Source organism: Lithobates pipiens, unplaced genomic scaffold, assembly GCF_037356315.1.
Source record: "Lithobates pipiens isolate NorthernLeopardFrog02 unplaced genomic scaffold, aLitPip1_a1.2 Scaffold_18, whole genome shotgun sequence".
Taxonomy (NCBI): Eukaryota; Metazoa; Chordata; class Amphibia; order Anura; family Ranidae; genus Lithobates; species Lithobates pipiens.
The window spans coordinates 351,909,474-352,159,408 of NW_027507758.1; the positions used below are offsets into that span (position 1 = coordinate 351,909,474).

General features: G+C 42.9%; 1 protein-coding gene across 1 annotated transcript; it reads left to right on the forward strand.

Moving 5' to 3' along the window:
- Window positions 1-70,292: 70,292 nt before the first annotated feature.
- Window positions 70,293-241,809, forward strand: LOC143988153 (putative cation-transporting ATPase 13A4). Its single transcript, XM_077487482.1, has 30 exons — window positions 70,293-70,509; window positions 77,475-77,648; window positions 87,910-88,053; window positions 103,944-104,014; window positions 106,295-106,375; window positions 112,094-112,163; window positions 113,018-113,152; window positions 116,432-116,504; window positions 130,813-130,944; window positions 142,926-143,096; window positions 143,242-143,399; window positions 145,189-145,377; window positions 159,934-159,995; window positions 161,519-161,669; window positions 172,858-172,941; window positions 175,716-175,872; window positions 178,093-178,210; window positions 180,443-180,567; window positions 189,602-189,762; window positions 190,523-190,645; window positions 194,468-194,547; window positions 195,954-195,996; window positions 197,363-197,472; window positions 209,865-209,961; window positions 211,741-211,813; window positions 217,671-217,845; window positions 226,585-226,772; window positions 228,001-228,089; window positions 234,044-234,124; window positions 240,939-241,809. The coding sequence occupies exons 1-30, from the start codon at window positions 70,447-70,449 to the stop codon at window positions 241,182-241,184; spliced, it is 3,624 nt and encodes a 1,207-aa protein (XP_077343608.1). The 5' UTR covers window positions 70,293-70,446; the 3' UTR covers window positions 241,185-241,809.
- The last annotated feature ends 8,126 nt before the right edge of the window (window positions 241,810-249,935 follow it).

The following is a 249,935-nucleotide window of genomic DNA, read 5'->3' on the forward strand; positions in this document are numbered from 1 at the left end:
ATCTGTCGGAAAAAATCCATGGATTTTGTTGTCGGAATATCTGATCAATATCCGATCGTGTGTACGGGGCATTAGTGTAAATGAGCCGTAAAAAAGAGAACTGTTCTTTTTACTTTAATCATATTTTAGACATAAACCCATGATACTGAGTGTTCCTAATTACAACTTTATTAAGAGGTGATGGGGTGGGTACTGGTGTCTGAAGAAACTGATGTAATCATTTTCTTACAGAAAATTCTCTGTAGGAGCCACTTTCAGTCTTAGCCAGGAAATGGGCATGTAATGGGGGGGGGGGGGGGTTATCCCCACCCTAATCCTCCCTCTCTCTCTATCCTCCCTCTCTCTGCTCTTTTATCAGCTACTTGTTACCTTTAGGGCTGATTTATTCTCATGCATTGTGGTAACAAATACTAAAATGTGCACAATAATTCTTGTTATCACAAAACAATGCAATGTTCATTCATTGTTAATAGCATCCCAATGCATTGTACAGTAGAGCAATATGTACCACAGTTCTCCACAATGCATATATTGTGCACTAGGTTGTGTGCTGTGTTTTGAAAAAAGAGGTCTTGAACATTTTTTTTTTATCCAGTGTGGTGCATTGGCAGCCCATTCAATTTGAATGTGCTGCCTTAGTGCAATGTCCACCACAACGCACATTAATGCTGGTGTGCATAATGCATAAAAGTATCCCCCACAGATACATTTTCTTCTAATTTCCTCCTTCCATCTCTCAGATACCCCTCCAGGGGAACCCCAGGTCCATGTTCCCCAGAAAAATAGTACTCACTCTTTGGTTGTGTTACAAGGCCTAGTCATTTCCCAGCTCTATGTAAAAGTTCTGCCTTCGCAGCTCACCTTCTTCACCTGTTAAAAGAGAAGCGTGGGGAGGGGGCGCGGCCTAGCGCGTGGAGAGACAGGACGTGTCTCCTCTGAGCTCCCGCTCCGGCTGCACTGAAACAAACTGACGGCACACTCGGCACCCATCTTGCCCCATGAGTAGCAGGGGCAGCAGCACAGCTCCCTGACCCGCCGGAGCACAAAGACCGGGCCACCCCAGCTTCCAAGATGGAGGCGACACATGCAGCCACAGCACAGGCTGCCTCTTAGGTACTTGGACTTGATCTAGTGTTGATTTAAATGATTGTCTCTATGTCTAATAAATTATCTTTTTATATCAGTATATCTATATGGTCGTGCCTAGCTCCTTCTTTCTGTATATATGTCTCTCAGGTATACCCCAGATAGACACTGCACTCCCCAGAGGGATCAGAGAATGGCTCCCACTGCTCTAATAGCCCATCGCCTACACTTCACAACTCCAGGGTTGGCTGGGACATGGAAGCATATATAAAAGCACTACTCACAAAAAACGACATACAATCTTACATCAGCAGACTGGAGAGATCATACAAACAGGAGCTGACTGACCTACGCATGGACATTAGTCACCGCAATGAGGACATTGAACACACAGTGGTTTGGTTTGGTTACAAAACACAAGGAGAATCTCCACGAACACATCATACAAATCCAACAACTGTTCTATGGCCTGGACGACCAAGAAAACAAAAGCAGATGCAATAATATAAGGATCCACCTTAGAACGGTAGAACCGAAGGACTTAGCAACTGCAGTCACAGCCATATTAAACCAAATTCTCGCCAAACCTAAGGAATCCCTGATCAAAACTGACCGAGTCCACAGTTCACTGGGGCCCCGCAATCCAAACTCAGCCTACCTGAGGGATTTATTTATTAAGTACAAAAATGAATGACATATGAGACATATAAATATACAAGAATCATCACAATCTGGTACATAAAAATGTGGCTCGAAAACATCCAACCCAATGATCGTTTCAGGCAACCAGCCCTTCTTCAGGGGATTTATAGACATATACAAGCTCACTAACAAAAATACAAATATCTTCAGTAAATTCATTCATTTGTATATACATTGTCCAAACATACCATAAAATAACAGATAGACCAAAAAACTTACATTGATACAGAAAATATAATAGCTGATGACTCAAAACAACGGCAACAACTCTCCCCAGGCCATAAAAATCACTGACACCCAACGAGGGTCACCCATGTGATCCACTCCAAAACAAACAAGCTGACAAATACTCTATAAAAAAGATTGTATATAAAAATCTAATAGAAAAAAAAAACCATCATACCTGTAAGTTTAGTATAAATAAATTCCAACTTGACCAATGTACGGACAGCCTTGTAGCAAAAAATTGCCTCCAGATTAGGAGCACAAGGGAAGAAAAAGTGTTTTCAATGTTCACAATTAAGTATCTAATTTAATCAAATAAAATATTATGATTATATAAGAATAGAAAAAAAAAAATTAAATATAAGCATATTATATAGAGTAAAAATACTTGCCCAAATGTCTATGGCCAACGAAAACAACAAAATAGGATCAGGTCATTCATAAACGAAAATGTCACAATTGTGCTGACTGGAAAGAGGGGCTGGGCGGCTGCGCTGACTACAAAGAAAGGGTATCTCATATTAGAATTGGTAATACCAATATATCCGCCCAAACAGGTGACTAAATCATAGGTGCCAAGGAAAACAATGTACCTGTAACATCTAGGCATACAACTCCACCATGCAACAAGCCAGAACGATAGCTCAGCTCAACCACCCAGCCCCTCTTTCCAGTCAGCAGAATTGTGACATTTTCGTTTATGAATGACCTGATCCTATTTTGTTGTTTTCGTTGGCCATAGACATTTGGGCAAGTATTTTTACTCTATATAATATGCTTATATTACATTTTTTTATTTACATTTTTTTCCATTCTTATATAATCATAGTATTTTATTTGATTAAATTAGATACTTGATTGCGAACATTGAAGACACTTTTTCTTCCCTTGTGCTCTTAATCTGGAGGCAATTTTTTGCTACAAGGCTGTCCGTACATTGGTCAAGTTGGAATTTATTTATACTAAACTTACAGGTATGATGTTTTTTTTTTTTCTATTATATTTTTATATACAATCTTTTTTATAGAGTATTTGCCAGCTTGTTTTGGAGTGGATCAGATTGGGTGTCAGTGATGCCTATAGCCTGGGGAGAGTTGTTGCAGTTGTTTTGAGTCATCCGTGGTTATGTGGGGCCTCAGACACAGCTATTATATTTTCTGTATCAATGTAAGTTTTTTGGTCTATCTGTTATTTTATGGTGTTTCCTTACTATCTAATATGCTGTCAATGTATGTTTGGACAATGTATATACCAATTAATGAATTTACTAATGATATATGTTTTTTTTATTAGTGAGTTTGTATATGTCTATAAATTCCCTGAAGAAGGGCTGGTTGCCTGAAACGATCGTTGGGTTGGATGTTTCGAACCACATTTTTATGTATCAGATTGTGATGATTCTTGTATATCTATATGTCTCATATGTAATTAATTTTTGTACTTAATAAATACATTTTTGTATCAAATTTCTGATATTTGGTGTTCTCAGTCACTTTAAAAGTCCCGTTCCCTAGGGGGGTTTGTCTATTCATACAACACATTTTTGGGATGTGGTGACTGACAACACTATTACTTTCCATGTGTATTGGGGTTTTTCTAATTTCTTCAATATTAGGGCTGATATCATGCAAGCTGCACACACACAGGACTCTATTCTCTTCAATGACACCTCAGTCATGCTGCTAACTGACCTGTCTAAGCAAACCCTGCTGATGAGGAAGGCCCTTAAACCCGTCACAGGCACACTGCAAACTAAAAAAATAAAGTATAGATGGGGATTTCCCTTCCAGCTCACGGCCTCCCACAATAGCAAGACAGCAACCTTCCGTACGATTGGGGACCTGGCTAACTTTTTGGGGACTTTTGGACTCCCTCAGATCTGCATTCATAATTGTTCCCTGCAAGCAGCGACCCCTGGCCTGCCTTTCTCCACTGGATGGGTAACCTTCACAAAGAAGAAACGTTCCCGCTCCACCGCATCAAATCTCCAGCAGGATGAACTTTCCCACTCTCCCACCGGTTGGTGGGACAGGCTCTCTTTCTCTTCTCCTGACCCCAGGAACCCTGCATATGATAAGCAACCCACTACTGGTTGCCTGACTCAAGTTAGACAGGGTCCCCCTGGGACATGCAGAGTGTGCTCCCGAGATAACCCTTAGCCCTTGTACACACGGTCGGACATTCTGCCAACCAAATCCGTCGGATTTTGTCAGACGGATTTTGTCCGACGGATTGTGTCCGAAACTGTTGAATACACACAGTCGGACCAAGTTGTCGGATTTTGCGGTTGCCAAGAACGCGGTGACGTAAGCCATGTACGGTGGGACTAGAAAAGGGAAGTTCAGCACCACGAGCTTACCGGAAGCTGTGTTCTCCGACACTCACCTGTTGTGGTGACAATTTGCCCAACCTCCACGATCTCTCCTTCCTCCTCCTTCTCCTGCTCCTCTGTTTGTGCTTTTTGAATTTGGCCTTCTTTGGGAGGGGTGTGGTCCCTGGTGTCCTCATACTTGCCGAGTCTTCTCTCCCCTATGAGAATGTAAACAAAGAATAATTAGCACACAGAGGGCAGAAATAGGAATCTGAAACATTGCTTGGAAGTGTTGTACAATTGTGTTTTTGGGCCGAGTTCCAAGGTGAGAACATTATTGGGGACACTTTGTTAAGCTGGAATACTTCCCTGCAGAACGATGTTTCTTACGAACGAATGAAACCATGAACTTGAAAGTGGCCGTTTTAAAATGCACAACATGAAATCAAAGCACATGGAGCAGTATGCAAGCAAGAATAATCATATGGACATACGACAACTACTTCATTTTTTTAAGAACACGCTTGATCCTTAGGTACTGCTCATGCTCCCTCAGTTTCAGGTCTGACCAGCGTTTTTTCAGTTGATCCTTGGATCTGCGTACCTCAAAATTCTTATGAAGACTCTTCACAACTTTAGACATGATCTTGGCCTTTCTGATATTTGGGTTTGGGTAAGGTCCATACTTCCCATCATAGTCGGTCCTTTTCAATATGTCGACCATCTCCAACATCTCTCCAAAAGACATATTTGAGGCCTTAAATTTTCTCTTCCTGGATCGGGACATTTCAGGCTCCGGGCTTTCCTCACCCTCCTCCTCGTTAGTGGAACTATTATTAGTGCGCACCTGCGTTCTCTCCGCCATGTGCTCTCCCCACTGCGCCGGAAGTGAAGGGGTGGGGAATAGTCTAGAAAGAACGTCAGGGGCGGGCGGAGTTTCACGCATGCGCACTGAATATAAAACGCAACACGCGTGTACCATCCGTATGATCTGGGAAGAGATTGAGGCACGGACGTGACGAACGTGCAAACGAACGTAAAATTGTTAACTTGGTGCTTCACTAGACTAGACTGCTTCTATCTAGGCCTATGTTGGGACAAGATTAGGAAGGTTTTTAATGGCATTATTAGTATTTGAGGGTTTGTCTTGTGTTGTGTCTTGCAGACAATATGGATCCATTCCAAAATCAAAATTTTATGGGGCTATTCCTAGAACTCTATAAGGAGATGCCCTGCCTGTGGCAGTTCCACAACGAGTTTTATGCCGACATAACAAAGAGGAACGCAGCGCTGGAGAAACTGCTTTCTTTGGTGTGGATCATGGTCCCCACGGCAGACATGGCCTATCTGAATAGGAAAATTGGGACCATGAGGATTACATATTTCAGGGAGAGAAAGAAGCACCTGGAGTCCTTGAGAGCAGGAGATACAGATGCCGTTTATTACCCCAGGATGGTTCACTTTGACAGGCTGCATTTTCTGGTAGACCAGGGGGTACCCAGGCCACCACTCAGGCCACCACTCTCCAGTCTTTCTTCAAGGTATCCTTCACCCCCAGCTGAGGCTTCCAACGTCCAACCTTGGCCTTCCAGGCAGCAACATGTGGTGGGGCCCAGCTTGAGACAGGTATTGCATTGTTGAACATATTTCTTGTGTTACATTTAATGATGTTAACTAGATGTTCTTATTGATCAGTAAGTTGTGATTTTCAAAGTGGTTTACATCTCAAGAGACAGTAGTGACCAAAAATGATTGGGACAGGAAAGAAAAATGCTGGGCTCAGAATGATAGTCTGTTCTATTTGGTAACATTCAATTAACAAAAGCCAGGAGCACAAAATGGTGTGATTGATGATCAAAAAAATAAATGTTCCTTTTTCATACACAGGAAGACCTCAGTTGGGGGGAGGCTGTGGCAAGTGGCAGCCAGGAGGTCGACCAACGCCCTCCTCCTCCTGCCCCAACTACAGGAGCCCAGCCACAGCCTGGAAGGATGCCTGGTGGGAAGTGCCCAAGGAAGACGAGACAGTGATGGCCTGGGTTCAGTCTGGTCTGCCAGAAGATGAAGCCTCTTGAAGATCCACATCCTGGGGACATAAATGGCATCTGAATTTCCTGTTCTCTAGGACTTCGGGACCAGACTTCTCTCCCTGAGATATGTACTCCTCAGGCCACCAATTTTTTATATTCTAATTTGTTTATGTCTGCCCTGGGGGCCAAAGGCTGCACCAAAGTAACACGTTTCTCCAGCGCTGCGTTCCTCTTTTTATTTTATTGCGACCAAAATAAAGGTTTTTTTGATTGATGAAATACTTGTGTGTGTGTTTTCCTTCCAAAAGGCCAGTTTATTTGTGAGCAGGCAGGTACATTTCCCAAAAAATAAGTGAAATGAATAACAAGGGGTACCAACACTAAACAACCTCCTGTAGATTAAAAAATAAAAAAAACACAAAACACCCCAAATAAAGGAGAAATTAGCAAACTGTCTTTAAAGGAGATTTTTAGGGAATCCTAAAAAAAATAGCATCCAAAAAAGAATAAACAAAATCTAAAATTGTGTAGATGTGACGCAAACTAAAATTGTATTGCTGAAATGGTTAAAAAAGAGTAATGAAATACGTTCGGGAGAAGTGTGTGTGACTGTGAGCATCAAAAGAAGTTCGTTCTTGAAGCATTGTAAAGAACAAGAGAATGCGCTTGATGAAAGAATTTTTAACATTGCACCGTGACGAATGTGCTATATCGCTTACGAGCAGTAGTTTTACCTGAACGAGCGCTTCCGTGTCAGAATTTGAATGTAAGCAGGCGTGGCACCTTGTCCGTCGGAGTAGGCTACACATGATCGGAGTATGTCCGATCGGACCAGTTTGTCGGAAAATATTTCCAGCAAGTTAAAAACTTGGTCCGATGGATATTCCGACGGAATTAATCCGATGCATACCACACACAGTCGGATTATCCGACAACACGGTCCGACCGTGTGTACAAGGGCTTACATCTTAATCAGCACTGTTCTTAGTTTAGTTCACAACTGTTCATATTTCAAAAATGTCTTATTTCACTTTGCTATCTGCCACGTTCTCCGAACTAGGATTCAGAGAGTCTTTACTGATTCTGTTTTCAATGTTTAATTTAGTTAATGCCTATTTATAGAGACCTATGTTATTTCCTCCCTATGGTCACTAGTGGGCACTGTTTCCACACGTTTCAGGGATGAGTCCCCAGATTCCCAACTCAGATACTTTCTCTGATTAGCCTGCTCTATTAGGACAGCAAACCTGTACGCAGGATACCTCATCACTGTTTTCTTTTTCACACTTTGTACCTCCCCCCATCCTTCACCCTCCCTTTCTGTCTTATACACGGTCCACAGCTCTCATGATATACAGTGGTCAACTCCCTCTCGCAGCCTGCTATTACAAACTCTCTACCCCATGGCATCCACCTTAGCTCTTCAGGATTCCTTGCTTAACTGCAGAGGCTTTAATACCCCAGAGAAACGCAGACAGCTACTATATCACTTTCACAGGGCCCATACTCAGATATTATTTCTCCAGGAAACTCACTTCAGGTCGGACTCTATACCCCCCCTACCAAATAAATATTTCACCACCTGGTATCATAGCATGAATCCCTCCGCTAAGTCGAAGGGAGACTCAATAACATTCCATAACTTCTTCACCCTGGAGGTCCTAGACTCATCTATCTATACATTAGGGCGCTACTGGCTAATGTTTATCTCTCTAACCAGGATCAACTTGCCTTTCTATCCTCCATGGCAGTGTGTCTGGAAGCATTTGGGACCCTTAATCTGATATTGGGGGGGGGGGGGGATGACCTGAAAGTCCCATTGGTAACGAAACTGGACTCCTCTACTGGTAAGTCCCACATATCACTATCCATATTAACCAAAATACGCTCCATTTCTAAAGGAAAAAAATAATTTAACACTGCTTGCGTCTGTAATGTATTGTCGGGCCCCAACAATATAGATGAAAATCATTGAGAAAAACGACATGCCCCCCCCCCCCCCAGCCCATTACCAGGCTCTTTGGATCTGGTATGGATATTAAGGGGAACCATGCACCCAAAAAATGGCGTCATGCATCATATACTCTGAACAGAAGTATATATACTATACGGCCTGCCCTATATACTCTGCAGAATATTGGGCCTTAGGTGTTGCTGGTGCCAAAACACTGTAAGTCCTCACAGTTACTCTTGGGGGGCGCAGGAACGGGCCCCGCTGTGAAATATTACATCAAGAATTGTAATTACATGTCCCTGTAAAACAGGGGCAGAAAAATTGGGCCTTTAGTGGTGGTGGTGGTGCCACAACACTGTAAGCCCTCACAGTCACCCTTGGTGAGCACAGGAAGGGCCCTGCTGTGAAATATTGGATCAAAAATTGTTAAACAGGGGCAGAAAAATTGGGCATTGGGTGGTGGTAGTGGTGCCACAACACTGTAACCCCTCACAGCTACTCTTGTTGGGTGCAGGAATGGGCCCTGCTGTGAAATATTAGATAAAAAATTCTAATTACATGCCCCTGTTAAACATCGGCAGAAAACAATGGGCCTTAGGCAGTGGGGTGGTGCCTTAAACCAAAAATATTGTTGGAAGCTAGCATCATCAAGATTGAGGAAGAATAGGATAGTCACTCAGCATAGGCAGTCTTCAAGGGATCCCACATCTATAGAAAAATCAATCAGTTACATCAGCATCAGTTGCTTGATAGTTGCTGATCCAAGACTAATTCATTTTTATGAATGTGAGCCTATCAACGGAGTCTGTAGACTCTATGATCCATTACAAACCCTCCAGCAGCACTCAAAGTGCATTCAGAAAGAACGCTGGATGCAGGACAGGCCAGTGGCTTAATTGCATATTGAGCAAGTTCTGGTCAGTGGTCCATCCTCAAGACCCAGTAACCCAGTGGATGGTCTGTTGGAAAGGTCTCCAAGTCTGCTGTTGCGCCTAGATATTGCTGCACCATGTAATGCAGATGCTGGTGATGGTTGCTTGAACCGATCAGACCTTGGTGCTGAGGACTGAAAAATTATCTAAAGGCATCAGTCATCCAGCCACCTTCTACACCGCTCTTCCTCTGACTGAACGAAGCCTTAGAAACACTTTGTCCAGCACCAGGAAATTGTAACCTCCCAGAGTATGCTCCTTCTGTGCAGGTAGGATGAGTTCTGCAACCTTACACTTGTAATGTGGATCAAGAAGGGTTGCCAGCCAGTAATGATCCCTCTCTTTGAGACCACGAATCCTAGGGTCCTTTCACAGCCTTTGCAGAATCAGGGAGGCCATGCAGCATAAGTTTGCAGAGACATTCGATTCTGAGTCCGCTGGGTCACTAAGAATTAGGGATGAGCCAAACAACGCCTGGTTCGGTTCGCACCAGAACTTTCGAACGAACCGAAAATTCGTGCAAACTTTAGAACCCCATTGAAGTCTATGGGACTCGAACGTTCAAAATAAAAAGTGCCTCTGACTGAACGAAGCCTTAGCGACACTTTATCCAGCACCAGGAAATTGTAACCTCCCAGAGTAAGCTCCTTCTGTGCAGGTAGGATGAGTTCTGCAACCTTACCCTTGTAATGTGGATCAAGAAGGGTTGCCAGCCAGTAAGGCCGCGTACACACGCGCGGACTGTTGGCCCAACTTTGTCCGTCCAACAGTTTGAGCGAACAGTCCGCTCAAACTTAGCATGGACGGACATGGCCACACACGACGGACGAACAGTTTGCTGAAACCGTGCGCGATGACGTGAACGGCACGTACGACGGGACGAAAAATACGACGTCCTATACACTGCAATGCAACCTTCCGACGTGGAAATCCTTTCTGAGCATGCGCGAGACTTAGTTGGCCGAACAAGCCTACACACGAGCGAACAGTCCGCTGAAACAAGGTTTCAGCGGACAGTTTTTCGGAATTTCCGTAAGACCTTGTTCGGCCAACTGTCCGCTGAAACTGTCCGCTGAAGCCCCACACACGAGCGGACTGTCCGCCCAAACACTGTTCAGCGGACAAGGTTGGGCGAACAGTCCGCGCGTGTGTACGCGGCCTAATGATCCCTCTCTTTGATACCACGAATCCTAGGGTCCTTTCACAGGCTTTGCAGAATCAGGGAGGCCATGTAGCATACGTTTGCAGAGGCATTCGATTCTGAGTCCCCTGGGTCACTAAGGATTAGGGATGAGCCGAACACCCCCCGGTTCCGTTTTGCACCAGAACTTTCGAATGAACCGAAAATTTGTGCGAACTTTAGAACACCATTGAAGTCTATGGGACTCAAACGTTCAAAATAAAAAGTGCTAATTTTAATGGCTAATATACAAGATATTGTCCTAAAAAGGGTTTGGGGACCTGGCTCCTGCCCCAGGGGACATGGGTTAATGCCCAAATTTTTTTTTAAAATGGCTGTTTTTTTCGGGAGCACTGATTTTAATGACAATTAAAGTGGAAAAAAGTGAAATATTCCTTTAAATATCATGCCTGGGGGGTGTCTATAGTATGCCTGTGAAGTGGCACATGTTTCCCGTGTTTAGAACAGTCCCAGCAAAAAATGACATTTAACGGAAAAAAAGTCATTTAAAACGGCTTGCGGTTTTAATGTAATATCTGGTTCTGGAAATATGGATGTAAATCATTGAGAAAAATGTCATGGGTAGCCCCCCTGCCCATTACCAGCCCCTTTGGGTCTTGCACAGATATTAAGGGGAACCCCGTACCCATATTAAAAAAAATGAAAGGCGCGGGCCCCCGGCCCTATATACTCAGAACAGCAGTATACAGGCGGTGCAAACAAGACAGGGACTGTGTAGGTTTTTTGCTTTAAGTAGAATCTGTTTGTAATTTTGAACTGGTACATTTTTAAAGTTTAGCTCCAGTCCAAAAATCTATTTTTAAGATTTTTGGAAAACATAAGGAAGGGTTATCACCCCTGTATAATTTTTTTTGCCATCCATCTTTTTTCATCTCACCTCCTGTTGTCTCCTTCCGTTTGCAAGTAGGAGACGTTTGTAAGTTGGATGTTTGAAAGTAGGGGCCTGCCCTATATGCTCTGCAGAAATGGGGGCCTACGGTGTTGGTGTTTCCACAACACTGTAAGCCCTCAAAGTGACTCTTGGTGGGCACAGGCGCACCCTGCTGTGAACAATTATATCAAGAAATGCAATTACATTCCATTGTTGAACAGTGGTAGAAAAATTGGGCCTTTGGTGGTTGTGGTGGTGGTGCTGGTGCCACAACACTATAAGTCCTCACAGTTACTGCACAGGAACAGGCCCTGCTGTGAAATATTATATCAAGAATTGTAATTAAATGCCCCTGTTAAACAGGGGCTGAAAAATTGAGCCTTAGGCACTGCTTGCTGGTGCCACAACACTGCAACCTCTCCCATATACTCTAGTTGGAGTGCAGGAGTGAGCCCTGCTGCAAAGCATTGCATCAAAAATTGTATTACATGCCCCTGTTGAACAGGGGCTGAAAAATTGGGCCTATACACTGAAACCTCTACCATATACTCTAGTTGTAGTGCAGGAATGAGCCCTGCTGCAAAGCATTGCATCAAAAATTGTATTACATGCCCCTGTTAAACAGGGGCTGAAAAATTGGGCCTATACACTGCAACCTCTACCATATACTCTAGTTGGAGTGCAGGAATGAGCCCTGCTGCAAAGCATTGCATCAAAAATTGTAATTACAGACCCCTGTTAAACAGGGGCTGAAAAATTGGGCCTTAGGCACTGGTGCTGGTGCCACGACACTGCAACCTCTCCCATATACTCTATTTGGAGTGCAGGAATGAGCCCTGCTGCAAAGTATTGCATTAAAAATTGTAATTACACGCCCCTGTTAAACAGGGGCTGAAAAAATGGGCTGGTGGCATCACCCAGAACCAAAAATGTTCTTCCAACATATCAGCGGGATCATTGAGGAGGAAGAGGATAGTCAGTCAACATAACATGATAGTCACTCAGCATCAGCATAGGCAGTCTTGAAGGGATGTGACATTTCCAAAAAATTATTCAGTTACATCAGCTTCAGGTGCTTGGTAGCTGGTGGTGATCCAAGACTGATTCATCTTTATGAAGGTCAGTCGATCAACCGAATCGGTGGACAGGCGCACCCTGTGATCGGTTACAAAGCCACCAGCAGCACTGAAGGTGCGTTGCGAAAGAATGCTGGATGCAGGACAGGCCAGTAGCTCAATTGCATACTGTGCAAGCTCTGGCCAGTGGAGAAAGGGGGGGTGGTGTTGCGCTCCTTATAATGTATTTTTCTTGTGATGTGTTACCACAATATTGTCAAAATATCAATTATATATCCGACTGTTCTTTATCACAATTATCGGTAAGTTGCATAAGTGCAAAATCAATAAATAATCTAAATTACTTGGTAAATATGTTAAAAAAGCATAGTAGTTTTTCACTTGTGCAAAAACAGCAAAAAACAAAATAAACAATATCTAAGTGATATAAATATTATCAACATAAAAAGTGTAGCTATAGGTGGTTATATCGCTGTGCAATATATATAGAACATAGGTGAATGGTTCATACAGTGACTGGTATGTCTTGCTTTATTCGTTTGTATACCAGTCACTGTATGAACCATTCACCTATGTTCTATATATATTGCACAGCGATATAACCCCCTATAGCTACACTTTTTATGTTGATAATATTTATATCACTTAGATATTGTTTATTTTGTTTTTTGCTGTTTTTGCACAAGTGAAAAACTACTATGCTTTTTTAACATATTTACCAAGTAATTTAGATTATTTATTGATTTTGCACTTATGCAACTTACCGATAATTGTGATAAAGAACAGTCGGATATATAATTGATATTTTGACAATATTGTGGTAACACATCACAAGAAAAATACATTATAAGGAGCGCAACACCACCCCCCTTTCTCCACAATTTACACAAATTTGGACACGAGTTTGGTCCATACGGTGGATGCAGCACCCACTATTTGAATATATCATAAATCCCTTTTAGCGCAGGAGTACCTACCTTACAAGCTCTGGCCAGTGATCCATCCTCAAGACCCAGTAAGCCAGAGGATTTTCGGTGGGAAAGGTGTCCAAGTCTAACCTTGCCCCTAGGTATTCCTGCACCATGTAAATCAGACGCTGGCGATGGTTGCTGGAACCGATCATACCTTGGGGCTGCGGACTAAAACATTTTCTGAACGCATCGGTCAGACAGCCACCTTCTCCACCGCTCCTTCTGTGACTGACCAAAGCCTCAGCAACACGTTGTCCAGGACCAGGAGTTTGGAACCTCCCAGTCTCTGGGAACGCATTGCACAGACCTTTCTACAAGGCCTCCCGGATATGTCTCATCCTCTGTTCCCTCTGCGACGGCAACATAAGGTCCGCAACCTTACCCTTGTACCGTGGATCAAGGAGAGTGGCCAGCCAGTAATGGTCCCTCTCCTTGATCCAAAGAATACAAGGATCCTTCCGCAGGCTTTGCAGGATCAGGGAGGCCATGCAGTGTAGGTTAGCTGAGGCATTCGGTCCAGAGTCCTCTGGGTCACTAATGACAACATGATCCGCAGCTACCTCCTCCCAGCCACGTAGAAGTCCACGGGTTTCTTGGGACTGTAAATCATCTGATGCTGAGTGCCAGGCTCAACCTCCATGCTGACACAATCCTCCTCCTCCTCATCCTCCTCCCCCTCATCCTCTTCCTGTGTGATGGGAGGGACAGCAGGAACACTGTCTGGATAAAGGGGCCTTGAGAGGCAAGGAAGTCCTCCTCTTCCTGCCACTGTTCTGCCTCAAGTGCCCTGTCCATTATTTCATGCAGCGTATGCTCCAACAGGTGAACAAGAGGTAAAGTATCACTGATACATGCACTGTCACTGCTCACCATCCTTGTGGCTTCCTCAAACGCTGACAGGACAGTGCATGCATCCCTGACTGGCGTGTTGAGAAAAAAATGAGCTCCCCTGACCCTGTCCTGGTGCCGTAGTCACACAGATACTCATTGATGGCCCTCTGCTGCATGTGCAGCCGCTGCAGCATAACCAACATTCCACTTGGTGGGCATGTCACATATAAGGCGGTTCTTGGGCAGGTTCAACTCCTTTTGGAGCTCAGCCAGCTGAGCACTGGCATTAAATGATCAGTGGAAATGCACACAGACTTTCCTGGCCTGCTTCAGGACATTCTGTAAGCCCGGGTACCTGCCCAAGAACTGCGGCACCACCAGGTTAAGGACGTGAGCCACACAGGGCACATGAGTCAGTTGTCCCTGTCAGAGGGCGGGGAGGAGGTTGGTGCCATTGTCGCAAACCACCATTCCTGGCTTAAGCTGGCGTGGCATCAACCACCTCTCGGCCTGCCCCTGCAGAGCTGACAAAATATCTTCCCCAGTGTGGCTCCTGTCCCCCAAACAAACCAGTGCAAGCACGGCATGGCATCTTTTTACCTGTGTACTTGTGTAGCCCCTTGAACACCTACGGAGCACCGCTGGTTCCGAGGATAGAGCACTGGAAGAGGCCATGGAGGAAGAAGAAGAGGAGGGGTGGAGGAGAGAGGTGTGTCACAACCAGTAGTTGCATTTTGGAGGTGTGGTGGTGGAACAACCTCCAACACTACTGTACCTTGTCCTGCATCCTTCCCAGCTGCCAGAAGAGTCACCCAATGGGCCGTGAAAGATAAGTAATGTCCTTGTCCATGCTTACTGGACCATGAGTCAGTGGTAATTTGCACCTTACCGCTGACCGCCCTGTCCAGCGAAGCAAGGACATGGCCTTCCAGATGCCGGTAGAGAGCCGGAATTGCATTCCGTGAGAAAAAGTGGCGTCTGGGGACCTGCCACTGAGGAACCACACATTGCACAAACTCACAAAAGGGGGCCGAGTCTACCAACTGAAAAGGCAGCAGTTGAAGTGCTAGCAATTTAGCCACGCTAGCATTTAACCGCTGGGCATGTGGATGGCTGGGAGTGAACTTCTTTTGACGGTCCAGCAGCTGGGGCAGGGGAATTTGCCTGCTACAATTGGACGTGGGTGTACTGCTAGCAGAGTGCCCGCAAGTACTTGGTTTCAGAGAGGACTGAAGGTCTAGAGGGTTGGACATCCCAGCTGATGAGGAGCAAGGAGACGTCCAGTTTGTTCTTTGGTGTGGGTCTTTAAGGTATGCTTGCCAATGAGCTGCATGGCAGGTCAACATATGTCTGGTCAAGCATGTGGTGCCCAAGCGGCTAATGTTTTGGCCATGCGAGATACGCTTGAGACATATGTTGCAAATAGCAGCGGTGCGATCTGATGCACTCATCTCAAAAAAGGTCCACACCAAAGAACTTTTGGAATAACATGCAGAGGCAGCGCCCTGAACAGGCGGAGCTCTGCGGTGTGATTCAGTCGGTGTGCTGCCCCTAAGCTGGCCCCCGGAGGGCATCCTGCCTCGTTGGAGATGTGCCTCCTCCTCCTGTCTCCTATCAGGCACCCACGTGGAGTCAGTGACCTCATCATACTCTCCCTCTTCATCACTGGAGCAAACCTGACAGTATGCTGCAGCTAGTGGAACATGACGGCCAGGTTGCTGTCCTTCTTGAGCATCCCCTCTCTCTGCGCTCATGCTACTGCCTTCCTCTAGCTGAGTATCATCATCAGAGATTTCAAAACACTGGGCATCCTCCTGGAGCATGTACCCAACACTGTGCTCAAACAGTTTGGGGGACTCCTCAGGAGGACATGGTGGGTCTAGGGAAGGCATGACTGATGATGACATTGAGATGAGGGAAGAGGATGCATTGGCAGCTGCTTTGCTAGTACCCTGAGTCTGGGTGAGAGAAGATGAGGAGGATGAAGAGGGCTTGGTCATCCACTCTACCAAGTCTTCGGCATGATGTGGCTCAACGCGTCCAGCTGCCAAAAATAGCACACAACACCCACTAACTCCTGCAGATGGCTGTACTAGAGAACACCAGCAATAAAGGATAGATACAGGTGTATATTGTGCTATGCTGGAGGCACACAACACTCTCTAACTCCTGCAGATGGCTGTATTAGAGAACACTAGCAATAAAGGGTAGATACAGGTTTATACTGCGCTGGAGGCACACAACACCCACTAACTCCTGCATATGCCTTTATTATAGAATGGCAGCAATAAAGGGAAGATACAGGTATATACTGTGCTGTGCTGGAGGCACACAACACCCACTAACTCCTGCAGAAGGCTTTATTAGCGAACACCAGCAATAAAGGATAGATACAGGTTTATATTGTGCTGTGCTGGAGGCACACAACACTCACTAACTCCTGCAGATGGCTGTATTAGAGAACAACAGCAATAAAGGGTAGATCCAGGTATATACTGCACTGGAGGCGCACAACACCCACTAACTCCTGCAGATGGCTGTATTAGAGAATACCAGTAATAAAGGGTAGTGTGAGGGGTTAGCTCGGCAGCGGGTGTGTGTGACCCCCTGGATGGGTTCACAACACAAAATCAGGCACAGCAGACAGCGTTGTAGGTGCAAACAAACAAAAGATGCGGTTTATTCATGCTACATGCAGTGAAACATATAACAGCCAAACAAAAATAAAACATGAAAATAAATCCTTGGTCAGCTTGACCTCTAATTACACACTTAGATTCCCTATCTAACAACTGAGTGCAGCCTTGTGCAGCACCAGTCCCTGTCTCTGTTGTAAAGGTTTGCCACACAGGCGTTAACTCACCGCACAGAACAAGTGTCACACTCCCCAGTCTATACAACACAAAACTGGTTCCAGGATGGAGCATCTCCCTAAGCATGCTGTTTTTTTTTGTAGAGGTCTTAATGAGCCCACTTACTTCAGCTGGGCTCATTAACACTTCCCCTCTAATTATACAAGTCTGCATAAAGCCTGAATCTAGGGCACACATATTTCCCATCCTGGATACAACCAGGTGACTTTACCTGCGTGCTGCCACATACCCCCCCCCCCCCTCTTGTTTCAACCTTGGGGTTGTAACACAAGCAGTCAGACATGCATGTATCCGAGACAAAGCATCCACATTCCCCATTTTAACACCAGGGCGATGCTTAACTGTAAAGTTAAATTCTTGTAGGGCCAGGAACCACCTATTTACCCTTCTTTTGGTCTCCTTGTTTTGAGCCATCCACTTTAAAGGAGCGTGATCAGTCACCAGGTCAAAGTGCCTACCTAGCAGATAGTACCGAAGGGAATCTAGAGCCCACTTCACTGCTAAACATTTCTTCTCAATCGTGGCGTAATTTACCTCATGGGACTTCAACTTCCTGCTGAGGTAAATGACTGGGTGCTCTTCCCCGTTCCAGACCTGGGATAACACTGCTCCTAACCCAACGTCTGATGCATCAGTTTGTAACACGAAGTCCTTAGAGTCTGGTGAGTACACCACTGGCTGGCTACATAAGGTTGTTTTTAAGGACTGAAATGCTTCTTCAGCCTCTGGGGACCATTTAACCATGACCGACTCTTTCCCTTTTGTCAGGTTGGTGAGGGGCACAGCCTGAGAAGCAAAATGGGGAATGAATCGTCGATAATAGCCAGCGATTCCCAGAAAGGCTCGTACCTGTTTCTTGCTGTTGGGACGTGGCCAACTCTGTATGGCCTCGACTTTATTGACTTGGGGTTTTATCACCCCCCTCCCAATAGTGTACCCAAGATATTTGGCCTCCTCCTGTCCAATGGTACACTTCTTTGGATTGTCCGTAAACCCAGCTTCCCGGATAGAGTCTAGGACTGCTTGTACTTTTGGCAAATGTGAGACCCAGTCTGTGCTATGGATAATCACATCATCCAGGTAAGCTGCAGCATATTTCTGATGGGGCCTCAGAATCTTATCCATTTTCCGCTGGAACGTTGCCGGTGCATTTTGTAACCCAAACGGCATTCTCTTATATTGGAATGCCCCATCTGGGGTTACAAACGCAGTTTTCTCCTTGGCCGACTCGGCCAGGGGAATTTGCCAATACCCTTTGGTGAGATCAAGAGTTGTCATATATCGGGCTGTTCCCAGCCGGTCAATCAACTCATCTATACGCGGCATGGGGTAGGTGTCAAATTTTGTAACTTTATTCAATTGTCGAAAATCGTTACAAAACCGCCAGCTCCCATCAGGTTTGGGCACTAGTACGATAGGACTGGACCAGTCACTCTGGGACTCCTCTATCACACCCAATTCCAGCATCCTTTGAACCTCCCCACGTATTGCCTCCCGTCGGGCCTCTGGTATTCAATAAGGTTTTAGTTTTACCCTTTCTCCTGGCGGGGTGATAATGTCATGCTCTACGCCAGATGTTTGTCCCGGCAGCTCAGAGAAAATCTCTTTGTTACGAAGTACAAACTCTTTAACCTCCTGTTGTTGGGCTTTCGATAAGGTGTCTGCTATTCCAACCTCAGGAACTAAGCAATCAGGCTGTGCTTGTGACAAAGTCTCTGCGACTGGGGATTCCCTATCCCTCCAGGCTTTCAGCAGATTGACGTGATATATCTGCTCCGGCTTTCGCCTTCCTGGCTGTCTAACCCTGTAGTTCACCTCACTAATTTTTTCAATTACTTCGTATGGACCTTGCCATTTGGCCAGAAATTTGCTTTCAACCGTAGGGACTAGCACCAAGACCCTATTCCCCGGGGAAAAAGTACGGGTCTTGGCCCCACGGTTGTACACTCTCTGCTGTGCTAACTGCGCTTGGGTCAAATGTTCCTTTACGATTGGCATTACCTGTGCAATTCTATCTTGCATCAGGGCGACATGCTCAATCACGCTCCTGTGAGGAGAACTCTCATTTTCCCAAGTTTCCTTGGCAATATCCAGCAGCCCTCTTGGGTGTCTCCCATAGAGCAACTCGAAGGGTGAGAAACCCGTAGAGGATTGGGGTACCTCCCTAATGGCAAACATCAGATAGGGTATTAGACAGTCCCAATTCTTTCCATCTCTATCCACCACCTTCTTTAACATTTGTTTTAGGGTTTTGTTGAATCTTTCAACCAACCCATCTGTTTGGGGGTGATACACAGATGTACGCAATTGTGTCACTTTGTACAACTTGCATAGTTCTTTCATAACCCTGGACATAAAGGGTGTACCTTGGTCCGTAAGCAGTTCCTTACAAATACCCACGCGGCAAAAAACAAGAGATAGCTCTTTGGCTATGGTTTTGGCCGAGGTATTTCGAAGAATTGCTTCCGGATAACGGGTAGCATAGTCCAATATCACCAAAATGTACTGATGCCCCCTAGCAGACTTCATTATCGGACCTACCAAATCCATTGCGATCCTCTCAAAGGGGACCTCAATGATAGGAAGAGGTACCAGCGGGTTACGGAAATGTGGCATAGGTGCCGACTTCTGACACACAGGGCAGGAGGAACAATAATTTTCTGTTTCCTTCATGACCCCAGGCCAATAGAATCTCTGCAGTACCCTCTCTCTGGTTTTTTTCGGTCCCCAGATGACCTCCCAGAATGTGCCCATGGGCCAATTCTAACACCAACTTCCTGTAAGGTTTGGGCACCACAAGTTGCTCAATGGTTTCTTCTGCCCTTTGAGCCACTCGATACAGCAGGTCCCTTTCCATAGTGAAGTACGGATAAGTGCAAGTCTTATCTGGGTTCACTAACTTCGCCATCTATTTTCACCACATTTTCCCGTGCCTTTATTAGGGTGGGATCTTTTAACTGTTCTGTGGCAAAATTTTCCCTGTGAACCTCAAGATCTGAAAATTCCACAGACGGCATGTTTTCATCTGAGGATGTTGGCTCCTCCCCAGTTTCTCGAGTTTCCCCCACCAATACCGACAAGGGAAATTCAGGAGAGTCCTCACCACTGCCAGAGGACTTCTGGTCATCTTCCTGGTCTATAGGGGCACCAGTGGGGGGCTCAGGACAATCCCAGAGTTCCCAGAATTTTGGAAAATCCCTTCCCACAATAGCATCATGTGGTAAGTGAGACACTAACCCCACCTGATGAGAGAGGTTACCTTTGGGGGTCTCAAAAAACACTGAAGTTACAGGATACTCTCGGGTGTCCCCATGCACACAAATAACAGCCACCTTGTTCTTCCCAGAGACCTCTGTAGTAACTAATTCAGCTTTTATCAATGTTACCAGGCTACCTGAATCCAGCAACACATCAACATTTCTACCATTAATACACATTTTACATAAATGTTTCTCAGGTCCCCGAATGGCAGTGCATGCAACTGTCGCAAACAGCGACTGACGTCTCTCCCTTATAAAGTCACATTGCATAGGCTCATCTACAACTGGGCAATTGGCTGCAATATGTCCCTCTTGCCGGCAACGGTAGCAAATAATCTTTTTCGCTGCCTCTTGCAGCCTGGGCTTCCCGGGCTGCTCCCGCCAGACCTTAGGTAGAACTCCCATCCTCTCACTCTCTCCACCCTCACCCCTTGGAGTCATCTTACCCGCCACTGGGGATGATCTGGTCTTAGGATGGAAAGTCCGTGAGTCCCTGGAAGAGGTGGTCAAGTTCTCTGTAGCCAAGTACCTCTCAACCAGATCCACAAGTTTATCTGCATTTTCTGGGTCTCCATGGCTTACCCATTTTTGGATGGCAGTAGGAAGAGCTCTCAGGAAACGATCCATAACCACACGTTCCACAATGTTTGGTGCGGTCAAAATCTCTGGCTGCAGCCACTTCCTGCTCAGGTGAATGAGATCATACATTTGAGATCTGGGGGGTTTTCCAACCTGAAAAGTCCAATTATGCACACGCTGAGCCCGGACGGCCAGGGTGACACCCAGCCGTGCCAATATTTCTGTTTTTAGTACCACATAGTCTTTTGCTTGGTCAGGCTCTAGGTCATAATAAGCTTTCTGCGATTCCCCAGTTAACAGAGGGGCCACCAGTCCAGCCCATTGCTCCTTAGGCCACTTTTCCCTTTCAGCAGTCCTTTCAAATGTGGTCAAAAACACCTCCGGATCATCCTCTCCAGTCATTTTTGTCAGTAAACGGCTCACACCAAAGGATGCGGTATTATTGTAACCACTTGCTTCATTGGTCTGCGGACGTTGCTGTATCAATGTCTTTATTTGCTGTTGAAAACTCTGCTCTTGCTTCTGCAACAGGTCTATGAAGCGGGCTTCAGATCGCTGCTGGGCTTGTTGCTGAGCTTCCAAACTCTGCAGGTGAGCTTTCTGCTGAGCTTCCAGACTCTGCTGCAAAGTTGCATTTGTCTGCTGCTGATTTGCATTTGTCTGCTGCTGGGCTTGTTGCTGAGCTTCCAAACTCTGCAGGTGAGCTTTCTGCTGAGCTTCCAGACTCTGCTGGTGAGCTGCAAGGCTCCTTTGTAAACCCACATTTGTTTGCTGCTGATTTGCATTTGCTAGAGCCAGCTGTCTCAGTATCTCCTCCATGCTGGCCTTAAAAAAATAAAATAAAAAAAAAACTGCCAAAATTCTCCACCAACTGTGAGGGGTTAGCTCGGTGTGTGTGACCCCCTGGATGGGTTCACAACACAAAATCAGGCACAGCAGATGCAAACAAACAAAAGATGCGGTTTATTCATGCTACATGCAGTGAAACATATCACAGCCAAACAAAAATAAAACATGAAAATAAATCCTTGGTCAGCTTGACCTCTAATTACACACTTAGATTCCCTATCTAACAACTGAGTGCAGCCTTGTGCAGCACCAGTCCCTGTCTCTGTTGTAGAGGTTTGCCACACAGGCGTTAACTCACCGCACAGAACAAGTGTCACACTCCCCAGTCTATACAACACAAAACTGGTTCCAGGATGGAGCATCTCCCTAAGCATGCTGGGGTTTTTTGTAGAGGTCTTAATGAGCCCACTTACTTCAGCTGGGCTCATTAACTCTTCCCCTCTAATTATACAAGTATGCATAAAGCCTGAATCTAGGGCACACATATTTCCCATCCTGGATACAACCAGGTGACTTTACCTGCGTGCTGCCACAGGTAGATACAGGTGTAGACTGCACTGGAGGCACACAACACCTACTAACTCCTGCAGATGCCTTTATTATAGAACACCAGCAGTAAAGGGTAGATACAGGTGAATACTGTGCTGTGCTGGAGGCACACAACACCCACTAACTACTACAGATGGCTGTATTAGAGAACAACAGCAATAAAGGGTAGATACAGGTGTATACTGCGCTGGAGGCACACAACACCCACTAACTCCTGGCGATGGCTGTATTAGAAAACAATAGCAATAAAAGGTAGATTCAGGTGTATATTGTGCTGTGCTGGAGGCACACAACACCCACTAACTCCAGTAGATGGCTGTATTACAGAACACCAGCAATAAAGGGTAGATACAGGTGCATATTGTGCTGTGCTGGAGGCACAAAACAACCACTAACTCCTGCAGATGGCTGTTTTAGAGAACACCAACAATAAAGGGTAGATTCAGGTGTATACTATGTTGCGCTGGATTCACACAACACCCACTAACTCCTGCAGATGCCTTTATTATAGAACACCAGCAATAAAGGGTAGATACAGGTGTATTCTGTGCTGGAGGCACACAACACCCACTAACGCCTGCAGATGGCTGTATTAGAGAACTACAGCAATAAAGGGTAGATACAGGTGTGTATTGTGCTGTGCTGGAGGCACACAACACTCACTAACTCCTGCAGATGCCTTTATTATAGAACACCAGCAGTAAAGGGTAGATACAGGTGAATACTGTGCTGTGCTGGAGGCACACAACACCCACTAACTACTACAGATGGCTGTATTAGAGAACAACAGCAATAAAGGGTAGATACAGGTGTATACTGCGCTGGAGGCACAGAACACCCACTAAATCGTGGCGATGGCTGTATTAGAAAACAATAGCAATAAAAGGTAGATTCAGGTGTATACTGCACTGGAGGCACACAACACCCACTAACTCCTGCAGATGGCTGTATTAGAGAACACCAGCAATAAAGGGTAGATACAGGTGTATACTGCGCTGGAGGCACACAGCACCCACTAACTCCTGCAGATGGCTGTAATAGAGAACACCAGCAATGAAGGGTAGATACAGGTATATATTGTGCTGTGCTGGAGGCATACAACACTCACTGACTCCTGCAGATAGCTGCATTAGAGAACAACAGTAATAAAGGGTAGATATAGGTGTAGACTGCGCTGGAGGCACACAACACCCATTAACTCCTGCAGATGCCTTTATTATAGAACAGCAGCAATAAGGGGTAGATACAGGTTATATTGTGCTGTGCTGGAGGCACAAAACACTCACTAACTCCTGCAGATGACTTTATTATAGAACACCAGCAATAAAGGGTAGATACAGGTGAATACTGTGCTGTGCTGGAGGCACACAACACCCACTAACTCCTGCAGATGGCTGTATTAGAGAACAACAGCAATAAAGGGTAGATACAGGTGTATACTGCGCTGGAGGCACACAACATCCACTAACTCCTGCAGATGCCTTTATTAGAGAACACCAGCAATAAAGGGTAGATACAGATTTATACTGCGCTGGAGGCACACAACACCTACTAACTCCTGGAGAGGGCTATTAAGAATGAGCCGAACACCCCCCTGTTCAGTTCGCACCAGAACCTGCGGACAGACCTAAACTTTGTGTGAATTTTAGAACTCTATTAAAGTCTATGGGACTCGAACGTTCACAATCTAAAGTGCTAATTTTAAAGGCTAATATGCAAGTTACTGTCCTAAAAAGTGTTTGGGGACCTGGGTCCTGCCCCAGGGGACATGGATCAATGCAAAAATTTTTTTTAAAAACTACCGTTTTTTCAGGAGCAGTGATTTTAATAATGATTAAAGTGAAACAATAAAAGTGTAATATTCCTTTAAATGTCGTACCTGGGGGTGTCTATAGTATGCCTGTGAAGGGGCGCATGTTTCCCGTGCTTAGAACTGTCCCTGCATTTGTGCAGGAAAAAAAGTCTTTTAAAATCACTTGCGGATATATTGTCGGCTCCCGTAATACAGAGAACACTCAATGAGTGTTCTCTGTATTAGCCGACAATTCATTCATTCATTGATTAAAAAAAAAAAAAAAGCGTGGGGGTTCCCCTAAATTCAATTACCAGGCCCTTCAGGTCTGGTATGGATATTAAGGGGAACTCCGCATCAAATTTTAAAAAAAATTGACGTGGGGTCCCCCTAAAAATCCATACCAGACCCTTTATCCGAGCACGCAACCTGGCAGGCCACAGGAAAAGAGGGGGGGGCGGGAGAGCCCCCCCCCCTCCTGAACCGTACCAGGCCACATGCCCTCAACATTGGGAGGATGCTTTGGGGGTCTGTGACCCCTCAAAGCACCTTGTCCCCATGTTGATGTGGAGAAGGTCCTCATCCCCACAACCCGGAGCGGTGGTTGTGGGGGTCTGTGGGCGGGGGGCTTATCAGAATCTGGAAGCCCCCTTTAACAAGGGGACCCCCAGATCCCGCCCCCCCCCCTGTTTGAAATGGTAAGGGGGTACAAAAGTACCCCTACCATTTCACAAAGAAAGTGTAAAAATGGTTAAATAAGACAAACACACTTTTGAAAAATTCCTTTATTAAAAATAAAAAAAATAAAAAAAAGATTCCAGCGGTGCTAATTCAATCTTGCTATCCAGCGATGGATGATCATATCCAGCGACGGGGGATCTCTCAGTCCAGGGCTGCCCATACATCCGTCTTCTGTCTCCAATGCGGAGACACTGTGGGCATCCCAGCACTGACGTTTCTTATATTTGGAGGGTGGGGCCATCCGTCACCTGACCCCGCCCCCTCTGACGCTGGTGAGGAAAGCTATGGGGTTCCCCAGTGACGTATGGATGACCCCGCCCCCCTCTGATGTAACGCAGGTTTCCGTTACATCAGAGGGGGCGGGTCACCCAAACGTCATTAGGGAATCCCTGGCTCCCCTCACCAGCATCAGAGGCGGGGTCAGGTGACGGGTGGCCCCGCCCTCCTAATATAGGAAACGTCAGCGCTGGGATCCCCGCAGTGTCTCCACAGAGGAGACAGAAGACGGATGTATGGACAGCGCTGGACTGAGATCCCCCATCGCTGGATATGATCATCCATCGCTGGACCCCGGAGATCCGTCGCTGGATAGCAAGAGTGGATTAGCACCGCTGGAATCCTTTTTTTATTTTTAATAAAGGAATTTTTCAAAAGTGTGTTTGTCTTATTTAACCATTTTTACACTTTCTTTGTGAAATGGTAAGCGTACTTTTGTACCCCCTTACCATTTCAAACAGGGGGGGGCTGGATCTGGGGGTCCCCTTGTTAAAGGGGGCTTCCAGATTCTGATAAGCCCCCCGCCCGCAGACCCTTCTCCACATCAACATGGGAACGAGGGGTCACAGACCCCCAAAGCATCCTCCCAATGTTGAGGGCATGTGGCCTGGTACGGTTCAGGAGGGGCGGCGCTCTCTTGTCCCCCCTCTTTTCCTGTGGCCTGTCAGGTTGCGTGCTCGGATAAAGGGTCTGGTTTGGATTTTAAGGGGGACCCCCACGTCAATTTTTTTTAATTTGATGTGGGGTTCCCCTTAATATCCATACCAGACCTGAAGGGTCTGGTATGGATATTTAGGGGGACCCCCACGTCAATTTCTTTTTTTTAATTTGACACAGGGTTCCCCTTAATATCCATACCAGACCTGAAGGGCCTGGTAATTGAATTTAGGGGAACCCCCACGCTTTTTTTTTTAAAATCAATGAATGAATGAAATGTCAGCAAATACAGAGAACACTCATTGAGTGTTCTCTGTATTACGGGAGCCAACAATATAGTGATTTTAAAATACTTTTTTCCTGCACAAATGACACTTTGTGTAGGGACAGTTCTAAGTACGGGAAACATGCGCCCCTTCACAGGCATACTATAGACACCACCAGGTACGACATTTAAAGGAATATTACACTTTTATTGTTTCACTTTAATCATTATTAAAATCACTGCTCCTGAAAAAATGGCCATTTTTTTAAAACTTTTTTTTGCATTGATCCATGTCCCCTGGGGCAGGACCCAGGTCCCGGAACACTTTTTAGGACAGTAACTTGCATATTAGCCTTTAAAATTAGCACTTTAAATTTCTCCCATAGACTTGTACAGGATGTTCCGGCTTTTCGAATTTGCCACAAACAGCCCAAATTGTTCACTGTTCAGCGAAACATGAGTTTGACTCGAACTCGAAGCTCATCCCTAATGGCTATATTAGAGAACACCAGCAATAAAGGGTAGATACAGGTGTATACTGTGCTGGAGGCACACAACACCCACTAACTCCTGCAGATGGCTGCATTAGAGAACAACAGCAATAAAGGGTAGATACAGGTACATACTGCGCTGGAGGCACACAACACCCACTAACTCCTGCAGATGGCCTTATTAGAGAATAACAGCAATAAAGGGTAGATACAGGTGTATACTGTGCTGGAGGCAAACAACACCCACTAACTCCTGCAGATGCCGGAAAACACACTACACAAGGCCGCCACGCTGGCTGCCTTATATAGTGTGGGGCATGTACTAAACCCCCTAAGCTATAATTGGCCCCAGGCATCCTGCCTGTGGCCAATTATGGCTCTCCTCACTGCCGGCGCTGTGATTGGCCAAGCATGTGGGGTCACAGTGCATGCTTGGACAATCATGAGCCAGCAATGCACTGCGATGGCGCAGTGTATTGTGGGCTGTGAGCGCCACACAAATTTGGCGCAAATGGCCCACAGAGTTCTGGCTTCTCTGAATGGGCTAACAGCCAGTGTTCAAGTCAAACATGCATTCGACTCGAATGCCAAGCTCATCCCTAGTTATCAATTTTGTCTTATGGCAAGGTGCTCGATCATGCTGGAAAAGGCATTGTTCCTCACCAAACTTTTCTCGGATGGTTGGGAGAAGTGGTTCTTCGGGGATTTTTGTACCATTCTTTATTCATGGCTCTCTTCTTAGGCAAAATTGTGAGTGAGCTCACTCCCTTTGCGGAGAAACAACCTCACACATGAATTGTCTCTGGATGCTTTACTGTTGACATGACACAGGACTAATGATAGCGCTCACCTTTTCTTCTCCAGACGTTTTTTTTCAGACACCCCAAACAATTGGAAAGGGGATTTACCCCAGTCCTCAGCAGTCCAATCCCTGTACCTTTTGCAGAATATCAGTCTGTCCCTGATGTTTTTTCAGTTTTTTCCTGCCCTTCTTAACACCGGGCCATCCTCCAAAAGACTTTTCCTCACTGTGCACACAGACACAAGCTCTGCATTGGTGGTGCCCTGATCCCGCAGCTGAATCAACTGTAGGAGACGGTTCTGGAGCTTGCTGGACTTTCTTGGGCACCCTGAGACCTTCTTCACAAATGCAGTGGAAATTTTTTTTACAGGATTAAGTTCATTTTCAAGGCAAAGAGAGACTTTGCAATTAATTGCAATTCATCTGATCATTCTTTATAACATTCTGGAGTATTTGCAAGTAGTGATGGCCGAACGGTTCGCCCGGCGGTCGTTTCGCGGCGAATTTCGGTCGTTCGCGGTCCGCTCGTTCGCCCGCCTATTGCCGTCGTTCGCCCCGGTGGACTTACGTGTTTAATTTGTAAAAGAACTTTGACCTATGATGACACATCCATCATGGGGTACAGGACAGCCAATTGAGACATGACAGCACATGGACACTTGGACATTCCCCCTAACCTATAAATACACCCGATCCGGTGGCCATTTTACATTCTTTATTCTGTCACTATAGGGAAAGGTTGCTGTGTGGAGTAGGGAGAGATAAATCGCTAGCTATTTGGTACACAAAAGTTCTTTTCAGGACTGGTATAGGTGTTAGGTGTATATAGGTTTGTGCTACTGATTCTTGCAGCAGCCTGAGTGTCTTTTGTCAGTTTAGAGAAAGGGACAGGACGGTGTGTGCTACAGGGAGAGTCAGATTAGTCATCATCATCATCATCATCATTAGCTGTTACTATCAGGTCCACAAAAGAGCTATTCCAGTAACCACTAATCGTTCCAGTCTCCTCTTTTTTGCCACTTTGTATAGGGACAGGAAGGAAGCAGTGTGTCAGGCAGTGAGGGTCAGTTTAAAGACTTGCTGTTACTATTAGTTCCACAAAGGTTCTTTTCAGGACTGGTATCAGTGGTATGGTAATAGGCTTGTACACGTATAATATTCTTTCTTCCAAATATAGAAAGAATATTATACTTGACTGCTGCCCTTCTGCTGCAGTCTGCTAATCATTCACAACTCACTTGTTCCACAAAGCTCTTTATCAGGACTGGTAACTTGGTCTGTGTAGGGTGCTACAGTACATAGGGTTGAGTGAGGTACAGTCTGCTGTTCTGTAAGGACCGCTATCGGTCCACAATAGATAGGGTTTAGGTGCACCACTGCTGACCGCTGCCCTATACTGCAGCAGTCCTTCATTGGTATAGGGACTGACGTACAGTCTGCTAATCACTAACACACAACCTGCTTGGTCCACAAAAGTTCTTATAAGGACTGGTAACTTGGTCTAGGGTGCTACAGTACATAGGGTTGAGTGCGGTACAGTCTGCTGTTCTGTAAGGACCGCTATCGGTCCACAATAGATAGGGTTGAGGTGCACCACTGCTGACCGCTGCCCTATACTGCAGCAGTCCTTCATTGGTATAGGGACTGATGTACAGTCTGCTAATCACTAACACACAACCTGCTTGGTCCACAAAAGTTCTTATAAGGACTGGTAACTTGGTCTAGGGTGCTACAGTACATAGGGTTGAGTGAGGTACAGTCTGCTATTCTATAAGGACTGTTATCGGTCCACAATACATAGGGTTGAGGTGCACCACTGCTGACTGCTGCCCTATACTGCAGCAGTCCTTCATTGGTATAGGGACTGAAGTACAGTCTGCTTAACACTAACACACAACCTGCTTGGTCCACAAAAGTTCCTATAAGGACTGGTAACTTGGTCTAGGGTGCTACAGTACATAGGGTTGAGTGCGGTACAGTCTGCTATTCTATAAGGACTGTTATCGGTCCACAATACATAGGGTTGAGGTGCACCACTGCTGACCGCTGCCCTATACTGCAGCAGTCCTTCAGCGGTATAGGGACTGACATACAGTCTGCTAATCAGTCACACACAACCTACTTGGTCCACAAAGGTCCTTATAAGGACTGGTAACTTGGTGAAGGGTGCTACAGTACATAGGGTTGAGTGAGGCACAGTCTGCTGTTCTGTAAGGACCGGTATCGGTCCACAATAGATAGGGTTGAGGTGCACCACTGCTGACCGCTGCCCTATACTGCAGCAGTCCTTCATCGGTATAGGGACTAAGAGTTTTGTCACAGGGTCATTTAAAAAATGACAGGCAGAGGAAGAGGCAGGCCCTTCCGCGGGGGTGGTAGGGGTGGGCAGGAGCAACAGCCTTGAGCCAAAGTGGGAAGTTGCAGAAGGTGCGTTCAATTACTTTAAAGGACGCACCAGACTTGGTTGAGTGGCTCACTCAGCCTTACTCTTCTGCACCCTCCTCATCCTCTCGATCTGCACCGTCTTCTTCACTCTCTGCTATGTGCACCCCCAAAGACACTACCACCAACAACACCACCACCACCACCACCACATACCTTCCGCTTGAGTCACAGTTATTATTTTCCAATCCATATCAAGAGGACATTTCTGATGCGCAGCCACTCTTGGTATTGGATCAGGAAGAGGAGGTAGCAACAACCGCTACTCAGCAGTCTGACGACAGTACCCAGATCAGCCCAAGGAGGAGGTTGGTCCCCGGTGTTGCTGCCTACTCCGAGATCTCTACTTATAGCGGTGGGGAAGGTGACGTTGATGATGACATGTCTAGTGATGTCACGTGGGTGCCCACAAGAGAGGAAGAGGAGGGCAGTTCAGAGGGAGATATGGACCAGCAGATAGGGAGGAGAAGCAGGACTAACTTACATTGCACAGGAGGGACAAAGCAGACTGCAAATGTATCAGGAGCGAGTCATCGACCATGTACGGTCACATCTGCCGCTCCCAGGACACCGGCACATGGCTCTGCAGTGTGGGCTTTTTTTAACGTGTCCGCTGCTGACAATAGCGTTGCCATCTGCAATCTTTGCAGTCAACGCATTAGTCGCGGTAAGCCCAACACTCACCTAGGGACGACCGCCTTAAGAAGGCACATGAGCAGCCATCACCGAGCCAAGTGGGAGCAACAGAACACACAAAGCCACACTGCAGGCTCTCACCGTCCAGCCTCGTCTTCTACTTCTCCTCTCTCCTCACAATTGTCCTCCACTCCACCTTCCATCACGTCAAGCTCACGTTTTTCTGCAAAAAGGCAGGCTTCCGTGGGCCTAATGTTCGAGCGTAAAAAAATGATGACGCCGGATAACCCTCTTGCCCAACGGTTGACGGCTGGCTTGTCAGAACTCATAGCCCGCCAACTACTGCCATATAAACTGGTGGACTCGGAGGCCTTTCGCAAATTCGTGGCCATTGGAACACCACAATGGAAGGTCCCAGGAAGGAAGTATTTCTCAGAGAAGGGCATCCCAGAGCTATATGGCCATGTTCAGCGGCAAGCGAATGTATCTCTGGCACACAGTATCGGTGCCAAGATACATCTGACCACAGACACGTGGTCTAGCAAACACGGGCAGGAAAGGTATATCACTTTTACTGCCCACTGGGTGAACCTTCTGACGGCCGTCAAGCATGTAACCCGTGGCACCTGTGTAGATTTGGTTTTACCGCCACGGATTGCATGCAGGCCTGACTCTTCTTCTCCTCCTCCTCCTACTCCATCCTCCTCCCTCTCCTCCTCAGCTGGCTCCTCCTTTTCCGCTGCTAGCGTCTCTTCCGCTGCACCGCCCAAGCTCCCCAGAACTGATTCCACATGCCAGGTGAGACGTTGCCATGCCGTGCTGCGTCTGTTGTGCCTGGAAGCCAAGAGCCACACTGGCCCGACACTCCTTTCAGCTTTGCGTTCACAGGCAGATCAGTGGCTAACACCGCTCAATTTGACAGTTGGTAAAGTGGTGTGTGACAACGGTGCCAATCTGCTTAGCGCATTGAAACAGGGCAAAATCACGCACGTGCCATGCATGGCACACGTCTTAAACTTGGTCGTGCAGCGATTCCTTGTCAAATACCCTGGGGTCCAGGACATCTTGCGGCAGGCAAGGAAAATCTCGGCCCATTTCAGAAGATCTTACACGGCCATGGCTCGCCTTGCTGACATTCAGCGGCGACACAATCTGCCGGTCAGACGTCTTATTTGCGATTGCCCGACGCAATGGAACTCAACCTTCTATATGCTTGATAGGCTGCTCCAGCAGAAACGTGCAGTTAACGTCTACCTGTATGAACTCTGCGAAAGAAACGGTTCTGGGGAGCTGGGTTTTTTTTCACCGCGCCAGTGGCTGCTCATGCGCGACGCATGCAGACTTCTGCGGCCATTTGAGGAGATCACCAAACTGGTCAGTCGCAGCCATGGCGCCATCAGTGACATGGTACCTTATGCCTTCTTTATGGAGCGTGCATTGCATTGTGTCATTGATCAGGCTGTGGAGGAGCAGGAGCAGGAAGATGAGGAAGTCGCAATGCTGGATGAATTCCCAGGGGGGGCTACTCTATCTGAGACAAGTCAACAACAGGAGTCTGAAGAGGAGTCAGAGGAGGATGGTGCCGGGGCGGATGAGGAGGAGCAAGAAGAGCGTGCTTTAAACCTTTCTGGGATCCCTGTTGTGCGTGGATGGGGAGAGGAGAATGAAGAGGACGGCATTATCCTGGATGATGAGCAGGAGCCAGGCCACCACACCGCTTCCACTTTAGTGCAAATGGGGGCCTTCATGCTCCAGTGTTTTAATAGGGACCCCCGTATAAAAAGCATAAGGGTCAAGGACCAGTACTGGGTGGCAACGTACTTAGACCCCCGGTACAAACACAAAATGGCGGAAATGTTACCGCCGTCGCAGAGGGCTGTCAGAATGCAGCACTTCCAGGCCTTGCTTCGAGAAATGCTGCATTCTGCTTTTGCGTGCGCTGGCAGAGGAGCAATTCCCACTCCCAGAGAAGGAGTTGCGGGTACCAATCCAACAGCGCCTGCAAGAAGAGGCCGGTTTGAAGATGTGTTGGTGACTTCGGATATGAGGTCATTCTATCAGCCGACCCATCGACAGGTGTCATCCGGATCCAGCATCAGGGAACGCCTAGACCGTCAGGTGTCCAACTACATTGGGTTAACGGCCGATGTGGAAGCTCTGAGGAGTGATGAACCCCTTGGCTACTGAGTGGGCAGGCTTGACCTCTGGCCAGAGCTTGCCCAATTTGCAATCGAACTGTTGGCTTGCCCCTCATCCAGTGTCCTGTCCGAAAGGACGTTCAGCGCAGCAGGGGGGATCGTGACCGATAAGCGTACTCGCCTAGCTCACGACAGTGTTAACTACCTCACATTTCTAAAAATGAATGAGGCATGGATCTCGGAGGAATTCAACACATGTGACCAGTAGACCATGTATATGTCTATAAACAATTTTTTTAATCAAGCACACAGACCTTCTTTCTTCATTTGGCTCACTTCCTTGTCCCAAAAAAGCACACCGTACTATATGCCCCTACCCTCCTCTTTGAAGAGGTTGAGCGGTGTCATATTTCTACTGGGGCTGCTTATGAGGGGATCACACCATCCCTGTGCTGTGCTGACTTCCTCCTGGGGGTTCTTATTATGAGGGGATCACACCATCCCTGTGCTGTGCTGATTTTCACCTGGGGGTTCTTATTATGAGGGGATCACACCATCCCTGTGCTGTGCTGACTTCCTCCTGGGGCTGCTTACGGTGCTGCTGTCAGTGCTGTATATCACGGTGCTGGTGTGAGTGCTTAATGTCACGCTTCTGATGTCAGTGCTGTATGTCACGGTGCTGCTGTCAGTGCTGTATATCACGGTGCTGATGTCAGTGCTGTATGTCACGCTTCTGATGTCAGTGCTCTGTATCACGGTGTTGCTGTCAATGCTGTATGTCACGGTGCTGGTGTTAATGCTTTATGTCACGCTGCTGATGTCAGTGCCCTCTATCACGGTGCTGTTGTCAGATGCCTCTATCACGGTGCATGTGTCATTGCTGTATGTCACGCTGCTGGTGATCATCTCCTGCACCCTCTTCTCTGCCTACCCTGGTCCCTGACCTTCCCTCTCCTCCATTGCCTTCATGCGCTCCACAGTCCTGAATTGTCAGAACAATTCTCCATATAAAAAAAGAATGCTTGTAGTTATCGATCCCAAATTCACCTCATACATGTGTTATGTCATTGGCCATGTGGTGGGACTACGTTTGCCCAGTTAATAATTATCCTGTGGCTGCAAATTCGACCTAAAGGTTTGAAACGTTCGCCTCCCATTGAAGTCAATGGGGCCCGCCGCGAACGTTCGGTTTCGCGAACGGTCGGCCCCGTTCGCGGTCCGCGTACGCGAAACGTCCCGTCGGAAGTTCGTCCATCACTATTTGCAAGTTGCCATCATAAAACATCAGACTTTGTAAAAATTTACATTTGTGTAACTATCAAAACTTTTGGCTGTACATTTCTATTGTCTCCCAAATAGTGTGGGAAAGTTGCAGCTCAACTGCCCACAGCAGAAAAGAAAGCAGTTTGTTCTGCTCGTGTATGGACAACTTCGGTTTATTCAAAAGGGAGCACATTTTTAGTCAATATTGAAATTATAGTTTTACAAGTGACAGTTTTATTTTTTTATTTTTTATTATGTATATTACTTTTAACATATGTTGTCTCAGGTCAAGCTTTTTATTGCAGGCGTTACTAAAAACCCAGCTCTGAAAGTGGGCAGAAAGAAGGGTGTAGCTTTGAGGATTAGATAGGCATGCATTCCAAATGTGCTTAAAAATGTTAGGCTGTTGAAATACAGTACACGTGACTTGAACAATCAAGTGTTTGTGCAGCTATTATTTTTGGCTTATGAAAATGAAACTGGTTTGGTAGGTGACTGTTCTTCTAAAGCGGTAGTAAACCCGCACCTTGTTTTAAAAAATAAAATAAAAAAAAAACCTGCAGGGCAAAAGCATAGTGAGCTAGTATGCAGTGCATACTAGCTCATTATGAAATACTCACCTTAGAACGATGCACCAGTATCTCACCTGATCCACGCTGAGGGAGCTGACATGTTGCAGTATTGCAGTATATGGAGTATCACGGCTCCAGTGCTGTGAGTGGCCGAAGCCGCGATACGTCACTCTCGCCCATGTGCGCAGGAGTCTTTTTCCCAGCAAGGTCTGGCAGTTCTGCTGGACCTTCTGGTGGGCCTTAACAGCGCATGCGCCGCATGATGTCAGCGGCTGCATTTAAAGCAAATATCTCCTAAACCGTACAGGGATTAGGTGATATTAATTTTTTTATTATAGGCTTACCTGTAGGTAAAATTTCAAAAAAACACTATACAACACTTTAAAATAATGGATCTTGTAAGGCTTAACTCTGAATGAATAAATATTAAAAGCTCAAGGCTGATACTTACCTGTGTCTATCAGAGCCCTCATTGAAAGCTGTTTATTTAAAGCTTGCTTACATAAAACTGATTATGAGACAATTCGTTTCCACTTTAGTCCTATAGAAGGCTGTGTGAAGTCACTATAACAGTATTTGTGTTAGCAATGGCCTTAGAAAAACACTTAGATTAGGGTTGCACCGATATCATTTTTTATTGGAAAGTATGGTCAAGCACTAGCCAATACCGAGTAATGATACTTTGTGGTGCAATTTGCGTCAACACAAAAAAAAATTGTCACAAATCGCATACAGTTTGAAAAGGAATGTGGTGCAATTCCTGTCCGAATCGCATGTGATTTCCTACACTGCTCCTGTGTGTGTATAGAAAGGGAAAAGCACCATCTAGTGGGCAGTTTAAAAAACTGAGAAGTTTTTCGAGACCCCGTGGGTCTAGGGCAGAAGTGATGTCAGCTTGTGGGTGGGCTGCCTCTACATCTTCTCTGCCCTGTAAGTAACTCCAGCGGTCATGATTTGCTATCATCGGGACACCTATGTAGATTATTTTTAATGTGGCCAGATATGTACTGTGAGATTTAACATTTTTTAAACTGCCCACTAGATGGTGCTTTAATGCCTTTCTCAGGACAGATCTTTGGGGGACCCCACTTACCATACCAGACCATTCTGAGTACTCACTATTTATCACCACCCTTTGGACATGCCCTTGTAACCAGTTTTTGAGCCAGGTACATACCCTATGACCCATGCCTACAGACCTCAGTTTGTAAAGTAAACATTTATGGTGAACTGTATTGAAAGCCTTTGCAAAATTCAGATATACCTCATCCACAGGCCTTCCTTTATCTAGATGGCAGCTTACTCCCTCATCGAATGTTAATAGATTTGTCTGGCAAGAATGATCCCTCATGAATCCATGTTGATTATTACTATGGATGAGCTGAACACCTCCTGTTTGGTTTTCGCACCAGAACATGTGAACAGGCAAAAAATTTGGATGAACACATGAAAACCATTAAATGGGACACGAACATGAAAAATTAAAAGTCTTATATGCAAGTTATTGTCATAAAAAGTGTTTGGGGACTTGGGTCCTGCCCCATCAATGCAAAAAAAAGTTTTAAAAAACTGACACTTTTCAGGAGCAGTGATTTTAATAATTCTAAGTGAAACAATAAAAATGAAATATTCCTTTAAATTTCACGCCTGGGGGGTGTATGCCTGTAAAAAATAAAAAAAAAATATGTCCCATGATGTAAATCCATCTCACGTCGCCCGATGAGCCGGAAAAATAAAAAATAAAAAGCCGAAACTTCTCCGCCTCCATTGGAGGTTCCCGTCGAGTGACGCTTCTCGGTGACAGCTGAGGGGAGCCACATAAGCGAGCACGCCTTCCTCCGACGTCACATGGCTTTTTACTAAAGGACTTGTCCCAAAGTGTCTCCTGTCTTTTTTACTATTTTTGACACGTTTTTTGTGAAATGGTAGGGGTAGAATGTACCTGTTACCAATTCACTTGGGGGAGGCCGAGATCTGGGGGTCCCCTTGTTAAAGGGGGCTTCCAGATTCTGATATGCCCCCTGCCTGGAACCCCCACAACCACCGGGCAAGGGTTGTGGGGATGAGGCCCTTGTCCCCATCAACATGGGGACAAGGTGCTTTGGGGGGCTACTCCAAAGCACCATCCCCATGTTGAGGGCAATGTGGCCTGGTACAGTTCAGGGGGGCGCTCTTTCTTCCCCCTTTTCCTGTGGCCTGCCAGGTTGCATGCTTGGATAAGGGTCTGGTATGGATTTTGGGGGGACCCCTACACCTTTTTTTAATTTGGCACAGGATTCCACTTAATATCCATACCAGACCTGAAGCTCCTGGTATGGATATTAGAGGGACCCCCACACAATTTGAAAAAAACATTTTGGTTCGAGGTTCCCCCTAATATTCATACCAGACCCAAAGGGCCTGGTAATGGACTGGGGGGGAACCCATGCTGTTTTTTTCAATGAGTTTTATATATATTGCCAAATTCATTACAGCTGAAATCAGTTTTGAAATCAGTTTTTTCATGGAAGGTTGGAAACCATAGTTCGCCATAAGCGGGGACAATCGGGAAGCATAATTCAAGGCACTATTGTGAGCAAACTCTGCCCATGGTAATAGGTCTGACCAGTTCTTATGATGGTCAAAAATATAGCAACGTAGGAATTGCTCCAAGGACCGATTGGCTCGTTCTGCGGCCCCATTAGACTGTGGGGAGAAAAGCAAGCTGAATTCCAAATTGTGCACAAAAAGGCTCGCCAGAACCAGGACACAAGCTGACTACCCCTGTCCGAGATAATCACCCATATAAGCGAAAGATCTCCCGAGCAAAAATGAAAGCCGATTCCTTCAAAGTGGGCAACTTCTTAAGTGGAATACAATGAGACATTGTTAAAAACCGGTCAACCACCATAAGGATAACTGTGTGGACCTGGGAGTTGGTTAACTCCACAATGAAATCCATAGACAGGTGGGTCTAGGACCTCTCTCCATTGGGTATCGGTTGTAGGAGTCCCACTCGAAGGTGTCGTGGAGTCTTACTCTGTGCACACACGGAACAGGCAGCTATGAAGACATCAGCATGTAGACTAGGCCACCAGAATTGTTGGGAAATAGCCCAAAAGAGTTGATTCTTCCCAGGGTGTCCAGCCGCCATGGGAGAATGGTAGGTCTGGAGCATGGCAGCATTGAGACTCTCTGGGACAAAGCAGCAGTCACAAGGTTTCTCAGGAGGAGCATGGACCTGAGCAGCAAATATTTTTTCATCCAAAGGAGAAGTGAGACTGGTGCGAATAGTAGCCAGAATACGATCAGGAGGAATCACAGGAACCGACTCCATCTTGGAAGTAGAGGAAAATTGTTGTGACAGAGCTTCAGCCTTTCCATTCTTAGTGCCGGGTAAGCATGAAACAAAGTAATTGATACTAGACAAGAAAAGAGCCCATCGTGCCCTTCTGGGAGAGAGGAGTTTAGCCTGAGACAAGAATGTGAGATTCTTATGGTCAGTAAGAATGAGAACCGGAACAGTGGTTCCTTCGAGGAGATGTCTACATTCTTTCATGGCTAAAATGATTGCTAGCAGCTTTCTCTCACCAGTCTCGTAATTGCACTCCACAGGTGACATTTTCTTGGAAAAGAAGCCACAAGGATGCATAGCACTCTCAGAGGTAGGACGTTGAGACAGAAGGACGCCAACACCAGTCTCAGAAGCATCAACTTCAAGGATAAAATGTAACATAGGATCAGGATGTGCCAACATAGGAACAGAAACAAAGGCAGCCTTAGCATTCTCATGAGGCCTTAACGGACTCCGGAGACCAACTCTGTGGGTTACCGTCCTTTCTGGTCATATCCATCAGGCTTGGGGGAAGGGTTTGAATAAACTTCAGATAATAGTTGGCAAAGCCCTGAAAACGATGTAGAGGAGGTAAACCCATGGGTCAGGGCCACTGTAGGACTGTGGAAAGTTTCTCTGGGTCCATCGAAAAACCAGCAGTGGAAATTACATAACCCAGGAATTTAACCTGTTCATGATGGAATTTGCACTCCTCCAATTTACAATAGAAATTGTTCTCTCTTCGTTTCTGAAGCACACGACAGACATCTGTGTGGTGTCTCTCCAGGGACTTGGAAAATTCCTGGAAAACTGCCGGGGCATTACAAAGGCCAAAAGGCATTTCGAGGTACTCATAATGGCCTGTTCTGGTATTTTTTTCAACTTGCACTAGTGATTTCTCACTCAGTTTAGGGGTAGCAGCTTAGTACTTCATTACATTAAATAGCTGGCGTGGGATTCACTGTCTTTTTCTGTTCTGGTATTAAATGCCCTCCTTAATCCTCACGAGATTGTATGCCCCTCTCAAATTAAGCTTTGTGAATACCTCCATAATCAACGGAATCAGATAGGCATTCTTAATCGTGAAATGATTGCGACCCCTATAATTAATACAAGGTCTTAGTTCACCACTCTTCTTCTTCACAAAAAAGAAATCAGCACCAGCAGGAGACGAGACTTTGCGGATGAAACCACGAGAAAGTGCATCTGAAACATACTCCTCCATGGTCTTATCCTCCAAGACTGACAAAGGGTAAACCCGGCCACGAGGGAGTAAGGCACCAGGTTGAAGGTCAATTGCACAATCATACGATCAGTGTGGAGGCAAACTACCAGCTTGTCCTTTGTCAAAGACATTGCAAAAGTCACGGTACTCCTCTGGCAGGGAGGAAAGTAAAGAGGTGCACAGGACCTTGGCTACCTTCTGGAAGCATGTCTTACTGCATTGTGGCAACCAGGAGAGGACCTCAGCACGTAGCCAATTAAAAGAGGGGTTGTGCCTCCGTAACCAAGGATAACCAATAGCCAGTGGAAACTTAGGTGAGGAAATAACTTGGAATTTGGATTTTCTCATGGTGAAGAGCCCCTATGGCCATGGAGAACAGAACAGTCTCATGAGTCACATGGGCAGGCTGTAGAGGTCTCCCATCAAGAGTAGGGATGAGCTTCGTGTTCGAGTCGAACATACGTTCGACTCGAACATCGGCTGTTCGCCCGTTATCGCAGTGCATTGCTGGCTCATGATTGGCCAAGCATGCACTGTGACCCCGCATGCTTGGCCAATCACAGTGCCAGCAGCGAGGAGAGCCACCATTGGCCACAGGCAGGATGCCTGTGGCCAATCATAGCTCAGGCTGTGTAGTACACGCCCCACACTATATAAGGCCGCCAGCGCGGCGGCCTTGTGTAGTGTGTTGGCGCCTGAAGCAGTTAGTGGGTGTTCTGTGTACCTTCAACACAGTACACACCGATCGTTATCGGCCAATTTTCGATCTTGCTCTTCTGTAGTGGTTGTTGTCTGCTTGCCCTGACCGCAGTATACACCGCTATATTCACCTCACCTATATAGCTAGTGATCTATCTTTTATAATAGAGCTTGCAGTCAGTAGTGTTAGGAGCTTGTGCGTGCTGTCTGCGTGCTCTGTACCCAGTACACACCGCTATATCCACCTACATAGCTCTTCTCTATTTGAGCCGACTTGCCATCTGCAGGAGTTATTGGAAGTTGTGTGTGCCTCCAGCACAGCACAGTATACATCTGTATATACCCCTTTATCTCTGGTGTTCTATAATAAAGGCATCTGCAGGAATTAGTGTTTTTTTTTGTGCCTCCAGCACAATATACACCTGTATCTACCGTTTATTGCTGTTCTGCAGGGCTTAGTGGGTGTTGTGTGACTCCATTACACTGCTGTTTTACCCAACTCCCTTCAGGCCATTGCCATGTCTGGAAGGCCAGCAAGGAGAGGCAGACAGGCGCGAGCCGATAAAAGAGGGCAAGCAGGCTCTGTGTCTAGAGACAACAGTGCTGGTCGTGGACGCGGTGCATTGTCATCAGCACGTGGCCATGGGACACGCTTGTCCTTCTTTTCGGCAGCTGGACATGTTGAACCGCAACATGCCAACGACTTGGTAGAGTGGATGACCAAGCCCTCTTCATCCTCCTCATCCTCTCTCACCCAGTCTAAGGGTACTAGCAAAGCAGCTGCCAATGCATCGTCTTCCCTCCTCTCAATGTCATCATCAGTGACTCCTTCCCTAGACCCACCACGTCCTCCTGAGGAGTCTCCTGAACTCTTTGAGCACAGTGTTGGGTACATGCTCCAGGAGGATGCCCAGTGTTTTGTAGGCTTTGATGATGACACTCAGCTAGAGGAAGGCAGTAGCGTGAGCGCAGAGAGAGGGGATGCCCAAGAAGGACAGCAATCTGGCAGTCATGTTCCACAAGCTGCAGCATACTGCCAGGTTTGCTACAGCGATGAAGAGGGAGGGGATGATGAGGGCACTGACTCCACGTGGGTGCCTGGAAGGAGAGAGGAGGAGGAGGAGGAGGAGGAGGCACATGTCCAATGAGGCAGGATGCCCTCCGGGGGCCAGCTTAGGGGCAGCACACCGACTGAATCACACCGCAGAGCTCCGCCTGTGCAGGGCGCTGCCTCTGCGCGTTATTCTAAAAGTTCTTTGGTGTGGGCCTTTTTTGAGACGAGTGCATCAGATCGCACCGCTGCTATTTGCAACATATGTCTCAAGCGTATCTCGCGTGGCCAAAACATCAGCCGCTTGGGCACCACATGCTTGACCAGACATATGTTGACCTGCCATGCAGCTCGTTGGCAAGCGTACCTCAAAGACCCACACCAAAGAACAAAGTGGACCTCTCCTTGCTCCTCATCAGCTGGCATCTCCAACCCCACTAGACCTTCAGTCCTCTCTGAAACCTGCTCTGAGAGGAATGAAGGTGTAGATTTAGGTGTGTCACAGCCAAGTGCTTCCGGGCACTCTGCTAGCTGTACACCCACATCCGATTATAGCAGGCAAATGTCCCTGCCCCAGCTGCTGGACCGGTGAAAGAAGTTCAATCCCAGCCATCCACATGCCCAGCGGTTGAATGTTAGCTTGGCTAAATTGCTAGCACTTCAACTGCTGCCTTTTCAGTTGGTAGACTCGGCCCCCTTCCATGAGTTTGTACAATGTGCGGTTCCTCAGTGGCAGGTTCCCAAACGCCACTTTTTCTCACGGAAGGCGATTCTGGCTCTCTACCGGCATGTGGAAGGCAATGTCCTTGCCTCGCTGGACAGGGTGGTCAGCGGTAAGGTGCATATTACCGCTAACTCATGGTCCAGCAGGCATGGACAGGGACGTTACCTGTCTTTCACGGCCTATTGGGTCACTGTTCTGGCAGCTGGGAAGGATGCAGGACAAGGTGCAGTAGTGTTGGAGGTTGTTCCGCCACCACGCCTCCAAAATGCTACTATTGGTTGTGACACACCTCTCTCCTCCACCCCCTCCTCTTCTTCTTCCTCCATGGCCTCTTCCAGTGCTCTGTCCTCAGAACCAGCGGTGCTCCGTAGGCGTTCCAGGGGCTACGCAAGTACGCAGGCAAAACGATGCCATGCCGTGCTTGCGCTGGTTTGTTTGGGGGATAGGAGCCACACTGGGGCGGATGTTTTGTCAGCTCTGCAGGGGCAGGCCGAGAGGTGGTTGACGCCACGCCAGCTTAAGCCAGGAATGGTGGTTTGTGACAATGGCACCAACCTCCTCTCCGCCCTCCGACAGGGACAACTGACCCATGTGCCCTTTGTAGCTCACGTCCTTAACCTGGTGGTGCAGCGGTTCTTGGGCAGGTACCCCGGCTTACAGGATGTCCTGAAGCAGGTCAGGAAAGTCTGTGTGCATTTCCGCCGATCATTTAATGCCTGTGCTCGGCTGGCTGAGCTCCAAAAGGAGTTGAACTTGCCCAAGAACCGCCTTAAATGTGACATGCCCACCAGGTGGAACTCAACGTTGGCCATGCTGCAGCTGCTGCACACGCAGCAGAGGGCCATTAATGAGTACCTGTGCGACTACGGCACCAGGACAGGGTCAGGGGAGCTCGGTCTTTTCTCATCATGCCAGTGGGGCATGATCAGGGATGCATGCACTGTCCTGTCACCGTTTGAGGAGGCCACAAGGATGGTGAGCAGTGACAGTGCATGCATCAGTGACACTGTACCTCTTGTCCACCTCTTGGAGCATACGCTGCGTGGAATAATGGACAGGGCACTTGAGGCAGAACAGAGGCAGGAAGAGGAGGACTTCCTTGCCTCTCAAGGCCCCCTTTATCCAGACAGTGTTCCTGCTGTGCCACCCATCACACAGGAAGAGGATGAGGAGGAGGAAGAGGAGGAGGATGATTGTGTCAGCATGGAGGTGGAGGCTGGCACTCAGCATCAGCAGCAGCAGTCTTGTAGGGATGATTTACAGTCCCAAGAAACACGTGGACTTGTACGTGGCTGGGAGGAGGTAGCTGCGGATCATGTTGCCCTTAGTGACCCAGAGGACTCCGGACCTAATGCCTCAGCTAACCTACGCTGCATGGCCTCCCTGATCCTGCAAAGCCTGCGGAAGGATCCTCGTATTCTTCGGATCAAGGAGAGGGACCATTACTGGCTGGCCACTCTCCTTGATCCACGGTACAAGGGTAAGGTTGCCGACCTTATCTTGCCATCGCAGAGGGAGCAGAGGATGAGACATCTCCGGGAGGCCTTGCAGAAAGGTCTGTGCAACACGTTCCCAGAGACTGGGAGGTTACAAACTCCTGGTCCTGGACAACGTGTTGCTGAGGCATCGGTCAGAAGGAGCGGTGGAGAAGGTGGCCGTCTGACTGATGCTTTCAGACAATTTTTTAGTCTGCAGCCCCAAGGTATGATCGGTTCCAGCAACCATCGCCAGTGTCTAATTTACATGGTGCAGGAATACCTAGGGGCAAGGTCAGACTTGGACACCTTTCCCACCGAAAATCCTCTGGCTTACTGGGTCTTGAGGATGGATCACTGGCCAGAGCTTGCACAGTATGCAGTTGAGCTACTGGCCTGTCCTGCATCCAGCGTTCTTTCGGAACGCACCTTCAGTGCTGCTGGTGGCTTTGTTTCCCGATCACAGGGTGCGCCTGTCCACCGAATCAGTTGATCGACTGACCTTCATCAAGATGAATCAGTCTTGGATCACCCACAGCTACCAAGCACCTGAAGCTGATGTAACCGAATAATTTTTTTTGAAATATCACATCCCTTCAAGACTGCCTATGCTGATGCTGAGTGACTGTCCTGTTATGTTGATTGTCTATCCTCTTCCTCCTCCGCTGATATGTTGGAAGAACATTTCTGGCTCTGGGTGATGCCATCAGCCCAATTTTTCTGCCCCTGTTTAACAGGGGCGTTTAATTACAATTTTTGATGCAATGCTTTGCAGCAGGGCTAATTCCTGCAATAAAACTAGAGTATATGGGAGAGGTTGCAGTGTGGTGGCACCAGCACCAGTGCCTAAGGCCCAATTTTTCTGCCCCTGTTTAACAGGGGCGTTTAAGTACAATTTTTGATGCAATGCTTTGCAGCAGGGCTAATTCCTGCAATAAAACTGGAGTATATGGGAGAGGTTGCAGTGTGGTGGCACCAGCACCAGTGCCTAAGGCCCAATTTTTCTGCCCCTGTTTAACAGGGGCGTTTAAGTACAATTTTTGATGCAATGCTTTGCAGCAGGGCTATTTCCTGCAATAAAACTACAGTATATGGGAGAGGTTGCAGTGTGGTGGCACCAGCACCAGTGCCTAAAGCCCAATTTTTCTGCCCCTGTTTAACAGGGGCGTTTAATTACAATTTTTGATGCAATGCTTTGCAGCAGGGCTAATTCCTGCAATAAAACTAGAGTATATGGGAGAGGTTGCAGTGTGGTGGCACCAGCACCAGTGCCTAAGGCCCAATTTTTCTGCCCCTGTTTAACAGGGGCGTTTAATTACAATTTTTGATGCAATGCTTTGCAGCAGGGCTAATTCCTGCAATAAAACTAGAGTATATGGGAAAGGTTGCAGTGTGGTGGCACCAGCACCAGTGCCTAAGGCCCAATTTTTCTGCCCCTGTTTAACAGGGACATGTAATTACAATTCTTTATATCATTTTCACAGGAGGGCCCGTTCCTGTGCCCACCCAGAGTAACTGAGGACTTATAGTGTTGTGGCACCAGCACCACAACCACCAAAGTTCAATTTTTCTACCACTGTTCAACAATGGCATGTAATTACAATTCTTGATATAATCGTTCACAGCAGGGCGCTCCAGCGCCCATCAAGAGTCACTTTGAGGGCTTACAATGTTGTGGCAAAACCAACACCTTGTTCCGCCATTTCTGCAGAGCATATAGGGCAGGCCCCTACTTTCAAACATCCAATTTACAAACATTTACTACTGGAGCTACACTTTAAAAATGTACCAGTTGAAAATTACAAACAGATTCAACTTAAGGCTCGGTTCACACAGGGGGCGACACGAGGCGACCTGCCGCGACCTCATCGGCGACTTGCAAATGACTTCTGTATAGAAGTCAATGCAGGTCACCCGAGGTCGCCCAAAAGTAGTACAGGAACCTTTTTTCTAAGTCGGAGCGACTCGAGTCGCTCCTCTTAGAACGGTTCCGTAGTACAGAACGGGGGCGACTTGTCAGATCGCGGCACGGCAAGTCGTGTCGCCTCGTGTCGCCCCCCTGTGTGAACCGAGCCTAACACAACAAACCTACACAGTCCCTGTCTTGTTTGCACCGCCTGTATACTGCTGTTTGGAGTATATAGGGCCTGGGGGCCACACGCATTTCCTTTTTTTAATATGGGTACGGGGTTCCCCTTAATATGCGTACCAGACCCAAAGGGGCTGGTAATGGGCAGGGAGGGCTACCCATGCCATTTTTCTCAATGATTTTCAACCATATAGCAGTTTTAAATGATGTTATTTCTGTTTAATGTCATTTTGTGCAGGGACTGTTCTAAACACAGGAAACACGTGGCACTTCACAGGCATACTACAGACACCCCCCAGGCACCATATTTAAAGGAATATTTCACTTTTTTTCACTTTAATCATCATTAAAATCAGTGCTCCCCCCAAAACGGCCAGGAGCCAGGTCCCCAAACCCTTTTTAGGACAGTATCTTGCATATTAGCCGTTAAAATTAGCACTTTTAATTTCGAACGTTCGAGTCCCATAGACTTCAATGGGGTTCTAACGTTCGTTCGAATTTGGGGTCCGTTCGAAAGTTCTGGTGCGAACCGAACCGGGGGGTGTTCGGCTCATCCCTAGTCAAGAGCCTCAATGGCATGCAGCAGAATCGAATGCTTCGATACAAAGGCAGCATCAATGAACAGGCCTGCAGCCCCAGAGTCAATTTGAGCCTATATCTCGATGGACGACTCAGCCCACGAAAGGGAGACCGACACCAGGGGCTTATCCTTCTGGATAACTGGGGACATAACAATGCCATCTAAGGTCTGTCCATGACAGGACCTGAAGATTCGGATGTTTCCTGGACGAGTAGGACAAGATTTCAAAAAGTGACCTGCCTAGCCACAATAAAGTCACAATCTCTCCCTCCTTTTAAAGTTTCTCTCATCCACAGAGAGACTCATGAAACCCAAATGCATAGGTTCACCTTCACTGACCGACTCGGTACCAGGAGGCATTGGAGGTGTGAGTGAGGCAATGGTGGGACTGCAAAGATCAGAGACATACGTACAGGAGGCTTTTGCAAGCACTGCTTAAAGAGAGTCTTTCTCTGAGTCTGGAATCAATGAAGATGGCAAACGTGATCAACGTCTCCAGCTCAGTGGGTATATCTCAGGCTACTATCTCATCCTTGACGGTATCCAAGAGACCATGAGAAAAAGCCACATTGTTAAAAGGCTTTGTGTACAGTGGATGGGAGAAACATAGGGTTGCCTTGGATTGGCAGGTGGCAATAAATACTGGAGGGTAGTCCCAGCAGTCTCCGTACCCCTCTCCAGGCTATAATTGTGTCCTTGATGAGTACACTTGACTTGAGGTATGTTGCTAGTTTGTTAGGATTTGAGTGGAGAATGCGTGATTTTTTGCGAGACCATAAAAAGGCGGACAATGCCCTGTGGATTTTTTTTACATCAGAGTGCTTTAATAGAAGAGGTATGATCTGCATAAGGTAGAGTAGGCATGCAAACTACACCATTTACATTTTTTTTGTGTATATAAAGAGGATGGTTCTCAGCCGATATGAATGCCCAGATATGTAATATGTTGCGTTGCTTTGGCAAAGGGGGACCGGTGTCACCATTTGGCAGACATCCTGGGATGGAGTGATAGATCTTCGCTTTTGTCGAAGTTAATTCAAAAGCCTGAGCACAGTTCAAAAGCCTGGAAGAATCTTCGGAGTCTATGAAAGTCTTTGGTGGAGAACAGCAATATGTTGTCCGCAAATAGGGCAGAACGGAGAGTTTGGTTACCTATTGTGATGCCACTGACCCCGTCAGGTGAGTTGAGTAGTCTGGATAAAGACTCCATAGCGACGTTGAAAAGTAGAGGGGTGAGAGGGCATCCCTGTCTAGTTCCCTTTGTCAGGCGGATTGTATCAGAGATAAAATCGGGGGTGACCAGACGCGCAGTTGGGGATTCGTACATTCGCTGTAAAAAATGCACGATTGGGCACAATCACTCTGAATAGCCAGGACAAACTGATATTGTCAAAAGCCTTTTCGGCATCAAGTGACATTGTGGCGACATCTTGTTCAGGGTTCTAGCATATTCTAACGCCATCAGAACTTTGTGTATGTTTAGGGTGGCCGAGCGTCCCTGGACAAATCCCGATTGAACCGGGTGTAATAAAGAGGGGATTAGGTGGGCCAAGCGCTACGCAATTTTTTTGGATAGGATTTTGACATCTATATTGATTAGAGAGATTGGGAGGTACGATCCTGAAAGTGAGGGGTCCTTACCTTTTTTAGCGATTAGTCAGAGTAGTGGAACAGCAAGCAGGATCTGGAGCCAGAAGGGATGTCAGCCAAGCAAGTCTTTAAACATTAATGCAGGAGTCTCTGTGATGTTGACCAAGGCGAAGTCAGAAATCCTCTGGGCTGGACGGCTTAAGTAGGTAGGTCTGACAAGCAGGATATCATCAACAGGTGAGTAGCTGTGGAGATATATTAGCTGGCAATTAGCTGACAGCTGAGTGGCCAGCTCAGAGAAGGAAGGGCTGAGCCCAACCCTGGCACGTTTTCAGTTTGCGATAAGCCATGTGGGGGACACAGCAAACATGCGGAAGAAGGTGCTCTGGTCAGATGAGACCAAAATTTTACTTGCTGGCCTAAAAGCAAAGTGCTATGTGTGGCAGAAAACTAACTCTGCACATCACCCTGAACACAACATCCCCACCATGAAACATGGTGGTGACAGCATCATGGTATGAGGATGCTTTTCTTCAGCAGGGACAGGAAAGCTGTTCAGAGTTGATGGGAAGAAGGATAGAGCCAAATGCAGGGCATTCTTACAAGAAAGCCTGTTAGAGTATGCAAAAGACTTGAGAATGGGGCATAGGTACACCTTCCAGAAAGACAATGACCCTAAACATACAGCCAGAGCTGCAATGGAATGGTTTAAATCAAAGCATATTCATGTTTAGAATGGACCAAAGTCCAGACCTAAATCCAATTGAGAATCCGTGGCAAGACTTAAAAATGACTGTTCACAGATGCTTTCCATCCAATATGACAGAGCTTGAGCTATTTTTCAAAGAAGAATGGGCAAAAATGTCACTCTCTAGATGTAAAAATCTGATAAAGACATACCCAAAAAGACTTGCAGCTTTAATTGCAGTGAAAGGTGGTTCTACAAAATGGTAAAAAACATTTATTATTTTCCTTCCACTTCACAATTATGTTCCACTTTGTGTTGGTCTATCACATAAAATCCCAATAAAAACATTTACGTTTTTGGTTTTAACATGACAAAATGTGGAAATATGGGGTATGAAATCTTTTTCAATGTACTGTAAGTAGAATAGTAAAGGAGTGCATGGTGGTGTTTGCTTATTTAATTTTGGTATTGTGAGTTGTCATTGTTAATGGCGATCACTTACTAGGTATTGTTCGTACTAGTATAATTGTAATTTATTGCAGACTGTTAGGAGTAACAGATGCAATTCAATTAGCATATGTAAGTGGGGTAAGCTATTGTGATAAATTGTGGTATTTAAGTGGATTAGTAACTAAAGTTTGATCATTGTGAGCGCATCAGAACAGAAGTACACACGTTGAACATCAATAGTTTGAAAACAGCACAGGTTGGAGAGAGAGCGGACTGTCCTTGGTAAGAATCTGTGTTTATATTTTAGTAAAAAGTTTGGACACTGTCTGGTTTAGTTCAGTGAAATACTTGTTTGACTTGGCAGTTGTTTTTCATGGTACTCTTTGGATGCTGAGTTGCTGTCCCGTCTGTATGCAGATTTCCAGGCTATGTGGCAATGTTACTTGTCTAGATTCCTTGGTTTGTGCCCTTTGGTCTATTATCAGGAATCTATCTAAGCCAAATTGTTCTGCTAAGCTACTGTAAAAAAGCCACATCTTCTTCAAAAGCTTTGCATGGGACAGGAAGTGTGGACAACTGTTGGGTCTGAAAGAGTGAGGACTGTAGACCATAAAAAGGGGTGATGCAAAAATTGCAAGCATAGCTAATTGTGAGAATTGTGATCCTTCAAGGCACAGAATGGAGATATCTGAGAAAAAAATTGCTTTGGGAAAAGTACATTTTGGATCAGATGTTACAAACTAAATAAGTGTTATGGATGAGCTTTTCTTTAAGGGAGAAGCCATTGTCTTGTTAACAATTCAAATGTAGAAGGTGTTTTGTTAGGAAATGGTGTGAACGTGTCAAAAGAAGTTGGGTTTTTACCTGGTGTTGCTGTCAGTAGAGATAAGATAAGAGGTGTCAAGAAAGTTAGTCAAGAGTGCAATGTCAATTTTGGTGTGCACCTTGGCATCAATGTCCCAGGATGGTGTAGGATTTTCAGAAGTCTTATCTGTCTATGATGTACAAAGAAGGGAATGTCTTTCAAATTGCAGTGTGCAGTTACTGTTATGCTAGGTGATAGCAGGTGGTCCGATATTGAGCTGTACAAAAAAACATGGTTTGTTCCCCTTACACAAGGGTATTGAACTACTTTGTATAAAATTTAGGAGTATTTTAGATATGCATTTAAAATTGAGAAATGGGTGTCAGAAATTGATTTGACAAGGAATGCAATTTCTTTTTACAGCAGGAAAAACAAATGCAATGGTTTGTGTTTCTACGGATCTGCCTGATGATGTAATGAATCCAGTTAAAGATTCTGGCAGACAGCAGTGTTTGTCACATAATGTGTTCTAATGATCGTAGTTTAGTTAACATGCTTTTTTAGGGATAACATGGACTTTGTTGTGATTAGAAACACAGGGTTCAGGGATTCAAATGACTGGGAAATAACTATATCAGTATACACACTACCATCCTGGAGGAATTTTTTTGTACAACTTTTCTTTAGATTTGCCAAAACCATATAACAGAAAGTCAAACCTAAACACTTTCAATTAGTATGCAATTAGGTAAGGCCCTTACACCATATAGTTGAAGGTAAATCTAAAGGAAGTTGAATACGAAAAATTTGTATAATGTATGGCCAGCTTTGAAGGAGAAAGAACAATATGGTTCACTACAGAGGTAAGTAGGATAGTGATAGAGAAGAAAATAAGCATATAGGAGATACCGGTACATGAAAACAGAAAGTGTATCTGATAGAGAAGTATATAAAACAGACAAAAGGTGGCCGAACATACTATTAGTGGTGCTAAAGCACAGAAAGAAGGGGAAATGGATAAATCTAATAAGAAAAGGGACAAAACCTTTTTTTTTGTTTCATAAATGTTTTATTGCAAAAGTATAAATATATAATATAATAAATATTAAAAGCTGATGCTTTATTGCACCCCCCCCTTTTCCCTTTTGCTGTGGATTACTTGATGTGATGTGACCTACCATTTTTCAATAAAATACAGGATTTCAAGTCTTTTTCCAGTGTGCGGCTATCCAGAGTTTTGTTCTGCCTACCTGCCTATTGTGTATGTATCAGCCAGCACCTGGGGCTCATTGATAGGAGGAAGAGCTTTTGCCCTGGGGGGCTATCTTGGAGCGGTGTTTTTTCTTTCTTTATAAACAAAAAAAGACCGACAATTTTGAAAAAAAAGCAATATTATTTACTTTTTGCTATAATAAATATCCCCCAAAAATATATAAAAAAAACGAATTTGTTCCTCAGTTTAGGCTAATATGTATTCTTCCACATATTTTTGGTAAAGAAAAATCGCAATAAGCGTATATTAATTGGTTTGCACCAAAGTTATCGTGTCTACAAAATAGGTGATAGATTTATGGCATTTTTATTATAATTTTTTTTTATTAGTAATGGTGGCGATCTGAGATTTTTATCATGACTGGGACATTGCAGCGGACAGATCGAACACTTTTGACTCTATTTGGGACCATTGACATTTATACAGTATTCGGTGCTATAAAAATGCACTGATTACTGTGTAAATGCCACTGCCAGGGAAGGGGTTAAACACTAGGGGGTGATCAAGGGGTTAAGTGTGTTCCCTCAGTGTGTTCTAACTGTAGGGGGGATGGGCTCACTAGAACATGACAGAGATCACTGCTCCTGATTACTGGGAGCAGTAGATCCCTGTCATGTTTCTAGGCAGAACAGGGAAATTCTTTGTTTACAATCTCCCCATTCTGCCTCTCCATGCCACGATAACCATAAAGGACATTACTTACGGTCAGTGCAATATGTCTCCTATCCTGTTGGCTGCAGAATTAGTTGAAATCTTCTGACCTCTGATCCCCCTACCCCCACCACTGTAATTTTCTAGTGTGGCAGAGAGTAATAGAGCTGAAGGACCTCTCATAAAATGATCTATGAATGGAGGAGGCATACATTTCATTCATCCTTCTGTCCTTCATCTGTCCTTCATCATAGAATTTTTAATTCATAAAAGCTATAGTACACCTTCTATGAACTGGGTAGGCAGGGGGGCAAATATGAGTACATATGACAGGTCCCTCTGCTCTGTTTACCCACATTCGAAGATCATCGCAGTGGGGATGAAGGGAAGAGAATCGGAGGATGGAAGATTTCAACTTATTCTGCAGCCATTAGTGCAAAAGACACATCACATTGATTGTAAGGACTTGTACTAATTTTTTAAAACCTTTTTTGACTAAACTTAGGCTTTAACCCTTGAGTAGCTCAGTGGATGTAAAGTTTCCTAAAGGATTGATACCAGATTGTGGTTGTAAATGGGGCTCATACAGAACAGAGGCCAGTCACTAGTAATGTACCACGCAGCTCTGTACTATTATATTTAATCTATTTTTGAGTGATATAACTGAAGACTTGTTGGACAAGGTTTGTCTTTTTGCTGATGACACAAAGGTATGCAATAGGGTTAATATTCCTGGAGGGTTTTTTAACATGGAACATGATTTGGCACGGCTGGAAAATTGCTCAAAGCAGTGGAAGCTGCAGTTCAACATTTCCAAATGCAAAATAATGCACTTAATTAAAAACAATGACATAATAGTATACACTACATGGACAGTGCTGGCCAGAACTACAGAGGTAAATGATTTGGTGGTACTTATTTCAGGATTATTGTATAATGAGCAAACAGTATAGCCTAGAGGTGGGCAAAATGAATAGAAGTCTGGGGTGCATCACTAGCGGAATCACCAGAAAGAAGGAGGTAGATAGATGTTCAGTTACGTTGACCATACATGGCATGAATGTTGGCTTATTTCTGTAGAATTGACTGAAATGTGAGCCCTCGGTGGCCGTGTTGGCACCAGCCAGCTCCAACAAAAGTTGATTTTAAAATCAAAGGAGCCAAATAGAAAAGTGTGGGCTGAACAGTGATTGCGCTCAATCAGATACAGTCAAAGTTCAAGGATCCAGGCAGCAGCAGGTTCTTTGACTGCTTGAATACAATAGAGAGCAGTGTAGATTCTTCCATCAATGCTGTTTAATGTGAATGAGGGACTCAACTGAGTCCCTCATCCACAGCTCAGGCTAAGAATTTATGGCTAGCCTTAGACTTCACAGTTCTGGAGAACTCACTTATAAAAAGATATTCATACAGTCAAATGAGTCCAGAGACAGCCAGGGTAAAATATAGTGGAACGTCTGAAGGATAAATTATTTCAGGAGAGACTGCAGGAACATAGGGGGTTTAATTGCAAAAGGCAAATCCACGTTGCACTACTAGTGCAAACTACAAGTGCAAAGTGGATTTGTCTTTAGTAAATAATCCCCATAGTATGTAAAGTTTAGAGGAAAGAAGGGTAAGGGGGACATGACTGAAACCTTTAAATACATTAGGGGTGTGAATAAAGTATGTTCATGTAGCACTCTGGGGTTTAGGCAGGGTTGCTCCTAAATTTACCTGCCAAGAGTAGCTATCTTGGCTAATTGTTAGGGATCATCTGATTTCTTCCTAAGTCTGGCACTGCTGTACAAATCGCTTCTGCCGCTAGGTAGCTAGGTACCTGGTGACATTAGCTAAAAGAAGGTCAGATTATGGATGTATGAGGTATCTCAGCCAATGGGCAGGGGTTTTCTTGTATCCATTGGCCTGCTGGGAGAGCCTATATATTTGGATAGAGTCAGGTGATTGGTGTTCTGTGCCACCTGGGCACGTGTTGTATTACCCGGGCTACTAGGCCGGAGATTGGGCCTATCCCGGGCACATATGGCTGCTAGGCTGTCTGATGGCCTATCTAGAAGCAAGAGAGCAGCACAGGGTTGGGATTGCGGCTTGAAGTACAACCAGAAGTGACTGTTCTGTGACGCTTGCAGAGCAGCCTTGTGTGTCAAGCCAGGGACCGAGCAGGCCAGTGTGGTGAAGCTTGAGAAGTATCTTGAGTGCCAATGCCAAGTAAGGGACCTAGCAGAGAAGTGTGGGTGGGGGTTTACGCTTGAGGAAGATACTACGGTGAAGATTGGTGGAGCTCAAAGGCAGAGAATGGGAGCTCAGTGAGCTGAAGAACTACAAGAAGTGATTGTAGTACAAGTGAAGGAACCATTACACTTTGTGCTATGAACCGTTAAAGACTGTTGCCAGATTCTACATGTGCAGATGTGGCATCTTGCTGGATGCTTTTCCCTGCATGGCTGTCCTCCTGTTGAAGGCTCAGAGTCTGCCAATTAACCTTGCAACTATCTAAGGGTGTCCTGGCCCTGACCCTCTCTCCCAAAGTTCTGTTAAGAGAAATAAAATCTCTTTTGCATTCAAAAAGTGTCTGGCGCCCAATTACTCTGGCTACTTTGCACCCACTATGCCTCACAACCCACCATATACAGAAGGATGTCAGCTATCTCTGGCTTCGGAGGTTCTCATTAGAACGAAGGAGGCATGGGGCCTTTCTACATTCAATATGAAGCTAAGAACAAAAACATGGGGACATGACCTCAAATTAGAAAAAGGGAAGTTCAAACCTAACCTTAGCAGAGGAGGGTAATATGGCGCTCACTGGGGATCCCAAAAATATTGTAGTATGATCACAGAATGTTAGTATAAAAAATTGATCGTATTTATATAGCCAAAGTATATCGATTTTTGTGTGGGTTTTGGGTATATCCACACACCAGTATCCACAATGAGAAGTTCAGGGTCTATGTAGATCGTCAAAGTGGTCCGTGAGGGGGATCAGCAGTACAGGCTGTACCCTAAAGGGCTGCCAGTCTTAAAGCAAGAAGTAGCTCTAGGAAACAATGGAATAGAGAAAGAGACGGCGCCCTCTAAGTGCAGCAGTGAAGTTACTCAAATTTATTAAAAATGGTTAAAAAACACTCACATTAAATTAGTGGTGTAAAGGCACATCAGAGATGTAATGTTTCATCCGTATGTCCATGGGGACGACTCGCAGGGCTGTAAGGCAGGCTGTAAAGCCTGATGAAGGAGCATGCATGCTCCGAAGCGCCGCTTTGTCCAGCCCGTCTCCTGAGGACACCGACTCCTTGAACATCGGACCAAGGGCACCACAGCTACCAGCACTACCCCGATTACTCTGACCATTCCAAGGAAATACATGGAATAGACCAAAACACCAACCATCGGTCAAAAAGTCAGATGCTGGAAACCCTGCCTTACAGCCCTGCGAGTTGTCCCCATGGACATACGGATGAAACATTACATCTCTGATGTGCCTTTACACCACTAATTTAATGTGAGTGTTTTTTAGCCATTTTTAATAAATTTGAGTAACTTCACTGCTGCACTTAGAGGGCGCCGTCTCTTTCTCTATTCCAAACCTAACCTTAGAAAGTGTTTTTACCAAAAGAGCAATTGATACTTAGAACATACAGAGGTAGTGAGTCTGTCAACAGTAAGTGAATTTAGCTTGCTTGGGACAAACACTGATAAATACACAGAAAGGTAATAAAAAAAAGAAAAATAAAAGTCATAAAAGGGGCAAACTTGATGGACCTACCAGTTCTTTTTCTATTTATCTAATCAGCTATCAGATCCTGAATTAGCGAACTGGAAAAAAGCTTAAACCTAGTATACACAATGAGAAAATTGGACAACTACAGGCATACCCCACTTTTAAGTACACAATGGGGTTTATTTACTAAAGCTGGAAAGTGCAAAATCAGGCTCACTTCTGCATAGAAACCAATGAGCTTCTAACCCCAGCTTGTTCAATTAAGCTTTGGTAATAAAACCTGGAACCTCATTAGTTTCTATGCAGAGCCTGATTTTGCACTTTCCAGCTTTAGTAAATAAACCCCATTGTGTACTTAAAAGTGGGGTATGCCTGTAATCATTTAATGTTTTTTTTTAACGCTACTCTCATATCTCATTTAAGAATGCTACCTTAAGCAGAGCTCCACCCAAAAGGGGAAGCTCTGCTTGTTCGCACCCTCCATTGCCGCATTTGGCACTTTTTTTTTGGGGGGGGGGGGGGGGGGCGGGTACCTTGTTTTGACAGGTACCCGCTCCTACTTCTGGATAAGATTGCTGCATGGTGATCTACAACATTTCTGGCCCTTCATCCTTCCCCCTGCTGTCTTCTGGGACACACAGAGGACTCAGAAGTCTGTGGGACCACTCAGAAAGCGCAGAGCAGCTCGAACATGCACAGTAGGAAACAGGCTGTGAAACTGCAAGGCTTCACTTTCCATTTCCCTTACTACAGATGCCGGCACCTGCACCCAAAGCCAATTGATGAATCAGCTAGGGGTTGGATCTTTGGACAGGTAAGTGTCCTTATATTAAAAGTCAGCAGCCACAGTATTTGTAACTGCTGACTTTTGCATATTTTTTTTTTTTACAGACTGAAATAAGAGGCAGACACATTTTCTCGTACAAGTTCCCTTGCGCATAGCTTTATTCTAGCATGCACGTGGAAGTGATGTCATGTGCGTGTGAACCATGGCTTTTGCCTATATCTATTCTGATTGTCCTGGTGTATTTGCGCATTGCTCTCCATATATTAATTCGTTATTCATGTATTCATGCTATTTTGCATTCCAAATGGTGTTCTGGACTGAAAAAAATGCAGAACCCAGCACTTCCAATTTCCGTCCTGGGAATATTGCCTTTTAACAATGTACTTAACAAGTAGAAGCCAAGAAGAAGGATGTGGTGCATGCAATAGCTTTGCAATTGTTAGAAGTACTCTCATGTGTCTCTTCTGACAGAGTTGCAAGAGAACAACCCAGACAATTTTAGGAATTAGCCTAGGTGTACAATGGAGCGGTGCACCCAGCAATGCAGTCCAAATTCAGTGGTGATTTGACAGACATCTGTGTGGGTTCCTGCACAAATGTCTATGCAATTTGCACCTCAAAGTCACCAAAAGTAGTGCAGGAACTCAGGGGTGGATTGACAACTCATGGGGCCCCCGGGAAATAGGAGATTATGGGGCCCCCGGGCAATAGAATATTATGGGGCCCCTGGGCAATAGAATATTATGGGGCCCCCGGGCAATAGGAGATTATGGGGCCCCCGGGCAATAGGAGATTATGGGGCCCCCAGGCAATAGATTATGGGGCCACACAGTATACACACACACACACATACACTATACACACAGACACACAATATACACACACAGCATACATATACACACACTGAAAAGGTACTGGAGAGGCGGGGCAGCTATAATCTTTTTAAAACACAGATTTTTAGATATTGTCCCTGGTTTTATTGAGGCTGGCAACCCTGATGGGGCCCCTTAGTGGCATGGGGCCCTCAGGCAGTGCCCAAATGGTTAGTCCGCCCCTGCAGGAACTACTTTTCGAAATCCAATTTGGGCAGTGCTATTGCAAGCATAAGCCAGTGATTTGGCATGCGATTTGACATGTCAAATCTCATGCCAAATTGCGTCAAAGTGAACCTAGGCTTACCTGCTGATGAACGATGAGTATTTTCATAATTAACTGCAGCTGTTACACCCTTAACCCAAAGAAATGGACACGCCAATTCAGGAACCCATTTGTCTTGAACAAAGGCTAATTGACACGCTACAATAAGTGGTGACAGGGAGAAACCTAAAAGACCTCGTATTCTCCACAAGTGATTAACCACAAGCTTCTTAAATATTTGCCTGCATTCACTTGGTTGTGTGTGTGTGTGTGTGTGTTTTTTTTTATAACTCATTCTATGCTAATAAAGAAGTGTTTACATTTTTGCAGCTGACTTTCTGTAACAAGCTCACAGAAATACCCTGAAAGTTTCTTCAGAAAGCTCAAATACATACTATTTCGATTAGGCCACTTTTACACCGAAGCATTTTACAGCCTTTTTTGCACTAAAAACGGTGCCTAAAAAGTGCCTGTAAACTACCTCTTTTGCAGCCCCAGTGGGAAAGCCCGATTGCTTTCACACTGGGGCGGTGCACTTGCAGGACAAGAAAAAAAAAGAACTGCAAGTAGCATCTTTGGAGCAGAGCGGGAGCAGTGTACACACCGCTTCTAAACCGCCCCTGCCATTGAAATCAATGGCCAGCGCTGCCGAAGTGCCTGCAAAGTGCTTTGGCGGTTTGCGGACAATTTTAACCCTTTTCAGCCGCTAACGGGGGTTAAAAGTTAGACTAGCAGCACTTTACCACCAACCCGGCCATCGCCTCAGTGTGAAAGTGGCCTAAAAATTATTATTCAGTTCTCTAGACAAACATTTAACTGGTGCCACTGGTCTTGCAAACTCCAACAGTGTTTTAAAAATGCAAATGAACACATACTTTCACGCTTGCATTATGTATTGCTGACTTTACTTTGTAGCACAAGTGCAAGGTGACGGTGATCTTTTTCCTGGAAAAACGTGTCAACACATTCTACAGGCATATGTAATTATGCTAATCATGACCAAGACAAATGCCAGCGTCCCTTGCATTTGGATAAAAACACACTTTCCCATTTAAAAAAAAAAACATTAAATAAACTTGGGTTTCCTTTCATGAATCAAATTTTATTTATTAGCATGCACACGGCTGTCAACAGCATGTAAAAAACATTATTATTAATTTGACAATGAGTGGTGGGTATATAGATGTGTATAACACACCAGTATATACTCCTGTGCTGATGGATAGGTGAAAAAAAAATATATATATATATATAAACAAATGTTTAAATTAAATTTCTTTCAATAAATGGGTTGCTGCTCTCAAAGGTGAATGTGCCTTTAAATGTGAAAATCAAGAGTGCTACCGGATGCTAAAGTGTTAACACATCATTACCATTGTGCAATAAATGAATAAAATGATGATAATAACAATAATCAATACATAACCATGATTAATTGGATGACGTTTCTAAAACCTTATATAGTTCATTGGTTTCACAATCCTCAAGTGCAGCTTCAAATTTTCATTGTGTAGTATAAAGTAGCAAGTGTTGAAAGAAACAAACGATCTGTGCAGTCCATGCTGCCCTCTGTGTGCCCTCTCACTCACCAGATATAATGGACTCCCATGACAACAATCTCGCTAGGTCTTATTTTTGGGAAAACCGGGTAGCAATAATAGCATCACCTCTTTCTATAGCCTACAAACATTTTTATACTCGTACTAGGAGCATCTTCATGGATTAAAAATATATTTTAATTTATCACCCTTTCTCCTGGGTTATTTTCATGTTTCAGATATTGCATGGTATTGGTCAATTCATTTTTGAAGGCTGAATCTTGTACTGATTAATCACTTCAGCCCCGAAAGGATTTACCCCCTTAATGACCAGGCCATTTTTTTCAATCCGTCACTGTGTCGTTTTAACTGACAATTGTACGGTTTTGCGATGCTGTACCCAAACAAAATTGACGCCCTTTTTTTCCCTACAAATAGAACTTTCTTCTGGTGGTATTTGATCAACTGTGTATTTTTTATTTTTAGCGCTATTAACAAAGAGCGACAATTTTGAAAAAAAATATATATATTTTTAACTTTTTGCTATAATACATATCCAAAAGAAAAAAAACACATTTATTCATCAATTTAGGCCGATATATATTTTTCTACATATTTTTGGTGAAAAAATCGCAATAGGTGTATATTGATTGGTTTGTGCAAATGTTATCGTGTCTACAAACTATGGGATAAGTTTAGGGACTTTTATTTATTTTTTTATTGTTTTTACTAGTAATGATAGCGATCTGCGATTTTTGGCAGGACTGCAACATTGCGGTGGACAAATCTGACCCCAAATGACAATTTTTGGGGACTGATGACATTATTACATTGATCAGTGCTATAAAAATTCACTGATCAATGTAAAAATGACACTGGCAGGGAAGGGGTTAACACTAGGGGGCGCTCAAAGGGTTAACTGCGTTCCCTGGGTGTGTTCTAACTGTGGGGGGCTGGGCTACCAGGGACATGACAGAGATCACTGTCCCTGATGACTGGGAACAGTAGATCTATGTCCATTGTGCTTTACCTTTGCAGGGAAATAAAGAGGAAGTAAAACCCACCAGGGTTTACTTCTTCTTTAAAGAGTATTGTATTTGTGCTGTACTGTACTGTACTTAAATTGTAAAGCGCTGCATAAACTGTTGGCGCTATATAAATCCTGTATAATAATAATAATTACATAAGTCATTATAGTCAAGAGTGGACATTTTTCATATACGTACCATGATGAAAAGGCAACTACAAAGTATAGCCGCGTACACACGTAGCGGTATGTCCGACGTACTTAGTCTGGCGGACTTCCCGCCAGACTGTACGTCGGACTTTCCGAACGGGCTACTTGCCCACACACACAGCACTTTTTCAGCGGACTAATACGGCGTACTAAGTCCGCCGTACTATCCGCCCTACTTTTGAAATGAACGGACTCGCCCACACACGCGGAGGAAAGTCCGCTCATTTCGAGCGCGTCTCCAGGTAGGCGGGGCCCGCGAAGGAGACGTCGCTGGCCCTGCCGCCTGGTATGGACTTAAAGGGGAACCCCAACGCCGAAAAAAATCGGCGTGGGGATCCCCCCAAGTCCACAACAGACCCTTGTCCGAGCACGCTACCCGGCCGGCCAGGAAAGGGGGGGCGAGCGAGCGCCCCCCCTCCTGAGCCGTTCCATGCCCTCAACATGGGAGGTGCCTTGGGGAAGGGGGGGCCGCGCGGCCCCCCCACCCCAAAGCACCTTGTCCCCATGTTGATGAGGACAAGGACCTCTTCCCGACAACCCTGGCCATTGGTTGTCGGGGTCTGCGGGCGGGGGGCTTATCGGAATCTGGGAATCCCCTTTAATAAGGGGGCCCCCGGATACCGGCCCCCCACCCTATGTGAATGAGTATGGGGTACAATGTACCCCTACCCATTCACCTGTAAAATAAAAGTACAAAAAAAACACAACACACGAGATAAAATACTTTATTGCACAGCTCCGGGGGTCTTCCGTCTTCGGGGGTCTTCTCGCCGGACTCCTCTGCTATCTTCTTGTAGCTCTTTTGCTAGCGGAGGAGTCCGGCTTTCTTCCTCGCCGCCAGCCTCTTCTTCCGACTTCGGGGGTCTTGTCCCCCTCTTCGGTTCTTCTGCCGGGCCACCGCGCCTTCTTCTAGCTCTTTTACAGGCGGTGGCCCGGTCTTCTGTCGCCGCCGCCTTCCGTTCTTCTTCTTCTTCTTTTTTTCGGCGTTGGAGTTCCCCTTTAAGTCCATACCAGGCGGCGGGGCCAGCGACGTCTCCTTCGCGGGCCCCGCCTACCTGGAGACCCGCTCGAAATGAGCGGACTTTTCTCCGGGCGGGAAAAGTCCGCTCATTTCAAAAGTACGGCGGACTGGCATACACGCGGCCGGATTGTCCGCCGAAATGCGAGTCCGGCGGGAAGATTGGTGTGCAACACGGCATTCTAAGTCTGCCGTACTTTCGGGTCAAAAAAGTATGCCGGTGGCTACACACGGGGGGATTGTTTGGCGGACTTGAGTTTGCCGGACTTTTCCACCGGATTGTTTGATCGTGTGTACGCGGCATATGAAGTATCCAAGACACCAAGAGATTGGAACGGAAAATGGAGGAGAGGGAGGGGGGTTAAATTAGTTTGCTTGACCGGCTCCAATGGAAAGTGAGGAAGGATATTATATATTATATTATATGTCTACACACCCCTGTTGAAATGTCAGGTTTCTGTCATATTAAAAAAATTTGACAAAGATAAAGCAGAACTTTTTCCACCTACTGGGATCGCAGTGGCATCCTTTAAAGTCCGTCTTCCATTTTCTCGACATAATTGGATGTGGTGCCACACATTGAGGTTCTTGTCTACATTTTCTTCACATTCAAGCACTAGGCAACATGTCCTGAAATACCTGAGGGGTCCTCTTAGGTGGACTGTAAAAGTGTTTAAGCCCTAAGAAACTCTGCAACCAAGACCCATGAAATATCAGGGCCTCCTAAGGACACTGGACATGAACTTCGTTCCCTCTGTTGTATTAAAGAGGAGCGCCACCTGCAAAAAAAATATTAAAAGTCAGCAGCTACAAATACTGCAGCTGCTGACTTTAAATATATGAACAGTTACCTGTTCCAGGGTCCAGCAATCGCTCATCTCTCGGCTGCCCCCCGTCGCCATCTTCTGTCAGGGAATCGGGAAGTGAAGTGATGCGGCTTCACTGCCCGGTTCCCTACTGCGCATGCACGAGTCACGCAGCGCAATGAGACTGGTCGCCGATGTGTCCTGGGAACTGTGTGGGGGGGGGGGCATCTGCGGCTAGCTGAGGCTAGCTATTCCTGGAAATGGGTGCAGATACCTGGATTATACAGGTATCTGCACCCCCCTCCCCCTGAAAGGTGCCAATTGTGGCACCAGAGAGGGGAGGGTTCCAATAAGCGGAAGTTCCACTTGAGGGTGGAACTTCACTTTAAATACCTGAACTCCTATGTTTTCTTCTGCTAAAATACATCTGCATCTATCAAGAGTTGTTCACAGTCCTAAAACCTACATGTCTGTCTGGAGTCAGTTACTCATCATATTACATTAGAAATAACCTCCCTACACAGCCTAATTACTTTAAACAATACCTGAATTTGTCCCTTGAAAATGTGGAACTATTTATGGGCACTCAAAGTAGGCTGAGGTGAAGTATGAGATCTCTCCTGCTGTAACAATTACCTGGTGCCAGCCTTGGTCCGCAACCAGAGCATAAATGAACAATCAAAATATTTTAGTATATTGGAAATCCTTCAAAAATGAGGACACATCTTGCACACTCATCTCTTGTGGCTTCATCAAACACATTTCACACACCTGTGCTTAGTCATTGCCGATTAGTCACAGGCTCCACTCTGGTTTAAATCTGTGAAATTTCAGTTGAGGAATAATCAAAATGATGACCCCCTCTGCAGTCCAACAGACAAACCAAAACACACATAGTATGCACTTGTAAAAACAAAAAAGTGACAAATTTCAATTATATAAAAGTTAACAACATAACTACGTGCGAGAAAAAAAGAGAGAAAAACACAAAAAAGGAACTTTCAAGAATGCAAAAAGAAAATAAAAATACAAAGGAAAAAGATATATATATATATATATATATATATATATATATACACAGTATGTACCGTATTTATCAGCGTATAACACGCACCCCAAGTTTAGGAGGGAATTTTAAGGTAAAAAACTTTTAGGAGGGAAGTTTAAGGGGAAAAAAAAACTTACATTTATATGCCCATCAGTGTCATCTGCAGCCTTGTCCACCATTGCAGCCTTGTCCACCATTGCAGCCTTGTCCACCATTGCAGTCTTATGCAGCCTTGTCCACCATTGCAGCCTATTGCAGCCTTATGCAGCCTTGTCCACCATTGCAGTCTTGTCCCCCATTGCAGCCTTATGCAGTCTTGTCCCCCATTGCAGCCTTATGCAGTCTTGTCCCCAATTGCAGCCGTGTCTATTTTATTTTTTAAAAATGCAGCCGCCGAGATACAGAGCCGGATGTGTATCTCGGCGGCGTGTGGTAGTTCTCGGCGGGCCTCCGCCCGCCTTCGGCTCTTCTTGCCAGCTTTCGGCTCTTCTCGCCAGCTTTCTCCCGCCTTCGGTGGGTGGCCGAAAGCTGCCGAGAACAGCCAAAGATGGCCGAAAGCTGCCGATAATGGCCGAAAGTCGCCTTGAAGAGCCGAAGGCGGCTGAAAGCCGCCCAGAGGCTCAGAATTTCGGGGGATCGGCGTATAACACGCACCCACGATTTGATACCACTGAATGGCCCCCATGCTCGCCTGACCTAAATACAATAGGACACCTCTGGGACATTATGTTTCGGTCCATTCGACGCCCCCAGGTTGCACCTCAGACTGTTCAGGAGCTCAGTGATGCTCTGGTCCAGATCTGGGAGAAAATACCCCAGGACACTATCCATTGTCTCATTAGGAGCATGCCCCAACTTTATTAGGCATGCATACAAGAATGTAGGGACCATACAAACTACTGAGTATCATTTTGAGTTACTGCAATGAAATTTCAGCCAAATGGACTAGCCTGCTGAATAATTTTTTCACTTAGATTTTTAGGGTGTTTTGGAATTCAGCCCTCTGTAGGTTGATCATTTTCAGTTCCATCAAAGATTTGGCATCCATTTGTTCCTAACACATTACCCAGTCCATATCAGTATATATATCCAGCATTATATTTTTACCCATTGAGATCTGATGTGTTTGCAAAGTGTTCCTTTCATATTTTTGAGCAGTGTATATTGGAAAACCTTGTCTGATTGCCTTTTTCCCTAATAAACCAGCACAGTTATTTGTCTTCATTCTACTACCTCCCCTGCTCCTCTTCACATGAGACAACTACCTTGTTTATATATCATTACCATAGTCTCAGGCAGCTTTGCACTATTGATTTCCTTACAGGGTGTCTTCCCTGGGGATGCAAAGACATTCATTGGGCCCACAGTGGTCTTTCACATCTGGACTTTCCTATTATGTATTCTACATTAAGAATAATCCATTAGGGAGCATGATGCTGTAATTTGACCTAGTAATGGCCAGTAGGGATGAGCCGAACACCCCCCAGTTCGGTTCGCACCAGAACTTTCGAACGGACCCCAAATTCGAACGAACTTTAGAACCCCATTGAAGTCTATGGGACTCGAACGTTCGAAATTAAAAGTGCTAATTTTAACGGCTAATATGCAAGATACTGTCCTAAAAAGGGTTTGGGGACCTGGCTCCTGCCCCAGGGGACATGGGTCAATGCATAAAATGTTTTTAAAAATGGCCGTTTTGGCGGGAGCACTGATTATAATGACGATTAAAGTGAAAAAAAAAGTGAAATATTCCTTTAAATATGGTGCCTGGGGGGTGTCTGTAGTATGCCTGTGAAGTGCCACGTGTTTCCCGTGTTTAGAACAGTCCCTGCACAAAATGACATTAAACGGAAATAACACCATTTAAAACTGCTTGCGGTTTTAATGTTATATCTGGTTCCTGCAATATGGTTGAAAATCATTGAGAAAAATGGCATGGGTAGCCCTCCCTGCCCATTACCAGCCTATTTGGGTCTTGTACGCATATTAAGGGGAACCCTGTACCCATATTAAAAAAAGGAAATGCGTGTGGCCCCCAGGCCCTATATACTCAGAACAGCAGTATACAGGTGGTGCAAACAAGACAGGGACTGTGTAGGTTTGTTGTGTTAAGTTGAATCTGTTTGTAATTTTCAACTGGTACATTTTTAAAGTGTAGCTCCAGTCAAAAAAACTATTTTTAAGCTTTTTGGAAAACATAGGGGAAGGGTTATCACCCCTGTATAATTTGTTTTGTCATCCATCTTTTTTCATCTCACTTGCTGTTGTCTCCTTCCGTTTGCAAGTAGGAGATGTTTGTAAATTGGATGTTTGAAAGTAGGGGCCTGCCCTATATGCTCTGCAGAAATGGCAGAACAAGGTGTTGGTTTTGCCACAACATTGTAAGCCCACAAAGTGACTCTTGGTGGGCGCTGGAGCGCCCTGCTGTGAACGATTATATCAAGAATTGTAATTACATGCCATTGTTGAACAGTGGTAGAAAAATTGACCTTTGGTGGTTGTGGTGCTGGTGCCACAACACTATAAGTCCTCACCGTTACTCTGGGTAGGCACAGGAAGGGGCCCTCCTGTGAAATATTATATCAAGAATTGTAATTACATGTCCCTGTTAAACAGGGGCAGAAAAATTTGGCCTTAGGCACTGCCGCTGGTGCCACCACACTGCAACCTCTCCCATATACTCTAGTTTTATTGCAGGAATTAGCCCTGCTGCAAAGCAGTGCATCAAAAATTGTACTTAAACGCCCCTGTTAAACAGGGGCAGAAAAATTGGGCCTTAGGCACTGGTGCTGGTGCCACCACACTGCAACCTCTTCCATATACTCTAGTTTTATTGCAGGAATTAGCCCTGCTGCAAAGCATTGCATCAAAAATTGTACTTAAACGCCCCTGTTAAACAGGGGCAGAAAAATTGGGCCTTAGGCACTGGTGCTGGTGCCACCACACTGCAACCTCTTCCATATACTCTAGTTTTATTGCAGAAATTAGCCCTGCTGCAAAGCATTGCATCAAAAATTGTAATTAAACGCCCCTGTTAAACAGGGGCAGAAAAATTGGGCCTTAGGCACTGGTGCTGGTGCCACCACACTGCAACCTCTGCCATATACTCTTGTTTGATTGCAGGAATTAGCCCTGCTGCAAAGCATTGCATCAAAAATTGTACTTAAACGCCCCTGTTAAACAGGGGCAAAAAAATTGGGCCTTAGGCATCACCCAGAACCAAAAATGTTCTTCCAACATATCAGCGGAGGAGGAAGAGGATAGACAATCAACATAACAGGACAGTCACTCAGCATCACCATAGGCAGTCTTGAAGGGATGTGATATTTCAAAAAAAATTATTCTGTTACATCAGCTTCAGGTGCTTGGTAGCTGTAGGTGATCCAAGACTGATTCATATTGATGAAGGTCAGTCGATCAACTGATTCGGTGGACAGGCGCACCCTGTGATCGGTAACAAAGCCACCAGCAGCACTGAAGGTGCGTTCCGAAAGAACGCTGGATGCAGGACAGGCCAGTAGCTCAACTGCATACTGTGCAAGCTCTGGCCAGTGATCCATCCTCAAGACCCAGTAAGCCAGAGGATTTTCGGTGGGAAAGGTGTCCAAGTCTGACCTTGCCCCTAGGTATTCCTGCACCATGTAAATCAGATGCTGGCGATGGGTGCTGGAACCGATCATACCTTGGGGCTGCGGACAAAAAATTGTCTGAAAGCATCAGTCAGACGGCCACCTTCTCCACCGCTCCTTCTGACCGATGCCTCAGCAACACGTTGTCCAGGACAAGGAGTTTGTAACCTCCTAGTCTCTGGGAACGCATTGCACAGACCTTTCTGCAAGGCCTCCCGGAGATGTCTCATCCTCTGCTCCCTCTGCGATGGCAAGATAAGGTCGGCAACCTTACCCTTGTACCGTGGATCAAGGAGAGTGGCCAGCCAGTAATGGTCCCTCTCCTTGATCCGAAGAATACGAGGATCCTTCCGCAGGCTTTACAGGATCAGGGAGGCCATGCAGCGTAGGTTAGCTGAGGCATTCGGTCCGGAGTCCTCTGGGTCACTAAGGGCAACATGATCCGCAGCTACCTCCTTCCAGCCACGTACAAGTCCACGTGTTTCTTGGGACTGTAAATCATCCCTACAAGACTGCTGCTGCTGCTGCTGATGCTGATGCTGAGTGCCAGCCTACACCTCCATGCTGACACAATCATCCTCCTCCTCCTCTTCCTCCTCCTCATCCTCTTCCTGTGTGATGGGTGGCACAGCAGGAACACTGTCTGGATAAAGGGGGCCTTGAGAGGCAAGGAAGTCCTCCTCTTCCTCCCTCTGTTCTGCCTCAAGTGCCCTGTCCATTATTCCACGCAGCGTATGCTCCAAGAGGTGGACAAGAGGTACAGTGTCACTGATGCATGCACTGTCACTGCTCACCATCCTTGTGGCCTCCTCAAACGGTGACAGGACAGTGCATGCATCCCTGATCATGCCCCACTGGCGTGGTGAGAAAAAACCGAGCTCCCCTGACCCTGTCCTGGTGCCGTAGTCGCACAGGTACTCATTGATGGCCCTCTGCTGCGTGTGCAGCCGCTGCAGCATGGCCAACGTTGAGTTCCACCTGGTGGGCATGTCACATATAAGGCGGTTCTTGGGCAGGTTAAACTCCTTTTGGAGCTCAGCCAGCCGAGCACAGGCATTAAATGATCGGTGGAAATGCACACAGACTTTCCTGGCCTGCTTCAGGACATCCTGTAAGCTGGGGTACCTGCCCAAGAACCGCTGCACCACCAGGTTAAGGACGTGAGCTACACAGGGCACATAGGTCAGTTGTCCCTGTCGGAGGGCGGAGAGGATGTTGGTGCCATTGTCACAAACCACCATTCCTGGCTTAAGCTGGCATGGCATCAACCACCTCTCGGCCTGCCCCTGCAGAGCTGATAAAACATCCCAGTGTGGCTCCTGTCCCCCAAAAAAACCAGCGCAAGCACAGCATGGCATCGTTTTGCCTGCGTACTTGCGTAGCCCCTGGAACGCCTACGAAGCACCGCTGGTTCTGAGGACAGAGCACTGGAAGAGGCCATGGAGGAAGAAGAAGAGGAGGGGGTGGAGGAGAGAGGTGTGTCACAACCAATAGTAGCATTTTGGAGGCGTAGTGGCGGAACAACCTCCAACACTACTGCACCTTGTCCTGCATCCTTCCCAGCTGCCAGAAGAGTGACCCAATGGGCCGTGAAAGACAGGTAACGTCCCTGTCCATGCCTGCTGGACCATGAGTCAGCGGTAATATGCACCTTACCGCTGACCGCCCTGTCCAGCGAGGCAAGGACATTGCCTTCCACATGCCGGTAGAGAGCCGGAATCGCCTTCCGTGAGAAAAAGTGGCGTTTGGGGACCTGCCACTGAGGAACCGCACATTGTACAAACTCACGGAAGGGGGCCGAGTCTACCAACTGAAAAGGCAGCAGTTGAAGTGCTAGCAATTTAGCCAAGCTAGCATTCAACCGCTGGGCATGTGGATGGCTGGGAGTGAACTTCTTTCGCCGGTCCAGCAGCTGGGGCAGGGACATTTGCCTGCTATAATCGGACGTGGGTGTACCGCTAGCAGAGTTCCGGGAAGCACTTGGCTGTGACACACCTAATTCTACACCTTCATTCCTCTCAGAGCAGGTTTCAGAGAGGACTGAAGGTCTAGTGGGGTTGGAGATGCCAGCTGATGAGGAGCAAGGAGAGGTCCGCTTTGTTCTTTGGTGTGGGTCTTTGAGGTACGCTTGCCAACGAGCTGCATGGCAGGTCAACATATGTCTGGTCAAGCATGTGGTGCCCAAGCGGCTGGTGTTTTGGCCACGCGAGATATGCTTGAGACATATGTTAAATAGCAGTGGTGCGATCTGATGCACTCGTCTCAAAAAAGGCCCACACCAAAGAACTTTTAGAATAACGCGCAGAGGCAGCGCCCTGCATAGGCGGAGCTCTGCGGTGTGATTCAGTCGGTGTGCTGCCCCTAAGCTGGCCCCCGGAGGGCATCCTGCCTCGTTGGGCATGTGCCTCCTCCTCCTCCTCCTTCTCCTCTCTCCTTCCAGGCACCCACGTGGAGTCAGTGCCCTCATCATCCCCTCCCTCTTCATCGCTGTAGCAAACCTGGCAGTATGCTGCAGCTTGTGGAACATGACTGCCAGATTGCTGTCCTTCTTGAGCATCCCCTCTCTCTGCGCTCACGCTACTGCCTTCCTCTAGCTGAGTGTCATCATCAGAGCCCACAAAACACTGGGCATCCTCCTGGAGCATGTACCCAACACTGTGCTCAAAGAGTTCAGGAGACTCCTCAGGAGGACGTGGTGGGTCTAGGGAAGGAGTCACTGATGATGACATTGAGAGGAGGGAAGAAGATGCGTTGGCAGCTGCTTTGCTAGTACCCTGGGTGAGAAAGGATGAGGAGGATGAAGAGGGCTTGGTCATCCACTCTACCAAGTCGTTGGCATGTTGCGGTTCAACATGTCCAGCTGCCGAAAAGAAGGACAAGCGTGTCCCATGGCCACGTGCTGATGACAATGCACCGCGTCCACGACCAGCACTGTTGTCTCTAGACACAGAGCCTGCTTGCCCTCTTTTATCGGCTCGCGTCTGTCTGCCTCTCCTTGCTGGCCTTCCAGACATGGTAATGGCCTGAAGGGAGTTGGGTAAAACAGCAGTGTAATGGAGTCACACAACACCCACAAAGCCCTGCAGATGGCTCTATTAGAGAACAGCAATAAACGGTAGATACAGGTGTATATTGTGCTGGAGTCACACAACACCCACTAACTCCTGCAGATGCCTTTATTATAGAACACCAGAGATAAAGGGGTATACTGTAATTGAGTCACACAACACCCACTAAGCCCTGCAGATGGCTCTATTAGAGAACAGCAATAAACGGTAGATACAGGTGTATATTGTGCTGGAGGCACAAAAAACCCACTAACTCCTGCAGATGCCTTTTTTATAGAACACCAGAGATAAAGGGGTATATACAGATGTATACTGTGCTGTGCTGGAGGCACACACAACTTCCAATAACTCCTGCAGATGGCAAGTGGGCTCAAATAGATGAGAGCTATGTAGGTGGATATAGCGGTGTGTACTGGGTACTGAGCACGCAGACAGCATGCACAAGCTCCTAACACTACTGACTGCAAGCTCTATTATAAAAGATAGATCACTAGCTATATAGGTGAGGGGCGGCCTTATATAGTGTGGGGCGTGTACTACACAGCCTGAGCTATGATTGGCCACAGGCATCCTGCCTGTGGCCAATCATGGCTCTCCTCGCTGCTGGCACTGTGATTGGCCAAGCATGCGGGGTCACAGTGCATGCTTGGCCAATCATGAGCCAGCAATGCACTGCGATGACGCAGTGCATTGTGGGCCGTGAGCGCCACACGAATTTGGCGCGAACGGCCCATAACGTTGGGAATTCGCCGAACGGGCGAACAGCCGATGATCGAGTCGAACGTATGTTCGACTCGAACACGAAAGCTCATCCCTAATGGCCAGTGGACCTAGGGTTTTGATTAAAAAACAAAGCAGCAGAGCTTATCATTGTATCTAGGTCAGTGCACCTATTGATCCCATAGGACCTTCCTATCAAAATGACAATGCCCTTTCCATCACCTTCATTTTAAACAAGCGTCCAGCTTAATAATTTCATTGAGAAGGGGCCTACTGCTCAATATGGAGTGGGTAGATGCGTAGGTGAGGTTATGAGGTTTGAAATTTAAGGTGCAGGTGGACATGTTAGTTACTGGGGGAGATATGAATTTTGTAGAGGCAGGTACAGGATTGAACATTAGGGTCCTTGGCAAGGCCACATTTTTTTAAGCTACCAATGTGTGATATCTGCAATACAATTTTTGATTAAATTGAGGTAAACAAAAAAAGAACCTAAAGATCCAAATATGTGCTGCAATGAAGCAGAAACTTTTAATCAGAGTAGCCATCTAAAGTATAGTGACTTTAAGAATTAGAAACTAGATTCTAGTGTAATGCTTATTAAAGAGGTGTGTGCACTATGCAGGGAGCAGAACAGCTTATTTCTCAGTACTGGATCTATTTCAAGATGTTGCACTGAACTATTTCTATGTCATCAGTCTAAGAACAAACATCCAAGACTCTCGGAAGACTCTTTGAAGATTCCTTGGAACATGAAGACCAAAGAAAGGAATGCCCACTGTGCAATAATCAATGAAGGGGAGGACAATGAGATGGTGAATATTTCTTGCTTTTTGTGTACTGTGTAAATCCTGCAAAATATATAAATATAAATATATTTATATATATATATATATATATATATATATATATATATATATATATATATATATATATATATATATATATATATATAGATATAGATATATATAGATATATATATATATATATTATACTGTATATTTCCTTCATGTAAGTTTAGTGAGCTAGTAAACTAATTTCATTATATTATAGTGACATATTCTCATGCTGTTTATAGAGAAACAAAGGCCAATATTGATAAAGCCGTGAATATGGCATTCATCAAATGATTACAGGTTGTTACTCTCTGTAATTTAAAACTTTTGTGTCAGGGAGGTTTCACATGTAGTGAATACTTGATGAATGTCACATATACTGCTTTATAAACAAAATGACCTGTAATTATAGACGTACAGTGTGTGTGTGTTTAACATGTCTACACTTGTTAACTATATTTCTATGGGTAATACTTATAAAGCAGTGAATGTACATAACATTTACCAAACTTGCACATGTGACTAATCATTCCCTGTGATTTAAAGAAAATGCATCAGGAAGATTTCCCTACATTAATATTTGATGAATGTCACACTGCTTTACACATATGACCTTATTTTGCTTCCTTAAATATTTTTCTGATATTTGCTAAAATGTTTTCATAAATGCTCTGCCCCAAAACAGTGAAACGTATAAAACTATGATTTGCATCTAACTTATATATATGTATTTTTTGCAGACTAGATACCAGTTTAACAGCTGGGACTTGGCTGATGCTGTCAAAGTGCTTCTCTTTGAGCAAGGCATCCTGCAAGCTGAGCCACATGATCACTTTGACTGTTTTTTTTATAGTGATCATATGATTTGGAACCATGTTAATTGTTTTTCTGATTGACTGATGGCTGACTGCTCAGTCAGACAGTTAGAGCCGGTTCACACAGCGGGCGATGCGAGGCGACACGACTCGCCTCGCCTCGCTCTCGCAAGTCGCCCCCGTTCTGTACAATGGAACCGTTCTGAGAGGAGCGACTCGAGTCGCTCCGACTCAGAAAAAAGGTTCCTGTACTACTTTTGGGCGACCTCGGGGCGACTTGCATTGACTTCTATACAGAAGTCATTTGCAAGTCGCCGCTGAGGCCGCGGCAGGTCGCGGCGAGGCAAGTCGGAGTCGCCTCGCCTCGCCTGCAGTTTGAACCGGCCCTTAGAAAACCTGTTCTAAACTCTGTTGTTTTTTTTTTGTTTTTGTTTTTTTAATATAGTATATCCTATAGTTTAGGTGAATTTATCTTTTTCACTGCCAGAGCCGTTTTTGTGTTTTTTTGCACACATGTAGAAATAACAATTTTTCGCCTGTTAAAATTTCAAAAATGGTATATATTTTTTGAAAGCAGAGGCTTTGGGGAATAAAATGGTGGTAGTTCCAATTTCATTTCAATATATCTGTATTAAAGTTTTAATACAAGATTACCACAACTGCGGAACAGATGAGCAAGTACAAGAGGGGGAAAAAAATGAAAAAAGCCTCGTAGGGCAACATAGGTGTTCAAAACATCATCAAGTTTTCACAGTGGTATTGTGTAGGGAATACCAGGATGACCAATCTTGCCAAGCAGCTTCAAAAGATTTCAGTGAGTCTAACCTAAATGCCATGAGTGTCTCAAAAGAATATATTGAGTGGATGGTGGTTATGACCTCAGATTGGGTGCTTGGGCTCCCCTCCAGTGCCTGGTGATCTTTAAATGAGCTGCCAGCAAAATGGTTGTTCCAATTTTTATTGTCATGCGATATTATTTATCAAGCTCAAATGTTCAATAAAAAATACCATAAAAATGAGCAGACGTGCAAAATATTATCAATTTTTTTTTTTTGTAAAATAAAAAAAAAGATGAGGTTGTGCCAAGTAAATAGATACACAATATATCAAGCTTTCAAATTGTGTAACATACTTCAGTGCCCTAAATTTTCTATAGGTGACACTTTAATCACTTGCAGACTGCCCGCCTGCAATGTACTGCGGACGGGCGGCCCCCACAGGCAAAGTGATACTTGTACGTTGCATGCACGACCCCTACCGACACCTGTTGTCATAATACACAGCAAAAGTCTGTAAACAGGTCCCAGGCAAAAATTTATGGTCAGGACCTGCTGATTGACTGTGTCCAATCACAGCCCAGAGCCCTGTGTTTGCAATCAACACAGGTCTCTATAGAAAGGGAACAATCTCTGCAAAGCTGGCATGAGAAACAAGATCTTTAGTAAAAATCAGCACACATTACACGTTGTTAGACACACATTTAACCCCTTAATTATTCCTAGATGTTAACTCTTCCCAGTCAGTGTCATTAGTACAGTGACAGTGTATAGTATTAGCACTGATCACTGTAGTAGTGTAACTGGTGATGTCAGTGGCAGTTAGTCAGTTCCTACTCAGTGTAAGTTAGTGTCAGATTTCCCGCTGCACTTTCACAGTACCATTATCAGTCTCTCATCTGTGCCATTAGTAGTGTAAAAAAAATTGAGTATATATACCATAGGTAGGTTGTAGACACTATAAATTTTACGCAAACCAATCAATATACACTTATTAGGATTTTTTTTTTACCAAGAACATGTATCAGGATACAATTTGGCCTAAATTTATGAAGAAATTTAATTATTTTTATTTTTTATTGGATATGTTTTATAGTAAAATATATTGCTTATTTTTTTTTCACAATTTTGGCCTATTTTGTTTATATAAAAAAAATGATAAAACCCAGCGGTGATCAAATACCACCAAAAGAAAGCTAAATTTGTGTAAAAAAAAATTTATATAAATTTTGTTTTGGTACAGTGTTGCATGACCGCTTAATTACCAGTTAAAGTTACGCAGTGCCAAATAGCAAAAAATGGCCTGATCTTGAAGGGGATAAAGCCTTCCGGAGTTGAGGTGGTTAAAAGCACTAACAGGTCATACAGTTTAGAGTTAAATGTGATAAATGTGTAAGTGGGGGTGCTCAGATTTTTTTTGGTGGGGGTGCATTTTAGGTACTTGGGAGCACCTTTAATTTTTTTTTTTACTTAACTTTTTTACTGTCACATAAGGGGGGCAAAAACCCCTGTGTGATAGCACACTTATAGTGACAGTTTATCTTTAATAAGACATCAGGAGTCTAATAGATTCAAACAAGTTAAAGCTCATCTCCAGCTTACACTTAAACAGTTAACAGCAGCATTTTTTTCTTAAAAAGGTTTAAACCATATATAATAAAACTGTTGTAAGCACCCCTGTCAGCATTATAGTTTGTCCCAGCTGCACTAGCTGTCAATTTTGTTGGAAAACTTGACCTGAGTGTAAAGGGAGAGTAAAAAATATTTAGAAAATAATAATATTTAGAGAAAAAAAGGAAGTCATAAATGGAATGCTATGGGTATAGGTGTTAGCCAGGTACAATTGCCAGAATACTTTTTTTTTTTATATATAATGTGGCTTCAACTGCAGACACCACCACTCACTTGTGCTTAAATTACAAATAGTGTGCCCATACCCAGACACATCGATCAAGTGCAAAAAGCAAACTGTATCCTATTTCCCATCACTTTTTTGTACAGGAAACAGTGGAAAGCCAGGACCAATAGTAAGGGCTCATATTCCCTGCACGGACACTGACAGCAAGAAAAACTGATGGAGATTCTAACATCTCTACATTCTATCCAAAATGTTTTTAAAAGTTTCCAATTTACACTTTAACTGCTTTCTCAGTACAGCCTAACATTATGTTTTAATGACCAACTTCCATGATAACTTACATTTAATACATGAATGTACATTTACAAGGTGGACTTAAAAAAAATGTGCAAAAATGGTTGATTTCCTAGCGGAAAGGAGAAGGGAAGGTTAACGGATTCAATAAAATGAACTTATGTTCAGTTAGCAATTCATATGCTAGCAAAAATCATGTTTTGTTTTTTTCATCCTCCCCTGCACATGATTGGGTATCCACAATGAATACAGATTTACCTTATTTACTATAATCCTCTGAAAAAGGAACATACACTTTGTTAAATGAACAGCTTTTAATCCTTTAGTACAGGGATCTCCAGACTTTAGGGGGGCTGGACTGTGACCACTGGGAGTAGAAATTGTCCTGTGTCAATGGGAGTAAATAGTGCATCTTTGTTATTAGGGAGAGGACTAGTGCCCCGTTGTTGGTGTCAGTGGGAGGATTTGTTTCCCATTATTGGTGTCCGTGGGAGAAATAGTGCCCCATCATTGGTGTCAGTGGGAGGAATAGTGACCCATCATTGGTGTCAGTGGGAGGAACAGTTTTCCATCTTTGGTGTCAGTGGGAGGAATAGTGCCTCATTATTGGTGTCAGTGGGAGGAGTAGTGCCCCATCATTGGTATCAGTGGGAGGAATAGTGTCCCATCATTGCTGTCAATGGGAGGAATAGTGTCCCATCATTGGTATCAGTGGGAGGAATAGTGTTCCATCATTGCTGTCAATGGGAGGAATAGTGTCCCATCATTGGTATCAGTGGGAGGAATAGTGTCCCATCATTGCTGTCAATGGGAGGAATAGTGTCCCATCATTAGTATCAGTGGGAGGAATAGTGTCCCATCATTGCTGTCAATGGGAGGAATAGTGTCCCATCATTGGTATCAGTGGGAGGAATAGTGTTCCATCATTGCTGTCAATGGGAGGAATAGTGTCCCATCATTGGTATCAGTGGGAGGAATAGTGTCCCATCATTGCTGTCAATGGGAGGAATAGTGTTCCATCATTGGTATCAGTGGGAGGAATAGTGTCCCATCATTGGTATCAGTGGGAACAATAGTGTTACTAAAACAAAACAAGAACAAACCACACCTTATTCTGCCGTCCCAGTTTCTATGGCAAAAAGAAGATGAAAATATACCGCCCTATGCCACTCCTCCACAATAAAGGAGGCTATTGCCGTAATCAACACATAAGCATATAAGAAAAAATCCCTTCAGGATAGCCCCAAAAGAAAGAGATACCCCAAAAGGAAAAAAGATGGCTACTTTGGATCTAGCGGGCAAATAAGGGGTAAAGGAAATTAAATTAATCCAACAAGTTTATCAAGTAACATCAAATGCCAAAAATTTCTAAAATCACCCAGCCAAATGGCTCAGTACAAACCAGTCCTAAAGTGCTTCAGACATATATTAACCAAATTCCACATAAAAACGAATTACATCTTGCAACTAACTATATACATAAAACAGGCAAAAGACTCACATACAACAAATAACGGACGAGGCGCCTCTATTACGAAGCATATATTGAAATCTTGTTCTATTTTTGCTTTTATGAGTGCTATGAATAATCCATATAATATAAAAACAGGAGATCAGCATATGCAAGGTCCCTAGGGTTTTGGAGATCTAATATAATAATCCACCATCTATCGAGTTGATAGACTGACACTATTGTCAGCTAAAAGTACTGTCTCGGTATAGCAGTGGCCCACTAATTCATTGATTGCATAAGTTGATACAATTTTCTACAACTTGCTGTCCCTGTCAGGACTGTCACTTTCACTTTCATTTACTTTGAAGCAGGTTATCTGTTACCAAACCAAGTGATACAAAGTTTCAACTCAATTGCTCTTCCAAAGTAAATTATTTTTGTTACAGTCCTCAGGGGTTAATGGTATCAATTATCAAGTTAATTAAGAGCACATTCCTTTCAGTGGTACTATGTTCATTCTTATACTCCCGAACATTATTGCTTTCACACTATAGTATTGAAAAAATCCATCAAGTATATGTATCATATGTGTGCTGCGAACGTCCCACTTATTTTAATGTGCCAATTTCGTGGCTTGTAAACATTTTCCAAAATAGTTTAAATGATGTTGGGTTTAAATATAGCAGTTAGATGCATTGAGTGACTTTATTTAAGCCTTCAGAAAATAAGCCGTGTCAGTGACGGGTTGATCACATTGTGAGTCCTTCCTGAAATGTCACTGTTACACACAGCTATCCCCCGAATAGGGCACATATATGTACTGCGTGTGTTGAATTTAACTTATAACTGGCAAGTCATCAACTGCAAAGTTCATTACATTACCACTCTTGGACAACACCTGAGGAACGCTGACCAGCTACCGCTGGTTCGTCAATGAAGTGCTCATAGTCCGGCGTTCTTATCCCTCCTTGGAGACAGATGGTGCCAAGAGCTGACACTCTGTCAGACGCTGGTTTTCTTGCCGTGGATTTATCCAGAGCAATATTCGCTATTAGCCGTGTTGCTGCTCCAGGGGGTAGGCTGCTGGATGGTGGTCACTCAATCTCCGTAGGTAATACGTTACAGTGGAATTATGCTCCGCTCTCCATGTCAGAGATAGCCCTCTGGAATAGTGCCCCATCATTGGTATCAGTGGGAGGAATCACTCCCCATCATTGGTATCAGTGGGAGGAATAGTGCCCCATCATTGGTACCAGTGGGAAGACTAGTGCCCCATCATTGGTATCAGTGGGGGGAATAGTGCCCCATTATTGATGTCGGTGGGAGGAATCATGTCCCATCATTGGTGGCATGGAGAGGAATAATGTCCTGTCATTAGGAGGAATAGTGCCCTATCACTGCTGTCAGGGGAAGGAATAGTGTCCCATCATTGGTATCAGTGGGAGCAATAGTGCCCCATCATTGTTACCAGTGGGAAGAATAGTGCCCCATCATTGATATCAGTGGGAGGAATAGTGCCCCATCACTGCTGTCAGGGGAAGGAATGGTGCCCCATCATTGGTGTCAGTAGAAGGAATAGTGCCCCGCTGTTGATGTCAGTGAAAGGAAAAGTGCACCAAGGGCCAGATAAAGGCAAGCAAAAGGGCCACATCTGGCCCCTGGGCCACAGTTTGGAGACCACTACATTAGTAAATTAATCTCATTGTGTTTGTGCTTTGACTGTATTGTTACTTTTACTTTCTCAATAGGAAATCTTTGGCTACAGGTTGAGCATTCCTTGGATTGTCCTCTGTGTGATTGGCTATTGTTTATCCGGTGGAATTCTTTTGCTTGTCTTTTATTGGAAGCCAGAATGGAGCATCTGGGCAAACTGCGTCCAATCCTCTTTGGAGAAAGCCAATGTGGTTTTACTTAGAACAACTGTAAGTAATCATATTTTTTGCTGCATTAGTATATAACAGTAAAAAATTCTATAGTTTTGACATTAATAACATTTTATAACTTGATGCTATTTATGAATTAAGGACATACCGTATATACTCGAGTATAGGCCGACCCGAATATAAGCCGAGGCCCCCAATTTACCCCCAAAAAAACTGGCAAACTTATTGACTCGTGTATAAGCCGAGGGTGAGACATGCCTGTCCATCCCTGTGTGTGTGTCCGTCCATCCCTGTGTGTCCGTCCATCCCTGTGTGTCCGTCCATCCCTGTGTGTCCGTCCATCCATCCCTGTGTGTGTGTGTGTCCATCCATCCATCCATCCCTGTGTGTGTGTGTGTCCATCCATCCATCCATCCCTGTGTGTGTGTGTGTCCATCCATCCATCCATCCCTGTGTGTGTGTGTCTCCATCCATCCATCCATCCCTGTGTGTGTGTGTCTCCATCCATCCATCCCTGTGTGTGTGTGTCTCCATCCATCCATCCATCCCTGTGTGTGTGTGTCTCCATCCATCCATCCCTGTGTGTGTGTGTCTCCATCCATCCATCCATCCCTGTGTGTGTGTGTCCTTGTGTGTGTGTGTGTGTGTGTGTGTCCAGCCTACCTGTGTCCCGAGCCTGTGTCCCGAGCCTCCGTCCCGTGCCTTGCCTCCTTGCCTCCGTCCCGTGCCGTGCCTTGCCTCCTTGCCTCCGTCCCGTGCCGTGCCTTGCCTCCGTCCCGTGTCGTGCCTTGCCTCCGTCCCGTCCCGTGCCGTGCCTTGCCTTGCCTCCGTCCCGTGCCTTGCCAGGATCGCCGCTCTTCGTCGGCGCCTCGGCGGCCATTCTAAAATTCAAAAGCCGCGCCTCCGCCTTCGCCTGTGATAGGCGGAACACTGAATTTCCCAGCAGCCTGTGTTCCGCCTATCACGGACATCGTCTCATCCTCGTCCGTAGTACGAGGATGAGACGATGTCCTTGATAGGCGGAACACAGGCTGCTGGGAAATTCAGTGTTCCGCCTATCACAGGCGAAGGCGGAGGCGGAGGCGCGGCGTTTGAAGGGTAGAATGTCCGCTGTCTGTCTGCTCGACACGCTGATCGAGCAGGCAGACAGCGATGACTCGAGTATAAGCCGAGGGGGGCACTTTCAGCCTCAAAAAAGAGGCTGAAAATCTCGGCTTATACTCGAGTATATACGGTAAATGACTATTTTTTGATCTGACATGTACTGGATAATGGCAACCAACTGTGTTTTATACAATAGCTGTGCATGTGTATTTGCAACACAAATTAGGGTACCAGGCTAGTCTGGATGTGAAGTAAGTTTATATTTCTTTTCAATCTGCTTTAGCAAAGCATTTACAGTACTGACCAGTAGACTTGTGCACAACAGAAACATTTGTTTTGTTTAGTTTTGTTTTCATTTGTAAAATACATAATTTTGTTCTGTTATATTCGTTATGTTAAGTTAATTCATTTTCGGATAATTTGTTATTTCTGTAGAGTGTCGATATTCATTATACCGATTCGATTCGTTTTGTATGTATATCAATTCGATCTGATATTTATGTATGTATATATATTCATGACAACGATTCAACACCCTTCTCACTCAGTTCTCAGGAATGCACTTTTCCAGTAATCCAACCTCCAGCACAAAATTAATCAGCTGATTGGACTGCAAGATTTACTCTGAGTTGACATTTTGTTTCATTAGACCTTTAACAAATGAACGAATCATGTTGAATTAATTTGTTTCTTTTGCTATAATTTCTTTCGTATTAGTTGAAATTCGTTATTTTGTTCTTCGGACATTCGGATGCATCCGAATGTCCGAAAGATGCAAAATTCGGCCGAATTTCGATTAGTTATGAAACAAATTACACATGTCTACCGACCAGCTCCAGTTTAGGAATGTTAAAGTGTAATTAATCTCCACCATAGCTTTTTTTTTAACTGGCCCCTAGAATTGTGCCATACATATTAGCATATTATGTTGTACTTAACTGTCAAATTAAGCCATCCAGCTGTCAGCACTCCAGATGGTCCCGGTTCTTCCCATCATTTCCCGTTCTTCCTGCCCGGCTCGCTCTGTTTAGTCGGTTGAATGGCCGAGCCACAATGACATCAGTCCCATGAAAGGGCATGGGAGTCACTTCATCATGGTGCAGATCGGTGCCGTAAATGTACTCTAAAGCTACATTACTGTTCACAGGCTGGGCAAAGCATTTATGACAGAAGAGACCACTAGGGTCTCCTTTGTCATAAAAACCCTACATGTCTGAGGTTAAAAAATGTATTTGAATTTCACTTTAAACACAGATCTAACTGCACTCTTCCAATGGGCTTGTGTGCATTCTCCTGATTTGTTTTCTTGTGGGATTTGGAGCTTTCAGTTGTGAAGTGAAGCATGGTGAAATCACCCATGCCTCCCAGCAGTGTCCATTCTAAGGGGCTCGTTTACAGCTGTATTAGCCCTTCTGAAGAGGAATCTGTGGTAGATAATTTTTCAGAGGGTGATTGACAGACGGAGGTGCCTCCTCACCACCTATTCTAAACCCTGAAAAACCATAACACTGCGCTGTAACTGTCTGCTTTGCCTTTGTATGCAGGGTAGTTGCAGCGCAGCCCTTTTTACAGGGGGGTGACTGCAAAACATCACAGTTCTGGCATGTGTATAACCAAATATGGTTGCCTTTGCAGCTTGGGGAGGGTGCTGTAAAAATGCAGCTTAACTGCCTTTTTTACATCCCCCCCCCAACTGCAAGTGTAAACTAGACCTAAAGGATATAACAACTTTGCTTGAAAGTTTCACAAATGCTTTACAAAGCTATCTCTACATACTGCTCTTATCCAAGCTAACGTCTGTGTGAACAAGGCCTGTGAGTTTGCTTTTAGAGCTGTCAGTCCTAAGCTGGTCATACACTAGTAGATTTTTGATTGAGCATTTGTATGAATATTTGAATGAACATTCCTATGAAAATTCTGAGTACATTCGATGACTTGATTAATTTTTTAAGGAATTCAATATTTTCATGCTTTTCACAATTAATTTTGGAATGAATGTACCGTATTTATCGTCCTATAACACTCGCCGGGGTATAACACGCTCCCCAAGTTTAGGAGGGAATTTTAAGGAAAAAAACTTTTAGGAGGGAAGGTTATAGAAAAAAACATTTAAATGCCCATCAATGCAGCGTTATCAGTGTCCATCATTGCAGCCTTGTCAGTGTCCATCTGCAGCCTTGTCAGTGTCATTTGCAGCCTTGTCATAACAGCCTTGTCAATGTCATTTGCAGACTTGTCAGTGTAGCCTTGCCATTTAAAAATGGCGTCGCCGAGATACAGAGCCGGATGTCCTGTGTATCTCAGCGGCGCTCAGTAGCTCTCGGCAGCTTTCGGCCGTTCTTGGCGGTTTTGGCTGATCTCGGCTGTTCTCTGTGGCTTTCGGCCGTTCTCAGCGGCTTTTGGTGGCTTTCGGCTGCACTTGGGCACTCTCGGCAGCTTTTGGTGGCTCACACGGGACTGCAAGAGTGTCTGAAAGCCGCAGAGATTGGCCGAGATTGCCTGAAAGCCACTGAGAACTGCTGAAAGCCACCAAGAATGGCCGAGAGACTCACAATCGACAGGGGATCAGCGTATAACATGCACCCACAATTTTACCCTGATTTTAAAGGGAAAAAAGTGTGTGTTATACGCCGAAAAATACGGTAGTTTCCCACACAAAAAAATTCACTTTTAGAAATGTAGAAAACAAACATTTTGGAAAAAAATTCTGCTAGAATTTAGCTAGCTTTATTTTTCTCTAATTGATGTGTAATTTGCCTGTAACAATAATTGTGTTTCAGTTGTTGTGACATCTTAGGGTTGATTTACTAAGGTCAAATAGACTGTGCACTTTGCAAAGTGCAGTTGCAGTCTACAAGTGCAATTGTTCCAGAGCTTAGTAAATGAGGTAAAGTTACTCTTTGGTAGGGATGAGCCGAACACCCCCCGGTTTGGTTCGCATAAGAACTTTCGAACGAAACGCAAATTCGTACGAACTTTAGAACCCCATTGAAGTCTATGGGACTCGAACGTTTGAAATAAAAAGTGCTAATTTTAATGGCTAATATGCAAGATACTGTCCTAAAATGGGTTTGGGGACCTGGCTCCTGCCCCAGGGGACATGGGTCAATGCCTAAAATGTTTTTAAAAATGGCCGTTTTGGCGGGATTGACGATTAAAGTGAAAAAAAGTGAAATATTCCTTTAAATATCGTGCCTGGGGGGTGTCTATAGTATGCCTGTGAAGTGCCACGTGTTTCCCGTGTTTAGAACAGTCCCTGCACAAAATGACATTTAACGGAAAAAAAGTAATTTAAAACTGCTTGCGTTTTTAATGTAATATCTGGTTCCAGTAATATGGATGAAAATCATTGAGAAAAATGGCATGGGTAGCCCCCCCTTGCCCATTACCAGCCCATTTGGGTCTTGTACGGATATTAAGGGGAACCCCGTGCCCTATACTCAGAACAGCAGTATACAGGCGGTGCAAACAAGACAGGGACTGTGTAGATTTGTTGTGTTCTGTTTGTAATTTTGAACTGGTACATTTTTAAAGTGTAGCTCCAGTCAAAAAATCTATTTTTAAGCTTTTTGGAAAACATAGGGAAGGGTTATCTCCCCTGTATAATTTGTTTTGCCGTCTGTCTTTTTTCATCTCACTTCCTGTTGTCTCCTTCCGTTTGCAAGTAGGAGACGTTTGTAAGTTGGATGTTTGAAAGTAGGGGCCTGCCCTATATGCTCTGCAGGAATGGCGGAACAAGGTGTTGGTGTTGCCACAACATTGTAAGCCCTCAAAGTGACTCTTGGTGGGCGCTGGAGCGCCCTGCTGTGAACGATTATATCAAGAATTGTAATTACATGCCATTGTTGAACAGTGGTAGAAAAATTGGGCACTTTGGTGGTTGTGGTGCTGGTGCCGGTGCCACAACATTATAAGTCCTCACAGTTACTCTCGTGGGCACAGGAACAGGCCCTGCTGTGAAATATTATATCAAGAATTGTAATTACATGCCCCTGTTAAACAGGGGCTGAAAAATTGAGCCTTAGGCACTGGTGCCACGACACTGCAACCTCTCCCATATACTCTAGTTGTAGTGCAGGAATGAGCCCGGCTGCAAAGCATTGCATCAAAAATTGTAGATATTCATAGTTAGTAAGGTTGAATAAAGACACCAGTCCATCCAGTTCAATGTGAGTGAGTGTCTAGCCCTGTACACTCACATTGGTCCCTACCCTCAAGGAGCCCACAATCTAAGGTCCCCATTCATATTTTAGGGACAATTTTGGACAGTATAGTTAACCTGTGTGTGAGGAAACCAGAGCACCTGGAGGAAACCCATGCAGGCACAGGGAGAACATGCAAACTCCAGGCAGGTAGAGTCGTGGTTGGGATTCGAACCAGCAACCCTTTTTACTGCTAGGTGAGAGTGCTAACCACTACACCACTGTGCTGCCCTACACAGATATAATGGCATATAGTGTGGTCAGGGCACGCAGACAACATGCACAATCTCCTACAACTGACTGAAAGCTCTATTACAGAAGAGCAATATAGCTAGCTAGATAGTGGATATAATGGTGTATAGTGCGGTCAGGGCACACAGACAACACCCACAAACTCCTGCAGATTGCTAAAAGCTCAATTACAGAAGAGCAAGAACGCTAAATCGGCCGATAATGAACGGTGTATACTGTATTGAAGGTACACAGAGAACCCCCACTAACTCCTACAGACGCCAACACACTACACAAGGCCGCCGCGCTGGCGACCTTATATAGTGTGGGGTGCGTACTACACAGCTTGAGCTATGATTGGCCCCAGGCATCCTGCCTGAGGCCAATCATGGCTCTCCTCGCTGCCGGTGCTGTGATTGGCCAAGCATGCGGGGTCACAGTGCATGCTTGGCCAATCATAAACCAGCAATGCACTGCGATGGCGCAGTGCATTGTGGGCCGTGAGCGCCACATGAATTTGTCGCGAACGGCCCATAATGTTCGGTATTCGCCGAACGTGCGAACAGCCGATGTTCGAGTCGAACGTATGTTCGACTCGAACAAGAAGCTCATCCCTACTCTTTGGGGTTGATTTAATAAAGGCAAATAGACTCTTCATTTTACAAGAAAAATTGCACAATTTTACCCAGAATTTAGTGAATAAGGCGAAGCTCTGCTGACTTACAATATCCAATCATGTGCAAGCAAAATGCAGACTTTCTTTTTTCATTTTCTTTGCATGTGATTGAGTATTCTTTGAAAAATGTTATTTCACCACATGCACTAAGCTTTGGGGAAAATTGCCTTGCAAAGTGCAACTTCCCATTTTTATGTAGTAAATCAAACCCTTACTCCATAGGAGTACTACTCACCTCAATCAATTACTATTCAGGAGTTAAGGGTACAAATTCAAGAGTAAACAATTTTTGTTTCCGGTTTTTGGTATATCCCCAGGTGGTTGATCAAAATGACAGTCCTGCAGCGTGCACCTTTAAAAAAAGTTAATAATATTGAGCATAATTTTATCTGTATGCAGTGGCGTTGCTAGGGGGTGGCTTTTGGGGCTATAGCCCCGAGTCTCTGCAGGGTTGCCCAAGGGGAGGGGAGGCTCTCTGGTGACCCATTTGTAAGTGGGGGCTCTCTGGGGACCCTTCAGCAAGGGGGAGGCTCTCTGGAGAACCTGATTTACGGGGGAGGCTCTCTGGGGACCCTGATGTAAGTAGGGGCTCTCTGGGGACCCTGATGTAAGTGGGGGCTCTCTGGGAACCCTGATGTAAGTGGCGGGCTCTCTGGGGACCCTGATGTAAGTGGGGGGTTTTCTGAGGACCCAGATGTAAGTGGGGGGCTCTCTGGAGATATATAAACACACGCGTGTATTACTGTATATACATGTGTATGCCTGCCCAAGTGTTTGACTTTCTTTACTATGCTGCTATGGGCCCCAGATCTTTTGTAGACCTAACAATGCCCCTGTCTGTAAGCATGAGATGCTCAGTATATTTAAATCCAAATTTCTGTCTATAGCAGTGTTCTACAGCTGGTGCCTAAACTTTACTTGCAAACAGCCTGTTTCTTGTTTGTAAATGTAAATGGCCCTTTAAAAGTCCCTCATGGTGGGCATTTTTCACATACTGTTATACTTGTACAGTAATTGATACAGCTTTATGAATCCTTAACCTTTGTTGTGCATTGCAATAATTAATTTCTCATCCTTTGGGTATTTACCACATGCAGTCAGATTCACATCTAGTTTTTGTCCCCCTCTTTTTGCATACATTGATGTTTTTAGAAAAATTTAAAACGATTTAGGGTTTAAACTATTTGGTATCTATCAATCACCATTTAACCACTTAAATACAGGGCACTTTCAACCCCTACCTGCCTATGCCAAATTTCAGCTTTTAGCGCTGTCACACTTTGAATGACAGTTACTCAGTTATGTAACACTGTACCCATATGAATTTTTGTCTTTTTTTTTTTTTGACAGAAAAAGCTTTCTTTTGGTGGTATTTAATGACCACTGGGTTTTTTTTTTGTATGTTAAACAAATAAAAAAACACTGAAATCCGAAAAAAAGTTTTTATTAGTTTATGTTATAAAGTTTTGCAAATAAGACATCTTTATTCTTCACTGATGTGTGCTGATTAGGCTGCATTTATGCGCACTGATAGGTGCCACTGATGGGCACTGATAGGAGGTACTGATAGGTACTTATTGGCACTGATGGGACTGCACCAATAAACAGGGCACTCTTGATAAGTGCCCTGATTATCAGTGTAAACAGAGTACAGGTCAGTGTTGCCAACCTACCAGATTGAAATTTACTGACATGACACCCAAAATTTACAATTTGCAAATTTCAGAATTTAGGCTACAAACAAGTACACCATGCAATTAAGGGGAAAAAAAATCATATTTCTGATTTTATTTTTGATATATAGTAAGCAAGTAGCTCAGGGACAGGACTCAGGAGGGAAAGAAATTAGAATGGGCAAGTGTACACAAATTAAATTGACTCTCACAATGACACTGACAGCAGCATGCAGCAGCACAGACACAGCACATCCCCTTTTTGAGTCACAGTGACGGTCTCTGTGATTGGGCACAGCTGATTACATGGTGAAGGGCCACTGTGATTGGCCCTTCACCCCTATCTGTGATCAGGTATGTAGATGAGCAGCCCAGGGGGTGTGTAGGGGGCTTGGGTTCTTCGAGGACGTCTATGGATGCCCTTCCAGACTATAACTATAGTACCACACTGTAGCCGTCCTTTGGCTATAGCACAAAACTAAAGTTGGTAAATTGTTCATCCCACTAAGCCCTTGTACACACAGTCGGAGATTCCGACAACCAAATCTGTCGCATTTTGTCTGTCGGATTTTGTCCGAAACTGTTGCATACACGCGGTCGGACAAAGTTGTCGGAAAATCCGACGTGATTACGTTATTTCGTTACGACAGGACTACGTTCATGCTAGTAGCCAATAGGTTTGGTGTAGGAATTTGATCTGAGCGTGCGTGGCACTTTGTCCGATCGTAATTCTCTACACATGATCGGAGTATGTCCGATCGGAGCATTTTGTCGGAAAACTTTACCAACAAGTTGGAAAACTTGTTCCGTCGGAAACAGTCTGATGTAGACACACACAGTCGGAATATGCGACAAAATGGTCCGATCGGACACACTCCGTCGGAATCTCCGACCGCGTGTACAAGGGCTAATACTTTTTCTTACTTTTGGATAGAATGGGGAGAGTTAGAGCTCTTGTAAATTCTTATTGATTTCTGGGGCTTTGTTAAGCAGGATACACAAGGACTGAAAATCATAATTTTCGGTCCATGTGTACTGCTGTCTGTTTATTTATCACTAAAACTGGAGCGTGAAAAATCTGGTGCAGCTCTGCATAGAAACCAAGCAGCTTCCAGGTTTTATTGTAAAAGCTTAATTGAACAAGCTGAAGTTAGAAGCTGATAAAAAAGCTGGTAAATCAAACCCTATGCGTTCTGCTGCACACTAATACTGACATCAGTGGGAAACTTCAGTGGGAAACTGCTGCATACCATAACTGAAATCAAGTGGAAACCGCTGTACAGGCATACCTCACTTTTAAGTACACAATGGGGTTTATTTACTAAAGCTAGAAAGTGCAAAATCAGGCTCACTTCTACATAGAAACCAATGAGCTTCCAGGTTTTATTACCAAAGCTTAACCCCCCTGGCGGTATTCCCGAGTCTGGCTTGGGGTGGAAGTTTTACACCAAAAGCGGTAACCCCGAGCCAGACTCGGGACCACATCGCTGAATCCAGGAGGAGGTTTACTTACCTTCTCCCTTGTGGATCCAACGATGTCCCCCCCCCACTGTACGAGCGAGCCGTGCTCCGCTCGACATATCACGGAGCTGGACTCCGTTCCCTGCGAGCGTTGCGACGCACGGGGATGGAGAACAGCGCCAAATTCAAAAAGTAAAACACACAGTATACATACAGTATAATGGAATCTTACAGATTACATTGCTGTATGTAATTATTTCACATCCCCTTTGTCCCTAGTGGTCTGCCCAGTGTCCTGCATGCAGTTTTATATTATAAAAACTGTTCTTTATGCCTGGAAACTGGAGATTGCCCATAGCCACCAAAACTGTCCCTTTACATCAAAAATGATTTTAGACCAGCTAGAAAACAGCGATAATAAATTGTAATCACTCGCAGAATTGAGCGACAGCGATTTGTGGGGAGATCCGTCATCAAATATTGAAAAGTAATGACAGTGACAATTCTGCAACTGAGCAAATTTCAGTGTTTTAATTTGATTACATTATTGAATCATTTTTATTATTGTTATATTATTATTTGGTATAATTATTTATAGTTATTTATTATATTATAATTTATGATTTCATTTTTCAACCTTTATCATACCCGGAATGTCTGCTAGGCAAATTTTCATGCAAAATAATTGTACCGCTTTTAGCACCTAAAATCCAAAATAATCATACCGCCAGGGAGGTTAATTGAACAATCTGGGGTTAGAAGCTCATTGGTTTCTATGCAGAAGTGAGCCTGATTTTGCACTTTCCAGCTTTAGTAAATAAACCCCATTGCGTACTTAAAAGTGGGGTATGCCTGTACATTGAGCACATTAAGGAAATTGTATCTATTGTAGTCAATGAACAGAAGAGAGTGGTATTATTGCAGTCCTTCTAATAGCCTTTCATTTTGGCTAGGATGAAAGAAAGAAATATACCAGAAAGAAGGTGCGCTGGATTACCCTTGATGAATTTAAAGAAACCTTAAGCAATTCAAGTTGTTCTGTCATCTCTGATGAGAATTCTATTTTAAACAAAGCCATTAGAAGGCCGGATCTTAAAGTAAGTAATGTTGCATATTTATTTATTTATTTTATGCGTAATTCACATTAAATTAGCACAGGAATTCCAATACATTCTTTTGATTAAACTTTAGATGTTTGAAGGGATTAGATGTTTGAAGGGATTAAATGTTTGAAGGGATTAAATGTTTGAAGGGATAGTTCACCTATAGAGAAAAAAATGCAAAGGCTACCTAACACAGAACACCATTCCTCCCCCCATCCTTGCTATACTTATCTCTGGGGTTCCCGAGATATCAGCACCCCATAATGCAATGTGAAGGTGCTAACTAATTAGAATCCATCTGGTCCATCTTGGAATTCTGATAGAGAAGAGGGAGAAAAGCAGAAATGTTGAATCTCCAGACAGCTGGAACATCTGTGAGGGTGTTGACATCTCGGGCCTCGGGGCTGCTACCAGCTTCCCTGCTGCTTCTATGTCATTGACATATTTTGTCAGTTATTGGATGACCACTTATGAGGTAACTCCTGCCCATGTGCATGGAGCTCCACTTTTTGATGTGTTACAGAGTGAGCCAAGAGTGTACACTATATTGCACAGGGTAACAGGGTAATAGGGAAAGAGAATCAATATTATTTTTTATCTTTATTTTTTTGCAGCAGGGTATTTTGCTAATAAACTCTACCTTTTAAAAGTTTTTTTGGTTTATGTTCTGCTTTAAAGAGAGCCTGTTACCTTACCATCTTTAGAATTAAAAACATAGTTATCCTTATAGTTAATAAGGTTGAATAAAGACACCAGTCCATCCTGATTGAGTGTCTACAATTGTCCCTATCCTTGTATAGTGCACACTCACATCAGCCCCTACCCTTAAGGAGCCCACAATCCAAGGTCCCCATTCATATGCTAGGGCCAGTTTTGGACAGAAGCCAATTAACCTACCAGCATGTCTTTGGAGTGTGGGAGGAAACCAGAGTGCCCGGAGGAAACCCACACAGGTACAGGGAGAATATGCAAACTCTAGGCAGGTAGTGTTGTGGTTGGGATTCAAACCAGTGACCCTTTTTACTGCTAGGTGAGAGTGCTATCCACTACACCACTGTGTAGCAATAGAGTATCTTTAGCAGCAACAGTCTGGTCTTCTTTTATTATTCTTGTATTTTTTTTTCTTTTGTCGCAAAGATTTCATGAATCAAAGTTTTACAGGAATCTGTAAATCTTGCAGAAATGTCAGTTCCCTGTATGTGCTACCCTTCTCTCCACAGCTGTTCTTACCAAAATCTTTGTCGGTATGCCACTAGGTTCCAAGCACAGCCTCCTGCCAATTCAGAGTGCCAGAGAGTACATACAGACCAGCCAGCATGCAGTAGCTGGCATTTCTACTATGGTGCTGACAGCTCCTTTGAGTGTGTTCCTCAGTAATGTAAGGGCTGTCAGGTTTGGTTTAACAACAGGGGTGCCCAACCAGTGGCCCGGGGGCCACATGTGGCCCACAGAGCCATCAGATGTGGCCCGCGACCTCCTACTCTGGGATGGCGAGTTGGCAAGCCCAGATTGCAGGTTGCCTACCTTCCATGCCAGAGCATCAGTGTTGTGAATGAAGCCAGTAGAGAAAGCAAGCAGCTGTGGAATAAAGCTGCATAAGCCAATACACCCTGTATAGCACCGGCTCCTGTCATAGGTGGAGTAATACCAAATGCACTCTGCCTGGGACAGCAAGTTTATTACTAAAATCACAGTGTATATAAGGACACATCTGTTCTGCAGTGGTTACTGGGTTGCTTTCAAACTGATCTGCAGGTGTAGTGCAGAGTAGTGATGGACGAACTTCCGACGGGACGTTTCGCGAACGCGAAACGCGAACGGACACAAACGTTCGCGAAAACGACCGTTCGCCGCGGGCTCCATTGACTTCAATGGGAGGCGAATTTCGCAAACCTTTAGGTCGAATTTGCGGCCACGGGGTAATTATTAGGGGGTAGCACGTAGTCCCACCACCTGGACAATAGCATAATACATGTATGAGGTGAATTTGGGATCGATAACTACAAGCATTTTTTTTTTATTTGGGAAATTGTTCTGACAATTCAGGACTATGGAGCTAATGAAGGCAATGGAGGAGAGGGAAGGTCAGGGACCAGGGTAGGCAAACAAGAGGGTGCAGGAGATACAGAGCACTGACAGCAGCACCGTAATACAGAGCACTGACATCAGCACCGTGACATACAGCGCTGACAGCAGCTCCGTGACATACAGCGCTGACAGCAGCTCCGTGACATACAGCGCTGACAGCAGCTCCGTGACATACAGCGCTGACAGCAGCTCCGTGACATACAGCGCTGACAGCAGCTCCGTGACATACAGCGCTGACAGCAGCACCGTGACATACAGCGCTGACAGCAGCTCCGTGACATACAGCGCTGACAGCAGCTCCGTGACATACAGCGCTGACAGCAGCTCCGTGACATACAGCACTGACAGCAGCTCCGTGACATACAGCGCTGACAGCAGCTCCGTGACATACAGCGCTGACAGCAGCACCGTGACATACAGCGCTGACAGCAGCTCCGTGACATACAGCGCTGACAGCAGCTCCGTGACATACAGCGCTGACAGCAGCTCCGTGACATACAGCACTGACAGCAGCTCCGTGACATACAGCGCTGACAGCAGCTCCGTGACATACAGCGCTGACAGCAGCACCGTGACATACAGCGCTGACAGCAGCTCCGTGACATACAGCGCTGACAGCAGCTCCGTGACATACAGCGCTGACAGCAGCTCCGTGACATACAGCGCTGACAGCAGCTCCGTGACATACAGCGCTGACAGCAGCTCCGTGACATACAGCGCTGACAGCAGCTCCGTGACATACAGCGCTGACAGCAGCTCCGTGACATACAGCGCTGACAGCAGCTCCGTGACATACAGCGCTGACAGCAGCTCCGTGACATACAGCGCTGACAGCAGCACCGTAAGCAGCCCCAGGAGGAAGTCAGCACAGCACAGGGATGGTGTGATCCCCTCATAATAAGAACCCCCAGGAGGAAGTCAGCACAGCACAGGGATGGTGGGAGCCCCTCATAATAAGAACCCCCAGGAGGAAGTCAGCACAGCACAGGGATGGTGGGAGCCCCTCATAATAAGAACACCCAGGAGGAAGTCAGCACAGCACAGGGATGGTGGGAACCCCTCATAATAAGCAGCCCCAGTAGAAATATGACACCGCTCAACCTCTTCAAAGAGGAGGGTAGGGGCATATAGTACGGTGTGCTTTTTTGGGTCAGGGAAGTGAGCCAAATGAATTAAGAAGGTCTGTGTGCTTGATTCCAAAAATTGTTTATAGACATATACATGGTCTACTGATCACATGTGTTGAATTCCTCCGAGATCCATGCCTCATTCATTTTTAGAAATGTGAGGTAGTTAACACTGTGGTGAGCTAGGCGAGTACGCTTATCGGTCACAATCCCCCCTGCTGCGCTGAACGTCCTTTCGGACAGGACACTGGATGAGGGGCAAGCCAACAGTTCGATTGCAAATTGGGCAAGCTCTGGCCAGAGGTCAAGCCTGCCCACCCAGTAGTCTAGGGGTTCATCACTCCTCAGAGCGTCCACATCGGCCGTTAACCCAATGTAGTCGGACACCTGACGGTCTAGGCGTTCCCTGATGCTGGATCCGGATGACACCTGTCGATGGGTCGGCTGAAAGAATGACCTCATATCCGAAGTCACCAACACATCTTCAAACCGGCCTCTTCTTGCAGGCGCTGTTGGATTGGTACCCGCAAATCCTTCTCTGGGAGTGGGAATTGCTCCTCTGCCAGCGCACGCAAAAGCAGAATGCAGCATTTCTCGAAGCAAGGCCTGGAAGTGCTGCATTCTGACAGCCCTCTGCGACGGCGGTAACATTTCCGCCATTTTGTGTTTGTACCGGGGATCTAAGTACGTTGCCACCCAGTACTGGTCCTTGACCCTCATGCTTTTTATACGGGGGTCCCTATTAAAACACTGGAGCATGAAGGCCCCCATTTGCACTCAAGCGGAAGGTATGTGGTGGTGGTGGTGTTGTTGGTGGTAGTGTCTTTGGGGGTGCACATAGCAGAGAGTGAAGAAGAGGGTGCAGATCGAGAGGATGAGGAGGGTGCAGAAGAATAAGGCTGAGTGAGCCACTCAACCAAGTCTGGTGCGTCCTTTAAAGTAATTGAACGCACCTTCTGCAACTTCCCACTTTGGCTCAAGGCTGTTGCTCCTGCCCTACCCCTACCACCCCTGCGGAAGGGCCTGCCTCTTCCTCTGCCTGTCATTTTTTAAATCACCCTGTGACAAAACTCTTAGTCCCTATACCGCTGAAGGACTGCTGCAGTATAGGGCAGCGGTCAGCAGTAGTGCACGTCAACCCTATGTATTGTGGACCGATAGCGGTCCTTACAGAACAGCAGACTGTAACGCACTCAGGCCTATGTACCGTAGCACCCTATACCAAGTTACCAGTCCTTATAAGAACTTTTGTGGACCAAGCAGGTTGTGTGTTAGTGATTAGCAGACTGTACGTCAGTCCCTATACCAATGAAGGACTGCTGCAGTATAGGGCAGCGGTCAGCAGTAGTGCACGGCAACCCTATGTATTGTGGACCGATAGCGGTCCTTACAGAACAGCAGACTGTACTGCACTCAGGCCTATGTACCGTAGCACCCTATACCAAGTTACCAGTCCTTATAAAAACTTTTGTGGACCAAGCAGGTTGTGTGTTAGTGATTAGCAGACTGTACGTCAGTCCCTATACCAATGAAGGACTGCTGCAGTATAGGGCAGCGGTCAGCAGTAGTGCACGGCAACCCTATGTATTGTGGACCGATAGCGGTCCTTACAGAACAGCAGACTGTACTGCACTCAGGCCTATGTACCGTAGCACCCTATACCAAGTTACCAGTCCTTATAAGAACTTTTGTGGACCAAGCAGGTTGTGTGTTAGTGTTTAGCAGACTGTGCGTCAGTCCCTATACCGCTGAAGGACTGCTGCAGTATAGGGCAGCGGTCAGCAGTAGTGCACGGCAACCCTATGTATTGTGGACCGATAGCGGTCCTTACAGAACAGCAGACTGTAACGCACTCAGGCCTATGTACCGTAGCACCCTATACCAAGTTACCAGTCCTTATAAGAACTTTTGTGGACCAAGCAGGTTGTGTGTTAGTGATTAGCAGACTGTACGTCAGTCCCTATACCAATGAAGGACTGCTGCAGTATAGGGCAGCGGTCAGCAGTAGTGCACGGCAACCCTATGTATTGTGGACCGATAGCGGTCCTTACAGAACAGCAGACTGTACTGCACTCAGGCCTATGTACCGTAGCACCCTATACCAAGTTACCAGTCCTTATAAGAACTTTTGTGGACCAAGCAGGTTGTGTATTAGTGTTTAGCAGACTGTGCGTCAGTCCCTATACCGCTGAAGGACTGCTGCAGTATAGGGCAGCGGTCAGCAGTAGTGCACGGCAACCCTATGTATTGTGGACCGATAGCGGTCCTTACAGAACAGCAGACTGTACTGCACTCAGGCCTATGTACCGTAGCACCCTATACCAAGTTACCAGTCCTTATAAGAACTTTTGTGGACCAAGCAGGTTGTGTGTTAGTGATTAGCAGACTGTACGTCAGTCCCTATACCAATGAAGGACTGCTGCAGTATAGGGCAGCGGTCAGCAGTAGTGCACGGCAACCCTATGTATTGTGGACCGATAGCGGTCCTTACAGAACAGCAGACTGTACTGCACTCAGGCCTATGTACCGTAGCACCCTATACCAAGTTACCAGTCCTTATAAGAACTTTTGTGGACCAAGCAGGTTGTGTGTTAGTGATTAGCAGACTGTACGTCAGTCCCTATACCAATGAAGGACTGCTGCAGTATAGGGCAGCGGTCAGCAGTAGTGCACGGCAACCCTATGTATTGTGGACCGATAGCGGTCCTTACAGAACAGCAGACTGTAACGCACTCAGGCCTATGTACCGTAGCACCCTATACCAAGTTACCAGTCCTTATAAGAACTTTTGTGGACCAAGCAGGTTGTGTGTTAGTGATTAGCAGACTGTACGTCAGTCCCTATACCAATGAAGGACTGCTGCAGTATAGGGCAGCGGTCAGCAGTAGTGCACGGCAACCCTATGTATTGTGGACCGATAGCGGTCCTTACAGAACAGCAGACTGTACTGCACTCAGGCCTATGTACCGTAGCACCCTATACCAAGTTACCAGTCCTTATAAGAACTTTTGTGGACCAAGCAGGTTGTGTGTTAGTGTTTAGCAGACTGTGCGTCAGTCCCTATACCGCTGAAGGACTGCTGCAGTATAGGGCAGCGGTCAGCAGTAGTGCACGGCAACCCTATGTATTGTGGACCGATAGCGGTCCTTACAGAACAGCAGACTGTAACGCACTCAGGCCTATGTACCGTAGCACCCTATACCAAGTTACCAGTCCTTATAAGAACTTTTGTGGACCAAGCAGGTTGTGTGTTAGTGATTAGCAGACTGTACGTCAGTCCCTATACCAATGAAGGACTGCTGCAGTATAGGGCAGCGGTCAGCAGTAGTGCACGGCAACCCTATGTATTGTGGACCGATAGCGGTCCTTACAGAACAGCAGACTGTAACGCACTCAGGCCTATGTACCGTAGCACCCTATACCAAGTTACCAGTCCTTATAAGAACTTTTGTGGACCAAGCAGGTTGTGTGTTAGTGATTAGCAGACTGTACGTCAGTCCCTATACCAATGAAGGACTGCTGCAGTATAGGGCAGCGGTCAGCAGTAGTGCACGGCAACCCTATGTATTGTGGACCGATAGCGGTCCTTACAGAACAGCAGACTGTACTGCACTCAGGCCTATGTACCGTAGCACCCTATACCAAGTTACCAGTCCTTATAAGAACTTTTGTGGACCAAGCAGGTTGTGTATTAGTGTTTAGCAGACTGTGCGTCAGTCCCTATACCGCTGAAGGACTGCTGCAGTATAGGGCAGCGGTCAGCAGTAGTGCACGGCAACCCTATGTATTGTGGACCGATAGCGGTCCTTACAGAACAGCAGACTGTACTGCACTCAGGCCTATGTACCGTAGCACCCTATACCAAGTTACCAGTCCTTATAAGAACTTTTGTGGACCAAGCAGGTTGTGTGTTAGTGATTAGCAGACTGTACGTCAGTCCCTATACCAATGAAGGACTGCTGCAGTATAGGGCAGCGGTCAGCAGTAGTGCACGGCAACCCTATGTATTGTGGACCGATAGCGGTCCTTACAGAACAGCAGACTGTACTGCACTCAGGCCTATGTACCGTAGCACCCTATACCAAGTTACCAGTCCTTATAAGAACTTTTGTGGACCAAGCAGGTTGTGTATTAGTGTTTAGCAGACTGTGCGTCAGTCCCTATACCGCTGAAGGACTGCTGCAGTATAGGGCAGCGGTCAGCAGTAGTGCACGGCAACCCTATGTATTGTGGACCGATAGCGGTCCTTACAGAACAGCAGACTGTACTGCACTCAGGCCTATGTACCGTAGCACCCTATACCAAGTTACCAGTCCTTATAAGAACTTTTGTGGACCAAGCAGGTTGTGTGTTAGTGATTAGCAGACTGTACGTCAGTCCCTATACCAATGAAGGACTGCTGCAGTATAGGGCAGCGGTCAGCAGTAGTGCACGGCAACCCTATGTATTGTGGACCGATAGCGGTCCTTACAGAACAGCAGACTGTAACGCACTCAGGCCTATGTACCGTAGCACCCTATACCAAGTTACCAGTCCTTATAAGAACTTTTGTGGACCAAGCAGGTTGTGTATTAGTGTTTAGCAGACTGTGCGTCAGTCCCTATACCGCTGAAGGACTGCTGCAGTATAGGGCAGCGGTCAGCAGTAGTGCACGGCAACCCTATCTATTGTGGACCGATAGCGGTCCTTACAGAACAGCAGACTGTACCGCACCCAAGCCTATGTACCGTAGCACCCTAGACAGACCAAGTTACCAGTCCTGATAAAGAGCTTTGTGGAACAAGTGAGTTGTGAATGATTAGCAGACTGCAGCAGAAGGGCAGCAGTCAAGTATAATATTCTTTCTATATTTGGAAGAAAGAATATTATACGTGTACAAGCCTATTACCGTACCACTGATACCAGTCCTGAAAAGAACCTTTGTGGAACTAATAGTAACAGCAAGTCTTTAAAATTATCCTCACTGCCTGACACACTGCTTCCTGCCTGTCCCTATACAAATTGGCAAAAAAGAGTAGGCTGGAACGATTAGCTGGAACAGCTCTTTTGTGGACCTGATAGTAACAGCTAATGATGATGATGATGATGATGATGAAGAAAGACTAATCTGGCTGAGCTGTCCCTAAAATAGCAGCATACAGCGCTCTGTCCCTTTATCTAAACTGACAAAAGAAACTCAGGCTGCTGACCTAACACCTATACCAGTCCTGAAAAGAACTTTTGTGTACCAAATAGCTAGCGTTTTCTCTGTCCCTACTCCACACAGGATCCTTTCCCTACAGTGACAGAAGAAAGAATGTAAAATGGCCACCGGATCGGGTGTATTTATAGGTTAGGGGGAATGTCCAAGTGTCCATGAGCTGTCATGTCTCAATTGGTTGTCCTGTAACACATGATAAACGTGTCACGAAAGGTTAAAGTTCTTGTATACATTAAACACGTAAGTCCGCCGGGGCGAACGACGGAAAAAGGCGTTCGAACCCGCGGACGGCGAAAGTCGGAAATTCGCCGCGAAACGACCGCCGGGCGAACCGTTCGGCCATCACTAGTGCAGAGCACCTGTGGCTTAACTGCACTGAGCCATAGACTCAAAAAGTGCACCACACCTGCAGGATAGAGTAGAATTCTATGGCAAAGTACAGCTAACCCGCAGGAAAGCCACAGGTGCACTGCGCTGCACCCATGGTGTCGGTAGACTGCAGACCATCAGTGTAAAAGCAGCCTTAGGCCCCTTCAACATGATCAGTCTGATCCAATCGCACCCTCCATTCACCTCTCTGGAGCGGCCGATGTAAACAGACTTATGTCCATTTATACCTGCCTACCTCCAATCAGATCTACTAAAAAAGCAGAAGGGGATCCGGTCCCTTCCATTTGTTCAGATCAGAGGGCCCATAGAGAAGAGTGGGCTGTGTCTGTGTCCCTTTTGCATAGGCAGAGTGGATGTGGAGCTGTCATCTGCCCACTCTGCTCATTGTGGCCCGCAACTGGTTACGAAGTCGCTTAAGTGGCCCTCGCTCTTCAAAAGGTTGGGCACCTCTGGTTTACAAGTAGCAGCCGCTGTTACTGTGTGAGCTGGTGTTGGGAAGGAGCACACAGCAACCAGCTTCTGCTATTTCTATTTTACACTTACAGCTTGCAATGGCCTTTACTTGTAATCCAACACGGACAGTTCTCACTGAGGACCACTTAGGATGGAGCTACTGAGTGCCAGTGTAGACATAGCAGCTACTCCTTCTTGCTGGCCTCTGTGCATGACCTGTGCCTCAAAGGGAAGTTGTGCATAAAACCTAGTGACATGTGGAAAAAGTAGCTGCATAAGTGTCCTATTCCTCTGAATATAGGAATAGGACACTCATAAAAGAAAATCATGAAGAGGAAAAAAAGTGCAAGTAGCCGAAACTGTTGTTAATAAATACATTTAACCACTTTAGCCCTGGAAGATTTTACCCCCTTCCTGACCAGAGCACGTTTTACAATTTGGCACTGCGTCACTTTAACTGACAATTGCATAGACGTGCAGCGTTGTACCCAAACTAAATTTGTGCCTTTTTTCCCCCACAAATATAGCTTTATTTTGGTGGTATTTGATCACCTCTGCATTTTGTTTTTTTTGCGCTATAAACAAAAAAAAGCGAAAATTTTGAATAAAAAAAAAAACACTTTTTGCTATAATAAATATCCCCAAAAATGTTTTTAAAAAACGAATTTCTTCATCAGTTTAGGCCAATATATATTTTTCTACATATTTTTGGTCAAAAAAATTGCAATACGCTTATATTGATTGGTTTTTGCAAATGTTATATTGTCTTTAAACTATGTGAAAGATTTATGGCATTTTACTTTTTTTTTTTTTTTTTTTTACTAGTAATGGCGGTGATCAGCGATTTTTTGTGCTACTGCGACATTGAAACGGACAGATTGGACACTTTTGACACATTTTTGGGACCATTGTCATTTATACAGCGATCAGTGCTATAAAAATGCACTGATAACTGTGTAAATGTCACTGGTAGGGAAGGGGTTAACACTAGGGGGTCAAATGTGTTTTCCCTCAACGTGTTCTAACTGTATGGGGATAGAACTGACTGGGGGGGGGAGACATATCATTGTTCCTACTTAGTAGAAACCAACTAAATGTCTCCTCTCCCCTGACAGAACAGGGATTTCTGTGTTTACCCAAATCCCTGTTTACACACACAAATCCCAGTGCTGGCCAGCAGCGATTTCACAACCCGGTCACGCACATCTTGTCCCCCCGCTGCACTGGCGACATGCACGCTCTCTGGCAGCTCTTAAAGGGGGATCCAGTTAAAAAAGGATCTGGAGAGTCTCTTTGAGTTAACAACCAACAAAATTTTACTTGCACTCTAAGGTTATGCCAGTGGCAGAACTACCAGGGTTTCAAAGGTCACACTTGTGACTGGGCCCTGGCGTTCCAACACCATGGGGGCCCCATGACAGCTGTGGGACAGTAAGGCTTGGTTCACACTGCTGTGACCCCAAAGTTGTGCAACTCCCTTGCGACTTTATTGACTTGCTTGCAATTTCCTACTGACCTCCTCGTGATCTTGCTTGCGACTTTTCTGATCTACCATTGCAGTCTATGGAACTCAAATTCCGGCCAGAGGAAAGGGCCCTGGGACCAATGAAAAGGACCCTGGTGGTTAGGGGGCCTTTCCCTTTTTTTTCTTGAATGTTCTACTTAGAACCTCTGGGTTATAGTGCTATTTTTACCAACAAAATTCCTGACAGTCTAATAAATCTGATCTCTAAGCACAGTGGAATTTCATTGAAACTGATGCTCTTGAGCCAATTTAATATGACATTTACCATGTTTAAAAATTGGAAATTCAAACTTCAATACCTCCATTCCTCTGTCTATATACATCCCACCTCTAGATTCCTCTGTCTATACCATGTGTATCTTTCCCTGCTTCCTAATTTATTGCCCACTGTTGAGCTCCTCAAACATAAGAGAAGCACCTTAGGGCTCATGCCCCGGTCACACTTGTTCTTTGTTTCCAAGCTCCTTTATCCTAAATCTTTATCTTTGCTTAAAAGTTTCCATACAAAAAATGTTACTCTCTGAGAGTTTGAAACTTTGTTTTTGAGATATTTTGAATATAGTCCATGCAGTTATTTGTATGTTGATTTTATTACTATATATCTACATTAAATGAGTTTTCCTTTAGATATTTTATAGATTAAAAAATATTTAAAAAATGAAAACTCTCTTTACATATCTTATATCTTTCCAAAACAGCCACTAATCATATTTAATTGGTATTTGAAATGCAGAATCACACTGCCCTTTTAGTGCAATTTTTGTAAAAATTAATTATAAAGGTTAAGGTTAAATTAGTATTTTTTGCTATAAAATTACTTAGAAATTACTTAGAAACAACAAACAATATATATATTTTTTTCTAGCAGAGACCCTAGAGAATAAAATGGCGATCATCGCAATATTTCATGTCATACTGTATTTGTACAGCAGTCTTACAAACGCAATTTTTCTGAAAAAAAAAAATATTATTAAAAAAGACAAAACAGTAAAGTTAGCCCAATTTTTTTGTAAATGTGAAAAATGATGTTAAGCTGAGTAGATAGATATGTAACATGTCATGCTTTAAAATTGCACACACTTGTGGAAAGGCGACAAACTATGATACTTAAAAATCTCCATACGCGACGGTTTAAATTTTTTTACTGGTTATCTATTTAGAGCTACAGTGGAAGTCTAGTACTAGAACTATTGCTCTTGCTCTTATGATCATTGAAATACCTCACATGTGTGGTTTGAACACAGTTTACATATGTGGGCATGGCGTACGTATGCGCTCGCTTCTGCTCATGAGCACGAAGGAACAAGGCACTTTAAAAAAAAATTTGCTTATCTATTTAACTTTTTTTTTTCTATGATCACTTTTATTACGATTACAAAGAACATAAACATCCCCTGTAATAGAAATAAGCATGACAGGGCCTCTTTATTGAGAGATCTGAGGCCAAAAAGGCGGAAGTGATGTTGCTCCGTTCCTCCAAGATCATAGAGCTGAGTGGGGGCTATCTTGCTGCCCAGCCACGGACAGGGCCGGACTGGCCTACCGGGATATCGGGAGATTTCCCGGTAGGCCGCCTGCCCTGGGGCAGCTTTTAGTTGCGGCTGCATCCCCCGCTCTCTACTGCGCATCACAGCGCTGGCAGTGGCTCTATGTTCGGCGGCCGCTCTGTAACATGGCCCCGCCCCCCCAGACCAGTTCGTGTGATAGTAAATAGAATGAACATTCCACCTATCACACGAGTTGGTCTGAGGGGCCGTGGCCCTGTTACAGAGCGGCTGCCGAACATAGAGCCACTGCCAGCCAATGCTGTGATCAAGAGGTTTAGATGCTGCCCGTACAGGTGCCTGGATAGGAGGATCAGCAGGGGGGCTGCATATAGAGGAAATGATCTTTCTATATTCCTCCATGCAGATGCTGAATGCTTGCAGGAGGGAGAGGTGAGTCAAGCATTCAGCGGCTGCATGGAGGAATATAGAAAGATAATTTCCTCTATATGCAGCCCCCCTGCTGATCCTCCTATCCAACTTCTTTTACTGCCCCCCACAGTTCACCTTGTGCTCCCGCCCCCCGCCTGCTCTCCTCCCCCACCACACTCTCCAGCCCCCCCCCCACAGTTCTCTCCACCCCTGTTCTTTCTGCACCCCCAACCTGCTCTCCCCATCCTTCTCTAGCCACCATCCCAGTGCTCTTTACTCCCCCTGCTCTCCCCCCAGTGCTCTCCCCGCAGTGCTCTTCACTCCCTCCAGTGCTCCCCCCAGTGCTCTCCCCCCAGTGCACTTCACCCCCTCCAGTGCTCTCCCTCAGTGCTCTTCTCCCCCCCAGTGCTCTCCACCCCCCGCTCTCCCCCAGTGCTATCCCCCCAGTGCTCTTCACCCCCCCAGTGCTCTCCCACCCCCCCCCCCCAGTGCTCTCCACTCTCCCCAGTGCTCTCCCCCTGTTCTCCCCCCCAGTGCGCTCCACTCCTCCCAGTGCTCCCCCCATTTTCCCCCCAGTGCGCTCCACTCCCCCCAGTGCTCCCCCCATTCTTCCCCTCCAATGCGCTCCACTCCCCCCTGTGCGCTCCTCCCCCCCATGCTTTTCACTCCCCCCAGTGCTCTCCCCCTGTTCTCCACTTCCCCCAGTGTTCCCCCCTGTTCTCCCCCCAGTGCTCCCCCCTGTTCTTCCCCCCCATGCTCTCCACTCCCCCAGTGCTCTCATCCCTGTTCTCCCCCGCAGTGCTCTCCACTCCCCCCAGTGCTCCCCCCCTGTTCTTTCTCACCCCCCAGTGCTCTCCAGCACTCCCCATCACTCTCCAGCCCCCACCCCAGTGCTCTCCAGCCCTCCATTCTCCCCACCCCTGTTCTTTCTGGCCCCCTGGTGCTCTCAAGCTCCACCCATCGCTCTCCAGCCCCCCCCCCCCAGTGCTCTCTACCCCCATGCTCTCCACTCCTGTTCTTTTTGGCTCTCCCCAGCACTCTCCACTCCCCCCTGCATTTTGTCCCCACCCATGTGCTCTCCAACCCTGCCAATGTTTTCCATCTCCCATAATGCTCTCCAGTCCCCTGTGCTTTTCCCCTGTTCTTTCTGGCCCCCACTGGTGCTCTCAAGCTCTCCCCCCCATTGCTCTCCACTCTCCTCTACTCTTTGTACCCCTCTAGTACTCTCCAGCCCCCATGCTCTCCACCCCTGTTTTTCTGCCCCCCAGTGCTCTTCGCCACCCCAGACTCTTAGCCCCCTCAGTGCTCTCAGCCTACCATGCTCTCCACCCCTGTTCTTTTTGGCCCCCCCAGTACTCTCAAGTTCCCCCCAGCACTCTCCGCTCCCCACCCCTGTGATCTCCACTACCCCCTGCTCTTTGCCCCCACCCATGTGTTCTCCAACCCCGCCAGTACTCTCTGCTCCCCCTTTTCTCCAGCTCCCACCCAGTGCTCTCCACTTCCCCAGGACCAGAGGACAGGCTGACTGGGGCCAGAAAATGAGGATGGCTGAAGGTGCAGGTGGTTAGGGATCACTTCATCTCACAGCAAACAGATCCTCTGGAAGGAGCACTGTCCCCATCCAAAGCGAGAACAGACCCTGCCTGCTGCTGCCCGTGATGGATATCCTGCTGGCATGCAAGGTACCGTACCAAGCATCAACAATACACCTTCCCACAGACAGGCACTGCAGACTGGGACATGGGGCACAGGAGGGGCTACATTAATGGGCACAGTGAGACTGCATTCACGGCACAGTAAAGCTGCATTTGATGGGCACAGTGAGGCTGCAATGATGGGCACGGTGAGGCTGCATTTGTGGGCACAGTGAGACTGCATTCACGGGCAGAGTAAAGCTGCATTTGGTGGGCACCTACCCCCCTTACCTTAGTGTATTCTTTCTGTGGAAGGTGGTCCCAACCCCCCACGTTCTGAGTTCCTGGGGTCCCCCTTGATGATTGTCCACTTACCACTTTTAACTGGAATTTGCATATATATATATATATATATATATATATATATATATATATATATATATATTCCTATGTGATTTCATATCTATATATAATACACTCTTCATCAAATGTGCTTTAAAATGTATGGTTTTCCTTTTCATGAACAAGAAAATAATGACGTTATGCTGTTGGGCTGGTATAATAATAGTGTGGGGCTGGTATTAAATTTTTTCCAGGGCTCGTTTTTATTCCCAGTCCGGCCCTGGCCATGGATCAGGTTGGATCGGCTCTCGGCTAACCGGTAGGTCCAGTAAGCTCAGAGATGACCGGGACTCAGCGGGAGGCAGGGCATCTGCCGCCGGGACCACTTTTATTAGACTCAGAATCGTTTGCAGTAAAAAAATAATACCAGGATTATAGCAGCTGCCATAACAACGGTATTTAATGTCAAAGTAAGAATGTAAATGTACTGTGGGTGGTCTTGAAGTGGTATCCACACAGGTAGCACAGACACCTTAATCCAATCACCATGGAAAGGCAGATGTTGGTTGTTGAAGAACAGGATGGAAGATGTGAATGTTGTGGAATCACCCTGTTCTAGTTACCTAAGTCCATCTCCGTTGTTAGGAAATCTACATTTTCGACAGCAATTTAGCATGTATAATAACAAGGATGGGATGATTTAACTAGAACAGGGTGGTTCCACAGCTGTCATACCTTCCACCCTATTCTTGGGCAATCAAAATCTGCTTAATAAGTGGTTTGGATAAGCTATGAAATTTATTCAACACCTGAATATAAAATCCAGCAGCATATATTATAGGATGCCTCCAAACTATATTAAGGAGAGATGGTTTCATGTATCCTGAGCTGTAAAGAGCCTTCTGACACCTATTAACATCCCCTGCACTCCCTCCCACCTACTGTTTTCAAACAGATTTTAGTTTTCTATTTAGAATTTAGTGTACATATGTAGAAATGTCAGGTGTAAAAAGGAAAAATAAATAAAGTATCACATTTGTATATTTTGAGACCTAGTACTTCCCCCTAATCTTTGCAACCATAGGAACTTGGATGCACAACCCTGCCTGCAATTAAAATTGTAACAACTCTTGTGATCAAAATTAACTGTATATTCAGAAAAAAACAGGATACACCTGTAGGATAACACATTATTGATATTTTTTACAGGTTAAATTTATTAGAGTTCAGAAAATTCGGTTTGTATGGAACTATGCCGAGAAAAAGTTTGAAAACATTGGGTGAGTATATAGGTGAATGCCTGATTTTAAATGTCTCTCAATAGGAATATACCACCAGAAAATAAAAAAAAACTTGATTTCAAAGCAACTCACAAATTTGTGATACATAAGGGCTAATTCACTAAGGTGTATACCTTATTTTAGTTGCATTCCTCTCTCTACAGTACTTTATCCATTATTTCCCCTCATTATTCGCATCATTCAATGTTGTTCCACCTATATATGCACATGCAAGGTGTTTAACATTATCCAACTATTAGTCCATATTTGGAATAAATTTAGAGAATTATTAAACAAGTCCCAAAGTGCTATATTAAATAAAGTGCTTGTGCTCGTGACATTCAATGAACAATGAAGGACAGGTGCCCACATAGATGTACACTCACCCTGAATAATGACCACCTATCTCTGGTGGTCACTTGCGCTTGTTGGGAAGTCCTCCCCTGGGTGGTGTCGTTACTGGAAAGCTCCTCAATGGGTTAATCCTCACATATAGATGGAGAAAGAAATAGTGGAGGGATACCACATAGCATAAAACCATAGGAATTATTCAGAATAAAACCAGAAGTGTATAAACTCGCATTCTATGCATTAAGGTAAAAAGTGCAGCTCACCACGCAGCCCCCCCCCCCCATGCTTACCTGAACCCTATTTTGATCCAGTGATGTGCATAAAAGCAGCGGTCTCCTGGGGTCATTGGCTTACTCAGCAGTGGAAGCCATTAACTCCTGCTGCTGTCAATCACACCCAGTGAGAGAGTAGGGGGTGGGGTGGGGCCGAGCTGCATTCTATGTGTAAATAGACAATGTCCATTCACAGGAGCATGGCTCGGTAATGAGCCTGCTCAAATACCCCCATAGCAAGAGGCTTGCTATTGGGAGCACTCAGCATGGGGGAGGAGCCAGGACTGCCATAGGAAAAAGAAGAGGATCGGGGCTGCTCAGTGTAAAATCATTGCACAGAGAAGGTAAGTATAAAAAATTTTTTTTTTTTTTTTTTAAATACACTGTTTAGAATCACTTTAAATGCATTAACTGCTGTAAACCACCATTGCTTATGAATTTGTATTTCCGTATATGATTCAGTAGCTTATCTCTATTTCAAATAGTTCTTTCCATGCTCTTCTCAATAGAAACCTCCTAGAACTTAATAATTATCTCCACTTAGAAAGTAGTGTTAGTTTAAAGCACACTTGAGTTGTTCATAAATGACCTAATCCAGCACTGATGGCATGTAGCAGGCAACCTCAAGTTTCTGCTTTTACAGTCTGCTTTTACAGCAAGCATTTATTGCTGCTGCCCTTGCCCATGATAAGTGAACACTGGAGATACGGGATTAGTTTGAAGAATGAATCAGTAATTGCATAGTTGCTGTGTCAATGAAATCACTAAGCCTTATTTACTTCCAACCACAGAAGTGGCCCTTTAACTCTGGCTGATGCAAGTAGTGCACAAATGAAAGCCTTCCTGCTAGCAAATTTTATATAAGCACTTAAGATGTGTTTTATAACACTTATAAATGAGGATCAGTGTGCTCATTATATGACTAAAATATGGTTACAATCACTATACTAATTCCAACCTGCACAATACATTAAGGTATGTTGTTCAGCTCCACTATCTGACTACAGTCCGCCTTCAGTACAGGAAGGCGCTCAGAGGTACAACGAAAGAAGAAAAAATCCATATAGTTCATGCAGTACATTGCAAGGGATGGTCAAAGACAGGCGATTGTCAAGCTCCGGCAACTCCTGGCAAATAGACCTGGGAGAGATCCCTCGTGAGAATGCAAAAGAAGAATAGCAGGGTGCCAGATTAAAAAAGGATAAAATCACCACTTTATGTGCAGCTTGTATACAACTCCATTGGTAGAGGCGAAAGGTACACAATACAGCAAACAAAACTGTGGTTTGGAGGGACCATCTGCAGGGGCATAGGCAAATACTCACCGAGATGGAAGTGAACAGCGGCGTCTGTAGCCCTCACTCAGGCTATGTAATGGAAGCCATGACAGGTGGAAGGGGCAGGCCGCTGTTCATCAGTCCCTCCAGACTGCTGTTGTTGCTGTATTGTGCACCTGCCGCCTCAGCCATTGAAGTTGTTTACAAGTATTTTACATGTAAGTGAGCTACACATTAAAGTGGTAATTTTATCCATTTCATCCATTAGTCTGGTGCCCTATTGTTCTCCTTTAAGTACGGGCATGGTGTTTTCTTGGGTTGCAAAGGACCCTCTTCAGAAGCCATGACAAAGTTTTCATAATTACTTTCTGTGATTTTAGAACTCTGGAGGAGAATCTTTCTTGTTACAACATGCACTTATTTTATGGGTCTGGTCTGAAGAAGGAGGAACAAGCCATCAGGTAAATATTGTTCAAAGTGGCCTTTTACTACTGAACTAAAAAAGAATCCTAAGGTTCATGCTATTTGAAAGTGATATTTCAACATGTTCTTTAGGGAAGAAAAAGAAAGTGATGTAACACAACAATGCAGGCTCATAATCCATAACAACTATTCAGGGGTTCTTAGTTCATCAATAAAGGTATGCAGCACTGTGAACTTTTATCCAAAGTTAATCAAAAAATAACACTCCAGTGTTTATTTTGTCACTTTGTACCTTGTCACTTATTCTCCACTAATATAACAAAGCACTCACCTGATGTACTGACCCCATTGTGCATAGAGGTCAGGTCTTGTTTCACCCAACCCTTAAAGAGGAGTTGCGGTAATTTTTCAAAAAATTTGTAGCTGCTGACTTTTAACATACAGACACTTACCAGCCCAGGGATCCAATGCTGTCATCTCCCAGGTCAGTTCTCCACCAGTCTTTGGGTCCCTGGCGCCATCTTGCTTGTGGGAAGCAAGCTGTGACTATCAGGTGTTTCACAGCTGCCTTTCCACTGTGTATGTCTGAGATGTGCTGCACTTTCTCATTGGTCTCCTGGGACATACATGTCCCAGGTGGTTGCAGGCAGGGAAAGGAGCCAAATTGGGAGCGTATAGCTATCAGAAAGGGGTACCTGCTCCCAGATAAAACAAAAATTTAAAAGTAATAGGGGAGTGGGCGAGGAGGATGAATGAAACTTCCCTTTACAGGTTAATTTCTGCTTTAATGGTTGTCCTGCACTTTGCTCTCTCTAGGCAAAATTTGACTGGCAGATCTCATTCTACACTCTCTTCTCTACACTCTGTACCCACTACAGGTGGGAGGGTATTTACATTTGTCATCAATTAAAATGGTTTACTTCACAGACTACAATTGTATACTTCTGGGATCCAGCTTATAAAAAAGTCTGCAATACAGTTTATCTGACATGTTTAATTTAAATGAACGTCTTTAGGAGTGGCAGATGATGAATTATTCAGAAAATTACAATGCAGATGACCTTAGGTAAGCATCCTGATAACACAAAAAAGAGTTAAAAGCCCACAAATTTATTTAATTTTGCCCAATAACAAAATGAAAATCCTGAAGTGATTATGTTCACAGCTATAAAAAAACGAAAGCGCTGTTGCAGAGGTTGTATTAAGCTTAGTGAAATCTCTAAAGAAAGAAACATGGTGGATTTATGAGCTTAAAATACAGGCTGAATGTAGAGTGGGACATAAATTGTTTTCTGGATAATTTCTAGCCATGGAGGGGGTATAATTTATTTTTTAAATGAATATAAGTGTTTGGTTGTGAGAACACCTTTAGGCCTGATATATTACAATATTCCACTTAAGGTATCTTTATGAAATTATTTATATTTTAAAATCTTCTTGCAAGTGTATACTGGTTTTGAACATGACATTTGTTATGTGCTAATGTCTACAGCTGAGGAGTTTAAACAATTTATTGAAGGATTCGGAATCTGCTCCATAACCCCTGAATAAGCTCAGTTGAACAAAACATGTCAGGTGGACTGTAGTACAGAAGATTTTATAAGCTGGATTGGAGGATGTACGCATTTTTTTTTTTTTTACAAATTTAGGATTTTGTGTTTAGTTCTATATGATCATTTTAATTGTTACATTTTGTGAATTATATTTGCACTATTAAGTGTCTTTTTTCGTAAATATGTTTTGAGTTCACAATAGGTGTACCTCGAGGATCCCAGGAGTATTCACACACTTGTAGGAGTAGGCTGTCATAGTCTGTGACGTAAACAGCCTTGATTGATGGCAAATGCATATATTGTATACTCCTATTTGGAGAAGGTACGCATAGTGGAGGAAATTTGGACATCTGCCAGTCTAGTCTCCTAGAGACAGTAGAGTGCAGTACACCTAATAAGGGTTTGACCCTGACCTATGCTCTATGGGGTCAGTACCTCTGGTGAGTGCCAAGCTAGATCCCAAATGAGCCTTTCATTCAGTCCTAGCTGACCTGATGTGTTCTGACAGGGGGACTCCCCCCCTCCCCCCATTAGACCACTCCGGTCAGAGCGCTCAGCCATTGGCTTAAAATGCTGATCGAGAGCTGGTCAGCTGCTTTTTTCCAGCAAGGAAAATGACCGGCTTCTGTCGGACCAGCTGCAGTACACATGGGCTGAATGTCGGCTGGTTTTTATTGAACCGGTCAATGTCGACCGACATTCGGCCCATGTGTACGGGGGTTAACTGATGGATGTTGTTTATAATCTTTATTGCTACTTGTTGTTGAGCTCATCTGTACATTCTTCTCGCTGTTTGTCTGACAGTAACAGTTATGTTACAGACATCTACTAGTATGCCCCTGTGATAACACTTCTGATAAATTGAATGTTCTTGTAATTTCCATGCTATAATAGCTTGTTACTTAAAATATAACAAAAAAATAGTGAAACAGAATTTAAAGTAGAACAACAGTTTTTTCATTATGGATAAAGTAGAGTTAAAAAAACTGTCTTTTTGTTTTGTTTTTATGCTATCTGTGTCACACTGGGGATATTTCCTCACATTTAGTTAATACAGTAAGTGAGAGGAAATCTCTTCAAAGTCACCAGGGTCACCATAATCTGTATCACAATTGGAAGATTTCCCCAAATTCTGTTTTTTTGTTTACTTTCACTTTTGATTATAACAACGAACAGGACAAATATAAAGGATGCATCTCCTAATGAGGGACACAGACAGAAATATAAAATCTGACAGCTGTTCTAAAAAAAATTGCCTTTAGTTGTACTTTCACAAATAAGGTAGAGTTGTGTTCACACTGAATTCTTAATTAATGGGTTTTTAATATGATCAGAGCCATATCTTGTTTATTAAAGTGGATGTAAACGCAATGTCATCCTTTCTAAACTACTGCCTGTATCTTTACCTGTCAAATGTCTCCCCTCTGTCTGTTATGAGACCCGAAAAACTGCATATTCTGCGGGTGGGTCTGTTATCTGGAGCTCGTGGGTGGAGTCGTGATGTCAGTAGACTCCCCGCCCACCTCTACACTCCCCTTGTCAATATGCATTTTCTCCTGTGTATTTCTTACACTGAACTTCTGCTATGATCTCGAACATCCAGTGAAAAGACAGGAAAGAACCACATGACTTCAGCATGCCCAATTATGCTGAGGTGTGGAACATCCAATCCTGGCAGAGCAGCAGAAGAAAAGAGTGGGAGGGAATTAAAAAATAATGCATGTCTCTTAGGCTAGTGCACGAGATATGTAAATCACCTGTCACTCACAGCAAGGGGGGAGGATTTGACAAAGTTTTTCTCTGTTTGTCAAGATTTATCTCACTGAACAATAAAAGATGATTGTTCAGAGCTGGATTAACTCTTTGTGGCAAGACTGGGCTCAAATGATAGGAAATCGTATATTCTACATTATGATAGCAAAAAGATAAAAAAAAACACTTTAAGCTTAGTGGGAATGCAACTTCAGGTGAACATTCTATAATCCTTTAGAAGATCAACTTTTGAGTCCTTCTCAGTACAAGACAATGGCAGTTCATAAGTATTAATCAGAATCCATATTTTACTGAAATGACATCAGCAAAATGAAATTATGTTTTGGATTACTGCAATTTGCACTTCAGCTTTGGTATTAGCAAAGTTCTTTTAAATGGGAGGTATTCATTGGTAAATGTCAAAACAATAAGATGAATTTGCTAAAGATGTTGAGAGTCATTCAAACAATGAGTAAATATTCATTTTTATTATTCAGTCATGTGAAAAGCAAATTCCTGTACGATTAGAATACCCAATCATGTGCAGATGCTTTTCACATGTTAAAATTCACACAGTTTTGAGTAAAAATTATCAACTCATTTTGGTTGGTTTACTGAAGGCAAATAGGCTGTTCACGTTGCAATGGAAGTTGCACTTTGAAAGAGAATTGTCCCTACAGCTTAGTGATTAAAGTGAAGCTCTGCTGACGTCCATCATCCAATCATGTGCAAGCAAAAATGCAGTTTTTTTTAAAATTACCTTGAAATGTAAAAAAATATCTGGGGGCAAATTCCCTTGCAAAGTGAATAGAGTATTTTTTTTTAAATAGTAAAATACATTTACTAGCATACTCCAATATGATTTTGTCTACTGTTAATAGATTCATTATTACAGAATGCCATTACTAGCAGCAAGTTATTCAAGGAAAGACGCTAAAAATTACTTTGCAGTGGTGATCATGTCATTTCTGTAATTACTGGAATGTGTGGAATGTGCATAGGTACAAATGGAATGTATTTTGTGCCCTATATCATAACTGTGTGAAATCAAAGTATGCTGTTGTGCATAGCTAACAGACTCTGCATCTTAATTTGGGGCTTACACTAGATGCATGACAAATGGAATATATGGCATTAAAAAAAATGTAATAATCCTGCCCACATACATGCAAACACCTGATCTGTTTGAACTGATGTTATGAGTCAGGCAACGTCAGTAGGTCACTGGACATACAGTACATTAGCCAGGCTTGTATCATATTTACACCAAGATCAGATTCAATCAGAATCTATGATAGGATTTGTAACTATTTCTTTTGCTGATATTATACTCAGTCATGCTTGGTGTTTTGTTCTATTCATTCCAAATTACTTCGAAACCTACCCATACTACCATCAGTTTAATTAAAATGTTCACTGGATTTTTCATCCTTTTAAATAATCGGATTCAAAAAAGTCTGATTATAGCATACTCAAAACATCCAAATATAATAAATAACAACTGTCTAACTTTTTCGATTGTTTTCAGTTCATCTTGAATAAATGGTTTGAAAATGATTGTAATGCCATGTACACATGCCGCAAACTATTTCACAGAGCAAAGTACCAAAGGGAATGTATTGAAACAATGTGTGGGAATCTTCATAGGAAACATCTACTATATCAGACAGTTTAGGATAGCCTTTTTCCACCACGGTGCCAATGGCACCCTGGGGTGCCTTCAGGTTTCTTCAGGGATGCCTTGACAAAATACTTACAGTTCCTAAATTTTTTTATAAAGGCCAGTAGGTGGATGAAGCCTGCCTTTTAGTTGCATCAAGCCACATGTTTTCATTGTGCAGCATTACAACCTTCTAGCCCCTTGGCATCCTAACACTCAATGATGTAATTGGTTGATAAGAACGTTTGGTGTCTGCACTGCCCTTCCCTGCCCCTCTCTGTCAGCACTGGGGTCACATTAGCTGAATGAGGGAGGGAAACTGAGGGAGAAGAGAAACATTGGAAAACTAGTCAGTACCAGTGTGCAAAGGTGCATTTTCTTGGGAAGAATAAATCATCTCTAATGTTGGGTGTCCTACATGTGTGAATGTTGCTACATTATGCAAAACTATTAGTTTAGCTTTTTACATTTTAGGATGGGGTGCCCCAAGATTGTGCATAATTTAAAGGGTGCCTTGATCGAAGAACACTGGGTTAGGAAACCAGTTCTAAATGGTATTGTTGCCATTTAAGGTAATTTGCACTGGCAGTATCTGTCCATATTTCTTATTTGCAGATTCCATCCACATAGAAAAAACAAAACAAAAACAAAAGACAGAGGTGCCAGCAATTACCCTCTAATAATTAGTGTATAGAAACCGTAACACTAAATGTTGATACTATTAATTAAAGTCTGTTGTTCTATGATATATCTTAGTTATTATGATACTAATTTGGTATTATTTGTTCTAGGAGATTAGTGTGTGGCTACAACACAATTGAAGTAGAAGTTGCTCCACTATGGAAACTATTTTTATATAAGGTAATCCAATTATTAAAAAACTACACTGTATACAAATGCACACTTTAAAATGATCTACAGGGAAATATCCATCCAATTATAATTAAATAACAGGCAGAAACAGCATTAGTAATGCACATTGGAGAAGGTAAAGACAAGGTAAGGGCAAGATTTACAATTAAGCACAAGGGCACATGTTTAGGCAGCATAGAAAAAGAGCTAGCTTTTCCTTTTTAAATAATAGTCACACATTTTTTAAATATCTTCACTAGGGGTAATAATCTCTATTGTTATTTACTCATCCTCCTTGCTGGAATATATATAAGTAAAAAAGGCAATAAAAAATAAAACAAGAAATGCTTCACCGTCTCCCTTGTATTTTGCTGTCCTAGGTATCTCCACACATCTAGCATAAAATAATAATAATGCAGATAGTGTCTTGTTGAAGTTCAAACCCAAATCAAGCCATGGGTATTGCCCTAACTGGTCTGTCAAACTCCTATTTTTATGTATCTGCAACACACATCCAGATTTGCACATATACAGTAGACTGTCATTGGGGAAAGTAAAAAAAACTTGAAATAATTAAATATTATTTAGCAGGAAGTTTTATCCCTTATTAGCGTAATTTTGTAATTGTTATTTGTAATAAAAGTCCTGCCATAATAAATCCTACAAATTGTAAAAAAAAAAGTGTATACGTGGTAATATAATGCTTTTCTGTTAACTGTATTGATTTGTATTGTAAGTGTACTGTCTGCCCTCATGTTGTAAAGGGCTGCGCAAACTGTTGGCACTATATAAATCCTGTATAATAATAATATAATAATAACTGTTATTGACAGATTATTTTATTCTGTTGTCTTTGTTGACAGGTGTTGGATATGCTGTATATATACCAGTTTTTTGCCATTACCCTTATGCTAGTAGAGGGATATCTGGGTTATGCTGTAGCCATTCTGATTTTATGTGCTTGTAATATTACTGTATCACTTGTTGAACTCCGAAAGGTAAGTTGAGTAAATACTTACAAAATTATCCACTTATAAAATAGTATTTTGTGCTGTAACAAATATCGTCATCATCTTAACTAGAAATGAGTGACAGTTTGTCCGACCTAGACTGGTAATATTGAGAGTCTATGTGCAGGTGAAAATAACAACACAATACTGTATAATTAAGGGTTGGGAGAGGTTGTATTGACACTAACCCTGTACCCTGTGAGATCAATAGCCTAGAAGAGTCAACAACAAAATATTCAGGATCTATCCTATATCCCACTTTCTTTAAGACAACCAATGAACATTTAATTGGTTGTCTTAGTACTGTAGCTGTATTGTCCCCACTCTGAAATTAACACTGTTTGCCTAAGGAGTCTTAAGGCAGAAGCAAAATCCCAGTATGTTCCCTCAGCTAAAAACTGATAGGACAAATGATCTTTGTAACAAAAAAATTCCAGAATTTAAAGAGATATGAGGAACGTATAGCTGAAGTTGTAAATGTATGACTATTTTTGCATGGTTACAGTGGTCCAGCGTAGGCTATGATACTGTAAGTAGCAGTTATAGACCCTTCATTTCTTTGTAAGTGGGAAAACTAACAAAACCTGCAGGGGATCAAATAATAATTTTCGTCTCTGTATGTGATCCACAAGGAAGCTAGAATCACTGTAGTAGGCATTGCTACTACAGTGATCACCTCTAGTATCCGAGTCCTGTGCTGAGCAGCTGCTCTGCTGCTTATTGAAAGCAGGTGGTTGCCCACTTGGCACAGATGCCATTTACAGAACACTTTTCTCATGAACCAGGTGGAGAGGTGGGGAAGTGAAGTCATAATCTCCAATTAGATTATTATTAAGATAATGGAATATGTTTACTATGTAGCAGGGCAGCTGCACTGCATGGGACCTGAAAGTTAGTGGTGGTCACTGTAATACATACTATAGTGATTTCCAGCTTCCAAAGAGATTAGCCAGATTTGGCACAGGCATTTTTGCAGTGTTACATTAGTCAAGCTTGGACCAATGCTGATCCAGGCTTGACCAATGTAACAATGCAGAAAAAAACAAAACAACTAAATTTCAACTTTAAAGATGTTTGCTTTAGGGTCATAGAGTGATTGTGTGCATGAGCACAAACAATGATTTCATTATATAAATTATTATAATAGTTGTACTGCTACTACAATTATTTTTTTCCTGTACTGGCTACTAGACCACTTAGCACTACTATCACTTGCTTGCTATAAAGAAATCTGATAAGCCACTAGGGACAGAGTAATTGGCAGAAAAATTTGGGTTAAAGTGAATTTTCAGCACTGCTGGCCCCTCTCTCCTGACACATCTAATAGCCACAGCACTGGTCCCTGGTATTGTTAGTACTATGCTGAAAGCTTTCTTGCTACAGTATCTATCCTTGATTTAGACAAACCTCAGTTAAAATCAAGACAGTAATAACACAATAGGAACATGCAGTCAGGGGAAGCAGGTGAGGCAGAAAAAAAAATGATTGACTTTGAGGGTCGTAGCTTCGCGACCTGGGGTCACAGAAACACCAAATTTGGGGGGTAGGTATCTGAAGACCTACCCCACCACTGGTCAGAAAGCTCCTATCATATATGGTTCTGGAGATATGGAGCTCCTTTCAGAAGCAGCCTGTCAGCCTGTCAGAACCTACATACAGAGCAGCCAGTTTCAATACAAGCTGGCACACTCTGTTTGCAGCAGACTGAGAGGATGAGCTCACAGTGCCTCTTCTCACTTCTTGTCAGAGGCACTGAGCTCAATGGACAGCTTGGAGCCTTGGACCAATGGTAAAGGACCATTGGCACAAGCTGTCCAATAAAAATACTGCAGTGGAGGCACGCCTCTCTCTGCAGTGTCATAGAAGGGAGCATGTGTCTAAAAGACACATGCTCCCTTTCAGCCCAGCCCTCTTAACTACAAGGAAAAACATGGGTTTATAGGTAAAAGATTTACCCATAACCCCATGTTTTTCTCATACAGTTAAGAGGGATAATTAGTATCTGCTGCTGCTGAAAAGGTACACACTAAATCATATATTATTATGCTATATGTTATAAGATAATCATTTATTATTTATCTATTTACTGTGAAATTACTGGTTTGAAATGATAACTTCAAGCTTCAGTAATTTATCCATTAAGCCACCTGCTTGAGTACAGTTTTTGAAAATATAGGCCAATTCTGATCCTTCTCTCCTACATGTAAAAATCATAATTTTTTGGTACAGAATTACTTAGAATCTCCAATCATTATATATATATATATATATATATTGTTTTAGCAGACACCCTAGGGAACACAATGGTGGTCATTGCAACTATTTATGTTACACAGTATTTGCGCAGCAATTTTTCAAACGCATTATTTTTATGAATCAAAAAAAAAAAAAAAAACTCTAAAGTTAGCCCAATTTTTTTGTATACTATGGAAGATTATGTTACACTGACTAAATAGACACCTAAAATGTAACGCTTTAATATTGCACGCACTTGTGGAATGGCACCAAACTTCAGTACTTAAAGATCTCCATAGGCAACGCTTTAAAATGTTTTACCGATTACATGCTTATGCCCTGTACACACGGTCGGATACTAGCCAGTGCTTCACCAGCCACTGACCTCACTGCACGTCCCTGTAACACAGCTGAAACTGATATGAGACCCCATGATCTGCAGCTATGCCCCTGTTCAGAGGTACTCAAATGTGTGCCAGTATTGATTGATAAGCTATTAGCTCTCCACTGCCTCTCGTTCTCTTGGAGACCAGTCATACAGTGTGGAAACCAATGGGGATTTCTTATTTAAATGAATGATAGAGGTTCAGAGGTATTACGGAGGATGACTCGTTGTCCTTTTCATTATTTAATGTGTAATTTACACAGTAAGAATTTGGTTTACTTCATTATTGAGTAGATAATGTTATAACAAAGAAGTCATAACATAATTACTCAGTAAATAGGTATTGTAAATTGCATCATAATGAAAGCTCTAGAGTTCATAGAGGGGTAAGGGAGTGAGGGGGCAAGGAGATGGTGAAAGACTGGATTTATAGGCATGAACTGAACCCCGGGGTCAAGTTAGATCTAAAGATGGGTGGGGAGGCAAAAACAAAGTACAACTATTCAGCTTTGCAAAATAGATCACAAGGCTGTAGATTGCTGGCAAAGAAGATTTTCTAAAATGTGCTCATCATTAGAAATACCAGAAAACCAATAGTATTAATGATACAATGAATTTGTTGCAAATATGTTTTAATATTGTTACAGCTGTCTACAAAGCTCCACAATCTTGTCAAAACTCATAACAACATGAAATGTACTGTCTATCAAAGAAATGGAGGTATGGAATTTGATTACTTCCTTGTGATAATGGTGTATATTGCATATAATTGTTACGTTTAATAAGAAAAAGTCTTCTTTATTATCTTAAGTATATGATGTGATTAGAATTTTTAAATATATAGTGGTCGCATAAATGCCGCACACTACTGTATGTGCCACAGGGCATAGAACATTTACATTTGGGATATTTTCAAATAACATATCTTCTCATTTCAATATTTTAGTTCATGGCCCTTCTTTTGTAGCTTTTGCAGCATTACATTATTTTACTAAACTAATTTATCAGGAATTCTAATCTCCTGGCTGCATCTCCTCCACTTAAAAACAGCTTTGTGTGACTGACTCTTTACACAACTGCTTAATTGTCTTTAGCACACCCATTTTGTTTAACTCTTACCTAACTTTATGTTTCTATTCTCTCTATATAAAGTTCAGAACACATTTAGCAATATACAGTGTTAATTATTTCTTAGTGCAATTGCAGCTCCAATCCTCAAGCAAATACAAATAATAAGTACAAACATAATAAGTGACAATATATACTAGACTAGAGCTTATATAAATCCAAATAAGTGGAAAGTCCAACTTAAAAGAACTATGAAAGACAATCCAAACAAAACATTACTAATGCTTGTGCATATATGATCAAACATTATTCAGCCAACAGTATTGTGGATACTGGCAGAATCCTATATTTCTTTTGTGGGTCCCTTATGATGACAAACTTTTTATTCTGTTCATAACTATTTAGAAAATTGGGGTCATTACCATTTGGTAAGTGTTCAACTTTTTTCACAAAAGTAGTGTAGACATTACTTGGAGGAATTCACACTTTGGAAGAATGGATTTTGGTTACACCTGCCCAAGAATTGGAAATGTTTTCTTTGAACTTTTTTCACATGTGTATTAAGTTACACTTTTGCACTTATTTGGATTTATATTAGCTTTGGTCAAACACATGTTGTCACTTATTATGTTTGCACTTATTATTTGTATTTGATTGGTGATTAGTGCTACACCTGCACTTACGAGTTTTGTGGATATTGTGTGTCAGAATATTGTGCGAACTGCTTTTCTTTCACTTTTTCTTTTTTTTATATTTTGACCTATGTGTGGTTACATTAACATCTTATGAATGCTTTTTGAATATTCATGCTATGTTTGATGTATGCTGGTGTATCAGCACTATCCATTGCTAAAAGACTAGGTTTGCCTTTTTGCAAAGCATGAGGACAGTAAAAGAAAAAATGCTTTTGCTTCCAGTTCATCTCACAGCTTCAAAGTAAGGCCCCTTTCACACTGGGGCGGTGCGGGCGTCGGCGGTAAAGCGCCGCCATTTTTAGCGGCGCTTTACCGTTGTTTTAGCGGCGGTCTGCGGGCGCTAGCGGGGTGGTTTTAACCCCCGCTAGCGGCCGAAAAAGGGTTAAAACCGCCCGCAAAGCGCCGCTGCAGCGGTGCTTTGCCGGCGGTATTGCCGTGCTGTCCCATTGATTTCAATAGGTAGGAGCGGTTTAGGAGCGGTGAATACACCGCTCCTTCACCGCTCCAAAGATGCGGCTAGCAGGACTTTTTTCACTGTCCTGCCAGCGCACCGCTCCAGTGTGAAAGCCCTCCGGCTTTCACACTGGAGTGAAAGGGGCCAGTTTTTTTCAGGCGCTACACAGGCGCTATTTTTAGCTCTGTAACGCCTGAATACCGCCCCAGTGTGAAAGCAGCCTTAAGGATACTGCTTTTCTGACAGGATCACCATTTATTTATTGAACTTTATGAAAATGTTTTTAGCCTGAAAAATGAAAATGAATGCAGCCAACACATCTAAATACCAATAAGCTGCAATGCATAACATTGTTTTGGATTAAGTTATCTTGTAATCGAAAGGTTCAGTCCATCAAAAATGTAAATGTCAGCTTTAAAAATGTCCTGCCTGACACTGCTATTTTATATAAATTGTCAGTAAAGCCCCATCCACACTCTGCATTTTGGGCCCTTTGCATGAAATTCTGGTGTTTTGTTGTGTGGTGCAATGCACAGACATATCTGTTTGCTTTATACTTATGTTAACCTCATAGACAAAATACTTGCAAGCAGAATGAACTTAATATTCACCAACCTAATTTCTAAAGGTCAAGTGGGTTTAGTACTGGGTATATTAACAGAGGACAATGTCCGTTGCATCTCTCTTCTTCTTCATATTGCATAGAAATGTCTATATATATATATATATATATATATATATATATATATATATATATATATATATATATATATTGTCCTTAGATATAAGGAAGGTGGTTCACTGCTTTAGTTGTAAGTATCTATATATTTCCTTAATTGGATTAAAGCCCTGTATTCCTCCCTGATGGCCAACATACTCCAAATTCTGGTCGGACGTATTTTATAAACCGGAGCCCATTATCCTTGCTTCTTTTTGCTCTTGCTATTGAACCACAGGCCATTTGGTTATACCAAGATACAACAGGGATAAAAGTAGCAGGGTGCCATAAAAATGTTGCCTATTCTCCAGTGATGCACTTTTGTCACTTTTTAACCCACTGACTTCCATCCATAATATAATTCTGCTGCTTGCAGCATTTGTAAGACTTTCGGAATACATGTTAATGCAACTAAATTTAAAGCCTTGAATATTTCCCTTACTGGTGACACCTTACAATTTATCCAACAATTCTTTTCCCTTATCTGAGCTCCCTCTATCTTACCCTAACTGGAAATCAATCTCAAATCTTTGTATGAAGTCCTATGCTAAGTCAAATATCCCAAACTATTCACCTATCTGTACTCTTTATTGACCTCTTGGGAAGACACACCATCTCCTGACCAGGACAGATTATGGCTATAGAAATTACCTTAACGCCCAAGTTTGGTGTGCTATAATGAAAATGTTACAACTTGTGTGGAAAAGCTCTTCTCACTGAGCACTGATGTGCAAAATAATAATTACAGCTGCTCCCCTCAAAATATAGACAGTGCTAAATTAAGTGCTTATAAACAGTGATAAGGGGCGCTAGTGGTAAAGTGCTATGAACGTGATTTGTGAACAATTTTGGCCTCATGCACACGAGACGCTGTTAAATGCGTGTTCAGATGCAGTTGGACACTTTTTTCAACTGCCACTGAACTCATTCAATGTTATCCTATGTGTCCATGCACACAGTCTCATTTTTTGCTGTTTTTATGCAGTTGCGTTTAACCTTGTTTTTCCAGAAGCAAAAAAATGGGTTCAGACGCAAAAATTTCCACGTTTCAGACACAAAACGTGGCAAAATGCAGCTAAACGTGGCACCCGCGTTTAGCCGCGTTTGCGTTTATAAGCGCTTTTAAAGGAACCCAATTTTTTGGACCTAAAAACTCAGAAATATGATCTGAGAATGACATTTTGCGACCCGAATTTGGGGGCCCATATCTTGGGGCCACTTATTGCCAAGAACCCCATGCACTTTTCTGCATCAGAGATACATGGCCTCAAAGTCAACTGTGACCATCTGCAGCAATGTAATTTGGTCATTAGGGTTGGGTGTTATGGTAAGTGGTTATCCGTTAGGGTTAGAGTTATTGTTTAGGATTAAGGGTTGGATTAGGGTTAGGGTTGTTTAGGGTTAGGGTTAGTGTAAGGGATAGGGTTAGCTGTTAGGGTTAGGGGTAGGGTTAGTGTTAGGGGTTAGGGTTAGTGGTTAGTGTTAGGATTATTGTTTAGGGTTAGGGGTAGGGTTAGTGGTTAGGGTTAGGATGAATGGTTAGGGTTAGGATTCTGGATATTTTAATAAGGCATTAAAAATATTATACTACCATATACAGCAGCAAAGAATTTAAATAAATTAATCAATACATATTTCACGATAAAAATATATAAAAAAAATTGGCCAAATAAATTTAAAACAATTATAAAAAATCTAATTAACATAGCTTTGCTTTTAAATAAAACAATTTGAAACTAGAAAAATGAATAAAAAAATATATTAAGATAAAAAAAAACTATTTTAATATTGTTTTATATTAGAAATAATGAAAACATTTTAAAAATTGCCACAAGAAAATTTTAGATATTTTAAAAAATTGGATCATTTGCTATAAATAGACATTATTATTTTTTTAAAATAAAGGACAGAGAAAAAAAATCATCGGTACATCTATAGATAAATATATTTTATAAATATATACACATACCTGATCGTTACCAACAGACATTCCTCTGGTGACTCATTGTTTCTCATATTGGTGTCCATGAATGTCAGACCAGGTCGTACTTTTTCTAAGAGCAGATCAAATGTGACAATGGACATCCGGCTAAAATTAAAAAAACTTGTCGGGGTAGGTACGCAGCTGCACATACATGTTCGTGAACTATCCAACGGACATTCGCTGTCCCATCAACATCAGGAGCATTTCCTGACATATATTCAATATGGGATCCATTTCAAAATATATACCACAGAAAGAGAGGCAAATGCAAGTGTAAAACTGCTCTCTATGCTGCTGCTGCTCACTCTGATCAAAATAGCAGAAATAGTTAAAAACAAGATGCTTTGAGAGCTTGGGGAGGGTCCACATGATGTTATCTTTATAAACGCTTATAAACGCAAACGCGGCTAAACGCGGCTAAACACGGCTAAACGCGGCATGCAAACGCGGCAAAACTTTTTTTGAGCAGAGTTTTCACTTGCGTCTCGTGTGCATGAGGCCTTTCACATAGATGAAAAAAATGCATGTTCAACTTAATAAACATTACAAAGTGCACTGTGCTCAGTATATTGTGAATACAATAGTTTAAAAACAGTCCTTCAAAAGTCCATAAATTCTTCAGTGATCAATTGCCAAATCCTAACACCATCACCATAAGGCAGTAGTCCCTGCAGATTGCACCCGGTGTGTCTGATTAAGATTTCCTACTCACAGAAGAATCTGACCTCTTTCATTAAAAAGAAGGTCAGACAAGCTTGGTTTGTGGGTCTTTAGACTTGCTTAGATATCAATGGAGATGTGACAGGAAACCTTTACGTATATAAAACCTCCTCTCCACCATGTTATCCCATTAAAAATAAGATATAAAAGGTACCATAGCATAAAATTGTCATAAAAACAAATTAAAGATTGGCTGCTTACATTCAAAAGTGCCTTCTCCCGACACTGGGGATAATCGCATAAGACACTAGGCAGGAACCATCAGCTGTCCGGCCTGCACTTGTGGGTCAGCGTGTGTTCCACTGCCTTAGGACGATAAACCCGAAGTTTTAGACTCAAAAGTGACGTGACCGGAATTCACCTTGATGTACGCTTCTTTTTACAACGTCATCAGGAAGCGTTCCGGTCACTAGGCAGGTTACATTATTTACCTTTAAAGTGACATGTGATTGGCGGAGTTCCTAGTCTCTGCCTACCCCATTCCTCAATCAAAGAAACACACAATCCTTATAGAAAACAGCAGTGAGTGACTACAACCATGGATTTATATTATTTTTTTTCATAAATGGATTAAACTGGAAGATCACTGTAAATTTGTTAAACTCAATTTACTCTGAATATTAATGATGTATGGACAATGAATATTAAAATTGAAAATAAAAATGATAAAAAAAATTAAAATGAAAATAAATATATCAATACATAAAAATAAAAATAAAATAAATATAAAAATAAATAAAATTGAAAATAAAGTGAATTAGAAAAATGAAAATAATAAATGATAAATAAATAAAAATGAGAATGAATATAAATTAAAATAAAGAATAAAAAATTTGAATATATAAACGTAAAAGTGAAAATAAAAAAAATGAAAAAAACAATGAATAATACGTGATAATAATATTAGAAGTATATACTAGTGAACATTAAATTATATGGTTATTAATAAGTATTGGGATATACAGTACCCTTTATAATATGCTTAACATTTACTGGTTGCTAGGTGAGAACAGTTCATGTATATGTGCAAAACCCTAGTGGTTACATAAACTTATGGTTGTGTATGAGACTTTATGACAATTGGTAACCTGATTATTAGAATTCATACAACATTTCACTCTCTAAATACCCCATTATGTTAACCGGCTGTAGAGTAATGGACGTGAATTCCCAGAAGTAGATATTATTCATTATTTAAAAAGCAGTTTCAATCCAGATCTATATTCATACCAGCAAGCTGCATAGTACAGCCATTTGGTTTCATTCTGTGATACTGCTCTTTTAAGTAGAGTCTCCACCCAATGTTTTGAAATTGTATCTATTCCATAGAAGGTGAGCAATGTGGGGTCTCTATTATGGTGCTGTCTAAAGTGTTTTGAAACACTATGTTTAACAAACACTTTTTTTTTTAAAGAATGAGCCAATGCATTTTGAATATTCTTTTGACTTCTCTATACTGGCAATGGAAGCCTGTGATGAAGGCTATATCTCCTTTGAATGTCACTTTTTTTACTGTTAGTCAGAAGGTATATCCTAGACATAATTCAAAAAGAAAGCTGCACTAGAACTCATATAGTGAAAAATGATGCCATTAACATTAACATCATAACATAATTTATCCTGTGTGCAAAAAGAAAATTGATATAGCCACAAGTAATACAAGTAAAAACATAAACTAATTAAAAGTGTGAACAGTCCAAAAAAAAGGGGAGAGAGACAAGAAGATGAGGCTTCAGTCCATTTAGGTGACTCTGTACAAAACACCCTCCAAGTATGTAGCAAGTGCACCCAGAGAAAGGAATTCCTCCACCACCAGATTCAGTGAGGCTTACCAGCTGACAAGATCTCTTTTTAGGGAGATCATATGTGCTTGCAAACAAAAATCATCAATCCGGTCCCTTTAAAAGACACTGCTGATATCTCCAACTCGTGTATCCCCTTCTCAGAGCGTCTCCCGTTTCACCACAATCATTTAATGAGATAAAACAGAAAGGCTCCCATAGTGTAACTCCATATAAAACTTTTATTTAAACACAATAAAACAAAAAATGCAAAATCATAATTTCAGCTGCATACAAGCGTGTATATAGTAACGAGCCGGCTGGCTCTCTCTCGCTTACACTGCCCGTCCTTCCTAGACCAACGGGGAATGGCGGTGACATCAGCACGCCGCTCAACCCTACGTCATTTAGTCAAAGCTGACTTCTTCCCCAGGAAGTAAAGTAAAGAAAACTTTGCGGCCAATTTGTCGGGGCAATGGCTGGTGTTGGAGATTCAATCATCACAACGCCATGGTTGATATGGTGTCAGGATGATTGAAGCGCATTATTTCTATTATTACATTGTAATATAAAATTAAATAGTTCAACTCACCATAATGCAGAATCATTGGGAGCCCTGAGTGTGTCCCTTGCCACCAGATGCAGCTTGTTACTTGCCACCATTGCCTGCCACCAGATGCAGGGTGTCACTTGCCACAATTGCCTGCCACTAGATGCAGATTGTCACTTGCCATGTCACTTGCCACACCCCCTGTCGCCCTATGTGGATTGTCACTTGCCAGTGACTGTTTCCCAGAGTGAGGGCGGGCAGTGCGAGATTATGTAATCTCTCTGCTGCCCGTACCTGCACAGCGATAGCAGTGTTCTGTCAGAAGCTGAGCTGTGGTGATGCAGGGTGGGCGGTGAGAGATGATGTCAGAAAGCCGCTACCCATCAGAAAATACGACCAAAGTGACATTGCATTGCAGCCATCTTGGTACACCTGCACATGTCCGTAGTAAGCCTAGCACTAGAAGTCGGCAAGCGGACATCTTTATACACCCACCAGAGTCTTGCTTTTTACTGTTATTTTTAACAGTAAACTCAGCTTAAATAGTGAAATATAAGTTGAGTTCACTGTTAAAAATAACTGTGAAAAGCAAGACTCTGGTAGGTGTATAAAGATGTCCGCTTGCCGACTTATAACTCTACGCTTACTGTGGATGAGTGTGGGTGTACCAAGATGGCCACAACACAACGTCACTTCAGTTGCATATTCAGATGGGTAGCGGCTTCCTGACAGAACACCTGCCTGCTCACTCAGTCACCTGCCGGCTCACCCGCTCACTGTTTTCTTGTGGGGGGCGGAGCATTTCCCCATTGACCCCCCCCCCCCCCTTGATCAGCTCCTGCTCTAAACAGACAATTTTTCTTGGTGTTATTTCCAGATTGATGTATGAAGAGATATTTCCTTGTGCCAAGCACAGTTCATACATCATTTTATATCGCCACTCTATAAATCTCAACAGTGATAGAACCTTTCACAGCTGGCAGAGTATGCAAGCAGCGGAGAGCAAGCAGTAAAGAAAAACCTTGGCCTTCTTTCATGCAGGAAAAAAAACACTGAAACTCAAAGCTTCAATAATCTTTCTCCAACACATCTTGCTCCTAGCGTGGCCAACATAGCGCTTAACAAATGGGAACAAGAAACCTTTCATCGAAAAGTGTTGAGAGGGCTCAAATTTTACAAAAGGTATATTGAAGATATTGTATTGTTCTAGGAGGATTCTCAAGCCAGTTTAAAATAAGTTTTTGGTGTAATTAACACTAACAACTAGGGTCTAAAATTTTCAGCCCACTGGGATCAGGTGACCATCAGTAACCTGGACCTAGTATTAACAAAAAAAAAAAAAGTTCTTTAAAAATACCGACAGGAATGGATATGTGTACATTCAAAGCTGTCACCATTCAAAATGGCTTAAAGCCATTCCTAAAGGCCAATGCATGCGGATTAGGAGGAATTACTTACTTAAAAAGGTTATTCACATAGGGAACTGTTAAACTGCCAAAAAAAAGTTCTTGTTACGAATAGGTTCTGACTAACAGTAAAAAAGCGATGTTCAAAGGAGAGATCGCCAGTATAGAGAAGTCAAAAGAATATTCAAAAAGCATTGGCCCATTCTTTTGAAAGATAGGGACTTCAAAAAGGTTCTACCAAACAGAGCCCAATTTATTTATAGAAGAGCCCCAGGACTTAGGAATAAAATTGCACCAAACATTCCGGACTCCGAACAAAAGTAAGCACCCTTTTAGGGAAAGGTTTTATTATTGTACTAGATGTATGGTGTGTAAAACCATTAAAAGAACCAAGAGAAAATTGATAGCTTACATTTGGTGGTCACACAACAGAAATTTAAAGCGGGAGTTCCGCCGTTTTTTTTTTAAAAAGTCAGCAGCTACAAATACTGCAGCTGCTGACTTTTAAAATAAGGACACTTACCCGCCCAGCGCGCCCGCGATGATGGCCCCCGAAGCCGATCTCTCGATCAGCTCTCAGTTGCTGCCGCCACCATCTTGGGTATGGGAATCAGGAAGTGGTTTCCCGGTTCCCTACTGCGCATGCGCGAGTCGCGCTGCGCAATAAGGATGGTCCCCGCTGTCTCTGGGATCCGTGTGTTTCCAAGCAGACAGCGGGGGACCCGCAGGAAGTGGCGTAAATATCCGCAGATTCTTCGGATATCTTTGCTGGAAGTGGATGCAAATACCTGTACTATACAGGTATCTGCACCCCCCCTCACCCCTGAAAGGTGCCAATTGTGGCGCCGGAGGGGGGGAGGGTTCCAATGAGCAGAAGTTCCACTTTAGGGTGGAGCTCCGCTTTAAGATAAGACCACTAATCACTTGTGACTCTTATGCCGCATACACACGATCAGACTATCCGGCGGACTTAGTCTGGCAGACAAACTGCCATAAAGTCCGCCGGACTGTCCAAACGAGCGGACCTGCCCACACATGTGACTTTTCCGGTGGACTAGGTCCGGCGGACTTTCCACACACATGGAGGAAAGTCCGTTCATTTTGAGCGTGGCTCCAGGTAGCCGGGACCAGCGAATGAAGCGCAGCTGGCCCCGTCACCTGGTATGGACTTAAAGGGGAAGCCCTACACCAAAATGGCGTGGGGGTCCCCCCTGGGTCCATATCACACCCTTATCCGAGCACGCAACCCGGCCGGTCAGGAAAGGGGGTGGGGACGAGCGAGCGCCCCCCTCCTGAGCCGTACCAGGCCATGTGCCCTCATGGCCTGGTAAGGGGGGTGCTTTGGGGAAGGGGGGGTGCACGGCCCCCCACCCCAAAGCACCTTGTCCCCATGTTGATGAGGACAAGGGCCTCTTCCTGACAACCCTGGCCGCTGGTTGTCGGGTTCTGCGGGTGGGGGGCTTATTGGAATCCGTGAGCCCCCTTTAATAAGGGGGCCCCCGGGTCCCGGCCCCCCACCCTATGTGAATGAGTATGGGGTACAATGTACCCCAACCCATTCACCTGTGAAAAAAATGTAAAAAAAACACAACACACAAGGGGTAAAAATAGTTTATTGCACAGCACTGGGGGTCTTCTTCCGACTTCGGGGGTCTTTTCCCTCTCTTCAGGGGTCTTGTCCCCCTCTTCAGTTCTTCTTGCCGGGCCTCCACGCCTTCTTCTAGCTCTTTTACAAGCGGTGGCCTGGTCTTCCATCGCCGCTGTCGACGCCTTCTGTTCTTCTCTTCTTCTCTCCTTGAGCTGTTGACTCGTTGCTGTCTCTGGCCACAATGGCAGGCACGTGGCATGCGACGACTTATATAGGGACATCGCCGGATGATGTCCCTGCCCATTATGATCTCACAGTCCCAGAGGATGTGGGGACTGTGACAGTCCGGCGGACATATTTTGGTGCAAAACAACTTTCTTAGTCCACCGGACTTTTGGGTAAAAAAAGTCAGCCGGAGCCCACACACGGGGGATTGTCCGGCAGACTTGTGCTGCAGTTAACACATGTGATAGTAGTTTCTGTGACACTTTAGAGAAGGAGACAGGCGGTAAGCCTAACAGGAAGACTTTCGGGTCGAAGGGCACCTCGGTGCTGAAGAGGGATTGGAGCAGAGAGTGCACCATCAGCCAGTACGGGAGAAGTAGAGGGCAGGTCCAATAGATATGGAAAAGCATTCCCCTATCTTTATGGAAACGCCAGCAGTGAGAATCAGCCGAAGGATATATGGAGTGGAGCAGGTCCGGGGTCTGGTACCAATAAAACAAGATCTTGTATTGATTCTCCTTATAGAGTGTGCAGATGGAGCTTCTAGAAGCCTGCGACCAAATAAGCTGCCATGTGCTTAAGGGTATAGTTTCACCCAGGGCCTGCTCCCACTTACCCATATAGGCATGTCGTGGCCCTGTTGGTGATGTGGACACGATCAGGAGCTGATAAGTGCGCCAGATCATAACCTTCGGGGATGAGCACTCTAAACATATTTTTTTGAACTCGGTTAAAGTGGAAAATTGAAGGTTGGCTACCAGAGATTGCGCATAGTGCCGTAGTTGCAGATAACTGAAGAAAGCCTGTCTGGGTAAATTAAAAGTGTTTTGTAGGTCCAGGAAGGATTTTAAAATCTAGTTCTGGGGTCTATCAGGTGACCATAGTGGAATAGACCTTTTTCCATCCAGAAGTCTGTGAGGTCAGGCTATCTGGGATATTAGGCATGAACAGGAATCAGGTCACTGGAGAGGAGGCAGTAGTAAGCGGATACGACAATTTTGCATGCCGCCATAGGGTACGCAGTAGCGCCATTGGGCCCAGGAGCTGCGTCCCCCCCAACTGTCATATCAGAGCTCTAAAGCATGGAGTTCGGATGAACGGGGGCTAGCCACAGTTTTTCAATTTGCGTCCAGCGGCTAAACTGCTTTTTAAATAATTAATAATATCTACTTCTGGGAGTTCATATCCATTACTCTGCAGCCGGTTAAAGGAATCGGGTTTAGAGAGTGGCATATTGTATGAATTCTAATAATCAGGTTACCAATTGTCATAAGGTCTCTTACACAACTAGGGCGGCACAGTGGTGTAGTGGTTAGCACTCTCCCCTAGCAGTAGGAAGGATCGCTGGTTCGAATCCCAACCACGACACTACTCTGCCTGGAGTTTGCATGTTCTCCCTGTGTCTGCGTGGGTTTCCTCTGGGTACTCCGGTTTCCTCCCACACTCCAAAGACATGCAGTTAGGTTAATTGGCTTCTGTCCAAAATTGGCCCTAGTATATGAATGGGGACCTTGGATTGTGGGCTCCTTGAGGGTAGGGACCGATGTGAGTGTGCAATGTACAGGGATAGAGACAATTGTAGACACTTAGGTTGAACTGGATGGACTAGTGTCTTTATTCAACCTTACTGACTATGTAACAACTATAAGTTTATGTAACCACTAGGGTTTTACACATATAAATGAATTGTTCTCACTTAGCAACCAGTCAATTTTAAGCATATTATGAAAGTAATCTATAAGAGTACTGCATATCCCAATACATATTAATAACCATATCATTTAATGTTCACTAGTATATATTTCTATTATTAGTATCACTTATTATAATGTTTTATTTTTAATTTATTTTTATTTTCACTTTTATTTTTATATATTAAGATTTTTTAGTCTTTATTTGTATTTATATTTATTTATTTACCATTTATTATTTTATATTTATTTTTTAGAATTCCCTTTATTTTCAATTTAATTTATTTTTATTTTCATTTTCATTTATTCATATATTTATTTTTACTTTCATTTTTAATATTCATTGTCCATATGAATTATCAAAGTAAATTGGGTTTAACAAATTTATAGTGACCTTTCGGTTTAAAAAATCCATGGTTGTAGTCACTCACTGCTGTTTTTCTATGGGGATTGTGTGTTTCTTTGATTGAGAAATGGGGTAGGCTGGGACTAGGAACTCCGCCAATCATATTTCACTTCAAAGGTATATAATGTAATCTGCCTAGTGACCGGAACGCTTCCTGATGATGTTGTAAAATGAAACGTACGTCAAGGCGCATTCCGATCACGTCACTTCCGGGTCCCAAACTTCCATTGTATTGTCCTACAGCAGTGGAACACACGCTGCTGACCCATGAGTGCAGGCCGGGCAGCTGATGTTTCCTGACTAGTGTCTTATGTGATTATCCTCAGTGACGGGAGAAGGCACTTTTGAATGTAAGCAGCCAATCTGTAATTTGATTTATTACATTTTAATAAACAATTTTACGATATGGTACCTTTTATATCTTATTTTTAATGCGTTACCATGGTGGAGAGGAGGTTATATATACGTAAAGGTTTCCTTTCACATCTCCATTGACATCTAAGCAAGTCTAAAGACCCACAAACCAAGTTTGTCTGATCTTCTTTTTAATTAAAGAGGTCATATTCTTCTGTTGAGTAGGAAATACTAATCAGGCACATCGAGTGCAAGCTGGAGAAACTACTACAGCCTTATGGTGATGATGTCATGATTTTGAAATTTATCACTAAAGAACTTTATAGACTTTTGAAGGACTATTTTTTTAGTCTATTGTATTTACAATTTACTGAGCATGGTGCACTTTGTAATGTTTATTAAGTTGGGCATGCATTTTTTTAATCTATGTTAAAAGTGTTCACAAATCACGTTTGTAGCATTTTGCCACTAGCGCCCCCTAACATTGCTTATTAATACCATCAGGCTGCTCGGTTAGCCCAAATGGCACAATGGCAGTTCACACACAAAACCTCTTTGCGGATCCCATTAAAAGCATATCTTAATTAACCTATTTTTATCATTATTATTCTCTGGTTACCCACAAAGCATTGTAGGCTGGTTTCTTGCCTAATCATAAAATAATTCCTAAGAATATAGGATTATGTTAAACTTCCCACAAGCTAATTTTGAGTCAAAACCTCCTTACTGTTGAACTTGGATATTATTTTGTTTAACCCAAGTTTACACAAATCCACTTGCCCTTAAAAGCTGGCCTTGCCCTATGTTTACTTTATAAAACATCTCCTTACAGACTCAGGTATTGTATCTATCCATACTCTTAGAGATAAGCACAAACTTAAGACCCCTTTCACACTGGGGCGGTAAAGGGACACCAGTTTTAGTAGCACTTTACCGCTGTTATAGCGGCACTATTTGGCCCGCTAGCAGCCGAAGAAATGGTGAATAGCACTCATGTTGCAGCATTGCCAAACCGATTTGCAGGTGCTTCGGCAGTGCTGCCATTCATTTCAACAGGCAGGGTCAGTGGGGGAGCGGTGTATACAGACCAAGACGTTCCTGGCATCACCTGTCAGTCTCTTGAGCTACATGTGTATTCTATGCAGGCAGTCCCATAGCTATCAGTTGGGATGCAGAAGCTGCACAGACACAGCCTCTGCTCCCAATGGGACATCCGTGCAGGTGTGGGTGTATGGCTCCAAATGCTCAACAGTTTCTGAATATCTTTTTCCATCAATGGACTCCAAAAAAGATTTTATGATGAGTACAAAAATTAACGCTTATGAAAAGCCATTCTTGAAATTAATAAATAGCTTAATAACATCCATCAAACGTGTATTTCCTTGCAGACTACAGCGAAGTTGAATCTCGCTATTTGGTTCCAGGGGACATTGTTGTTTTAACTGGCAAGAACTTTTTTATGTCATGTGATGCAATTTTAATCAATGGGACATGTGTTGTGAACGAGGGAATGTTAACAGGTAAGTTATATCCTATCCTTTATATATTAAAAGTTGACTACAAGTGAAAACACAGACGCATGTACACTGTTTCCAGATTCGACATTGACACTGTTTTCCATTTTGACACAGATGGCCACTTTCATGCCTCTTGCAAACCAGTGTTCTTTTTTGTCTAAAATGAGTACAGCAAAAGAATGAAGCTATCATTTTTGAGGTGTAGGTATGCTGCTAATTCCTGACCTACAGAGTTCACCCTCTTAAATGTGGCCATCTGTTTGTTGAGAAGTTGTTTTATCCCCCCCCCCCTTTTGTACAGGTTTTTACATACCTTATTACAATGTACTACAGTGTATTAACCATGTTGCTTTGCTTGTCCATTCTGGTTCACAAGGTTTTATCTAAGTGTATTACTGGGCTGTAAAGACAAAGCAAAATAAATCTTACATTTTTCTTACACTCCAGCTTCATATGAGATTACTTTATTATTCTCTATTCTCCCTCTATCTAATTGTCATGTGCTTTTCCTTGACCTTGTCAATGGTTTCATGAAAGTCCATTCGGAGTAACCTTAAACTTTCAAGGAACTCCTGAGATGTCCGTGTTCTTTATCTTGTTTTATGACTGTTTGTTTTCCATTGTGTTCCATTGTGTGGAGAAAGCTAATAGGTAGATACTGTTCTGTGTGAGTATGTTTAATTTACATTTTATTGTCTCTACCATCCTTAACATGAAACATACAGTACATAAAGAGTTATTTGTTACTCTGTGTATCTTCCTGTGGAACTTGATGATTTTATTAATTGAGGTTTTTATACTCTCTAAAAGGTTGCACTTCAAATGTTGTCAAATGTTGTAATCTTGACTCATTTATCATTCAACTGAACCAATTACTTAGTGGTGTTCCATTGAATGAGTCCCCCCCCCCCCCCCACCTCTTCTATATACAGGTTAGCTACAGTGCAGGGAATCAGAAGCAGAAGCTGGATTATGGCACACTGGTACTGATAAAATCCATAAGGTTTTTTCAAAAAATCAACAAAATCCAAGCAAAACAGCATACAATGAAAGCAAGACAACAGGTGCATAATCATAACACATTATAAACAGCGGCTCTGCCACTTAAATAAGTAAGTTATCTGCTTACACATCCAGTTGTAGCCAATCTAAATATCTGCTCTAATGATAAAATAGCACATACAATGTGGAGATACTGGTAATCTCATTGCACAGCCATGTTTCAGTCTGTGAAAATTATTCTTTTACTTAAAGTATGATATGCTTTGCCTGCGTTGAGCTTGATTTGACTGTGAGGAGTCTTATCCCATTTTAGATATTTACTAAAGCCACACATAGATACTTTGAATCTTGGCCGGTTTATCCATTGATTGACTTGGGTACAACCAGCATGTCATATTTTTGCATGCAATTATTGCCAGCGCATATACTGTAGCTGCTGCCAATAATTACTGTTTTCTCCTAGCAAGGAAGGCTCCCCGCGCCCCTTGCGCAAAGAGAACACAATAGCTCCATGGAAAGGATCCCCCCCATCAACACTGACTGTGTAGTTGTAGGGTCAAATCAACGTTAGTTTTCTACTCAGCGAGGAGAAAATATGAAGAAGCAAGATGGAACGAACAAACGTCTAATAGTACATATGGTTTCCATTTGGGAAAGTACATTAATTCCAAAATGTAATGTTAAAAGCAAACAAAAAATGTAAGTACCTTTAAACTAATGTACTGAGAATTTTCATATCAATGTTCATACAAAAGTTTTAAGAAATCTGCTAGTCAATGGCATTGCTATTGCTATCAATGGTTGTTGCTATTGTAGGCAGTATGTCATCTTTATGTTGTCACAGCTAGTGTGGTCTCTTTTTAAGTGACTCATAAGTAGAGATGGACCGCAGCAGAACAAAAGTTCTAACCCGAATGGTGAACCCTATTGAAGTCTATGAGAGCCGAACAGGAAAAGTCAAAAATGCCCATTTTGAAAGCTTACAGTATATGCAAGTAATTGGCCATAAAAGGAGTATGGGGGTCTGGGTACTTCCCTTAGGGACATGTACCAATGCAAAAAAAAACTTTTAAAAATTATAATTTTTCAGGAGCAGTGATTTTAATGATGCTTAAAGTGCAACAATAAAAACAAAAATCCTTTAAATATAGTGCCTGGGGGTCCCCTTAGTCTGCATGTAAAGTGGTGCATCTGTACCGTGTATAGAACATGCTTCAGAAAAAATTACATTTCTAAAGAAAAAAAAAGAGTCAAATCACATTTAAAATTAAATTGTGGTCGAATTGCCGGCACCTGGGTATTGAAAAAAATAAATACATAAAGAAATGGCATGGGGTCCCCCCCCCCCAGTCCATACCAGTCCATACCAGACCCTGAGCTGTGGCTGTGGGTGGGGGGCTTATCAGAATCTGTAAGACCCCCTTAACAAAGGGTTGCCCAGATCCTGCCCCCCATGTGAATGAGTATAGGGTACATTGTACCTTTACCTATTCACCAAAAAGTGTCAAAACATAAATAAAAACACAGACAGTTTTGGCAATTCCTTAATTAATACATTTAAAAACAGTTTCACCCAATGTAAATCCACAGTCAATCATGCCGCCCACCGCACCCGAAAAAGAACAAATAAAATGCTCCGCCATCATTGACAGCTGGCCCTTGAATACCTCCTCCGCTGTTTGACAGTTTTTATATAGGTAAGGGGCGGGGCCACCCAGTGACACCATCTGGTGGCCCCACCCTCTGTGATGTCATGGACCGGTGCATACTGGGTCAGTGACATCACACGGGGCAGTGCCACCAGGAGACATCACCAGGTGGCCCTGCCCTTACCTACAGTATATAAGGACTGTCAAACAGTGCAGTAGGCATTCAGTGGTCGGCCGTCAATGAAGGCAGAGCATATTTTTGTTACTCTTTTTGGGGTGCAGTGGGTGGTGTGATTGACAATGTATTTACATCAGGTGGATACTTTTTTTTGGTAGATGGTAGATGAGTACCCTATACTCATTCCCATAGGGGGGCAGGATCTGGGGACCCCCTTGTTTAAGGGGGCTTACAAATTCCGATAAGCCCTCCTGCCCGCAGACCCCCAAAACCACAGCAAAGGGTTGTGGGGAAGAGACCCTCGTACCCATCAACATTGTGCAACAAACCTGTGAATCCTGGAAAGTCCAGCAGCAAGTCATTTTCAAACTTGCAGCTCAATGGCTTGCTATCAGAACACAAAAATGCTTGGATCTTGACTAAACAATTTAACAGCCATTTTATCAAGAGAGGTCAGATTGAAAGGACGTGCTTTGGTGTTAAATAAGACAGCAGACTCTCGGATAAAATTGTTTAACCTATCCTCCCCCAATATGTGTACAGGGATGGACTAGCCCATAGACAATCCTTCAACAACCAAAATAAAATCCAGCCTGCCCTGGTTCTCCCTGGTAGTTTCTGCAGGCCGTTCAGCTGAGTTGAATGACAGTGTAGGCTGGGCATCCAGAAAGAAGAGACATATGGCAGCGGGTAGCCATCTTCTTCAATAAGTGGAGAAATGAAAAGCCCAAAGTTGAATAATTGACTAAATAAAATAAGATTAACAATCATTATCCCATACAGTGACTTAATTTTTTAGGGGGATTTGCTGTTTGGTTTGCTGGGAATTGGGCAGGTGTCTGACCACTATCTTGCTCATCAAGTGAACGAGAAAAGCCTATATTAGTCAGTATATTTGACTGACTAGAAATTAAAATACTATATCCTGGGGCACAGTAAGAATGGTCTAATTTTTGAGGACATCAGTCAGTCACTTCTAGACTTGACTGGAAATACTATTTGCTAGTATTTGAAAGGGCAGCCATCTTGTTTAGCAAGTGAGCCAGAAAAAAGTCGCAACCAAATCTGATAAATGACTGACTAAAATTTTAAACACTAAATTGCATTGAAAAGTAAGGTGGTGGGGAGGGGGGATGATGTAGCGACGCAACATGAGGAGGGAGGGGCTTGGAGAAGGCTCGCTGGAGAGGGCGCCCGGAGGTAAAAGCGGAGACGGCCGGAGGGTGAGAGGCTCCGGCAGACATGCTTAACCTCCGTATGGGACCCCTCCGGCATCCATCTAGCTACCGGCGAGAATAAGTGGCAGCGCCGGCCGAAAGCCTCCTGGATTTCGCTCTCCTCTCCCCCGCTCTCCCCCCGCAGTTCCTTCAGCTCCTCCACCTTTGCCATACAACGCTGTGCTACGCTGGAGAAACACAGCAACCAACGTGGCTACGGAACCCCAGAAGGAGATCAGCATAAGAGACACACCGTTTGGAGGCAGATAAGATAAGTTGGATTGATATGCTTGCTCTTGCTCTGGTCACTGAATGAACTGTGCTTGAATGATAGACTTGGTGCTAGTTCTTAACACAGTTATTATTCTGGAATGAAAACATGGGACAGATGCAATATTAATTTAACCAGTGGTTGCCTATAAATGGTTGATTGGACACTCAAATGCAGTAGGAGGGAATGTTTTAAACTGCCCTGCATTTATTCCTTATCGCGGCACATTCCGGCACGGAAGTAAGTGTTATTGATCTAATGCTAATTAACGTGGATGTGGCCCAGAAACGGAATGGGTGGATTGATAAAATCGCCTTGAAAGATATCTAGCCGGTTGTAAAGAAGCAAACAAGTATACCCTTGAGAGGGTTGAACGTGGTTACCAGGTGGACAGTACCATGAATCTGTGAGGAGCAATGCATGAAATGGTTAACGCTCTGTAGTCACTGTAAGGTCCCCATTTGCAGATATAAGTCCTACTAACACCTGAATTAATTAATTTAACTGTTGATACTGGAGTAACCGACAAGAAACAGCACAGACACAGGTCTCACCTGAGAGCCTCGATACTTGGTCTCTGGGGAGGCACGGTTGTTTCCAATGGCTGTTATTGTGCTACTTCTTTATCTGGGTTTACACGCATAAACATTAAAGTTTAGACCAATAAACTTTGATGACCGATTGGTAATAAATAGTCGGGATATAACAGCGGGGAAATTCCCCTCCGCCTGAATTATCGATAATTAAAAAGGTGCACACATGAGGGCCTTCAGGTGGACTGGGTAGAGAGACTCAGAGAAATAATACCTGGTATAGGATAACTCTGGCTACCGCCCTAAATACTATATTTTAATAGATTATAACGTGAATTATTTTTAATTTACGGATAGACGGGGAACCAGAAATTCAAACAGGTTGTAAAATAGTATGCATAGTGTGAATTACTGGAAACCTCCTGAGTGGTCATAGAAGTGGCTTAATACTGTGACATTACACAAAGCGCCACTTGGAGGACTGGACAGTCAACAGGAGTTTGACGAGCAGCGCCAGGACTGAAGAGGCTTGATCGCTGTTCTGAATATCGCAATATCAGGAAATCATACCTAAGGGCATACCAATACTTGGCCTGGCGGCTGAAGCATTTTGCTCTGAGAGACAACAAGCTCGTTAAGCCAAAATATTAGACCCCGCCCTGCAAAATAAGCCGTGTAGACACAATAGGGGAGTGGGCTACAACAAGCCCAACAACCTGGGGAGACGATCAAGGGAGACAAAAAAAAGCACCATGAGCAGAGCATCAAGGCAAACTAAGGGGGGAGGCCCTAAGACTCCCAAAAATCGAACTACTGAAAGTACTATAAAACAATACATGACGCAAGGGGCGAGCCCCAGGAATGGCGGGAAGGAAAAGTTGCCCCTGGATAAACAAATAGAGGAGATCTTAAACCATTCTAGGGACGGAATGACAACAGAGAGCGAACCAGAACTAAGTAAATGTGAAGACCAAAGACTGGACGACCAAGGGTTAACAAAAGAGATGATGAGGGAGATGCTCTTAAAATTGGAGAACGCCATAAAATCGGAGATAAATATGTTAAGAAACGATCTGGGACACTTATTAACACGAGTGGAGAAAGTAGAAGAAAGAATCAACCTACAAGCTCAGGAATTAAATATAGTACAGGAACAAGTTAAAGTCGCATATTGCAACCAGAGGAAAATCCTCTATCGATTGGAGGATCAAGAGAATAGAAATAGGAGACAAAATTTGAGAATACGACTGGTCCCAGAAAATAAAAGAGAGGAGCTAAGGGAGATTATAGAAGATATATTTAGGCCTATATTAGACCGAGGAGAAGTGGAATTCCCCAGAATCGAGAGGGTGCACAGGGTCGGGAAGAAAAAGCCAGAAGAAACAGGGAGACCTCGAGATATTATTATTAGATTTGAACATTATGAGGATAAAGCTGAAATCTGGAAAAAATTAAGGGGGGAAGCCCCCCTAAAATACGCCGAAACCGAGATACAAATATTCCCTGACCTTGCACCTGAAACTTTGGCTAGAAAACGCCTTCTAAAACCCTTGCTGGAATTACTGAGAATACAGAACATTAGATACAGCCGGGGATTTCCGGCATGTTTGCTTGCATTCAAAGATGGTAGAATGACTAAACTAAGTTTCCCTGAAGAGCTAGGGGCCTTTTGCGATAAATTAGAAATTCAAACCCCTGCTATTCCGGGATGGTCGGAGGGGTACGAGGAAATAATATGAGAGACCTGTTGTTGGGTTTTTGGAGGGGAGGGGGGGCGGGGGGCGCTGGGGGGAGATTAGATGAATATAAGGTTAGATAAGAGATGGGCCCAGTAACTCCCTCACTTCTTATAGATACATCTAGAGAGGGAGGACAAGGAGGCCAAATCTAGAACCCCACCTCAAGAACGCTGAAGACTTGGAGATGGCCAGAGAAATGTGGTCTATTTACAAGTCAAGGGCCGATCGGTGCCCAAAGGGAGGGAGGAGGGTTGATAGGGAGGGGGGCTGGGAGGGTGGGGGAGGGGAGGGAGATAGGGGTTGGGGGTGTGGGGTCGGGGGAAGGGAGGGAGATAAGAGTGGGATGTGTGGGGATGGGGGGGGGAGGTATGGGGGATAAGAGGTAGGGGACATGTCAGTAGTGAAATCCTCTGGGAAAAAGAAAGTAAATGGGTTAAAAAGATAAGATATGGATAACAAAAAAAAGGATTTACATTTTCTGTCCTATAATGCCAAGGGGCTCAGTACTGCAAAAAAGAGGCACACAATTCTGGCAGAACTGATACAATATCAGGCTGATGTGATTTTCTTGCAAGAGACGCACATCCCACACACGTCAAGGATTAGGCTCTATTCTAAAGACTACCCAAGCTGGTATTACGGGGATACGATTACTAATAGAGCAAGAGGAGTTGCAATAGGATTTGGGAAAAATACCCGTTTCATTGTAGAGGGAAAAGAAACAGACCCAGAGGGAAGATATTTATTTCTAAAAGGTAAACTAGGTAGTATAAAGTATACACTAGCAAACATCTACTCCCCGAACAAAAACCCTATAATATTTCTGAAAAGAATTCTGACTAAATTAAAGGAATTTAAATGTGGATATGTGGTCCTGATGGGAGATCTGAACTTCTGTTTGAACCCTGAACTGGATAGTACGTCCCGTGCACGGGGGAGGAGCAACGTCCAATTGAAAAAGATTATTCAAGACTTGAATAAGAATCAACTAATGGATGTCTGGAGAGCACAACATCCCAATAAATTGGACTATACGTTCTTTTCTCCTGTGCACGGGACGTACTCCAGGATTGACTATATTTTGGTGGAACATAGAGTTCTTGAGACAGTATTGGAAACAAGCATAGAAATAATAACACAATCAGATCACGCTCCAATAAAAATGAAGATACAGATCCCTGGATATAGCAAACCAGCCACTAGGTGGCGGCTAAACGAGGAATTAATTCAAGATAAAGAGGGGGGTGAAGTAGTAGGTAGAGAATTAGAAAAGTATTTCTCAATAAATGAAACCGAGGGCATCTCTGGGCAAGTCCTGTGGGATGCCCATAAGGCATATATCCGCGGGATTTTGATAGCTAGAGGTTCACAAAAAAAAAAAAGAACGGGCCGAAAGGACTAACAAACTTAGTGAGGAAATCCGTAAGATAGAACAACAACATAAATTGGGGATCGCGGATAAGAAGATATACCAAAATTTATTAATAAAAAGGGAAGAACTACATGGGCTAAGAGAACAAGAAACAAAAAAATATCTTAACCAATTAAGGAAAACAAGATATCAAGAAGGAAATAAACCCACTAAATATCTGGCCAATAGATTTCAAAAGAAAAAAGCTATCAACTACATCGAGAAAATACAAACAGAACACGGGGATTTGGTGTATACGTCAAAGGAGGTTGCAGAAACATTCAAAACATACTACGAGAAACTATATGCAATAAAAAACAAGAAGCAGAAAAAAGGGGGGGATATAAAAGATATAGATAGATATCTCAACAATGCGAGACTTCCTCAGATAGGCGAAATAGATCAAGAAAATCTAGAAAGCCCCATAACAGAAGTAGAAATAAATAAGGCATTGGCAGACTTAGCTTCGGGGAAGAGCCCAGGACCTGATGGACTAACAATCTACTATTATAAAAGGTTTAAGGAAATCCTGGTACCGAAACTTTGCAGGTATATGAACGGAATTGGGGAAAAATATGACATAAGCAGAGAGGCACTGTTTGCCTCCATCACTGTCATATTAAAGGAAGGGAAAGATGAAACTAAGTGTGCCAGTTTCAGACCAATTTCACTTTTAAATGTAGATACTAAACTATTTGCAAAGGTACTGGCGAATAGAATGAAGACAGTCATGAATTTCCTGGTACATTCGGACCAGGTGGGGTTTGTGCCCGGTCGAGAGGGGAAAGATAATGGGGTTAGAACCCTATTATTGCTATCTCAAAGGGAGGAGACGGAACCCTCAGCATTACTACTATCAACAGATGCCCAGAAAGCCTTTGACAGGGTCGACTGGGAATTTATGTTTCAGACAATAGAAAAAATGGGTATTGGTCCAAGGATGGTCAAGTGGATCAAAACACTGTATCAACATCCCACTGCGACGGTAAATATTAATGGGTTGCCCTCCCCTCCCTTTGAGATGGAACACGGGACCAGACAGGGCTGTCCAGTCTCGCCCCTCCTCTTTGTGCTTTCATTGGAACCTTTACTTTCGACGATTAGAAATAATCCAGAAATAAAAGGAATTAGGGCGGGGCAGGAGGAACATAAACTCGCTGCATACGCGGATGATGTACTATTTTATATCAGCAACCCCAAAAGTTCATTACTAAAAGTTATTGAGGCCCTTGACGACTATGGGAAAATATCGAATTTTAAAATTAATCAAATAAAATCGTAAATCCTCAATATAAACGTTAGCAAACAGGAAGAACAATTAATTCAGGGAAAATGTAAATTTAAGTGGGTAAAAGAACTAAAATACTTGGGAATAAAATTAGCACGCACGTTAGATAAGATGTTCCACTTAAACTATATCCCACTACTAAACAAAATCAAAGCGGAATTTAGGAAGGTAGCTAACGGATCTATATCTTGGCTTGGCCGAATAAATGTATTTAAAATGTTCATCCTTCCCAAAATATTATATAAATTTCAGATGTTGCCGATTAAGATACCCTCCAATTATTTTTTAAAATTAAATTCATTAATGAGTAAATACATATGGAATAATAAAAAATCCAGGATCTCCCACAGGATATTAAAACAGGAGAAAAGGAATGGGGGACTGGCTGTCCCTGATTTGTATTATTATTACCAAGCCGCCTTATTGTCTAGAATAGTTGAATGGGTAAGGGGAAAAAGGAATGAAAAAAGGTGGGTAAATCTCGAAGGTATATATAGTAAGGCACAACTTAGGGAGATAATATGGAATCCCCCGAAATATAGGGCACTGGATATAAACACAAATGAGTTGACACGGATTGCACTTAAGATTTGGGATGGGGTATATAAAAGATTAAATGGACACTATAACTCACCTATGATAGCTTTAAAAGATAATGAATACTTTCCCCCAGGTAAAAGGGATATAGGAGGGAATTGGATTAAAAAAGAAGGGTCACAATTAAATGATATAATAAAAAACGGGAAACTTATTTCACTTGAAGAATTAGTACACACTGGTTTTATGGTGAAAGATAGATGGCGATATCTCCAACTGGTACATTTTATACAAAGACTACCTCAGCCAGTTAGAGTTGAAAATTAATTCACGGGGTTAGAGCAACTCTGCAAGGCAGATAAAATTAAGGGCACAATATCAAGGCTATATGAGCTGTTGATACGGGCCAGCCAGAGGGAGATACCGCCATATATAAAAAAATGGGAACAGGAATTAGGGTCACAAAAAGATAAAGAGACGATAAACAAAATATTGAATATAACACATAGTGCGGCAATAGACAATAAGACAGCCGAGATGAATTATAAACTCATCTCGCGGTGGTACAATACTCCAGATAAAATAGCTAAATATCAACAAGGAACAACGGCTGAGTGTTGGCGTGGATGTAAAGCTATAGGAACAATGACACACCTATGGTGGGGATGTGCAAAAATTAAGATATATTGGGATGAGATCCTCCAAAGGATAAAAAAAATAACTCAAACAACTATAAAACCGGATCCCTGGATAGTGCTTTTCCATGGGACTGAGGGGGGAGTTAAACAATACTAAGATACAATTATTACACATCTCTTAAACGCCGCAAAAAAACTGATTCCCAGGAAGTGGTATGAGGCTGAATGCCCAACGATATGGGAATGGGTAGACGCAGTAGAGGGAATATTTAATTGCGAAAGTTTATGCATGAATGACGAAGATGAAAGAGCAGCATTTGAAAGAAAATGGAAAGGATGGAAAGAGTTTAAACAGGAATGGAGCTATGTAGCACAGCTGAGACCAAAAAGATAGGGATTAGAGGATGATATCTAGAAGAGGAACACTACTGACATGGTGGGGGTTGGGGGGGGGAGTCTTGGGGTAGAGGGTAAATAATTATAATAAGAAGGGAGAAGAAATAAGGTATACTTTTTATGATAAAGAAATAAAGTGATACATGAAATTTACTATTACTCTAAAAAAAAGAAAAAAAAAAAAAAAGAAAAGTAAGGTGGTATCATTTATTTTGGGACCCTGGCCCTTGGAAGTCATTCATTTCTGTACTGGTAATGCTGGGGTGCACATTCAAAAACCGCATACAGACAGGTTTTTTATAGCAGAAGAGAAATGCAATAAGATTAGTTTATATGATTATATGTCTGATTATGTTTGCATGAAGTTGTTATGAATACAGTGCAAATTTCTATTTTGCATTTAGTCATGGCATCAGAAATAAAGGCAGCCATTGATAAGTGTAGTCTGACAGCAGTGGGAGCTGCTGTCAGAATACATTGTCCCAATGTGGGGGTTGGGGATTCCTCCATCCACCTTGTCTGCATGAATGGAGTAATCTGTTTTTTTTTTTTCGTTCAGCCCACTGACTGAATGGAAAAAAAATAAACTGTCTCTGGGCAGCTTAAAACTGTATTGGTCCTGTGACCTTTTACTGCGGAAACCAAGAACAAACTGCTAGCGTTAAATGACTGTGTCTCAAGTTTACTTAGCCCCCCATTCCATAATGCCACAGCTCATAATCCACCATCCTTGGTCCTCCCGCCTGCCAGACTTGCCCAGCTTCCCAGCCTTATCTTCCACTTCTCGAAGTCCAAGACCTCTACTGCAAGTCTTGCTTCAATCCCCTTGAAGGTTACTAAGAGAGGAAGGTAATAATTACTTAAAATACATAAATACTTGCCTTGTTCTGGAACAGACACAATTTACCATTGTCCTCTGAAAAAAATGTTGATATGTTGAATGTTATGCATACAAGGTTCACTGTGTGTGAACAAATTGGCTTGTGCAGGCAGTGCTACAAGAGCAGACTGGCAGTAAGGGCCATTCTGTAAACAGGACCTTAGACCCAGTGTGCGCAAATTGCATATAGAATCTCCAGGGTTTCAATATTACACTTGAATTTTGTTTTGTTTGATATTAATTAGGAGAATCTATTCCTGTGACAAAAACTCAGCTGCCACATCAAGACAAAACAATGCCGTGGAAACAATACAGTGGAGAAGATTATAAACGCCATATTCTGTTTTGCGGAACTGAAGTAATACAGACTGAATCCACTGCACAGGGTCCAGCCAAAGCTATAGTTTTAAGAACGGGTGAGCTAAGTATGGACATGTATATTTTCAGAAAAAAATGCTTTTCTATTCACAATAATAAATTACGAAAAAACAGTTCCCTACAGTCATCAGTGCAACAAATTTAAGCATTCGTTTGAAAGGTTTTTCTTTTTTTTTATCATAGGTTTCAATACCACTAAAGGTGACATGGTGAGATCCATATTATATCCAAAACCATTAAACTTTAAATTAGACAGAGACGTAAGATGGTTCTATATATTCCTGGCATGTCTGGCCATCATTGGGGTCATCTATGCAGTTACAATATATGTACAGAGGAAGGTAATATAACCCAAAAAATTTTAATTTTTAACCTTTTCTATTTATTCTGCTTCAGTCAAAGTTGAACTCCTGGCAGATATTAAAGGCACAAATTAATGCAGCTCGGTATTCACTACTACACCATTAAATGTATTTTTAAAAATGATATGGGAAAAGTTTGGGACTTTAAATGAGGCCCACAAAGGGCATGTGCCTCCATCCCAGTAAAGTTGCAATAGGGAAAGAGCTGGGACTTTAAATGAGGCGTGTGCCCAAAGATCGATGCAGTGAACATAACCTATATATGAATACATTGACCCATAATAAAAAGGTGGATGCACATTCAAGACAATCTTTATTAAAATGTCAGTCAACTATTGTGACCCTGTTAAAACATAACTGAAGCATTACATTGAATCAGTCTCTACAGCAATGATACAGCAAAAATACATGGGAAAAAATAAGAGCAAAAACATTTATGTATATGATTTAAGTAAAAAAACAACAAAAGGATTGCAGCACACACAGTATTCTCTATGCATTTCATGAACCATCACTTCCTCGGGAGCAGGTGCAATCCATCTGTCTATAAGGAACATATGGGTATACATAAGTGACACTATGTCAAAATGATAATACAATAGTAATTATTAGCACAAATACAAGCGAAGGTCAGGAGTTAATTAAAGGTACTCACAGAAAAGGCTACCATCGTCAGTACTAGGCAACGACAGGCAAAAATCACCCCATACATGTCCACCACGGGAACTGAGGGGGCCATGCCAATGCATGATGGATTGCAGTAAAATTACAACAAACACGGGGGGGGGGGGGCGGATATCCATATGACCATCTGGGGAGATTCTGTAGGAAAAATATAGTTTATATGTAAACAATATATGTCAAAAAATTATTATAAATTATTAGTGAACAAAAGTATAAGAATGATCCTACGAACATAGGATAACACGCTTATATGTTTAAATGGAAGAGGAAAGTAGATACCATCTCCTCCAGAACTAATTACCTTAGTATTAATGGTATTGAAGATTCACAAGTATCACCAAACTAGATCTAAGAATTTCCAACCCAGCAGTCCTCTGCAAATGGGGTAAAAGGACCCAATCAAATGTGCATGGAAGGCCCCCAGCTTCACACAGGCTCACCTAAGAGGGAGTGCATCATCACCTGACTAGCAACAGCTGATCAGGCGCTTGGCGCCAAAATCCCTCATGAGGCAGAGCTCTGATGGTAAACCACATGTCAGCATACAGACGCCATCTATGTGACGCTGCGGTCAGCACAGGACACGTGACGCCGATACGGTGTGGCAGAGCACACCCCCGCCCCCTTAAGGGAACCAGGAAGAGCAACCAGGACGCATTGCAGTTCCCTAATGCGGACTGAGGGTAGGCAACCCGACAGTCAGTGTGGGCACAATTGGGAGTCAACTGTGAAACTATAAACATAAAAACAGGCCAAACAGGTGATGCTGCCAAACAGGTGATGTTCGGCCAAACAGGTGATGTTCGGGTCAAACTTATGCTTGGTCCGAACCACTCACTCAACACTAGTGATGAGGACAAGAGCATCTTTTCCACAACCCTGGCCCAGTAGTTGTGGCCATATTTGGTTAATGTTATCGGCAACCATCCCTGCTCCTTTGTGTACGTTCAGCTGTAAGCCCTATTTACATGGCATTTCACATTATTTGTGTCCATTGTCAGTTTGTCTGACTTTATAGTAATTTTATTTCTGATGGGTAAATGAAAACAGGATTTACTTAATATGCCATTTTTTTTGTTATCAGGTACCTGCATGGAGAATTATTGTGGAGTCTTTGGTTCTTATAATCTGTGCTGTATCCCCAGTTATTCCAGCAGCCTTGATGGTTGGGATTCTTTATGCTAAAAGGAGACTAAGAAAAAAGCGGGTATACTGTGTCAGTCCAGACAGAATTAACATGTGCGGCCAGATAAATCTTTTCTGCTTTGATAAGGCAAGTTTTTCCAGTTTAAAGTGAAATAATCTGAAATACAAACAAACTTAAATTATATATTGCAGTCCCAAATACTTGCTTGGGTTTTGGCCATTTACATTTTCATACCATATTATGTAACAAAAAAAGGAAATATGATGTATACAGATGATTCATCTTTTCATAATGTATTATTATCAAGTAATTGTCTTTATTCTTCCACCTGTGTAAAACTATACCATTGTATGATATAGGTATAAAATAAATTTTTTATCCAGCCAGTCCATGTTTTGTGCTGTTGATGCAGCTGTTGATACTTTTTGCCTCTTCCTTATGTCTCTGTTGTACACATATACACTATGCTAACAGCTAAGTGACTTTTTCACATGTTCATTCTTTCATGTTCACATTTGAAAGCCATTTGATTCTTAAGCGAAAATATAGAGAGGCCCGGAGTAGAACTCCAAGGCAATAAACGGAGGACCGGCATGACAGGGGTTAAAGGGGCTTAGGGTACAGGGAGTTAATAGCAATTGGATGTTTTTCAGGTGCATTATATAGGGCTGTTCAAAGTATGATATGGGGCTGGGTGGAGTTTTGGGGGAAGTGATTAGGGGATGGAAAAGGGGGTGGTCTTCAGTCAGTAGGAAGAAGAGTGTGGAACAAATTCCTACACGTTAGGGCTCCGTTCTGCATCTGTGGTCACTTTTTCTTTCAACTATGTGGGGTTTGGAGACCCTGATTTCCCAGCTATGGGCTGCAGCTGCTGTGCACAGCATGGTCTGGCTGCATTCCCAGGTCAATGGTCTACTTGTGGGAGCTGGGCAGGGGGTTTCTCTTCTTGCACCCCCTGCTTTGCCAAATGCCCAGAGGTCCAGGCCTCAGGAGCGTCTCAGCCCTGAGGTGTCTCCCAGGGTCCAGCGCTGCCTTAAGAGCCCCACAGAGTCTGCCTCTAGTGACCCTCTGGCCCCTGTACCAAAGCGCCGGTCACACACGGTGGTGGTGTGGCCTGAGAGGAATCATCTTCCTTGGCAGGACTTGTAGGATGGGGCCGGTGCAGACCATCCCTCTGCTGCTGATCACCCTCAAACAGAAGGAGAATAGGAATGTTATTCATATAGTTCAATATCAATGAGAGTTGTACTTAGCCCAAGTAGACCATTGTTTATCAAACTTCTGGCCTTGCATAGCATTAAGTGCAATAAGACGTTCAAAGGTATAGTTTCTATGTACTGCTTTGGTCACATCAGAGAGGTTTATAGGGGTATTCGATTTCCAGTGACATAAAATTAGAGCTCTGGTTTCCAATAAAATATGTCTAACCACAGATCTAAATTTGGTAGGGAATTCTTCTATACCTATATGTAGGAACGCCAATGCTGGGGTAGAGGAACAATGTATCCCAGTGAGGGAGGAAATCAAACTGAATACCTGGTTCCAGAGACTTCTGACATTTGGACAGTTCCAGAACATATGCAGCAAATTTCCTACCAGACCACAATTTCTCCAGCATTGTGGAGATGAACCTAGGAAATAGTTGGACAATCTATACGGTGTATATTGCCACCTGTTTACAATTTTTAGAATCATTTCCCAGTGTTTAATACAATGTGTTGATGTGTGTATAGTCCTAAAGGCTATCTTCCATTGGTTATCAGAGAAGTTAGTATGCTGATCTGTTTCCCAGCTACTCATTGCCTTTGTCCTTTTAAAAGTAAGTTTATTTTGTAATTGAGTGTAACAAAGCGAAATACCCTTGGTTTGCCTGGTAGGGCATGAGTAAAATTGCCAAAGTGGTTGTGGGACATAAGTTTCTGGTTTGGGGAGTTTTTTGAGAAAGTTAGTAATGCGTAAGCAAGTGAACATTTCTGTACTTGGTAGATTGTAGCAAGTTATTAATTGTTCCGCGTTTCGGAGTTGGTGCCCTCTATATAGATCCGACAGAGACGAGATACCATATTTCATAAGGTTTTTTACCGATAGCATTGGTATTTTTGCCTCAAGTAGTGTTAAAGGGAACTGGTAAGGTGTTCTTTGGGTCTCACTGTGTTTCAGATTAAGGAAGGCTCGCCAGGATGAAAAAGAGGTCTGCATGGGTGGAGATAGGGTTGCTAAATTCCATGGGGACCACCTGTCACTCAGTAGCAATAATTTAAGATCAGCGGTAGGTGATATCGATTTTTCTATATCTACCCATAACGGGGATTCCTGAGTACCTATCCAATGTTTAAGAGAATCTAGTCTGACTGCATTTAGGTAATCATGTAGGTCCACCAAACCTGCTCCCCTTACCTTTTTATGTGCGATGAGATTTTTACGTGAACACCTAGCCCTCTTCCCACCCCATATAAATTTCCAACTCATGCTGGAGAGCTTGTTAATATATGATGTGGGGATATGGACAGGAAGGGAGCAAAAGAAATATAGAATTCGTGGTAGTATCATCATTTTGAATGCTGTAATCTTCCCCATCCATGAAATTTCCTTCTGTGACGTGTCTTTTAATTGCTTTTCTATTTTAGGAAGTAGTTGGGACATATTGGTCTTAATTAGGTTGGAAATGGTACTGGTTAGAGTGATGCCTATGTATACTATACCCGTCTCACTCCAGGTATATGGCAGCTGGATTTGTAATGTATTTCTGATCATGGGGGTATTAGGGATTTACTAATGTTTACTTTATAGTAGGATGCCTCTCCAAACTGCATAAGAATGTTGTGTGTCTGTGGTAGAGATTGTTGCTGGTTAGTCAGGAGTAGGATGACGCCATCCGCGAAAAGGTTGATAGAGTGTGTACTGGCACCAAAGTGGAACCCTGTGATAAGAGGATGTGAGCGGATTGTTTCAGCTAATGGTTCTATCATAAGGTTGAAGATGGTGGGTGATAGTGGGCAACTATCGTTCGTTATATTAAAGACCTTGGACAATAAGCCAGCTGATTGTACCTGAGCTGAGGGGCAGGAATAAAGTGCAGATATAGCTGTAAAAATGTGCCCTTTAAAGCCGAACTTTGTCAAAACGGATTGCATATACTCCCAGTGTACCCTATCGAACGCCTTCTCTGCGTCAATAGATAACAGCAGAGAAGGCATTCGATTCACCCCTGCTGAATGTATCACATTTATGATTCTTCTTGTAGCATCAGAAGTTTGTCTCCCCCTCACAAATCCCATCTGGTCACGTTGAATGAGTGTAGGAATTATATTCATTAATCTGTTAGCCAATAGCTTGGCATATACTTTCACATCAGAATTCAGTAATGATATTGGTCTAAAATTGGTCGGAGTTGTAGGGTCTTTCCCTGGCTTAGGGAGTGTAACAATGTGAGCCTCAACATTTCATGGGGAAAGTAGGCAGTATCAGCGGCTTTGTGAAACACTTGTTGTAAATGTGGAGCTAGAAGGGATTGAAATGTTTTAAGATATTCCTTTGAGAATCCATCAGGTCTTGGCGATTTGCCGCTCGTAAGGCTGGTGATAGTTTGTTCAATTTCTTGGATTGAAATTGCAGTGTTTAGGTCATCTAGTTGTTGACCAGAAAGGGATGGTAGTTTTAGTTTTTGTAAAAATGATTGAATTTTGTCTGTGGATGGTTGTGATGTAGCGGGATCCGCTTTAAGATTATATAAATTGCTATAGTATTCAGCAAATTGGTTTGTAATGTCCTGGGGATTAACTACCTTATGTTGTGTAGTGAGGTTGTAAAGAAATGGTATTCTGGATTTTATGTGTGTGGCTTTCAGTCTATTTGCCAGGTATTTACCTGCCCTATTGGCATTGGCATAATGATTAAGTTGTAAGCGTCTTAAGTGTCTATCGTACTGTTGTGATAAATGCTTTTGCAACGTTTCTCTGAGGTTTGCAAGTTTACTAGCTAAGTTATGTGTGGGAGTCTGTTTGTTTAGGACATCTATGTCATGAATCTCCTTCAACAAATTATTTAATTTTTGTGTGTGTTTTCTTTTTTGTTGGGCCCCCAATTGGATAAGGACACCCCTCATATGTGCTTTGTGGGAATTCCACAGTACATAGGGATCATTCACTGAATGTTGGTTGTCGGCAAAATTTTTTTTAATAGGGTGTTATAATTTATCATTTGTATTGGGTTCCTGAAGCAATTGTACATTGCAGTGCCAGATGGGAGGTGAGGAGGAGACACCCCCCTCTGAAATAGACAAGGAAATTGCAGCGTGATCAGACCACGTTATATCAACTATCTTAGCAGTTTCTATTCGTTGCAATAGCCATTTATCCGTCAAAAATAAATCTATTCGTGAATAAGAGCAATGCCTATGTGAAAAGAATGTATAGTCCCTTTCGTTGGCGTGATGGCACCTCCACGCATCGAACAGTTCTTCTCTCTGCAAAAGGGGTTGAAGGGAGGGTGTCCCTCTAGAACGTTTGGTGGTGGTGTCCATGACCAGGTCAGGTACTGTATAAGTCCCCACATATAAGAAGGTTACCGTAATGCATAGAGGCTGTTTTTTTTGAGTACCATCTTGATAAAACGAAGTTGGTGAGAGTTGGGGGAGTACAGTGTTTTTAACATATATGGTTTGGAGTTGATATCGCCATTGACAATTATATATCTTCCACAGTCGTCCAGGAGAACCTTTTTGAGCTGAAAAGAGACAGAATTACTTATGGCCATGAGTACCCTTCCCGCTTTACGGTCGGGAGTACAAGCCGTAAAATATGAGGGAAGTTTTTGTTTGAACAGTAGGGTACTTTGTCTTTTTGAAAATGTGTCTCTTGGACGCAGAGTATGTCTGCCCTTTGATTTTTAGCCTCTTTCCACAGGGAAAATCTTTTGGCAGGGTGGTTTAACCCCTTGGCATTGATAGATAAACAGTTAATCACCATTGCTTATGTACTGGGTAGTAGGACATGGGCGCGTGATGCATGTACTCACTGTTCCTATGATAAGACTGTTAGCATCATACGAACGTGATGGTTGGAAGGTATAGGGCCAGGCTGTGTCGATGATATACATCTTTTGGGCTTCGACATCACTGTGTATATCAGTGATGTTCCAGGGACTCCGTCCGACCGCCTACGGGGGTCAGGAAGGAATTTTTGCCCCACTGGTACATTTGGCTGCTACTGCCAGGGTTTTTTTTCGCCTTCCTCTGGAACAATCAGGAGCAACCGTAGGTGAGCATACCCCTACCTCTGGCCTCCTTTCCATTTTTTCACTCTACCCTAGGACGACTACTCCAGTTCACAGCCAGACATATTTTCTGAGCAGGGACCTTCACCTCAATTAAAGGTAGCCGGAACAGCCAGCAACTGATTACAACAACTGCTTCCACATTCATATAGGCATCCCCTGATCAACTTGCACGCTAATAGCCTCAAGCACGGTGGCAAGTCTGATACCTAGCCCCTCCTCTACCCTAGGACGACTACGCCAGAGCACAGCCAGATGTATTTTCTGAGCATGAACCTTCACCTCAAGTAAAGGGAGCTGGAACAGCCAGCAACCGATTACGACAACTGCTTCCGCATTCATATAGGCATCCCCTGATCAACTTGCGCGCTAAGCCTCAAGCACGGCAGCAAGTCTGATACCTAGCCCCTCCTTTACCCTAGGATGACTACTCCAGAGCACAGCCAGACATATTTTCTGAGCAGGGACCTTCACCTCAAGTAAAGGTAGCTGGAACAGCCAGCCACCGATTACAACAACTGCTTCCGCATCCATATAGGCATCCCCTGGTCAACTTGCGCGCTAAGCCTCAAGCACGGTGGCAAGTCTGATACCTAGCCCCTCCTCGGAATCAATAACCCTGATCAGGATCAGCATCTTTAGGCCCATTGTATCATCAACCACATCCACAAACCATGTGCCACTTCAAATACTCAGCGGAAGTTCTGCACAGACTAAGGAACTTCAACACCACATTGCCTTCCTCCATACAAAAATTACTGCAAAGAGAACAGCTATTAAAAACTGGACAACAAGCAAATCCCAATAGATCTACTCAACCACTACAATTAAATTGCGCCTTGATTAACGCCAGGTCTGCAGTCAAACATAGACTGGAAGTACACGACTTCATCATCGAGAGCAATGTAGATTGCCTCTTCATCACCGAAAGCTGGTTAACCTCTGACTGCAACATCATCCTCCCCGAATTGGTGCCGGAACACTACAGGATCCTAACCGAACTCCGGATAGGGAAAAAAGGAGGAGGCCTAGCAGTGATCTTTAAAGCTCACCTGGATCTCACTAAATCATCATCACAGAACCCAGTGCCTTTTATGGAAACCCTGACGCTTCATCTTCAATCAACTCCCCATGACACCATTCATATTCTACTGTGCTACAGACCACCGGGACCAAAGTCCGATCTTCTTTCACCCCTCACGGAATCCTTCGCAATGCACACCCTAAAATTCAAAAATTTCCTGGCACTCGGAGATTTCAACCTTTGGGCAAACGAGCCCAAAGACCCCATCGCGACGGCCTGCATCAATCAACTAGAAGAACTGGGTCTCCAGCAACTGATAAAGAATCCCACGCATGGGTCAGGACACACCCTGGACCTCATTTTCAAACAGAACATTGACCTCAACATACTCGACAACGTAACCCTGCCATGGACGGATCATCACGCCATCAAATTCAAAATCGCTACCAACATCACCAACGCAAAACGGAATCCTGTAACAACGCACTGGACCAGATCGCATAAAAAACTGTACTCCGAATCCTTCAAAACCACTCTGTCCAAAAAGATATCTACAATAACCTTAAACCACTCTACGGAGGAAACACTCAACTCCCTGAACAGGGCACTACTGCAATCAGCAGACTCGGTAGCACCAAAACGCAGGGCTCTCATCAGGAAGAAAAATGCTGGATGGTTTAATAGCTCCCTCTACGTACTAAAGCAAGAACGCAGAAAAGCGGAAAGAACATGGAGAAGAAATCCCACCGAGGAAAACCACTTTAACTACAAAGGTATCACAGAGAATTATCGGAAATCAATCTTCAAAGCTAAAAAGGACCACTTCTCATACACAATCGCAACGGCCGCAAACCAACCACGGGAACTGTTTAATCTAGTCAATATATCAATGAATACAGTGTGCCTAGAACCCCCAGAAAGTGAATCCCAGGATTACTGTGACAAACTGTCGGATTTTTTCACCAATAAAGTCAAATCCATCAGGGAAACAATCTGTCAGAAGAAAACATCAGACTTCAGACAGCAAACACATAAAGAGGATGTCTGCACCAACACTTCGCAACCGCCAAGATTTTCACTATCCCCGATTACCGCAGACACTGCAAAAAACATCATTAATAAACTGCGTGATAGTACCTCACCTATTGACATCATCCCCACTAAACTACTGAAAGAATGTTCAGACATCGTGGCCCCAACCATAACCCACCTCATAAACCGATCATTCATCGAAGGGATTGTTCCCAGCGTCCTCAAACAAGGCATTGTCAAACCTCTACTCAAAAAACCAAACCTGGACCCTCAGGACCCAAACAACCGTAGGCCAATTGCAAGCCTCAATACCATTTCCAAGATCATGGAGAAAGCAGTAGTACATCAGCTACAACTCCACCTGGATACTAACAAACTCCTGGACCCGCTGCAATCAGGCTTCCGCCCGGGTCATGGAACAGAAACAGCACTCCTGAAGATCTGGGATGACGCCCTCGAAGCAGCAGATGACGGCGATCCGTGTCTCCTCGTACTGTTAGACCTAAGTGCAGAGTTTGATACAGTAGATCACAATACTCTACTCGTCCGCCTCACAGAAGTAGCCGGAGTCCAAGACATAGATCTCCAATGGTTCGCGTCCTTCCTAGGAAATCGGTCACAAACAGTGAAACTAGGAAAATACTTTTCCGAATCTCGGGCAGTCACCTGCGGACTCCCTCAAGGCTCTCCTTTGTCACCAGTTCTCTTTAACATTTACATCCGCCCACTGCTCCAAATCATCAGATGCTCTGATCTCTGCTTCCACTCGTACGCTGACGACACACAACTTTATTTAAGGATCAATGGAAAAAAAGATCACCAACAACAACTGGAAAATTGCCTCAAATCAATAGAGGACTGGATGACCACCAACTCCCTCCAACTGAACGAATCAAAAACAGAGCTGCTTATCTTACACCCAAATCATAAACCCGGAACAAAAACCCCCTGGTCTCCAATAACTGTCTTTGGGCAGGCTATCCTCCCAAAAACCAAAGCCAAGAGTCTCTGGGTTATTTTAGACGCACAAATGTCAATGGATGCGCAAATAGGAGCAGTAGTCAGTGGATCACACCATCTGCTGCGCATACTTCGCAGACTCATCCCTTTTATCCCAAAGAATGGTAGTTGGAACAATCATCAATTCGCGACTGGACTACGCAAACTCGCTTTACATAGGATTACCTCAATATCAACTTGCGCGATTACAACTTATCCAAAACACGGCGGCAAGGCTGATAACAGGGAAAAAACCCTGGGAATCCATCTCTCCTTCGCTGAGGAGCTTACATTGGCTAACTGTAAAAAATCGGATCACGTTCAAGACCCTTTGCCTCACCCACAAGAAGCCTCGCAATACCTTATGGAGAAAATAAATCATTACACACCAAACCACACTCTTCGATCAGCCAACAAAAACCTCCTCCTCGTGCCCAAAGCCTGGTATAAATCCAAGGGGGAGCAGAGATTCGCTGTCCAAGGGCCCCGGCTATGGAATGCTCTACCAATCGACATCCGTCTGGAAGAAAATCACCTGGCTTTTAGGAAAAAACTTAAGACCTTCCTCTTTTAGCAGATGATCAAGGCTCGCCAGAGCGCCTAGAGGCGATTCAGTTCGCATTGTGCGCTATACAAGTATTTCATTCATTCATTCATATCAAGTGGAAGAAAAAAAGAGCAAGTAACTGTAAAAATAGAACATAACAACACAAAAAACATTCAACAAGGTATGTGTAAGAAATGGATCCATAAACCGATCCGTGTGCAGAGTTAACTGCTATTTGTTACTGGGGGGGGGGGGGGGGGGTGGTAGAGGAGAACTAGAGAAATAGCTCCCATCCCCGGAGAATTAGAAATGCTTAGCTTTCATTATGTCTGGAGATTCCACCAGTGATTTTCTTGGGAGAGCGTTTACGAGTGACCACTTGCCATTACTCAGGTATGTGTTGTGGATTGCCTGGAGCGAGAGGAGGAAGGGTCTGGCAAGATATTCCACTTTCTCAAGGCCTCAATGCCATCTTCCAATTTAGATATCATGACCGTAACCCCATTGTGGGTGATAGCTAGAGTCGCTGGATATTTCCATTTGTGGGGAATGGCATGGTTTATCAATGCTTTAGTTTAGTAATGGTCGCAAGATTTCTGTGCCTTTGTAATGTGTGTCTGGATAAGTCCGGCAGCATTCGTATGTCATCATATTGTGGGGGTAATTTGTCCAGCTTACGGGACTCAAGCAGGAGTTTTTCCTTGACATGGTAGTAGTGAACCCTCAAGAGGACAATCCCGTGGGGTTTCATCAGGGAGAAAAACGAGGGCTTGGGAAGTCTATGTATTCTGTCCACTATTAGATCCTGAACAGTGAGCACCATTGTGGAGAACATAGTCTGGGCAAATTGCAGGAGTTGGGTAGATGGGATAGATTCAGGTATACCCCTTAGTTTGAGGTTATTTCTCCTGGATCGGTCCTCAAGGTCTGCGATTTTGTCTTTCAGCCATTGTATGTCATCCCCTTGAGCCTCATGAGCTTCTACCATAACGTTGTAAGAGGAGGCATATGTACCCATTTGCTGTTCCACTCTATCAACTCTGTTGCCCAGGGCCTGTACTGCTTTATGACAGTCATTGATTCCTTTTACCATGTCTGCCTGAAGGGATGCCCTTAGCATGTCTTTGAGAGTGGACTCTGATACAGGGGCATCCGTGGTAGGGAAATCACCAATGGGGTACCTCTCTTGTGTCCCTTGTGTGGCTGTGGAGAGTTGCGGCCTGCTTACCTCTATTGAAGCCTCAAGCTGGGATTGCGGCCTAGCGGGAGAAATCCTCCGTTGTTTAGCCTTCGCCGGGCTGCGCGTAGAAGGGCTTTGCGTGCCCGAGGAAGAGCCGCTGTGTAGGATGGCTGAATCGGAGGCTCCGTACGACGAGCGGCAATCGGTGGTTTGACGGCTGGCTGCTCCGTTCGCCCGATGCGCGCGTGCTTCGTCGCCATTTTGTTGAAGCCCGCCCGGGCCTGTGGTGAAGTAGGCATCCAGTTTGTGCGGTTGTTGAACCATCTTTTGTCACCGGCCCATCTCCGCTGGAAGCCCCCGTTAGAGAGCTTCCTGAGGGTGTCTTTTGTTGCCGTGGAGGACGCTGGTGGAATCGGATGGCGGCGAGCTCTCACGCTACACGTCCTGCATGGAGCTCGGTCACCAGGCCCCTCGGCCAACTCAGTATTAAACCCTATGGACTAAGACTGGGATGCCATTAACCACCTCAATACAGTGCCCTTACACCCCCCCTCCCCCCTCCAGCCCAGACCAATTTTCAGTTTTCAGTGCTCTTACAGTTTGCATGAAAATTACTCAGTCATGCAACACTGTACCCATATGAAACTTGAGTCCTTTTTTTCACACAAATAGAGCTTTCTTTTGGTGGTATTTAATCACTAGTGGGATTTTTATTTTTTGTGCTATAAATAAACAAAAGACTGTAAATTTTGGGGAAAAAAATGCTCATAAAATTTTGCTAATTAGTCATTTTTCTTCATAAATTTTGGCCAACATTTATACTGCTAAATATCTTTGGTAAAAATAATCCAGATTAGTGTATATTATTTGGTCTTTGTGAAAGTTATAGGGTCTACAAACTATGGTGCCAATCACTGAAAATTGATCACATCTGATCAGGCCTTCAGTACATCAGGTGTATCTCATTTCTCGAGACACATACAAGTCAGGAAAGTACAAATATCCCCCAAATGACCTCTTTTTAGAAAGTAGACATTTCAAGGTATTAAGTAAGTAGCATGGCTGAGTTTTTTATGTTGTCATTTTTTTCCCACAGTCCTTTGCAAAATGAAGATTTTTTTTTTTTATATTTATTTTTTTACAAAATTCTCATATTATCAGGTTATTTCTCACACACAGCATATGTATACAACAAATTACACCCCAAAATACATTCTGCTACTCTTCCTGAGTATGGTGATACCACATGTGTGAGACTTTTACACAGCCTGGCCACATACAAAGGCCCAACATTGAAATTGCCCTTTCAGGCGTTCTAGGAGCATAAATTACATATCTCATTTCTCAACCACCTATTCGATTTTTGAAGGTTCTGGAGCACCAGGACAATGGAATTGCCCACAAAATGACCCCAGTTTGGAAAGCAAACACCCCAACCTATAATCTATGAGGCAGAATGAGTCTTTTGAATGGTTCATTTTTCCAGAAGTTTTTGGAAAACGTGGAAAAAAAATGAAAACGCATTTTTTTACACAAAGTTGTTAATTTATAAAATATTTCCAACACACAGCATGTATATAGCAAAAAAGACACCACAAAACATATTCTGTTACTCTTCCTGAGTATGGCAATATCACATGTGTGAGGCTTTTACACAGCCTGGTCACATACAGAGGACCAACATTGAAGTAGTACCTTCAGGCGTTCAAGGAGCATAAATTACACATCACAATTTTGGAGGTCCTTGAGCACAAGCCCAGTGGAATTACCCACAAAATGACCTTATTTTGGAAAGCAAACACCCCAACGTATATACTATGAGGCATGGGCTGCAGATAGGTACTCGGGTGCTCTGATGGGCTGGAGACAGGTGCTCGGGTAACTTGATGAGCTGCAGACAGGTACTCGGGTACTCTGATGGGCTGGTGACAGGTACTTGGGTACTCTGATGGGCTGGTGACAGGTACTCGGTACTCATATGGACTGTGACAGGTACTCAGGTACTTGGGTACTCATATGGACTGTGACAGGTACTTGGGTACTCTGATGGACTGTGACAGGTACTCGGGTACTGTGATGGATTGTGACAGGTACTCGGGTACTCTGATGGATTGGGATAGGTACTTGGGTACTCTGATGGATTGTGACAGGTACTCGGGTACTCTGATGGACTGTGACAGGTACTTGGGTACTCTGATGGATTGTGACAGGTACTTGGGTACTCTGATGGATTGTGACAGGTACTTGGGTACTCTGATGGCTTGTGACAGGTACTTTGATGGGTGGTGACAGGCCCTCTTTATTGGGGGGGGCAATCAGTGTGTGTTGGTGTACACTGTAGGCAGTAACGAGATGTTACTGCAATCTCCTCCTCACACACAATCGGTGTGAGAGGAGGAGAACCTGGTAACATCTCGTTACAGCGGTTTGTTGACATTTAGTAATCTGCTGTGAAAGCAACACAGCCGATCATGTGGTAAACAGCCACCAGCCAATGGCTGTTTACCACCGTTGGTGACAAGCAGTGTTCCCAGGAACACGCCGCCACCGACGTGCACGTGCAGCGTGCTCCTGATCATGATCATGCGCATGCGTAGCGCAAAGTGGGGCGGTACCACCTGTGATCAGCCGTGACTTCACCACAGCCAATCACGTGGTAAACTGCCATGCTCAATGGCTGTTCACCCCCCTTGGTGGCGGCATGTAATGGAAAGGATTGCACACATTCCCTGTTTAAATGGGAGGACGTCATATGATGCCCTCCCAGAAGAAGAGCCATGCCGCCTGGCCATCATATGACAGCCGGCAGGCGGCAAGCGGTTAAAGTTCACATGTGTGTAAAAGCAGGCGTCCCAATACCTTTGGTAATATAGTGTATGTTTATTCACAAGTCTGATGCACACTGTTCCACCTGATCCTGCAAGCCTTAATGTGTTTTACTCCATGTAGAGCTTATTCTTATGCTGTGTACACACGATCGGCAGACCGGAATCCGTGGGACAATTCGATCGTGTGTGAGCTCCAGCAGACTTTTTTTTCCCAAAACTCAGACGAACCAAGAAATAAAACATGTTTCAAATCTTTCCGATGGACTCGATTTGTCCGTTCGAAAAATCAGTTTGTCTGTATGCTAGTCCGACGGACGAAAACCGACGCTAGGGCAGCTATTGGCTACTGGCTATGAACTTATTCTAGTCCTGTCGTACGTCATCACATTTGAATCCATCAGACTTTGGTGTGCTTGTGTGTGTCCAAGTCCCTTCATTCGGAAAGTCCGTCGGAACTCCGTTAAAGGCCGTCAGGAAGACCGCCTGACCTATTCCGTCGAAAAGTCCAGTCGTGTGTACGTGGCATTAGAGTAAGGATCATGGGATGAAAGAGACCTTAAATGAGGGCTTAAGAACATACCCATGTAACTTCTGAAACGTTTAGAAAGTACTGACCAGCTGGAAGGGAGGCTCCCTTAACATGTCATGGATGTACAGCAGCACATGCCAGACATGATGCATAGCTTGTATCTGATAGAAACTTGTTGTTACAAGACTCTTTAATATGTTGCAAATCTCTTTGTTATATTTCAAAAGAGATACAAAATGTTATTCATACATAATCACTTATTAGCTAGAACAGGTCAATTAACCACTAACTACTCCAAAACACTGTACAATACTGGCTTTGAAATGGCAATGATAATCTTGATTTTGGGTTTATTTTATTGACAATCTTCATCTGTATAGTTGTGCATTTATGCATGCAAATACTCTGCACTATCCGCAACAGTTCTTATAATTTCCACTCTGAAAATATGGAATATTCACCCCATCTAAAATCATTATTATTATTAGAAAATTATACAAAAGTCAACACTATTAATAAAAATATCCAGTGTACAACCCAATACCACAATACCAGGACAGAATGGAAAATCTCATATTATCTTATTGCACAATATATTCTCTTTCTATTTTATTTGTTTTAATGTTTATCTTTGTATCAAATGACATGATAATAATATGGGGGGGGGGGGGGGGGTTGGAGGAAGAGTACTGGTGTACATTAACTGAAATCATGCCCATGATGTTACTTTATCATGGCATTTCCATGCTGCTCATAAAAGATACAGATAATGATAATGCTGGGAACACTTTTGCTTCCAAAGTTGGCTCAGTGACTGGCTTTATCTTGCAAACTAAATCTAAAATTGGTGTTACCATTAAGGTGGGATGTTGTCCAAGAAAAAAATGTCTTCACGTAGGACAGAGCAATATCAAGCCTTGTCACACTGCAGTGAAGTGGCAAGCTGGATAGTACATCTGCTGTGTGGGGAAAGTGTATTCTTTCCAATGTAGTGTCACATATACAAAATCCAAAAAAGGTCCAAATGTAGTGTAATATTAAGAGGAAGTTTTGATATTACTATAAGAACCTGATATGCAAACAAGACCAGCAGAATAACTCTGTCTCCTATTTGGATTCCTTTGATTTAGGTTCATGGGACAAGGTTTCAATGCTTCAATACATTTTTCATGATAATGTTGATCAATATTTTTGGTGTACACACACACACACACACAATGTTTTCTATGTGAATATGAATTATTATTTATATTTGCATTTTATTTCTAGACTGGAACTTTAACAGAAGATGGCCTTGATTTAATGGGAGTAATACCATCTAAAAATGCATGGTATGTCTGTCTACTAAAATTATTTTCCTTTATAAGTGTTGCCTTATGAGTTTATGTGAAATCTCCATTAATAGCTGTAAAATATTGTAATTAGGAATATATATAATTTAGCTTGTATCTATGCAGGCCTGAAGTTAGAATTGAGAAGACCAGACAAGATGGGGCCCAGGCTTTTGTGAACAAACAATGGGATTCAAATCTCATTGTTGTACACAAACTCACTTCAAAGGATCCCATGCTGGGATATGCAATAAAGGGAGGCCCATACTTAAAGGGGTTGTAAAGGTAAACATTTTTTCACCTTAATGCATTCTATGCATTAAAGCAGGAGTCCGACCGGGACTCCACGTTTTTTTTTTTTTAAAAGCCAGCAGCTACAAATACTGCAGCTGCTGACTTTTAAAATAGTGACACTTACCTGTCCAGCGCGCCCGCGATGTCGGCACCCGAAGCCGATTTCTCGATCGTCTCTCGGGTGCTGCCGCCGCCATCTGGGGTATGGGAATCAGGAAGTTGAGCCTTTCGGCTTCATTTCCCGGTTCCCTACTGCGCATGCGCGAGTCGCGCTGCGCAATAAGGACGGTCCCCACTGCCTCTGGGATCTGTGTGTTTCCCAGCAGGCAGCGGGGGACTTTCGGAAAGGGGCGTAATCTACGCCCCTTTCCGCAGAGAGCTATCCCGGAAGTGGGTGCAGATACCTGTACTGTACAGGTACCCGCACCCCCCTCCCCCCTGAAAGGTGCCAATTGTGGCGCCGGAGGGGGGGGAGGGTTCCGATGAGCGGAAGGTCCACTTTAGGGTGGACCTCCGCTTTAAGATGAAAAAACATCCGACAATGCCAGCCCCCCTGTTTTACTTACCTGATCCCTCGAAAGTCCCGCACTCACCCCCAACATCCTCTTTGCCGCTCAGTTTTACCGTTGATTGGTTACAGTGGATAGATTGAAAGCAGAGCAGCCATTGGCTCGCACTGCTGTCAATCACATCCAATGACATGGCGCGCCGGGGGCGGGGCCGAGTGACACATTGAGCGGCTATGGGAGCGCGCCCGCAAGCACTCCTCACCATGCGAGGGGGCTCGCATGAATGTGAGAAGTTATTGCGGGGGGGGGGGAGCCGAGATAGCCACTGAGGGACCCCAGAAGACCAGGTTCGGGACCACTCTGTGCAAAACGAGCTGCACAGTGGAGGTAAGTATAACATGTTTGTTATTTTATAATTTAAAAAAAATTACCCTCACAACCTCTTTCATTTCCCGGGAAAATTCAAGTAAATTTCTGGCTCACAAGGATTTGCATTAAAGGGGGCTGACTTAGGCAAAGTATATGGAAGCTAACCAATCAGAAGTCACGCTATGCTGGGCAATGAGGCAATGAGGCATCTGCCTGTATTGATATACACAGACTAGCTGGGAGGAAACACTCTCTTTTGGGGAGACCAGCCATCAGGATGGAACCTTGGTAAGAAAGGGTAATTATCTTCCTTCTTAAATAGATTTGATTTATTTCACTTTTCATCTTAAGCTTTCAGGAAATGTTAACTCATGAACAGATTAACGATCTCTCTGGGGGGCCACTATTTACTGCAATGACAAGCTGTCATTCTCTGATCATGGTGGATGGAAAATTACAAGGCGATCCATTAGATGTGAAGATGTTTGAAGCCACTGCCTGGGTAATAGTTTCACATTCCTTTTTTTATGATTGCTCTAATATTGAGGCACAAATGTACTACTACAAATAAAAAATAAAAAATCAACCAGCGCTAAACACAATAAAATAAGTGAAAAAGTGAAAAAATGCAGCTAGAATACTATAGGTCAAAATACCAAATCCCACATTACAAAGTAAAAAGTAACAGTACAGCGCAAATAAATAATAAAATATTAATATAAAAAGTCCTTAAAATGAAAAATAGATGAATAATAGATGCAGTGATCAAGAAGAATCCGCTTGTGCAGTGTGTCTTCAATCAGTATAACAAGTGACGATGTGATCCCTTCACCATTGAACAAGTTGGACTCTCACCTCAACTAATGGACCCCTGATATATCAGACAGGTCAAAAACACATGTTCCCATCAAGGGTAGATCATAAGATTTCAGCAGACCAAACGGAAGTACTCCAAGGAAAGATCCTCCTCCGTGTCAACAGATCAATATGATTTTATGTATAAATATAAAGAACAAGCAAATCTAGTGCTCTCTGTTGATACAAATTTATTTTAAAAGCAAGTAAAGAGAAATTACACTCACATTTGTAAGCACTGATCTCCAGTGCCGAGTGCTAAGCAAAGAAACGAATACCATGCGTGGATCAGTGTATTAGCCTGCGGATGACGTCACGGCGTGGGTCACGTGGTCCGTACGCGTTGCGTCCCAAAGAGTAGGCGGGACTTCATCAGCGGTGACGGCGTGACATCGAACGGCCGCTTTTAAGCCAATACACTAATATTAAGCCAATGAGAAGCAGAGTTATGCGCAAGACAAGTACCAAGGGAGGCACGTATCAAACATGACACCGGAACACAAATCTGCGCACAATAACAATATAAGGGAGAGAGGAAAGATATATTTAAAAACAATGCAGGTGAAAAACAAAAATCAAAACCAGAGGTAAGCGCAAATCTTGCCTACTGGATGGCAATATGCAGCAATCCTCTAGTTATTCCCACATAAACTATGTAAAAAACAAGAAAGTATTATTGCCAAAAAAGCAATGCAATATTATAGCACTGAGATGAGGTCACACATGTGTGTATCTCCTAATCAGTCCAACATTACTGGCAATAAGACACATAAAATGTAAAACCACATAGCCGCTGAAATCATCAGCAAGCTACACTGATCCACGCATGGGTTAATGAAAAATAAATATAAAAATGGAAAAATAATAATCATAAGAAAATATAAAACAATAATATAAAAATATATATATACAAAATATATATAAAGAAGTAAGAATAAAAAATACTAATCAAAAATGACTTAACTAACAATACAAATAAAATTAGAATTAAAAAAGAAGAATTATTATCTGTCCGAAATGAAGCAATTTAAATCAAAATCCACGTTCAAGCCTCTCGGGGCGAGAACCCTTGTTTCATGGATCCAATAAGACTCACGTTTACTTAGTTGGCGTAGGAAGTTACCTCCACGCCAATGTTTGGTTACCTTCTCAATCCCCCAAAAGCTCAAACTTCTAGGGTTCTGAGAATGTACCAATTTAAAGTGGCGAGACACATTATGAGTCTTGAGACCCTTTTTAATATTATTCACATGTTCGCCCAACCTCACATGTAGGGGTCTAGACGTTCTACCGATATATTGGAGACCGCATCCACATTGTAACATGTATACCACCCCTGCAGTAGAACAGGTGATAAGTTTATCAATCTTATATTCCCTGTTATTACTGGTGGCAATAAAAGATTTTCTCCTTTTTATATTACATCTGGAATGTCTGCATGCCGTACACCTACCGCACGCGTAAATGCCAGATAAAAAAGAGAAAAGTTTACTTTCAGTGTGCACAGGAGGATCGATAACACTAGGTGCTATCTGGTCACGTAATGAGGGAGCCTTCTTGTATATGAAAGAGGGCCGTGCAGGCAGGAGAGGTCCCAACACACGATCCTGTTTCAATATGAACCAGTTTTTGGCAACCACTTTTTCAAATTTCTTGTGCTGTACATTATAATCCAGAACCATTCTGAAGTTAACCCCTTCTACTTTTGATTCTTTTACTTTATATCCAACTAAGAGAGATCTATCCATCTGTTGGACCAAAGCCATTTCATGATCAAGGGCAGATCTATCATATCCTTTTTCTTGAAATTTAGAGGATAAGGTTTGGGCCTGAAGCATAAAATCATCCACACGAGAACAATTCCGCCTCAGTCTTACATACTGTCCTCTGGGGATATTGCATAACCAAGACTTATGGTGGCAGCTCCCCAGAGGAATGTATGAATTCCGATCAGTTGGCTTGAAATGATTTTTTAATACTAGCCCATCATTCGCTTTAGTGATCTCCAGGTCCAAGAACACCATCCGCTCTTGGCTGATGTTCCAGGATAACTGGATATTTTTATCATTTGCGTTCATGGTGCAGATAAATTTATCCAAACCAACCCGATCACCATCCCATATAAAGATCAGGTCATCAATGAAAAACAACATCCTCCTCCCAGTGGGCCATAAATAAATTGGCCACACTGGGAGCAAACCTAGCCCCCATGGCAACCCCCCTTATTTGTAAATAAAACTGATGGTTAAACCAAAAATAATTCCTAGACAAACAAAAATCCAAACATTTGAGAATAAACTTTTTATGGCACTCAGACAGATCGGAATAAGTGGACATAGCCCACTGAACTGAAATCCGCGCATCATTGTGTCCTATAATAGTGTACAGGGAACCAACGTCAGCGGTTACAAGAAAGCAAGAGGCCGTACTCTCTAATGATTCAAGAATTTGAATAATGTGTTTAGTGTCTTTAAGGAATGCCTTAGTTTTCAACACCAGGGGTTGTAAGAAAGTATCAATGTACTGACCCACTCTCGAGGAGATGGAGTCAATACCGTTGACAATAGGCCTGCCAGGGGGATTAACACAATCCTTATGTATTTTTGGCAGGCTATATATAATGGGGGTTCTGCAGAATAATGGATCAAGATATAATCCCTCCTTTTTATTAAGAATGTTCTTATTTTTCCCTTCTTCTATTAGCCAATGCAATTCATCCTTGTACTGCAACATAGGGTCTTTATTCAAAATTTGGTATGTGTCAGTATCACTGACAAGTCTATTCATTTCGGACAAATAATATATTTTATTTAAAATAACCAACCCGCCCCCTTTATCTGCGGGGCGTATGATAATGTCATCCCTGCTCCTAAGGGATTCCACTCCCAATTTGATATACTGGGGGTCCTTCACTTTACGTACTTTAAGAGTGTCTAGATCATTTATTACAACATTTTTGAAAACCTCCAGAAACTTGTTGTCAGTGTTTAAAGGGTTAAACGTAGATTTGTTACGGAGATTGGAATGTTGATTTTCAAATGTTTTCACTTGTTTAACCTGGTTGGATAAAAAATATTTCTTCATATTCAAATTCCTAATAAACTTTTGAATATTAACATAGGTATGGAATTTATTTAAATTCCTAACCGGAGCAAATTTTAAACCCCTATCCAAAACTTTTAACTCATTATCACTTAATGGGCATCCACTTAAATTATAGATACCTGCTCCTACTGGGGTTTTTGTTTTTGTTTTTTGAACTCTCCTGCCCCCTCTCCTTCCTCTCTCTCTTTTCTTTTTTGAACCTGACTGCCCGACCGGGGGGTTCCGTAGGGTTGCTGTCTCCACCACTCCTGATGGATTGGTGGATGTACAAATGGTGGATTGATGGATTGGTGGACAGGAGGTTGCACATAAGGGCCCCTCCCGGGTCCACTCTGTGCACCCGAAAAGTCCCCTCCCTCTCCAGCTCCTCCATACTGTAATGGTGCAAACCTATTAGACACAGGTAAGGAGTACCTAGGTTGACCACCATAAGGAGCCCTCTGATGGGAACCATAATCATACTGGTATCCACCCTGTCTACTTGGGGAATGATAACCATAATAGTACTGGGATTCATTACCAGGAAATTCCCTAGAATCCAAATTCCTATCATGATTACCTCTACCTCTTTTTCTTCCATAGTTATTACGGGGTCCCTTACTATGTGTGCCACCCCTAGGGACACCACTCCTATTATTGATGGGCCCAGATACAGGATACTCCAAGATAGGGGTGCCTTGGGAACCAGGAGGGGGTACGGGGGCTGTAACATCAACCTCAATAGGGACATTATGGGAGATATCTCCCTCAGTTTGGTTCATTTTCTGCCATTTAAAGACATTCCCCCCATTGAAGTCATCAGAATCTCTCATGAATTTTTTCTTTTTCTTATTTTGGACCTCAAGGTCCCACTTTGCAATCTTATCCTTTAATTCGACAGAGAGTCTAGTGAAGTCAGGAGTGTCCTTAAATGATTCAATGGAATTCCTAATGTCATTAATCTGGGTTTCCAAAATAATCATTTTCCTTTGCTTTCGTTTCAACAAAAATTCCATTAATTCCAAACCCTTATCCAGGAAAAAACCTTCCCATTCCAACATGGAATCTCTATCAAGGAGTCCATCGCTAGGGGGAACATCCCATCTTAAACGACTTGGTATTAATCTGGCTGAAATATATTGCTGAAAAGAAACAATATCCCACCAAGCTTTAACCTTTTTCTCAAAAACATGACCAAGCTTTCTAAAGGCCAAAACTACATCTGGGGTTTGTTCAAAAATAGGGGTACGTGAGAAAATATCACTCAGTTGAACCTCCCTTTTTTCCAAATATTGGAATACATCCATGTTAGCTGCTGAAATTGTAGTAAATTGGTGCAAAAATATAAAATAAAAAATCAACCAGCGCTAAACACAATAAAATAAGTGAAAAAAGTGAAAAAATGCAGCTAGAATACTATAGGTCAAAATACCAAATCCCACATTACAAAGTAAAAAGTAACAGTACAGCGCAAATAAATAATAAAATATTAATATAAAAAGTCCATAAAATGAAAAATAGATGAATAATAGATGCAGTGATCAAGAAGAATCCGCTTGTGCAGTGTGTCTTCAATCAGTATAACAAGTGACGATGTGATCCCTTCACCATTGAACAAGTTGGACTCTCACCTCAACTAATGGACCCCTGATATATCAGACAGGTCAAAAACACATGTTCCCATCAAGGGTAGATCATAAGATTTCAGCAGACCAAACGGAAGTACTCCAAGGAAAGATCCTCCTCCGTGTCATCAGATCAATATGATTTCATGTATAAATATAAAGAACAAGCAAATCTAGTGCTCTCCGTTGATACAAATTTATTTTAAAAGCAAGTAAAGAGAAATTACACTCACATTTGTAAGCACTGATCTCCAGTGCCGAGTGCTAAGCAAAGAAACGAATACCATGCGTGGATCAGTGTATTAGCCTGCGGATGACGTCATGGCGCGGGTCACGTGGTCCGTACGCGTTGCGTCCCAAAGAGTAGGCGGGACTTCATCAGCGGTGACAGCGTGACGTCGAACGGCCGCTTTTAAGCCAATACACTGATATTAAGCCAATGAGAAGCAGAGTTATGCGCAAGACAAGTACCAAGGGAGGCACGTATCAAACGTGACACCGGAACACAAATCTGCGCACAATAACAATATAAGGGAGAGAGGAAAGATATATTTAAAAACAATGCAGGTGAAAAACAAAAATCAAAACCAGAGGTAAGCGCACATCTTGCCTACTGGATGGCAATATGCAGCAATCCTCTAGTTATTCCCACATAAACTATGTAAAAAACAAGAAAGTATTATTGCCAAAAAAGCAATGCAATATTATAGCACTGAGATGAGGTCACACATGTGTGTATCTCCTAATCAGTCCAACATTACTGGCAATAAGACACATAAAATGTAAAACCACATAGCCGCTGATATCATCAGCAAGCTACACTGATCCACGCATGGGTTAATGAAAAATAAATATAAAAATGGAAAAATAATAATCATAAGAAAATATAAAACAATAATATAAAAAAAGATATATACAATATATATATAAAGAAGTAAGAATAAAAAATACTAATCAAAAATTACTTAACTAACAATACAAATAAAATTAGAATTAAAAAAGAAGAATTATTATCTGTCCGAAATGAAGCAATTTAAATCAAAATCCACGTTCAAGCCTCTCTTACTTCTTTATATATATATTGTATATATATATTTTTATATTATTGTTTTATATTTTCTTATGATTATTATTTTTCCATTTTTATATTTATTTTTCATTAACCCATGCGTGGATCAGTGTAGCTTGCTGATGATATCAGCGGCTATGTGGTTTTACATTTTATGTGTCTTATTGCCAGTAATGTTGGACTGATTAGGAGATACACACATGTGTGACCTCATCTCAGTGCTATAATATTGCATTGCTTTTTTGGCAATAATACTTTCTTGTTTTTTACATAGTTTATGTGGGAATAACTAGAGGATTGCTGCATATTGCCATCCAGTAGGCAAGATTTGCGCTTACCTCTGGTTTTGATTTTTGTTTTTCACCTGCATTGTTTTTAAATATATCTTTCCTCTCTCCCTTATATTGTTATTGTGCGCAGATTTGTGTTCCGGTGTCACGTTTCATACGTGCCTCCCCTGGTACTTGTCTTGCGCATAACTCTGCTTCTCATTGGCTTAATATCAGTGTATTGGCTTAAAAGCGGCCGTTCGACGTCACGCCGTCACCGCTGATGAAGTCCCGCCTACTCTTTGGGACGCAACGCGTACGGACCACGTGACCCGCGCCGTGACGTCATCCGCAGGCTAATACACTGAGCCACGCATGGTATTCGTTTCTTTGCTTAGCACTCGGCACTGGAGATCAGTGCTTACAAATGTGAGTGTAATTTCTCTTTACTTGCTTTTCAAATAAATTTGTATCAACGGAGAGCACTAGATTTGCTTGTTCTTTATATTTATACATGAAATCATATTGATCTGATGACACGGAGGAGGATCTTTCCTTGGAGTACTTCCGTTTGGTCTGCTGAAATCTTATGATCTACCCTTGATGGGAACATGTGTTTTTGACCTGTCTGATATATCAGGGGTCCATTAGTTGAGGTGAGAGTCCAACTTGTTCAATGGTGAAGGGATCACATCGTCACTTGTTATACTGATTGAAGACACACTGCACAAGCGGATTCTTCTTGATCACTGCATCTATTATTCATCTATTTTTCATTTTATGGACTTTTTATATTAATATTTTATTATTTATTTGCGCTGTACTGTTACTTTTTACTACTACAAATATGGTTCCTAGCTCTTCTAAATAAAAAAAATAAAAAAATGTTAACTGTTAGCAGAGATAGCAGCAGTGTTAATTAACTATTTAGTGTTCACACACTTTTAGTCGACTAAATCAGAACTAAAAACAATTCAGATGACTAAAATACCATTGAAACTAAAATGGAATTTTAGTCAAGAGACTGACTAAAACAAAATCAAACTGTGACGTCATAATTAATACAGCACTACCACATAAGAATAAGTAGAAGACATTGACTAAGCTGCTGAAAGGAAGAAAAAAAATAAGAAAGCTTTTCTTATTTTTTTTCCTTAATATTTTATATTGGTAATATATTTAGGTAATATGTGCAGATTACATTTTTTTTTTATATTTTAAAGTTGTACTTCTGTATGTCAAAAAGCAGTATTTTTGTATGTTTATGAAACTTGGTTTTATTTATAAAGACGTTATATATCCCAACGGCTAAATCTGACTGTAGTGCATGTTCAAACTTCAATACCATAAATAATAATATGTGTGACAGACAGGCCCCTGTCAGTTATCAATAGAGTGTATCTGGCACATAGAATTTTGAGGTTCATAAGGTAAATGGGTGACAGTGAGGGGTCTGTAACACAGCGCAAGGCGTTAAGCACTGGCCACTCCTTGCTTTCCACCTAGGGTATAACTCGTCTTCCCTGGGTTAATTAGAGTTCGTGCTGAGAAAGAAAATAAGCAGGCTGTGAGGGAACATGTCTGCAGGACTGGAGAAGACCCAGTGAGGTCTATTTACTAGCCAGGAGGCTTAAAACTGTTTTGCTGGACTTTTTGTTTTTGAACTGTGTTTCCTAACCCTGCATGGGAATTCTTTTGTTTGCTGACCAATAAACAGGCACAGTAAGCCCTTTAACCTTACATGCGGCTTGGATTACCTCTCTGAGAACTCTCCACTTAAAGCTGAACCACACACATGCTATTGGGTTTTTACTCCGGGAGTATAGAGTATATAATGAGGATTACAATTTATCTAAACCCATTTGATTTTAGTTGACTAAAATGGACTTGAGATTTTAGTTGACTAAAAGACAACTAAAACTCAAACAATGTAGATGACTAAAATATGACTAAACTAAAATGGCATTTTAGTCAAAAGACTATGACTAAAACTAAATCGAAATGTGATGCCAATATTAACACTAGCTAGCACAAAAGAAGATTGTTGGGTGGTCTCCAGGCACCACATTTACAACGTATGAATAAAGAAAGGAGGATTTACATATAATCAAAGGGCACTTTTAAAGTGCCATGTACAAAAAATAAGAAAATCACATTTTTTGTACACGGCACTTTAAAAGTTACATTTTTTCAGATAAAAAACATCAATGACAATTTTTAAGATGGTGATGGTCACAGATGCATTTTTTTCAACAGTAGGTTTAAATGACCTTTGGTAAGCCTGCAGTTCACGTTACACATAGGACCAGATGGTAAATGATTTCACAATAGGCTTAATCAAGAAGATATAATAAGTGAAAAAGATGTGTTGCTTCCACCAACCTGGAAGCCTAGAAGATGCCACCAATTGTAAGCCTAAGAAAGCCACCAATAAAACCCAACTGTTGGAATCAGTGGACATGGAGGCCTGTGGAGGCACAGTTTTCTTTTGGCACCAGATTATCTATATATCTCCCCAGATGTTCACCTTTAATAGAAAGTTGATGCATCTAGTGTTTTATACTCCTGTAGTCCCCCAGTAATCTCATGAGCTTTATTGGCAAATTCTTGAGTTTATGATTGTGACATCTTCTATAGACATGTGCATTAGTTTTCGTCCAAATGCATTTTCGTCCGAATTTCAGGTATTTTCTTTATCGTTTTAACAAACGATAACGAAAGTGCAGAATCTGAAAAACGAAAGATCCGACATAAACAAATGCTTTATTTTCATTTTCGTTGTGACAACAGTTCGATATAGATAGGAGATTCGACATGACGCTGACAATAACAATCTGTGTCTATCAAACCGGTGGTCGAATGTGCCTAACCTTAAAGCGGTTCTGCACACATTTTTCTCTCTTATTGCTATTTGTTTTCTGCACCTCCAAATACTTCTCAATGCCCCTTTATTTAAAAAAAAAATTTTCCTACCTCTCCTTCTCTGCAATTTTCTTTTTCTTCCCCTGCGGATATGGGCGGGGTTTCTGCGGGGATCAGCATAATTTCCGCTGATCTCCACACTGTCTCCTGGGATCTTGTCTAACTAATCCCAGGAGTCATTGCGCCTATCAGTAGCGAAATCTCGCGAGATTTCAGCGACGTGACGTCATCACGCCGCCCGTTGTCCTGACAACATTGAAAATTAGACAGCTCTTAGCTGTAGCCACTGAGCGTGCGCGGGAACCAGCAAGGAATGCTGGTTCCTCCAAAAAGAGGGAAGGAAGGAGTGATTGCTTGTCGGCTTCAAATGCCCACAAGCAAAATGACATTGACCTAAAAACTTTGAAATAAAGAAGAATTTACACTGAAATACGGACACGGATAGTGGGCGAAGTCAGGAAAAGTAAGGTATTTTTTTCAAACGCATATAGTTTAAACATTCCGCACACAAAAAAATAAAAAAATTGGTCAGTGCAGAACCGCTTTAACTCTCTTAGTCCAGGATTATTCTACATAGAGAGAAAAGATTTGACATAGAGAGAAAAGATTTGACATAGAGAGAAAAGATCGCTGCTGGAATTGGGTGGGGGAAGTAAAATAAAAATAATGATGACGATGAATGTTATTGGCTGATTGTAACCAAAGAGGAGGAGCAGTAAAATAGCTAGAACTAAGTACACATGTATAGCCAACTTACTTTCACTTACGATTGCTAGCAGAGAGAGACACACACTGAATCATTTCAGAAGACAGTCAATCTTAGCTGGTCCGTTTGTCAGAGAACCTAAATTATTTAGCAATTAAGCATAAGCACAGCAGCAGAACAATAGTGAAGCAAGCTACAGTTCAACTTAACTTATTCATAATAATCTGCTGCTATTGTGTTAGTGTTGTGAACTTGATAGTGATACTAGTGTTGCTAGTGTTGTGATAGCCTCAGAGGCTGCCTGTGTTGTGGGGGGGGGGGGGGGGACTTATTATTATAGATTCTATATTATAGATAGGGTATATAGAATCTATAAAGAATCTCAATCTTGTTACCTGTCTGATCAGTGATCACTATCACCAGTCCATTTTCTGTTTGAACTATATACATTCAACATGAAGGACAAAGATTCGACAAAGTAGCAAAAAAACATACAAACGTCAAATCTTTGGCTTATGGTGTCTGTCGAAAGTTCTAAGAAGATTCGGCGGAGCAGCTAAACTATACGGAGTCATACAGTTTAGCTGCTCCGTCAAATCTTCTTTGAACATTTAACAGGCACCCTTCAATGACAGATTCAACCTTAATTCATTTTGATTTTTGGACAAATGCAATTTTTAACGAAAAACTAAATAAATAAAAACTATTTTCGGGAGTAACTTAATAAATGTATTTTTCAGACGAAAGCAAAATTTCAAAACAAAATATTTCAATGTGCACATGTCTAATCTTCTAGACTGCCAGGTTTTTTCACTTATTATATCTTATTATATCTTCCTGATGAATGTGTTTAAGAACCATTACTATCTGTACCTCTGTATAACATGAACTATTTGCTTACTGAAGGTTATTTAAACCTACTTTGTCAAAATCTAGGATTTTAATTCAATTTTACTTCCAGTGAGAACAGTAAACTGAAGAGAGGATGAATCTCCCTAAGGGGGAAACAGAAAACAAAGAAAGGCCGACAGGTGTTTTAATCCCTCTTCACTCTATCCAAATCTAAAAAAGTTTTGCCTTATGTTATATTTTAAATATATGAAAACCCTGACACAAATAAAAAAAGTTTTACAGTGATATTTTCCAATATATGTTTTTAGATACTTGATGACACCTGCAAGGATTTTTGTGACGAAAACACATCCCAGAATAAAATAGTTCGACCTGGACCAGACTTTAATAGCGTAAGTTTTCTAGATTAAACGAGTGCTTCAAGCATAAGAAAAAATATATATATGACATAAATATATACTATGTATATATATATATATATATATATATATATATATATATATAAATATATATATTCCTTTCATGCCCAAGCCTATTTCTGACATTTGTTGCTTACAAGTTAAAATCCGTATTTTTTGATAGAAATGTTATCACGGAACTTTTTTTCAAGAAAAATATATACTCTGTATATGTATATACACTATGTTACCCAAAGTATTGGGATGCCCACCTTTACACTCACATGAAATTTAATAGCATCCCAGTCTTAGTCCGTAGGGTTCAATATTGAGTTGGTCCACCCTTTGCAGCTATAACAGCTTCAACTCTTCTGGAAAGGCTGTCCACAAGGTATAGGAGTGTGTCTTGCAAAGGATGGGCAAACTCAATATTGAACCCTACGGACTAAGACTGGGATGCTATTAAATTTCAACCACAAAATAAATAAATAAATAAAATAAAAATAAAAAAACAATTAAATAAAAATAATATCATACAATCCCATATACCCAATTCTATACCCACAGTTGATCAAGAGGAAGGCAAAAAACCCCAGCAGAGCATGATCCAATTTGCTAAAGCAGGGGAAAAAATTCCTTCCTGATCCCCCGAGAGGCAATCGGATTTTCCCCGGATCAACTCTACCTATAAATGTTAGTACCCAGGTATATTATGTACACTTAGGAAATAATCCAGGCCTTTCTTAAAGCAATCTACTGAGCTGGTCAGAACCACCTCTGCAGGGAGTCTATTCCACATTTTCACAGCTCTTACTATGAAGAAACCTTTCCATATTTGGAGATGAAATCTATTTTCCTCTAGACGTAAAGAGTGCCTCCTTGTCCTCTTTGTTGACTGTAAAGTGGTTGGAAGTAAAAATAAAAAATAAAAATAATATGGTGGCATAATGCCCTGTACACATAATTTGCCGACAACAAAACCATGTTTTTCTTCCCGAAGGATGTTGGCTCAAGCTTGTCTTGCATACACACAGTCCCACAAATGTTGTCAGAAATTCTGAACGTTAAGAAAGCAATGACGTACAACACGTTGGACAAGATGAGAAAAATTAAGTTCAACAGCCAGTGCCGCTCTTCTGCTTGATTCGGAGCATGTGTGGACTTTTGTGCGTCAGACTTATGTACACACAATAGAAATTTGAGAACCTGCTCTCAAACGTGTGTTGGAGGAAATTCCAACAACAAATGTTCTAAGCATACACACGGTTGGACTTTCCGACAGCAAGCTCACATCCAACTTTTGTTGTCGGAAAATCCTATTGTGTGTACAGGGCATAAGTGTGCACACCCTTAAACTAATACTTTGTTGAAGCACCCTTTGATTTTTATTACAGCACTCAGACTTTTTGGGTTGGAGTCTATCAGCATGGCACAACTTTACTTGCCAATATTTGGCCACTCTTCTTTGCAAAAGCACTCCAAATCTATCAGATTGCAAGGGCATCTCCTCTATACAGCCCTCTTCAGATGCCCTCTTCCCAAAGTGACTCCCGTCACAAACCCCACAGATTTTCAATTGTTTTCAGGTCTGGGTTCTGGCTGGGCCATTCCAAAACTTGAATCTTCTTCTGGCAAAGCCATCTCTTTGTTGGTTTGGATGTATGCTTTGGGTCATTGTCATGCTGAAAGATGAAGTTCTTCTTAATGTTCAGCTTTCTTTCAGAAGCCTGAAGTTTTTGTGACAATTTAGACTAATATTTGGAACTGTTCATAAATCATCTACCTTGATTAAGGCCCCTCTTCCGCTGAAGAAAAACAGCCCAAAAGCATGATGCTGCCACTACCATGCTTCATTGTGGGTATCGTGTTCTTTTGGTGATGTGCAGTGTTGTTTTTGAGCCAAACATATCTTTTGGAATTATGGCCAAAAAGTTCCACCTTGGTTTCATCAGACCATAACACATTTTCCAATGCTTTTGGGAGACTTCAGATGTGTTTTTGCAAAATGTATCCGTGCTTGAATATTTTTCTTGGCAAGCAAAGCTTCCGTCTTGCCATTCTACCCGAGACATATGAAGAATACGGGAGATTGTTGTCACATGCCAGTGCTTGCCAGATATTCCTGCAACTCCTCTAATGTTGCTGTAGGCCTCTTGGCCTCCCTGACTAGTTTTCTTCTCATCTTTTCATCAATTTTGGAGGGATGTCCAGTTCTTATTAATGGCACTGTTGTGCCATATTTTATCCACTTCATTATGACTGTTTTCACTGTTTTCACTGTTCCATGGTATATCTAATGCCTTGGAAATTCGTTTATACCCTTCTCCTGACTGATACCTTTTAACAATGAGATAGCTCTGATGCTTTGGAAGCATTCTGTGGCATTTGTTGTAGGATGTGACTAAATGTTAGGAAAGACCTATTAGAACAGCTTAACTTTAATTGGGGTTAATCAGAGGCACTTGAAATGATGGCAGGTGTGTACTGTCTCCATTTAACAGTTTGAATGTGATTGCTTATTTCTGAACACAGCTACATCCCCAGTTATAAGAGTCTGACATTATTTTATTTTTTTATTTTTACTTCCCCACAAAAGATTTCAGTTTGTTTGATTTGTACAGTTTATAGGTAATATTAAAGGTGGAAAAAGTTCTGAAATTATTTATCTTTGTCTCATTTTTTTACATCACAGAAACTTGACATTTTAAGGGGCGTGTAGACTTTTTATATCCACTTTACCTATAGTTATTTTTTTACCACAATTACAGGATATGGATGATGGAGTGAAAATTTTATTCCAGTACCCATTTTCCTCAGCCATGATGCGCATGTCTGTTGTTACTACAGTCATAGGAAAGGATGAAATGGATGTATACATGAAGGGTGCTCCTGAGACAGTGGCCAGCTTCTGTAAACCAGAGACAGGTATTTCTTGCTTATGCATCAGCAGTAAATCTGTACATATACTGCTTTAGGGTTCTAGAGTTTTTCTATAATTAATAATGCACAGGGCAGATCTTAAAGAGAAAATATTGGGTATTTAAAGCATATTTTTACTAGGAACATTTTTTTCAGGGTATTTGTTTCCCTCATCATAATGCTGTAAAACCCATTTTTTGCCACTCTGTAAAGCTGAAATCCAGGCAGAAATAAAGAAAATACAAAGTAATCAATTCATGTAATTAGGAAAAAAAATACTCAAGGGCAATAGGCCAAATAAACATGCCATACTGTATATGATACAAACTGCCACTAGCATTCACATAGCGAAGCTTATTTTTCAGAGGTCAGCCTGTAACATAATTTTATTACCTGATGATCCTGCCAGCAGATCCACTCTTATTTCACTAACTGTAATAAGTCCAGCTGTGTAGCAATAGCAGCAGTTACATTGTAAATTAAACAGCAGGGACAATACAGGCTGGAAGAAAGAACAGGGAGACCAGCATTCTGCAGAGTTGGGACTGGAGCTGGTGGTCTCCCTGTTAAACAAGAACTTGTTAGGAAAGCTGCAGTCACCACTCTTTTGCAGCCAGCGGCCACTCTCCTTTGATTGGTCAGCAACACATTTCCCTAGGTGAGTGTCCCAGTTGCAAGGGAGGGGTCAGCTCACTCTACCCTCCCTCCTCTGCCCCTCATTGGCAGTCGCTCTATGGCACTCTATGTGAACATCACAAGGCCATAGCTTTAACCCCCCTAGCGGTAATCCCGAGTCTGGCTCGGGGTAGGAATATACTGACAGGAGCGGTAACCCCGAGCCAGACTCGGGATGGCTTTGCTTGATGCAGGGGAGGACACAGGGATCGTTACTCACCTTGTCCCCTGGATCCAGCGATGTCCGCCGCGCTGTGCGATCGAGCTGTCCTCCGCTCGATTCACAGTGCCGAATGTCGCCGAGCTCCGTTCCCTGCGACGTTACGGCGCACGGGAGAACGGTGGCAAATTCAAAAAAGTTAAAACACACTAAACACACACAGTACTGTAATCTTACAGATTACAGTGCTGTATTAAAAAATACACACCCCCTTTGTCCCTAGTGGTTTGTGCAATGCCCTGCATGCACTTTTATATTATAAATACTGTTTTTTACTGCTTGGAATTTGGAGATTGTCCATAGCAACCAAAAAGTGTCAGTTTTTCAGTGTTTTAGGATTTTATTACATTATTGAATACATTTTATTATTCTTTATTATATTATAAACTTTATCATACCCGGGGTGTCTGCTAGACTCTGGTTTGAACAGATTTAAGAGCGTTATTCCTAAGAATTACAGGACTACAAAATAAAAGCCAGATTTCCGTGCAAAATAATTGTACCGCTTTCAGCACCTTATTCCAGACTGAATCATACCGCCAGGGAGGTTAAGCTTGTGATATATTCCAGGCTCCCCACCAGTCATGCCTCATTTGTCCCTGCCTATCATTCTGTCTTGGAAATCCCTTGTTGCTGGCTTCTGCCCTTAACTTGGATTGCCACCAGCCTTGACCTAAGATTGTTCACTGGATTATGCTTGCCTACTACCTGCCAACCCTATTCCAACCCTTGCCTGATTATTATAAACTACAAGAACCCTTATTTGTGATATTCATTCAGTCTTGGTGGGTGCACCTGCTAGGAACTATAGCATTGTGTACTAGGAAAGAGAGGGGGGAGGGGTCCAATACTAGCAGGACTGCTTTCCTTAAGGGAACAACAGGGACTACTAAAGATAGCTATGGCTCCTGACCTAGGCACCAGACTAAGCATCTCAGACCTTGAACATAGCAAAAACTGGCAGTATCAACAGATATTTATGAAACATTGACTCACACAAAATGTAAAAAGCCTTGCACAACTTTTTACAACATTTTATGAAGCAAAAGGTGAGTTTTTTGCACAACTTTAGTATTTTTTTGCTTATCTATACATTAAATTTGTTTTTAATGCAGCCAGTAACAACTTCTTGTAATTTACTGTACAGTAACATTCAGACTAGGGCAGGGAGGGGCGACGGGAGAAACCAGTTAGCTGTGGTGTAGTGTACATGCTATTAAACTGAAATACACTTTTTTTAAAATTAGGTTTACACATCATTGCCTAGTGATAACATTAAGACTGGTATATTTTTTTTTTTACATATGATTTATTTTATTATGTCTTTAAAGTCCCCAGTGGATATTTAGATGAATTGGAACGCTACACATTTCAAGGCTTGCGAGTGATTGGCGTGGCTTTCAAGACTCTCAAAAACATAAGGCAGAATGAATTAGAAAACTTAGAAAGGTACATATCCATTACCCAAATATGTAAAGTCAGGCATACTGACAAAAAAAGTCAAACAACTATGAAGCTCATTTTATTGTTTTGACATTCATTTTTCAGTGAGATGATCCATTCAAATAACTATTAAAGGGACAAAAAAAAGTATTCATCTTCACTAAGTGACTAATAACACTTGTAAAGTTTGGACAGGGTCCTAATAGAGCCCTTTTATTTCTAATTATTTTAAAACCTTTGAGCAAACAAGCAGGACAAAACTCTGGATAGCCGCACACTGGAAAAAGACTTGAAATCCCATCTTTAATTGAAACAACGTGGGTCACATCAAAACAATATAAAAAAATCCACAGCAAAAGAATAACAGTGTACAGGAAAAGCTGACACGTTTCGCATCGTAATCAGTGCTTACTCAAAACTACCGTATATACTCGAGTATAGGCCGACCCGAATATAAGCCAAGGCCCCCAATTTACCCCAAAAAAACTGGGAAACGTATTGACTCGTGTATAAGCCGAGGGTGAGACATGCCTGTCCATCCCTGTGTGTCCGTCCATCCCTGTGTGTCCGTCCATCCCTGTGTGTGTGTCCATCCATCCCTGTGTGTGTGTCCATCCATCCCTGTGTGTGTGTCCATCCATCCCTGTGTGTGTGTCCATCCATCCCTGTGTGTGTGTCCATCCATGCCTGTGTGTGTGTCCATCCATGCCTGTGTGTGTGTCCATCCATGCCTATGTGTGTGTCCATCCATGCCTGTGTGTGTGTCCATCCATCCATGCCTGTGTGTGTGTCCGTGCAGCCTTGTGTGTCCAACCTACCTGTGTCCCGAGCCGAGCCTCCGTCCCGTCCCGAGCTGAGCCTCCGTCCCGTCCCGAGCCTCCGTCCTTCTGCCATGCCAGGATCGCCGCTCTTCGTCGGCGCCTCGGCGGCCATTTCACTGTTCAAAAGCCGTGCCTCCGTCTGTGATAGGCGGAACACTCAATTTCCCAGCAGTCTGTGTTCCACCTATCACGGACATCCTCTCATCCTCGTCCGTAGTATGAGGATGAGCGGATGTCTGTGATAGGCGGACCACTGACTGCTGGGAAATTGAGTGTTCCGCCTATCACAGATGGAGGCGCGGCTTTTGAATAGTAGAATGGCCGCCGTCTGTCTGCTCGACACGCTGATCGGGCAGGCAGACGGCGATGACTCGAGTATAAGCCGAGGGGGGCACTTTCAGCCTCAAAAAAGAGGCTGAAAATTTCGGCTTATACTCGAGTATATACGGTAACCATCTTTCAAGCAAATATCAAATATATAGCATAAAACATAAAAAGAGGCAAGGCATATCACATAATTGAAAGATTGAAGGCAATTACATACAGCTGAATCACACTTGCAATTAGATCTTAGCATGTGCTGCCAAGCAGTGAAAATACTCAAAAAACTCAAAAGAAAGCAAAAAGAAAAAATTCAAACAAAAATGTAACCAAAATGTAACTCTTAGTGAAAATATAAATGATGTAAAAAATACTGCAGGCATACATCACCTTATACAGGTGTATATGTCTGTATGAGATAAGTGAGATAAGTGAAAAAATGGACCATTAAAAATGGGATTTCAAGTCTTTTTCCAGTGTGCGGCTATCCAGAGTTTTGTTCTGCTTGTTTGCTCATGGTGTGTGTAATGGTCAGCACCTGGGGCTCATCAATAGGAGACAGAGCTTCAGTCCCAGTTCTAACCCAAATTCATTAATAATGTTGCATATAACTGGTTCAAATCCAGATGCCAAGTGTTCTTTCATACTTGTAAATATAACATATATATATATATATATATATATATATATATATATATATATACTGTAAGTATTAATGAACACAGCAATGTACTGCAAAGATTTCTGGGCTCCAGTATCGATGTTCTCTATTGCACCTTTTCACTGTGGGTTCCTGTGCAATATAATACAACCACAAAATTATTTAACTGAAAGAGACAGAATCTATTTTATTTCCTTTGTTAAAAAAAATAACATTGCAGAAGCAGGGAATGGCTTCCCTGACTTGCTTGAATTTGAATGCAGTGGTAATGGCACTCATTTTTGGAATTATCAGAAAATGTTGGCTCTGAACCTGCTGAAACATTTAATAGTGCATAAAATCACATTGAATACTTTTCCAAGTAGTCAAATACTGTAAGCTATGTCAGGTAGTTCTTCAATTCGATTTTTTTTTATTTTGCTTATGACTCTGAAGGGAAGAAGTTGAATGTGACATGGAATTTCTTGGTTTGTTAATCCTGGAAAATCGTCTTAAGCCTGAAACCAATCCAGTTTTGGAGGAACTGAATGCAGCAAACATCAGGACTGTAATGATTACAGGTGGGATAACAGGAACAAAAACACTTTCATTAAAGATGAATGAGCTTTAGAAATCTGTTGTGTTGACTATCAATCTGGTCTGAAGAACTGATAAAATAATCATCTGTTTTTATCAACCAGCAATCCTTGTGTCCCTAAACACTGACAATGGTGTTAACAAGGAATGGTGCTTAGTGGGACTCTGTATTTGTAATGTCTTTTAGAGTTGGGCATTGCAGAAATGCTGGCATGTGAGAAATGTATTATGTCACTCATAGGGGCTAATCTACTAAAGGCAAATAGATTGTTGATTTGGCAAGTGAAGTTGCACTATGAAAGGAACTATTCCCCAGAGCTTAGTGAATGTGGTGAAATTCACTTTGCAAAAGATTACCAAATCACGTGCAAGGACAATAAAAAAGAAAACAGCATTTTAGCTTGCAGATAATTGGATGATGGAAGTCTGCAGAGCTTCACCTCATTCACTAAACTGGTGAAAATGGTGAAAATTGCCTTCCAGAGTGCAACTGTAAGTGCAAGGTCAACAGTCTATATTCACCCTAAATAAATCAACCTCAGAGTGTTTTAGGTTACCTAGAAAGACCAGACAGATTCACTCATTGAATTTTTAGAGTGTGAAATGACTGCCCCAATAAAGAAGTACTGTACATCCTTATTAGTAAAGAACCTAATACAACAATATACTATCACCTTATTTGGCCACAGATGCCAGTAAGGTAAGGATTCTCATCCAATAACTCCCTTTGGTGTTAAGACTGGCATTCCTTTTGGATCTCACTGGGTGACTGGAGCTTTGGACAATGCTGTAAACCTTGCCACATTGTATATCCATTGTACTGCTTTTACCAGTTCACACACATCACAGCTCTGCAGCTTTTATATAGTATGATTGAAGTGTGCTGTTTTAGATCTATTTTACATGTTATACCATGCATGGTACCCCGCATCTCTCTGTATGATTTACTTTTCTGGAAACTGCAGCAGGGATTCAAAAGAAGGATTTTTTTTAGCACTTAAAACATGCATGTTAATGTAATCTAAACAATTACCTATTCAAATCCCTGTAGCAACTTCTATTTAAATTAACCCAATTTGTTTTGTTTTTTTGTACAATCCACATAACTCCTGTATCACTACCATACATTACAATTACCTAAGGAGCAGAAGGACTTACCTTTTCTGACTTTTATCATTATTATTTGGACTCTCAATTAGTCGCAATTCATGAATGAAGGTGTGTAGCCTTATGTAGATATTGCAACCCCTTGAGATATTGCTGAAAGAGACCACCAATTTTTCTTGTCCCTTCGTGGTCGCCATTTGTTGACTATTATTTATGATTATGTGCATACACCTCAATCATTGTAGTAGTATGGACATATACATATCTAGATCTGAGAGATCTTGTACAAAAGAGGTAGTTCAATCAGCAATACACATTTATTTATAGGGTTACATAATATATACAATTACACACCAGACAGTATTTACATCACAATATAAAGTGTAGGTCCCCTGGCTTACATGATATTTACAAATTACTCACAGAATCATATTTACAATACAATAGAAGGTGCAAGTTCAGAGTTAGATTACCTGTTAACTTCAGGTCAGCCCATGGTGACTGCCATGTGCTCCCACACCAGAGTGAGTTGGCTTGCTCACAAAGCATTATATCCCCCCCTACTTTCTGTAGTGTGGCTAATATAATTCTCCCTAATTGGTCACTGTACCTAGTAAATGTATATTGGGAACAGCCTGATTGGACGAGTCAAAGAAAGCTGTTGTTTACTTCCCAGGTGAGATGTTATCTGGGAAAACAAAAGGCCAAGCTTTGAAGTTGAACTAATTACAGAAAACACCTACACAACACTCAATACTTTAAATATATATTTCCCTCTAAGGGAAATATATTTCTAATTACAATATTGTACGGGTATTAATGGAGATTTCACATAAACTCATAAGGCTACAGGTGGCATGATTGGGTTACTTTTGAGATTTTTAATTAGTATAGTATATAAAAATCCTGATCCCTCAGTGCCTAGGACAGCAGTTATCAGAATGTTTGCAGTCATTAAAATTCATGCAAGCTCATAAAAACTTTACCCTGCTTGATGATTGGACCAAAACTTCTACCATGTTCTACATATGGAACAATCCCACTTTTGACCCTACTAAATGCAAATCACTTGTGTAAAAAAAAAAACACTTAAATACCTCCACAATCACTTCCTTGCAGGTCACTTTAAAGATGACAGACTCTGTAACTCTCCCTTATACACGTCATTTGATATTTTTGGCAAAATACAACCTAAACATGTTACTAATTCTCAAACTAGCATGTCAGATTCCATTCTGTCTTTTCCTGCATGGACACAAACTCCTTGAATGTGATCCTACAAAACTTACATCCAAATATTATGCTGGACTTTTTCTCTCTAAAAAAAATACCATAAGGCACAGGACAAGTGGGTTAAGTGACTCTGCACCCCAACTCAAGATAGTTGGCAGAAATTGAAAGAAACCAACATGTATTCGGTAATCTCATATAAAGACAAGGCTACCTAACTTAAATTATTCCACCAAATCTATCATACACCTGTCAGGCTTCACGTTATAGGTCTTAGGTCACTTGTTTCATGTAGTGCCCGACTGAAGCATATTTTTTCCATATGGTGTAGCAATATGTGCAAATACCACTATATCCAGGCTTTCTGGAAACGTTTTTGACTTCATTGCAAAATCATTTTCCTTCCCCAATATTCTAGACCCAGGTCTGTGTATGTTGGAAATGACAAATTACATACCACTATCTTATCAATCAAAGAGATCTAAGATATATATATATATATATATATATATATATATATATATATATATATATATATATATATTGTGACATTGGGGTGTTTAGCTCAAGTGGTTAGAGGCATTTTTCAGTCCACATCAAGCAGGCGTTTATAGTTAAGGGCCTGGTAGCCCACGTTTATTAAAAGGAAAAACAAAATAGTCCATCCAGGAATCCCACGCAGGGGTCCAATCTTAAATTAAATACACACAATCCAAATGAAAAAGGCTAGCCCACCTGGCTACTCTTCAGCAGTAGTGCTGCTATAAGTACTTGCCCCTCAAACGAGCTGCTTGGATACACACAGTCTTAGGCTCCTTGGATGCACACAGCTTCAACCCTTCCACGGACATAGCGTTGGGCTCTTTGGACATGCACAGCAGCAAGCTACTCCACCATCCTCCACACTCCATTCCCAACAGCCCTTCATTATATGGCCTGTGTGCAGCTGGGCACACACCCTGCTCGTTATCATCAAGACCTGGACACAGGGCTGGAGATATGCAAACTCTGTCTCTTTTTCCTCTGATTTCATAAGGACAGAGCCTCGCTCTGTCACATATCCCCCCCCTTTGTTTCGATCCGGAGGGAGGAACACCAGCACCCATCATGATGGTTGGGACACCTCTGTGCTGGCTGTCAGCCACGTAGGCCCAACCTTTTTTCCGGGTGTGCTTCCAGGCACGCCTTACCCTGGAAACGCAACGGGGTCCTACAGTTCTGTATCCACAGCCTACTTCCTCTGTTCTTGGGGTTCCTGAGCTCCCATTTATTTTCTGGTGGCCCACCGCCTTTCCTGCTACTTCCTTTCAACTCTGTTTCCAGATTCCGTAGGGAACCTGCTTCAGACAATACACCTGATGAGGAACTACCTTTTCCCTCACTGGTACTGGTTTTCCCCATCACAACAGGTCTCTTGGGTTTACCAACTCCTTTACCTTTACCCTTGACCACCAACTCCCCAGAGCTTAACATCTGTGTATCACGCTCATTTTCCAAGAAATTATTTATGTTCATATCAAGGCCATTATTTACACCAACCTTCAGTAATATACCACCATTTCTCCAATTACCAATACCATCAGTTCTTTCTTGCTCGGGATTTGTTAGGGCCAGGCCCAAGGAGGGACAACACACAGGTGAGCAGCTATCCCCTATAGTATCTTCACAAGGCTTCACTTCACCTGTTGTCCAAATCTCTGTGGGCAATTGTCCTAACAATTGACATTGAACAACGCATGACCTATTTTCACCAGTACCAATCTTTGCCAGCTCACACTTTTCCATGTCACAATTTTTGTTCCTCTCCATACTATATTTGAGAGCGTCTCCGGGTACCCATACTTGTACCTCTCTGCAGGTGATAGACAGAATCTCTGCTTTTGCCGTGTCCATATCTGGCCCTTCTTTCTTACGAGGTCTAGCGGGTGAGGCAGTATCCACACCATTTACTATACCCTGCTCAGCCGCACCTCGGACTGCACCAGCAGGCATGTCTATCACTGCATCAGGCGGAGAGACCTCTGATGTCTCCAGAAGCCCCCTAGAGCGCCTTCCGTACTGAACCGTATCCGGAAGCACTCTCACAGGGAACGGTGAGATCACTTTCCAGACTATTAAGCACCATACCACCCAGTTCCACTTTTGATTAATGTTACCCAGCACAGCTTGCATTACCTGGCTCCACCCTTTGGTACCATGCAGCATTACCACATCTGATTGTAACAGAGGCACCCAGGTGTACAAGGTATGTGCTCTCATCAGTTCAAGTAGTTCTACTAGCATATCTGTAAATTCTACACACTCCACATCAATATGTAAAACATTTTTGGGGACTTTTCCCTTATCAGAGACATAGAGGGGCTCATTCACTTCAGCGTGAGGGGCCACGACATTTAAGGGGGCCTCCACCTCACTGGAGGTATCCATCACAACCTGATGCTCCTCTGGAACACTGTTAGATGCATGTCTCCCACTCATCCCCTCTAACTCACCAATAAGCCTCTGCAAGTCAAAATGTATTACCGTGTCACCTTGACACTTGACATTTAGCGGCTGGGTTGTGAGCACCACATCTGCCATGCATACGCCCTGATCTGGTCCTTCCGACAGGAGGGAAACATCCCTTGCAGTGACCAACACACCCTCAACCATCGGTCGCTCTGCAAACTCCCTGTCTGGCATAGCAGTTGTTGTATTCAGACCCCTGTCACTCAACATAGCCTTGTCTAACATGGCTAGTAATTGTTTGGCCAAACTGTCCCAATCCATTGTGCTTCCATAATGAGGGCTCAGCAGTACCTCATCATCTGCTTTAGGAGGCATCTGGGATTCTGCAGCACAATCAGTACCTTTGTCAGTTCTATATAAATCGCATTTTGACAACATGCTTTTACTCTTTGCTAATGCTTCATCAAACAAGGCAGGCTGCAATACACCATCACCACCTTGCTTCTGGGGCACAAGCACACTCAGCTGTGTACCTTCAGCTTTGGCCAGTGGACTTAACCCTTTACCAACTGGGTTACACATATGATAAACAGACTGCTCACACAAACTATCACTGCATGGTGTAGACCCAGTCTGTTCCACCAGAGCAAATTCAGTGCTGTCCTGGAAAATCTCTGGCTCAAACGCATGGAGGGCCCCTGAGACTTCCATGGACAACCCTGTGGCTCTGCGTCTGGTTGCCAAGGGAGACATTACTCTTTCCTCATTACTTTTGAACAAATCAGAATAAGTACATTTATCATCGGCAATACCTTTAACATCAGCATTCATAGACATAGCAGTATTATTAGCTTTAACAGGCTGTTTTTGGTCAGTACACTCAACACCCCGTGTACCGCTCAGCACACCACCCTTCCTCTCCAAAGGCATTATTTTGGCTATTAGGGCGGCTTCACAGTTGTCCTGGGAAACAACGTGCCTCACCCCTGCGGGCTCCTGGTAGGTTTCCCTGGGCATCTCTGTAGCACCAGTCACTAGGGAACATGGCATACAAACTGTATTGGTCACCCCTAGGTTACCACTTCCAGCACTCTGGTGGATTACACCAGGCACACACAGAGTCCAGTCTTTTTGAGTTCTTAACCTTGCTGCAGGTTGAGCTTCAACCTGTGTCTCCCCACTACTCAGGGTAGCACACTGCAGCAAGTCCATTTTTACACCTTCTGCTGATCTTCCAGCCGGATATACTCCCACTTCACTGGGATCAGTCCCACAAACTGCAACAGTCTTACCATAATCTGTAGCAGGTAACTCTGGCTTCATTTGAGTACGTTGTCTCTCCTTTATCACGCTTTTACTGGCCAACTCTCCCTGGTGGCCATGGAGCGAAACTGCAGCAGCCACTTCTGACTCCTTAGCACCCCCTGCAAGCACAACAGGTACTTCCTCACTGTTGCCAGAGGTGACTGACAACATGTTTGCACAAAAATCTAGGCTTGCGGACAAAGACTTCTGCCCAGTAACTACATCTCCAGGCATGTTCCATAACCTGGGACAAGAAAAAATACCATGCCCCCGTTGACCACATTCCAGGCATGGTACATTTCTGCACATATCTTTAGTGGGACGCCGTTCCAACTCTCCACTGTAGCTCCTCCTTCCGGTTAACACTCCATCTCCTGTTGCCAAGGGAGATGGCACTCTTCCAGCTGTACTTTGACTCTCCCAAATGCAGTGATTTTGCACTCCTTGAAGCATTGTTGCTTTCACCTTGCCACAATCCTCTGCAGGCCATACTTTTCTCACGTGGTCGTCTGCAGCCTTCACATTACCACGGTTGCTACGGGCAACCACATACTTATTGAACTTCTGATCCACCTTTTGGGCACTCCTGGGACTCAAATCAGGTTTCCTAAACATTTTTGCAGACCTTTGTCCGGCCGTGCCACTTTGTATTGGAGACAGAGACAATGGGCATGTGGCGACAACATGACCCCACTCTCTGCACCGCAAACAGCGCTCTTGTTTCAGAGCCTTAACAGGGCTTCCCCAATTGCATCCACTTAAAATTAGGCTTCTGCACATTGATAGCTGGCCTGCTTGCACCAGCGTTGTCAGGGGCAACAATATGCACGTCCCCTTTAACTGGGGTTGGTGTAGCAAAAAACAGTCTGCAATACTCTGCAGCAGGCTCAAACCCTTGCTTCATCTTTGCAGTCTCTCCACCAGACTTTTGCGCCTTCCAGCAAAAAAAAAAATGTAACGCTGTCACTTTAAAGCAAGTTGCTTTTCTCTTCGTGGAAGCTCTCCTCAGCTGCACACACAGATTGTGCTGTCTCATGCACACAAACAGTTCATAGCAAGGAAAAAAAAAATGTACTTTTCATTCACAGGTACACCACCTGCAACACGCAATGCCTTTTGCCTGGCTGCACTTCCACAGTTAGCAGTAGTTCCTGATGCGACTTACTGTAGAGCAAGGACCCAGATTCCACCATCTTTTGCCCGCATTCGAACACCACTTGTTACATTGGGGTGTTTAGCTCAAGTGGTTAGAGGCATTTTTCAGTCCACATCAGGCAGGCGTTTATAGTTAAGGGCCTGGTAGCCCACGTTTATTAAAAGGAAAAACAAAATAGTCCATCCAGGAATCCCACGCAGGGGTCCAATCTTAAATTAAATACACACAATCCAAATGAAAAATGCTAGCCCACCTGGCTACTCTTCAGCAGTAGTGCTGCTATAAGTACTTGCCCCTCAAACGAGCTGCTTGGATACACACAGTCTTAGGCTCCTTGGACGCACACAGCTTCAACCTTTCAACGCACACAGCTTTGGGCTCTTTGGACGCACACAGCTTCAACCCTTCCACGCACACAGTTTTGGGCTCTTTGGACATGCACAGCAGCAAGCTACTCCACCATCCTCCACACTCCATTCCCAACAGCCCTTCATTATATGGCCTGTGTGCAGCTGGGCACACACCCTGCTCGTTATCATCAAAACCTGGACACAGGGCTGGAGCTATGCAAACTCTGTCTCTTTTTCCTCCGATTTCATAAGGACAGAGCCTCGCTCTGTCACAATATATATATATATATATATATATATATATATATATATATATATATATATTTTTTTTTTTACTAAGAAATGTATTCTCTAGATGTGAAAGGACCCAGGGCCACCAAATATGTCTGTCTGGATGCAGGTAATTAATGCAAATCTTTTTGTATAGGACAGCCTTTCTCAATCTTTTCAACACAGAGGAACCATTGAAATAACTTTTTGGTCTCAGGGAACCCCTGCTAAAAATGACTATATCTACAACTCCTGGTTTATTAGTGTGATGGTCACCCCCTTACAGATACTTACAAAGATCAATGTTGTCAGTGGGAATTTATCTGAGAGGAAAGAATTGTTCATTGCTCAAGGAACCCTAAAGCCCTGTACACACGAGCGGACTTTTCAACATCCAAAGTCCGTCAGACCGAGTCCGTCAGACTATCCGATCGTGTGTGGGCTGCAACGGACTTTAGCTTCGCAAAAGTCTGACGGACTTTAGAAATTAAGCATCCATCAAATTTTCCCGACGGAACTCCGCCGGACCCGGTCCCCTTCGAAAAATCCGCTCGTGTGTATGCTACTCCGACGGACTAAAACCGACGCTAGGGCAGCTATTGGCTACTGGCTATGAACTTCCTTATTCGAATCCAGTCGTACGTCATCACGTTCGACTCCGTCGGAGTTTGGTGTGATGGTGTGTGTCCAAGTCCGTTCGGTCGAAAAGTCCGCCAGAACTCCGTCGGAACTCCGGCGGAACTCCTTTGGAGGTCTGTCGGACATAAGTCCTCTCGTGTGTACGGGGCTTTAGCCACCTCTGGAGAAAACCTGGCTGAGAAACCCTGGTATAGAAAACAGAAGTCATATCAAACTATTCCATAGAAATATCGAGCAAATGAACTTTCTCTCAAGACACAAACAATGTTTGTCCATAGACTCACCAGTAACCATGAATTTCCCTTTTATTCTGATGTTGCCCCAAACTGCTCCCTGTTATGTAACTTTATCCTGTGCATTGCGTGGACAATTGATTGTTTTAAGCTGGTTTTATAAGATACCACATGATCTTGTTGTTGTTTTTAATCTCTGTTCAAATCTCAATAAATAAAAAAAATGCCATACAAAATATTTAAATAACACATTTTACCAAATATTTCTTCTTGTTCCCAGGTGACAATATACAAACAGCAACAACGGTTGCAAAAAAATGTGGCATGATTCCTGATGACAGCAAAGTAATCCTGGTGGAAGCTTGTAAACCTGATGGCTTTTCTCCAGCATCTGTCACCTTTAAACTTCTGGAGTATCCCACGGATGAAAAAGATACTAATGTAAATCTCTCGTTAACATATTATTACGGTGATGTTGTCATTCACAATTTTTATATACGGTGAACAAACTTTGCACTTCACAATTCTCATGTACTGTGAACACATTTAAATAGTTCTAAACATGTTACATCAATCTGGCCCCTTCATGTTGTAATATAAACTGTTTTTTCTATCTAATTTAATTGTTTGCAATGTCTCAAGGTTTATAGCGTGTTATTTTTCCCTTACCCTTTATTATCAGTTATAGCAGTATTAAAACCCCCACAAAAGTTATTGGATGCAGTGGCTGCATTTTTCCTTTGTTTACCCGTATTGATCTGGCCAATAAATCTACTTAAAAAAAGTGCAAGTTAGAGGATTGACAAAAAACACTTAACAATGTCAGGGGTACTAACAATGGTAAGCTTTTTTTCATGTGTGTAAAACCTTTATCTCAAAAAGAAAGAAAGGAAATGCTGCTGTAACTTTTTAAACAGTGATAGCTAAAGTTTGGCTTTAATTTTTTAGTCAAGTACATCCACATCTAGTGTATCTTTCCCCAGAATGACAATGCTACTGCCCAAGGGTGTCTCTGTTGTTCCTCCAGTGAAGTAGAGACACCCTAAGACAGGAAGTGTAGCTAATAAATACAGTCACCACATCTAAGGATCCGTATGCTGCAATATATTGCATTGTTTGTTTTGGTTTTAATACCTGTATTCTTTATTTTAAAACTAATAACCAAATACTGAATTATATAATTTGATCATTCTGTAAACAGGATATCTCCATAGATATTGAAAACATTCTGGATGGTAAAAGGCAGAACAATGATTACCATTTTTCACTCAGTGGAAAGACCTATGAAAATCTGGAAAAACACTTTTATGACTTGTTACCAAAGGTATGTGAATATAAAAAGTCAATATAAAAAGTCAGCATATATATATATATATATATATATATATATATATATATGATAGAACACAGTGCCAAAGATCCTAAATAGGAACTAAGATATGGGGAATGCAATGGAATTAAAATTAAACTATAGATCTCAAGCTACCATAATTTTTGCCAAAGACTAAAAATGAAACTAGAAAAGAAGAAAAGGAAACCAGTGCTGATCCTAAACAACTATGAATAACACCTCGAAATTATTTCCAGTGAAAAAGATGACCATAGATATGACCTTACAAATAAATTCCAAATACAATACAATGATACAATACAGTGTAAAAGTGCTCAAAATAGATAATCTATAACACATACAATAATTTTCATGATATGAATGTATGAAAAAAAGTCCATCATCATAGTGCTTCAAACATATGACAAAAAATATAAAAATATCAAAATATATATATAAAAGTTCATCAATACAAAAAATAACTGTGACACTCAGTGATATCTTGCATGTCGATCAATTATGTGAAAATAACACCCAATGTGATCCTTCATGAGTCATACGAACTGACTCCCCAGATCCCAGTAAGATTATAAACTAGCAACTGGATCTTTTTGCAATCAATTCCTAGATCGAAAATGCTGTTTTAAATGAAGGCAAAACTTTTTAATTCTAGGTAGAATAATGCAGGCCATAAATGGGTCGAATTCTGTGTGTTTTGTGATCTGATGTTGACACCATTGATTTTGTGGCTGGAAATGTTGTTTTCTTTCCAGGTCACAGTTCATGCACATTTCTTTTTCGATTATATTTCTTGCATCATTGATTAGAAATTTGTTAATTATAAAAAAAAAATCCAATATGCCGACCCCTCAAATTTGATGGCCACATGAAAATCGGCCTTTGATGGTGGTGCGAAGTTTGAACAAAAATTATTTCGGAATTACATCCATGTATGGCCATCTTAAGGGAGGGTTATAACCTATTGGGAAGACTTCCCTTCACTCCTTATCCCATAGCCACTGGAAGTGAGAGGAAATCCCTCCAAAGTGAGGGAATCTTTGGTTCTCACTGGGGTCACCAGAACTAGTATCTGCATTTTACTCTTGATAACAGTAAACAGGATAAATAGAAAGGGTGAGGGCCGGTTCACACAGTGAGGCGATGCGAGGCGAGGCGACACGACTCGCCTCGCTCCCGCAAGTCGCCCCCGTTCTGTACAATGGAACCGTTCTGAGAGGAGTGACTCGAGTCGCTCCGACTCAGAAAAAAGGTTCCTGTACTACTTCTGGGCGACTTCAGGGGCGACTTGCATTGACTTCTATACAGAAGTCCTCTGCAAGTCGCCGCTGAGGTCCCCGCAGGTCGCGGCGAGGCAAGTCGGAGACGCCTCGCCGCGCCTCGCTGTGTGAACCGGCCCTTAATGTTACCAGGTTAACAGGAGCACAGACAGCAATAAAAACCTCACAATTGTTTTAATCCTTCTTCATGCTATAAAAAAACAAAAATAAAGTTTGCCTTTAGTTATACTTTTAGACCCAGGGAATGAAAGAAAAAATGGCTTTTACATAGTACCCACCTAACAGCCTATTTCTGACAATACTGCCTCAGACGGTGTCAGATACAATTTAATGGAAGAATCTGCAACACAGCATTTGCCTGATGCTTCCACTCACGAAAGTGAGTCTCCAGCGACAGGGTAACTTGAAAACTGACTCAACTCTAGATCAATAAATCCATAAGGAATCCCTAGTCCTGTGTGAACAAGGACGGATAGTCAATACTGACTGCAGACCTGTCACAGAGGGAACATTAGTTTAGTTAGTGAACTGGGAATATGCACTGCTTGATTCACTAGAGAGCTGTCCAGGATTTCTATATCTGTCCAGACTCCAGAAGTGCCTGTAGATGACTGGGAACATTTCCAGAAATTCAAGGCTGTTGCAGAGAGAACGGCAGTATAAAACTGGGGAAAATCTGTGCCTGTTGGCTGACTAGAGTGACTTCAGGATTTAACATATCCAGCATGAACACATTTTCTACTATCTAAGAGAGACCAGCTGAGCTGAAAAATACATATCCACTCTCCTGTGACACTGGTAAAAAACAGCCATGATGATTACAGGCAGGGTTATCTTGCACTGGTTAAAATACCGGGCCTATTCTGGCACTTCTCCCCTTCATGTAAAAATATATTAGTAATTTTGTAGAGCAGTTTGGAAGGATGGGGATTATTACGGTGCCTGTCAGTCAAACAAAAAACAAATAATTCTAAAGAAACAAACTATATATAAAGACAAAAACAGGGGTTTTATTTATTACACAAGTGATAATCAGAGTATACATACAAAATACAAAAAGACAATAAAGTTAAAATATTTAATATTATTATTTTAACTTTATTGTCTTTTGTATTTTGTATGTATACTCTGATTATCACTTTTGTAATAAATAAAACCCCTGTTTTTGTCTTTATATATAGTTTGTTTCTTTAGAATTATTTGGTTTTTGTTTGACTGACAGGCACCGTAATAATTCCCATCCTTCCAAACTGCTCTACAAAATTACTAATCTAATTTTGGGATGAGGTGCCCTTATATATTGGATTCCCCTGCCAAATTTTCCAATTTTTCTCTACATGTAAAAATATGTTTTTTTTTAGCAGACACCCTAGGGAATAAAATGGCGGTTTCATGAATTAAAAAAATAGCAAAACAGTAAAGTTAGCCCAATTTTTTTGTATAAAAAGATGATATTACACAGAGTAAATAGATACCTAACATATCCCGCTTTAAAATTGCGCACAATCATGGAATGTCGCCAAACTTTATTACTTAAAAATTTGACTGGTTTTTGCAGGTTACCAGTTTAGAGTTACAGAGGAGATCTAGTGCTAGAATTGCTGCACACATTCTAACACACGCAGTGATACCTCACATGTGTGGTTTGAGCGGTGTTTACATATGTGGGTGGGACTTACGTGTGCGTTCGCTTCTGAGAGTGAGCTACCGGGGACAGGGGCATTTTACATTTTTTTTATCATTTATTTTTTTATTTTACTTAATTTTTTGATTTTTAAACTTTTTTTTACATTTTTTTTAATCCCTTTTATTCCTATTACAAGGAATGTAAACATCCCTTGTAATAGGAATCTACATGACAGGTCCTCTTTATGGAGAGATGAGGGGTTAATAAGATCCCACATCTCCCCTCTGGGCTGGGAAGCATAAAATTGGGAAAAAAGAATTCACCGCTCTGATGCTGACAGCCGTGATCGCGGCTTTTTTTATCTCCGGGTACCCGGGTGTGATGTCATAAGGTCACTCCCAGGCCTCCGACGGTCATAGAGATGACTGGAGACCATCTCATCACCAGAAATCTCTATCGTCCTTATTCTGCGCTGGCCGATTCTTTCTCCGGGCCCCCGATGGCACGGGAGAGCCCGGAGAAGCACCGGATGATGGCAGGAGGGGGGATGTCCCCTCCCATCACCTATAAGAATAATCAAGTGGTGGAACTGCCACTATGATCATTCTTATCGTGCACAGAATCGCCAGTTACAAAGAATGATACCTGAATGATGCCTCTAGCTGCAGGCAACATTCAGATACCACCCCCCCCCCCCCCTCCAAGTCAAGGACGTCATTTTACTATGGCTGGGTATTGAAGTGTTTTTCTTTTGATGTTAGTATCCATTTTTCCTGGATGCTGAAGTATAATCATGATAGTGTAAAAAGTCATGTGTCCTTCAATTGACGAGGGATAGGATAAAAGAACTCTTCAAAGATTTTAATATTATCATATATTGGTGTTGCACAGATACTGATGAATGGAACAATATATGCTCGAATGTCCCCAGGACAGAAGTCAACAATAATAGATGAATTTCGGAAACTTGAGTAAGTATAATATTCTATAGAAAAAAAAAAAAAATAAGAAGTCTCACATTTAGGAATCTTTTTGTAATAGTAATAAGAGCCACCATATATACCAGCTGCCCAGTAACATGGAAGTCAAGTTCAGTAGGGGTCCCACTTAAATTCTCAAGGCTCAGCTAACTGCAAGCATGGCCAAAGAGACACACAGATTAATGGTCCTATGGCACCAAATGAGCAGAGGCTCAGACTTTAACTATCATATGTAAAAAAAAAAAAGTCTGTGAATTTGGAGATCCATGGAGAATGAAATTAGCATATCAAAGCAACGTTTTAGAGTACCAAAGTACCATAGGCTGACAATATTGGGACAGGCACCGAGATCTCTGTTGAGCAGAGCACATGAAAGGATGAGTGATATGTGCTAACCCATAGCAATCATGACTTAAGTTTACTAAACTATATCTCTGAAATAGGAATTTCACAGGATCCTCTAGGTATTTGCAATTGCATATTGCTGTTTGCGTTATCAAAAAATGTTATCTTAGTAAAACAAGCTATATGTGGAACAGTTCTATGTAAGCATTCATGATGCCCTAGGCACACAGGAAAAATGCTCTAACCATGATGCCCTAGGCTCTAACCTTTTTTTGCCAACCAGGATCTAACCTTTTTTTGCCAACCATATTATTGTGAAACAAAGCTGCTATTGAAGCCCGTTCTCACTTCATGTGTTGGGTTGTGTTGGGCTGTGTTGCCGAACACAGACCCAAGGCAATAACAAGCCAAAACACTTTTCTAGTTTAATGGTGTGCATTTTGTAAAAGAGGAATGAGCTGCATTTAACCACAGCTCGGCAAGCTGCAATGAGGTACATTGCATCACAGCATGTTGCAATGCATTTGAAATGGAAAGTAATGTATTCTGCTGTAAACAAAAAACTGCACATCAATGCAACTTGTTAAAAAGTGTGCATCATTGCAATGCATAAAATAAGGATGTCAACTCAAATGCATTTAATGAACTGCACATCAATGCAACTTGTTAAAAAGTGTGCATCATTGAATGCAAAAAATAAGGATGTCAACTCAAATGCATTTAATGTGCATCAACGTGAGCTGATGTGAATCCAAACTCTATAGGCATAGTTGCCAGATCATTCATCTGCAGAACCTTTTATTTTTGCTAACCTGGTTCTGCATGAAAATTAAAGCCCATTCACACCTTGTGCATTGGACTGAATTGCTCAGTGTTGGCCGAATACAAAAACGCCCCCCCCCCCCCAAAAAAAAAACATAACTTGTAGATGCTTTCTGTGGCTGCCCCTTTTTACTATGCTATGTTCAGCATAGTATCACAAATGCTTTTTTTGGTAAATAAGGCCCTCATGTTGATTCTGATCATGTGATAAGATTTTTTTTTCCACCTAGTTATTATGTGGGAATGTGTGGTGACGGAGCCAATGACTGTGCAGTAAGTAGCCTTTCTTGATTTATTTTTGTACATATTTACACCTAACAGATAGGATGCCATCAGTGCAGCATGTGTTTCAAATGTACTTAAAGTCGATCTAAACCCTAAATGGATGACATTTAGTTTACAAAAAATTTGTGCATAATAACTAATTAACATTTTTTTTTATTCTTTTTCATAAGTTTTCACCTTTTTAAATCCCTTTTTACATGTCAGTGCTATTGATCTCTAGCCTCTTTTCAACATTTCTTGTCTACACTGACTTACTCCAGCATCAGCTGCACATTATTGCTTTGGAATGGCTACCTGATATGCCGCAAACACACGACCGGACTTTTCGACGGACTAGGTCCGACGGTCTTCCCGATGGACTTTCTGAACGAGCGGACTTGGCCACAAACGACCAGACTAAGTCCGTTCGAAAGTCCGTTCATTTTGAATGTGATGACGTAAATGAGACTAAACAAGGATGTTCAATAGCCAGTATCCAATAGCTGCCCTTGCGTCGTATTTGGTCCGTCGGACTAGCACACAGGTGAACGGTTTTCCCGATTTTTTAGTCTGTCGAATAGATTTGAAACATGTTTTATTTCTTGGTCCGTCAGACTTTTGGGAAAAAAAATTCAGCTGGAGCCCACACACGATCGAATTGTCCGACGGATCCCGGTCCACCAGACCAAGTCTGCCGGAAAGTCTGATCGTGTGTACGCGGCAATAGTGTCAATGATGGACCAGTCATGCCCAATGCATGTTGGCTCAGCTAACAGACTGAAAACAAAGTAGCTCAGTTGGGAGACAATTGTAATTTTTATAACAGGAAGTAATAGAACAAGGGCTTTGAAGGAAGGACCACCAAGAAATATTTTAATTAAAGTGGAAGATTTAAAATTATTGAAAACTATAAACTTTTGACATTTGCTCTTATGAGATGTTAATGTTTAATGTATGCATAGATACTAGAATGCTTTGTCCATGAATTTCTCTAACTGCAGTAAGAAGATCCAATTTATACAATTTACCTCTTGTGGGCAAGGGAACCCAGGGAGAAGTTCACTAAGTAACTATAGGGCATGGGAGCAAAGGATGACATGTTGGTGCAGTTCTGTAAGATAAAAAGACTTGAGATAATGCCAGAGGGTGCAAGAAGGAGACATGGGTGGAATGAAGCCTCCAGACCAATAGCCACAGGTCATATTATAGTGGGACCAGTGACACCCTACTTTTCTTTTAAAAGGGTTAGAAAATAATGTGAAATAAATACCAGGATATTTGTAATAGGGTATTTTTCAGCAGAATGGCTATAGCTCAGGCTAGATTGTAAACATAAGCAGTGGTTGCATATAACTTGAATTTTTTTTTTTTACAGGCTTTGAAAATGGCTAATGCAGGGATATCTTTATCTGAAGAAGAAGCATCAGTAGCTGCACCTTTCAACTCTCAAGTTACCAATATCAGCTGTGTTCCAGAATTACTGAAGTAAGTAATGAGGAACTTTTACAATGCAAAAATTAAAGCAGAATTTAAGAATAATAGAAACTAAATAACAATCACCATTTATATAATACGAGTTAAATGAATAAGTTAAAGTGAATATATATATATATATATATATATATATATATATATATATATATATATATATATATATATATATATATATATATTAGACCTGCCACGACGCGTCAACGTAATCGACTACGTCGACTAAGAAAATACGTCGACATGCGTTCTGGGCGTCGATGCGTCACAGTGGTGCCGTGCCGCCGTCCCCCTCTCTTCTCCCCCGCTGTCCCCCTCTCTTCTCCCCCTCCATGCCGCCGCCCCTAGGGGTGCAACGGATCGTCACCGATCCGTGATCCGAGAGCACATGCCGCGATCCGCGGAGCGCTCCGCGGTCTCGGCCTTAGGAGAGCTCCGAAGCAGCGGCCATCTTTCTACACCCAGGCGTTTACAATGTGATCGCTCCGACGGAGCAATCACTTGTAAACAAACCGGTGTCATGTCATGTCTCTCTCCCCTCTCTGTACTGTTCTGTACAGTGGAGGGGAGAGGTCGGATGGAAGCAGCCATCCCTCCATACCCAGCCAATACTCTGCCAGCCAGATACTCTGCCAGCCTCTGCAATGCAATACTTTGCAATGCAATACTCTGCAATACAATACTCTGCAATGCAATACAATACTCTGCTGTAAAACAATACTCTGCTGCAATACAATACAATACTCTGCCCGCCAATACTCTGCCAGCCAATACAATATAATACTCTGCCTGCCAATACAGTACAATTCTCTGCCCGCCAATACAGTACAATACTCTGCCCGCCAATACTCTGCCAGCCAATACAGTACAATACTCTGCCCGCCAATACTCTGCCAGCCAATACAATACTCTGCCCGCCAATACTCTGCCAGCCAATACAATACTCTGCCCGCCAATACTCTGCCAGCCAATACAGTACAATACTCTGCCCGTCAATACTCTGCCAGCCAATACAATACTCTGCCCGCCAATACTCTGCCAGCCAATACAATATTCTGCCCACCAATACTCTGCCAGACAATACAATACTCTGCCAGCCAATACAATACAATACTCTGCCCGCCAATACTCTGCCAGCCAATACAATACAATACTCTGCCCGCCAATACTCTGCCAGCGAATACAATACAATACTCTGCCTGCCAATACTATGCCAGCCAATACAATACAATACTCTGCCCGCCAATACAATACAATACTCTGCCCACCAATGCATTGCAATACTCTGCAATGCAATACAATACTCTGCAATGCAATACAATACTCTGCAATACAATACTCTCAAGGTTATCCAAAGGATTAATTAGCTAATCAAAAAAAAAAAAACACTAGATTCATAAAAAAATAAAAAAAATAAAAATAATCGGATAGTCGTTTACTAATCGAAAAAATAATCAATAGATTAGTCGACAGACAAATTAATCGTTAGTTGCAGCTCTAATATATATATATATATATATATATATATATATATATATATATATATATATATATTATATATATATTATATGTATTTACATACACTTTATTACCAAAAGTATTGGGACACTTGCCTTTACACGCACATGAACTTTAACGGCATCCCAGTCTTAGTCCATAGGGTTCAATATTGAGTTAACCCACCCTTTGCAGCTATAACAGCTTTAACTCTTCTGAGAAGGCTGTCCACAAGCTTTAGGAGTGTGTCTATGGGAACGTTTGACCATTCTTCCAGAAGCACATTTGTGAGGTCAGGCAGTGATGGGGATAAGACGGCCTGGCTCGCAGTCTCTGCTCTAATTCATTCCAAAGGTGTTCTATCGGGTCGAGGTGCAGGCCAGTCAAGTTCCTCCAACTAAAACTCCCTCATCCATATCTGTATGGATCTTGCTTTGTGCACTGGTGCACAGTCATGTTGTAACAGGAAGGGGCCATTCTCAAACTGTTCCCATAAAGTTGGGAGCATGAAATTGTCCAAAATGTTTTGGTATGCTGACGCCTTAAGTGTTCCCTTTGTTGGAACTAAGGGGCCAAGTCCAACCCCTAAAAAACTACTCCACAGCATAATCCCCCCTCCACCAAATTATTTGGACCAGTGCATAAAGCAAGGTCCATAAAAACACGGATGAGCGAGTTGGGGTGGAGGAACATATATAGAACACCTTTCGGATGAATTTGAGCAGAGATTGCGAGCCAAGTCTTCTCACCCACATCAGTGCCTGACCTTACAAATGTGCTTCTGGAAGAATGGTCAAACATTCCCATAGACACACTCTTAAACCTTGTGGAAAGCCTTCCCAAAAGAGTTGAAGCTGTTATAGCAGCAAAGGGTGGGCCAACTCAATATTGAACCCTACAGACTTAGGCCCTACACACACTGTTAGATTTTCTGAAGATTTTTGTCTTCAGATTTAACAAAACTATGTAGTGCGAGGGCCGGCCTGATTGCATACAAATTGAAACTCTTAAGATTTGACCTCATATTATATGGTTTTGGTAAATCTGAAGACAAAAATCTGCAGAAAATGTAATAGTGTGTATGGGGTCTTAGACTGGGATGTCATTAAAGTTTATGTGTGTGTAAAGGCAGGTGTCCCATGTACTTAAAGTCAATCTAAACCCTAAATGGATGACATTTAGTTTACAAAAAATTTGTGTGTGTGTGTGTGTATATATATATATATATATATATATATATATATATACACTGTATTTATTGGCGTACAACACTAACTTTTTCACCACGAAAATCAGGTGCAAATAGCTCGTGTGTGTTATATGCCAATACTTAAATTTTAGCTGCCTTATTTAAAATGTAAGTTTTTTCCTGAAACTTCCCTCCTAAAATGAATGTGCGTGTTATACACCTGTGCGTGTTATACGCCGATAAATATGGTATATATACATATATAAATAAATATATATATATATATATATATATATATATATATATATATATATATATATATATATATATATATATACTGTATATATATCTCTATATATATATCTCTATTTATATATATATATATATATATATATATATATATATATATATATATATATATATATATTTATTTATTATGACAGTATGCGAGGTGAGGTAATGGATAATATGTATATTTCACCTTGCATGCGTTCTGTTGTAAGAGACTGAACTGGAATCCGGCCCGGGTTTTTCCAGCCTCTGTGGCAGGCTTGGTTTCCGGTCCGAATGTGGTGATCCACTTGAGTCCACGCTCTGGTGGACTTTAAATGAGCAGGAAGAGAGCTCAGGATAGCTCTGGCCCGAGACTCAGAAAGGAATTTGAGAGAGAGCTCTGTTTGGACTTGAAAAGAAGGTTCGCTTTACCACATGTTTTGTAGGTGAGGGGGACCAGCCCCACACCTTATAGAGAGGAAGACTGCTATAAATTTTAGCGCCGGACGGCAAGGATATGCTTTACTATTTTTCTTGTTTGTTTTCATTTGCAAACCTCTGGTAAATAAACCTGGCAACCCACCAGATTTTAAAGAAATTGCCTGCACACTGACCTTTTTTCCCAGAAAAGGATCCCCATGAGCTAATCTCCCACTATATCTATCTATCTATATATATATATATATATATATATATATATATATATACACACACAGTATCTCACAAAAGTGAGTACACCCCTCACATTTTTGTAAATATGTGACAACAATGAAGAAATTACACTTTGCTACAATGTAAAGTAGTGAGTGTACAGCTTGTATAACAGTATAAATTTGCTGTCCTATCAAAATAACTCAACACACAGCCATTAATGTCTAAACTGCTGGCAACAAAAGTGAGTACACCCCTAAGTGAAAATTGGGCCCAATCAGCCATTTTCCTCCCCTGTGTTATGTGGCTCGTGACAGTATGACAGACCTATTACAAGGTCTCAGGTGTGAATCGGGAGCAGCACCAATATTTTTTTCACTCCTAATTTTTTGGAGTTACGTTTGACTCATACGGTGTGTGCAGCACCTACTGGTTACGAAATTCCCCCATAGTAGCGCATGAGCTTTTTTTTTTATAATGGGGAGCAGGTATGTTAAATTTGTTGCTATAGCTCTCACTCTCTCACTCTCTGGTCACTGGAAGTTCAACATGGCACCTCATGGCAAAAAGCTCTGAGGATCTGCAAAAAGAATTGTTGCTCTACATAAAGATGGCCTAGGCTATAAGAAGATTGCCAAGACCCTGTAACTGAGCTGCAGCATGGTGGCCAAGACCATACAGCGGTATCCAGGACAGGACAAGTTCCACTCAGAACAGGCCTCACCATGGTCGACCAAAGAAGTTGAGTGCACATGCTGAGTCTCATATCCAGAGGTTGTCTTTGGGAAATAGACATATGAGTGCTGCCAGCATTGCTGCAGAGGTTGAAGGGGTGGGGGGGTCAGCCTGTCAGTGCTCAGATCATATGCTGCACGCTGTATCAAATTGGTCTGCATAGCTGTCATCCCAGAAGGAAGCAGCTCTGATCTCACGGTGTGCGTCATGACATCATGCGCACGCGCCGCAGAGTGACACGACACGTCTGCGTCCCACCAGCATGGCAACGTATCCCTGGCAGACATCAAGCGGTCACCCTAGATACAGATGGGAGTGGAGGTTGCAGATGGACAGACAGCTCCCTCCCAAAGAGTCCTCATAGAGGAGTATTTTAGCCGTGTCCCGGACACACATGAATCACTGGTGTGGAAACTATATGATAGTATTATTATATGGCCCAAAGCAAGCTTAATGTTAAAAAAAAAAGATTTAAAAAAAAGCAAACTAAGGCAAAAACAAAAGAAAAATATATATAAAAAAAAATGATCATGTTGTGCTCCATCAAGTTACACTAGACAATCAATCATGGCCACAATGTGGTCCCCAGTACCTGATGATATTGGGGAGCCAGAAGGTAGCCATTATAATTGATCGTGGAGGGGATACTATAGGCCACATGTGACAGTGTTTACATAAGGGAACATCAGAAATAACAGCAGACACAGACTGGGACAATGTCATAAGTACAACTGCAATTGACAATCAGAGAGGTTAGAAGGCTAAAGAAAAAAGAGAGAGGAAAAGAAAAAAGGGGAAGCAGGCTCAGAGATCAAATAAGCACGGAAACATGGCAAACTTCGGGCAATCGGGTGTGGAAGGCAAGGGACCCAGAGAAAGAAAACCCATGGAGTATAAATCCCTATTTCTCCATCCCACCTGAGTTGAAACCCTCCAAGAATAGCTTGAAACATACTGCGTCGTTTAATCCTGGGGGGTGTGTAGCTCCTAATGTGTAAATCTAGCGCAATTCGAGCTTTTGTTACAGTCGACTCCCCTTGAACTCCGGTGGATACGATCCAGGATCAAGAATTTTATCCTGGGAAACACACCCCGATGGATCAAGGTGGTGGGTCTTCCCAGGGGTAGGTTAGGATTACAATCGTTCATTCGGGAGGATCCGAAATATGAATTGCTATGCTTCCGAATTTTGTACGAAATATGAAATTTCATTTACTAATTTTGGATCCAAATTCCGTTACAACAGAAACGTGACTGGTGTTTTGTTGATCAATCAGAGGTTTTCTTCTGCTGCTGAGTGAGGGTTGGGAAAATTACCTTTTTTAATATGACAGTGGGAGACTGGTACTGGTAGTCGATGGGAGATTCAGAATTGGAGAAAATAAGAATGTTCGTTAATTACGAGTATTCATTATGATGCAGTTAAAAACACAGGGATGGTGGGAGCCCCTTGATCACAGCACAGGTATGGTGGGAGCCCCTCATAATGATAAATTCATCATAACGAACATTCGTAATTGTTACGAAAAAGTTAACTAACCGAATTAACTGCTAATACGAAACGGAACGGAACAAAACAAATCAAATTTATTGACAGCGCACATGTCTACTTTTTGGCCTAAAAGCAAAAGGCTATGTGTGGCGGAAAACTTACACTGTACAGTACATCATCCTGAACACATCATACCCACGTGAAACATGGTGGTGGCAGCATCATGTTGTGGGGATGCTATTCTTCAGCACGGACAGAGAAGCTGTTCAGAGTTGATGGGAGGATGGATGGAGCCAAATACAGGGCAATCTTAGAAGAAAACCTGTTAGCCCTTGTACACACGGTCGGAGATTCCGAAGGGAATGTGTCCTATCGGACCATTTTGTCGGATAATCCGACTGTGTGTGGTCTCCATCGGACTGTTTCCGTCGGAGTATCTGACGGACCAAGTTTTCCAACTTGTCCGCAAAATTTTCCGACAAAATGCTCCGATCAGACATACTCTGATCATGTGTAGCCTACTCCGACGGACAAAGTGCCACGCATCCTCAGATCAAATTCCTAGACCAAAGCTATTGACTACTAGCCTGAACGTAGTCCCGTCGTAACGAAATAACGTCATCACGTTATGTACAATCGGATTTTCCGACAACTTTGTCCGACCGTGTGTATGCAACAGTTTCGGACAAAATCCGTCGGACAAAATCCAACGGATTTGGTTGTCAGAATGTCCGACCGTGTGTACAAGGGCTTAGAGTATGCAAAAGACTGGAGATGGAGGTTCACCTTTGAGCAGGACAACAACCCTAAACATACAGCCAGAGCTACAATTAAATGGTTTAGATCAAAGCATATTCATGTGTTAGAATGGCCCAGTTAAAGTCCAGACCTAAATCCAACTGAGAATCTGTGGCAAGACTTGAAAATTTGCTGTTCACAGACGCTTTCCATCCAATCTGACAGAGCTTGAGCTATTTTGAAAAGAAGAATGGGAAAAAATGTCACTCTCATTTAAGTTTTTGTCTGTAACGTGACAAAATGTGGAAAATGTCAAGGGGTGTGATAACTTTTTCAAGGCACTGTATATATAAAGTATATATACAGTTAAAAGACATCTATGTTTTCTGTTTTACCTGCTGAAGGATCTGTCATTTTGGCCTTCCATTCTTTTGGGACACACACCTCTTGTCAGGATGATCACCCCACTTCTTAGTTTCCTAGTTTAGCATTACTGCTATTGTGTATAGAATGAAAGGATAAGGCGCTGTGTTCATATGTGAAACAATTAATAGTAAACATATACTGTATACAATGTCATGAGCATATAACACTTCAAAGTGAATTAAGTGAAAAATAACATGTTGCGAGCTTGGAGTCCATGTGTGATAATAATCCCAACACCAAACTGAATTGCTCTTAGGTAAAACTTCTAGTTCTTCCACCACGAGTGCTCAATGGGGGGAGGTGGCAACTCACCAGAGGTGTTTGACCCCTCTTTACAGGATGGTCAAAATGCACATTTGGAATACCAATGTGATTCCACAGTCAGCACCACTGCACTCCAATGGCCCCTCAGGATGAATCTAGGATGTGAAAAATTACTTCACAGGAGACATCAGTAAAAGTCTCATAGTGTAGTACATTTAATTAAAGTAAAAAACAGTAGCAATACAGGTTGCACTCACATGTCAAAGTGCCTGGCCTGGCACTAGGTATAAACAGCGGGTACAGATATGGCTAATCCTAGGGCGGTGACGTGCGATTCACATCTTGCTATGGATAGTAAAGCCTGTGTGGGGTATCAAACAGGACCCAGAAGTGATGGATCCTCTGTTCCAACGTACGTTTTGCCATTTTTGGTAACTTCAGGAAGTCACTTCCTGAAGACACTACATTTCGCTGTGCTTGGCAACTTCAGGAAGTCGCTTCCTGAAGAGGCTAAGCGTGCCAAAATGTAAGTTGGAGCGATGGATCCGTCACTTCCAGGTCCGTTTCGCCATGCTTATTGTCTTAGCGGAGCACACCACCGCTGGAGGCCCCCGGAGGCCCCCATGGCGACCTCAGCTATATAAGAAGTGTCATAGAGAAGATGTGTCAGTCAGTGGGAGCCTCCCATGGAGGCAGAACGGTTGCGGCTTCTTCTTTTTTTGGTCCATGGGGGGGCATGATAGAAGATGAATGGACATCGCTTGACATTTTTATTTTTTAATAAAGGACTTCTCCCAAGCACTCTCTTGTCTTTTTTACCATTTTTGACACTTTTTTGTGAAATGGTAGAGGTACAGTCTACCCCATTACCAATTCACATAGGGGGGCTGGGATTTGGGGGCCCCCTTGTTAAAGGGGGCTTCCAGATTCTGACAAGCCCCCTGCCTGCATACCCCCACAACCACTGGGCAAGGGTTGTGGGGATGAGGCCCTTGTCCCTATCAACATGTTGAGGGCATCTGGTCTGGTACGGTTTAAGGGGGGGTGTGCTCTCGTCCACCCGGATTTTCTTGCGGCCTGCCAGGTTGCGTGCTTGAATAAGGGTCTGGTATGGATTTTGGGGGGACCCCTACATCATTTTTTTTACTTTGGTACAGGGTTCACCTTAATTTCCATATCAGACTTGAAGGGCCTGGTGTGGAATTTAGGGGGACCACCACGCAATTTTTTTTTAAATTTTGGTTTCGGTGTTCCCCTTAATATTCATACCAGACCCAAAGGGCATGGTAATGGACTGAGGGGGAACCCATGCTCTTTTTTTCAAGGAGTTTTATCTATATTGCCGAGACCCGACAATTCATTACAGCCACGATCAGTTTTAAATGTTAGAAATGTTATTTTGCTGTGGTACTGTTCTAAACATGGGAAAAATGCGCCACTTTACAGGCATACTATTTAAAGGAATATTTCATTTTTATTGTTTCACTTTAAGTATTAAAAAAATCACTGCTCCTGAAAAAACTTCAGTTTTTTTTTTTAATGTTCGCATTGATATATGTCCCCAGGGGCAGGACCCGGGTCCCCAAACCCAATGGCAACACAGGTACTAAAAAGAAAAAGAAAATTTTTTAAAACTACCAAGCTCTAACTCTTTCAACTTTATCTATAAACTGAAAAACAAATTGGTTGTAGTTAGGCTTTAATAAAAAGGAAAAAAAAAGAAATACGGCAAGCTACCAAATTCAATCTCAATCACTTGATCACAAAGGAAAAGGCGATCAGCCAATCACAATAATTTTGTCACTAAGAGCTTGCTAGAAGCGTTCATATACATTTTCCTTTCCTGCCCCCAAGAGATATAGATGTACATGTCTGGGTAATTCAGACTTGTAGGTTTATGTTAGAATTTTAGTTATATCCATATATCCACCTCCCCATTCAAATAAATTTACAATATTGAGGTCTGTTACATCCCTTGTTAAGATGCGCTATGTTAAGTCAGCCCATTCGTTATGGTCTGCCAACTCAATGCAACTGACAATAAAACACGCGACCCTTTACTGGGAATGCAGCGCACCACAACAATAAATGGCTCCACGCTGCACTTCTGTACAGGCGTCACCATTTGTTGTGGTAGCATATAGAAAAACGCATATTTTACCATGTGTTGCCAATGCATATGCATAGATTTCAATGGGTCCTCAATGTCTGTGGCAGATTTCTTGAAGAAAACAGATGATTTTATTGTTCCCAGATCCAAATAATGGTTTCATGAACAATGAGTCAACAATACGATGACAAATTATAAGCTACCAGGTGTCAGCACATCTCAAATTTCTACACATATATTTGTTTACCGTGTATTTGTTTTTACTTGGAAATAGATTTAGAAAGAAAGGCAGTCACACATGATTAATATAAAGGATGGTAAATTCAATAAGGTGAGAAATAAACAAGCCTGGGCAAACCTTCATTCTGAGGTAGCTATTTAATGACTGCATTCTGATTTGTATTATATTACAGTGGAGACTCTAATATACCTTTGTTAATTGCTAAGGAAGGAACTGGGAAATGTGACTAGAACAAAAAAGTGCACCTGTACCCATGCTATTGACATTGAGGCCTAGTTTATGCTTACGGTGATGGGGGTGGTAAAACCATGTGGTTACACCGCATTTTTATTGCCCCCAATCCCTCTCTCTTAAAAGGGTTGTAAAGTCAGAAGGTTTTTATCTTAACCACTTGCTGACCGAGTCACAGAAATATACACAATATTTCTCATGGGCGAAATCCCATACGGGTATGCAATACCCGTTTACGGCCACCAGAGGGCACACACCCCTGCAGGACAGTGAGTGGAGACGGACCTGTAATTCACCTGCTCAGACAGAATCAGCGGATCGATCCCTGCCGAGCAAGCGGAGTCTGTCAAACGGATCCATCCCATATGAAAGGGACCTTATACTTCCCTGCAGTGTTGCAGTGGATTTGCACAGAGCAGCCTAGATCCTCCACTTCTGGGGTTCCTCTTCTGCGCTGCTGGTCCCTCCTGTTGAGTGCCCCCACAGCAAACAGCTTGATATGGGGGCACCCAATCCGAGCTGCAGCTCCTTGTATCCATTCAGACACAGAGCTGCGGTTCATCCCCACCCCCTCTTTCTCCTGATTGGCTACCTGTCTTTGATTGACAGCAGCAGGAGCCAATGACACCGCTGCTATGTCTGAGCCAATGCAGAGGGAGAGTCCTGGACTGCCAAGACACTCGTGGACATCACTGGACAGAGATGGGGCTCATGTAAAAGGTCAAACGTCACGTCCGCCCAATGCTCTTTTAGTGTAAATATAGGCCCGTTTCTTAAGTAATTAAGCTGCAAAGGCAGTGTATGGGGGTGTACACATGCTGCAGCCATGATGCTTTGCATAACAACAAGGCAAACATTATTCTACCATTGTGTTCAGCAGGCAGTATCCAAACCATGACCTCTCTAGCTGGGGATATCCTAGTAGGGACACTGTGGAAATACACTTGCTAATGCTTGAATCAGATAGCAGCTGTAGTAGTGTGAAATCAACATTAACGCAATACTCCAGACTTAGAAGTAAGCAGAGCACTTGCACAGATAACACTTTGTAACACCTTATAATCCGTTGCCAAACTTCTCACAATTTTGACACTAATGCACTTCAGACACTTCTGTTAGAGAACACCTCTCCCTCTAGGTGTACAGCATTTCTGACCATGGAACATATACTGGTCTCCACCAACTCAGCAGTCCCGTAACCTCACTCCCAGTGACAATGTCCTATATCTTACTAATGGACGCAGAAAACACACTTCTCCATAACTTCATGCTTGTTCTCCTCCTGAGGCATAACTACACCTTTCGTGACTTTTGGGCCCTAAGTCCCTAAGTACTCTGCGCCATGAGGTCAGTCCCAGCGTGTAGGGAAACTGGTCACTAGTGAAGGCAGTCTATCCCCAGATGACCTCCTCAGGGAAATAATAAATCCCTATTTATATGATCTGCAGGGGGCAGTAACCTTCCTGAAAATAGCGGGAAAACCTGTGCATCAGTGTTGATCCTTCCATCTTAGGAACCACCGGCTCAGTAGGTATACCAAGGATACAATGCAATAAACGTACATAGTAAATGGCTTTCACAGGGAAGAAAAGTTGACCTGACTAACCCTAGAGCATGGAAATAGTAAAAGAAAAACTTCATATACACAGGACCTTTTGGAAGCACCTGCTTGTGACATTGAGAGGCTCTCCGGCTCTTCAGGGTTCAGCTGCCCTGCCTCCCAATGATGCAGTGCTAGGCACACCCCCCTACTCCTTTCTGAATGAAGGGCTATGCCTCTGGGATATGTGATGTGCACATTCCAGGAGGCAAAGCAAGAACTGTGCACATCACTAGCCTATGCTAACTATTACTAGAGTAACTATACTCTACTAACTGTATAAACCTGCATAATTTCTGAATATATGTGTTCCCTAAAAACACACTGTACTTTCCATTATATAAAGCTAAGTGATTTAAATGGTGATATTTACCATTAGTAGTTCATGTCTCAGACCTTCCACAAAGCCATAAAGATGGCATCACTGTTGTAGGGGGTAGTTATTTAACTTTATAATGCCACAAAAATTGTAGAACTGGAATTTTATCGTGAAGCATGGGCATTGCCATTAACCAAATAAAATTGATACTGCTCGAATGCCCCAATCTGTTATTCCAGCTGACTGACCACAATGTTTGCGGGGGCTGGTCAGGCTGAAAACTGGCTTGAAGCCTCTATGATTAAGCCCCCACTGGTCAAAAACATGTTAGAGGGGGCTCTCCCATGGGGAGAATACCAAGCTGAAGCCATTTTTTACTAAGAGGAGTTCACTATATGCCCAGGAAGTTTTCGGACAATTTTGTTATGAACATGAATAGCCTGAAAATGTTGATTGCCCATCATGCTGTTTTTCTGACTTTAATATAATGTACTAAACCCAGGATGTAGACCAGGACTTTTACATTTTCTCTGATTTTACCAGTCTACATACTCGTTCCACATCAGCAACTACTGAAATATACCCACATTTGTCCAACGGTGTTATCTATAACTCTTTTACAGGGAAGGACGGGCAGCACTTGTAACTTCATTCTGTATGTTTAAATACATGGCTATGTTTGGTTTATTTGAATATACCAACACACTACTGCTCTATTGGGTGAGATTCATTTTATTATTTTTACTTTAAGAATTAGAGATGATTTTAGATCATTAAAACATCATTACAACCACATTTTGTTTTAGCTTTGAATAGGAAAGAAGAGTTACAAATTCTAATTTTTTATGTTTGTCTGTTAGCCTGTCTTTCTGGCTTTTGTAGGGGTTCACTTGTCACTGGAACAGGAAGGTACATACAGCAATAGCCACAATGGCATAAGTGAACCCAATAAAGATGTTAAAAGAAATGAAAACCTGATAGAGGTTCTAACCCTTCAGTGCGCTATCCAAAATTAAATTGCATGTTTTGGCTGGAGGTGGACTTTAAAAGGTGCTAACCTTTCATTCCATGGCTTTTAGGACACTATGATATTTCTGCAAAAAATAAAACCTCTTCAAACCATACTTGCAACAATAACAGTGAAAGAATCCCGAACCACTTCATAAGAACTAAGTTCAGATTTATCCACATGCCAAAGCATGTCACAAACATTTCAATCAGAGATATAGGAAAAAAAAACACTATACATTTTTTATGTATTAGTGACATAATTTTTTTTTTTATTGATTTTCAAAGATATACATGCATACTAATAATAATAATAATAATAATAATAATAACAAATCATTCTATGTATCCATTGGATTGCATGACAGATATACTGTAAGTTTATGAGATAAGGTATTAAATTAATATTAATGTGGTTCACTTTAAGTTTCCTGTCTTAATTAATTGCACTCTGATTAATAAATTAAAATGCTAGCTGTATGGATGTAGCTGGTTGGCTTCAAAATTTTGTCTGCATTTTTACACACAACTCACTGCAGCACATCATCACGTTGCGACATACTGCTATGCATAGTCTTAAATGAAGTGTAATTTTCGTGACAATTCAATAAAATAAAAATAAACAGTGTGATGTATTGCATTACACTGTCACTTGCTGCCTCTGCATATGGGTTTCAGCATGTGGGCTTGTGTGAAAGAGGCTTGAGTCATTGACCTGGATCAAGCATGCAGTAAGTGAAATCAGAACTATTGATCTGCATACTTGTACCAGGAAGTCACAGGGGTTCAGAAACTTTTGAATCCATTGGATGAGGTTAACAGTCCAACAACTAGCATTTTCAGAAGTCAACAATGAGAGCATTCCAATGTCCATTAGGATGACATGATTAACATGAGATTGGATGTGACATGATTACAAAATAGGTTAAAAGGTGAAATTACAAAAAAAAAAAAAAAGCCAGAATTAAAAAATTAGAAAATGCTTGTATATTAACTCACATGGAGTCTCCAAATTAATATTTGGCTGATTAATGAGTGCTACAAGGGAGTACTCTGTGCTTTGCTAATACTCATCAATTTCTCTCTGTTGCAAGATGCTTGAGAAAAGCACTGAACTAATAACTTCATAAACACAGATGATCAGTATTTTTGCTTTGCAGGGTTTGGCTCTGAAAAGAGCACATGCTATAGCATTGTTTCACATTCATGCTGCAGTCCCCATTTTCCTTAAAGGGTCCATAAGAACTCAAGTATACACAGCCTTACCCAAGTACACTTTAGGTAGAACCCCATAATTTTGATAGAAAGAAAAAAAGTAAATTCAAACTGGGGGGGGGGGGTACCTAAAAAATCTAATATTTCTCATAATAAAAGATTAAGCAGTATTGCACTTGACACAGTAATTTAAGAAATTTACAATGGGTGAGTTTAGAGAATCAAGACACAGTTAGCTGAAGAAGGCGATCACATTTTTTATTTTTTATATTTCAGCAACGAAACATCTTTGGAAACAATCAGTGGCTCATTCATGACTTTGCCATTGTGTTTGCAATATTTTTAACAAGTAAGTAAAAATGTTTTAAACTACGATTTTAATGTGGTAATAGCATTATCCAATGCTTTACAGTAAAAAAAAAAAAAAATAACAGAAATGGCAGTCACCTTCAGTTTACTCACTTTGAATGCAGGAATTCTTGAGATGTATAAAATACTAGGGCATTATTACACTTCTCTCCCACTCTGTTTTCTAACTTTATTGATATACTGAGGAAAAGGCATGAGGATGAGAAGTTGAAATATGTTTTATTCACTGGGTTAGTCTATTTTCTCCATGAAGTCCAATGTCCCATGTACTCCACACAGACAATAAAGCAAATGTAGTTCCAAAGCACCATGTAGAGTAGAACTATAGGCAAAATGTTTTTTTTTTCCATTTTGGATAGCGCAAGGGAGTGTCCCATTAGGGAGTTTTATCTGCACTTCCTGTCCTGCAGCCAAAAAAGGAAGTGAGAGGAAATCCCTACAAATCAAGGGAATCTCTTGGGGAATCCCAGGTCATCAGAACTACTGTCCCCATTGGAAGATTTTCCCCTCAATTACTTTTCTGGGGACAACCAAAAATTAGAGATTTTTTTTTTTTTACTTTTAATGATGATAGTAAACAGGAGAAATAGAGAGAATTAACCTCCTTACCCGGGACACAGACAGTAATAAAACTGATCAGGTGTTCTAATGCTTCACTCTAACCAAAACTAAAAAAAGTTTTGTCTTTGGTTATACCGTAATCTACTAATATATTTTTGGACTCTAGTAGGAAACTGCAACACTTGAATTAATCCTAGGCAAACATACAAACCCAATACACATTGAGTCCTATTCGGCCTTTTACCCAGGACCTCAGTGCCTTGAGTGAATTGCTTAACCACTTCCCGACCGGCGCACGCCGATGTACGTCGGCAGAATGGCACGGGCAGGCATATTGGCGTACAGGTACGTCCATTTTTAAATTCCGCCCTGCCATCGCGAGCGAACCGGTCCTGCCGACTCGATTGCCGCGGGGATACCCGAAATAGTCTCATGGGGCGGCTGAACGAGGAGATGCCGCTGTAAACAGCATCTCCCCGTTCTACCTAGCAACAAGTGACGCTGATCTCTGCTCCATGTGATTGGAGCAGAGATCAGTGTTCATTTACACAAAGCCCAGCCCCCCACAGTTAGTAACACGCCCCTAGGAACACTTAACCCCTACACTGCCACCCCCTGGTTAAACTCTTCACTGCCAGTGTCATTTACACAGGAATCACTGCATTTGTATAGCAATGATTGCTGTATAAATGACAATGGTCCCACAAATGTGTCAAAAATGTCCGATGTGTCCGCCATAATGTCGCAGTCACAATAGAAATCGCAGATTGCCGCCATTATGTGTAAAAAAAAAAATTATTAATAGAAATGCCATAAAACTATCCCCTATTTTGTAAACACTATAACTTTTGCGCAAACCAATCTATAATCGCTTATTGTGATTTTTTTTACCAAAAATATGTAGAAGAATACGTATCGGTCTAAACTGAGGGAAAAAAATGTTTTTTTTTATATTTTTGGGGGATATTTATTATAACAAAAAGTAAAAAATAATGCATTTTTTTCAAAATTGTCGCTCTATTTTTGTTTATAGCGCAAAAAATAAAAACTGCAGAGGTGATCAAATACCACCAAAAGAAAGCTCTACTTGCGGGGGGAAAAAAAAGGACGTCAATTTTGTTGCTGAATTGCAAAAAGTGGTCTGGTCTTAAGCCAGCAAAATGGTCCGGTCTGAAAGTGGTTAAGCAAGTGAAACAAGTCACTCATGCAAGTTTAAAATGGAAATGCTATTTTTTTTTGGGGGGGGGGGGTTAATACCAAAAAAATTGATCATATGTAATGGTGTGTTCTGGCACTGTAAAAGTCTGAAAAGTTGCTCTGCTTGCTCACCCCCTGTTGCTCTCTGTCATGAATCTGCAGTAATACTTTCATGCCCTGTCTGTCTGCTTACCTCTGGTCTGTGCATCAGCCTTAGGGCCTTAGGGCCTGCACTTTCACACCTACATGGTTAAGTAATCTTCCCTTAGTGTGGCTCCATCCTAGCCTATACAGGATACACTATTTAACACTGTGCTCTCCAAGCTTGCCTTGCTCAAGCAATATTGTGTGTTTGGATTCCTGTGTGCTTGTTGCTGTGTGCTCCACGTCTGATTCTGTTTACCATCCTTGGCTTGTTCTTGACTATCCATGTCTGCTCGTTGCCCTGATCTATTGGCTTACCTCCGGACTATCACTTGTTGTCTCAGTCTGCTGCTTCCTCTCTATCCTCCAGTAGCCTACCATGAGCATGAGCTGGGAGACCCTGGGGCTGTGACCTGGAGCCAGTTGCAGCGACGCCCGCGCCCTGGGGAATCTTATGCTCTAACTCTCAGTGCGGTCTGTTTGTGCTCCAGAGGACCTGCTTTCCTGAACCACCCAGAGCTTCATCATCAGCAGCCAGCCATAAGATCCACTACATTAGCTATGCACTCCTGACCCCAGTGGTGTGCATCTGTCACCTAGCCTCAGGTGACCTGACAGTTTGCTCTGGCCATGGACCCGACTGATGTGCCACTACCTGACATTGATCAGCTGCAGGGTGTAGTCCATAGACTCGAGACACAGGAGTCTAATCAGACCCAAGTGATGCAATTCCTGCAAGGTTTGGCCTCCTGCTTTGAACAGCTTCAGGCCTCTTTTAGATCCCAGGTTCACCAATCTCAATTGCAGCCGGCGGTTTACCTACATCGCTTACGGTCCCTACCACAAATTTGTTGTATTTACCAGCTCCTTCTCATTTCTCTGGTGACCACCAAGGCCTGTGGGGGGGGGGGGGGGGGGGTCCTTAGTCAGTGCACCATCCATTTTTGAGCTCCATCCTCAAAATATTTCCTCTGATCAAGCAAGAGTAGCTTACATTATCTCCCTCCTAACCAACAAGCCTTTAGCCTGAGCTGCTCCTCTGTGGGAGAGGAATGATCCAGTGGTTTCCAGCTTGTCTTACTTCCTGAAACTCATCCAGAATATTTTAGAGGAACTGAGCCATGTTTCTTCTGTGGCCAGTGCCCTTTTTCGTCTCCGTCAAGAGTCTTCTTCGGTGGGACAGTATGCCCTTCACTTTTGCATTTCAATTGCTGAGCTGGGCTGGAATAATGAGGTCTTAGTTGCAACCTTTTTACAAGGCCTCTCTGACAGAGTGAAGAATGAGTTGGCAGGAAGAACCATTCCCACAGGTCTGGATGATGTCATCTCCCTATCGTTTTATCGCTGGAGTTAATCCCCTTTTTAATGCATGCCAATATTCTGTTTGCTTTGCTTGCAGAAGCTTGGCATTGCATGCCATTTCTGAGCCTGTCATCTACTTGGACACCCAGGTCCTTTTCCATCCTAGATTTCCCCAGAGGTTCTCCCCCTAGTGAGTAGATTACATTCATATTTTTGCCAACCAAATTCATTATTTTACATTTTTCTACATGAAACCTCATTTGCCATGTAGTTGCCCACCATATTCATTTGTGAAGATCTTCTTGCAAGGTTTCCACATCCTGCGTAGAAGTTATTGTCCTGCTTAGCTTAGTATCGTCTGCAAATACAGAGATTGAGCGGTTTATCCCATCCTCCAGGTTGTTTAAGTATTTCCATCCCTAGCCATTCCAAGTACTCCCCATGTATCACTACCCTCTGAACTCACCCCTGTAGCAAGTTTTCAATCCATGTACTCACCCTATGGTCCAAGGGATCTTATTTTGTACAGTAAACATTTATGGGGAACTGTTTCAAATGCTTTTGCAAAATCCAGATGCACCACATCTACAGGCCTTTCTTTATCTAGATGGCAGCTCACCTCCTCATAGAAGGTTAATAGATTGGTTTGGCAAGCACGATTCTCCATGAATCCATGCTGATTGCTTCTAATGATACTGTTATCTTTACTAAAATCTTGTATATAGTCCCTTATCATCCCTTCCAAGAGCTTGCATACAATTGATGTTAGGCCAACTGGTCTCTAATTTCCAGGGATGTATCTTGGCCCTTTCTAAATATTGGTGCTACATTGTTTTTTCTCCAATTAGCTGGTACCATTTTAGTCAGTAAACTGTTCATAAAAATTAGGAACAATGATCTGGCAATTACTTCACTGAGTTCCTTAAGGACCCTTGGGTGCAAGAGCTCATAGTCCACGTGCACTCACAGCACCCGTGCACTCACAGTCCGCATGCACTCCCAGTCCACGTGCACTCACAGCACTCACAGCACTCGTGTACTCACAGCACTTGTGCACTCACAGTCCACGTGCATTCACAATACTCTCAATAAACAGGTACTCAGGCACTCACAATACCCAGTTACTCACAATACACACAACACTCAGGTAATAACAATACATACACATTACTCAGATACTCACAATACTCCGGTACATACAATACACACACACAATACTCCGGTACTCACAATACACACATTATACTCTGGTACTCACAATATACACACAATACTCAGGTACACACAATGCACACAATACTCAGGTACACACAATGCACACAATACTCAGGTACTCACAATACTCAGGTCACTCACAATACTCAGTTGCTCACAATAGTTAGGTACTCACAACCAATAAGTGGTGGAGACATTCCACATCCCACAGCTGCACCTAGGGGCATGTATGCGTGGGGCTCTTGGGAGGGAATGTCTCTGCTGCTTATGATTGATGGCAGTGACAGCTTCCTCAATGGGATACACATAACTAATGAATTTGGTGCTGTGTTCCAAAAAAAACGTCAGCTTTAGGCTAGGTTCATACTTATACAGCGTGAGTTGAATCAGTTTTGCAGTGTGATTTCCATGGGCAGCTCCAATGCAAGTTGGTGTGGTTCATATGCGATTGTAATGAGTTTTTTCTGCAAAATTTTATGCAGTTGAAATCTCTCTATCGCTCTCATCCAAGAATGGGAGGGGAGGACACATGGTCCAAGGATGGGAGGTGAGGAACATGGCAATGACTGGCAGAAAACATACTGGAATTGTGTTAAACTTGTACAGGACCCTTTTTAAAATCGCACTACATATATTTGGACAGCTTACAAAGAAACACATGTTATTTCACTTGCAATTACATGCCTTCTGGAACGCATCAGGAATAACATCAGTGTGAACCAGGGCTTAAAGGGGTTGTAAAGTCAGAAAGTTATTTTTTTCTTAATGCACTCATGCATTAAGATAAAAAACCTTCTGTGTGTAGCAGCCCCCCTAATACTTACCTGAAGTCCCTCTCTGTCCAGCGATGTCCATGAGTGTTTCAGCCATCCAAGATTCTCCCTCCTGATTGGCTGAGACACAGCAGCGGCTTCATTTGCTGCCACTGCTGTCAATACAAGTCAGCTAGCCAATCAGGGAGAGAGGGGGCTGGGTTGGGGCTTCGTGTCTGAATGGACACAGGGAGCTGTGACTTGGCTTATGTGCCCCCATAGCAAGCTGCTTGCTGTGGGTGCACTGAACAGGAGGGAGGGGCCAGGATCACAGAAGAGGGACCCGAGAAGAGGAGGATCTGGGTTGCTATGTGCAAATCTACTGCACAGAGCAGCTATGTTTTTTATAATATGTTTGTTATTTTTATAGGAAAAAAATTAGACTTTACATTCACTTTAAGGAAATCCAGAAAACATATCTGTTGGGGGTAGTTGAAACACCACCATGCTGTCTGGTTTTAAACACTGTTTACTAAATAACCAACTTGAAATAAATATTATAAACATTCACTGATTTGGATGCTTTATAGATTTCAGCAATTATATAAATATTAATTTGGTAAGTCAATGTCAGAGATTTGCTTTTAAACATACACTATTTTTCAGTGAGTGCTACCACTGCATACCCGAAACTGGCAAAGTACAGACCACCAGGACAGATGCTATCTCCATCTATGGTCTTTTCAGTACTCTTCAATGTACTTTATGGCATAGCTTCACAGACGTATGCATTTCTTATGGTTCAGCAGCAACCATGGTACAGCAGAGATGATATCTACAGGTAAATCTGTCATAATATATTTATGTTATAAAGTACTGTGTAAACTGTTAACGCTATATAAATCCTGTATACCGTATATACTCGAGTATAGGCCGACCCGAGTATAAGCCGAGGCCCCCAATTTACCCCCAAAAAACTGGGAAACCTATTGACTCGTGTATAAGCCGAGGGTGAGATATGCCTGTCCATCCCTGTGTGTGTCCGTCCATCCCTCTGTGTCCGTCCATCCCTGTGTGTCCGTCCATCCCTGTGTGTGTGTCCATCCATCCATCCCTGTGTGTGTGTCCATCCATCCATCCCTGTGTGTGTGTCCATCCATCCATCCCTGTGTGTGTGTGCGTCCATCCATCCATCCATCCCTGTGTGTGTGTGTGTGTGTGCCCATCCATCCATCCATCCCTGTGTGTGTGTGTGTGTCCATCCATCCATCCATCCCTGTGTGTGTGTGTCCATCCATCCATCCCTGTGTGTGTGTGTGTGTGTGTGTGTGTGTGTGTGTGTGTGTGTGTGTGTGTGTGTGTGTGTGTGTGTGTGTGTGTGTCCGTGCAGCCTTGTGTGTCCAGCCTACCTGTGCCCCGAGCCTCCGTCCGGTCCCGTCCCGAGCCTCCGTGTCGTCCCGTCCCGAGCCTCCGTGTCGTCCCGTCCCGAGCCTCCGTGTCGTCCCGTCCCGAGCCTCCGTGTCGTCCCGTCCCGTCCCGAGCCTCCGTGTCGTCCCATGCCAGGATCGCCGCTCTTCATCGGCGCCCTGGCGGCCATTCCCCTGTTCAAAAGCCGCGCCTCTGCCTCCGCCTGTGATAGGCGGAACACTCAATTTCCCAGCAGTCAGTGTTCCGCCTATCACGGACATCGGCTCATCCGAGGATGAGCCGATGTCCGTGATAGGCGGAACACTGACTGCTGGGAAATTGAGTGTTCCGCCTATCACAGGCGGAGGCGGAGGCGGAGGCGCGGCTTTTGAAAGGTAGAATGGCCGCTGTCTGTCTGCTCGACACGCTGTTCGGGCAGTCAGACAGCGGTGACTCGAGTATAAGCCGAGGGGGGCACTTTCAGCCTCAAAAAAGAGGCTGAAAATCTCGGCTTATACTCGAGTATATACGGTAATAATAATAATCTCAGATCCTGCTTTGTAAAGCTTTCTAAACTCTTGGGATACAACTAAATACACAGCTTAAAACACAGGTTCACTTTTTGTAAACTTGTACTGTATGTACTTGCCCAGCCTCATAAGTATATTATGTTGTGTCCTATACTCAACCTTATTTCTGAGACTCATTAGATGCATCAGACAGAGCCTCTGTAACAGAAGGCTCAGAGATGGTTAAGGCTGCAGATTTGATAATAATTCTGCAGGGGAAAGCTCAGAGGCATACTTACAACGTCTGCATCATCAATTAAAGTTGTAGTTTAACCAAAGAAATCCTGCATAAGTGTAGTCAAATCCTCCTGGAATAGAACCAAGGAAGGTGCCACACCTGACAGAGCTAAGAAAGACCCAGTAAAGTGTAGGAACTCAAGCAGAGGAATAGCATTCCTGGCTGCCAGTGGGTGCATTGTAGAAAAACCAAAACTTTTATTACATCACGTGTATTTTATTGGGATTTTACGTGATAGACCAACACAAAGTGGCACATCATTGTGAATTGGAAGGAGAACGATAAATGGTTTTCAACATTTTTTACAAATAAATATCTGAAAAGTGTGGCATGCATTTGTATTCAGAGCCCTGAGTCAATCCTTTGTTAGAACCACCTTTCGCTGCAATTACAGCTGCAAGTGTTTTTGGGTATATCTCTCTACCAGATTTGCACATCTAGGGAGTACAATTTTTACCCATTCTTCTTTGCAAAATAGCTCAAGCTCTATCAGATTGGATATAGAGCATCTGAACAGCAATTTTCAAGTCTTGCCACAGATTCTCAATTGGATTTAGGTCTCGACTTTGACTGGGCCATTCTAACACATCAATATACTATGATCTAAACGATTCTGTTGTAGCCCTGGCTGTATGCTTAGGGTTGTTGTCCTGCTGGAAGACAAACCTCTGCCCCAGTCTCAAATGTTTTGCAGACTAACAATTTTTCTTCTAACATTGCCCTGTATTTGACTTTATCCACCCTCCCATCAATTCTGACCAGTTTCCCTGTCCCCGCTGAAGAAAAGCACCCCCACAACATGATGCTGGCATCACCATGTTTCACGGTGGGGATGGTGTGTTCAGGGTGATGTGCAGTGTTAGTTTTCCGCCACACATGGCGTTTTGCGTTTCGGCCAAAAAGTAAAATTTTGTGCTCATCTGATCAGAGTACCTTCTTTCACATGCTTGCTGTGTCCCCCACAGGTCTTCTTGCAAACTGCAAACAGTACTTCGTATGGCTTTCTTTCAACATCACCTCCCTACCCCAAGCCCATTACCAGCCCCTTTGGGTCTTGTATGGATATTAAGGGGAACCCCACACCCAAAATATGTTACAGTGAGTGTAGTGTTCAGGGAGAGAGCAGGATAGGCAGGGACAGTGTCAGCTGTGCTTTACTTCTTTAGATAGCTCTGTTACAGTGAGTGTAGTGTTCAGGGAGAGAGCAGGATAGGCAGGGACAGTGTCAGCTTTGCTTTGCTTCCTAACCTAGCGCTGATACAGTGGGTGTAGTGTGCCTTCTGCACAGCATACACCTGAATCTACCCCCCCTCATTGCTGGTGTTGTGTAGTTGATTTGTGAAACACAGGCATCTGCCTAATATTCAGTCAGTGTAGTGTGCCTCCTGCACAGCATGCACCTGAATTTACCACCCCGTTGCTGATGTTGTGTAGTTCATTTGTGCAACACAGGCATCTGCCTAACATTAACATAACATATTTTGGGTGTGGGGTTCCCCTTAATATCCATTCAAGACCCAAAGGGGCTGGTAATGGGCTGGAGGTAGGGGGGTGATGGGGTAGCCATGCCATTTTTCTCAAAGATTTTCATCCATATTTCCAGGACAAGAAATTACATTAAAGCCGCAAGCAGATTTAAATGGCTTTTTTCCTTTCCAAATGTCATTTTGTGCAGGGACTGTTCTAAACATGGGAAACACATGCCACTTCACAGGCATACTTTAGACACCCCCCCAGGCACGATATTTAAAGGAATATTTCACTTATTTTTTCACTGTATGCATCATTAAAATGACTGCTCCAGAAAAAACTTTAGTTTTTAAAACTTATTTTTGCATTGACCCATGTCCCCTGGGGCAGGACCCGGGTCCCCAAACCCTTTTTAGGACAATAACATGCATATTGGCCGTTATAATTAGCATTTTAGTTTTCAAACGTTCGCGTCCATTGTAATTAATAGGGTTCTAACATTCGTGCAAACTTTCGGTCCGTTCGCAGGTTCTGGTGCGAACTGAACCGGGGGGGTGTTCGGCTCATCCCTAGAGAGCATCTAATTACTTTCTATGCTGGCTGGGTCTTCGCTCTTCCTCGCCCCCTACATACATTTTTATGTAGCAACCAGGGGATGAATACAAGGGAATACAATAGAGCATCATTTGAGTGACAACTCTGAGTCTGCTGGGGCTGCTGACATCAAATCCAGGATGGTGGTGTCAGAAACCATGAATCAGACAAAGACAGAAGTACAGTTAAATCACACTTGTTTAATAAGTAAAAAGAACAAGCATAGTCAAAATATAGCCAAAGTTCGGTAACTGGAACAGATGGATAGACTAGCCAGAAAGTCGGAGAGCCAGGGATAAGAGTAGTGGAACAGCAAGCAGGATCTGGAGCCAAGGAGGAATGCCAGCCAAGCAAGTCTTTAACAGGAACGCAGGAGATAGTCTCTGTGAAGTTGACCAAGGCGAAGGCAGAGATCATCTGGGCTGCTCATTAGTAGGCAAGTCTGACGAGCAGGATATCATCAACATGTGAGTCACTGTGGAGAGATAGGAGATGGCAATTAGGCGACAGTTGAGCGGCCAGCTCATAGAAGGAAGGGTCTTCTCAGAGAAGTCCAACTCTGACAGTACCCCCTCCTCAATGACCCCTCCCCCTCGTAGGACCACCAGTCTTGAGGGGAAAACGTCTATGGAAATCACGAAGTAGGACAGGGGCATGTACATCCATGGATGAGACCCAAGAGCCTTCCTCCGGACCATACCCTTTCCAATGCACTAGGTACTGTATGGGCCCATGGAACCTATGGGAGTCAACAATGGACCATACTTCATACTCCTCATGGTTCTTAACCTGTAAAGGGTGAGGATGTGGCACTGAGGTGGTAAAGCGGTTGCAGACCAAAATTTTTAATAAGGAGACATGAAATACATTTGAGATACTCATATTAGAAGGAAGGTCTCATGCGTAAGCCACTGGGTTAATTTTGCAAAGAATACGGAAAGGTCCAATAGACAGAGGTGCGAACTTTAGAAAGGGAACTCGAAGTCGGAGATTGCGAGATTACAGCCAGACCCTGTCTCCAACCTGGTAGGAAGGCACAGGCAGGCATCTGTGGTCAGCATGGAGTCTGTACCTATCATGTCGCAAAGCCTCCTGGACCTGATGCCCAAGTGGGATGAAGACCACAGAGGTGCTCCTCTAATGCAGCAATACTCTGTGTAACAAAAGAGTCAGGCAACATGGAAGGTTGGAAACCATAGTTACCACCATAAATGGGGACAATCTGGAAGCAGAATTTAAGGCACTATTGTGAGCAAACTCTGCCCACGGTAAGAGGTCTGACCAGTTGTTATGATGGTCAGAAATATAGCAGCATGTAGGAATTGCTCCAAGGACTGATTGGCTCGTTCTGCGGCCCCATTTGACTGTGGGTGATACACAGAGGAGAAAGCAAGCTGAATTCCCAACTGTGCACAAAAGGCTCACCAGAACCGGGACACAAACTGACTACCCCTGTCCGAGACAATAACCTTGGGTAACCCATGTATGTGAAAGATCTCCCAAGCAAAAATGGAAGCCAGTTCCTTAGAAGTGGTCAACATCTTAAGTGTAATACATTTTTTAGAACCGGTCAACCACCATAAGGATAACTGTGTTGCCCTGGAAGTTGGTTAACTCCACAATGAAATCCATAGACAGGTGGGTCCAGGGCCTCTCTCCATTGGGTATGGGTTGTAGGAGGCCACTGGAAGGTGTCATGGAGTCTAACTCTGAGCACACACAGAACAGGCAGCTATGAAGGCAGTTACATCAGCACATAGACTAGGCCACCAGAATTTTGGGGAAATAATCCAAAAGTGTTGATTCTTCCCAGGGTGCCCAGCAGCCTTGGGAGAACGGTAAGTCTGGAGCACGGCAGTATGGAGACTCTCTGGGACATAGCGGCGATCACAAGGTTTCTCAGGAGGAGCATGGACCTAAGCAGCAAGAATTTTTTTCACCCAAAGGAGAAGTAAGACTGGTGCGAACCATAGCCAAGATACGATCAGGAGGAATCATAGGAACCGTAACCGACTCCGACTTGGAAGTGGAGGAAAATTGTTGTCACAGAGCATCAGCCCTTACATTCTTAGGGCTTAGGGCTTAGAATGAGACAATGTAATTGAAATTTGACAAGAAAAAAGCCCATCGTGCCCTTCTGGGAGAGAGGTGTTTAGCCTCAGACAAGAATGTGAGATTCTTATGGTCAGTAAGAATGAAAACCGGCACAGTGGTACCTTTGAGGAGATGTCTCCATTCTTTCAGGGCTAAAATAATCGCTAACAGCTCTCTGTCACCAATCTCATAATTGCACTCCACAGATGACAATTTCTTCTAAAAGTAGTCACAAGGATGCATAGCACTCTGAGGTAGGACGTTGAGACAGAAGGGCACCAACTCCAGTCTCAGAAACATCAACCTCTAGGATAAAAGTTGATGTAGGATCCGGATGTGCCAACACAGGAGCAGAAACAAAGGCAGCCTTGAGACTCTCAAAGACCTTAATGGACTCTGGAGACCAACTCTGTGGGTTACTGTCCTTTCTGGTCACATCAGTCGCGTGCTTAGTTTCTGAAGGACATGACAGACATCTTTGTGGTGGCTCTCCAGGGACTTGGAAAATATGAGGCTATCATCAAGATAAACCACCAATCTTGGAGGACATCTTTAATAAATTCTTGGAAAACTGCTGGGGCGTTACAAAGGCCAAAAGGCATTATGGGGTACTCATAATGGCATGTTCTGGTATTAAACACAGTTTTTCACTCGTCGCCCTCCTTAATCCTCACGAGATTATATGCCCCTCTCAAGCTTCATGAAAACCGTTGCTCCCTTGAGGCGTTCAAATAACTGCATAATCAATGGAATCGGATAGGCATTCTTAATTGTGAAAAGACTGAGATCCCCATTAATCAATACAAGGTCTCAGTTCACCACTCTTCTTCTTCACATATAAGAAGCCAGCACCAGCAGGAGACGAGGATTTGCAGATGAAACCTCAAGAATGTGCGTCTGCAACATACTCCTTCATGGCCTTATCCTCCAAGACTGACAAAGGGTAAACCTGGCCACGAGTGGGTATGGCACCAGGTTGAAGGTCCATTGTGCAATCATATGACCGGTGTGGAGGCAAACTACCGGCTTGACCTTTGTGAATGAATGAATGAAATACTTATATAGCGCACAATGCGAACTGAATCGCTAAAATCACAGTACTCCTCCGGCAGGGAGGCGAGTGAAGAGGTGCACAGAACCTTGGCTACCTTCTGAGAGCATGTCTTGCTGCATTGTTGTGACCAGGAGAGAACCTCAGCACAGAGCCAATCAAAAGAGGGGTTTTGCTTCTATAACCAAGGATAACCAATAACCAGTGGAAACTTGTGAGAAAATAATTTGGAATCGGATTATCTCATGGTGAAGATCCCCTACGGCCATGGACAATGGAACAGTTTCATGAGTCACATGGGCAGGCTTTAGAGGTCGCACATCAAGAGCCTCAATGGCAAGTGGAGTGTCACGCAGCTGCAGCAGAATCGGGTGCTTCAATACAAAGCAGGCATCAATGAACAGGCCTGGGGCCCCATAGTTGATTAGAGCCTGTATCTCGATGGATGACTCAGCCCAAGAAAGGGTAACCAAAACCAGGGGCTTATCCTTCTGGATAACAGGGGACGAAACAACGCCACCTAAGGTCTGTCCATGACAGGACCTCAAGGTATGGGCGTTCCCAGGATGGGTAGGACAAGACTTAATAAAGTGACCTGCCTGGCCACAATAAAGGCAAATCTCTCCCTCCTCCTAAAGGCTCTCTCATCCGCAGAGGGACGTGTGAAGCCCAAGTGCATGGGTTCACCTTCACTGACCAACTTGGTACCAGGAGGCATGGGAGGTGAGGGAGGCAAGGATGGGACTGCAAAGCTTGGAGACAAATGTACAGGAGGCTTCCACTAGCACTTCTTTAAAAGAGTCTTTCTCTGGGTCGAGTCAATGAGGGTGGCAAACGTGATCAACTTCTCAAGCTCAGTGGGTATATCTCGGGCTGCTATCTCATCCTTGATGGTATCCAAGAGACCATGATAAAAAGCAGCCACAAGGGCCTCATTGTTCCAAGCAACCTCTGCTGTCAGAGTATGGAATTCAATGGCGTAATTGGCAACAGTTCTTGTACTCTGATGGACATGAGCCACTTGGCAGCAGAAGCAGAGCATGCAGGAACGTCAAATATCCTTTTAAAAAAAGCCACAAACTCAGGGTAACTCAAGACAACAGGTTTTTGCGTCTCCCATAGAGGGTTTGCCCAGGCCAAGGCAAAAAGCAAACCTATCACGAAACCTACTTTGCTTCTGTCCATGGGAAATGCCTGGGGCAGCATCTCAAAGTATATATCAACCTGGTTGAGAAACCCTCTGCGGGACTAGCTCACCCCCAAATTACTAGGGAAGCAGAGCAGAACCAGACATACCTCTTATAGATATAATATTTGAGGCAGGTGCCTTCACAGAGACAGCAGGGATGGCCTGCAAAACAGGTTCTACCGGAGCAGCCACAGTGGGAGATTCCAGGTAAGCCGTGTGACTGGGGGTCTGAACTGGGGGAGGCTGATCGCATTATTCCATCCATTCAATAACCTAGGCTGGGGGAAATAGCCATCTGTGCTTTGCGGTTCTCCATAATAAAGAACCATTAGCATCTGGTAAGCGGCAGCATGTACTGTGGTGGAGGCGTTCACAATTGACACATTTTTGGATTTACTTCACAGTTTCTTCACCGTGGGAGCTATTACCATTATCTCTCTTTGGGACTTTTTTATGGACTTTTTAGTACAGTCATTATGGATTGATTATGATTTAAGTTGATTTATTTATTTATTTTTATTATCACCTGTATCCTATTATCAACACGTTTTTAGCTATATCTGTTTAGATAAGTTATTTAGCATACTATATGTAGGAATTGTTTTTTGCACATTTTTCCTTTGCAATATTGGGGAGATTATTAATTATATATATATATGAATTGTTTTTTGCACATTTTCCTTTATATTATTGGGGAGATTATCGATTAATTTTTTAATGTTTTAGCATCTCTTCATTGATTGAATACCTCACTATTTCTTTTAGCGCAGCCCGCTTTCTTTTTTCTTTTCCGTGAATGTAGTAAATCATTTGGGCATTGCAGCTTGTTTTTGTTTTTTTCATTAAGTTAGCGCATTTTTTTCCTTTTTTCACATTAAAAAAGCTTTGCTATAATAAAGTTTCAAATGGAATAACTATACAGCTTTTCTACATGTGCTAATGTGGTGTTTATTGTCATTCTCTCCTAGTGCCTGCCATCCTGGAAATGAAAGCCTGAACAGGAATCTTACCCATATTTTAATTTATGAAAGAAAGACAATTAACTATTTTAGCTTTGAGTCTACAACACTGTGGCTGATAACATGTGTACACTTGGTGATCCTATCTTTTGTCTTCTCTAAGGGGAAGCCCTTCCGACAGCCATTATATACTAACTGTGAGTATATGACATATGCAGTCACTTATCAAGCAGACCTAAACTAGGTAAACGGTTGTATTTCACACATTAGTGCTCCCTACAGAAAAAAGATCACCAGGCAGGAACCAGGAACTGGAACACAGTGACTCTTGATTGGCATGCAGGAGTGTAGCCAGGACAAAAGGTCATCGACAGCTGGGCAGTTAGGTACAGCAACATGAGACAGAGGCAGGATACAGGCTGGGACCAGTACACAGCCAGGCAGTGGGGTACAGGAGTGCAAAATAGGAGTGGAGTCAGAGTAAAAGCCAAAGTCACAGCAGGCAGGCAGGAATACAGAGACTGGTCAGGGGAAAGCCAGGTCGTGAACAGGTAGGCAGGTATAGCAGGTCAATACACTGGTTAAACAGAAACGCAGCAATCTGTTCATGTCATAGCCCAGCTCAAATAGCTTATTTGGCGCCACTATCGGGCGCACAATTGCACACTCTTTTTGTGCACATGCTAATACATTTGCACTTGCATGCTATTGCACATTCTGCAGTTTGCTCAGAATTATGAGCATGTAATAGCCTTCTGGTTCTAATATGTACTGAGCTTCTCCTACAACAATGTAATATAATGACCTCAAACTAGAAGGAGGAGATTTTAAAAACAAATCTATTAGAAAGTATTAGAAAGTATTCTTTTACTGAAAGGGTAGTTGATGCTTGGAATAAACTTCCAGCAGAAGTAGTAAGTCAGTTAACAGTAATTGGCTTCAAACATGCTTGGTAAAAACACAGCTCTATACTCAGACAAAAGAAGTAAAAAAAAAGCAAAAAAAAACACTGCTCACTGGAAGCTAGGGAGAGGGAGGGAAGTGGCAAAGCGTGCTGTGTGTGACAATTTCAGTAAAGGCCCAGGTGTGCAGCCACTGGGTAGCAGTCACAGACCGGGCTAATTTCACTGCTGGCTGGGCCTACATAATATATTAAAAAAGGGAGAGGTAGATTGCAATGGGAGAGCCATATTCAAAATACTAATATTTCTCCCCTGAAACGTTAGAAACGTTCTCCCAATTGCCAACCAAATTTCTTTCTAAAACTTGATCTGGGTTGGAAAAAGAACACAAACATTTGACCAGACGCTATAGACTAGACAAGTTTACCACTTTTTCCAAATCACAAGTAGGAAAGCAATCTAAACAACTTATTATTTTAAATATTTTTCTTATCTATATATAAATTTATTTTTTGTTTTCCAGATTTGTTTGTGGTCGTACTGATTATAGAAGTTATTTTTACCATATTCTTCATATTTGCTGACTTTGAAAACATTTACATTGTTTTAGAGGTAAGCATTTACTTACAAATCAAATAAACAACTTAGCATACTAGTGACTTTCTAAATGCGCTTTGTGATTGCCTTTCTTTAGCATTTTCTCTACTTGATCACTTAGTATAAAACATAATTTGCCACAAAGGGAAAGCAATTACCAGGACACACAGAAATTCACAAATGAGATTGAGGTGCATGATTCTTCTAGTGCCGTGTACACACGACCAGACTTTTCGACGGACTGAATTCCGTCAGACTTATCGACAGAGTTTCGATGGACTTCCGTCGAATTGAACTTGTCTACACACACTAACAGCAAAGTCCGACGGATTTGACCGTGATGACATACGACTGGACTAGAATAAGGAAGTTCATGGCCAGTAGCCATTTGCTGCACTAGCGTCGGTTTTTGTCCGTCGGACTAGTATACAGACAAACTGATTTTTCCACCGGACTCGAGTCCGTCGGAAAGATTTGAAACATGTTTTAAATCTAAAGTCCATCTGATTTGCGACAGAAAATGTCCACTGAAGGTCTGATGAAGCCCACACACGGTCTTACGATTTGTTCCGTCTGACCAGTTCTGTCAAAAAGTCTGGTCGTGTGTACACGGCATTAGGGTATGATCATACTATATGCAGTTACCTACATTTTTCCTTATTGGATGAATATAGTTAACTACCCCGACACAAAGAAAACACGTTTTCTGTGTGTCATGTTCGCACTAGAACACTGAGTTTATATGCATTAGAGGGATGTACATAAAACTGCAATGTGTTTGCAACTTTTTTACGCAGAATAACGTGCCTAAATGTGCATAAAAACACACAGAAACATGCTGAAACATATGTGGCTTCCAGGCCAACAGAGAAGCTTTTTAATAGCTTTTTTATGCTCCTTATAATGTAAATGGTTTGGGTTAGTTTGAGTTCACACCTATGCAGGTCAGGAACCAGTGCATAATCACACTGGTTATCAACCCGCAGATCCGCTGCATTTTAGCAGACACACAGGGTTGACAATAATTTTTAATGGCACCCCCACACATCAAAAAAACGCTTTTGTGGTTCTGTGTGGCTGCCCTGCACACGGTTTTGGAAAAAGGGTCAAGGACTTTTTCATTGATTTTCCCACAGGTAAAACCATAGGTTGAAGGAAAGAAAATCGCTGGATTTCCCCATCAAGGCCATGAAAAACCAGTGGCCGGCCAGCTCCCCATCAGCACTCTTAGCCAATGGCTGCTAGAGCTGAATGGAGTTTTCTGGTAGAGGGGCCGTCCCCCTGTCAGTACCCAAAAGCTTAGCAGGGGAGATCGCTGTACTAATGTTGGATCATTAGTACAGCGGCTCTGACCGGAACTGCCAGGTTTTTTTTCATTCATCCTGCTGGGTAGAATGAAAAAAAAAAACTATTAGTGTGCACCAGGCTTTAGTCTATCAGTGTGTAGTAGATGATTACCTCCCAACTTGCTGAAAAGCTCTACCGATAAAATATTTTTGGTAGATAAATAGTGCATTCTTAATATAGGTATAAACATACAGGCATAGTGCCTTGAAAAAGTATTCACACCCCTTGAAATTTTCCCCTATTTGTCATGTTACAACTAAATACGTAAATGTATTTTATTGGGATTTTATGTGATAGACCAGGGATATGCAATTAGCAGACCTCCAGCTGTTGCAAAACTACAAGTCCCATCATGCCTCTGCCTCTGGGTGTCATGGTTGTGGTTGTCAGAGTCTCGCTATGCCTCATGGGACTTGTAGTTCTACAGCAGATGGAGGTCTGCTAATTGCATATCCCTGTGATAGACCAACACAAAGTGACACATAATTGTTAAGTGGAAGTAAAATTATAACTGTTTTTCAATTTTTTTTACAAATAAATATCTGAAAAGCATGCATTTGTATTCAGCCCCCTTTACTCTGATACCCCTAACTAAAATCTAGTGGAACCAATTAGCCTTCAGAGGCCACCTAATTAGTAAATAGAGTCCACAAGTGTGTAATTTAATTTCAGTATAAATACAGCTGTTCTGTGATGCCCTCAAAGAGACATTGGGGGCGTCGACAATAAAGAGCTGCTATTTTTAGCAGCGATTTACCGTCGTTTTAGCTGTGCTTTTAGGCTACTAGCGGGGTGCTTTTAACCCCTGCTAGTGGCTGAAAAAGGGTTAAAAAAGCGCCGGCAAAGTGCAGTGGTGCTTTGCCAGCGCTTTGGCGGCGCTGCCCATTGATTACTAAGTATGAACACCAATCTCTGTCCTCCCCTAGTCAGTCTCATCCCCCGCACAGTTAGAAGACACCTAGGGAACATAGTTAAGCCCCTGATCTCCCTCTAGTGTTAACCCCTTCCCTGCCACTGACATTTATATAGTAATCAGTGCATTTTTATTGCACTGATTGCTGTATAAATGTCACTGGTCCCAAAAATGTGTCAAAAGTGTCCGATTTGTCCGCTGCAATATTGCAGTCCTGATAAAAATTGCTGATCGTCACCATTACTAGTAACAAAAATAATACTAATAAAAATGCCATAAATCTATACCCTATACATATCGGCCTAAACTGGAACATTTTTTTTTTTTTTTTTAATTTGGGATATTTATTATAGCAAAAAGTAAGATATTGGGGGTAATTTACTATAGTGCCAATAAATGATCTTGTAGTCCTGGAAAATAGCACCCAATTAAGGCCAATTAAGACTTCAACTCTCAGAAACTGGGCACAAATGCAAATGGTAAGCATCGCTATTGCCGGCGAATATGCCTGTCAGATCACATATGCGGGAATGGTGGAAGTCAATGGGGCTCGAACCTGCATTTGCTAATTATGCTGCTGAGTACAATGTATGTTTTCAAGCGGTGACACCATTAGTGGGATTCAAACCCATGGCTTGAACCTTTAAAGGTAGCAGCCTACCACTACGCTATGGAGCTGAGCACAAGCATACACAGAAAATACTATTATTAATGTATGATTCTCTTCATTCTATACAATAATTGTTTGCATTGGAGGGATTAATATTATGCTACCAAACATGCTCATGTGTCATTGGCTATTGGGGAGGAATAACACTCTATTTTTGGTTCGCACCAGAACTTGCAAACAGGCAAAAAAAATATGTGAACACCAAAGTCTATAGGACACAAACATGAAAAATCAAAAGTGCTCATTTTGAAGGCTTATATAGAAGTTATTGCCATAAAAAGTGTTTGGGGACCCGAGTCCTGCCCCAGGGGACATGTATCATTGCAAAAAAAGTTTTAAAAATTGCAGTTTTTTTGGGAGCAGTGATATTAATAATGCTTAAAGTGAAACAATAAAAATGAAATATACCTTTAAATATCATGCCTAGGGGGTGTCTATAGTATGCCTGTAAAGTGGCATCGTTTTTCTGTGTTTAGACCAGTACCACAGCAAAATGACATTTCTAAAGGAAAAAAAAGTAATTTAAAACTGATCGTGGCTGTAATGAATTGTCGGGTCTCGGCAATATAGATATTTAGCAACGTCACGTGGCATCAGAGGGGGGTTTATGTCACCGGGTGGCCCCGCCCTCAGCTATATAAAATGTCACCAAGAAGAAGCATCACTCGGCGGGAGCCACTCATGGATGTGGAGCTGTTTTTTTATTTTTTCGGTCTGTCGGGCAGCGTGAGATGTATCTACATCACATTTTTTTTTTTTTAAATAAAGGACTTGTCCCAAAGTGTCTCCTGTCTTTTTTACTATTTTTGACACTTTTTTGTGAAATGGTAGAGGTACAATGTACTCGTTACCAATTCACTTGGGGGTAGGCCGGGATCTGGGGGTCCCCTTGTTAAAGGGGGATTCTAGATTCTGATAAGCCCCCCACCCGCAGACCTTTAACACAAAGAAGCTGCGCTTTACCATCATTTCTGCAGAGGTTTTCGGCCGCTAGGTTAAAATGACCCACGAAGCACCTCTGCAGTGGCGCTTTGCCGGCAGTTCGGCAGCGCTGCCCATTCATTTCAATAGGCAGGAGCGGCTAAGGAGCAGTGTATACACCGTTCCTTCACTGCTCCAAAGATGCTGCTTGCAGGAGTTTTTTCAACATCCTGCCAGCTCATTGCCTCAGCGTGAAAGCACTGAAAAAGGGTTAAAATGACCCACAAAGCACCTCTGCAGTGGCGCTTTGCCGGCGGTTCGGCAGCGCTGCCTATTCATTTTAATGGGCAGGAGCGGTGAAGGAGCGGTGTATAAACCCCTCCTTCACTGCTCCAAAGATGCTGCTTGCAGGAGTTTTTTTAACGTCCTGCCAGCGCATTGCCTCAGCATGAAAGCACTCCGGTTTTCACACTGAGACTGCAGGGGACCCGTTTTTCTGGCGCTTTACATGTGCTATTTTTAGCCCAAAAGTGCCTGAAAAATGCCTCAGTGTGAAAGGGGTTAAATGTAGCAGACAACTGTGCAGTGACCTATAAACATCATTTAGAATCTGTCACTAATCTCATGTCAGCATTCTAAAATATTGTTGAATACTGCGAGTTATTGCCCAACACATACTTAAAGTAGTTGTAAACCCTTACACACCACTTTTACCTACAGGTAAACCTATAATAAGGCTATAATAAGGCTTACCTGTAGGTACTGGAAATATCTCCTATATTAACCATATACGCTTGCGCCGACACATGTACACTTTCTAAAGGGCCAGTGCCATGACTGTCAGCTCCTGCGCGCATGCACGGGAGTGAAGTCACGCGACTCTGGCCAGTCACAGAGCCAGAGTCCACGGCCCCGAAAGGAAGAGGGGTAAAGATGGAGGCGGGGACATCGCCGACATCGGCTTTGTTTGCAGGTAATTGGCACATAATGGGCTAGTATGCAATGCATACTAGCCCATTATGCTTTTACTTTGTAGGGAACAAAAGAGGAAGTAAAACCCATCAGGGTTTACTTCCTTTTTAATAAGTACAAGACATTCCAAAGCCAGGTGGCATTTTATTTTTTGAAAGCTTTAGTTTATCTTGGAACATATGATTGTAATCCTAGCTAGAAAAAATGTTATACCCTGTTCCCTTTATGCATCAATGTGCATTGTCTGTAGCAGTGTAATAAATTTCAATGGAATAATGAATAACACTACTGATAACCTCTAAAAGCTTTTAAAGCTATGCAAAGTTTTAGGTACCGATGCTTGTTGGCATTTCTAGGGTGCATGCAATTTTGAGTCTTGACATATATAGTTAGTATCTGTTTACTCAGTGTGACCTCATCTTTTTTTATTTTTAACAAAAATTGCTTATTGTATTGTGTTTGTGTGCACTAAAATGTATTTTATTGTATTTTTTTTTCCTGAAACTTTGTGTTTGATAAATGGCTGTGCAAATATTGGGTGACATAAAAAAATTGCAGCAGCCACCCATTTATTCTCCAGGGCCTCTGCTTTAAAAACATATAATATTTGGTGTTCCAAGCGATTTTATAACAAAAAAAGCAGATTTTAACGTGTGTGAAAATTTTCAAATTGCCCCATGTGGTTAAAAATGTCCCTTTTTATCTGTGTTTGGTTGGCCCTGACTGCCAAACTGCTCTAACACTCCCTCATCCTGTTTGCGGATGTCTCCTTTACCTAGCAGGCTGCAAAGAGAGACCCATGCAACCTGAGTTTAGCTGTGTGCAGCCATTGAATCACCCAGCACCTGGCAAGCCTTGCCTCTTCTCCCTCCATCTTGCAACAATTTTAGACAGCTGCAGCATTCTGTCTGTCCCCTCAGTGCCCTCCTCTACTACCTGTAAGATAAAATAAAAAAATAGCATTTATTATCACTTTATCTTGTGGAAATATGAGATGTTACTTAGATGAAGTTCTCAGTAGCTAAAACAATAAGGGAATGAGACAAAATTTTGAGTTAGAAAAAATATAAGGATGAATTGGTTCAATTGAGTGCACCTATCTTTCAATAAAGTCAAGATAACTAATTGATTCTCTTTTATTTTCAGCTTTGCTGTACACCTATCAGCTGGAGAATACATATAATTGTACTACTGGTTGTAAATCTGGTGGTAACATTTGTAGTGGAGGTCAGTATTATTGTGAATGAGGCTATTTTATATAGTTTTTGGTATTAAAAAAACAACCTTTACAATTTATCAATACATGTTTCATTAGAACATACAGGTAATTTCATTAGAAAAATAAACCAGTATTGGTATCAATGTTAAGAGTATTATACTGTGTGTATTTAGGAAGGGTATTCACTGTTTACCACTACCTTGTTAATGAACGCTTATATTTAAGTAATTTTGTTACTCGCTTGGTTTTACTGACTTTGGACCATGACTCCAAACTTCAAACATCACATGTCTACTGAGACTATAGATGCCATTTCATGTAGATACTGCATTTATACATTTGTGGTCGATATTATGCAATATTCTTACAAGTGTCTATTTGATTTATGTGCAAAGCTTAAAATTAAAGCCTGAAAGATGAGGACTTCAATTTAAAAACTGGGGGCAAGAAAATATGTAAATTATCATCCCTAGAAACTTCTAGTTCCTTCCATTTTACCTTGTTACCTAAAGCCAGCCATAGATAAATCAAAATTCAGCCAGGTTCAGCGGGAACTGGTAAAATTTCTATCCATCTATGGGCAGGTTGGTTGTATGTATTGATAAACTTCAGTACAACCAGCCATTGTTTTATTGCAATGGCCTGCCTAACTGAGTAGAGTAGTTGATTTGCATATTTGTAGTCCCCTCATCGTCAAAAACCTAATAGGTATTTCGATTCAAAAACAGATCAACTTTTGAAAACTATGGAAATGTTTCTGTTTAGACTCAAGATATTCTGCAACTTTCATTTATAAGTGGATAAAATATAAAATTTCAGTAAAATATTTACAGGAATATAATATATTAGGTGTCATTTACAGGAGTATAATACTTTAGGTGTTTAACCACTTTCAGACCGGGCCATTTTGCTGGTCAAAGACCAGACCACTTTTTGCGATGCGTCGCTTTAACTGACAATTGCGCGGTCGTGCGACGTGGCTCCCAAACAAAATTGACGTCCTTTTTTCCCCACAAATAGAGCTTTCTTTTGGTGGTATTTGATCACCCCTGTGGTTTTTATTTTTTTGCGCTATAAACAAAAATAGAGCGCCAATTTTGAAAACAACGCATTATTTTTTACTTTTTGTTATAATAAATATCCCCCAAAAATATATAAAAAAAACTTTTTTTTCCTCAGTTTAGGCCGATACGTATTCTTCTACATATTTTTGGTAAAAAAAATCGCAATAAGTGTTTATTGATTGGTTTGCGCAAAAGTTATAGCGTTTACAAAATAGGGGTAGTTTTATAGCATTTTTATTAATAATTTTTTATTATTTTTTTTTTACTAGTAATGGCGGCGATCAGTGATTTTTATTGTGACTGTGACATTGTGGGGGACCCATCGGACATTTTTGACACATTTTTGGGACCATTGTCATTTATACAGTAATCACTGCTATATAAATGCAGTGATTCCTGTGTAAATGACACTGGCAGTGAAGGGGTTAACCAGTGGGGGGCAGTGTAGGGGTTAAGTGTTCCTAGGGGTGTGTTACTAACTGTGGGGGGGTTAGGCTTTCATTTAGTGAACACTGATCTCTGCTCCAATCATATGGAGCAGAGATCAGCGTCACTAGTTGCTAGGCAGAATGGAGAAATGCTGTTTACACGGCATTTCCTCCATTCAGCCGTCCCGTGAGACGATCGCGGGGATGCCCGCGGCGATCGAGTCCGCGGGTCCCTGCAACCGGACTCACGGGGGTCCCGACGATGGCGCGCTCCCGGTGGCAGGGCGGCATTGAAGATTGGACGTACATGTACGCCAATATGCCTGCCCGTGCCATTCTGTCGACGTACATCGTCGTGCGCTGGTCGGGAAGTGGTTAAAGCAACCCTTTTTACACTATAAAACTTGTAAACCTATGACATGATTGTAAACAGGCATACTGTACACCAGTACCCACTTGTACCTCTTATGCCGCATACACACGATCGAATTGTCCGGCGAAATTGGTCCGGCAAACAATCCGCCGGACTTTATAACGAACGGACTTGGCCACACATGGACGCTCTGAAAGTCCGGCGATTTCTAACGTGATGACGTAGAGCGCGTACAACGGGACTAGAAAAAGGAAGTTCAATAGCCAGTAGCCAATAGCGTACTTGCTTCAGAGCATGCGTCATTCTTAGTCCGCCGGACACTGATGAAAGGATTGTCCACTGAAAGCCAAGTCCGGCGGACAAATTTTGAGTCAAAACTACATTCTAAATAGTACTTTTGATGATAAAAAAGTCCGCTGGAGCCCACACATGATCAAATTGTCCGGCGTACTGTGGTCCGGCGGACCTAGTCCACTGGACATTTCGATGTGTACGTGGCATAAATGTCTTTTTGAGCACCTAAGGTTTCCTAAATCCTGAAGCACTTTTAAATGCAAATAATGCCTTGACGGGCTATCCTCTTTCATTTTGTAACTGGACTTTCTGCTCCAAATCCACATATGCATATTAGAGTTCTCCATGTCTCAAGTGACCCAGGGCTCCCAAAAAACATTAGGAGATACATAGAGACATCACAGTGCCTGCTTTGAATTTCTGTTATAGATTTAAAAATATTATTGTATGGAGAGGGCTTTTTAAATATATGTACAATATCTATATCTCACAAACCACTCACATTTTTGTAAATATTTTATTATATATTTTCAATTGTACAGCTTGTATAACAATTGTGTAAATTTGCTGTCCCCAGCAAATAACTAAACACACAGCCATTAATGTCTGAACCGCTGGCAATAAAAGTGATTATACCCCTAAGTGAAAATGTCCAAATTGGAACAAAGTGTTAAACTTTTGTGTGGCCACCATTATTTTCCAGCACTGCCTTAACCCTCTTGGGCATGGAGTTCACCAGAGCTTCACAGGTTACCACTGGAGTCCTCTTCCACTCCTCCATGATGACATCAAAGAGCTGGTGTAGGTTAGAGACCTTGTGCTCCTCCACCTTTCATGTGAGGATGTCCCACAGATGCTCAATAGGGTTTAAGTCTGGAGACATGTTTGGCCAGTCCATCACCTTTACCTTCAGCTTCTTTAGCAAGGCAGTGGTCATCTTGGAGGTGTCTTTGGGGTCAATGTCATGTTGAAATACTGCCCTGTGGCCAAGTCTCTGAAGGGAGAGGATCATGCTCTGCTTTAGTGTGTCACAGTACATATTGGCATTCATGATTCACTCAACCATCTGAACCTAATATGTTTATCTTGGTCTCGTCAGACCAAATGGACATTTTTCCAGTAATCCATTTCCTTAGTCTGCTTGTCTTCAGCAAACTGTTTGCGATCAGGGCTGTCTTTTCGCATGGGCACGCTGGGCAGTTGCCCGGGGGCCCCACTTGCCTGGGGGGCCCACCTGCCCAGTGACCCCAGCCAATCATCATTCAGATGAAGTGGCGTACTAACTCGGGGGCAGGGGGACAGTCCGCACCGGGTGCCACACACTGGGGGGGTGTCAGGCAGCACCCCTGTCTTCCCCTGTAAGAAACAGTGACAATGGGCAGGCTTGGTAGAGCAGCAGCAATGTCACAACCTACAGAACAGGGAGATCCCAGCTCAGGTGGACTGATCCATCGGGCATAAATATAGGGATGTCGGCTCGACTGCACTTGTCACAATGCTGTGCATTCTACATTACATTCTATTGGCCCAGTGAGAACAACACTCTCCCCCCCCCCCGTCCACAGAGATGTAAGAGGCTGCTTCGGCTCTGCCCCCTCCCTCCCCTCTGTTCCTGTGTCCATCCATGCTCTGTGCAGCCCGTGTGCTACGTCCGAAAGGAATGTGGGGGCTAGAAAGTTGAAACAAGTGCCTACAGAAGCCACCGACTGAACCAGTGTGAGCATCCTAGAAACATCCAAGTGAGTTAGCCGCACTGTCACTCTGTCAAGACACTGCCCTCTCTCTCCCAAATCTCTTTCACTCCCCCTCTTTCCTCTGTTGTCCTCCAGCACAATCTTATATTAACTCTATCCAAAGAATTTTCTTTTAACCAACCCATGGTAATAGTTGGCTCCATCATGTTCTTTTAGACAGGGTTTTCACTACTGCTCATAGACATTGCATGTGATTCGCACCACATTGCTGTGCAAATCACATGCAATGTCTGTGCGATGCAAATTCAGCCATACAAATTGTATAGCTGAAATGGCATTTGCACCAAAACAGTGCAGGACCCTTTTTTTGGTCCGCACTGGAATCGGATCGGATAGGTGTTCACACCTATGCAATCTGATTCCTGCACCATTTCACAGTTTGCACTGTGATCTGCAAACCGATCTGGGGGTGTCATTAACATTACATTGACTCCCATAGCAGTTTGCAAAGGGCAGTGTGAACTGCCGGCAAGCGACATGCAATGCAGGAATCCGCACTAGAATTGCGCTGATTCCTGCATCACATATATGTGAACCAGGGCTCAAGTGGGTTCACACAGATGTGCTGTGGTTCAGTTGCAGTGCTGGTGTATACACAGTTTTCCTGCATTTGCCGCAATTTTCTCTACAGTCCCACAGACTTCTATTAGGTTACACATTTTTGCTAAATTTTCTGAAAGCGCACCAAATGTCCTCTATACTGCATCTTTGGTGTGCTTTCAGAAAACATAGTCAAATTATACAAACTAATAGAAGTCTGTGGGACTGCAGCTAAAAATGGGGACAAACTCCAGGACACCAGCGTGAACCCAAAAGCTTCAGGGTGCAAGGTGCTGTGTAATGTAAAGGGGTCCAGAGGTGCAGGGGTTGTGTAATGTGTAGGGGTCAGAGCTGTGGGGGGGAGGGGGGCTGTGTAATGTAAAGAGTTGTGGAGAGGGGATACATAGTAGTGACAAAGAGATATTGGAGGGTGCAGAGGTATGCAGGGGGCACAGAGGGGTGTTTTTATATTTTAAAGTCGGGGGGGATGCCAGATATAGCATCCACCCCGGGTGCCAAATGCACTAGGTATGCCCCTATTCAGATGTCACAAAGTTCGCTGCCACATTATGCCAGGCTGTGTGGCTCCCTTACAGAGACAGAGTGCCGTGCAATCAGACCCAATATCAGTCAGTGACTCAACGGCGGGCAGTGTGCGGTGTGAGTCAGCTGTCACTGTGAAGAACGGAGCCGGTGCTTTCTTTCTGTGTGGTTCGGGCTCTTCACAGGGGGAGTGATATGAAATGCATTCCGCCTGTGACAGATGCAGGAAGCATCAGCTCTGCTCCCCACTGCGGCCACATGCTTCCTGTCACACTTCCGTGAGCCAGGCAGCAGTACACACGCCAGCATTAATACCCACCAGGCAGCACCAGCAGCATCAGAGTGTGTACATTTATATATGTTTATTTAGTTTTTTTTTAGTTGTATGATTTAGTGGTGAAAGTTATTAGTGACCAGCCCCCCCCCCCCCCAAGTTTTAACTGTAATATCTTATGTGTCCCCCTTATATATCAATCTTAGAGTTGCCACTAGTTTGAGGAAGTGTAAGAAAGGTGAGGAAAAAGAAACTTTAGTATGTGTTCCTGAAAATAACCTTTAGAGCAGAAATGAAACATAATGTTTTGAGTGGAGCAAAGAAGAGGAAAATGGCTGCAGAGGAGAAAGAGAAAATGTGTAAATTTCCAAAACTAACATCTTGGCTCAATCCAGGTGTTGGAAGCACCAATAAATATAGCCTTATTGATAATTTTAATTTTTATTCTCGTGCGTAATTGTGTAGACAGGGCCTCAGTGCACTCTATTGCCCTGGGGCCTATAATGCTCTTAAGATGGCACTGTTTGCATCTCTCTTGTGTATCATCTTAAGAGGAGGTTTCCTTCTGAGATGACAGCCATGCAGACCAATTTGATGCAGTGTGCAGCATATGATCTGAGCACTGACAGGCTGACCCCCCACCCCTTCAACCTCTGCAGCAATGCTGGCAGCACTCATACGTTTATTTCCCAAAGACAACCCCTGGATATGACGCTGAGCACGTGCACTCAACTTATTTGCTCAATCATGGCAAGGCCTGTTGTGAGGGGAACCTGTCCTGTTAAACCGCTTTATGGTCTTGGCCACCGTGCTGTGGCTCAGTTTCAGAGTCTTGGCAATCTTCTTATAGTCTAGGCCAGTGATGGTGAACCTTGGCACCCCAGATGTTTTGGAACTACATTTCCCATGATGCTCAACTACACTGCAGAGTGCATGAGCATCATGGGAAATGGAGTTCCAAAACAGCTAGGGTGCCAAGGTTCACCATCACTGGCCTAGGCCATCTTTGTGTAGAGCAACAATTCTTTTTTTCAGATACTCAGAGTTCTTTGCCATGAGGTGCCATGTTGAATTTCCAGTGACCAGTATGAGAGAGTGATGATACCAAATGTAACACACTTGCTCACCATTTACACCTGAGACCTTGTAACACTAATGAGTCGCATGACACCAGGGAGGAAACAAAATGGCTTATTGGGCCTGATTTGAACATTTTCACTTAGGGGTGTACTCACTTTTGTTGCCAGTGGTTTCAACGTTAATGGCTGTGTGTTGAGTTATTTTGAGGGGACAGCAAATTGACACTGTTATACAAGCTGTACACTCACTACTTTACATTGAAACAAAGTGTAATTTTTTCAGTGTTGTCACATGAAAAGATATAATAAAATATTTACAAAAATGTGAGGGGTGTACTTACTTTTGTGAGATAATGTATGTAAAAGATTTTTCATAAACTGTGTGTATCATATGTTCTTGTTACTGACTGAAATAATATATGCCATTGCATAAGAAAGCTTTTATATCTGATGGTTACATTAAATCTTTTCAGGAGTTTATTTTGGATAATAGAGCTCTTTGGGTAGCCTTGAAGAGGTGCTTAAATGTAAAGCCTGGGAGTAAGTATAAAATACTCCGGACAACATTGGCAGAGGACGCAGAATGGCCATTGATTGGGAAAACAATATATAACAACAGCGAGATGATGACCAATGGACACAGTGAAGCCTACAATAATCCAGTTTTCCAGCAGGATGATCCTGTGAACGAGAAACCCTTGATGGACAATATAAAATGAATGAACACATTTTAGCTGATATAATTTACTGGAATTTGAAAGCTAAATGTCTGCTGAACTAATATTTCATTGAACTTTTTATGTGAAAGAAGCTTGTAAAAAAAAAAAAAAGGTTTGGTTACTTTGAGCTCTTTATACTTTTACTGAAATTTTGGAAAGATGAGGGAAGTAGCTGTCAGCAGCTGATAGGAAGACATTGCCAGTAATGATAACCTCGTAGAGGTTCTAACCCTTTCCTATTTAGACGGAGTACAATTCTGTGTCTCCACTGTAGAGATTTTGCATCACTTTATGGCCCAAGTGAGGGGAAATCTGGCCACTGTTCACTATTGAATGCTGTGGTGCTGTGGTTGTTGAGGAATGTGAGCAGCATTGTTTTTAAATATATCTCCTGGGGACACAGGTGGAAGATAAAAAACTAAAAGAAATTCAATCTATTTTCCATTCTGTCTAAAACGAAATCTGGCTTGGGCATTGATCTGTTCAAAACATTAAACAACTGATTTAAAGAAAAAAATATCAGGGTAGAAGATAGAATGAAAATACAAAGTTCTGATGTTTTATACTCTTATTATCAAACACAAATCAGATGTTAAAAACATACAATAAAATAAGACTGCCCGTGGACTGGGTCATGTGATTTTTCCTTAATGTTATCTAGTAAGTCACAGCAGACTATGAAAGGAGGAAGAATCACAGCTATGATCAAATCAGAAAGCTGACAACAGATTGTCAGATTGCGCCAAACTCAGACCTGAAATGCGTAGGCAGAAAGCATTTACCGCCAAGCCACATCAAAGTTTAATAACAGTTTTTTGTAGTTCCTGAACAATGTGTTAAAGGACACACGATTCAAATAATCTGAGACAATTGATGTATATTGCTTCTGTGATGTTGGGGTATACATGCTCATGTGGTAGGTGCATTACAGCACTACAAACCGGGTCGCACTCTCCGGTCAACTAACCAGAACCTCCTCCACATACCCAAAACCCATTATAAATTAAAAGGCGAACGAAGGTTCACAGTCCAAGGACCACAGCTATGGAATGCTCTACCCGTGGACATCTGCTCAGAAGTAAACTATCTGGCCTTCAGGAAGAAGCTCAAGACCCATCTTTTCTGAAAACCCAGACGGACACTGGTGGCAAAAGCGCCCTTTTGTTCGCATATGTGACGCTATACAAGTTATTCATTCATTCATGTTTCAATGAGTTATGTCAGTCCAAACGGTATATTAGGGCATGGCAGCCCACTTTTATTAAACAGAGTGGAAAAGTTCATATGGAATTAAGTTGCCCATGCAGGGATTTTCACTATCAACACAGTCAACTGAAAAATGGCAAGCCACCTGGCCCCTATGTCAGCAGCACCGCTACTCTGCTTACCAGTCCCTCCTAACTTTAGCCTTTTGTCGTAGCAGCCTGCTGCACAGGCCCACTCCTGGCCTCTGAATAGGGGTTCTCCTGACACTCAGACTCTCTTTCAGCTCCCTGCTACTCTGTCACCAACTGCACCTGTTCTGTATAGACATAGATGCTCTGGCTGCCTCTTGCAGCCTCCCTGACTTTTGGAGAAAGGTGGAGATCGCCTGACTCTTTGGTATAGTCTTCAGCTTTGCCCTATCCTTCATTATAAGGACCGTGTGCACCTAGGCATACATCCTGATGGTCTTTACCAAGACCCAGACACTGGGTTGGAGACTTTTTCTCATCTATGGCACTTCAAAATTTACAAACTCCAGATTCAGGAATTGCAAAACATAGAGAAATATGAAAAACACCTTTTTCCACTCAGAACTGATATTCTGGAAACCCGCACTCTAACTATGTGAGAACCCTGTGCCACATTATCCTACATTTTCACAGGGACAGGGCCTCACACTGTCACACTGCTAACAGGAGGATTTGGACCAAAAGCATTTGGATCAAAAACATTGGCCAGCTTGGTATAATCTCTCCCACCCCAGCATGTTTCAGTTTTGTAGCAAAGCAGTACATAGGAGTTGATCGTAAACACAGAGGAGTGGCATCTGTGTCCCGTGGTGAACTTAAAGAAACAGATATTACAGTAAGTATAAAAATACTGTTTTCTTTACTACTCAATAGTGGGAATAGGATTCAATTTACCTCAGAAAATGGCACTATCCAAAAACAGTTCAACCGAGGGGAAGGCAACACAGCAGACAAATGGCTAACAAACCAACAACAAACAGAATAAAACAAGGGGCAACCTGCTGCTCAAAGAATTGCTTGAAGGACCTTACACCCAAAACTGGCATCAAAAGAGGCCTGAACATCTACCTGGTAAAACTGGCAAAACACATGAACAGAAGACCAGGTAGAAGCCTTGAAAATTTGGGAAACTGTTGCCTGATGCTGAATGGTCCAAGAGACACTAATCTAGTAAAGTGTATCTTGACAGGAAAAGGTGAAATGTTGTATTTAAGCCTATACAGTAAGCTTGGGCTGTAAGCTGTCTGAGCCACTGAGAAATGGTGGAATGAAAAGCTGGTTTTCCTTTCTGAAGACCTTCAAGAATGACAAAAAAGAGTCTTCTTAATGAAAGCAGTGGCTGAGAGACAAACTCATACAGCATGACTTACATCCTGACAGTAGGAAGGGAAAGGGAAGAAAAAAGTGAAATTTCCTTCCGGTGATCTTGAGTCAAATATAGAGATAGAAGAACCACCAGGCCATTGATATTCTGGTCTTGGGTATCAGGCAAATCAGACTGTCTAAAGACTGAACTAATTTGTCCTATGATTAAAAAATGTTGTATTGTATAGAGGCTTGGCGTTGAATTAAGCGAATGGCACTGCCTCAGTGAAGGCTACCATCAAGACCAAAACTCTATTGCAGCATTGCAAAGATGGATAACTCGACTGTCGACTCCAAATCTTGGAGAACAAGTCGGTCGGAAGTGTTTTCTGAAGAACTCTTGCCAGTGTCAAAATCCACCTGTAGTGGCAGTAAAATCGAATTGTCTTAAAGTGGTTCTAAAGAATATATATTTTTTTATTAACCCCTTTGTGCCTAAGGGTAATACAAAATTGCCCAATTTAGAAATTTTGACTTGTGTTAGTGAAATCGTACTTATCATCACAACTACTTTGTGCATCCAGGTGGATTATACCTTGTTTTTTTCAGGACAAATTGAGCTTACATTTGGTGGTAAATAGTAATGGATATCGCTTGATTTTTTTTTATTATGAAAGGAAAATTTGCCCAAAATTAAAAAAAAAGTAAAAAAAAATCACTGTATATATCTTGCTAATACCATAACCTACCACCAAAGAACAACCCAAAACTAATTTTCCTGCTCCTGATGAACGCAGCGATACCACATATGTGTATGTTAATTGTTAGTAGTTAGTTGTACCCATAGTACAGCCCAGAAAACATAGTGTGCATTTTGCTTCATTTTTTTTATCCTACCTAAAACACACCGACACTAATTAACCACTTCCCACCCAGCCACTGCATATGTACGGCCGGGCGGGTGCTCACTCCTTCTGAGTGGCGGTTCAGGAACGCACGCATGTCCCCAAAACACCTGTCCCCACAAAGTAATGATCCCCAAAACACATGTCCCCCACATATATAACAGTACAATCACATGTCCCAATGATCATTTGCATATGTCCGTGATCACACAAACCAATTATTATACACTTAACAGGATTTTTTATACCAAAAACATGTAGCAAAATACAGTAGGTGCCGCCGATATTGTGTTTCCAGCGCGACAGTATCGCGCTGGTTCCCGGCGACAGGCTTCTCTAACCAGCGTGATCCCGTTGCCCTGGCTGCAATAGGAAAATGTAATTTTCCTATAGCAGCCAGAGAGAGGCAATAATGTCGCCTCACTCATGAAGCCTGCATGCCTTCTCGGGGGCATACCAGGCCCTTAGGTCCGGTAGGGATTTTAAGGGGAATCCCCTTCGCCGAAAAAAACGACGTGGGGTCCCCCCAAAATCCATACCAGACCCCTATCCGAGCACGCAGCCCGGCCGGTCAGGAAAGGGGGTGGGGACGAGCGAGCGCCCCCCCCTCCTGAGCCGTACCAGGCCGCGTGCCCTCTACATGGGGGGTGCCTTGGGGAAGGGGGGGCCTTGCACCCCAAAGCACCTTGTCCCCATGTTGATGAGGACAAGGGCCTCTTTCCGACAACCCTGGCCATTGGTTGTCGGGGTCTGCGGGCGGGGGGCTTATCGGAATCCGGGAGCCCCCTTTAATAATTGTGGATTGACACAATATCGCGGTCACCTACTGTACATTTTGGCTTACATTTATGACAAAATTTGATTTTATTGGATTTCTTTTAAAATAGAATAAAGAAAATATTGTTTATTTTCCAAATTTCGGCTTTTTTTCGCTTATATATCGCAAAAAAAAAAAAAACGAAGTCGTGAATAAATACCACCAAAAGAAAGCTCTATTTGTGCGAACAAAATAATAAAAATTTCATTTGGGTACAGCGTAGCATGACCACGCAATTCTTACTGGAAGTGCAAGAGCACTTAAATCTGAAAATCGATCTGGGAAGGAAGGGGGCAAAGTGGCCAGTATTGTGGTTAAAAAAAATCCTGTCCAAAATATACTGACCCTGACCTTTGACCTAAAATTTACCTTTGACCTTGGACCCTGACCCAAACACTAACCCTGGCATTGACCTAGATCAAACCTTGATCTAGGCATTTTTTACAATTTTTATTTTTTTTAATAATTATTATAAAAAAAAATTCTACACACACTTTGTGTACAATGTATCTTTCTTGTCAATTCACAGAGACAGAAAATACAGGGGCAGGCTTCACTGTGACTGATCACTATGATAGCCAATCAGAGGCTATCACAGCAATCAGTTGACCCAGAATCGGAAGTTCCTGGTCTCAATCGTTAGAGCAGGGCCGGGGCTCTTGGTGAGACCCTGGTCACCGTGCTGGGAGCACATTGTGTGTCGCGCTCCCAGCACAAAGGGAGGTACGCAAATATGCTTCACCACAGCAAAAAGCCCAGTCCAGTGGGGCCGCATGTTTGTGTTACGACGGTTTTCTGTCTCTAGGACAAAGAGCTAATTTATCTTAAATTTATTAGTACAAGCCAGGTGAAACTACAAATTGATAAAATAAACATCAGTCAGTACAATTTCGCATATGATAAAGAAACAATGCTCTATAACACAGAATGGGATAACAAGAACCCACGTTTTAAGCACGCTGAGGGGAGATTGCAAGAGATTGGAGAAAACATGCCTTCCTGTAGCTGTAGATTCTTAAAATGGATTCTGATTCACTTCCTCTAGAGAATTCTCCCAGAATGTGCTGGTTCCAAACAACTTTATTAACACATTATATAAAGATACAATAGGTAACTTCTACAAACAGCAAAGCTATAATAGAAAGGGAACAGTAGGTGGCGCCTGCGCTCTGCATATAACTAGTCTTTCCATCTGAACTTCTGTAGATGGCGGGGGGGATACAGGCATGGAACTTTGAGATTAGATAGAGCTGTTAATGAGTCCTTTCACTCTACCCATAGGTTCTTCCTGTCGGTGGGGAGAGGGTAGTCCCAGTCTAATGTCTCACAGGTTAAGTCTCTAAGTAGTGCTTTACCCCGGATGGTAACAGGTGCTGCAAAACTCATAGGAACATTCAGGCTGTTTATGGTAGACAGGACACCTCTACAGGTAAAGGGATTTCATCCATAGTTACTTGGAAGGTAAAAGTGTCAGATTTTAAATCCCAAAGCAAACCAAGGCTGCATTGATTGGGAAGTGAGTCTGTTCCCTAATCTAAGTCTTTTAACTCGCTAGAATGATCTTGGGCAGGAAAGGCTTCTATAACTTCCCTACTGTTGGAAGCAATCGTATGGAGTCTTAAGTTGGAGCAAGCAAGCATTGCTTTTGAGGAGACTGATTGTGGCTTCATTTGTGGGTAGTGATTTCAAGCAGTCATCTACAAAAATCCTTGTCCACAAATTGGCTGACATCTGTGTCTATAAATAGGAAACTGTAGGGGAAGGACTGTTGCCAAAAATGTGAACCCTCATGAGGTACTCTGTGATGTCTCCAGAGGTATTGTTGTCCCTGAACCATAGGAACCTCAAAAAGTTTCTGTGTTCTTCTTTAACAAAAAGCAATGGAATATTTGTTGTATGTCTGCCATGAATGCAAATTAATCTTTGCGGAAGTAGAGGAGTACTCCTAAGAGCCTGTTGTTAAGGTCAGGACCAGAGAGAAGCACATCATTTAGGGTGACATCCTCATGCTTGGCACAAACACTACTCTCATCTGCCCTGGTTTCTTAGGGTGATAGACTCCAAAAATAGGTAAGTACCATCATTCCTCTAATGCCACGTACACACGATCGGAATTCTCATCGGAAAAAGCTCTGATGGTTTTCCCGACGGAATTCCGACGGAATTCGGCTCAAGCTGTCTTGCCTACACACGGTGACATCAAATTCCGATCATTTATAACGCGGTGACGTACAACACGTATGACGTGACTAGAAAAAGGAAGTTCAATAGCCAGTAGCCAATAGCTTCTGTCTCGTAGTTGAATCTGAGCATGCGTGATTTTTGGCGTGTCGGAATTGCATACACATGATCGGAATTACCAATAGAAAGTTTTTTCGTCGGGAAAATTGAGAACATGCTATCAATTTTTGGCTGGCGGAAATTCGGACAGCTAAATTCCGATGGAGCATACACACGGTCCCATTTTCTGATGAAAAGCTCTCATCTGTCTTTTTCTGGCCGGAATTCCGATCGTGTGTACGCGGCATTAGTCTTTGAGGTTTGGGGCGATTTGAGGAGGATCTCTGCATGACCATTCTTGAATATTTTCTCCATGAAGGAAAGGAAGTGTTCCCTCATCTCTGGATTTCTTTGAAGATTGTGTCTTAGGGAAGTGAAGCTTTTATATACTTGCTCCCTGTTGTTAAGCAAACGTCGTCTTCTTGGCCTAAAGGGAAGAGGTGCAGCCCAGCTATTAGACCCATCTTTCTTTATGCTCTTTTCCATAACTTCCAGGAAGACCCTATTCCCAATGGAGATTGCTACCTGATTGTCCTCCTTTGCTCTCTTGGTCACCGTCATAGGTATTGCTGTCACAGGGGAACTTATGAAAGGAAGAGGTACAGGGTTGCTTTGTGGTAGCTGCTTTATGAGGATGTGATTTTTACAGGGCTGGAAAAAAGGACGACCATTCTCTAATGTACAAGTTATTGAAAGATGTCTGTGTGCACCTCCGGGGCAAACATCACCTATAATAGTTTCATAGTTAGTAAGGTTGAATAAAGACACCAGTCCATCCAGTTCAACCTGAGTGAGTGTCTACCCCTATCCCTGTACATTGCACACTCACATTGGTCTCTACCCTCAAGTAGCCCACAATCCAAAGTCCTCATTGATATACTAGGGCCAATTTTGGACAGAAGCCAATTAACCTACCTGCATGTCTTTGGAGTGTGGGAGGAAACCAGAGTACCCAGAGGAAACCCACGCAGGGTCAGGGAGAGCATGCAAACTCCAGGCAGGTAGTGTTGTGGTTGGGATTCGAACCAGCGACCCTTTTTACTGCTAGGTGAGAGTGCTGACCACTACACCACAGTACCGCCCGTAATGACTCACAAAGATCCAGTTTTTGGGCATATGGGGCATTGTGAGGGCCATTGGTCTTCTTTCTTGCTTTGTGGGCTTGCAAGATATCTCTCCCTAGGAGCAAGATTATTTTAGCCTGATCATCTATTTCTGGTATGAGATGTGCTATGTTATTCAGGTGAGTCTGGTGAAGCGCTGGATCTGGTGTGGGGATCTCAGATTTGTTGTCTGGGATCTGATTGCATTCTATTCTGGTTGGTAAGGGAAGACATGTTTTACCATCCATAGATTCTATTTGTAGGCCGTCAGCCCATCTCCCCGCCATTTCCATTGTACCTGCACAGGCCCTAAGGGAGTAAGGACTTCTGGGGCCCTTGATGTTTAGAATGTCAAAAAACACATATCTAGCTAGTGACTTATTACTCTGACCATCCAAGATGGCATAGAGCTTGACTGCTTTGTCTCTGTGTCCTTTTGGGTAAACACTTACTAGACAGATTTTGGAACAGGATCCGCCACCTGTAATTGCTTTGAAGACTTCAGTGCACTGTGTAGTGATTGCTATTGCATCTGTAGTCCTTGGCCTCCCCGTCAAACTCATTGTCACTATGGACGGGGGGGAGGTTCTTGGGGCTGGTCCTGGGTGCAGAGATGTGTTGTGATCTGTGCTGCCACACTCTGAACAATTAACACTGACCTTACAGTCCTTGGCGAAGTGTGTTGATCAAGAGCAGCTCTTGTAACAGATGTTCTTCTCTTTGAGGAAGGCCTTGCGATACCCACATGGTCTTGCTCTGAAGGTTCTGCATTTCAGAAGGGGATGTGGCATCTTATGCAGAAGGCAGAACTTAGCAGGGTCACTGTCTTGTTCCTCTGGCTGAGACTCTGCAGATCTATGGGAAGAAATTTTCATTTTGTGCACTGCTACTGGAGCCCTGTGTTGCTTAGAGCTGGAGAAAATGACATAAGACACTGGAAAAATGAAGCTCATCTTTTGTTCCTGCTTGTATGTCTACAAAGTCCACCACCTCTCTAAAGGGTGGAAAAAGTACATTGTGTTTTCGCATGTAGTTACAGCCATGAGAATCCATCTTTCATGCAACTCATAAGGAAGTCTTTCTGCTAAGGAGTTAATACCTCTAGC

Coding starts and splice junctions, on each gene's coding strand:
- LOC143988153 (XM_077487482.1), top strand. CDS start 70,447: ATGAAGACCAAAGAAAGGAATGCCCACTGTGCAATAATCAATGAAGGG. Junction 88,054..103,943: donor TTAGAAGGCCGGATCTTAAA/GTAAGTAATGTT, acceptor TATTTTTTACAG/GTTAAATTTATTAGAGTTCA. Junction 175,873..178,092: donor CTTCTGTAAACCAGAGACAG/GTATTTCTTGCT, acceptor ATGTCTTTAAAG/TCCCCAGTGGATATTTAGAT.